At 35.0% G+C, this 288358-nt stretch overlaps 3 protein-coding genes and 1 long non-coding RNA gene across 5 annotated transcripts; 1 reads left to right on the top strand and 3 right to left on the bottom strand.

Annotated features, from left to right (window-relative positions):
• The first annotated feature begins 58137 nt into the window (after positions 1-58137).
• Positions 58138-237868, top strand: LOC111511978 (CD276 antigen homolog). Its single transcript, XM_074180194.1, has 7 exons — positions 58138-58408; positions 77249-77449; positions 104700-104870; positions 175552-175669; positions 193445-193608; positions 229331-229411; positions 237726-237868. Exons 1-7 carry the CDS (start codon positions 58348-58350, stop codon positions 237728-237730), a joined length of 801 nt encoding a protein of 266 aa, XP_074036295.1. The 5' UTR covers positions 58138-58347; the 3' UTR covers positions 237731-237868.
• LOC141484800 (uncharacterized) lies at positions 107564-109100 on the bottom strand. Its single transcript, XM_074180192.1, has 3 exons — positions 108563-109100; positions 108282-108503; positions 107564-108224 (listed from the first exon to the last, which is right to left on the bottom strand). The coding sequence occupies exons 1-3, from the start codon at positions 108731-108733 to the stop codon at positions 108174-108176; spliced, it is 444 nt and encodes a 147-aa protein (XP_074036293.1). The 5' UTR covers positions 108734-109100; the 3' UTR covers positions 107564-108173.
• LOC141484801 (uncharacterized) lies at positions 138318-139984 on the bottom strand. 2 transcript variants are annotated; one of them, XR_012466807.1, is made up of 2 exons: positions 139794-139984; positions 138318-138677 (listed from the first exon to the last, which is right to left on the bottom strand). It is a non-coding gene; the product is annotated as an uncharacterized lncRNA (long non-coding RNA). The 2 variants fall into 2 exon arrangements; XR_012466806.1 differs by having other exon boundaries at positions 139610-139984.
• Positions 154473-169405, bottom strand: oys (lysophospholipid acyltransferase 6). Its single transcript, XM_074180193.1, has one exon. It carries the CDS (start codon positions 169247-169249, stop codon positions 167756-167758), a length of 1494 nt encoding a protein of 497 aa, XP_074036294.1. The 5' UTR covers positions 169250-169405; the 3' UTR covers positions 154473-167755.
• Positions 237869-288358: the final 50490 nt, after the last annotated feature.

Consider the following 288358-nt stretch of genomic DNA (forward strand, 5'->3'; position numbering starts at 1 on the left):
TCTTGCGCAAAGTTCCCGGAAGAGTCAATTTATGATCAGTCAATAGTGATTGTGCTAAGGGGATAGAGGTAATCCAATTATCCATCGTCAGTCGGTAGCCAAGCGGTTCGGCGTGGGTGCTTTGTTCACTCACTCGAATTGACTGCCGTGTTGGTCGGTGGTTCAAGCCCTAGTCTGAACGATCGATCTTCACTTGCTACCGTCCAACCCATGTTAGGAATCACACGTTAAAAGGCAAGACCTCGTTAATCCTTAGCTCGCACAAGTTTCGACTTCTGAGGGTTGTCGTTCGTAGGGGTGCGACAGCTGGTTAACGGAAAAACAGATTTTCAAAACAGACAGATGTTTCTTTTGCTATCATGGATGGGCTCTGTCATTCTGACAACAACGTCAAGAGATTTATTGCTCACTTGGTATGGTCCAGCTGATTGGGTTCCTGTATACACTTCCATGTTGAACGTATAATACATCCTAGCATCTACAAGCGAATATATTTTTATTCCATATCTTGCAGGTTTATTAGGTATGTGCATTCGGAAGGCACATCGGTCACGGAAGGCTAATAGCATTTCATCAATCGTGACGTATTCTCCTGGCGAGTAATGATTTCTGAATTTTCCATTTACTTCCTCAAACAATTCCCTAATAGGTGCAAGATTGTCGGTTTTTTTCCTCTCTTCACGTGTATCGACATCATCAAAGTGTAACCGTCTCATCAAAAAGCGGAATCTTCTTTTAGCCATAACTGCTGGGAATATCTCCAGACCAGTACCATCTGTTGCCCGTAATTCGTAAATAGTGGTTCGACCTCCTTTATGGACACCAGCTAAATATAACAGGCCGATTAGTGCTTTGATTTCCGTTATATCTGTGTATCGTACGTCGTATTTATCTTTATATGAATGAGCTACTTTTTCAATGAACTGATTGGTATATTCAACTATTTTCTGTATGTTATCTGAAAAAAATAGCTTCCAAGTTTCCATTGCAGTTTTTGAGTTTTTTGCAACGCCATTACACCTGGCAGCTTTTTTTTATCAGATTATGTTGCCTAGTTCGAACATTCTTTGGAAAGCAGCACTTATTCCATTGAAAACCAGTTTTTCCATAATAAGACAGGTGACGATGTATACCACGACGTTGATCCATATCTACAATCATTTCTTCCTCTTCATCATCCATACTCAGCTCCTGTTCTGAATTTGCACCTTATTTGTGAACAGTCACATCCACATATTTTGATACAAACAAGTTATAGTTAAACACATCCAAAAAACGGAAAATAATTTTTACTTTTATGCCTCTTATCAACAAACTAAATATGTTTTTCAGCCCGCACCTTATTTTTGAACAGTCACATCCACATATTTTGATACGAACAAGTTATTCTATTCATCTAAAACAGACTGCATTTTGTTCAAAACTGTTCACAAAAATATAACTTTTACGGAGTATTTTCAGCTCGGTAGTGAAAGATTAGATATCTCAACAAGTACGAAACTGTTAGGAATTTATATAGATCTAAAGAAATGAACTTTAAATGTTCAAGCCCGTCTCGGATATACCTACACAGTAGGTTGAATGGATTGACGTCTATCAGAAAACAACTATTTCACTGGCTAATACCACGAATGGCATTGGATTATTTCCGACAGGCGTCAGTGCAGAAATCTTCACAGAAAATTTCCTGCATATGCAATTGGCAATACAACTGAAAGATTCGACTTTCAATTTTGGAACATGCACACTTGCAGACCGGTTTTTGGCTCCTTAACCACTCGTCATGCAGGTCAACATCTGTTCCTCATAAAGTGTAGATGTGCTATTTTACCTCGTCAATTTCTGACGAAGTGTAACTATGAAATCAAGTCAGTTGATTATAAAATACATTTAAATTGTAAAGTGTCAGTGTACCCATCATGGACAACGAACCACCACCCAATGGAGGGGGTCCAACCAGCGAAGATCATTCATCGATTCAGCAATCGCAGTTTCCAAAATCAACCGGTCAACAATTGGAACTAAACACTGAATCTGATAGTACACATGAAAACACACAACAAAAAAGTAAGGTATTCAATTTACAAAAATCCAACGTCTATTCAGACATGGCATATGTTTTCATTGAGAAGGTCAATGACCAAAATATTGGTAAATTACATCCCATGGCCGTAGGTCATATACTCCATCAAAAACTAAGATTACAAAACATCAAAAACATTGAGAGAGTAGGCAAAAATAGAATAAGAGTTCAAATGAACAGCATCAGCTAATAAATTAGTTATGAATACAGAACTTCCAAAAGAATATTCAAAGGCATATATTCCTAATAATTTATTATACAGGAAGGGAGTCATCAAACAGGTGGACACCAGTTTTGATGAAAAATATCTTTTCTCGAATTTTCTATCCCCTGTTACTATAACTGAAGTGAAAAGAATCAGTAGAAAAATTAATAGGAATGGAGAAGACATAGTAGTACCGAGACAAACTATCATAGTAACTTTTGAAGGTAATATTTTACCATCTCAAATATTTATTAATTCCGTCGCATGCAACGTTGAACTGTACGTACATAAAGTCACACAATGTTTCAATTGTTTGAAATACGGGCATGTATCTAAAGAATGTCGAAGCACCATCACATTATGTATAAACTGCGGGAAGGAAGAAGATAAAACACATCTTTGCCGGGATCCGCAAGATAACTGTTGCATATATTGTAAGACGAATGGTTATGAATCTATTTCCAGGATCTGTCTAATGTTTGAAAAACAAGAGGAAATCAAGAAAAAAATGGCCGAAGAAAATATTACTTTTTTCGAAGCAAAAACTATCAGTCGCAATACGTACGCTTCCATATTAAAAACAAACAATACTCGTCAGATTTTAGATTTAAATTCAGATCAAGATTTTCCACCTCTTCACAGTGGCCAACCGAGGAGAAATCATACACCACGTATATGTCTCAACCGACCATATCACAAAGACTAAATACTCAGTATACAACCACAACAAGAACATAACTTCCCAACAACACCATTCCACTGCGGAAACAAGAAACGTGCAAAAGAAACGAAAAGCGTCATCACCTCTTACAAATGTAGATAACCCTATGTTTCCATTCAGATTTGGACCAGAGAATCCCATTTCTTTACCTCCAACAGAAAATAACATAAACCATGAACGAGAAGAATTTATAGCAGGGTTTTTATTAGTCTTGCAAAAAATAATCAGCGTAGTTGATTCATTTGAAGAACGAGCCTCATTAGATATTGAGAACATGAAAAAAATCGCGTTTACTCAACCCGGTAATCACCACGAAAATGTCAATGATGAATTTCAAAGAGCTAAATATTTTTCAATGGAATGCACTTTGTGTGTAATGAAGGCATTATCCCAAGCTAAAATTGACACCGCTATAATATCTTAAACTTGGTTTAAACCAAACAAGCAGTACAATTTTCATGGGTACGCAGTCATAAGGAAAGGCAGATGTAATGGAAAAACTGGAGTTGCTATCCTAATAAAAAATAACATACAATTCAAGGAAATATCACTGGAAGATATTCCTAAAAAAATCCAAGTATGTGCTGTAAACATTTATGACGACATATCTAGTATAAATGTCATAACTGTTCATTGTCCACCGGATATAACAATCAAAACTCGAACCTATGAGAAGTTATTTGGAAACATTCATAATGCTACGATTATTGGAGGAGACTTCAACGCTCATAAGGAATTATGGGGCTCTTACAAAAACAATAATTCTGGAAACAATATGGTAAATGCGTTGAACAACACGAATGCAATACTGCTCAATGACGGATCTCCAACGAAAATATCTAGGACAGCAAATAAATCAGCTGTAGACGTAACGCTTGCATCACCAGAAATCGCTGACAAAGTCACATGGACAGTAATAAATTACACTTTGGGATCGGACCATTTCCAAATACTCATGAATTTAAAGATACGCAAGACCCAAACTGACGGTGCTATTTTTCCAAAAAAGAAGTGGAACACAAAGAGATTGGCAAAAATATCAAAGTTTATTAAAACGATATCTCACTAACCATATGCCAAATTCTCACTCAGTGAATGAAAAATACCAAATTTTCATCAAAGGTATTGAAGAAGCAGGAACATATTCGATACCGCAAAACAAACCGTTCAAAAGAAAAAGACATCTACCTCCACCGTGGTGGGACGCAGACTGCGACAGACTAATAGAAGACAGAAAAAAAGCTTTACATGAGTACAGAAGAAACAGCACAATTGAAAATTATATGATTGTCAAAAAAGAAATGGCAAAAACAAAAAACGCCTAAAAACAAAAGCGAAAATACATTGTATATCCTATTGTGAAAATTTAAATAAAAACACACCCTCCGCAAGTTTATGGCAACAAGCAAGACGAATGCATAGAATTGTTTCCACAAGCACAACGTACGATAATAGTGGCTGGATAGAACATTTTTTCGAAAGAATCACACCATGTTGGGTGAACAAGGAAACAGATTTCGAAGTGAACCCAAATATCAGCCAACGATCATCACAAAGAGATATAGTATCTGCACCAATCTCCTTAAACGAACTGGATTTTGCGTTAAAACACCCAAACAAATCGTCACCTGGGCTCGATCAAATAACATATGATATGATTTGGAATCTACCACCTACAGCTAAGAAATTTCTATTGGGAATATTCATAATGTTTGGACTGAAAATGAAGAGATTGAAGACTGGAAGAAAAGCATTGCGGTGCCAATTCTGAAGCCAGAGAAAAAACCCTAACTTACATGAATCCTACCGACCCATATCTTTATTATCATGTATATACCCATCAACACATCATCGAGTGGTCCTAAGCTGAGAACTTGCACACAGAGGAACATTGGTTTGAGAGAAAATTCAAGGAAGTTGCTTACATGTTGTCCAACAACGTATTCAGCCAAGCCAGCGTAAAAATACGCAACATATGGAAACCCATCATCAAGCGAAAAATGACCATCTCCCGCCAAACGGCGGGAGTCCTTTATTTTCAATAATTAAATCAACCAATATGAAGGTACAGTTTTAACAGGTGAAGTAAGCAGAATTTTTTCAGAATCGAACGACTCTTAATTAAAAGCGTGTACTGGAAATATTCCTACAAATGCCATACTCCAACCAGTTTTCGTGGTTTGATCTCGTACTTCAGTTTTATAAAATAAACATTGAACGGTCATCCCGCATTATTGTTTGTGAAATATAAAATTCAGCTGCAGGGTAGGCCTTTGATAAATATTAAAATATGGCTTTCATTGGAACCACATATTTATAATATTAACCCGAAGCTCTCTCGTCAATTGAATTCAAACTAATTAATTTATCTCTTTGTGGTTTTAATCCATTTCAGTGGGAGCTCAAATTGTTTTTGACAATTGATAATTCCATTACCACCCGAATGAATTAAATTCCATCTGAATTTTGAATGAAGATACACATTTGCTGGAGGATTACTAATTTGAATTGTCATGACGTTGAAAGTAAAGATAACAGAGGAGTTCAGATTAGAGTCGGAATGAATTCATAAATGTTGAATGCAATTCAAAGTCAATTACTGTTTTCTGAAGGAAATTAAATGAGTTTCACGTTTTATAGTACAAAAGCCGAAAAGAATAGTGTTATCAGTGAGTGGAGCAAACCATCCTCGCCATCCCAACCATTACCCTACAAAGAAGTTATGTCTACTTGGGACCTAAATTATAGAGCTTGATTCCTCAAGAAATAAAAAAATACATTTCACGTCATTCATTAAATTCAAAAATAAAGGAATGGATGAACTTCCAATCACGCCTTTCCATCCATCAATACAATGATATGAAAAACGTTTATTACAGTTTGTCATAATAAAAAAAAATGAAATCGAAAATGATAATTCACATAAAAGTAATTGCTCTATGAATTACTATAAGTATTCTTTCGATAATCTTTCCAGATATTTTATATCTTTTATATACAACCTCATTTTCAAATTCTATATTTGCAACACTTTTGTTGAATTAAATTTATAACACTATTGGTAGGGGACCATGCAGAGAAGGATATTATCCGAACTCCTTTACAGGCTACATCCAGTACCATTCTGTCGTGTAGACACTCCAAACTCAAAAGTCCACGGCCTTCCTGTTGTCGGGGGAAGTACAACTATGTAACGGATGATTTGGGTTGCAAACTCCTATAGAGATGCATCATTTCTTGAGTCTTTACGTCGAGTTGATACAGTTCCTCCCAAGTCTACTTCACTACTCCAAAAGAGTAGAGTAAGATTAGAACATCAAGCATATTTGTTGCAGCAACTTTGTTTTTTCCCCAGCAGTTCCGATGAACAGATCTGTCGATACTTGTACGCGGGGAGAGTTCTTCACTGCTGTTACCCCTTGTGAGTGGCGTTGTTCCACCCCGAGGTAAGTATACGTCTCTCCGACAAACAAATGGTATGGAATGCTTCCATCTACAAGTTGCACATCCTCTCCGTAGTCTCCGCGTCGTTCTCTCTTGAGATGGACCATTGCACTTTTGTCCTTTCCGAATTTTATACCGATAGCATGCATGTACTCTTCCACCACCCTCAAGGACTGATGGAGATCCTTCTCTCCAGAGGCATGAAGTTTAAGATACTCCATAGAAAACAAATGGGTGACCTTGTGCGTACAGTTTCCAGTTATATCCTCGAGTATTTCTGAGCGCAACGGATAATGAGAATAGTGACATGCAGAAGAGAAGGGGACTGAGGGAATTGACCTGAAATACACCGCTTCTGAAAGTGACCGACCCTGTGTGGACTCTGGCATGATAAGATGTTAGGGTGAAGCGAGTTCGCCAGAGTAGTATCAGAGGTTACGTCTATATTTCATCCTCATCTGTCGCATGAGCAGGTTTTCTTTACATCAAGAGACTCCTCTATTCGACCCTCTCTGCTCATAGATCCGTCAACTCGGCTAACTGCGGTGAGTATTTGTGTGTATTATAAGATGCTTGTAAACAAATTATAACACGAACTGAAGCATGTTATCGGTCTGTAATACCAGACGCTTTTGGATATGAGAACGGTCCGTTTCTCGACAAACTAATCCGAAATCGTCTATTCTCCGTCCAACTATGAGTTGAAAACTCGGGCTGAGTGGCAGTGGGTGCTTGTTTTTTCTACCAATAAGTGTTCAGCCCATCTGTGCCTGGAGCAGCAAGGGCTGTGCAAGGGCTGGAGTGTCCAAGTTGAGTGGGTGTTCATAGATATCCTCCCAGAAGGATTCCACCTGATAAGCGTTGGGAGAATCTTGTAATAGGCGAGAAGGTTTCTCGCGGAACCTGAGGTTTTCCGCGATACTTCCCGCTAGCCTCACTAGTGACTTCTTAGCAGCCACTAGCATTCGTATCATATCAAGGCAGCACGCCTTGACTCAAATTGTGATGAATACATCGTTATTTGGCGGCTATTCGCCACACTGCGGGCGTGATAGGCCCGTTGGCCGCCCACATTGGATGTGGATGTGTTGTCTGGCCGACGTGATCTTAGCCAACATCTTATGTACACGTCATTCAATCTATCGAATGGTAAGGTCGGGATTTCATTCTTTCGATTCTCCCGATAGCTTTCCAGCTATCGGACGATGCTATACACTGCGGTGTTGATTTGTCAGATGTCAGTCTCTTCTATCAGAACACTATGAACCTCCGCATCCAAACAAGCTAGTTTTTGTGGCTTCAGGAACATAATTCTGTGGAGCTCCCTGCGTGTTCTGATTGACTCCATTGGGGGCATGCCAACAGGTGGTAGAACTGTCACTTCTACCACTTCGTTAGCAGGCTAGTGAGGAGCTACATAGCCCTGCCGCCGAAGACAGGATACGTAATTCTTAAGCTTTTGGGCGGAAAAGGCAGCATGTTCCGGATATGTTTCACACCACAGAGCATGCATTCTCGCGGTGCACCTCTTCGTGCGGGCTCACTACCCTCGTAACAATACATAAGGATATCTCTTAGCTCATGCGTCCATTCAAAGCGTCCGTTCTCATTGCCAGGGTTGTCATCGGTAGGCAAATCATCCTTATGGGCCCCACCACCTTGCCTCTGACCCATCCGAGCGGGTCGATTGTGGGGGCTCCTTCCTCGATTACCAGGAACCAATATTTGGATCTGCCGGGCAGTTAGGCCTCCTATGGACCCACGGCCGGCACCGGAGGGAGAATAGTGTTCTCCTTTCAGGTGCGCTTGAGCTGCCTGTCCGGTTTAGCACCAGTTGCTCACCAAAGGCAAAGGGTGTTAGTGGCCATCCCTGCTAATCATCATAAAATTAACCAGAACAACCATTTTGACAAAGTGGTCTGGATAGAGTCTGCGGAGTTTGAAGAGAAAATATTGATATTCCATCCGTTTTTCCTCCTCTTTTTGGACGATATTCGTCTCGCCAGGAGCTGAAATCTCACCGACAAATATCGTCTTGCTCTGGTGGTATAGAAGGATTATATCAAGCTTATTAGCTTTTATGAGCGTAGGGAAACACCGGTGTCTCGTCAATACCGTAATAGTGCCGTAGATGGTAATATAGTACTCTTAGGGCCGCGTTATGTCGATGGATATAGGCCGAAACCGCATATGCTGGACACGCTGACAGAAAGTGCATTAGAATCTCAGACGCCTCGCGGCATTATAATTATTATTCTTATCATCATCAAATATGATGAGTAATCCCCACCTGAAATCAAAGACATCATTTAAGATACTCTGTATATTGATGGTCTGGATTATAATTACTTTCCCAAACCACCAAACCATTCGATATATCACGCATCTTCCTTCAAAAACCGTTTCATATGAAAAACCCTCAAGGAGTTCATGCTGAACGAAGTTATTCATGTCCCCGGACAACGTTCCTACGATATTTGAAAGTGAAATGATGTCGTGAGAAATCGACGTCTTAGGGCTATTTTGTTTTCACCACCAATTCACCAATTCTTTCCGACGTGTTTAGCATATACATCCCTTCTGTTTCAGACTTCCATATTTCATGGGTTGACTATTCAGAGTTCTGAAACAATGTGGGTGAATTCATCGCTTTGGCACAGTGTACCCAATTAACTCGAACATCTCTGCGATGCCACTTTCTTGAATATAGGTTTCATTTGTTCTTCACTGTTACTGTAAGATGTATATTTGTGATTTCATTCGATTTAACGAAATATTTATCTGTAGAATCACGTTTCCCACATCTCAGCGCAGTAGAAATACTTCATTGTGAGATTTTCACAAAAGAGTTTTACAAAAACGCAACACGTGTTTCGCTATACAAAGGCTTCTTCAGGCGTGTCTTCACTGAGAGTAAAGACAGGCCTGAAAAAGCTACCTTACATGTAATAGTCACAAATTCGTGGAAGTAGCTCAAGATGTGATATAGATTTGAATTTGAAATGAAGTTTATTTGGTAGTATTGCCAAATGTAAGCAATATTTTTCAGATTGCTCTTCTTTTAAATTGTGTAGAATTTTCTTTACATTTATTAGTAGTTAATTTAAAAGTTAACAACGACTATATGGAAATGAAACAGATCGTAAATGAAAAACAAATTGTTTTACCAGAATTATTTGAGTTAAAAAAAATGAAAGTAAAATCAGTTCTCTGCAAGATTTTCGCTCGGAAATTTTGACAATGATTTCTACTGAAATTGAAGTTCCATTGACCATTCTCACTAATAAATGTTTTGAAAATGGTTGCTTTCCTAAAATATTCAGAACGGAAATGATCAAACCATTGTACGAAAAAGGAGGATGAAATGAATATGAATAATTACAGACCAATTACACGGATTTCGAATATAGCAAAAATAATTGAAAAAAATCATGAAGAGGCGTCTTGTGAAATTTACAAATAAGTATAAACTGATCGCTGATCAACAATATGAATTTAGGGAGGGAAAATCGACAGAAGATTCAATATATAAACTTACATCACAAATTGAAGATTATAGTAGGGGGCCCATGACAGTTCCCTGTGGTACACCCCTGATAACAGACAGTGGATCGCTATAAGACTCATTTATTTTTACTCTCTGTATTTATGATTGTATTTGTAGTATTATCAGTTTTGATTGATAGGAGTAGAGTGTCATGATCAGTTATACCAGTTTTAAAAATGTAAGTTCGAGGATCAGTTTTATTGTATATATATTCATTTTTGAACTTTAAAAATATATGGTCTATCAAGCTTTGTGTTGTGTATCCTGAGGTCCTAGTTGGTTTATTAATAAATGAGAAGAATCCTGTTTCGGTTATCATCCATATATATTTATTAACTCTATGTTCTCCCAGGTTCGAGATATTTATATGTGTGTCATCCATAAATATTTTCATATCACTGTTAGCTCTTGAGTCGTTAGGTAGTTCTCAATATCAACTAAGTATATATCTAGATTTATCTCTGGTGGTTTGTAGGAGCAGGTCAATGTGGAAGTAATGTTATTCAGTGTCAAATCATTTAAAAGAACAATTCGTTCAGGCCAGTCTCAACTCCCTACACAGTAGGTTAATGGACTTACACCTATCAGAAAGCAACTACTCCCCTGGCTAATATCACGAAGGGCATTGAATTATATCTGACAGCTGTCAGTGCAGGATTCTTCACAGAAGTTATTTCTGCATATGCTGTTGGCGATATAACTGCTGCAATAGATTTTCAATTATTGGAACACACTTGCAGACCGGTTTCAGGCTGTTTGGCCACTCGTCATTGCAAAGTAGTGTATATAATCAACATAAAGTCGATGATTTCCGAAAATTAAAAATCAAATTTTTCCAGAGTTTCAATCTTCGAACTAAGCTGAAGCATACAACAAACAACAGGTTTGTCGTCGCCCATCAAGTATGCCCACTGACTATATGTGAAAAGTTTTCTTTCCTTATACGAGAAATTGGGCAAATTTCGGATATGCAGTTGGTTACCTCGTTCACAGGCAGATGGGGCGACGACAAACCTGTTGTTTGTTGTATGCTTCAGCTTAGTTCGAGGATTGATACTCTGAAGGAATTTGATTTTCAATTATCGGTAATAATCGACTTTATGTTGATTATATACACTACCTTGCACTGACGAGTGGCCAAACAGCCCGTAACCGGTCTGCAAGTGTGTTCCAATAATTGAAAATCTATTGCAGCAGTTGTATCGTCAACAGCATATGCAGGAATGACTTCTGTGAAGAATCCTGCACTACACCTGTCGGATATAATCCAACGCCCTTCGTGGTATTAGCCAGCGTAGTAGGTGTTTTCTGAGAGGTGTCAGTCCATTAACCTACCGTGTAGGGAGTTGAGACTGGCCTGAACGAATTGTTCTTTTAGATGATTTGATTTATAGCCAGTCTTCAAGTATGCACACTGCCTATATGTGAAAAATCATTTAGTATGAATAGAATTTCTAGTAAATTTATTTCAGATAGATGTTTGATAGAAGTTTTGTAGCTGATATTGTTTTTAATGTAAACGGTTATTCCGTCATTTTGATTATAGCATGATTCATTGTAAATAATATCAAAATTAGGAATAGAAAAATTTCCATAATTTTGTAATATCCAGGTTTCAGATAAGATCAACATATCTATATTTTTGAATCGAATATCTTCTATATAAATAAGTAGTTCATGGAAGTTTCCATTCAAGATCTTAATATTTAGGTGAAATACGTTTAGAAACCACTCACCACTCCATCGATGCATACTCTCCTTGAAATTTTGACATACTATACTTTCTCTATCTTCATTGTTTTCTATCAAATCCAGAAATTCTAACATATCAGTTTACTAAGTTATAAACCTGTAATAAGGGCAGTTGTGAATAATTTAGAATAGTATATGAAGGTTTTGATGATAATGAAAAATAAATTGAGTGATATACACAGAATCTACGTTGGAACAACTCAAGTTATGTGCAGAAGATTTTCTAGCAATCGAAAGTTGGTTTCGACAGAACAAACTCACAATCAACTTCGATAAAACGGATTGCTTACTATTCACGTCATACTCCAATAGATTGCCTAATATTGGACAACTCAATATCAACAATAATTACTATATAACTGAAAGTGACTCAGTTAGATATCTAGGGGTAACAATTGATAGACACCTTCGTTGGGACTCAAATATGAAAGAAACAGTTAGAAAGATGAGAGGTAAACTTTCTAAATTCCAATATCTCAGAAACTTCCCAGACTAAAACAATTCAAAACCATATATTCTGCACTTGTTCAGTCTCAATTGTCGAACGGGATAATTGGATGGGAAGGAGTTAAAGATTGTTAAGTATTTGGTGAATCTTGATACAATTCAAAAGTGGATTTTAAAAAGAATACTTCACAAAGGCCGAACATCCTCAAGTGACAGTGTTTTCAGAGATACACAGGCCCCTGACATGAGGCAATTATTCTGTATGAGTATTCTGAATAATGTTCAAAAAGGAAATATTCAGATAACCCTAGCTGAACACACCTAACGCACAAGAAACAGGAATAATTCTGTGATCGCCCCTCGTTGTGAGAAAACGATTCGACAGAGAAATGTATGTTACTTGGGACCACGAATTCATTAGATTATACTCGATGTAATTACAGACAATCATAATAATGAAAGTTTCAAGAAAAAAGTTAAAAAAGGGATATTGCTCACCGAAAGATAATTTTTCCATAAACTAGTTAACCAAAATAAATGAAAAAAAAATGTATAAACAAAATTGACCCCCCATATAAACTCCCCCCCCCCCCAGAAAAAAACATAAGGGAAAAACAAAAACAATACATGCAATTCGCCCATTATACAGTCACCATAATCGTTCTACCGAGAGGAGTATTCGCAATGTGATGGATGAATTTGAGTCCAGTGAATCAGTAAACGATCAACCAATATCCGTACGTTGACGAAATGCAAGATCTGCCGAAAACATCGCCGCTTTCTTTGAAAGTGTGTGGAAAAATCCGAGGCAGTCGATTTCGAGATGCTTACAGGAACTTGGCTTTCCGCAGATCACAATTTGAAGAATTTCGTCGTTACTTGGGTCTGCACCAGTACAAAACTCAACTCAACCCAAAATATTATTAAATCTCTTCCGAACATATCCAATGACGAGCTCCTTAGTTTCAAGAATTTTCCTGCACCGTGCAGTTCTTTCTATTTGCACCCTGTTACTCATTTAGATGTTTTTTCAATCATAAATTCTTTAAAAAATTCTAATTGTCTTGATATTCATGAACTAAATAGTCGAATCTTGAAGGAAACCAATTCAATTGCTGTAAAACCTTTCACTGAGCTCATAAATATTATGTTTTATACTGGTATATACCCTAACATTTTTAAACTATCCAAAGTATTACCTCTTTTTAAATGAGGTGACACCTCGGTTATCGACAATTATCGCCCCATCAGTATTATTTCGATATTTAGTAAAGTCATTGAAAAATTAATCAAAAAACAATTGTATGAATATTTTGAATCAAACGGATTCTTTAATAACTCTCAATTTGGCTTCAGAAACTCCCGCTCAACAGTACAGGCAGTTCTTAGTGTTGTCGGTAACTTTGTAGAATCACTTGAAGAAGGCAATCGTACGGCTATAATGCTGTGCGATCTTTCGAAAGCTTTTGACTGTGTGTCACATGACATTCTCTTGGAAAAACTAAAGTATTATGGTGTTAGAGGAATTCCCTTTAAACTTATTAGTTCTTATCTTTCCAATAGAAAACAATGCGTTTCAGTGAACAGTAAAACATCAGACTTTCAGATTGTTAGTCATGGGGTACCCCAAGGTTCGGTTTTGGGCCCCCTCCTTTTTATCATTTATATTAATGACCTCAGCTGCTTTATGTCACCTTATAGGTCAGTTCTCTTTGCAAACGACTCAACGTTTATTATTTCTGAGAAAGACAACGTAAACTTGGATACTTCACTGACTTGTGCTACTAATAAGGCAAAAGAATGGTTTGCAGCAAACAAATTGAAATTGAATAGTGATAAAACACAAATAATGCGAATATCAGCAAATAACCATTCAACTGTTAATCAAGAAACAAAAAGCGTAAAACTGCTTGGATTAGTGCTGGACCACAGACTAAACTGGCAGACACATATTGATCAATTAATTAAAAAACTATCTAGCTCTTTATTTATTTTACGACAATTGAAAACAATAACTAATTTTACAACTCTTAAAACCACGTATTTTTCACTGTTTCACTCGCACATTAGCTATGGCATTACTCTCTGGGGTAATTCCACCCATGTGATACCCATGATGAAGGCAATAAGGGTACTTGCCAGAATTGGTTTTAGAGATCACTGTCAAGACTTTTTAAAAAAATTGAAAATTATGCCTTCACCATTTTTGTTTTTATTTCACACTTTAATTGAAATTTTTAGAAGTCAGTCGGTGTTGCCGAGAAATTCGGATGTACACAGCTACAACACTCGCAATGCTCATCTTATCCGAAGCAGCCGTTTTCGACTAAATATTTCTCAGTCGAACTCACTGAACTATGAGCTTTTTAACACATTGCCCTCAAATGTAAAAAAATTGAGTATTAATGCCTTTGAAAAATACTTAAAAAAAGTATCTCCTGAAATATTGTTTTTACACTGTTGAGGATTACATTGCGCATTGCCGAGCCAAACACATTGCCGCATCTCTGCTGTAATAGTTTAATAACATATTGTAACTTAATTCTGAAATTCCTGTTTTTATTGTATTTGTTGTCAAATTTTATATAAGGAAATTTTATTGGACTTTTTTTTTGACGTGCTACAAACAAACATATTGTAAAGTAGTTAAATAAAATCTACCTATCTATCTATCTATGATCCCTAGAATATACAACGCTCTTTTTTCAAATGTGAAAAACTGCTTGACAAAACAATCATTCAGACATAATTTGAAATCCGTTTTGGCAGAACAGTGTTTGTATAAACTAGATGAATATTTGTCGTGAAAATTTGCGGTGGTGAAATCAATTTTTTAGTATTATTTATTGTATTTAAAATGAACTGACTCTTTCCATATGGGTTGTAACTATCTTAAGGAAATAAATGATAATTATTGTTAGATTTGCACTTCAGTTCTTTAGTCATTAACTTGGCTTTGGCTTCATTTTCAAATTCAGAATTGATTTTTTCTGGCGAACCCATATCAAAGTACTTGTGAGATTTTTTTATGGAGAAGAATTTCCATTGTAGATTTCCAAATATCATGATTATATCCATCAAATAGTGGCTTTCTATACTAGTGTTCGAAGATCATAGTCTTCTACTTTCATTATAATAAGGCGATTAATCATAAACTACGAGTTATTTGACAATTCTCATTCCAAATATGTTTATTCGGATTACCATGACAATATAAAATTTAATACAAACTCAAAAATACGATGAACAATATTATTACTCCAACAAGACAACGGGCATATTTCACCACACATCATTACCAATAATAACATTCGATGTGTAGGCGTGGTATACATGTTCCACAGCCATCATACCTCAATGATATCATCTGACAAAGAGGAAATAGAACTGACAAGTATTCCGTTGGGTTGATGAAATATTGTATCTGACAACTCAATATATCTGAATAAACTAGATAATTATTTGTTTCATCGGAAAAGGGAATTGGTTGTTACATTGCCTACATATATCTCTGTGGTACCTACAAATACACACATCGGAAAAGTCTAGGGATATTTTTATAACAAACTAAATATCATAAAAATAAATGCATGAGGTCGTTTAATTTCGATTAAATTGGTTCACTCGACCACCCTGTATATTTCTATAGGTTGAACAAAGCCTGCAAAAACGGTAACTAATCTTTTATCAAGTTTTTTACAAACTGTAAATTTTCGGCTAAAGTGTCGAGTTTGTACATTCTATGCAGTTCTTGCTCAGCAATAAAACTGAAAATATTGTGCTTTAACATGGAACGCCATCACTTACCATTGGCTAAGATGAATAGAGCTGTAGGGCTTCTTCAAGGTGGCATGCGACAAAATGATGTAGCTCTTCGTTTGGGGGTCTCCCAAAGTGTTATCAGTCGATTGTGGCGGCGTTTCCGTGAAACTGGCAGTCCAGCCGAACAACATCCAGGGCGAGGACGCGCTACAACTGCAGTTCAAGACCGATTTTTGGTTTTAACCGCAAGAAGACAACCGACAATCACAGCACCTGAGTTGGTTAACGTGTTGCAGCAGACGCACCAGGTAACCATTGGTCGTGATACTGTCAGAAATCGACTGCATGAAGCAGATCTCCACAACAGAAGGCCACTTAGATGTCCACCTTTGTCGAGAGGCAATCGCGGTAGAAGATTAGAGTGGTGTCAAGAACATCAAAACTGGGATGCGAATGATTGGGCCACAGTTTTGTTTACAGACGAATCCAGATTTGGATTTCATCCAGATTCTCGTCGGGTAAGACTGTGGAGACGACCTGGAAATAATGAACGTTTGAGACACGTCCAAGAAGTCCACACATACAGAGGTGGTACAGTAATTCTATGGGGCGGAATCATGATCGGCGGCAGAACCGATCTCGTTTTTCCAAATCGCTCCCTCACAGCTCGACAGTACCTCGACACCATTCTTCTACCTATCGTCCGTCCGTTTGCTGGTACTGTTGGTGAAAACTTCCACCAAATACACGATAATGCTCGTCCACATGTCGCGCGTCTAGTGACTGACTGGCTCACCAACGAAAGAGTTGATGTATTGCCATGGCCAGCACAATCACCGGACCTGAATCCCATCGAGCATGTGTGGGACATGCTTCAACGATGAATTACATTCACACAACGTTTCAATTGAGAGAGCTCAATGGGCAAATGTACCTCAACAAGACATTGACAATCTCATTTTGTCGATGCACGATAGATGTAGGGCCGTAATAAACCAGTGTGGAGGCCATACTTTGTACTGATTCCAATTTTTTTTGTATTATGATTTTTTTCGGGGTTCCAAAGAAAAGCCATATTTTTTTTTTTATTTTGCTTATATGCGCACTCAGTATTTTTGACCATTCAATAAATTTTGTTGTAAGTTACATTCGTTTAATAATCACCCGTCAACTTTTTTTCCCTAAAGCGAACTAAAAAAAATTATTGCCATTTTTAAAAATATCCCTAGACTTCTCCGATGTGTGTAGTTGTGAATTATAAACCTACTAGCGCACGGGTGCAATGCTGTTACTAAATTTATCCAATTTGTTTGTTACAGTTTCACGTGAAAACTACTCAACCGATCATCATGAAATTTTGTCCACATGTTCTTGTAGGTATTAGAAGTAACATAGGATACTTTTCATTTAAAAAAATATTTTTATGAGACATAAAAATTGTTTGTCAAAAAACTCTCAAAATGTAGCTACTTTAACGTCATCTGGCATTCCAGTAATGAAGTTCCAGTTCCAGTAATGAAGTTCCAGTTCACAATCATATTAGGAATTACACGTTGAAAGGCTCTCAGCCTACACCCTCTCGCTCCGCTACATGCCAGCAAAAAATAAAATCTCGACCACATACATGAAAGACGCCGACCGGGAGTGAATTCACTTGTTTACTTCTATACGGTGATTAGGCTAAGCCTTCGATTGCATCTAGTTGAACGTACATTCCCTAAAGGAGTAACAGATTCGCTGAAAATATGTGGAACTACGATAAATTAGTTGCAGTTGCAACCCTTCTTATTATGTTTTCGTTTCATTCATTATTCATATTCATTGAATAGTACATGACAGTATTATGTTGAATAGAAATGGAGCATTACATGTGTTTATTTTATTTCATGTGACGGTAACCCAAAAAGTAGCATTCCGAAAACGCAACTTATTTATTCGTCCCAAAAAAAACAGCACCATTAAGATATACCAGTTTGGATGATAAATCATAGATGAAAAAAAATCCTGGTTCTCTAAAAAATTACAAGTCAAATAACGATTGGGTAATTGGTCAACTTTACATTATATGTATTGCGGTACAGATTTGAACGGGATCAAAATTTGTTTCTGAATTGAAATTAAAATTACCTACCTTTTGAAGTCAGAATTTTCAACACAGTAAATATATGAGTATGTAATCGAAACATTCTCATTGAGTTAAAACTCCCTCATCCCAGCTATTCTCAGCGGATGCTGGAATGGCTCATCTGACCTATTTCAAATTCGCAGACACTCCCAACCGCCAAGCCCCGCAGAAACATCAAACCGTTAAACTACTCGACAACTCCGAGTCCCATAAATCTTTCCGAAGTTGCCGACAATGACTACAGGTAATTTGAAGGAGGCTTAGGTAATCTAATGGGGCAACAGCCAGCGCTGTACAAACTCTACGTTCCGCGGTGCGGTACGTGCGTTACGGAATAGTTCCGGTTTCTGGAAGTTGCTTCCGGACGGCCCTTTCGGAACACCGCAAAAGCCAACTCGTTTTGCTTGACAGTGGAGTTGACCTGTGGGTGTGTGGCTAGGCTCGTCTCTGAAATATGATACCGAATATGACACGAGATCTAATGAAAACAAATTACATGAGAAGTGTGGTAAATAGATCAAGAAATAAATAAATGATATTGATTTGGGAGGGCAACATTCACTCATGTCTTAGATGAGTGAATATTGATATTTACCAGACATCTGTCGACTTACGCTCTGAATAGCCTCCAAGAAGTGAAAAAGTTAAATCAATATGGGAATGATCAAAAAGTACTTATCTATTCTGTATATATATATATAAATATATATATATATATATATATATATATATATATATATATATATATATATATATATATATATATATATATATAAATTGGATAATGTTAGCGACTGGAGAAATGTATGGTAAAATGGATTAACAGGGTCTCTCAGTCAAAAAATCAACCTGTTAATCCATTTTACCATACATTTCTCCAGTCGCTAACATTATCCAATTCAAATAACAATGGGGTTCTTCGAAGAGATCGAACACAACTACGGTTTCCAGATCAGCAGAGCAATGAAGGAATGGAGTAATACAAACAAGAAACTAGCATCTTATCGGAACAGAAGAATTTTCCTCCTTCAATGCAGAAAAAACAATGTGGTACCTTCACATATAGAAAATAATACCAAAAATTTAAATATCCTTTTCAACTCTACAAATGGGAAAAATTCTTATGACATTCATAATTTCAATGACAACTTGAAGAAAAAAATATTGAATCTTGAAATTAAAATCACCCATAATGATTTAAAAAATTTAGAGAACATTTCGAACAAACAAACAAAATTTGTTACAGAATCAATTCCTATCAATATTTGGCTAGAATTTGAAAAGAGACAAACTATCAAATACAATAAAATTTTCAATGACATAAAAAAGAAAAATATCGATAAACTCAATATACTCAAAATGAATTCAAAATCAGATATCAAAACTAAAGAAAATTGGATAAAAAATTTATCAGATATCATTATACCAGAAGATATAAAACATTTTCTCGCCTTAGGATTCAATTTCAGCTTGCCACCAACTACCACAGAGGTGAATATACCAAATTTACTCTCAGATATTGAAAATTTGATAACTGGGTTTTGTGATAGCAAAAAGAATCTTTTCAGAGCGAAGATAACAAATATCGTAACTAACTTTTTCCAAAAACCTCATGATAATAAAAATTATCTCAATTTCCTATTTGAAAAAACAAAAACATTTTTGAAGAATCATCCAGAATTGATTCTTACAAGATCTGATAAAGGTAACGTGACAGTTATTATGAAGAAATCTGATTATATTGAGAAATCTCTTGAGATTATCAATGATAGTGAATCTTATGTTGAACTTAATAGAGATCCCGTTTCAACAATACAACAAAAAGCAAATAAAATCATTACGGATTTGAAAAAATCTGAAATGATATCAGAAGATGAAGCAAAAACTTACATGATTTATAATTCCATATCACCCAAATATTATGGACTCCCTAAAATACATAAACCTGATTTGAAACTGAGACCAATTATTTCCTCCATTGATGCTCCAAATAGCAAAATTGCTCAAATGATCACTAAAATTCTCACTGATGCTTATAATTATGAAAATGAATTCTATATTAAGGATTCTTTCGATTTTTCCAATTTCATAAATGAAAAATCACTACCCCCTGGTTATATTCTGATCAGCCTTGATGTGATTTCACTTTTTAGCAATATACCTATGAATCTAGTGGAGAAAAGTATTATCAAAAGATGGAATGATATAAGTAAAAAATGTTCAATAAACCAAAAAAAATTTATTGAAATAATTGGTTTCATCTTCAACTCAAGTTATTTCTCTTTCGAAGGTAAATACTATAAACAAATTCTTGGTACACCAATGGGAGCTACTATTTCTCCTATTATAGCTCAATACGTAATGGACGATCTTTTTGAAAACATACTTCCCAAATTGAGTTTTGAAATTCCCTTTTTAAAGAAATATGTTGACGATGTCATCTGTGCAATACCTTATGACAAATCTAATGAAATTCTTGATGTTGTCAATAGATATGATAAGAAGTTACAATTCACTATCGAAATAGAAAATAATCAGACCCTTCCTTTTCTTGATACAAGAGTTATTCGTAAAACTGATAATTCCTTGATTACAGATTGGTATGTCAAACCTACTAATTCAGGAAGATATATCAATTACTATTCCTTTCACAAAAAATCAGTTAAAATTAATTTAATACTCTGTTTGAAAAAAAGAATAGAAAAATTAGTACACCCTTCCCTCTAGCAAAAAAATCTCAGACTTCTTAGAGACATACTGATCGATAATTCTTTTCCCAGAAAACTTCTTAATAAAATAATTTTCAATACTGGCAGTAATACAAATTCTGATGTAATTAACAGAAATGTATGTAATGATAGTTCACCTATCAATATTTCTTATAAATCTATACCTAACCTTGGAAATTTATCTTCAAATATCATAAAACTTTTTCATAATGAACAAAATATCAAAATATGCCAAAAAAATATTAAAACTATAAAGAATTTGAATACTAAATTGAAAGATAAAACTGATACAACAAAAAAGTCAAATGTGATTTATAACATTCCTTGTAATAATTGTAACTTGAATTATATTGGAACAACATCTAGAATTCTTAATGATAGAATAACTTCACATAAAAGTGATATAAAGCTCAATAAAAAATCATGTGCATTAGCACAACACTCTATAGAAACAGGTCATAAACCAAATTTCTCTAATATCAAAGTTTTACATACAGAAAAAAATATTTCCAAACGCCTTTTTCTTGAAATGGTGGAAATTAATAAGTCTTCTGATTGTATGAATAAGAAAACTGACATTGATAATCTCAGCAGTATATATAGTAATTTACTAGAACTACATCAAAAACATAATAATAATGAAAGATGTATCAATCAATAACTCTTTCATTACAGTAAAAAATTATCAAATCATCATACCCATTGAAAAATGACATTTATGTGAAGGTATGACATTTGTCAAACCCACAAAAAAAAATCGTATACCTGTTAACTTTTATGTCAATTCTATCTTCAATTTATTGTTTTTCACTCATTTTTACTGTAAGTATGATTTGTAATATTATTCAAAGGCGAAAATATTCAAAAATCATTAAATTATAGGCCCTGAAGAAGCTTCCCATTAGAAGCGAAAGCTTGGCAAAGTAAAGCAGAGTTTGATTTTTGATTTTTTGACTGAGAGACCCTGTTAATCCATTTTACCATATATATATATATATATATATATATATATATATATATATATATATATATATATATATATATATATATATATATATATATATATATATATATATATATATATATATATATATATATATATATATATATATATATATATATACATATATATATATATATATATATATATATATATATATATATATATATATATATATATATATATATGAACTGGTTTTTCCGGGTATTTGATCCGTGTATGTGATATTATCTCTAATTTCAGCGACGTTCCGACAAAATCTCATTTGTCATTATCTAGGTGTGCTGTTACGTGTTCAGAAGTTTGTTGACCCTGCTCAACTCACTTCTTACTATACTGGTAAAATGGTATTCGTTACGTGTCCATAAACTCTCTACTACCTACTACTTAAATGTTGTTGAGTTTTACCTGAGTTCTTCTTCTTCTTAGTTGATCTCATCTCAGATTTCATATTCGATACCTGAAACTGCAGTTTGAGGAGTGCGAGAAGATGACAGTACTACCAACTGTCGAAGATAATTAATAGAAGATATAAAGCTTTAATTCCTTTTGTAGAATTAAATATTGAAATACTCAAAATAAAGGAAAATTAGTTGCATCAAAAAAAAATATATATATATATATATATATATATATATATATATATATATATATATATATATATATATATATATATGTGTTTGAAAAAAAAAATTGTTTAAGATCTGTTTTTCCGTTAATCAGCTATCGCCCCCATACGAACGACAACTCTCAGAAGTTGAGAAACTTTTGCGAGTATATATATAATTATGAATTATATTTGATTTATAGTTATATAATAACCAGTCAACTAAATTTGACCTATCAATATATATATATATATAAGTTATTGAGTGTCTTGATATAGAAATAGAAGTTATTAAATCGGACATAGCACTCAAGAGAGTGGTAAACCATAGCTTTTGACCCATCATCAGTATGGTGCAGCCAAGTGTAAGGATGGGCAACACTTGGTTACCAAAAGATGGAAATACAAATGCACGGAGCCACCAGCAGGAGCCAACCGCACATTTGTGGTTTCAGTTGATAGATCTTGTGTTTACAAGAAAACAATCAAAATCATCAGCAATAGCTACCTGCGTGACATCTGGGTCCAGGAAATTATACAAATATAAAAGTTATTGAGTGTCTTGATATAGAAATAGGAGTTATTAAATCGGACATAGCACTCAAGGAAGTGGCAAACCGTAGAGCTGTGTTTCGGGCTTTTGGCCCATCATCAGTATGGTGCAGCCAAGTGTAAGGATGGGCAACACTTGGTTACCAAAAGATAGAAATACAAATGCACGGAGCCACCAGCAGGAGCCAACCGCACATTTGTGGTTTCAGTTGATAGATCTTGTGTTTACAAGAAAACTATCAAAGTCACCACGGAGGGAGCAATAGCTACCTGCGTGACATCCGGGTCCAGGAAATTATACAAATATAAAAGTTATTGAGTGTCTTGATATAGGGTTAAGTGGAAGAACACAGGGTTGAGTGGAAGAACATTTTCTGTGATGCATCTGTGTTTCGGGCTTGGCTGCACCATACTGATGACGGACCAAAAGCCCGAAACACGTGTCTATGGTTTTTCACGTCTCCATTTCAACCCCCAACAAACTTATCGAATCAGAAAGCGGAATTGTCTGACCTGACATTATTTTATCCGTTTTGAAGAGATTTATCTTCTTGGAAAAAACTGGTTACTTTCGCCTCAATTCAAAATCACTTCTAGATCCTCATTAAGATATGCAACCTCCTGCTACCGATGAAGCTGGAAAGCCGGAAAGTCATACACAGAAATGATCTGTCAAGCCATAGGATCGGAGTTTGGCTAGCAAACCCTCATGTCTTGGAAATATCAAGCGCTACAGCTCTTGACTCTACATGTTTCTCGATTGCATTATTTCAAATATGGGTGACATATTGATGATTATTCAAGATGTTGAAGCTTTCCAAATATTTGAAGATATGGTAGTTTACGACTTTTTCCTTGATTTTTGATATCACTGATCTAGCAAAGAGACTATAGATCTATAGTTATTCGGAAGATTTTTTTTGCCCGTTTTGCAGACACGATTGATATGAGAAATCCACTTCAGGGATTCATTCATAATTATTTCCAAAAATTTTACATGTTGTAACACATCTGTTTCAATAATAGAGAACATTTTGACTTAAATTTTATTTTTCCTCTTATAAAATTTTATTGTCATTGATTTTGAGGTGTTCAAGACTAGGCGATTGCGTTCATACTAAAAAGATAATTCATCGATAATGCTACTAATTTCTGCTACCACGTCATCCATAGTATGTCCAGTGACTCTAACAGTGGCGTCATCTGCAAAATTATGTGGCAGTTCCTCACGTATTCATACAAATCATTAATGAATAATATAATTATCAATATATGTTTTTTCAAGGACAAAACATAAGCCCTACCGGAAAATTATTTAGGCTCTCTGAGAGCGGTGCCTGTGTGAACGTAGCGATTCACATTGTTTGGGAGATCAAGACTAGTCAACTTATAAGATAGCAATTCCCATGACAAAGAGTCGAATGCCTCAAACAACAACAAAGTTTCCTCTTCTAGATTAGGTACTATGAGTTTGCTTCTTAACAAAATTATAAACACCTGTGCAGTGATTCGTGTAATACCCTTTGAGAGCTATTATTCAAATAATGTTTCCAAACTACCAAAAACGCACCATGTATTATACATTTGAAAGATTGAGTTCATTTCGAAAATCAAACATTTCATCATTCTGTTTACTATTTTAAAATTCAGGAAACGTTTGAACGGGCCATTAGGATTTGCTAGGAGCGTCTGTGCCTTAGCCGACAAATCCGCAACGAATTCAATTACTACAAATTCAATGAAAAACAATTTATTCAATTAACCCACATAACAAACGTTAAAGTCCTAGGTCGCAATCTGAACAATGAATACAGTCGCCAAAATAGAATCAGATCCATTGTTACGAGGGTATAGTTGAACAACAACAAGTCATTAGCGATTTTATTCTACAGGATCAATCATTTCCAATCAATTTGTAACATACCATTCCGAATTATACATTTTTTTACAGTTTCGATAATAACTGTAAAAAGTGTATATGTATGCGGTGCAGACCACACGGCGTACACCCAAAAGTTGTTGATGAACCGCCCTATCCCGCACCTACACGGGTAATGGGTGCGGCATCTTCGACATATGATGTGTGGTAGAGGATGCTCGAGAGAGTCCTCGACGGTTACTCATCAAACGTTGGAAAGGGAACTTTCCTAACATGAGTTCTAGGGGGGAGGTGAGTGCCCGCTCGCGGCTGGAGGCTAGTGAGCCTCATCTCCAACTGGCGTTGGCCTCTTAGGGGCAGCGGCTCCGCTAGCGGGTAAAGGGATACAGGGTTGCGGTAATCCATTCATGGGTGCATTGCAGCCCCATTCTGAGGCACTGGACGGCTTATGCTGTTCCGTGATCCTCGCCTGCTTCTGTACGGATCCGAGCGTTCGAGGTGTCGGGGCTCGCGGTCCTTCCGGGCTCTAGTATCCGAGTCTAGTCTTGGAGGGCACCAAGGCAGACGCTTGAGTGTTGGACCCCGGTTGGACGGAGCTACTAGTATCCGAGCTTAGGACCCCGACCGGCCACTTCCGGGACCATATTCCCAATTGATTTGGCATGGTTGGCGGGGGCAGGTGCGCGACGCGAGCACTCTCTGGCGAATGAAGAGCTTAGTTAACTTGTACGAACGTTCGGTCGAACGCTGCCGATGGTTCTGTCTCTTGGTTAGCCACACTAAGTAGATGTAAGGAAGCAATTCCGGGTTCGGTGAGCGGGAGGAAGCCCTGCGAAATCCTGTTGGTGTGGGGTGAGGGGCGGTACCCGCAAGGATTTCCCGAAAATCCACCCCTCCACACCCGATCGCATCCAACGCCAGGGTGGATGCGCATGTAAAAGTGTATATATTTGTAACCAGATGTGAAAGTGTGCATAAACTGTTGCTCAGTAAGAGGTCGTGAATAATGTTAAATGACTACTATTTTGTTTTTAACAAGACTAAGAAGCTTCAACTCAAGTTAAATGATCCTCAATATTAAATCTTCATCAATGAGAATTCTTCTTTCAAAATTTAATAAATCCCAAACTAATTGGTTCCCAAATTAACAATTGAGTTTCAGATTAACAACATGGCAAGTTCTATAAATTTACAACTATACGATTAACGAATTCAAAGACTTTCCGAAACAAAGTTACAACTTTATCCTACGATTTCAGGTATTAACCGCCCCAATGAAGGAATTGCAAACTTGTCACTAACAGTTTGACGAGAGCATATTGTCAAATATGGAAAATAATCATGAAAGTTTTGAGATGATATTCTGTGATTTTAAATATTTTTACAATAATTGAGGATGTTATTAAAACAACGATAAAATGAAAACCACAATGAAAATTAATTGGCGCTCCGGGGCGACTTAGATGTTGATCTAATAATGTCCTCTCTCTTATAAAACAAAATGTAGGGTGTCTCCAGAGGCTCCAATAAATTCAATGCATCACCAGAACACTTCGTGACACGACTATCGTCAAACTTAAACCAGTCCGTTTCGTCTTTGACCAAGGCGTAATAATGACCAAATTCAACGCCAGAACCACAGTGAAAAATTATTGCATGAATATTATAATAGTGGTCTGCTAGGTTGAAATGTTCATCTATTTCGAACCTTCCAAAGAGTTTCTTGCTTCCGTTAGAGGTTGAGTCTTGTTTGAAAATCATCAGTGTTATTATTAGATTGACTGGAGCCTCAGCTATACTTGTTTCCTTATAACAGTCAGTTAGTTTGGCGCATGTTTGACAATACAGTCGATCATCACCTGTTGAAAATTCCATTTTCAGATTATTTAACAATAAGCTTTGCACGGACTGGTTATTAGTCGTATTACGAAAAGATAGATGAACTTCCAGAAATTCACATAAGTTTTCAGTCCTTCTTGAACATTTACCACAAAGTAAACCAGTGAGGATTTTTCCAGCAAAAGATTCACAAACACAAGACGAGATGGGTTGTACGGAACCATTCAGTCCAGAGCGGCCAGGAGTATTGATTTTGCTATTGTTTTGCTCACGAAGAGTATTCAACAAGAACCCTAAGAATTCAGAACAATCCTCTTGTTGTCCTAACGAGTATCTAATGGACTTCAAAGACTCCAGAAAATCGGTTGGAGGAAAAGATGATACCTTCTTATGAAACTGCAGCTGCAGTTGATTGCAATTGATACGATCACAAGATATAGAAATACAAAACAATGTCCAAGTACGCAAACTTTGCACAGATTGCATGCTGTGCATTTTACCTCAGTACAGTGACCGGATCAAAGTTGCAATGTCAGCATATAAATCTTCATAAATATTGAGGAAGGTCAAGATCATCAACAAACAGTATTGAAGAAATCATTCAGTATCTATTGATCTACAGAAGAGGTTCCAGCAATGCAGCACATCTCCTTTTCTTCGATCCTGCAGGGTGGCAGTATAATGTAAGTTTTTGGTGACTAATTGTATTTTTGATCAACAATTCAGTATAAGTTTATTACTGAATTATTTTCCCCGTTTCGTTACAATAAATATTTAATTGAATTTTGAAATAAGTTCTATCATTATTTGGATGAATGGGTGAAACAGCGAATATAATCCTCTCGTTAATAAGCCAAGCAGCTAATGAGTTGCCACAATATAATCAAAACATTTCCATATAAAAAATTCGTTTCAGTTTCGTCAAATAATCAATGAATCGACCATATTATCATCAGCCCAGATATCAAACCTCTTTTTAACAAATTTCACTAGAACTCGCAAAAAGAAGTGATAAAATACATTGGTGAAATATTTACACTATTTCCATGTATTGAATCTATTGGAGCCTCTAAAGACACCCTACATTTTGTTTTATGAGAGAGAGGACATTGGCAGATTCAAGATTCCAGTGGCGCAAATGCGCCACTGGAATCAATGAAGTCGCCCCGGAGCGTCAATTAATTTTTATTGTTGTTTTTAATTTTTATCTTAATTGTTACTATTTCCAAAACTTCTCCACCAGTAGTTAAGACAGGTAGGAAAACTATCATTTTGAAACTATCAAAATTATGGTTAGTGCAGATATTTTTTCTCTGACGTCTCTTCAAATGGTAGTAACATGTGCTATGATCACGGATTTCTTTCTTTTACATTTAGCAAAATAGGTGTCAGTTTTTTTTTGTTTTAAACACAGTGAAGTCTTTAAATATATTGACATATACATAATACTTGTTAAAAAACGTCTTCAATAAATTTTGGTATAACTTACATTAGTACATCTATTTCATATATACTCAAGCGTTCAATAAGTATATAATGTATCAAGAGATCCCCAAGGGGGTCAGTTGTGAAGAGAAGCTTTCTTATCGACTGCCGACGAAATTCTCTCTGCAAATGTCTTGATGCAAATGTCGATGAAGAGTACAATCGACAGAAACATTCAGACAATTATCCATTAGTCACTGTTCAACCAGGCAGTCCACAGACTACAGGACGTAGTCTGGCGTAGTCGACAGTGTTGAGAATTCAGTTAAGGGGATTGATTACATCTTGCTATATTTTAAATGATTATATAATCCAAATACATTATTCGTATAGAAAATACATTTTGTAGTTCAGAATCGGAAGCTTCTCGAAAACCCTACATCGTATATACAGAGGAGATAGACATCACCGTTCTCATGAAAGACTAAACGCAGGTTGGATGTTGTTATATTGAAAAATGAAGAATTCACTGATAAGCTTGATCATAGTTCCAGAATTAATTATAGTATATAACTTGATCTCTGAACTTGGAAGGGTATATTTTTAGGATACATTAAGAAAGTTTTTGGCCTCCTACCATCTTGATAACAAAAATGTGGGAGTTCCAAAGAAAGGAGGAAATCAATTTCAAAAAAATTAACTCTATACAAAGGTGTGTAGATCATGCAAAAAAGTAACTTTCAGGTACAAACTGGAAGAAAATAGTCTCCTGAAACAGCTTTCATATTATAAATATTGAAGTGTATAATTTTTGTATAATTCAGGTCTTATATGCGCAACAATGGCTTCAGCCGCCGGGCAAACAGACGCGTTCATAAAATGAAGTTACTTTTATAACTGTTTTTCCATGCCCTTCAATTTATTATCAAAATTGCACTCGTGCGGAGTGGGGTGTGTCGCTAATACTATACAACTAACAATATCTACATCCTTGGGAAAGAAAGTTTTTGGCTTTCTACTACTCCATCTTGCCAAAAACTTTCTTTCCCAAAAATTAATCACTCCTGAAAATATAACCCCTTCAATCTACATCCTGTTTTTATTTATTTCATTAATCTAAATCTCAATGACTATTACCACATGACGAATTTCTACCTTATGAAATTACTTCACAATGAATTATCGCTATTTTTGGAACGAAATTATCAAACTGTTCATCTAGTTTGATATTTTGGATTTGAAACCTGTGGCGTGAAATGAATCTATTGAGAACTCTTTTCCTCCACCAGAACAGAAATGTTGTTGATGATGTTAACCAAGTTAGCATCACCAGGAGATTACTTCTAGCAAAACGCTCGTCTAGAGGCAGCATTTCAGTTCTGCCGTGGTATATGTATCTGTAGCGTAGGGAGGGTGAACCCACAGCAGTTTGGCCACATGTGACCCATTATACATTCTACCGAGGAGTTTTCCTCCTAGGTTATTGTCCGTCCTGTCCTTTCCAGGAAGATGGACACGTCACTAGGAGACATTTCTTTTATATCGGCAGGTGTAGGCCAAGGCTCGCCGAATACACACTTCTTCTTAACGATAACTCCGGATACTCGCATGGGACATACATGACAATTCATACATCCTGCATAGAGGTTTGTCCATTAGTCCCATATTATGGAGGCATTTTCTCAGTTGACACTGGCTGGTTAGAAATCCTACTATTAAGCGTATGTTTCTTCTGGTCATCGCTAGATATTTCTTCGACTCTAGCTTCCCAGGGTCGCCCAGATATACAAAACATGCATCCTGGCGATTGCATCCTTTGATTTGCTCCCATCTCTTTAGAGATTGACATTTGGCTAGTTCCACAATTGTCGAAGTCATCAGGCCGTAGGTGTCACTGGGTCCTAAAATTCTTATTCCAGCCGCTTCCTTGGCTAAAGAGTCGGCAATGCAGGATAATGTTATTATCTACCGAGGCTTTGGCTATAACTTGGTGGCACTCTAGTACTAGCGCTGACATAACACGTTGTCTGTTCAAGGCTAATATGCAGCGGCGGCTCGTCAGAGGAGGCATGGGAGGCTCAGCCTCCCCATAAAATTTGAGGCTATTCATCGCAATGAATTAAAAGATATCATGATTATTTTTTTCTAAAAATGCTTGGGTATCATCACTTCACCATTAATTTTTAATAAAAAAATTTTTCTCATCTGTTTACTGTGAAGAAAAAGCATCATACAATGTAAACCTGAATGATTGATTCTAGTATGACAAATGACTCCTTTCAAATACATACAATAACTGAACTTGACTATAATGAAGGTGTCAAAAAACTTAAACCCAAAAAAGCTGCGGGAATTGATGGCATCCCTCCTTATATATTGAAGGGCTGTTATGAATGGTTAAGAGGTCCATTACTTCATATTTACAATAATTTAATAGCTGAGTCAAATATTTTTCCTGGATTTTGGAAAACATATATTACCATACCTATATTCAAATCGGGGAATGAAATAGAAATTGAAAATTATAGAGGTGTCTCAATTATGTGTGCTCCGTCTAGGTTATTGGAGCAAATTATATATTCGAAACTGTATAAATTCGCAAATAAATACATAGCACCTGAACAACATGACTTTATGACCCAGAAGTCAGTAAATACTAATTTATTTATTTTTAGCAACCATGCTTTTGAAACTTTACAAAATAAATCTCAATTGGACATAGTATTCACAGACTTCCGTAAAGCCTTTGATCAAGTAAATCATGATGTGCTAAAAATTAGTAAATTTGGGTTGTCGAGGAATTATCTTGAATTGATTAAAAATTACTTGAGGAATAGATATTTCATTGTTAAACATAATGGGAACACTTCGGGAAAATTTTATGCTAATTCCGGTGTTCCTCAGGGATCAAATCTAGGACCTCTTCTATTCTTATTATTCATTAATGATTTACCCTCGGTCTTACATCATTCACATTGTCTGATGTTTGCAGATGATCTCAAAATTTTTAAACGTATCCAGACTGTTAGAGACTGCGTATCATTGCAAAAAGACATCAACAACATTGTGAATTGGAGTTATACTAATAAGTTATTTTTCAATATAAAAAAATGTTATACGTTAACAATATCCCGTTTGAAAAATGTGATCAAATTTGAATATCATATGGATAGAGAGGTCCTGGGTGAAAAAACCGAGGCGAAAGACTTAGGCATTACTTATAATAGTACTTTTTCCTTCACAAAGCATATAATGGTATTAGTAAAATCTGCAAATCGTATATTGGGATATTTAATGAGACAAACGCGTGAATTTAATATTATAAATACAATTAAATTACTCTACTATACTATAGTTAGACCAAAACTGGAGTTTGCTTCAATAATTTGGACAGGAGAATACAAAACTACTTTAAAACAAATTGAAAAGGTTCAAAACAAATTTCTTCGATATCTCTATTTTAAAAAATATCATAAATGGCCCGATTACAATTTAATACGAACATCACGGCTAAGGAGCGAATTCAAAATATTATCATTAGAACAAAGACGCAATTTGTCAGCCCTGATATTCATATATAAAATAATTAATAATCGAATTGATTCCCCCGAAATCCTACACTTGATTCCGTTTCATGTCCCTTCACGCCGTACTCGACATACAATTATGTTCAATATTTCTGTGTCAATATCTAGCACTAGATCACCTCTCGCAACCATGTTGATATTAGCTAATGAATTCAATGAAATAACGGATATTGATTGGTCTTTACCATATTCCAAATTCCGTAACACAATACTGAATAATATACTGAATATATCTTCGTGAAAATTAAATCTACCTAAATCTGTACCCCAACAGTTCTTATAGTAGGTACGTAATAAAAATATATTTCTTTTTTAAGTTGAATTTACATTGTATATATTGTTAATAATAGGAAGCCATGTAATAAAACTTAACAAGTTTGTATGGATCAAATAAATAAATAAATAATATGCCCGAAAAAACACTATCAGTCACTACGTAGTACGTACCACACTGTATCCTGCATCAACAAACCTCAAACGCACGGCCCATGAACGAATAACGAATAAACCATCCCGATTTGTAACTTTTGTTGCAGAAATTATAGCATTAGAGGAGGCTACCCTCCAGTTGGTCTCCGTTAATGTACAACTGCGTTTGTTTTTTATTTAATTATTCGGACGGGATGCCGTGACAGACCGGGACTGAAAAATATTTCGGTAAATCGTTTTAGTGTTTCTAGATGATATTTGTTATAAGTGATTTTTGGTAATATTTTCAATGTGTTTTTAAAGTGTTTTCTTTCAATTTCATGGTGTTTTCAGGTTTTCACTTTTCGGTAAGTTTTTTTTTCCATTTATTATGGATGAGTTGGATGAAATTAAAAAATCTGACGATATAGTCGATTGGTTGCTGACAAATAATTTCAAGTCTTTATCTTAAGATAATACATTTTACATTATTGAATCTCTGGGAAGGCCTCAACAAATTTGATTTCAATTAAAGCGTCAGATAATCGACAAAATCGAGAATTTAACATTAGTTGGTACGATAAATACGATCGGTTAACCGGCTCCATTGAACGAGAAAAACTTTTTTGTTGGCACTGTGTTTTATTTTCTGTACAAACCGAATACCAAACGTGGTCTAAAATAGAATAATCCGATTTAAAAATTTACCTCGTTCTACAAAAAGACATTTTAAATCTAAGGAGCATATATTTTCGTCTTGTAAATTTTAATTGTTTAGCAAACAAAATATAGCAACAGCTATATCGTCTTGGTTGAGAACGAATGTTATGTTTACTTTTAGTTTCTTTTTCAATTCTTTTCCTTCCTATCCGAAATTACAAAATACACCTTTCAATTCCCATTTCAAAATGCGGGACCCTCGCAGACTATATTGAATTTGAATGACCGCCGATTAAAAGTAGTTTGCGGGTGCCTTGTGAATTCACTTAAACAACCAGATTTGACCTTCCTTCCTACCCCATCCTTCCTTTCCTTTCCTGGCAAGACACGACTCTCACCTCCCCGTTGGTTCTTGCTGGACAATAAAATTTCCTTTTAGACCTGTTTTTATAAGCATAATTAACTAGGTTCTTGTGCTTATAAAATATTTGTAGCAATTTTCAACAAAACAACAGGAATAACTTCAGTGAAGAATCCTGCACTGGCACCTGTCGGATATAATCCAACGTCCTTCGTGGTATTAGCCGAAGGAGTAGTTGTTTTCTGATACGTGTCTGTCCATTATCCTACCCTGTAGGGTGTTGAGACTGACCAGAACGAATTGTTCTTTTAGATGATTTGATTGCCTACTGACTATACGTAAAAAACTGTTATATTAGAAGAGAAAAGTATTATTTACTGACTAAGAAGAGTTTATTTATATTAAATAACTCAAAGACAACCCTTTTTCCTTGTGTTTGTTTTTTCAATGGTCAGTTTTATACGTATAATTTTCGGCAATACACAATTTTTGTTTGCATTTATGCAAATATTACGTATTTTGCTTTGAATAGGTCCGGTAACACAAAAAATTTTCGCGCCTCCGGCGGAATTTTCTGTATTTATATAGTCTTTATGACTTTAGCCTCCACTGTTCCCCAATGCACGAGCCGTCACTGCTAATATGGCTTGTCTACTATCAATGCAGATTGTTATGTTTTTGCCAGAAATTCCTTTCCTAGTTATTTCTTTTGTGGCGATTGAGATACCAGCCAGTTCCGTTTGAACCACGCTGGTATTTTTCCCATTCCCCACTTAAATACAAAAACACCTGAGACCTCATATTATTCCAATTCAGGTCTATCCCAATAACCAATTTCACCGTTACAAAACTAATTTTATGAAGTAAACCTAGTCGAATCCATCTGTGCTATGATTCCCAATTCAGCAATCTGTTGATGTCTGATGCTAAATCTGTTTAAAATCTGTTTTTCCGTTAACCAGCTGTCGCACCCCTACGAACGACAACCCTCAGAAGTCAAAACTTGTGCGAGCTAAGGATTAACGAGGTCTTACCTTTTAACGTTTGATTCCTAACACGGGTTGGATGATAGCAAGTGAAGATCGATGGTTCAGACTAGGGCTTGAACCACCGACTAACACGGCAGTCAATTCGAGTGAGTGAACAAAGCACCCACGCCGAACCGCTTGGCTACCGACCGACCAAGAGAAGACATGGAACTTCTAAATTTTCATTATGAAAATCTATTTACAAGGAAGACATCATTCTGCATTCAAAACATAAATATTTACCCGTACAACATCCAATGTCCCAAAAGATCTTGATAGTATGGTAATATTCACTATCGGAAACATTAAATTAAATCATCCTTCGAAGTTGATAGGCGACGTACACTCAAACATTGAACGCACACCCAACAAACATGTCATCGTTCCCTCGTATCACATGTATTAGTGAGGGGATATATTTATTGGAGAGAATTTTTGTGATCAATTTCGAGGGCAGAATCCCAGGATTTAATTTCCGTCTCAGATGAGAATGTAATTCATCATCCTTTTGGAATTCACTGGGAACATCAATATAAAAAGGATTTCCCAATTACATAAGAAGATGTTCCCTGAAACCCAATTTTTATGATAGGCGTTCAGATGATCAGCAATGATTTCGGAATGGAAACATGCGAGTGATGGTGATGAAATAATCCTCAATAAAGAGAAAATGAATCCTTTAAAATCCTTGTAGGATTTAATCATCGATAAAATTGGAAAATTGATGCTGCAATATAGATTTAAATTGAAGTATGTAGCCGTTACAACGTGGTAGGAGATCATAATGAAAAGATAAATGAAAAATTCTATGTTTTTTACCACTTTAAATTGTAACTAACGTTACTGAAGTTTCGTCCTATATGGACATTCTCAAATTTATACATTTTTAAATTGGCACATCCGCATTGTGAACTGTAAATTCAGGTACTTAATCAAGTACCTGAATGGTATATATTGGCGAATGTTAGTATATTGTATTAGTTTGAGAATGACCATATGTATAGGACGAAACTGCAGTAATGTTAGTTATAATTAAAAGTGGTAAAAAACAAAGAAATTTTCATTTCTCTTCGCAATATAGATTGTTTCAAAAGTATTTTACGTTTTTATGAGTCTACTTCAAACTGTAATATCTCAGTGAATAATTTTCCCAATTCAATCGAAATGATCGTTATTTTATTCAGTGCACCTTTTCCAACGTAACACCAGTCGAATAATTGCATTTCATTAGTTCAGACTTCCATCGTCTAATATGATATAAACTGATTTCAAAACCATGGAAGAATCTATACAAATCAAAGAGATTATCTAAAAAATAAAAATTATATCAAGCAAAAAAACTGCATCAATTGAAAAGTGAACTATTAACAAGAAATGAAAATTGAAAATTAATAACAAGAAATGAAAATTATGAATTGAAAGATTGCAAGCCAAGTTACTTCACGACGTTTGGATTGTTAGTTTCCACAATCGTTTCGGGTGATGACTAGACTTATTCCTCCAAGATCTGACTATTTATAGGTAATTCGAGTGCTTTCACGCATCCCCTCTTCCGTCTCTTCGATTCATCCGTTTTAGCGGGAGCTGATCATTTGGCGGGAGTTGGTCGTGTTCCGCTTGATTATAGGTTTCCATATGTTGCGTATCTCTACGCTACCTTGGCTCGAAATAAAAAAAACAGCTGAATACACCCTTTTCTAGGGTCCAATTATCTAATATATTATTAACTAACTAGGTCCTTTATTATTTAATAAATTACCAGACTATGTAAGAGAGAGAGAGTCAAACCTTACCATGTTTTAAAACATTTTTTATTGAAAGATGCTATGATAAAGTCAATCAGGCACTATAATATAGTAAGTATTAGTAAATCCATTATGATTTGTCTGTTATTTGTGTATTTGGGTGAATATATGTATATATGTGTATAAACCTGAAAGAAGAATATATCAGATACCGAAACATCCTTGGCATACTATTGAAAATGCCAAGCAAAAATATTATCAAAAGATCATAGAAGATAATAATCAAAATAGCCAAGGTATATGGAAAATTGTTAAAGAAAATAATTAAAATAAAAGGAATTGTGAGATAAAAGAAATAATTAATGAAAATAAAGACATTATTAAAGATAATAAAGCAATGGCTGATACTTTCAATAGATATTATGCTTGTGTAGGAAAGAAATATGCAGAAAATATCACACCGCCGCCCACTCCTCCACCCAGAAGAAAACAGATATCCGCATCAATTTTTTTCAACCCAGTCAACGACAAGGAAATAATAAGTATTATCATGACTCTCAAAAAAAAGAAAGCCCCTGGTATAGATAAAATATCTGCTGAAACATTGCACCATATCAAAGATCAAATAGGAAAACCTATAAGTACACTTGCAAATAAAATTCTAGAAAACGGAATATTTCCTAAAGCATTCAAAGTGGGAATCATCAGGCCAATGCATAAAAGTGGTAATAAAAAAGAAGTCTTTAGTTATCGCCCCATCACTCTAATTTCCAACTTGGCAAAAATATTCGAAAAGATGATCGAAGATAGAATCGAATGTTTTTTATCCAAAAATAAATTATTATCTAACAATCAGTTCGGCTTTAGAACGGGGCTGCCAACTCAGGATGCTATTCTGCTGGTCACTTCTAATATCTATAAAAATTTAGTGAATGGTAAACCTTCATTGGCTGTGTTTCTGGATCTCGCTAAAGCGTTTGATACCGTTGATCAGTCTCAATTGCTGCACACACTTTTTGATTCGGGGTTCAGAGGTACTGCACATAAGCTGATAAAGAGTTATTTGATGGACAGAGAACAATATGTGGAAGTAAACGAAAACATAAGACACAAAGAAACTATAGAGTATGGAGTACCACAAGGGACAGTTTTAGGACCCATACTCTTCATTATTTATATAAATGAACTACTCACCGTAAACAGTTCTGGAACAATATGCAGCTTTGCTGACGATACCGTTATCATATATATGAATCGGAAACCTGGAAAGGCTTAAAGGAAAAAGTGGAACAGGACTTAAATTTAATCGTAGACGCATTCAATCACAAAATACTCACCATCAACGTCTCAAAAACATGGTTTCTCCCCTTTACATGCTACGCAAATAAACTACCAACATTTGAATCTTTATCAATTCATAACCACGGAAAACATATAGAAATAAAACAAGCGGAAAAAGTAAAATATCTGGGAGTATATATTGACAGGCATATGAGATGAGATGTACACATCCAACGAACAGTACAATCTCTGAGAGTCATGTTATCAAAATTCAAAAACCTAAAAACACTTCTAGGTGAATTTCACTTAAAAATAATATATCATGCATTTGTTGAATCACGATTATCTTATGGAATAGTGGGATGGGGTTCTGCTTCCCCGTACCATATGAAGCAACTTGAAGTAATTCAGAAAAAGATTCTGAAGATCATATGTGGTAAGCCACAACGCTATTCGTCGGATTCACTGTTTTCGGAATGTAAAATTCTAGGTGTACGCCAACTCTATTTTCTAAGAACAGTTACTAGAACATTTCAACAAAAAAACTCTTTATTATTGATTGACCATAGATATGATACAAGACTGAAAACAAAAAAATGTGTGAGGGTTCCATTTCAAACGAAAACAGTGGGACAGAGAATCTTTAACTACGTCTCGACAATACTGTTTAATTACCTCCCAGACGAAATAAAATACCAAAAATCATTATACTCTTTTAAAGCTGCCACTAAAAAGTTTTTATTTGATACATCTCGAAATGATATCCATTGCCTGATAGATCCTTTGAAGACTAATTGATTTACCGTAATCTCAAATTTGATATGTATGTGTATGTTGGGTTCAGAACCCTTTTTTTTAAATGTAATTTTTAAATTGTATTGTATAATAATCAATTCCATTTTATATTAATAATTGTACTATTCATGTGTTTTTTACCTTTATGTGCATGTATATATTTTACTAAATTTTGTCTTTTTCCTTACTTCTTTTGTATCCACCAAATCAGGATTATCTTAATAACCATGCTCCTGCGCACTGGCTCTGCCTTAGCAGGAATCATTGTTTATTAGCACTAAAATTCTTTTTCTTAGCGAAATACCTTAGAATGTAAAAATATTTTATATTTTACCTGTTTGTACTGCAAATAAACATTATTCAAGTGTATATATGTCTGTATATGTATATATGTGTTGCACAATTAACTGAGTATGTACTATCATATTTTTTTAATGTTTACTTTCACTGTTTACCATCGCTATAGATGAACGACTATGATACCTGCAAATTCACTGTTCTGTTATATACAATTTAACTGAATGTTATCATGTTCTGTTGATTTTAGATAAACGACTACTTCTATACAATACTTGTATTCTCCTTCTGGAGAATGAAGAATTATCATTATTATTATTGAATGCGTTGTTGGACAACATATATGCGGCTTCTTTGAATTTTACCCTAAACCAGTGTTCCTCCTTGTGACAGATTTCATCTTGAGACCACTTGATGTTATCTTGATGAGTACAAACATGCTCTGCTATTCCTGATTTGCTGGTTTCTTTTCGCTGTGTGTGTTTCTTATGCTTGACAATGCGAACTTTCAATGGCAATTCACCGATGTATGATTCTCCGCACTCGCAGGGTATCCGTTAAATGCACTTCTTGGAATCGCAGTCCGCGTTTGGTGGCCAGGTTTTCATGAGGCTGCTACAGATAGTGTTCCCAGATATGAAGCAGGTTCTGATGTTACACTTCGACCCAATTCTTCTTATCCTTTCCGACAATTTTCTGATATAGGAAAGTACAAGTACTGGTTGTGGTGGTTTCTCTTCCTTGTGAGGCCCTTGCTGTCTTCTAGCCAAAGTCTTTGAATAGAACTGGCCGATACTTGATGAAAATCCATATTTAAAAAACTAATAAATAGAGTTTCGCTATACAATAGCTTCTTCAAGCATAACTAAAGTTACTTCTAAATTACACCTTATATACTATAACCTAGTAACTATGTCCCTCTGAGATTAGATGACTGGCATATGTGGAATTTATTTTTCCGTTCTGAAAACTATATTTGTGTTCCTTTATGCGCATTTTAAACGTTCTTCCAGTTTGACCTATAATTATACACTCCTGTTTTTTCTGAAACTGAACTTTTATCTTTGTTATTTTTAATATACATTCAATATACATACATACATAAATTTCAAAATCAACAACAACTTGGGCATGTATATTAAAAATAATGAAGATAAAAGTTCAGTTTCAGAAAAATCACGAGTGTATAAATTATCGTGTGGGTCATGTCCGATGTTTTATATAGGTCAAACTGGAAGAACGTTTAAAACCCGCATAAAGGAACACAAATATAGTTTTCAGAACGGAAAAATTAATTCCACATATGCCAGTCATCTAATCTCAAAGGGACATGAGTTCGACCATGAGTACAAACCCCTCCATTTCCAGAAGAAAGGTTTGAAACTTAACCTGTTGGAGAGTATGGAAATAAACAAATTCAAAAACTCCCACCATCTTATGAACGATCAAACTGAATTGAATAATTCGCCTTTATTGAATTTGTTCACACGCAGGTAATAATAGTAAGGTATATTTACAGGTAGACTTTCGAAAAATGTATTGATACCTGACTTTTTCAGGTATATTGTTTCAGGTAGATTTATTACTTAGGTAGACGAATAGTTACTACGTTATAGTATATAAGGTGTAATTTAGAAGTAACTTTAGTTATCCTTGAAGAAGCTATTGTATAGCGAAACACGTGTAGCGGTTTTTGTAAAACCCTTATAGTGAAAATCATAGAATAAACTCTATTTATTAGTTTTTTAGCCAAAGTATGTTTCACTTTGGAGTAACCATTCCGTTGAAGGTATTACAGAGCCTGAAAACACGGTCTACTAGAGTCGATTGATGTTGGTTGGATTCATGGTTCGGATACTGTCCCGTGGAGTGTGTTTTCGGTATACAGATGTATCGGTCCTCTTCAGCAATACGTCTAAGAATGGCAATTCGTTGTGGATTTCCTTTTCTACTGTGAAAGTGATCGAATGACTTACGTTGATGATGGGCTTCAGGAAGGTATCTAGTTTTGTATTCCCATGGTTCCATATTATGAAGGTGTCGTCAACGTTTCTCAACCACCTTTGGGACTTCTTGTGGGCTTCTTCAATGGCCAGAGTTTCAAACCACTCAAAATATATGTTGGTCGGTGAAAGTTGCAATCCCATTGGCAGTCCCTCATCTTGCGTAAAGAATTCGTCCTTCAGTTGAAAATAGTAGTTTCGTAAACAGCATCCTAGTAATTCCATGATATGATTACTTGTATCGATATGTTTGTTCTATCTTTCAGGTCCCCATCTTCAGATAGCTTCCTCTGTATGATTTCAAGTGCTTATTCGACAGGAACCTTGGTGTAGAGGCTTTCCATGTCGAAACGGTTTCAGTTTGGAAACATGGTAGTCGGTTGGCGAGAGGTCTGGGCAGTATGGTTGGTGAGTCAGGACTTCGACTCTCAATTCGTTTTTCGGACGGTGATTTGTGACACCGGCGGACGGCTGTTGTCGTGGAGCATGATTTGACCTATTATGTTAACCAGTGCCAGCTGATTCTGATGCAAGTTTTGGTACATTTCGTCGATTTCCTCACAATAGGACTCTGCTCGGTTGCAGAAAGTAATTATGATCTTTTTTGGTTTTCGTTTCCGGGAAGTGCCTTGGTGACTCATCGGCGACCAACCACTGTCCTGAACGTCTGCTGTTATCGTAGAAGAAACATTTTCCATGACACGTGACGATCCGACAAAAAAGGATCGTTACGTGTGACCTACTTTTCGAGCTTTTTTACCTCTTCAACACGTTTCAAATCATCAGAAAACGCATGATAGCTGAAGCCCAATTCTTCCGCAGATCCCACGTACTGTTTGTGACGGGTTATGGTCTCCACTGGATTATTATAGGCCAACCACATCGGAGCTCATCTTCGAAGCTACTATTTCCGAAAAGAAAATTTTCAAATCTACGTTGAACAGTGAGTTCATCAACAATATTATTATATATTAGGCTAATTCGGCAGCGCTCTGGTTCAATTTGAATTCGTAGAGAAAAATTGGCCTGAAATCGAGTATAAAATCCTTCATCGACACAATAGAATGAATATTCAGTGTTATGGAGCTACAAAAACCTATGATACTTAAACGGACAAACCTTTAGAAACAACCTACTAGTGAAAAGTACTATTTTAGTTGAATCATAAATTCCTCTACTCCTAGAAATAGAAGATCAAGAAGTGAAAAAATACTCCAATATCAAGAAAGAGTTGGAGAGGAAGGAACAAAAAACCAGCAACAGAAGAAAACACGATTCGATAAAACATTTGATGAAAAAAGACCTTAATCCAACTTTATTGGTTGTACTCTTCTCCAATATCAACATTTCCTTAAAATCAGTATGACTTTCAATGCTTTCCAAAATCATGTTTTTTGCAACTTTTACTGATAATTCTGTTTTTCTATCTCTTTGAGAATGATTAGGACTGGTTGGTAAATTCTCCAAACTTAATTTTTTTCAATTTTTCAAAAATGAATTGTGCGTTCTTGAAATTAGTTGTATTATCGCTTATAATGAATTTTGTTGTTTAATATCTACTGAATACTTTTTGTCAGTGTTGTCAAAGAGCGACCGATGGCATGGTTAATGTTTAAGAACCGCTGCGGTTTGTGGCTCATTCGCATGAACCTCACAGGAAAAATTCTATTGGGCCACAAATCGCTAGTGCAGAATATCCTGTGTGGCATGAACTGTGTGGCACTTAGCACCGTTTTGTTGAAATCATATGTCGTTGGAGTCCAGATCATCCAGGTCTGGCCAAAAAAAGTTGGTGATTAGCAACCTATAGTGCTCGATGACGTTACCAGATGAAAAACCCACACCAAACAGTGATTTTTTTGGGATGTATTGTTCCCTCTTGGATCTCATGTGGATCAGTATCGTCTCAAATTCTACAATTTTGTTTGTCCACATACCCATTCATTCAGAAATGGACGACGATGTCGACGATGAATGGCCTAACGAAATTAGGCCAACTGCTCCAGACCCTATTCAGCAGAAACACGTCATAGTTTAAAGTTACCTTCCGCTTCTGGGTCAGTTGAATTATATATGGGTGCAGGTCCAAGCCACGGTGTAAAATTCGCCAACTTGTGGTCTGCGAATGGCCGAGTTCTTGTGAGCGACACGAAATCGACTGCCTCAGATTCTTCTACACATTCTCAGAGACAGCGGCAAAATTTTCGGCAGATCATGCGTTTCGTCAACGAACGTGTGTTGGTCGATCGTTCACTGAACTAGTGATTTCATATTTATCCACCACATTAGCACGTTGCCCGAATAGAACACCAATTTTAATAAAACAATTTTATTATTTGCACGTATTGCTAAATACGAATCCGTCCATGATGATTTAGCAGAACAGACTGAATAAATGGTAACAGGTCCAATGTTTTTATTGGACTCCACGGGACATATTTCGGTGTATCCGTTTGAAAGATTTGGTCTATCGAATATGTTCCTCACAGTCGTAGGGGGCTGTGGAGAATCATTCTTCAGAGCCGTAGGGGGCTGTAGAGAATCAATCATTCCTCAGAGCCGTAGGGGACTGTGTGGCATGGTCAAGTTATTAGAAATTCAAGTTTCTTCATGCACAAAATGGAAATGGCAACTAATTTGACAGATGTAGGTTCAACAAGATGGCCTTTATCAGAAAGTTCTAGAGACCCTCTTGGCAGACCACATATTAATATTATTACTGATCATATTCCTTTGGTATTCTTCAAGTTATTGAATGAATTTCCAGAAAGTTTTGGGCTCAGACATTTGCGGAGGGTAGTCGTTTTTTTCAAAGGTTCTTCAATATCTTACGATATGAATAAATCACCAGACGCCCCTTGTCTTTTATCATAATTTTTTTTCAACTTGAGATGTCATTTTTCAGGCCCTATCCTCCGGAGCCCCAGACCATGGGGTAAGAGATCATCGGTTCCGAGAACTATGTGTCTTAGGTAAGCGTAGTGTGCCAAGAATGATAGCCTTCTGAATTTGTCCGACTGAGATTTCGGTCTAAGTGCGGCAAGCAGGCATGATTTTGAGATTCGAGAGTTCAATAATCAGAACAACCATTTCGACAGAGTGGTCTGGATAGAGATTTTTTACAGAGGTTTGCGCTGATCAGGTTCTATCCCCCAAAGCCTCGAAAATCCTGAAGGCTGAGAATATCCATAAACTTTAGCTATTGGTTTTAACAGATAATTCATACTAATCATTCTCCTCCAAAATGTTTTGGTTCCTATTATCATTTGTACGTCATGTGTTTTTGAACTGGGATTACTCTCACAGCACCATCATCACATGTGCAATTGGGTTGTTCCTTGGAGCTTGTTTCTGCCAGGTATATTCATTTTACTTCAGTTATTTCTTGCTTTTGGGTGTATCGTTGATTATTGTGAATGCTTCCCTTGAAAATCGGCTTTGCTAATGCTAGATTATTACTACCCTCTACACACAATGCTACACAAGTTATTTTGCAAAATGATTTTGACATTTTCTCAATATGCGAGTCCTGGTTAAAGAGTACCACTGATAATAATTTCATAAATATAAGGAACTATAACTCATTTGGAGCCGACCGAAATCGGAATGTGGAAAGTCAACTTCATTTCAAGCAGGTTGGAGCCCAGCTCCCTTACCCTTAGGACTGATGCTCGTCAGAAGGACGAGTGGGTCAAGACTGATTATTTGGTGGCGGTATGAGAGTCCTCAGACATCGTTACCGCCCTTCATCGTGAACCCCTACGTGGCTGGGGTGTATGGATGGAGATATTGTTCATTTTCTAACAGAGGACATGAGGGCCTTATTCGACAGACTGTCTGGGCCTTCTATATCGGGAGGGGTCATCTATAGTATAATCCATAGCTTCCCTAACAAAAAGATATTCATGGTTTTCGGCACAATCAAGGACTTGTCATGTTGAATGGACTGCTGAATGGAAGGCAGCTGTAAATCTCTGCGAATGGCTTCATTCCGTACGAACCAAGGAGCATTCACAACCATCCTTGTTAGCTTATTTTGCAATCTCTCCAAAATGGAGATATTTGACGGAGCCGCTTGTCCCCAGGCGCCTGAAGCATACATGATGATAGGCTGGAACATCGTTTTGTAGATCGTAATTTTGTTTTTAAGGCCTATTCGACCCTCGATCTATGCCTTAACGGTTGTGATGTGCGGGTTCCAGTTGAGCCTACGGTCTATTAGAGGACCGAGGTTCTTCAACCTCGCCTGCCAGTCGATCTCCCTTCCAGAGATTCTCACTTTTCTGGCCGAAGAAGATAGTTATCATGGTTATCACCTGGGTATTTTCCGGTTTCACTCAGATCTTCCATTCAAGGTACCAGCGCTTGAGGTCGTCCAATGCACGTTGCATGTAAACGACACCGAGCTCTCGACCCATGGAATATGAGAGGAGAGCCGTGTCATCGGCTATAGAGATATCTTCACACGCTCTGAACTTGGAAGGTCACTAGAGTAAAGTGAATACGGCCCCCCGAAATCGAATTATGTATATATAGTAAAATTAAATTCCACTCCGAGATTAACGCTAGTAGGCAGGATTATATTTGGGAACAGATGTGGATAAAAGTCACACCAAATAAAAAGTCGTATGCCAAAGGTGTTGTTTACAAACCTCACGACCAAAACACGAGTAGTTTTTTGGATGAGTGTGAAAATAGTCTTATCTCTATATGCCACACGTTAATAATATTAGGGCGGGCGCATATATACAACTGTTGCATCGACTAAACTGTTTCGTTTTGTACTTTCTACTCAACTAACAGTTCAATTGATGGAGGTGCACATACAATCGATTTTTTAATCTCCTCAAATAGACCAGTCTTTTTTCAGCAAAACTCGAGTCAAGGTATTACAAACAATGTCAATTAACAAGAAAGTTTTAGCTTGTGCTTTGCTTTATAGACATTTTGAGAGAAATAAAAAAAGAAGATACTGTGTACATCCTGTACTCAGTGATAGATTATCTAGTGGAATATTTCATACGTGACATTCTAAGCTGAAAGAACACCCAGACAAGATTTTCAAAAATTATAGAATGAGTGAAGAAACGTTTAATGAAATAATTTCATTCGTGGGTCCGTATATAAAACGTCATGATACAAGATGGAGATGCGCCATATCAGTAGAAGAAAGACTTAGTGTTACTTTAAGGTAAGTAATAAATTAAAACACATTTATAATATAGTAATCAACGTTTTATTTTAATAATAATTACAGCCAGTAATTGAGTTTGTGAAGATTAAATAAAATTTTAGTTCAAGTCGAGTAGAGGACTGTGTGGTGAAAGTGTGAAATTCGATATGTAGCTTTGCAAACTATCCTCAGAGTGTTGAGAGCTTGTAGATGGGCATTGTCGGATATATTCCGGTCTAGAAGCGTCAATATAAGTTGTGGTAGATTCTGTGTAATATCCAGGTTGCTGACTTATTTGTTGTATTAAATTGTTTGGTGAATGCTGTAAGGAAATGTTTTTTGAAGGCTGTAGTGAATTGTTTGTTGAAGGTTCATGAAATTGTGAAGGCTGTAAAAAAATGTTACGTGATGGAAGTGTTACGGAAGACAGAGTATGTTGTCTGTTGTCTTTTATTCTTCGACAATCTTGCAGTGTTTCAATTTTGGCTTGAAATTTTTCGTCGTTTGCCATAGACTGTAACCTAGGAAATAAAGAGAGAGCAAACTGTTTGTCTTCATCTAAATCATCTTTTAGTATGTTCAACAAAGATTATTCAAACTTTGGACCTGAGTTAACTTTTTTGTTCCTTGTATTTTGTCTTATAGGTACATTTGAGCTCATATTGTCAGAAGTTTTAGTCTCATCTTCGTCTTCAGCTGCAGTGGAATCTGAATTACCATCAGTGGGTCGTTCTGCCAATGAAAAAATAGCAATTCTTCAAAATATCGATATTTTCGACCTTTCTTTGCCGCTTGTCCGGATGTTGTTTATTGAGCCTTCAATTCTCTTGAAAAGCAGGTTCTCAAGTTAAGCCATTTCTGCTGGACCTCTGCACCTGTATACAATGAAAAATATGTTTATTTATTCATCTCTTTAACAGATAATAATAACAAAAGTTGCAGCTTATTTCTATAATAAAGGGTGTAACAGAAAGGGGGCGTATATGTACCCGAAGGGAGATAAAGAATTTACTCACGAAATTAGGCAACTTTCCCGAAAATCGCAATGAAAACATTTTTCATGAGTACATTAAACTTCCTTCGGGTGTATACCTCCTTTCCGTTACATCCTGTATATTTTTATGTAATACATATATTTTTTACAGATATCAGGCAACTGGCAACAGCTTCAATGCCCTCTCATTTACATATCGAATAGGAGCAACAACTGTAAGAGACATCGTAAGAGATACGTGTGATCGAATTTGGGCAAGAAGACAGAAGAAGATTGGGTTGAAATTGCAGATCATTTTTACACTCGAACTAATTTCCCTAATGTCACTGGCGCCCTCGATGGCAAACATATTCAGTTAATTCAACCAGATAACTCTGCATCTTGATTTTTTAATTATAAAAAATACCATTCTATGGTGTTAATGGCTTGGACTGATGCTGATTACAAATTTATTGCCCCATGACAATAATGGGAAAAACATGCCCGTTCATCTTGTGGCTGATGATGCGTTTGGGCTTTCCAATAATATTTTACGTCCTTATTCAAAAAGAAACTTATCTTATGAAGAAAAAGTCTACAACTATAGACACACAAGAGCTCGCCGGATGGTAGAATGGACTTTTGGTATTTTAGCCAATAAATGGCGAATATTTCATAGAGGGCTTGATGTAAACCTAGATTTTGCCGAATCTATAATCAAAACATGTTGTGTACTACATAACCTCGTACGAATTAAAGATGGAATACAATTCAAAGACAGGTTTTATGACGCCCCACTAGGAAATATAATTTCTCATGGTGACAACAGAGGCAGAAATCTAACCGGTGGTATAAATGTACGACAGTATTTGACGTCTTATTTTGTTTCTCCTCAAGGCTCTATACCATGACAATACGATATATTATAAAATGTTTGTTCATTAAATAAACAATACAATAAACGAAACTAACCTCGTTTTTTTAATTTTCTGGGTCTAGTTCTAATCTCCAATGGGAGATTTTAATCTAAATTTACTTGATTTTGAAAATAAGTTCAACTCAGTTTTAGAAACGCTGAATTTGTGTCAATTGATTGATGAACCTACCAGAATCACGGCAACATCTGCAACCTTTCTGGATTATGTAATAGTTCCAGAGGGTTTTGAATGCGAAAAGGGTATCATGCAGCCCGTGATTTCTTATCTTTTTAAGTTTTTTTTTGCAAATTCCAAACTGATTTTAATATACAGCCAGGGCCAAAATTCATAACTCACAGGAAATTTAAAAATTTTGACGGAGATAGTTTTTGTCATAACCTTCTCAGCCCATCATTTTTTAGAATATATGATCAAGAATCTATAGAAGATGAAGTTTCCTGCCTAGTGAACTCGTTAAATGATTTGTTTGATAGGCACGCTCCGATTGTAACTTCAAGAGTTATAAAACCTAGAGCACCCTGGCTAACGTTCCCCATAAAAATGATGATGGTTGAGATAGACAAGGCACTAAGTGAATATAAGAGAATAAAATCAGCTGTTCATTTTCAGTCATTCCCACTGGTTGAGTGGAAGAGTAGCATACGCTAAACTCCGCCAGTATAAATAAAGACCATTTATTATTATTATTATTATATAAGGAAATGCATAATTACACATTTCAATCAATTAAAAGAGAGAAAATAGCATATTCCATGCAACAATTTAGTAATACTGTCATCCCAAATGATATGTGGAACACTTTACGATATAATAAATTCCTACCTCAAAAAATGTTGACATACCAGATATGACAAGCGATCCAAATGATATTAATACATTTTTCATCGAATCTGTCTCCCAAACTAAACCATCTGATGAAATAATAAATTTTTATAAATCCAACATGCTTACTGACTCTGTGTTTACTTTTCATGAAATCAATGACTTATTTACCTACGAAGCAATTTGTAGTATGAAGACTAGGGATAAGGGTTTTGAAAGATTGGGTATTGATATGGTTAAAATATGCTGTCCACGTATTATTCCTTGCATAACGCATATAATAAATTTTTGTATAACCGAAAATGTATTTCCAAATGCATGGAGAAAGGCGATTGTAAAGGTTTTACCAAAAAAAAAGTCACCCACTGAATTCAAAGACCTGCGTGTAATTAGCATTTTAATGGTGCTTTCAAAAAATTTGGAAAAGGCCCTAGAAACCCAAATTAAGGATTACTTATGCAATCATTTCCTAATTCTCTCAATCCAATCAGGTTTTCGTAAATTTTACAGCTGCACCAATTCTTTATTTCACATTACTGACGATATCCTAAGAGCTACAGATAAAGGACAGGTAACAATGCTAGTGCTATTAGATTTCAATCGAGTTTTCGACACCATTAACTATGATTTACTGGTTGGCATTTTTAAATACATGGGCTTTTTGAACAATGCTTGTAAATTGTTAAAAAATTATCTCAAAAATCGAAAACAGCAGGTATGTAGGAATGGTGTCTGCTGGGATTATATGTCTCTGTGATCTGGGGTTCCACAAGGATCCACACTTGGTCCATGATTGTTCTCCATATACTCTTCCCATATTCTTACTAAAATCCAAAACTGCAATATGCATCTCTATGCTGATGATACTCAGCTATACTATAGTTTCAAATCTCAAGAACTAGAAAATGCATGTGCGGTTATGAATGAGGATTTGAAGAATTTTATCTGTTGTGTCACAGATCACTGCTTGCTTCTTAATGTAACAAAATCTAAAGTCATGCTGTTTGGAAGTAAATATCATAGACAAACCTTAACTGCGGATATTAATATTAATATAAATAATAAGCACATAGCGTTAGTTAATGAAACAAAAAATCTAGGCGTGGTAATGGATTCTGGTTTGAGGTTGGAAAAGCATATCAAAATGTTGATAAAGCGTGCGTACTCTAACATCAAGTAGATTTAGGGCAACCACCAGCTTTTTCCAATGAACATAAAAAAGATTAATTGAAGGGGTTATATTTTTAGGAGTGATTAATTTTTGGGAAAGCTTTTGGCTTTCTACTACTCCATCTTGATACAAAAAACAAGGATGAGGGAATCTTCCAAGGAAAGGAAGGAAGTAATCAATTTTAAAATGAGTAACTCTATACATGGATGTGTAGATCATACAAAGAAGTAACTTTCAGACTCAAACTGAAAGGAAGTCCTCCTGAAACAGCTACTTCCATATAAACATTGAATTACACGAAAGAAACAAATTCTTTCGAAACAAATACTTCTATATGAACACTGAATTATACAGAAGATACTTTTCTCTACTCAGTTTGTATTTCAAACATTCGTTGTGGAATGAAAATCAGATATCATTCACATGAGTTCTACTTCAAATGAATGGTAATAAATTGCACTCACATGGAACACTGTGAGTGAGGGTGACAGTGTTCCATGTAAGTGCAATTTATTATCATTCATTTAAAGTAGAACTCATGTGAATGATATCTGATTTTTATTCCCCAACGAATGTTTGAAATACAAACTGAGTAGAGAAAAGTAGCTTCTGTATAATTCAGTGTTCATATAGAAGTATTTGTTTCGAAAGAATTTTTTTCTTTTGTGTAATTCAATGTTTATATGGAAGTAGCTGTGGAGGACTTTCTTTCAGTTTGTGTCTGAAAGTTACTTCTTTGCATGATCTACACATCCATGTATAGAGTTACTTATTTTAAAACTGATTACTTCCTTCCTTTCCTTAGAAGATTCCCTCATCCTTGTTTTTTGTATCAAGATGGAGTAGTAGAAAGCCAAAAACTTTCTTTCCCATAAAAATAAAATAAAAAAGATACTCTGTGAAACACTAGTTTTGTCATTATTTGATTATGCAGATGCTCTGTATGGACCTAATTTAAATGTACAATTCAAAAACAAAATTCAGAAAGTTCAGAATTCATGTCTACGTCTTATTTTTGGAGTACGAAGACAGCAGAGAATTTCGCATAAACTAGAGGAAATTAGATGGCTGAGTATGGAGAACAGGAGGAAGCTACATTTTGCTAATATATGTCATAGCGGTATCGTCAATAAAAAGCCAGGGTATCTTCATCGTAAAATTATTTATCGCAATGATATACACAACATAAATATTAGAAGTAGAGGATTATTGAGTGTTCCTTCTTTTGTGACTGAAATTTTCTGACGCTCGTTTAGTTATCCAGTATATAGTCTCTACAACCCAATTCCTGCAGAACTTAAAAGCCATTATTGTATATGTAAATTCTTGTTAAGAAATACGTAATGCTTTATTACAAAAATGCATATGACAAAAGTGATAACAGAATGACAGACTTCACTGTCTACAAACATCGGTAAAATATGACCTATACAGTGTGAAATATAAATGAACATATACAACATATATCTTCCCCTTTATTTAGAGGTTTAATCTTTGCACAGGTTTTCTCACTCGCGTACTGTCTTCATTTTCAATGTATCTGAGTAAATCAATTTTTGTACGAATTTCTCTTTGTAAAAAAAGCATGGCAGGTGACATTCCCGTAGTTGAATTTGGTATTTTTCTATATTGCATTAGAAAGTTGGCCAATTTACAATCCAAATTGTCTCGGTTAGATGTCAATTTCCTCAGTGCATTTTTCATTGTTTGGACGTATCTTTCAACCTGGCCATTTGTTTCCGGATGATATGGTGCTGAGTACTTGTGCAAGATACCATTACTTTTCAAAAACAGTTCAAACTCTTGAGATCTGAATGTTGGACCATTGTCGCTAACTAAAGTGACTGGTAGACCATAACGGGCAAAAAGATTACGTAAAATGGAAATTGTTCTTGAAGCTACCATAGAAGTCATGGAAATGATCTCTGGCCATTTAGAAAATGCATCTATTACTAGTAGGAAATATTTACCCATGAAAGGACCAGCGAAGTCAATGTGTATTCGTTGCCAGGGAGAGCTTGGGTATTCCCAACAGTGAGGTGGTACCTTCATCGGTTTATTTTGAGCACTTTGACATGGTATGCAACTTTTGACTAATTGCTCAATATCGGAGTCAATTTTTGGCCACCAGACGTAAGATCTGGCTAGCGCTTTCATTTTCACTATACCTGTATGAGCTTCATGTAGTTCTTCCAGGATTTTTCTCCGTAGTGTGGTCGGAATAACCACCCTTGAACCTTTTAAAATAACTCCATGTGTAAGAGAAAATTCCAAATCATTACCAACGTATCCAATTTCTGTGATTCTCTTTCCTTCAAGTAAACTTTTGTAGACATTCATTAGAATAGAATCCGCTTGCGTTTCTTTGGCAATTTCAGTATGCGTTACTGGTAGAACTAACAACTGTTGTAATTGGTAATGTGCTACTGTATCAATGGAAGTATGTGTTGTGTTTGCGGTTTCTGGTAATCTAGATAAGGCGTCTGCATTCGCATGCTTTTCTGTTGATCTGTATGAAATTTCGTAATCAAAGCCTTGTAAGAATTGAGCATAATGAAGCATTCTAGTAGCCACCATACTAGGAAGATGCTTCTCTGGATGAAAAATGGACACTAATGGTTTGTGGTCTGTGATCAGTCGGAATTTTCTCCCATAACAGTAACGGAAAAATTTATTGCAAGCCCAAAATATCGAAGTAGCTTCCTTGTCTATTTGGCTATAGTTTTTCTCTGATTTACTGAGAGACCTGGAAGCGTAAGCAATCGGTCTTTCAGTGCCATCCGGCATTATATGGGATAGGACTGCTCCAAGCGCATAGGGACTTGCATCTGTAGCCAGTACTAATGGTAACTTAGAATCATATGGACAGAGAATTTCACTTGATGTAATTTCCCGTTTCATAAGATCAAAAGCATTTTGACATTGTTCTGTCCATTGAAAAGTAACGTTTTTCTGGAGTAAATTATACAATGGAGATAGTTTCGTCGCTAGATTCTTGAGAAATCTACTATAGTAATTTACTAGTCCCAGCCAACTCTTCAGCTCAGATGTGTTTGTTGGAATTCTTGCATTGACTACTGCCTTGATCTTCTCTGGAGTCTTTTCTAGACCTTTGTCAGATACAGTATGTCCCAGATAAGTAATTTTGGACTCGAAAAATTTACATTTATCTTCTCTAACTCTTAGGCCAACATCTTGCAAACGTTTCAGAACTTTTTTTAATGTCTGAAGATGGTCATGGAAACTTGATCCTTGTATTTTGATATCATCCAGAAATACGCATACCCCCGGTATATCGGATAAGGTTTTTGTAATGTAACGTTGCCAAATTGCTGGTGCCACCTTGGTTCCAAACATAAGACGGTTAACAGTATAATCTCCTTTCATTGTGGTTATAGCTTGGATTTTGGCGCTATTATCATCCATAGGCATATGAAGGTAAGCTTCTCTGATATCGAGAGTTGTGAAAAGCTTACCACCAATCATACTTGTAGCAAATATATCTTCCACATTAGGCATTAAATATCGATCATCTTTGAGAATTTTATTAATTGTAACCTTATAATCGGCACACAATCGAATAGTACCATCTTTCTTAACAATTGGAACTATTGGCGTACCCCATTCGCTATATTCAATTTTTGTCAAAATTCCTATTTGTTCCAGGCGGTCTATCTCGTCTTCTACCTTCTTCTGCAATGCATATGGAACTTTTCTTGCAGAACAGTAAATTGGTACAGAGTTGTCCTGAAGAAATAATTTGGCTTCATAATTATTTATTTTACCAATTCCAGTTTCAAAAACTGCACTAAATTCTTTTCGTAATTCATTCAAAATTTGGGATTTCGAATTTTCTGACCAATATATATCGTCCTGTACCTGATGAATTTCAGGTGGAATAATTTTAATATCTTTGAGCCATTCACGACCAAAAATAGGTTCTACCTCACCAGGTAATATATATAGGTTAGCCAATACTTTTTGTCCGCAATAACTGACTTCAAAAGTTGAGTATCCAATTGGTTTTATTATTTCTCCTGTGTAAGTCTTCAAAGGAAGTTCACTTGTGTGAATCTGTTTATTGGGAAAAAGTTCCTTAAACATATCATAAGATATAGAAGAAACTGCTGCTCCGGTATCGTATTCCATTTCTACATGTTTATCATCTAATTGAACATCAAGAAGAAATTTATCCGGTTTTCGCTTAGATTCTGGTAACACACAGTCTATGATATTGTTGATGTAATAGAATTCATCATCAGAATCATTTTCCACAATAACCTCACTAGAACTTGGTTGAGTTACTGGATGTATCTGATTCTGATTATTGGATTTCACTAATTTCTTGGTAGGTTTGACACTTGGATGAATTGTCATTGGTTTTCCATTTCTACAAACTGCATCTAAATGTCCAACTCGACCACACCTTCCACAATGTGAACGAACGTGTTTACAGACATTTGCTAAATGCGATTCATCACCACATCGAAAACAAAAACGCTTGAACGGATTCGGAGATGACCTTGTAAAGTTTTGACTGAATTTCAGTTGATTTTGAGATATTGACATCGAAGATGATTGCAATGCTTGAATTTCTTTCGAATCTTTGTGAGCCGATTCCATTGCTAGTGCTGTTTGAACACAATCCGAAAAAGTATTGTTAGGTTCTTTCAGCTGAATTAGTTTTTCCAACCAACTGGAGTTTTTCATTCCACTAATAAATTGCTGCCGTAGATGTTTATCAGCGGTGGACGCATTACAAGAAAGACATCGAAAGTCACAATTTCTTGATAGTTTCTTCAGATCTGCTACAAAATCGGAAATGCTTTCACCTTCTTGTTGTATTCTTCTTGTGAAACGATTTTCTTCCGCGATTACGCTGGGTTTGGGATGGAGATGTTCTTTAATTAAAATTTGGAGAGAATCATATGATTTGGTTTTCGGATCGTCAGGACTTGTCAAATTGTATAGAAGTTGTAATGTTTTTGTACCCATGGAATGTATCAACCATTCTTTCTTCTTATTGTCAATCTCTGCCAAGGTACCCGTGAAATTTTTCATATTGAAAAAATTCTCTAGTCTCTTGATGAAAATGTCCCACGTTTCCGTTTCTTCGCAAAAAGGTTCTAAAGGAATAACTTCTGGGGAACTGGATTTTTGTGAACATTGTAATGATTCCGTAAGAGTCTTAATCAGGATACTGAATTGTTCAGAATCCATTTTATTCTATCCCGTCCTCGTCGCCACTATTGTATATGTAAATTCTTGTTAAGAAATACGTAATGCTTTATTACAAAAATGCATATGACAAAAGTGATAACAGAATGACAGACTTCACTGTCTACAAACATCGGTAAAATATGACCTATACAGTGTGAAATATAAATGAACATATACAACAGCCATAGTGTTGAAAAATTCAAAGATCAATTTGAGACTTGTCTTCTGCATTGTTAGAAATAAATACTTCATTCATGAAACATCACATAAAATAACTCATTACGTATTCATATTTTGATGGAAGATACACTCTATTGATACGGTTGAATTTTCAAGTTTCATTTACTTTCCACAATGTCGTTGCTCGCGATTTGAGTTTACATAGGTACGTAAGTATATTTATAATATGAGTCATCATGAAACATATGCGGGGTGTATAGCAATAGTTAATGGGGAAGAACACCAAAGGACACAATTCCAAGTTGAAATAATATTTGATTTTTTTTTCTCCTTCCCTTTCTACGATTCAATTCTGGAATATATAATTTTCAGTAAGGAATGCATTCGCAATGAGTAACTAAAATGTTACATGAAATTAGAACACATCTGTTTTTTTGGGTTAAGTGGAAGAATATTTTTGATGGTGTTCAACACTTCACAAAAATAAACTTCGCCCTTTAATTTCATTGATATTTAGGAAAGTTGTCAGTATTTTTTATTTTTTTTGTAGTATTGCTATTCAACGTGGCAATGCTGCTTCAGTACTTGAAACTATTCCTCCTTCACATAATTTTGATGAGATCATGCATTGCCCTAATTTCAGTACGGAACTGAAACCTCTTCGAAACAAGCCGAGATATGTGGATATTTATCAAGTCTCCTATCAAGGTTAATTCACAAGTGATTGATCCACCTTCTTTTTTTTCAGTGCGGTCAGTGGACTCAGGTCATTCTTGGCCCCAAAAAATGAGTTGCATTCCTCGTAGAACTGGTACCATTTCAGTGGAAGCGCTTCTTGAAGCAAGAGCCGAATCGATCCCTCTACGAAACCCTTTTCCACTTGGAAGGATCGATCGCAGCTTGAGAAATGGTTCTTATGGAGATTCTGTGAAACGTGTTCTTCCTTACGAATCAGTAGAGAGTTGTCCTGAAAATCTAGAGAAGAAAATTGGATTGGATAATTTAGGAAACACTTGCCACATGAATAGCATTTTACAAGTGTTTTTCATGACGAAGAATTTCAAGAACGAAGTTTTAATGATGAACGAGAACGGGAATGTTTCCTGCTTATTCATCAAACTCAAACAACTGTTCATGCAGCTGCAGTTTCGTAAGAAGGTATCATCTTTCCCTCCAACCGATTTCCTGGAGTCTTTGAAGTCCACTAGATACTCGTTAGGACAACAAGAGGATCGTTCCGAATTCTTGGGGTTCTTGTTGAATACTCTTCGTGAGCAAAACAATACCAAAATCAATACTCCCAGCCGCTCTGGACTGAATGATTCCGTGTTTGTAAATCTTTTGCTGGAAAAATCCTCACTTGTTTACTTTGTGGTAAATGTTCAAGAAGTACTGAAAACTCATGTGAATTTCTGGAACTTCATCTAGCTTTTCCTAATACGACTAATTACCAGTCTGTGCAAAGCTTATTGTTAAATCATCTGAAAATGGAATTTTTAACAGGTGATGATCGACTGTATTGTCAAACATGCGCCAAACTAACTGACTGTTATAAGGAAACAAGTATAGCTGAGGCACCAGTCAATCTAATAATAACACTGATGATTTTCAAACAAGACTCAACCTCTAACGGAAGCAAGAAACTCTTTGGAAGGTTCGAAATAGCTGAACATTTCAACCTAGCAGACCACTGTTATAATATTCATGCAGTCATTGTTCACTGTGGTTCTGGCGTTGAATTTGGTCATTATTACGCCTTGGTCAAAGAAGAAACGGACTGGTTTAAGTTTGACGATAGTCGTGTTACGAAGTGTTCTGGCCATGCATTGAATTTATTGGAGCCTCTGGAGACACCCTACATTTTGTTTTATGAAAGAGAGGACATTGTTAGATCAAGATCTTCAGATGATGTGGTGCTGCAGGTTTTTCCGGGTTTTCCTGCAGCTGAAAAAGCAAATGCGCCACTGGAATCAATGAAGTCGCCCCGGAGCGCCAATTAATTTTTATTGTTGTATTTATTTTATTTTTAAAATAATAAAGACGATTATTATTATTATTATTATTATTATTATATACGGGAAGGTGCGCCAGCTTTATCAACCGACGACCACTCTCCACACCGTGGGGTGAGTGATTATTGGGTCCGAGAATCATGTGCCCTGAGTAAGCACAGTCAAGAATGGCAGCCTTCTGCATCTGTCTGGCTAAGATTCCTGCCTTAATGCGGCAAGCCGGTATGATTTTGAGATTCTAGAGTAGAGAGGATATCATTCCATTAAAGACTCCAATAATCAGAACAACCATCTTGACTGATATGGATTGGTTTAGTTAGAGTCTGCGGAGTTTGAAGAGAAAATTTCGATATTTTATGCGTTTTTCCTCCTCTTTTCGGAAGATATTCGTCCCGCCAGGAGCTGAAAATTCCACGACAAATATCGTCATGCTCTGGTGGTCGAGAGGAACTTCATCAGGCTCATTAGCTTGTATGAGCCTGAAGGTGGGGAACGAATAGTTGCAATAGATTCGGCACTTCTCGTTCCCACATTCAATATCCCTCGGTGTCTCTTAGGGCCGCATTATATCGAAGGATATGCCAGATATGTCGGCAGCAAGTGCATTAGGTCGTGGACGTCTCGCGGCAGGCCCTGCACCTTGTGTCAGAAACCTCTATACCCATCATGCGACTGCTGTAGACTAAGGTGTTGAAAACACCATCCTTGCAGGCCATTATGAACCCCTCAGTTTCTGACTTCAGCCCACTCGACCTGTGGAAAGCGAAAGTCAGGCGTTTTGATAAGCCAAATTCTTCAGTGTTATTGAAAAAGACCCCATATATTGGCTTATCCTTGTGTTGCCGCAGAAGTGAGGTGATCGCTGCGGCTTTTATATGAGACTTTTGGTGAACGGGTTCCAACTCGGTGACAGAATTGTGATCACCTCGTTTCATACAGTACCATTCTGTCATTTTTATTGTTACTATTATTTTTACTACTCCCATTATAATAATGTTCATATTTGAAATAGTTCCTGCTTTTGGTGATAAATGGAAGTCAATGTAATATTCATCAACCGAACGCGCAAACATTGAACTGTACAAGACCAAGCATAACAATGATTTCAATTTGTAGAGCATACACCAAAATAACGATCCTGAAAAGTCCTTTGAATTATTCCCATCTAATCATGAATCACAGCAGAAAACCACAACAAACACAAAAAACTAACCCGCAGATAATAATTTGATTTACAAAAAAAAATCTCGCTCGGTCGCATTCAGTCTAATTTTAAATTAATTGCGAAATTTGTGAAAGTTTGCAGACCTGCGCAACGTTTGCGAAATGTACGTAAGGCCCTATTGGACTTTCAGTTGCAACGCGACGTCTCATCCGACCAGCCGTTTACTGGCGTCGTTTCCAAAACTTCGAGCGTAAATAACACTCTGCTATTTTTGAAATAAAGTCGTTGGTTTTGCTATCCCAAAATGAAAGGAATGAACTACTGAAAAACCCTGATGATTTATTATAGAAACAAATTCTGAATTATTATGTGAAGTGTGTTATTCAAATCACAAACGACCAAGGTGTTAGAATGACAGGCCAAAATAAAAGTGAAATGTGTAGTTTATTACTCAGAATTTTCTGTGTTATTGGTAAGGGAACTTATGTGGCTTTTTTGGTACTCTATTCACAAAACCAGTAATTCTTGTAGTTAGAAAGTGCTTTGAGAGACTTATAAACGAATTATATTGGCCCCTATTTGATTTTCAGTGTCATAAAAAGTAGCCGGTGAAGGTTTTTTTTTGAAAACGGTATGAAAAACATAGTTATATTTCATTTGAGAATTCCACACCATTCAATCTAATTCAAACTAGATATTATTAAAAAGGTTACGACCATAAGTACTACTTTTTCCTAAACAAACATACCAACTTCTCATATTTCTTAAAATATACTCTGCGTAATCAAAATAGAGTGTGACAAGTGAAGTCCAGATTCCATGAGATTTTTTAGTAATTACGTGATTCATACAATTTAAACAATTTTATTGTTTTTTCACAAATATTATTCGAAAGATTATTATTTGAAATATCGAAAAATGGTTTAACAAGAAGTTTATGTGAATTCAATTTTAGGCCATATGAAAAATTGTGCTGAATAGGACAATTTTTATTTTTTGCTCTATCTAAATAGAGCTACTGAAATTTGCTCACATATGATGCAGAATCCAATTGTTATCGACATTTCATAAAGGAACTTGTTGAAATACGATTTTTTGAAGAATTATTCCCCGTCTAAACGTTATAACCAACAAGTAGGTACACATAAGTGGAGTTTGCATAAATTTACCTACCTTTGATTTCATACAAAGTTCATCCACTTATCCAATGATTCAATTCAAAACTTAAACCAGAGTTAAAAAGTCATTCATTATTCATGTACTTAAGTTGGCCGTAAAACAATTGTTGTAGTTTTAATGACAGTCAAATCAGTTCCTGAATGTCATAGTGACTTCTCATTACTCGTACGTATTGAAGAAAAAAGTTTCAACTTCACAGGAAAAAAACTATTTCTCATAATATGTGATGGAAATGTAAGTCATCGTTAAGCCAAAATATGCAATAATCTACTGTGGATAGAATTATAATAAAATTCAAACCTACTGAACCGAAGGAAAAACAAATAGTTGGCGAAAAATTGTACTCTGACAAACTTTTTCCAATGACTTCGATCGTAATTATTGTGAAATTTCTTAATTTTTTTTAGATTTCAAAAATTGAGAAATGATGTGATTCCAGTTACTAAAATTTATTTATTAGTTATTTTTACGAGCAGCAATCATTGAAGAAACTTTTCCCGTATATGGTGGAAAATCGTTGAAATCATTTTCAATAATTATTTGATAATGGAATTCAAGAATAATTTCTCCTACAATATTCTTTCTTGTTCTCAAGGCAACTATTCCATGTGACAATATCCAAAGGATACATTAGGTTACTTATTTGCCAGATTCAGACAGATAACTATCAATTTATAGATGAATATCGAATATATACTATATTTCTCCTGTTTTATACATATTACACTAGATTTTTGGGAAACAAAATTTTTAAAACTAATTCATACAGGTTATTGTATGATTTCCACTACAAAAACCGTAACACGTTTTTCGTTATACAATAGCTTTCTCAAGCGTAAAATAATAAGTTGCTTCCAATGAACAAGTAGGTATAGTATTTCCAATACCAATTGGAACAGCACAGAGAAGAAATTCCTGCCTCGACATAGGCGTCGGCATAATATTTTTCAGTAGTAGTTTTTCAGTTACTTATTCTTACAATCATAGCAATTGATCACCTCATGAAAAAGTTATCTCAACTGAATTTTTTCACTATGGGTAATTATGAAAAACTTCGAAATTTAAGGTAGTTGATTTCCGAGTCGAAAACTCTAAAATATAATGAAAACACAAATAATCACACCGAATTCTCGTCAAACATATATTTACAAAATAATAGAGGCCAACAAAATTGCAAGAAAAATCAAAATTCTTCTTCGCTATATTCGGATGAGGTGGAATCATCATCGGGTTGAATAACGATCGGATTTATGGAGCTTTGCACATAATATTTGTTCTCTTGTTTCATAACGTGTGCCACACAGTTCTTCCACACATCACTATTACCTACTTCATTCACCACTCGCCTTATATTGTCAAGCACCACAGCATTCAAAGTCGGTGACTGATAACATTTCCGCAAGCTTTCTTCCATTGTGGCCCAAACCATTTCAATTGAATTGAACACACAATAGTATAGAGGCAAACGTAAGAGAATATGACCACGTGTTTCACACATCGAATCAATACTATACTCTTTTTTGAAATTACGTTGTTTTATGGTCGCCAGTAATACCTTTTTCGTTGGAATCTTTTCGGGTATTTCCATTTCATGATTTCGCATGAAATCAACAATATCTGCTTTTTTGTGTTATTGTATGGTATTGTAGTCAATAACCTAGAATGATACGAAGCGTTATCCATAACAATAATCGAGTTTGGAGGAATATTTGAAAGAAGCTGCTCACTGAACCAGGTTTCGAATAAAGCCGCAGTCATATCTTCGTGGTAATTAGCAGACGAATCTTTTATATTCTTGGCCGACGGAAGCAAAGCGTTAGGTCTAAACCACTTTCATTCCCGGCATGCAAAATTATAACACGTTTTTCCCTTGAAGAAGGCGTGTTCAAAGCACAATACTTGGTTTCGTCTACCCAGCCTTATTTGACAACATCATGGGTATCAAACCAAGTTTCGTCGAGGTAGGTTATATATCTGCTAGATTCTCAGTAGCTTTTCATTCGCCTCAAATATTCTTGTCGGAGTTGAACAATGCATGTCGATTCCATTATGACCATCCGATTGTTCAAATTTTTATATTTAAAACCACAAGACAATAAGACACCTCGTAAAGTTTCTAAAGATTTGTAATTGTAATCGGGCTAGTCAAGTAATTTATACAAAATCATTTCCAAGGTTGGTACTTCATTTTTTTGGTATATACCATAAATTGTTCGCCGAATCTCATCTTTTGTAGCGCCATCAACGTTTTCGAATTTTTTATTCCTTTGTATTCGTTTCATCGCATGGTCAATGACATCCTCTATTTTAATGACTCGAAGAACTGTCGAACGAGATAGTTTCGTTAACTCGCATATTCTATTCACAATAGCATTATTTGAAGTGTGACAGTTTTCCTTCTTCAAGTATTCATGAATATTTAAAATTACTCGCTGAACTTGAACATGTAAGTCCTTATTTTCAAATTCCAGATCCCTGTCGATTGACACATATTCCTCATACGGAATGTTATCATTTGTTTCAAAAGGTCTCCAGAAAGCCATATTGATGAAAGTACCCAAAAACACTAAGATTTTCACAAAAATCGGTTCAAAGGATGGTGTAAAAGTTGAAAATTTTTTCTAGAGGTCAATTATCCTAACACCAAACTGATATTTTTGCACTCGACGTGCGTTTCGCTAACAGGGTTAGCATTTTCAGGAGAAGCAAATTGATATTGAATCCGCTTTTCAATCTATTGTTGACAAATTAATTTGCAGGTAGTGGTTCCACTAGTTAATTACCGAAAAATCAATTAAGATAATCATCATTCAACAAACAAAGTCCACATCGGGCCAAAAAACTTTAGGTATATAAACAGCTAACCCTTGTCTTTAGATTCAGTATCAATTTTCTTCTCCTGAAGATGCTAACCTTGTTAGCGAAACGCGCGTCGAGTGCAAAAATATCAGTTTGGTGTTAGGGTAAAAGATCTCTAGAAAAAGTTTTCAAAAATCGGTTTGCAAAACCACTCAATACCTCACCTTACCCCACGAACACACGGCATTGATGAAGAAATATTGTGAAACGGACAAAAAAATTAGTATTCAGCCAGTCCATCTAGCCGAGCCTTTATTCCTCAACTACATTTGATAGCACGTTTACTTAGTATCTGGGCGACTAGGGGCCACCGGCCCCAGCAGGAATTGGACAGTTTTCCACGACCAGTAATAGAATGGTATTTCACGTTGGAACGTAAAAAAACCCTTTAAGAAAAAAAGTACCAATCAATATTCAAGAAGACAAAAAATCTTGAAAATGAGTAGTACCCAACCATGCGTCGTAACGCAAATTAAAATCAATGAAACCAACAAGAAAATAATTATTTAGGTTTGCTTCAATTTTGTTGATCTGGTAACCCCGCGAGGCCAAAAATCAATTCGGACTAATGAAACCTACCATAAATTAATCAAATACGAAAATAAAAATAGAACCCGTAGATTTCAGGTTTCTTAGGAAATTTGGCAACATGGCAAAATAATAAATTATCTAAGAGGTGAATTACAATATTTAAAAAAGTTATTCAACTCGTATTTCAGTTTGTGTGAACACAAAATACGTAGTTATTCATCCCTAAGAATTCACAATAATAATGAATTAAAAAAAAAGTTAACGCAACAAAAACTCAGAAGCAGACAAAACTTTTTTTTCCATCCATCTTTTACACTAAAGTTGCATTGTTTAAAAAAAATACTTTTGCTACAAATTCTAACAGTATATCTCTGTTTAAAAATCTGTTTTCCCGTTAATCAGCTGTCGCCCCCATACGAACGACCACTCTCAGAAGTTGAGAAACTTGTGCGAGCTAAGGACTAACGAGGTCTTACCTTTTATCGTGTGATTCCTATCATGGTACCACAAGAAAACTAACATTTTGTTTAATGAAAGAAATTAATGAAATACAAGTTTTGGGTCACATCAAACTCAGTAAACGATAAGTTAATCCATTCATGTTTCCATTTAAATGAGAACAAAATATTAAAAACATACCTTGGAGCTGGCAAGTGTTTTTTTCATCAGTAGGGGTCAACGAAAATATTCTGGAAACAGATTTTCATAATTCCTGGTTTTCTGAACGATCTCAGAAATGATTCGTCGAATCTATCCTTTTGGTGCTATGCCCAACAAGCCTTGACAACGTAGGGTTGTGAACTTTGAATGATCTTCGGCGAGGAGAATGAAAACCACGTTCAAAGTAATACCCAATATTCGCAACGTGAACCAATTTTCACTCATTGAAACCTCGGAAAATAATCCTCATAAGAGAAGTCACCAATGACAAATTATCCAATAGGTTTCCAACAATTTCACTTACAGCCACCTCAAAAACAATAATGGCTTTTTAAGGTGATTCCAAATATTTCACATTTTTTCCAGGTAGAAAAAAAAATCAAACGCATGTCTCTACGTCACTAATGATTGAAAGCTAGACCAATCAGAATGGGTCACGGGAAAGGTACTTTCGGTCGATTGATAATACCAAATTATGCGATCGAAACTGAATCAACTGAGACACGGATACTACTCAGAAAAAATTAAATTCCATTTCCTTGGAGATATCTAGGTTATTTATCCAATTTAGAAATTCTTCCCAGTGGTTATTGCCATAACCAAAATTGAATATACTGTTATAGATTCACTAGTTCGGACTTCCATTGTCTACTATATAAAATTATTTGAAATCCCTGAAACAAGTAAAAAAGAATAATTAAAAAAGAATAGTTGAAAATAACAATTATATTAAGCAACAATGAACCTGAAATGAAATGATAGTGAAATAACCTACAAGTAAAAATATAATAATTGAATAAATAAAAATTAAAGGAATGAAAAAAGAAAATAATAAAAAAATAAAAAAGTGTAGCGATTCCAAGTCACGTTAGTTCACGACGTTTCGATTGTTGGTATCTACAATCGTCTTCGGGTGATGACTGGACTGATTCCTCCGAGAGATGACTATTTTATAGGTCGTTGAAATACTTTCACTCTCTCTACTTTCCATTTTCCGCTTCACTGATTCCGTGAGAGATGACCGTTTTGGCGGGAGTTGGTCATTTTTCGTTTGAATACTGAACTAGATGCCTTTCTGAAACACATCAACAGCGTGAGATCTTCCATCACTTTCACAATGGAGAAGGAAATCCACAATGAATTGCCATTCTTAGACGTTTTGGTGAAGAGGACCGACACTAAGTGGGAAACATCTGTATACCGAAAACCCACTCATACGGGACAGTATCTGAACCACGAATCCAACCACCATCAATTGACAAAAAGAGAAATCATCAAGACTCTATTAGACCGTGCTTTTGGGCTCTGTAATACAAAGGAAGGTCTCGAGAAGGAACTAGACATCATCAAAAATGATCTTCAGCGGAATGGATACTCCAAAGCGATGGTAGAAAGGACTTTGGCTAAAAGACAGCAGGAGCCTCGCAAGGAAGAGAAACCGTCACAACCAGTGCTTGCACTTCCCTACATCAGAGGATTATCGGAGAGGATAAGAAGAATTGGTTCCAAGTACAACATTAGAACCTGTTTCAGATCCAGTAACACTATCCGTAACAGCCTCACGAAAACCAGGCACCCAAACGCGGACTGCGATTCCAAGAATTGCATTTACCGGATACCCTGTGAGTGCAGAAAATCCTATATTGGTGAAACTAAGAGGCCATTGAATGTTCGCATTGCCGAGCACAAGAAGCACACACAGCGAGGAGTGTACGCCACTACTTCCCGGCAGTACCGGGAAGTAGTGGCGTACATGACTAAATACACTCTTGCATACTCACCGGTTTTTTACCGACCATTCCAGTCTCGAATGCTCGGTGAAATTGTAGTTACTACGCATTAACTTCGTTTTGGTAGTGCGTGCTAATTACGACAACAAAGCAACTGATTGTTTGACCGATAAAAATCCGGTGAGTGTGCAAGCACCCGCTACCAATAAAATATCGGCCGATTTTATACTGGTCGTCCAAAATCGGTGTGTGTACAACTAGCGTTACGCTAAATGCAAACAAATTGATTTTGGACGATCGATTTTATACCGGTCGTCCAAATTCCAATCGTTAACCACATATGGGTACGGGACCTGGCACACACGCCGACCGGTGATCGGCGTCGATCACCGGTATAAAATCGGCCGTCCACAATCGTTGAGTGTGCAAGTAGCCTACATGCCGACAGACCAAATGCTCGTTCATATTTAAGAAGCGATGCAACACTTTTAAATTTAAGTGTATTGTATATACGAAGTCAATTCGAATGGCATGAAAAGTAAATGGTAATTTTTTTATCGACCTTTTTTGGGTAATTGTTACCTTCCACAATCTGAAAAATTTAAAAATTATAATGGAGAACTTTATACAAGTGTAGAAGGGCGAACTTTTTAGTTTACCCCGATAAGTTACTGCGTAAAAATCAAAGTATTTTTCTTCTATTTATCAGTAACTTGTCGTATTTAACAATTTTGCCTATGAAAAAAATTATTAAGAAATAATACTTATCTTTTACGTTTCGGAGGCCAAAATCTGCTCTGTCTTCAAAAATGGATAAAAATTCGAATATATTCGCAGTTATTCCTTTTTTGATACCTTATTTCTTTACTTCTTCGACAGATATCAAAGAAGTTTTGAAATATGAAATTATGTCAATGTTGTTGATTGACAACTGAAACATTCGATGTAATACAAAGTACTCTCCGATATCAGTTTGTTCCCATTTCGCCACTATCCAAAATTTTCTTCAAGATGCAATTCTCTCCAGACATGAGAATATACGCTGATTCTTTTAGCTTACGTCTCTTAGAATGAGGCTCATTGGTAATCTTTCTTTTCCTATTCCATTCCACCCGATGTTCACCGTCTGATTTTAAAATGTGTTCTGATAATTTTGATCCTATCAATTGTCTATTTTTTATATAATCTCGATGGTCATTCTCACGCACTTCCAATGATCTTGAGGTTTCACCAATGTAACTTTTACCACAAGAACAAGGTATTTTATAAATACAATTTTTTGTTTTTTCTTTAGTGTTGTTAGGTTTTGTATGTGTGAGTATAGATCTCAGTGTATTTTTTGTTTTGAAAGTTGTTCTAACATCATACCTATTTCCAATTCGTCTTATTTTTTCAGATAGTCTTGGAATGTAAGGTATAACGTTAGTTGTAAAAGATGTCGTTGGATGTTGAGTCGGTAATTGTTGAGTTGGATGTTGTTGAATTTGTGAAACTGTTTGTATGTTCGTTTGTTTTTTAATTGTCTCTTTATTTTCTATTGCAATAGAAAATAATAAGACGAATTGGAAATAGGTAATAATAAGACGAATTGGAAATAGGTATGATGTTAGAACTACTTTCAAAACAAAAAATACACTGAGATCTATACTCACACATACAAAACCCAACAAGACTAAAGAAAAAACAAAATATTGTATATATGAAATACCTTGTTCTTGTGGTAAAAGTTACATTGGTGAAACCTCAAGACCATTGAAAGTGCGTGAGAATGAACATCGAGATTATATAAAAAATAGACAATTGACAGGATCAAATTCATCAGAACACATTTTAAAATCAGACGGTGAACATCGGGTGGAATGGAATAGGACAAGAAAGATTACCAATGAGCCTCATTCTAAGAGACGTAAGCTGAAAGAACCAACGTATATTATCATGTCTGGAGAGAATTGTATCTCAAATAGCTCCTTAGAAATAGACCGTACTTGGCTACCCATCTTGAAGAAAACTTTGGATAGTGGCGAAATGGCAACAGACTGATATCGGAGAGTACCTTGTATTACATCGAATGTTTCAGTTGTCAATCAACAACATTGACGTAATTTCATATTTCAAAACTTCTTTGACATTTGTCGAAGAAGTAAAGAAATAAGATATCAAAAAAGGAATAACTGCGAATATATTTGAATTTTTTATCCATTTCTGAAGACGGAGGCAGATTTTGGCCTCCGAAACGTAAAAGATAAGTATTATTTCTTAAAAATTTTTTTGATAGGCAAACTTGTTAAATACGACAAGTTACTGATAAATAGAAGATTTTTCTTTGTGAAAAATACTTTGATTCTTACGCAGTAACTTATCGGGGTAAACTAAAAAGTTTGACCTTCTACACTTATATCAAGTTCTCCATTATAATTTTTATATTTTTCAGACTGTGGAAAGTAACAATTACCCAAAAAAGGTCGATAAAAAAACTGATTTTTTTCCTCCACAAAAAATGACTTTCGTTGAATAAATAATAATATCGTCTGTATTATCTTCTAATACATTTAAAGCAAATTAATCAGGTACAGTTCATTTATTATATGAAAATTAAAGGCGAAGTTCAATTTACTTGACGACAAGTCATCATTCAATTGCCTAATAGTTACCGAATGACGGCAGTTTCTTCGTATGGCATTGCCGGCGTGGTGGGAGGTTTTATATGGAAAAAACTAGTATATTCATCAGACCCGCTACATTAGTCTTTTATTTATCTCTTGGTATTGAATTCGTATAGACTATACCTGTGAACTGAACGAATGGGTTTGTCATTTAATAACTTCAAATATACAAATACGAGTATGTTTTGAATTCTGGACGCAGTAAATATTCATAATGAAAGTAATGCTCTTGGGATGGATTCTTGCACCAGAATTCGCGAGAAATTCGTTTCTATCACCTAAGAACCTCTAGAGGAATACTTTTATCAATATTCAAATGAATCGACATTCACTGCATACTAAGAAACGTGTGATATCTCTGAATAATGACTAGAAAACCATCAAAACTAGCCTTATCAAAATTCTCACAAATATTTTCAATACTACCCTACTGAGTAGATTAATTTGAATTTTATTATGAATACATATTCTTGTACCAAGTTATTTTATATTCGTTACACTTGGTGAACTTTGGCATCAATAATGTTGATTTTGAGTTTTTTCACGATTAATTCTCAATTTATATTCATTCTTTCGGATGAACTCCCAAAAAAGCGATAAAAATGATGAAGTAATCAGAACTTCAAGAGAACTTTCGTATCGGTAGCAGTGAAGTAGTTAAAAGTTTCTATACGGTTATATTATATTGAATTGTAAAATTCATTCATTAGCCTCATTCCAAACACAGTAATAGTAATGCAATCAGCATTATATTCATATAAGACAAAAATAGTTCAAAAACTAGAAGATGAGATTTTTAAGATTCATTGTATTTAGTAATAATGGTTTTAGTGAGTTCTTGACAGCAGGATACCTTGTCCACTTTCAAATCTTAGGATCATTTTGGCTCGCCTTGTTGAAACGAAACTATTAACAAAAATAACATTTTTGCCTCAATGATTGATCGAACTCTCGTGGAAAAAGAATGTTTATACAAATGGAAACTATACAAGGATATTTTCCATTCATATCAATTTCCATTTTGTTTCATCCAAAGTAGCCGTTCTCAGATATAATACACGTGTAACAATGTTTTTTCCGATCCTTGAAGTAGTTCTCATATGCACTTTTTGGTATGTCGTCACCGATTCGGTTTTTATCTCCTCAATCGTCACCATTCATATTAATTTCCATTTTGTTTCATCCAAAGTAGCCGTTCTTAGATATAATACACGTGTAATAACGTTTTTTCCAATCCTTGAAGTAGTTCTCATATGCACTTTTTGGTATGTCGTCACCGATTCGGTTTTTATCTCCTCAATCGTCGCGAAACGCCGTTCTTTCAGGGGTCTCTTCAATCTTGGGTACAGAAAAAACTGGCAAGGTGCCAAATCTGGTGAATACGGTGGCTGAGGCATTATTACACTATTGTTTTCGGCCAAACAATCACGAACAAGCAATGACGAGTGAGCAGGTGAATTATCGTGATGCAAAAGCCATGGATGGTTTTTCCATAATAACGAACTTTTTCTTCGTATTGCTTCCAGCAAGCGGCGCATAACTTCAAGATAATACTCCTTATTGACCTTACGACCATGTGGTAAGAGCTCCTGATGTACTATGTCATGGTCATCGAAGAAAACAGTGAGCAAAACCTTCACACTAGTAATAGTAATGCAATCAGCATTATATTCATATGAGACGAAAATAGTTCAAAAACTAGAAGATGAGATTTTTAAGATTCATTGTCATTTCGAAAACTGTTTAGAAATACCTATTTCATGAACTAGCTTGGAATATGCTGAAAACTGAATATATTGAATGAAATGCTGGACATTCAATTATCGTAGTCTCTCTATAGAGTAGGCGTTGACAAATATGACTGAAATGGAATTACATCCAGGGGGGCAAATCTGGTGAATACGGTGGCTGATGCATGATTGCGGTGTTGTTTTTGCCAAAAAATAACAATAAAATGTTCACTTCTTGCAAGAAGTGCACCCGCACTTCTAAATGTTGACAGTAGTCCACTTTGAAAAATACAGAACTCTTGCATTAGACTTTCCTTCGGAATACAAGTCATAAATATCGGGAAATGCGAAAACTGAAATTGCTAGAGATGAGAAAATCACATCTATTAAATATGACTTATAAAGTACTGAAATACAGGACACCAACATACCTATATGACAAACTTATCAAAATAGGGAATCTGAGTGATTCTAACACTTGTAACTCGGGGTTAATGGCAATGTACAAACATAAAACCTCCAGTTTTCAGCGGTCTTTCACGTACAATGCCTGTAAATTCTATAATCAACTTTCGCAAGATTACAGAACATATACTCTGATGAACTTCAAAAAAAAAATTGAAATTCCTATTACCAGCTCAGGCCCTATCCCCCGAAGCCCCGATACATTCGGTAGGGGGCGCCAGCATTATCAACCAATGACCACCCCCCACACCGTGGAGTAAGTGATCATTGGGTCCGAGAATAATGTGCCCTGAGCAAGCGCAATGAGCCAAAAATGGCAGCCTTCTGCATCTGTGCGGCTAAGATTTCTGCCTCAGTGCGGCAAGCCGGTATGATTTTAAGATTCGAGAGTAGAGAGGACATCATTCCACTATACGACCTTGTGGTTAAAACTCATGATGCAACACGTCACGGTAATTGACGTAAACAGTGAGCAAAACCTGGACATTTTATCAAATTTGGCGTGCTTTCCTTGGTTTCGGCTCTTCTATTGGGACGACTGGACTTTGGTTTTGATGTCATAACCATATATCCGTGATTCAACACGAGTTATGATCATTTCAAGCGAATCTGGATAGACGTCATTCAACAGTTTCTGAGCGATGTTCATGCGACGGTTTTTTGATCAAAATTCAGCGCAATTTTGTAATGCACTTCGTTGCCACAAGCTTCATACCCAAAATTGAAAAAATGCATGGTATGAGCCAACCGATATGCCGACATCCTCAGCAACTTCTGTAATAGTGATTTGATGATTCTCCATAAAAATTTTTTTCACTTTCTCAGAATAATCATCGATTGTTGATGATGTGCTGCGTCGTCGTTTACATTTCGACTTTCTGTGAAAATCCTGTACCGCTTGTGAACATTTTTTTTGACTCTGAGTACATTTCAAGTGTTTTTGAGCACTGAATTTCATTTTTTATACAAAATTCAATGCACATTCTTTGATCCATTTTTTCCATAACAGAAAATCACCGAATAAGCAAAATACTTCTCATTTTTATGCCTCTCACCAACAAACTTAACATGCTAAACAGCTGAAACAGTGTATGTCCGTTGCCCGCGAAATTTGAACATTCATCTTATTTTTTGAACCGACCTCGTATTTCATCTTCGTTATTTATAATTATAGTTATAACCATCGCATATATAATAAACTCTTCTTATCTATGCGAAACGCACACAGAGTAATAAAAACTTGTATATTCTGCAAACGTTTCTCATACATAATAAATTTTTCCAGGAAAAATTTGTACATCACAGTACAAAGTCTGTTTTTACCATTTGGAGGACAGGATGTGATGAAGCTGTTTTTCACTGACACATTCATTATGTTTGTTAGTAAATTTATTCAACAAATTTTACGTTTCATTAAAAATACCTCAATATAATTCCTATGAAATATCACGAACAAACAGTGCAGTGGAATGAAAAATATATTGGAGTTGCTTATCTCACAGCAAAGGAAAACAAAATCTAGATGAGTATTGAAAGATTGATTCCTCACAAGTTCCTGGACGAAATATTTTAGAAACACTAGGTCTCTCTCGACGTCTTTTCTCATTCATTGTTTTAGATGTTAATAGAAAATGTGTATTTAATTGTACTGTTTCCTTTCCTATATTAAATAGATCGAAATGAAACTATTGTGAAAATCTAAAAAAATTAACTTCAAACGTTCAAGCCAGTCTCGATATACTTACACATTAGGTTGAATGGACTGGCGCCTATCAGAAAACAACTACTCCCCTAGCTAAAACCACGAAGGGCGTTGGATTATATCCGACAGGCGTCAGTGCAGGGATCTTCACAGAAAATGCCGTACATATGCATAGCCCATTGACTAATAAGAAAGTTTTTCTTCCTTATTCAGACGAATCAGGCAAATTACGAATATGCAGTTGGTAAGTACCTCGTCCACTAGATGGAGTGACATTTTGTGATATTCGCTTCAACTTCGGAAAAGGAATAAAATACTCTGAAAAAATTGCGTTTTTCAATTATGAAATATCATTGACTTTAGGTCGATGATGGTCACTATCTTGCATTGACGAGTGGCTAATGAGCCGGTCTGCAAGTGTGCCCGTTCCAAAATTGAAGGTCGACTCTTTCAGTTGTATTGCCAATTGCATATGCAGCACTTTCTATGAAGATTCCTGCAGTGACGCCTGTCGGATATAATCCAACGCCCTTCGTGGTATTAGCCAGGGGAGTAGTTGTTTTCTGATTGGCGTCAGTCCATCCAACCTACTGTGTAGGTATATCGAGACTGGCTTGAACGTTTAAAGTTTATTTCTTCGGATTTGTTTATTGCCAGTCTTCAAGCATAGGTCACTGACCAAAAAGAATGAAACTATTGTAACAGAGCTGAAATGAACGTTATTATTTTGATTCAAAATCCAGAATTGGATTTCTTAACTTTCTGGCACTGGATCGCAAGAAAGCAATACATAGTTGATCCAATTTATGTTCAAAAGAATTTGCCAAACATTCATCAGAATGTAGTATATTTGTAATCACGGAAACCTGGTTGAGAGAAAGAGTGTTGGATTCTGAGCTTTTCCCTATAAACTACAGCGTCTAACGAAATGATCGTTCACTTGGATCCCGAGGCGGGGGAGTATTACGTGCTTTTGATTCTCAGTATTGGAATACCGAACTTGTTGATATTTTTTCACCTATTTCATCTGTTGATCTTTTATGTGTCAAAATAGTTTCCAACAATCCTAAGTTTGAATAAATTTTCATGAATTATATTCCGCCTTCAACTGCTCTTGATAAATACGATGCTTTATTTGAATTTTTTGAAAACTTTCAAGGTATCAGTGAGTGTCTCATAGTTGGTGATTTCAATATTACAGAACTACAAGACTATTATCTAAACAATCAGTCATCAAACCTAGTCCTGAGATTCAACTCATTTCTTTACTATTGTAAAGTAACACAAAAAAATTTTATAAAAAATGTCAATGATAGAATTCGCGATTTGGTAATTTTCCCTGCTGGAATTGACTCATGTGTTACTAAAGAAACCGACTCTCGTGTTCCACTAGACATTCACCATCCTGCATTATCAGTTGAGTTCACTCGAGATATTATCAAAGAAAAATATTTTACAGCTAACTGTGGGCGATTAAATTTTTGGAAAATTGACAATGAGAAATTCAGTTCATTACTCAACAATATAAACTGAAGTGAATTCAATGATCTTATGAGTATTGATCAAATATGTACAAAATTCAAGTATCCTACAAACAACAATCAGACAGTGTATTCCAATGAAGGTGAATCACTCACATAAGTATTCTAATTAGTATTCTAGAACCCTCATCAACAATATTGAAAAAAATATATTTTCATCTCAAATTATACAAAAAGCACAGACCACTCTTTCACTTGGAGAGGTTCACGAATTTGAGACCCACCATCAAAAAAGGAATTGATGAGGATTATGAAAAATGTATTAGAAGTTCTGAAACAAACTCAAAAAGTAATCCGAAAGGATTCTGGTCATACGTACAGTCTAAGCAAAAAAAAACAAGAATTCCTGGTATAATGTTTAACAGTGGTGAAAAACTTTCTTGTAGCCAGTCAAAATTAACGATCAATTAAAATTTTCTGTGATTATTCATTCTTTTTTTTATGAATAAAGCCAGCAAATAAATAAATATGCAATAATAAGATCGTTCGAATCCACGGATTAACAGAACTGATATAGTACAAGTTATATCTGAATATGATTCTAAATAGAATTTAACGAGCTGTATTTTCAAATGGTTTTTGAATACTCATGAAATGAAATAATGAAAAACTAATGAAATAAATCAATTATACATTCATGCCACCCACCAAAAATAAGAAATTCAACGTTACTGGTTTATTAGCCATATTGTCATTCAGTCAGCCCTCTGTAGTGTATGCGACAACGTGCTCTTTGTAATGGTAATGGTTTCCACACATAACTTCGTATTTTTGTTAAAATGATTTCGAAATGAGTGTTGAGCCTAGTTTTGTTAAAGCAGACTCCGACAACTTACCAAGAGTCGATTTTGAAATGATCGATGAATTTTACTTGAAAAATTTGCAATACTTTGGTACCGAAATGAAGAATGAAAAGTTGAAACGGTAGCTGGTATATTTAGTAATTCCCTTTTATTTATATGACATTAATTTTAGACTTTGTCTTTTATCGAAGGATGGAAAGTTTGATTTAAATTTTATTTCAGCTCGGCCTACTATACTGAAACCAATAATGATTGAGAGTAGAAGTAAGCCCAGTTGACAGCAAATCGGGGGCGTGCTTATTAATTTTTGAAAGGGTTGAGAATGAAAGAAAAATCCTTAGTACAATTAGTTAAAATATTCATACAAATTTTTTATTTATTTCATTAAAACTTTGCAATATCGTAATTTACCTAATCGTTGTAGTCATTAGGTGGGCCTTATGAAAACGGAGTAATAATCGTGGTAATTATAGTAGGTACCAAATAAATTAACAATATTAATAAAAAACACAATATATATATATATATATATATATATATATATATATATAAACTTTTTTTCATTATTGGGTTGCAGCAATTGATAAGTGAACTAATTTAAATGTTCTGTTTTCTCGTGTCACATATCCTTTTACTTGCGCCCAGATTAATTCTATTGGGTTTAATTCGCAGTGGTATGGTGGTAACCTTTAAACTGTAATTCCACGACTTAACGCCATTTCATCCACTGCGAATTTTTTATATTTGTCTGTGTGTAATTTTGTTAGCTGAAGTAGTTCTGCCTTTAAACTGTCTTTGTTATATTGGATGTTCTTATTAATTAACCATTCTTGAATTGCTGCTTTTTTCCATGATTGTTTCGGTAATGGTTTTAAATGTCGACTATGGTATGGGGCATTGTCCATGACGATGACAGACCCAGGTTCCACAAGTTGAATGATGCCTTCAAACCATTTTTCAAACACCTCCGCATTCATCTCTTCATGATAGTCGCCTGTTTTCTTAGATTTAAATATTAATTCACCATTTGGTAAAAATCCACTGTCGCTTCCTATATGCGTAACTATCAGACGACTACCTTTTCCAGATGGCTGTTTTAACCCAACTGACAAACCTTCAATGAAGACTTGTCGTGCACTTTTTTGACCGTATGACCTTGGTTAACCCATGTCTCGTCCATGAAATGAAGTTCAATTTTTTTTGAGCTTCCGAAATTCGTCAATTTTTCTTAGATAGTTTCTTCTCCATGCTATTATTTTTTGACGTTCAATGAGAATGCTTTTCCTGTCAACTTTTCCGTACGTAAATTTCATTTCGTGTACAAGTTTCCTAAAAGTTTCTTTACCCATTTTTGGGACCAATTCATGATCGCTAAGTGCCTCCAGAACTGTTTGTAGTGTGTGCAGCTCATTTCTGAAAAAGAAACTGTGAATAGTTCTGCGTATACTGGTTTTGGCTTCTTCATCAACTGTGATTTTTTTTCGTCCGCTACTAGTTTTTGGCGTTTGTACGTTCCCATGAATTTCTGCTTCTCTTAGTATTTTGTAAATCGATTATTTTGGTACACCGGTATAATCAGAGCACATATCAACTAATTTATCTTTTGTAATTGTGAAACTTAATGATGTAGAAATGCCCGGTTGGTTATTCGGAGGTACACACGTAGAATTACAGCACATATGCACAAAGTCATCTTTTGGTGGCTGATGATCTCTTTCAAGACAGTGAAATACTCGCAGTACAATTTGTTTTTCTCTTACTAACCGAGACTCCGACCGTTTTACCTTTTTCGACGTGGAAGGCCCGACCATGTCTCCCATTTTTTGAGTAGTTTGAGAACGGTGTAGAAATATAATTATGTAAAGCTTAAACACTTATTAGCACTATTATTTTCACCAATTGTTATCACAACACTTCGATTGCTGACTAACTTAACTGTAAAACGTACAATTCACGCTGTATAATTCACAAACCAATGATACGCTCATGGCTGCAAGTACATTAGTGAGGACTGCAATGATGAGATGGAAGTTACGGTAAAGTGACAAAGACAGAAATATCGTTGCGTACAGCGTTGCCACTAGTTGTAATAAATATCTAACATCCAATATTCTAACAGAAAATAATGAATTTTAACTGATCAGTAATCAGGAAATGTATAAGTATTACTCATTACAAGCTCATTACTGATTTTTGTCATAAATAATACCTTTTAATCGTACTAGTATTGTGTATTATCTATAATTTGCCACAACCTACAACTCTACTGTTTACTATATTTTGATTCTGCTATAAACTGGTAACGTAAAATTTAGATATGACAACGCGCTTTACTCTCAATCATTATTGGTTTTACTATGTAGAAAACCATAGATCTCTTAGAGTTTTGTTTTTGGGAACACTGAAAAACTTTTTGTCTGGTATGGATGATCTGTTTTCACAACTAGGTAAAAATATATTTCAACCATTTTGGTGATAGTAATAGTAAAATTCAACCCAAAAGTAACCTGGAAAAAATATTTTTCGGAATATTTACTAATAACACGGAATATGCAGCAAAATAGGCACCCGCCAAGACCTACCTTTTACACAAAAAACGTTCTTTAATTAGATAAATTTAACAGTTGTATTCACACCGAGTTGACAACAATGACAACAAATTGGATCATCAGAAATCTGATTGGATATTAAAAACCAATACACTTGGCAACTCCGCTCTGGACACGATCAATTTTATTGGTCAACAGACACGCGGCCAATTTAAATTCTTGCTTTTCGATTTGTTCTTTTTTCTGCAAATATAAAGAGATCTTGGGACCGATTAGGCTTGATAAGTATAATATACCCCTAACTCGATCAGTCTATAAGCAAACCAGTATCGTTTTTCATAGCATGAAACGAGCCCATTATGTTGATACTCATTTGAAATAGATATTTGGTTTCGTCATCAAATTTATAATAAGATTCAATAAGATTGTATCAATAATATCATTTATCACCGTTTTCGGAGAAACATTTCCAAATCCATGGAAAGAATAATTTCAACCAAACTTATTTATTTTGAAAAAAAGACTTCCTGACCTTTTCAGGATTGCTTCCAATCATCTGATTTTTGAAGGCAATTCAGTTTGTCAACAATTTACTTCGACTTCCTGGCATAGCTATGCACCATTTACATTTTGATATCCAGTATCATTTTTATTTACTCTGGAGGTCAAAACATTCGAATGAAAAATATTCGTAGCAAAAATGTTTGAACTTTTATGGAGTTCAATTTCTATAATTGTATAAAAACGTTGCCACAATTGGTGAGAATTGAATCAGAACCTATACGTAGGCAGCATATTCCAGTTGAAAATGACATGAAACTTCTTGTGTATTCGATAATTAAATAGTATAAAGATACGACACGGTATATCTATTTACTGCACATATTCCTATTGTTCTAGGGTTATTAGAAATGGTCGTTACGGTGAAGATCAACAGACTGCAAGTGCCGGAAATAGCTCAATTAGGAGATCCTGTTGTCTTAGATTGCGACTACACATTGGAAGAGTCTTTGGAAGAAGGACTCGTAGTCAAGTGGTTTTTTAATGGGAAACCCACTCCTATATACCAGTGGATTCCAAATAAAAAACCGCAAGAACTCGGTGAGTATGTGTCCTTTGTTGTTTGAAAATTATTTTCTAGCGGAAGTTTTTGTTTCCCTTGTAATAATTGTAACAATATAGTAATAATGATTTTCTGGCGAAAGTTTTTGTTTCGCTTGTAATAATTCTAACAATATAGTAATAATGGTTTTAGTGAGTTCTTGCCAGCAGAATACCTTGTCCACTTTCAAATCTCAGGATCATTTTGGCTCGCCTTGTTGAAACGAAACCATTAACAAAAATAACATTTTTGCCTTAGTGATTGATCGAACTCTCGTGGAAAAAAAATGTTTATACAAATGGAAACTATACAAGGATATTTTCCATTCATATAAATTTCCATTTTGTTTCATCCAAAGTAGCCGTTCTCAGATATAATACACGTGTAACAATGTTTTTTCCAATCCTTGAAGTAGTTCTCATATGCACTTTTTGGTATGTCGTCACCGATTCTGTTTTTATCTCCTCAATCGTCGCGAAACTCCGTTCTTTCAGGGGTCTCTTCAATCTTGGGAACAGAAAAAACTGGCAAGGTGCCAAATCCGGTGAATACGGTGGCTGAGGCATTATTACAGTATTGTTTTCGGCCAAACAATCACGAACAACCAATGACGAGTGAGCAGGTGAATTATCTTGATGCAAAAGCCATGAATGGTTTTTCCATAATAACGAACTTTTTCGTCGTATTGCTTCCAGCAAGCGGCGCATAACTTCAAGATAATACTCCTTATTGACCTTACGACCATGTGGCAAGAACTCGTGATGCCCTATGTCATAGTCATCGAAGAAAACAGTGAGCAAAACCTTCACAGTTGCTCGAACTTGGTGTGCTTTCTTTGGCCTTGGCTCTTTTGAACTCTTTCATTGGAACGATTGGATTTTGGTTTCATGTCATTACCATATACCCATGGTTCGTCACCATTCATGACCCATTTAAGCAAATTTGGATCGTCGTAGACGTCATCCTGAACGATGCTCGTACAACGTTTTTTCTATCAATATTTAGCAATTTTGGAACGAACTGGTCATCCTCACAGGAGATAAAAGAGGGGCATTTATACATATGAAAATCACTTTTTCATCACTGTTTTTCCATATTATTATATTTTCAGAAGCTGAAATTTTATATATGGGTTCGTTTTATGTTGTAGATATGCAATAAGAAAGAATTTTCTATTATTCGAACTGGGGCACCCCCACTGCCAATGCCAATGCCAATGTGTAAAAAAAAAATAAACTGAATATGTTTATGTCTCATATGTGGAAAATAAAATCGCTATTTCTTATATCTCGAATAATATTTACATACACACCTGTTCGATGTGTGAAATGTAAATAAATGAATGAATCAATAACAGACCATTTAGAAGGTTTCATAGAATAAAATAAATTATGTGATTTAGCATGAGACTTAGAGTTCATCTAACCTGAAAGATTACTCGCCATATAAACTAATCGGCTTCGTTAAGAAGCTGGGTTTATTTGGTCGAGTGTGAATAGGTGTAAGCCACAATAAACCCTTGCTGGTTGTGGTGGAGAGTCGAATGGACCCACTCACTTTGGACCTAACCTAACCTAACCTAGATTTCTAATGAGTTCAAAAAGTTCATCTCCAAATTATAAATGTTCTTATATTATTTAATGATATCTGCAACAGGGTGAATAATTGAACCCACTTCTCATCTAAAATTTCATTGATAAAAGTCAGTTGTCACCTTGAATGATATTTCATTCATACTTTTTGAGCGAAATTTATGGAATTGGGAGTTCTCACTACATTTATATTTCATTTCTTCTTGTTTCATGTCTACTCACGCAGCCCACATTGAAAATAATAATTCAATAAAATGCCTCACGGATTATTATTGTCATGTCCAAAGTTTCCAAAGTGGAATTTTCGACAAAACGTTATTCGTGATAAAAGTTTGTGCATCCCCTAAAACTATACATGCAACAACAAAATATAGTACAACACACGTAATATACGAGGAGCCTTCAAATATTTTATTTTGTGATATCTCAGGAAATTTTATTTAGAAAAGTTGTTCAGCATTGAAAAATACATCTAATTCTGAAGTCATAGTAATTCGAATGAGGTTTTATTTTTTTACGCATTTTTTTTTAATGGGGACTACGAAAAAAATTTTCTAAAACGATAAATAGACAGCATCCTGTATAAGACGGTTCATTTTGAAAGCCTGTAATATTACAAATCACACGACTACGGTGTTAACCACGGTCAGTTGTTTTGAAGAGTGAATTAATTTTCAAAGTTATTGATGTAAAGTTATATTTATTTTTTGTTTACACCGAAAATTACTCAAAATTATACAGGATTGTAACAAGAACTCAATATTCAATAATATCGAATCACAAAACACCAAAATAAAATAGGCATTTCGGCACAAACTCATTGATTTTCTGGAGATTCAACTTAAGACACTTATTTTGGACAAGAAAATCTCCAGGAAATCAATGAGTTTGTTCAGAAGTTGAATTCAATGAAGACTGCTATGCAGGATACTATTTAGGAAAAGACAATACAAAATGGGGACAACACGTACCCACGAAAGTCAAAAAAAGAATGCCGCATAACATCCTTACAAAAATACCTTGAGTAATTGGGTCCGCCAAAGGTATAAAAACTGTTCTCGATTCCTGGAAGTGCTTTTTTTCTGACGAAATGATAGATCTCATAGTGAATTCTACTAATCTGAGTATACAGACCATACAACCAAATTATAATCGTGAAAGAGATAAAAAATTGACTGATTCAATTGAAATGAAACCTTTCTTTGGTCTCTTGTACCTAGCAGGTATTTTGAGAAGTGGCAGACAGTCTTTAGAAGATTTATGGTCAACAGACGGCATGGGTGTTGAGTTGTTCAGAACAACTATGTCTCTTAGAAGGTTCAAACTTTTGTACAGATGTTGTAGATTCGACGATAAACGTACAAGAGTTGAAAGAAAAAAAATTGACAAGCTGGCTCCCATTCGAGATTTGTTCGACCTTTTTGTGAACAACTGCAAAGCATGTTATTCCGTCGGCCAAAATGTTACGATAGATGAAAAACTTGAGGGTTTTAGAGGAAGATGTTGTTTCAGACAGTACATTCCCTCAAAACCCAATAAGTATGGAATAAAAATATTTGCCCTAGTAGATTCCAAATCATTTTATACCGTCAACCTAGAAGTGTATGTCGGCAAGCAACCTGAGGGACCCTTTGAAGTTAGTAATACACCTACTGACTTGGTACTGCGCCTTGCTGAATCTATCTATGACACCGGAAGAAATATCACCGGAGACAACTGGTTTACCAACCTAGAACTCGTAGAAAAACTAAAGAATAAAAAGCTTTCATATATTGGCACAATAAGAAAAAACAAAAGGCAGATTCCACCAATATTTTTAAACGTCAAAGAAAGGGTACTACATTCATCTATGTTTGGATTCAGTAAAACAGCCACTTTGGTATCGTATGTGCCAAAAAAAGGCAAAAATGTATTACTCTTATCATCGTTGCATTTTGACGATAATATTGATGAAGGCACAGGGGATCAACATAAACCTGAAATAATCACATATTATAATGCCACAAAATCAGGAGTTGATACTGTAGATCAGCTATGTGCCACATATAACTGTGCACGAAATACAAGAAGATGGCCAATGGTAATCTTCTTTTCTATGATGAATATTGCAGCCATAAACGGAATGATAGTTTTTGCTGATAATAAAAATGCCTTTGCAAATAGGAGGGAATATCTAAAGATGCTAGTTCACAGTTTAGTTGCAGAACATCTTGGACGTAGGGGACAAATAAAAAGTCTTTCAACACATCTACAACAGGCACTCAACAAGTATAATCCTGTTTCAGAAAAAAAGCATTCTCCACAAAAAGTAGATAACATCAGAAAAACCTGCAGACCGTGCTATTCAAAAAGTAAAACAAGAAGACTGACAAAGTACAGATGCTGCAAATGTGAAGATTATTTTTGTTTATAACATGCCACAATGCTCGGTCAAAAATGTTTCGATGAGGACAATAATCAAAGTTCAAATTCTAACTGAAACGATTATTTCTAATTTTTGTTATGTTTTTCTATTCAAGCATTATTCATCACATGTTATGTTAAACGTATATGGTGTTCTACCTTAAATCATGTTTTTATTTTATTATAAGGTTAAGGTTTGCTTTTATGTTTATATAAGAATTTATTAATTTATGTTGACTTCTTCTAATTCAATAAAAGTACCTCATATTTGTTTTTGTTTTCATTAATACGACAGTAGTTCGATATAATATCATTTTTAAGTTCATAACTCTGTGAGATACCGCGCGACCCCCTATGATTCACAACAACACGCGACCTACGCAGGGCTAAAATTATCAACTACAAACACCTGAAGAGAGTAAACAAAACAAAAGAAACATTCTGGAGAGTTAAGCAAAAAATTAGGTGAAAACTTGAGTGCAGCAAGCTAGAAGAGTAATTGAAAAAAACATAACTCGGTCGTAGAGCTAACAAGTAAAAACAAAGTTCAGGTGTATTACAAAAAAACATAATTAGCTGTAATACAGTAGTAATAATGAGTAAGTAATCACATGGTAGAGTAACTTTCAAGTTAGGCTCATATATTTTGACTAGAGTGTAAAAGTTTCTTAACATGGTTCTTAGCTTGACCAATAGGTTCATAATAGATGTCGAAATTTCCACAGAGTTGATTGTAGAGTTTGATCATTGCAACAACTGGTGACTTGAGTAATATGTTTGTTCTAGAACTTGGTAGGTAAAAAGTCAGTTCATTTCTAGAATCAATTCGTGTAATATGAAAGTTAAAGTGGAAGAGTAGTTCGGGACAGTCAATCAGATTATTCACTAGTTTATAAATGAAAATTATATAGTAGTAGGTTCTTCGGTTCTGAAGGGATAATAGACTGAATTTATTTAGTAGTATATGGTTGTCGATGCCTTATTCAGGGTAAGTTTTTTCTAGCTTGTAAGTAATATATTTCATGAAGCCTCTTTGTATGGACTCGATTTTGTTTATGTGGACATTGCATATGGGTGACCATACAAGGGAGGCATATTCCAGCCGAGATGTGACGTATGCATTAAAAAGAGTTAAAAACTGTATCTACTACGAAAGTTCTTACAATTACGATAGATGAGTCCTAGCATCCGTTTGGCTGAGCATGTTATTGTGACATAGTGTATGGAGAAATTCAGTTTAGGGTCGGAAGTGACACCAAGATCCTTTTGATTAGTGCTTATTTGAAGAGGTGTGTTATTTATGCAGTATTCATGGAAAATAACATTATGTTTAAGGGTGTATTTTGAGTATTTACATTTGTTTGTGTTGAGGGGAAGATTATTTTCGGTACTCCAAAGGTACAAAAAGTCAAAGTCTTTTTGTAAGATTAAGCAGTCCTCCTCTGATATAATGGGCCGGAAGATTTTCAATACATCTGCAAATTAATAAGAAATTACTAGATAGATTATTTCCTATGTCGTTAATGAAGAGTGAGAATAAAAGAGGTGCTAAATTGCTTCCTTGAGGGGCACCACTGTTAGCAATAAATTGGAACGACTTGTGACCTCAGGATTGCTATCTTAGGATTCTGAGATGGCAATGATATGTAAATCAGCTCCAGAGATAGATTTGAGAAAGTCATTTGTTTTTGGATTTTATAATTTTGTTATTATATATTATATAATTCGCCTTCTTAGCCAAAGAAAAAGCGATTTTTACAGACCTAGGTTTAGTGTAGTTTTCATTTATTCTCCCAATTCGACACATGTTCACATCATCTTGGCCAATGTTAGGATTTATACATTTAATGATTTCGGTGCAGGCTAATTTATCTTCTCTGTTATTTCCGTTTTCGGGAAGGTTAAAAATAATCACGTTTTTTCTTTCTTATTCTGCCTCCGGCAACCTAAAACGGAAATCATCCTGACATGTCATCATTGTTGAAAAGATTACATTTATACCACTCCAGGAGTAGGCTATCTTTGGGAAACAGTGCTACTGTTTGGCTGAACCGTTAACGAAGAAGCTATATCGTATTGCTGGTAGCTCGACTCCGATTTCCGTACACTCCATGACAAGTAAGATCTTTTCTCATATACTCGTACCAGACATTGATCCCAGAAACCAAACTAAGTCTGTGAGAGTCGATGAAAGGTACAACTCGGATGCTGAATGGTAAACCGTGAATAATTCATGATTTTGCAACCAACTAAGTTACCTACCTCATCACTGTAAACCAAAAGTATTATGCCGGGCCACAAGCTTGTAGTGATCATTTTCACATCCGTCTACATTATCGAAGGAAATATATTATACAATTCTCAGTTGAACATTCTTTTACAAAGCATCCCTCTCCAGTGACCTCCGGTATTCAAATCCCAGCTTCAGGAATAACACCTTTTTCATTAGGATCGAGGCTTGTTACACTAGTTTCATTTCTCTCCGAATGAAATGACGTCTGAAAGTCCTTAAAATTATTCTCAATTTTCAGGAAGATCTCTTTCACTGTATCAAATCATGTTCTACAGAGGCATTTATCTAATTTTGAGAAAAAATTATAGTCTAATTAGGCTCAATGAGGAGAATACAGTGGAAGGGGAATTGAGAACGCAGTTCATTGGGTTTGGTTATTGCGGTGTGGTGCGGTGGTTAGAAAGTACTTTCTTATCAAACAAATGTGGTTGCTTTATCTTTAGATTGGCTTTCTCCGGCTTTGATTCTCCAGGAGTTGTCCACGGTTTCGATAACTCGTTAGTTTTTACTCTTAGTAAAATGAATTCAGGGTTACAAAACGACATAATACCCTTCTAATTGATGTCAAATAAGTTCCCTGCAACGGTCTGACGATTATGTTTCTTGTCGACAGATACCAATCCACCTGGGAGAGAATTTCCACATTCCAAAATATTATTGCACATTGTTAAGTACCCATTCGGTTGAAATGCCTATGCTCCAGCTAGCTCACATTTAGTCATCCATCGATCGTCTGATATTATGCCATGAATTTTATCGGTGTGGTATACGGGATGGACGCTCATCGCATAAAATGTTGGTTTCATGGTTGAACAGTGTTTGAATTCAGCTATCCAGTATTTCATTACCGATATTAAAAGAGCACAGTCCTCAAGAATATCCGTCAATTCGGCGTTGATGAAATCGTTCGGTTTTTTTTTTCAAATGACTGGATATCCCCAGTTTTTTTTCTTTTTATGTCATCAATATTCATGTAATACTACAGTGATATATCATCTACTTCTTTCCAAGATTTCTTCATATCACGTTATTTGATTGTTGTACTTACTATTCTGTTATACTTACCTGCCCAGGGACCTATGCGACTGTATTTCAAGCGGAAATCTATGCTGTTAAATTGTGTGCGGATACACATAATAGCAGGAGAGCCCACGATGCAAAATGGGGATTTACTCGAGCGTCATTGAGACATATTAGGTCATGGCAACAGAATTCAGAGTGGGGACGAAGTGAGAGACTAATAGATACATAAAAAGTGAATAGAGTAAATGGAGTAAACAGAGAATAGAGGAATAAAAACTCGGAGAGGGAAATATAGGTATCACACAGCTGCACGCATTAAACTTTATCGACGAATTTTTGTTATTTCGGCTTGCGGAAATCGTCAGATTATATATTTTTCGTTATCCTTGAATTATTTATTTCCTTCATAATGAAAAAAAAATTTTTCCGCTTTAGAATGTCGAAATGACATTATTTTTTTATAACTTTGCTGCCCTCCCCTTCTTTTACGTCACTCTCAAATTGTCAGATTACTGAAATATACACTTTTTAGCAGGTAATTAACTCACCCTACCTTATTCTGATGCACTCAAGAATTTCTAATGATCAATTTTTTCACTAATCTTATCCTTTATCCCTCACAGGCTCTCTTATACAGTGCTTTTTAGATAAAAGTATCCACCTTTAATAACTTTTGTAATACTGGTATTTAGGAAAAATCCAAAAACACCTCAATTTATGTTGGAAGGGGCAAGCATTATGGCTTATTTAAACTTACTGAAAAAGCCACCCCCTCACCCCTAGCATCATCCCTTTTTTTTAAATTACTTCTCATATTTTTTATGTAAAATTTGGATACTCCTCTTTGAGCTGATTTCAAAAATGTATAATACTTGTAGGTTAAAGTGGTTAGTTTATAAGATAAACTTATTTTTTACTTTCACCTTATTTGCCTGTAATAAAATGGGTTGTACAACAGTTCAAACTCTGTAATCTTTTTAACTGTGCTATTTATTATGAAGTTACAATAAGTGTTCAAAATGAGTACCATTCACTTCCATACAATGGTATAATCTATTTTGAAATGCCTCTCTGACATTGCTTAATACGGCTGGATTTAATTGTCGACATTCATTTTCTATCCTCTCTCGTAAATCATCCAGAGATTCTGGTTGGGTAGCATGAACTTTTGTTTTAAAATACCCCCAGAAAAAGAAGTCTAGGGGTGTTAAATCCGGTGACCTAGGTGGCCACTCCATCATCTGCCCTCTTCTATCTATCCAACGAGCGGGGAATGTTTCGTTTAAAAATTGTCGGACAGGCATAGCATAGTGTGGGGGAGCTCCGTCTTGTTGAAATACCAGTAAGTCTTCGGAAAGGTCATCATCATTTTCTATTATTGTTGTAATACGTGGGTCAACCCCTTCCCTGAGTAACTCAAGATATGATTCACCATTTAAATTTCCGTTGATGAAGAAAGATCCGACAATGTGGTCACCTAGGATACCACACCAAACGTTTAACTTCTGGGGATGTTGTGTATGGGATTCACGCAAAATATGTGGATCACTTTCAGCCCAATATCTACAATTATGCCTATTTACTAAGCCATTTAATGAAAATGAGCATTCATCAGAAAAGCAAATATTGTTTAACAATTGTGGATTGTTATTGATAAATTGCGTCATTGATTCGCAAAACTCTAGACGACGATCAAAATCATCTTCATTCAACTCGTGGTAACTTTGTATGGGTGGTACTTGAATTTATGTAGAACTCGAAAAACTGTAGAAGATGAAACACCGATCGCTCTACTTATTGTTGACAACGATTGGGGTTGTTGAGCCTCTAAGCTGACTTGCCCTAAAATTGCCACTTGGATTGCTATAAAAAAAATTAAAATATTCTCGGACAGTCAAGCGGCGTTGGAATCTCTTGGCTTCTACCGGAAAACGTCTAAATTGGTAGCAGATTGCCAAAAACTTCTCTCCTCAATAGGAAGACTCAACAAATTTTCTCTGGTGTAGATTCCTGGCCACAATGGCCTGGAACGCAATGAATATGCTGACTTCCTTGCAAAGGAACGTGCTGCAAGCAGCTTTATCTGACCACAACCTGTCACTGGCATCGCTTTAGGCTTTGCCAAACAAACATTGAATGCCTAGATGGCAGAAAGATTCATGGACTTCGGGCAACATCTTCCTGGATCGGCTCACGCCAAGGCGTTCATTCACCTCCGAAGCTTGAAACCAAATAGTTATTGGAATTACAGTACGGATGGACTACGATGTTTAACAGACCTTCCCACAAATCACTGTCGTCTGAATGATTATATGCAACACACTGTCTTCCGGCAGTGTCTTGCCGATTCAGGTTTTCAGAGTTTGGCAGAGGGGCAGTCTTACCATCTGACCTGCAAGATCACTCACCATATCAACTAATCGGCTTCGTTGAGAAGCTGTGTTTATATGGTGGAATGTGAATCGGTGTGAGGCACAATAAACCCTTGGGTGTTGCGGTGGATGGTCGAATAGATCCATTTACTTTTGACCTAACCTAACCTAACGCACTACTCTGAAGATATATTCCAGATACATGATTTATGTTGGATTGCGTTATTGAAAGTTTGGTACCAAAATTAAATTATTTTTTTATCACAGCCAACGTATTGAAGGACAACACATCAACAAAAAGTAACTGATTATGCTCATCATTATGAAAACATTTGTTTTATCGGTGGTTCTGGCTTTAACCGATGATATGAAATTATTTAATTTTCTTAACGTCCATGATCTTGAAAACATCTGCGCGTCGCTTCTACGGTAAAACGCACAAAAGTATCCTAGTGTGAACCGAAAACCTTCACTCAAATATGCATTTGATAGAACTGCCATAGTCCAGACGAAGTTTACACTGTTCGAGTTGAAGATTGAGATAGTCGAAATTATTATTATATAAGTACCTAGATAACAGATTTTAATATTCAATATCAAATGTTAACTAACTAGAGCTTTAGTATAATCGTTAAATTTATTTTGTGTTGTGTTGACTTACTCGTAAGAAGGTTTTACGATAAGAATGTCGATATAATCAGAACAAACCCAGATTATACCAAAAAATAATAGAAATTAAAAAAATAATCGAATCAGAAATCACTGAAGTTTTGACACGGGTAATAATAAAATTGCAAAGTTCAGAACCTCACAATTACTAAATGATGGCTTTCAATAATGTGAATGAATTTATTTGAATAGGAAGAAAATCCTACTATATCCAAACATTACATTAACATTACATCAATACATTGGTTTAATAATACATTTACAGGGACAACTTAAATCTAACTCTAAGTCAGTCCTATATACTAACAAATATATATATATATATATATATATATATATATATACAGGGTGTTCCTTAAACACCTGCTAATATTTGAGGAGGTAATTCTTAGACCCATTTTAAGGAAAAAACGTCCTATAGACGTATGTCCTAAACGCCTTAACTTTTGAGATACAGGGTGGCAAAGTTTTCAAAAATAATCAATTTTTTAATAATAACTGAGATAATTTTGTAGACATCTTTGGCATATTTGGTACATATGTTTCATGCCTCAAGGTGCATTGGTGCATTTTCTGATGTACACAAATTTGTATTTTTTCAAACAGTGGCATCCCTACGGGTTTCGCATTGAATATTTTTGGGGAAAAAGTACTACGCCAATGCTTTCTTTCAAAATAAAATCATTTTTAAAATCCTCATTCATTTTTGAGAAAATTTGATCTCCTGGTATTTCTTTGTCCGACGCATGATTTTCACTCAAAAAAATAAAAATCGACAGAAAGCAAATTAAGAAATTAGATCAATTCTAAAATGAATGAGAATCTGAAAATTGCTTCATAACGCATTACCAATTCCTTGATAATATTTGAAAACATAATCTGCAAAAAAATAAATTTTTCACAAAAACGAGTTTTATTTTATTTTGTGACAGTAAGTCTAAACGAATAGCACAAATTTGTTAATGAGTAATAATACCAAAACTGATAATAAAAATTGTTGGAAGTGGCCACCTGCACTTAGTATGCATGCTTCCGCCCTTCTACGCATGGAATTACGCACTCGTTCAAATATTCCCGGCGTATTTCGTATAGTTTCACACCAGGCAACTATTCGCTCTCTTAAATCTTCTAAAGTATTACCGGGAGTTTTATACACAAGAGTTTTAAGGTGACCCCATAAAACATTAATATTAGCTACTGACGTTTGTATATACAGATAATTCGTTTTTTATTGCTATGGTGGGTACGCTGTTTTCTCTGCTTTCAATCTTCAAAATAAATCACATATCGACAAACTCCATATTTCCAAGAGGTGCAGTAAATAAATTCTGCTACACGTCATTTATTCCAGGATAACTAAATTTATGTTTTCAAAAATCATTAAGCGGTGCTGCGTTATGACGTAATTTTAATTGAGAACAGTGCATCTGACAACAAACAAATACCTTTTAGATCCTCAATTATTTTGCAACAAATCTGATCTCTTAGTTTGCTTTCAGTCGATGCACGATACCGCATCAGATTTTTAAGGAATTTATCCTTAAGTAAAGCGATTTTTAATTTTTTGAGCGAAAACCATGCGTCGGACAAAGAAAATCCAGCAAATCAAATGTGCTCAAAAATGTATGGAGATTTTAAAAATAATTTTTAATTCAAGATAAAGCAGTGGCGTAGTATTTTTTTCGCCAAAAATATACATTTCAAAACTCGTACGTACGCCACTGGCAGAGAAAATTAAGAAAATTGTACATTAGAAAATGCGCCTTGAGGCATGGAACATTTGTACCAAATATACCAAAGATGTTTACAAAATTATCTCAGTTATTATTAAAAAACTGATCATTTTTGAAAACTTTGCCACCCTGTATCTCAAAAGTTAAGGCGTTTAGGACATACGTCCATAAGACGGTTTTTACTTAAAATGATTACCTCTTTAAATATTAGCATGTGTTTAAGGAACATATACATATATATATATATATATATATATATATATATATATATATATATATATATATATATATATATATATTATTTACACCTATCTCCTTTGTTTAAACAAAGAAAACAAATTTGATAATACTTAATAATTTCAGAACAGAAACCCCGTACCTTCACTCTCTGTGATTTATCATTTTACAGTTCTGTGAAATCTCATTGGCAGCAATGCATTGGTCAGAACAAGAAATTCTGCCAAACTTAATGTTTCGTGTCAATCATGTCTGACTACCTGTTGAGTTCAATTTTCAAATTCATTATTTCATATTATTCGTGTAATCATCTCACATTATTGCAAAATTCTGAATGAATATCACATGTTTTTAACCAATTTTAATCTTGACATACATATATGAGGATCCTCTTTGTTACTTATGTGTTAACTTCATTTTAACCTCACTTTCGTAAGTATGAACACGTTGTCCATAACCGTTTGTTTATTCAATAATTATTGTAGAGTTCCCGATGAAGAGACAATAAACGCCTCGAAAGCTTGAACAGAAAAAAGAGTTTTACAATCTTTCTGCCTCTGACTGCTATACCCGATTCATTCCCTTCGTTATTCCTTAACTTAGCCAGTCGAGCTAACCTTTCCTTCTATATATATATATATATATATATATATATATATATATATATATATATATATATATATATATATATATATATATATATATATATATATATATATATTATTTAATATGTCCTAAAACATATGCAAACTTTTGCTGCTTCTTATGTCTTGAGGTAATTTATTAAATTGATTTTAAGCCTTTATTAAATAATATTTTCATTGAACTTGTTGTAATCTACTCAAACTTCAATTGCTAGTGTTTTTTTGTTTTCAAATTTAACAAATAAGTATAGACTTTTCAGAAAATACCTCTTTTATTTCATGAGTAGTATTCATCATGAATCAAAATAGTTGAGCTACAAAAAACAAAATATTCGATTGAAAAAATGCATGTATTTTATTGTTGATGAGAAGATTATAGGCGATTAGAAACAATTTTCATGCAACCAATTTTTTGCAATCACTGATAATATTAAAAATAATCATTCAAATCAAGTATTGTCTTGTAGACAGAAAATGAGTCCAACTGACTATTTCACCGAAAGATTCATTGAAGACTTTTCAACGGAAAAACTGGATTAAACTAACTTGAATGGAGTACACATCTTTTTATTGATGAAGTCAAATAAGTTTACTTAAATCGAAAATTCAATTTGACTGTACTATAACTTCATCCCGCATAGAAGTGCGACTGTTGATCTTGAACCGAACTCTACTACAAATCAAATGGGAAGTTTGTAAAATGCCTAATAGAGGATTGTTGAAGCGTAAATTCGTAATCTGCGTCTGTATGAGTCATACGGTAAAAAAATCAACAAACTCTACCAGTTCAAGCAACCAGTTCAAACGACCCTGAAGCCCATTCATTTTTGTAACAATTCAAAAGTTGTATGCTTTCAATGTCACTTGTAAACAAATTGAATAACTCAGCTGTCTCAGTTAATATTCAAGAATGACAAATGTTGGTGTTACATATCTTGCCCTCTGTATAAATCCCAGAAATCGACTAAATCGTATAAAACAGAAGATCTCAATATTGACCACTTTCACTCAGAATTTTACTTCATACGAGGGAAGATCAAAAAGTGAGAGAAAGCCCAGAAAAATTCATTTTCAAAATTTTTGTTGCAAACTAGCAGGACATGAATCAATTCACTTGCAGTTCTTTCTCCTGAATGGAATATATGTAGGGAAAATTAACGTTTTCATTAGCACAGCAGAACGTTTTTGAAAATTTGTATCGCTTTTTGTAGATGAAAAACTTAATTGAAATAATTCCTATATAAATCCCACAAATGTATCTCTTATTCTCATTCTGCCCGCACCTGTTCCAAAGAAGTGTTACAACTCAATTTGAAAGTCAGAGTTTATGGCAGTGCTACTGCAAACTGAAATCTAAAAAGTACACGGGTTTCACTCCAGTTTTCTGTTCACGCGGAAAAGAGATTCTGAAAATGAGGTTGTAAAGTTTAGAAACGTAGTCATTTACGGCCTCCTGCTTTGGTGCGCATTCGGTTCCTTTACCAAAGAAATTGAAGTTCGAAAGTATGAGAAAATACAGTAAGTATACTGTTATTGTGAATTCTTCTATTATTTCTGCTGAAAATGATTTGATATTTCAGTCGTTTTATTCGAATTTCCTCTTAGCTCTGAATTCGCATACCAGTAAATATATTCGATAAGTTTCTTTTTCTTTTAGATACCAAGTGACTTTTCATTTTTATATTCAGATTACGACTTTGTGCTTATAAAACTTGTTTTCCGAATATGTAATCACATACTGAGCTTAGACATTTCTAATATTTTCATACAAAAGTTATATTCTTATCGGAGAGATCCACTTTGAAAAATTTAAATTTAGAATATTTTATGGACATCTAACGGGCGCTGTTATTATTCATTTTAAATTGCTCCAACTTTTTTGACAGTAAACTTTTGGTATCTACTTTTCATGAAAAAACTTGAATTCCACACCTTTCCAAGTAAAAAAGGTACACTTACTCAACAACGCTAGAGGTAATCGATTTCTAGATATTTACAACTTTTTATATCGATGCATTTTACTTAGCTCCAAGGACGTTGCTGAGAACATTACAAAAACCAAATATGTGGTGGAATCTCGTCAAAATAAACAACGTTATCCTTAAAAGTTTTTCTCGAAAAATAATTCGTTTTCTAGTTACAAATAACTGAATTTGCAAATAACTAATCACAAAAATCAACCATGTTTTGGAATATTTCAACAATTTGTATCTCAAAAACGAATGATTTTTCGATAAACATTTTATAGGAAAAGGTTGTTTATTTTGACGAGATCTACCACATACTTAGTTTTTGTAATGTTCTCAAAAACTTCCCTTAGCGCCATAGGAGCTAAGTATCGATATAGAAAATTGTAAATATCCCGAAAACGATCACCTTCGGCGTAGTTGAGGAAATGTACCTGTTTTCACTTGGAGAAGGTGGGGAACTTGGGTTTCTTCATGAAAAGTACCAAAAGTTTACTATCAAAAAAGTTTATTGCAATTTAAAAAAAATCTGTTTGAAATCTGTTCTTCCGTTAACTAGCTGTCGCATTCCTATGAACGACAACCCTCAGAAGTCGAAACTTGTGCCAGCCAAGGATTAACGACGTCTTACCTTTTCAATGTGTGATTTCTAACACGTTAAAACAATTCCGAGTACCAAATTTTGTGCAAATAACTTATTTTTGAGTAGCTTTAATCGTTAGATATCGAAACAATCAAGATTTAGACAAGACTTTTGTCTTAAAATTGTCTCAGGAATACGTCACTTGAATATTTTAAAATACTCATGATACACCCTGTGTAGTCATTGGGGTCATTTGTGATGCACGGTTTCAAACCTTTGGTGTAGTAATAAATATTACTGAAGGTTTTTTCCAACACAAAATCGTTATTTTTAACACCTCGACACGAGTTTCAATGACCCAGTGATCATCTTCGAAAGACAGATTGCCATTACCAAGAGATAACCATATATATAAGACATTTAATAACTATTGAAAACTATATAAAAAACTTGTGGTTCATCATTCAGAATACATTATTTCACATTATTTTTCAATGGAATTTGGAAAAATCACGAAATATAAACCAATTCAGAGAACTAAGATTATAAACAAAACGGAAAGAAGAAACAAAAATCACCTCAAATGTGCTGCTTCGTTCCCTTCTGTTAATAAAAGAGGACATATGCCTCATCGCTCACGAGTGATTTTGGCGAAATTGGGAACACGTGTGGATCGTTGTATTCAAACCACGTGCCACAATATGGGTGTCTGCAATATGCTTTGTAATGCCCGTTGTAAGTAGTCTCACTGTGATTTGTAAGGGCATATAGATTATAACGACAAGGAGCCACATAGTCTGCTGCATAATTGCTCATATGTTATTCATCTGAAGAAAAATCAATGGAAACATTCAATTTTCCTCTGAATCTTTCCATTGAAGAGACTCTTTTCAAATGAATTACTAAATTACGGGGAAACTTATAGATTGATAAGGACTTTGTTCATTTTCTTCTTTGCTTGCACCTCGAACACATTGGTTTTTCATCTCCATCCAGAGTTTCGTCTCTTGTGAAGGAATCCAAGCAATGTGACAAACTCAATTGGCCAGTTCTTTGTGGTATGGGAAGAGACAAATCCCAGAAAGGATCGAAGGTTACTGATGAGTGTTCACAGTGTATGCACTTCATAGTGAAACGAAATAGTCTACATAGAGTTATTCGAATTCAAATATCTCAGCCAGGACTATTGGGATTTTCTGCTGTCGCTCAATTTTTCGTCAAAATCCGTTATGATTGGTTCAGGTTTCTTAGTAATTCCGTTGAGGTCTTCATGTAAACGTTCTAAAAGATCTGAAATACAATACATTTCATAATTCAAAGTGAATATTTTACTTCGATTATACTTCACGGTTTTATTAATCATTTCGATTTCTTTAACATTTACTTGTCGCTTTTCCTTGCTTCGTAAGGTTTCGCGGAACTAGTCCAATCTGCTTGCAGCTCTAAGCTCTCCCTCATAAAGGTTGTTTTAAAAGTTTCGTCTATTTTTATGAGTCTACTTTAAACTGAATACTCATTCAATTCAATCGAAATAAACTTACGTAACACAACAACGTAATACAACTTAAATAATTCCGTCAGCATAAGAGTTGTGTGCTAGGGGTTCAATGAAGTCGACAATTGGTGAAGGTTCTACTGGTGAAAAAGTTATTGAAGTGCTTGGAACGATGGTAGTCGGTTGGCAGTTTCTAAGAATATAAATGGTGTGCGAATATTGCAATATTTTCGAAATAATCCTCATTCAAGCTTGCAAACGGCTAGTTTGAACTTGAATATCCCTTGAAAAAATATCAGGAGATACCTTGTGAAAAATAAAATTGAACCTTTTAAGCCAGGAGATGATGAAAAAAGGTAAGAATGTATATTTGAATGATTGTATAAACTTCTTCAAAACAGTTTTGTCCAGTGATGAAGTTACTTTCACTATAAATGAAGTAGTCTTGTCTCGAAATTCAAGATACTGGTCTGCAGATAGTGTAATTGAGTTATAAACGCAAAAAGGCAATGCTCCCATAAAATAAATATGTGGGTGGAATATGCCATGATGAGATTGTTATTCCGTTTTTCTTCGAAACCAACCTGAATTTAATTATATTTTTGGACTATTTGATAAATGTGCTTTGGGACGAAATAAATAATTTACCAGTACAGGATAGCCTGAATTTGAAGATTCAGTTAGCTGGATCTTCTGTACATAATGCAATTATTGCAAGAGAATGGCTGAATGATATGGAAATCGATGGATGGGTCAAAATAGTGCTTACATTGAGTGGTGTCCGCCAATATCACCGGTTCTGACACCACTATATTTTTTTTCTGGGTTCTGTGAAGCAAAAAACAAGTTCAGACCGCAGTCAGTAGGAGAACTATGTATCAGAATATCTGCAGCTTGTACAGACATTACAACACAACAACTGAGAAAAGTTATATTGAGTTTTAAAAGATGGCATGACAAGTGCCTTGCAATAAATGGCGGATTGGTTGAAACATCAATACTTTGATAAACGTTCATTTCTCTTTCAGTCTATAGTTATTTGTTGAATATTATTTTACAATTGTTGAATTTGTCCAATGAATATGTTCATCCGTTTATTCGATTTGCCACATAGTCATCAACGATTACTCTATGGTTATTTAACTTTTCAGTCCATCAAATACTGAAATTGATTCATGATAAAAATTTCTTTGATTCGACCACAGGATTATAAATACTGAATATTTTTTGATGAAATTTTTTGTACCAATATTTGAGAGGATGCCCAGTCCAATGGTGATTTTAAATTTTTCTAAAAAAAAAAAAAAAAACGCTAAAAACGCTAATACGATTTCTTGTATTTCAACCTATGAAAATATTCGCAGCAGGCCGTGGTTTCTGTAGAAATGAAATGATATTTCATCTCAAAGTACAGGTTTTCGAACTCTACAATTCAAAATAAAGTTCTTCGAATTCGTAGAAAAGATGCAAGTTTTAGGGAGGTGTCCCACTTTCAAATGGGTCACATTCTCATTCGACGATTGTGGAATTCGATTGTAACAATATTTAACGCTGTAATAAAATGCAAGAATTAAAAAATATAAGCTCTGATAAAGCTCTGCGGAGTTTGACCGTTAAAATGTAGAGTATGAGTGTGAGTATGGAAAAGTTCTTCGTATATTTCCAATTCATAGTGAAAAGAAAAATAAGCAGTATTTTCTACAGCTTGTTAAAAAACGTAAAAACAAACAAAATTCAAGAAACAGTTCGGGCATATCTAACAAAACTGAGCCTAATAACTAGATGTTTCACTAGATGCAATAATGCTATATTCGATATTCACCATATTCAACCACCTCTTCTACCATTAAAATATTCTGTCGTGATTTATACCTTTGGCTTGCGTGAAAGTTACGGAGTCAAAATATATACTATCTCCGTGAAGCCTAAGTTGGTCGTGTTCTTACATTTCTCCAAACTGTTGACGCGATTCCTAATGATGGCCCTATTATGTTTTATATCATGTATTCTACTATAGTATTATTATTATGTACCTTCATTTTCCACAGTTGTATTATCATTTTTTCCGACTTTCATTCTATATATTGTCTCACTTCCAATAACACATTCCGTGTTCCCATTTTCTTCTGGACAAAAAACCCGTTTTTCAATCAATTCCTTTCAGTTTGATAATAGGATTCTTCTTATCAACACATTTCACATGATATACGGATTTTATTATATTTTCTTATTTTTCAATAATAATATAATGGAAACGTAAAATTCCGTAAACAATGTTATTTAATGTATTTAGATAAATAAAAAAAAATGTTTTTGTTGGCTAACATACAATTGCCTCAGAGAAAACAAGTTCATGACCCTTTGTGTATTGCGGAATAGATAATACGACAAAAAATATTTATCGACATGACAACGCAATCGTCTTCCAGATAAATAATAAAAACAATTCATTTGCAATATAAAATATCATGAATATCCTCCAGATGATATTGTTGATACATATTGGAAACTACTTTATTGTAAACGTTCCGCTCACATTATTATACATATAATGCAAAATGTGACTCATCCGTATGTTGATTTTTGTTTTCAATTTTCGGTTATTTTCAATGAAGCTACTCACACAATCGCTTTTTCATGATTATTCCTTTCAAATGAATTTCTCTGAGCTTCTTTTCATTTTCTCGTTTATTGTCATCATATTCACGTAGTATTTCGTTCATATCGACATCCGTTTTGCGTGCTTGAATCATTGCCAAATTTTTCATATTTGCAGTGTCAAATAACAAAAGTATACAGGGTTGAGAGCAACGACTGTCGTTTAGCCGTATTTTGGAAAGTAATCTGTTTTGAAATCTGTTTTTCCGTTAATCAGCTGTCGCCCCCATGCGAACGATAACTCTCAGAAGTTGAGAAACTTGTGCGAGCTAAGGACTAACGAGGTCTTACCTTTTAACGTGTGATTCCTAATAGTATTAATATCCTGAAAATTGGCAAGTGTAAGGTTTTTTACTATGTTTCTTCCAATGGAAATAATGGCACATTTTGGCATAATTCTATTGTTAGTTTATCCAATACCTCCTATATCAGAAATGAAGATAATCTCAGAAACATCATAACTCTGAATTTCTATGAGATTGAACAGTGTTGCGATTCAAACTCCTCATGTTTCAACACAGAAAAAACAAACGTAGTTTGCTTTAAGCTCAATTTTGACGACTGACTCATAGAAAATCACGCTGTAGTTAACAAACGTACCACAAATTTTTTAGGTGTATTTATAGATGATAAATCAAAATTTGTTGAGTGTATAACAAATTTATACTGTACCTTGTTTGTTTCTTCTAGAAACCGTATGCGTAATTCACAAAAAACTATAACTCAGTAGCAAATGAGGAAAGACGTTACCACACGAGAGGAAGTCGGAATTCACCCTTGCCAATCCCAAAATCAGCAATTGAAAAATTTTCTTCGATATATCAGAGAAAGGAAATATACAACCACCTTCCAATGTGCAACAACAAATTTTAAAAAATTCAGAAAATTAGTTAAAGCAATACTTTCCCAAAAAGCCTACCATGACTTAAAGGAATATTACAATAATGTATTTTAACTCTTAGTATTTCAGATGCTTACTTATCTGTAATGATTTATTTATTAACTACCTACTACATGTTGTTGGGGAACATTACTGGAATTACACCCTTTTAAATTCTAAACGATTGAGAAAAAGTTTCGAGAAACGGGCCATGTTAAAGATCTCCCTAAAAGTGGTAGAAAATCAATTTCAGAAGTCCAAAAACTTGATGTGGTACTTGCGTTCCAAGAAAAACCCCATACCAGCACGAGGCAAGTCGCACTGGATAATAATTTACACCAATCGACTGTTGTTAGAGTGTTGAAAAAAGAAAAGTGGCATTCGTATAAAGTTCAGCTGGTCCAAGAACTGTTAGAAGATGACTTTGACAGAAGTGTCGAATTTTGCGATGGAGCGCTCGCACAGAGATCGGAGTTTCATACAAAATATAATATTTTCAGATGAAGCTACTTTTATGCTCAACGGTCACGTAAACCGTCAGACTTATCGATACTGGGCAAGAGAAAATCCACATTGGATGGAGGAGCATAGCACACAATATCCACAAAAAGTGAATGTTTGGGCCGGAATTTTGAACAACCAGATAATAGGACCATACTTTTTTGAGGAAAGCATAACTGGTGCTCGGTATCTACACTTTCTTCAAGATTATCTGATGCCACAACTGAATAAGCTATTTTCAAATAGAAATGATTTGTGGTTCCAGCAGGATGGGGCGCCCCCACACTACGCCGTTGATGTACGAATCTACCTGGATACTGTTTTCCGAGGAAAGTGGATAGGAAGAAGAGGGCCGATCGAATGGCCACCAAGGTCTCCGGATTTGACCCCGTTAGACTTTTTTTATGGGGATACTTGAAGAGTAAAGTTTACCAAAATTGACCAAATGATTTAGAAGAGTTGAAGGAACGCATCAGAGCGGAGATTGCACAAATAACCCCCGAAGTTCTCGGAAACGTTAGAAATGAATTCAGTGCCCGGCTTTCACATTGCATCATAGCTGAAAGTCATCAATTTGAACATTTATTATAATTTTATTGTACTTCAATAAATAACATGTTTTGGTTCATCTTGTATAAATGAATATTGGCATGGTTATACCGTTGAATAGATGATTAGTAGACCTTTTGACTGAGGTGCCTCATGACCCCTGTTTGCATTTAAAAAAATTGTCGATTACGTCATCACGCCAACACAGGTGACGAAACGTCTTTCATATGAATATCATGAGATGGGCCGTCAAAAATTAAAGATGACCTGTTTTTGGATTTCTTCCGAAAGACGCTCATTTTGTAAATATCGAATTTATTCCATACATTTGCATCGTACTGTATAATAATTTTATCACTAACAGAGTACACACGATAATATTCACAGATCATTTCGAAACAAGTGTTCATGAAAAAAATCACATACTAATAGATACTCATTTTCACATTTAAATCATCAAATAAGTCGAAAACAAGTGAAGTTCCCAAACACCAGAACTGCAACACTCTTCTCGACGCCCTTTCATCCATCCATCTGGCGTCTTCAGAAGATGAATTAGACAGAGGTATCGCTTATAAATTTTCTACTTTACCAACACAAAATTTTTATAACAAAATTGCCCTCATTAGAAAAAATCTAGGTAATGATGATTATCCCAAATATTTTGTGAATAAAATATCTAATTCCTAAGTTTCAAATGAAACCACAACACCAACAACTACAAAAATAACAAAGACATATATAATAACTAGTCAATTGTTTCATTTCTTAAGTCTTTATGAAAAAATCTAAAGAAATGAACTTTGAACGTTCAAGCCCGTCTCGGATATGCCTATACAGTAGGTTGAATGGACTGACGCCTATCAGAAAACAACTACTCCACTTGGCTAATACCACGAAGGGTGTTGGATTATATCCGACAGACGTCAGTGCAGGAATCTTCACAAAAAAATTCCTGCATATGAAATTGGCAATACAACTGAAAGAGTCGACTTTAAATTTTGGAACGGGCAGTACAGACCGGTTTTGGGCTCCTTAGCCACTCGTCAGTGCAAGATAGTGGCCATCATCGACTTAAAGTCAATAATACTCCACTAGAGAGAGAAATAGTCTGAAAGAATTTCCATTATCAATTATGGAGTATCATTGACTTTAGGTCAATGATGGCCACTATCTTGTACTGACGAGTGGCTAAGGAGCCCGAAACCGGTCTGCAAGTGTACCCGTTCCTAAAATTGAAGGTCGACTCTTTCAGTTGTATTACCAATTGCATATGCAGGAAATTTTCTGTGAATATTCCTGCACTGACGCCTGTCGAATATGATCCGAAGCCGTTCGTGGTATTAGCCAGCGGAATAGTTGTTTTATGATAGGCGTCAGTCCATTCAACCCACTGTGTAGGTATATCCGAGACGGGCTTAAACAGTTGAAGTTCATTTCTTTAGATTTGTTTACTGCCTGTCTTCAAGCATAGCCCACTGACTAATAAGAAAATATTTGTGAAAAGATAAATGCAATCTCTTCAAATCGTTTCCTGTGTAGTTTGTGAAATCACTTTGGATCTTCGAGTAACGGCCAAGTCAATCAGAAAAAATATCAGAGCATACTCGTATTTTAATGAGAGGTGTTGTGACGAATAATGAATTGGAACAACGCCCAAATGTTAATGATATAGCCTAACGAAACGTTAAAAAAACTGAAAGAAACAGCTTATTTTAGTCTGAATAGAAATAAGAACATGCCATCATGCTCAATCGATGTAGATCTAACATGAAAGGAGGCGGAACTAGGAATATTTCATACCAGGTAAAATTATCTAAATCCAACGTAATACGTTTGTGAAACATTCGAACTATTTTTGAATTTTTTCTAGAATGATTAAAAAAACAGAGTTGAGTTCGAAACGGCATCTAGTGAAAGCATATGTGCCATTGAAATTTATATGTATTTTTTTTTCTTGAAGTATTCAGGCAAGATTCATAAGAAGTTGGATGAATCTAATCAGAACTTAAATTCAAAAACAATAAAATTTCTTGTAAAACAGAGAAGTGAAAACCTATAAATATCAATATAAACTTATGAATCTTTATAAATGATAATCAAACAGCATTAGGAATCATTAATTTTTTCGGTTAACTCAAATGATTTTTCTAATGATGACGATTCCTATCTCTTTTGAGACATCTCTTAGGAGATATTCGTATTCAATATCTCTTCAACTGTATAAATAGCCGGTTACACATTCTTATGAAAATGGTAGGTCACTGGTGACATAAATTATTGAAAAAGATCAATAAATTGGAAGTAGGCGTTACTACGTGGTAGGAAGTCATGAAAAGTGAGAAATACGGGCCTTTGCCCCTGCGGCTGGCGCCCCCATTGGAATATTCGAAAACCTTTCTTGTTGCACATCTACAACATAAAACTAACCTACATACAGAATTTAAGCCTCCGCAAATATAGCGATACGGAGAAACAATGATGAAGAGGTAACTTTATTTCATGAACGGGCCTTATTTGCCCACACGGCTGGTGCCCCAGTTGGATTATTCGAAAATCATTTCATATTGCACATCTTCAATACAAAACGAACACACCCACATAATTTCAGCTTCCGAAAATATAGCGGTACGGAGAACCAGTAATAAATGTGTAATTTTCATATGCGAAAGCACCTCTTTTACCCCCAGGGGGCGCTTCAGTTGGAATATTCAAAAATCCTTTCTTATTGCACATCTACAATATAAAACGAACTTACATACAAAATTTCAGCCTCCGAAGAAACAGTGATGAAAAGGTTATTTCATTTTATGGACGTTCCTTTTTCTTCCGCGGTTGGCACCCCAGTTGGAATATTCAAAAATCCTTTTCTATTGCACATCTACAACATAAAACGAATCTGCAAGCAAAATTTCTGCAGTGATGAAAATATGTAACTTTCATATGTAAACGCTCCCCTTTTAGCCCCATGGGGGGGGCTCCAGTTGAAATATTTGAAAATCCTTTTTAAATGCACATCTAAGACCTGAGAAGCACCAATTTCAGCTTCCTAGGACTTACCAGTACGGAGAAACAGAGATTGTCGCAGTTCCCGATTACGCCATCACCTTGTATTGTTCAATCAAACCTATAACAATAAATATCTACAAAATCACCTCAACTCATTGCGATTTGCATACTTGAACAATATAACAATCTATCTGGTATCTAAAAATAAAAATCCCCTCATTTGATGAATAATCATACTTGTTGCAATGTCGCGTAGATGAAAATTCCGTGACACATATCAGTATCAGGTTATATTTCAACTCATAACATAAAAGCATCTGATAACAGTAAAAGCCTGATGGACAAAATCTATAAACTCGATGTCTGATAGGGACCGGCGTGAATAACGAAACTGAAAAAAAGGGTTTCTTCTTAGCAGTCCGGTCAATTTAGACCTGAAAACAGTAATGAAATAATTAAAATTGCGACAGAGGTAAATTTTGGTGAAGACCTTTATTTTATCATAAAAAATAAAAATTTGAAAGTCCCAATCTGTCCCATGAGCGCTTCAAAAGTTATTCGGGGTTAAAGGTCAAAATTTCTGTAAGTATCACCGTTCCTGAGATATCGCGATTGCAAAAGTCACGTTCTATGTAATATACACATATTTCCACACCACCTGTGAGGTAGTGTACTCGGCACGTTTATTTTAACATGGTTTCCCCAGTAGGCTTATTCCACGAATCGTTATTACGTAATTTTCAGTCACAATACTTATTTGACTGCATGAAGATTATTCGGGTTGATAATGTTTATGGAGTGTGATTGTAAGTTTGATTTCTTTTGATACTTTAATGTGATTCATACTCGTCATAGTTAACTTCAACAATCATGTCTTCTGCGATGTCTTCTTCGTCTCCTTCCTCTTCTTGCCGGATGTTCATAAATTGTTCAAATAATGATGTATCAGTTGTCTTTTCATCAGCATCACATGAATCATCCTCTGTTGTACTCAACTCAACATTTGAACAAGTGACCTCGGCAATCGGTACACGCAGGTGAACACTGTAACCTTACTTTTCTACAGCCGCATTTGTCATTTTCACGTTGTCTTTTGGCTGCAGCAATTGAAGTTTTCCGGGTGTATGATTTTCGGCAATCCACGTGGATTATAATGGACTTTAGGCCTCTTGAATATTCAGTAAACTCATCACTTCTCGCATCACTTGCATCGATTAAAGTTTGCATTCCAAGATTAACCACAACAGGTTCACCTTCAGTCAGAAGCTTGGAGCAAATAAAGCAATATTGCGACATTTTTTTTTTCAAATATTATTCACTTAAAACTCTTATAGTAGACGCTTGTGATAAATACGTATATTCATTCGAACAGAACATTTAACATTAAAAGAAGCAGGCACATGAGCGACGCCATATGGACAATAGAATATCGAAGGGACTGACGGTCCTTTGAATGTAAAATATATAATATATACATGAAAGAGACACAAACAGGCATTTTTACTTGCTTAAGTACCTGAATGTTTCTATACGTGGCTAATGTGTGCATATTACATTGAACGTGACTTTTCCAATTGCGATATCTCAGGAACGGTGATACTTACAGAAAAAATCATGAAAAAAATTTTTGTAGAGAATTTTAAGGTGTATAATTTTGGTTTGAAATATTTTTTTGATAAAACTTACAGTTTTCGAGAAAAACTCAAAAAACCTGAAATTTTGACATTTGACTCCCAATAACTTTTGAAGCGCTCATGGGACAGATTGGGACTTTCAAGTTCTTATTTTTTAAGATAAAATGAAGGTCTCCACCAAAATTTAGCTCTGTGGCAATTTTCGTTAATTCAATATTGTATAATGACCGGACTATTAGGTGATATAATCAATACATCATCAGTTAACAATAACTTCAAAAATAACTTTGGAAGTGATAATAATAATTTCCAACAATAAGGTGATTTAGAATTTTCATAAAAAAATATTTATTTATACATCAATTTCCATTTAGTGCCCTCCAAAGTAGTCCTCCACAAATATAATTCACTCGTACCAGCTTTTTTTAGAATCCTCGAAGCAGTTCTGATATTCACTTTTTGGTATGTCCCTGAGCTCTCTGTTTTTCGGTTCTCATCACACCAAAACCCGTCCTTTCATAGGTCTCTTCTATCTTGAGAACAGAAAAACGTATCAGGGGCCTAATCTGGTGAATACGGTGGCTGAGGCGGGATTACGGTGTTGTTTTCGACGAAAAATTACGAACATGCAATGACGAGTGAGCAGATGCATCATCGTGGAACGCTTCAAAAACACTTCACTAACTTTCTTCGAAAGCTTCTGATAATTTCTCTTCCATATTATCTGTTTCACTGTCACTGTCGTCATTTAAATCAATAAAGAATTTATTTCCACCATTAATATGGAAGTGTCCAATCTCCACATAGTTTTTTTCATTCAATTGTTTAAAATTTCATACAAAAATAACAGCAGTCAAAACACGCCTTTGCTATAGAGATAATATCTAAAATTATATTCTTAGTGTTGATGTTCGCTATAATCCCTATAATCCGGTCATTCATGATATTTTTTTAAATAATAAGGAATCACTTCAGATATATAATTCCCTTTTTTCTATAACTTTCAGGTATCATGAAAGGCAGGCTGAATCTTGATTATTCAGCAAGTTCAGATACAAATAGCGTCCATAGAGCATTACATATCATGGAAACAGGACCCGACTTATCAGGAAACTATACCTGTAACGTTTCCACATTCAGTGGAGAAGACACGAAAACCAAAAGGATGTTAGTGTTAGGTAAGCTGATTATTTTACAATTTCAGACACCAAACCGTTGTTTTAACACTTCGACACGAGTTGCGATCACCAAGTGATCATCTTCAAGAGTAATACTCAACTTTCTTATTAGTCAGTGGGCTATGCTTGAAGACTGGCAGTAAACAATACTAAATTTGGTGATCGAAACACGTGTCGAGGTGTTAAAAATTACGGTTTTGTGTTGGGATAGAATCACAATTTTAGACAGTCTATTTTTCTTTGGATATCACTTACAGTAAGTATTTCTATTTTCAATGCATATCACAATACGGAGCACGAATGAAGTATTCATGATAGAAAGCATGACCCCGTGATATGCTAAGGGGAATTTTTTTTGATTCTTTTTCAATACTGCTTCAGATGTGAAGCTTTTGCTATTTTGTCTATAAAGGAAACTCAATACCTTTCAAGCAAAAAATCAGTGAGAGGCACATACATTAGTGAAACATATACATTGAAAACATTCAAAAAAATCAGTTGAGACGCTCTACGCTCTCTTGATCTCTTGTATGAATACCTGACGCTCTGAAAGATGGAGATCGCAATAATATCCATTTGCTGTGTGTGACTATTTTATTGTTATGAATCACAGTCGTTAGCTCGCACAAGTTTCGACTTCTGAGGGTTGTCGTTCGTGAGGGTGCGATAGATGGTTAACGGGAAAAACATATTTTAAACATACGTTATTTTAAACATATTTTTAAATGTTTTTTCATAATAACTATTCAATTTCTCCAGTGCAACACATGAAATATATTTTCTGTATGAATAACAGTGCTATAGATTCATGTCAAATCTCACTTTATATAATTTGATGAAGGTCTATTTATTGGAATGCTTCACACGTACAATAAATAGTGTGATAGTAAGTGGTTTATTTCCATATAAATGGAAATATGCTCTAGTGATTTTCCTATCCAAATGTAGTTTCCCATTAGACTGAAGAGACCTTTGACGTTTTATCATTTTGCCCACCTCAATTAAAGTTGATGAAAAATCCATGAAGGAACATATCTTATGTTAATCAAAATATAATCACTCCTATTTATTCTGGGTTTGAACAGCAACACAGTATCACAACTGCTCTCCTAGCAATTACTGTTGATATTTACAGAGCAACAGATGAAGGTAAATTGATCTGCCTGGTTTTGCTGAACTACAGCAAAGCGTTCGATAACTTATAAAACGGAATCATGTGCAATAAATTTGGATATTTTGGGTTCTCTTACAAAGTAACATCTTCAGCTATGGATTCTTTCACATCGTAGTAAAAGCATTCCACAGCATTCTAGATGGTTCTGAGATGTGTCACAATTACCTGGCATGTTGCTGAACATTCCACATACTTGCCGAATATTCTAGAATGTTCCAGTATGTTATGTAATGCTCTCGAATACTCTAGAATATTTTACATTGTTCCAGACGGCCAAACTTTTTCCTCCTTCCTGCCGTCCTTCAGCTGAATGAAAACCTTCTTCTTGGTTGAGGAGGTATCACACCATATCGTTACACAATGACCTGGGATGTTTCTGGATGTTTCCGAACGATCTAATCAATATCCAAATATTCCCGAATATTTTGGGATGTTCTGAAATGATGTGGAATGCTCTTGAATCGTCTTGGTTGTTATGTAGTGTTTCAGACATTTCTAGATAGCGACTATTTTAGCCCGTTAAGGTAATATTGATAATACCACTCTTCATCGTTCTACAATGATTTTAAATGTTCTGTGATACGGAAGAATATTCCGTAACAATCCACCACATTCCAGAATATTCTGGGATGATTTGGGATGCTGTCAACGTTTTCGAATGTTTTGAAATTTACTTCTGAACATTTTACTGTTGGTTTATTACACAGTTATGCACACGTTTTTGCACTCATGCGTAATTGAATCATTCATCGTTGATGGCTTTGAGCCGTTTACTCAAAATTTTGAGAAGACGTTACAAATTGTCTTGCCTAGTACTATACAAGGTTTCCCATCTGAAATTTGCCATCTTGAATATTTTTAAAACGGATAAAAATATCAAGAATTCCAGATAATCGAAACAGAAAGCTTTCTTAAAGACATATTTTCACACCCAAATATCATCTGTATTTTGTCACTTGCAATCTATCGGCTTGTCCTCAACTTATTTGAATATCAACATACCACGTCTTACAGAACATTTGAAAGGTTTCTTCATCTAAGGAAGGAGTAAATATTTCACATTTTGATGATTCATCAGGTAGATCAACAGATATTGAAGTTTCAATTAGGTACCACAAATATTGTTGTCTATTAGTCTAAGAGCTAACGTTTTCGAGAGAAAATTTCAGATAGGCCAGTTTTTACCTCTCTCACTCTCCCGGACGTCATACGGGCTGAATATTACTGGAGTTTTTTCCCAACACCAAATTGTTATTTTTAACACTTCGACACGTGTTTCGATCACCAAGTGATCATTTTTAAGAGGAAGTTTGATCTTCCTCCTGAAGAGTAGTAAGAAATTGTACTAGGGAAATAGAATTTGAAAAAGAACTCAAAATATTTTTATTTCTGACCGGGATATTATAAGCTTATATCGTCATAGTTACGCTATCAATAAAGAGGGTCATAACTCCCTTGGGACATTATAGATTTTATAATTCCCTCTACCTTTCACAAGTAAAAATAAATAGAAATGAAAACTGAACCATATTTTATTTATTCACGTCATTACAAATAATAAATGTACAATTTTGAAATGTTCCCTGAAAATTACTTCCGCCACTGGAAACAATTTCTTCTTTTGTATGGCTGGAGCTTCTGTTCACTACAGTCGAGGTACCTGCCTCTTCTGATGACAAAGTAGACAACATACGCGCCGTTTTATTCCTCAATTCGATGCTATCCTCCAAATACCCCTCCGCCACCGTGGAACTTTTCCAACCTCCGTGTCTTTTTAAGTTAGTCATAGTTGCTCCTGCATTGGCTAGAGCGGTAGCAGAAGTGCGACGAAGGCAATGTCCCGTATAGGAAGATGAGTTTGGCAATCCTAAATACATTGCGATTTTGCTGGGGATTTTCCCAAACATGTTTTTTCCAATTGGCTGAGATGTACATTTATTTTGTCGGAAGCTCAAAAAAAAATCGTTCAATACCTTTAAGACGCAAAGACATATAAAGTCTCAATAAAGGCAAAGCGGAGAACTCTTTTTCATCCACAACTGTAAATTTCTTCGATACACCAGTTTTACTTTCCGGTACGTTCACTACCATAACGGAATCCCGGTCCTCTATATCCGATATCTTCATATTCAAAAGTTCCTGACTCTGCATCCTCCAAAATAACCCATAATCAAAACAACCTATAACAAAAAAAAGGAAATAAATACACACAAAAAGGAAAATAAGAAAAAAATTACCTTATGCAATAAATGAATATCATTAGGAGCGTCCTTTAGGAATCTGATAACATCTTTAGGAGATAAAACAGCAGACTTTTTCGGCTTATAACTCTTACTCTTCCGTTTCAAAAAAGCCTGTAGTTCATTGAACTTGGTGATATCTCGTTTCTCATGTATAGTCACCATCGATTTTAGCATTGACCATTTAGTCCATAAAGAATTCGGACTATACGTTTCTGACTGAAACGAATAAACACAATTACTACCAAATCTACCGAAAAACATAGAAAAGTCCTTACCAGTTCTTGAAAATATGCCAGAAATACAGTTTCAGTGACATTTTTTGGCATAACATTTTTCCGTGTCAGCCAGTCCAGATATATCTTGTATTCTTTTTGGTATACGGCTTCACTTTTCGATGGAATTAATGATTCTCTTGCTTGTTCAGCTCTTTTCAAAATATCCTCCATTATATTTGGGGTAGAAAACACGTTTTCACCGCAAACACAGCTTGATAACAAAGTTCTGTTTATAAACAAGTAACATAGCAACAACCTAGCAACAAGAAAACTCTACTATAATCAACGGTACCTGATTCAAATATACCGGGAAGGTAATGAATTGGTACATTTTTCCGTTTCAAAAATGAACAAAATTTTATTGAAATCGGTCAGAAATAAAATTATCTATGTACCACGGGAATTAATGAGCCTTAATAACCTCAGGCAATTGCTGTCCCTCGGGCCAGAGGCCCTCGGGACGCAAACTTTGCCATCGGTAATTAAGGCCCTCCTAATTCCCTTGATACATAAATAACTATTATTGAACAAAGTTTTTTATACTGTGACCGAATTTTTGTGTACGTAATTTACTTATTTGTAATATACACTCATTAGTTTGTGAATTTTATAGTTGTGATTATCCCTATATAATGTATGTTGTCAATTACGGGAAATAAATGATTGATTGATTGATTATTCCGGGAGAGTGAGAGAGATTACATATCTGAAAACTTGCCTACTTGAAATTCTTTCCCGATGTTGCTAGCTCTCGAACCATATGATCAGAAGAAGAATGTGTTTGCACGATTTTCTGCCACTCGCCTCGATTTTGAATTTCGCAAGAACATTATCCTTCATCAGATCTTTCGAATTGTATGTTGCCTTTCGAAAGAGTTAAAGAGTTGATAATCCTATCTGTTTGGAAAATATTCAGAATGGAAGTTTTCATTGGAAATGCTTGTATAATTCTAAATATTCTCAAATGAAGTTGACGATAGAAAAATATTTCATCTGGGAATCTCTTAATGTAATATCGATACAGAGGCCGCACTGTATCTGTATATGTAGAGTAGGGAAGGTGATTGTAAGCCCACAGCACTTAGGCGACAAGTGACCCATTGTACATCTTCTCAAGGAGTTGTCCTTCTAAGTGATCGTCCATCCTTTCTCTGTGGACCTGTGGACAGGTCACTGGGAGACATCTCATTAATATCGGCAGGTGTAGGCCAAGATTCGCCGAACACACACTCTCTCATTGACGATAACTCCGGGCACTCGCATAGGACATGCCTGACAATCTCATCTTTCTGTTCACACATTCTGCTTAGAGCTGTGTCTACTAGCCTCATATTATAGAGGTGTTTCCTTAGTTGACAATGGCCAGTTAGAAATCCTACTATTAAGCGTTGATTTTTCCTGGTCATCGCCAGATATTTCTTCGGCGCCAGCTCCCCAGTGTCAAGCCGTAGGTAAGACCTACAAGGTCGACTGAATTATCAAAAGTATCCTTGTTTGAAGGACTAGAATAATCTCTTTGGCGATCAGGAATATCAGTGATTGTTTTTGAAATATTCGCCTAGAACTAGAATTGCCAAATTTCATTTTTTTGACTCTACCGCCTATATTCCGAATGATATAAAAAAACGAGAAACTTTCAATAATGTTCCATATTTATTAAAATCTCATATGAAGCAATTTTCAATGTGACGTTGAATTTATAAGCCTTCATCATCGACTTTATTTTTCTAAATAGGACCACTAGTTTTCTTCATCGATTTTTGTAGCTACTGAAAGAACAAATTTGGCTATGTATCACAAAACAGTTTCGTATTTAGAAAAATGAAGGTTATGATGAAATTCAATGATCAAAACGTCGCTTTATAAATTGGATTATATCAAATTATAACAAATATGAAACAGTTTCGAAAGTTCTCCTGCTTTTCATTCATATCATTCGAAATGACGACAGTAGAGCCAAAAAAAATAGAATTTGAAAATTCTAGTTTTCAACGAATATTTCGGAAACAACCACCAATATTTTCGACCTGCAAAAATCATTTAGGTTTCCCAAAAAAGGTTAATTTTGTCCATTTCAACCAACCTTGCAGGTGTTACCGTTTCCTAGATAGCAATAGTGGGGTCAGCTAGAAAAAACGACCTGTATATGATGGACATCACAGAGAAATTATTGTGTCAATTAACGCCTCGTATTATTCTATATATACTCAATTCATGCCACTGAACATGAACAATGATCAATTTCAATCAATGCGAAATCCAAATGGGTTTTAGTTTCACTGGTAGTATTATTTAACTTCCAATCCATGGAAATTGAATGAAACTTTTGTTTGCATTACACAGATTGATTGAAATTTGTTCAGGTGAAACGGATCTATATCAGTTCGTCATTCAGTTTGTAGAGCTAACTTGATAATACTTTGATAGTGGGTAGATCGGAAAATCAATAAGAGCAACCCAGAGCAACACCAGAAATTGATCTGAGGACAAAATATTCATTGAATATTTGAAAACTGGCAAAAGATATGAAGTAGCTCGCATTCGAAATTCTTGGTCCTTCAGTTATTTTTTGGAAACTTTCATGTTCTGAATAAACAGTAGGTACACCTTTGTTTGAAAGTGGTTGACAATGTTTCATGAATTTTATCAGTTCGTACTTCCATTGTCTGATATGGTTCTACTATGATTAGAGATCTATGAAAACACCAATGAAATCTGAATGAATAGCTGAAATATCAATTATATCAAACATTGAAGCGTGAAATGAAAATACAAACCAAGTTACTTCACAACGTTTCAATTGTTAGTATCCAAAATGGTCTTCGGGTGATGATTGGACTCATTCCTCTGGAAGATGACTATTTATAGGTCATTCGAGTGCTTTCACCTATCTCGTCTTCCCTTTTATCACTTCATGGTGGATGGTGGATGGTGGAACAGACTATGGGTAGAAGAGAGCAAAAGCTTCACAAGGAAGAGAAGCCCGTCACAACCAGTGCTTGTACTTCCTACGTCAGAGGATTGTCGGAAAGGATGAGAAGAAATGGGTCCAAGTACAACATTCTGATTCAGATCCGAAAACACCATCCGTAGCATCCTCACGAAAACCAGACCATCAAACGCGGGCTGTGATTCCAAGAATTGCATTTACCGGATACCCATTGAGTGCATCAAATCATATATCAGTGAGACTATTGAAAACAAAGAGTACACAACTACCATGTTGTGTCGGAACCTTTGAGGTTCGTTGTACAAGATATTCAGAGGAAATACGTCACAGCATTGAGAGAGATACTAATTGATACACTGAGAGAAATAGCACAAGTAGTGATTCAAATTTGTACACTACGCACTACACTAAGAAAAATTACACTGTTGATTGATATCAGTTTTCCTTAAGATACTAAATATATTTTTGATGGACTGAATTGTTGACGAACTTTTACTATTGAATTTTCAAGGTATAATTTTTATTCAAATTCGCTAATATTCCACCAGAAAACTTTCACTTTGATACAAAATCTTGATGTTTCTATTCATAGGATTCAAGTATCTGAATTATAACACGAAGAAAATGGAGACACAACTATTCTTTTAAAGTTATTAATTTATTGTTTTGATCAGTTTTCCTGTAGCCACATCAAAAATGCTATGAATTTAATAGAAATGTCTACAATCAATTGGTAAACAAAATATCAAAACAAAAAATGAAATTGATTTCAACTAAAAATGTTTTTCGATTTGAGTTTTTCAAGCAAATACATATATCAGAGGAACCTAAGTAATATATGAAGTTTGATGAAATTTAAGATCTTTTATTTTGATTATCAATACTGTAGCCATTCGTGTAATGTACTCATTGCCAAGTAGTCATGCCAGCCTCATTGTTGAGGCTGAAAACACATAAATGATGCTTCACCATTTTATTACTTACGCTCGATGAAATAGCCTATTATTCATAATATACTTATGAGGTGATCGACGACAAACACTAAACCAGTAAATTCGTTAAATGATTGAAAAAAAAAACGTTTTTTGTTCGATTTGTTTATTCATTAATTTGTAACAAGGCCATCCAACAGATAGAATTCCAATGGCAAGACGGCAATTTCTGAGATGACGTTGACTATATTATTTTGGAATGTTGCATAAATAATTTTTATTTCAAGACTTTTGGATCAGATAATATCTGGTAGCATAATCAATTCACGGTAAATGCCAGAAATTAATCAAAAATTGGCAACCCTGCGATACATTCTTAAGACAGATTCACAGAAATACTAATTGTTTCTCGCATGCGCGTTGAAAATTTATTTTCCGAAAAATGCTTTTTCTCCTCTTGGTTGTTGTGTACTCTTTGATTGAAAATCCGCATTGCTGAGCACAAGCAAAGCATACAGAGAGAAGAAACCAGCATATAACATCAAGTTTAAGAGGAAGTTCAAAGGAGCTGCATAAATGTTGTCCAACGAGGCATTCAGTCAAGCTAGCGTAATGATGCGCAATACATGGAAATCTCTAATCAAGCGGAGCACGACCAACTCCCGCCAAACGGTCATCTCCCGCTAAACCGATGACGCGAAAAGAGGAAAGAAGGGATGGAAGAAAGCGCTATAAATAGTCCAGTCATCACCCAAAGACGATTGTGGATACCAACAATCGAAACGTCGTGAAGTAACTTGGTTTGAATTTTTTTAATTTCTTACTTATTTTTATTGTTTTTTTATTCAGTTTTTTTACGTTGTGGTCATTTTCATATTGTGTCTTGATTATTTTATTCGTTCTATTGTATTTTCATTTCACGTTTTATTGTTCGATATAATTGATGATTCAGCTATTCATTGTGATTTTATTTGTTCTTCCATAGATTTCGAATCATAGTAACTCCATATTAGACAATGAAAGTCCGAACTAATGAAATTCAGTATGTATACCCAATACACATATCATCTTCTCTAGAGAAAAAACATTTTTTTATTTATTTTAAGTATTTTAGGACCGCCAGATGCCTCAAATTTCAATGGCCAGAGTTTCAAAGCCCACAAGAAACCTCGAGTCTGGTTGAGATATGTTGACGACACCTTCATAATATGGAACCATGGAAATACTGAACTAGACGCCTTTTTGAAACACATCAACAGACCTTCCATCACTTTCACAATGGAGAAGGAAATCCACAATGAATTGCCATTCTTAGACGTTTTGGTGAAGAGGACCGACACTAAGTGGGAAACATCTGTATACCGAAAACCCACTCATACGGGACAGTATCTGAACGTCGAATCCAACCACCATCAATCAACAAAAAGAGGAATCATCAAGACTCTATTAGACCGTGCTTTTGGGCTCTGTAATACAAAGGAAGGTCTCGAGAAGGAACTAGACATCATCAAAAATGATCTTCAGCGGAATGGATACTCCAAAGCGATGGTAGAAAAGACTTTGGCTAAAAAACAGCAGGAGTCTCGCAAGGAAGAGAAGCCGTCACAACCAGTGCTTGCACTTCCCTACATCAGAGGATTATCGGAGAGGATAAGAAGAATTGGTTCCAAGTACAACATTCGAACCTGTTTCAGATCTGGTAACACTATCCGTAGCAGCCTCACGAAAACCAGGCCCCCAAACGCGGACTGCGATTCCAAGAATTGCATTTACCGGATACCCTGTGAGTGCGGAAAATCCTATATTGGTGAAACTAAGAGGCCATCGAATGTTCGCATTGCCGACCACAAGAAGCACAGACAGCGAGGAGAAACCAGCAAATCAGGAATAGCAGACCATGTTTGGACCCATCAACACAATATCGAGTGGTCCCAAGCTGAGATCTTGCACAGAGAGGAACATTGGTTCAGGAAAAAATTTAAGGAAGCCGCATACATGTTGTCCAACAACGTATTCAGCTAGGCCAGTGTAGATACACGAAACATATGGAAACCCATCATCAAACGGAAAATGACCAACTCTCGCCAAATCGGTCATCTCTCACGGAATCAATGAAGCGGAAAATGGAAAGTAGAGAAAGTGAAAGTATTTCAACGACCTATAAAATAGTCATCTCTGGGAGGAATCAGTCCAGTCATCACCCGAAGACGATTGTAGATACCAACAATCGAAACATCGTGAACTAACGTGACTTGGAATCTCTATACTTTTTTATTTTTTATTATTTTCTTTTTTGCATTCCTTTAATTTTTATTTATTCAATTATTATATTTTTACTTGTAGGTTATTTCACTATCATTTCATTTCAGGTTTAATATAATTGTTATTTTCAACTATTCTTTTTTAATTATTCTTTTTTACTTGTTTCAGGGATTTCAAATCATTTTATATAGTAGACAATGGAAGTCCGAACTAGTGAAATTCATCACGAAACATTGTCAATCACCTTCAAACAAACGTTGAAACCAACTTGTTGTTGCAATAATTCTCAAAACAGTGTAACACTTCTTCAAAATGGAAAGAAATGAATGTACATAATTGGTAATAGAGGGCGCTATTCTTCAATGGTGCATTCTCTCCATCCGAAAAAAAATATTTGAAAAAAAACCGTCCAAAGTAATTATCCAGCTTGAACTATTGGAAATATTCGACTGTTAGATCTGCGATGGGGTTTTCATGTTGATTTTGTAACACTGCACTGTGAGGAGTCAACTCAAGTTTTCAGGGGGACATATTTTTACGTGAAAATGAGAATAGTCGAGCGACACCTTATTTGAAGGATCTTTCAATTCTGTATCCAACCCTTTCCATCACTTAATTTCGGAAAAACGTGTTTGAGATATTTAAACGCTAATACTTTTACAAAATTTGTCATTAACCCCAGTTTGATGTGTAATGGAGGCAACAAAATGTTTTCGGTATTGACAAGAGGTATATTCTTCACGTTAGCTTGACCTGTAATATATTTATCTCTCGACGGCCATTCTTTTACTTGATAATGGCTCTGTGTTTCCCTACTGTTCCAGAGGCAAAGAAAACAGCAAAACTTCGTGAATCCACTCTGAAGACCTAGTAATAGTCCTATGACTCTTAGGTCACCACATATTTGCCACTCATACGTATTATAACTTGCATTTGGAATAAGAGACATACTTTCGTATGTTTCCTTTATGGCAACTGCATGTGCAACAGGAATAGAGGATCTTTTGTTACCATTATGGAGCAGAACGGCTTTTAAACTTGTTTTAGACGAATCTATAAATAAACGCCATTCGGGTTATGTACAAATCTACAAACACACATTTTATCCTGCATAGTAAAAAACGAGGATAGCTTATGGTTACGGTTTGTAAATATTGTATCTTTGGTTTTAGTGGCTAGTAAATTCCATTGTTGTAATCTAGACCCTAATAGTTTAGCATTATCTTTGGATAAGTGGAGGTCTCGAACTAGGTCGATTAAATGGGGTGTTCTTCCTTCACTCTCGGGAAAACAAGGACCGTCTTTTTTTGGCACATCATGAAAACTTGCCTGGTCATGATATATTTCCAAATCTTCCTCCCAATTTGCCAGGGGTGTTGGAACTGGTAAACTTTCTCCATTAAGAACCAAAATTTCGTGTTTGCTTTTTCTTGAAAAACCAGACACGTTTGTCATGCAAAAGTAAAAGTCGTTGTAATGATTTGTGTTTCTCGCCAAATCACTGAAACTGCAAAAGGAATAGAAGAGCGTTTGCCATTTAACCAGTTACTTAGATTTGCTGCACAGGTTTGGCAACATACGTGAGGAGCCCAATTCTGATCTTGATCACCAACAACACATCCAAAATACTTATGGTAAGCTACTTTGGTCAGTTGATCAATTGGCCGTTCCTGCGATTTAGGAGTAAACTGACCACATATATAGCAAAAACTATCTGCGGGATTGACGCAGCCACGTTTTTGTACTTTGGACATTTTTGTACTGTTGCGTACGTCGAGTTCAAATATGTGATACTGCGTTTACAGGAGTCAGCTTATTTTATTCACAAAGATAACACTAATTTAATACTATTAATATTTGCGGTTTGCTCACCTCACTTCTCTAATACTAACTCACCACTACTCGCGTTAAACCAATATTGTTGATCCGATTGTCAACCTGCTACTTTTATAGCGGTTCCGTATTTCTGGTATTTTCTGGAAACTTCGAGTATAGGTAGTTCGAGAAGCGGCGTTACAAGTCTCATATATAGCGGAAACAGATCGTGTTCATTAAATTTTTGTGAGAGAAATCTTATGTGTTGGGAAATTTTTATCATCATTTTCGCATTTGGGGACCAAAAATTAACAAAGAAATGAGTGTGGCATTACAATGGTAAATTGGCTGTAAATTAGTGTTATCTGAAGTAGTTAGCTGCATATTGTAGACTTTTAATTCCAACCATCTTTCTCCCTCTCCTAGCAGTCCATCGCCCAGTGAGTTATTATCAAGTATCTGTCGAACTGCTAATACTTAATGAGGAGGAGCCCCCCCATCCTGTCGAAAAACAAAATAGGATCTAACTGTATGACGTTGTTAATGATTGATAAAATCTGATTATTCTGCAGTCTGAAATATCATCCAACATTTAGGCTTTCAAAACTAACAGTCCTACAAAATGGTTGCCAAGAATTATTGCCCAAATATTTAATTTTTGAGGATATTTGGTATGAATTTGGCGTGCCATATTAGGACATGAATCACCCCAGTATCTGAAATTTTGGCGATTACTTGTCCTTTCACATTAATTCTAGAATCGTGTGGTGCACAGCAAAGCTGAATGGGCTCATTTAACAAATTTTTTCATTTCATAATTTGAAAGTTTATGTTTCAAATAGTACATCTGCAAAAAATCTGAATTTTCACTCTTTATTTTATCTTCTTCCTCAAATTGATTGTTGAATGTGGCGTTCACCGAAACAGAGCGTGGTCAAGCTTGACGTCACATCAGTCGACTCGGCGACAAGGAAGTGCTGGCGGATAAGAGAAATACGTGTGCTAAAGCCGCAGAAAGTGAGTTTTGTATTATTTACTGTGTCAACTGCGTGAATATGATAAATGAATGATGATAAAAAATAACGTTACAAGTATTACATCGTTCCTAAATGCAATTCTTCGATAACTTAAATGTCACAATTAAAATTTAAAATTTAAAATCATGTACATTGAAACATATAAATAAAAACAGCACAATAAATAAAATAGAAAGAAGAAAAAAAAACTGTATTAGCATGTTCCTATACTAAACACTTTGTAGGTCTAAAAGGTGCGGTTTGCTCACCTCACTTCTCTAATACTAACTCACCACTACTCGCGTTAAACCAATATTGTTGATCCGATTGTCAACCTGCTACTTTTATAGCGGTTCCGTATTTCTGGTATTTTCTGGAAACTTCGAGTATAGGTAGTTCGAGAAGCGGCGTTACAAGTCTCATATATAGCGGAAACAGATCGTGTTCATTAAATTTTTGTGAGAGAAATCTTATGTGTTGGGAAATTTTTATCATCATTTTCGCATTTGGGGACCAAAAATTAACAAAGAAATGAGTGTGGCATTACAATGGTAAATTGGCTGTAAATTAGTGTTATCTGAAGTAGTTAGCTGCATATTGTAGACTTTTAATTCCAACCATCTTTCTCCCTCTCCTAGCAGTCCATCGCCCAGTGAGTTATTATCAAGTATCTGTCGAACTGCTAATACTTAATGAGGAGGAGCCCCCCCATCCTGTCGAAAAACAAAATAGGATCTAACTGTATGACGTTGTTAATGATTGATAAAATCTGATTATTCTGCAGTCTGAAATATCATCCAACATTTAGGCTTTCAAAACTAACAGTCCTACAAAATGGTTGCCAAGAATTATTGCCCAAATATTTAATTTTTGAGGATATTTGGTATGAATTTGGCGTGCCATATTAGGACATGAATCACCCCAGTATCTGAAATTTTGGCGATTACTTGTCCTTTCACATTAATTCTAGAATCGTGTGGTGCACAGCAAAGCTGAATGGGCTCATTTAACAAATTTTTTCATTTCATAATTTGAAAGTTTATGTTTCAAATAGTACATCTGCAAAAAATCTGAATTTTCACTCTTTATTTTATCTTCTTCCTCAAATTGATTGTTGAATGTGGCGTTCACCGAAACAGAGCGTGGTCAAGCTTGACGTCACATCAGTCGACTCGGCGACAAGGAAGTGCTGGCGGATAAGAGAAATACGTGTGCTAAAGCCGCAGAAAGTGAGTTTTGTATTATTTACTGTGTCAACTGCGTGAATATGATAAATGAATGATGATAAAAAATAACGTTACAAGTATTACATCGTTCCTAAATGCAATTCTTCGATAACTGCACCAGACAAAATTTTTATTTCACTGTCACGAAAGTTATCGCAGTGCGCTATGCGGAGGGCCGACTTTGTATCTGCCAAGGGGACGCATTTTTGTTGCGAAGGTCATTTTAATGTAAGTATGAATGATAATGATTAATAAAAAAAATTATAGTTTACTCTGAGTACTACTTTGAATTTTAGATTAAAACAGGCTTAGAAAATTACATGTACCTATATCAAAACTATGAAAGTGGGAAAAATTATATTGAAACCAGGCCTATTGTAAATAGAACAAACAAAATCTACTTAAAAAGTTTTAAATTAATTAACAGAGATACTTTAAAGGAAATTATTTTTGAAATGGCAAATAAAGGAAGTCCTGATGATATAAATGCAGAATTTTTAAAAAATTGTTTTGATAATGTTGCAATATGCTTAATTAATGTCATAAATACTTCTATAGAAACCAGTACCATTCCATCAATCTTAAAAATTTCAACTATAACACCAATTGCTAAAGTTGCTAATTCGAATAAGGCATCTGATCTTAGACCAATCAATATGCTCTGTACTATTGAGAAAGTATTGGAAAAAGTAGTTTATAAGCAACTTGTTGAATATTTAGAAGAAAATAGTTTGTTAAATAGTGTACAGTCAGGATTTAGGGGCAAACACAATTGCGAAACAGCACTGCAGTATGTTTTAGATGAGTGGAAACTAAACCAAAATAATAAATTAATCACAGGTGCTGTTTTTTTAGATCTTCAGAGGGCATTTGAAACTGTTAACCGCTCTTTACTTATTAGAACACTAGAAAGCTTTGGTATTATTGATGATGCTTTAAAATGGATGATGGAATATTTAGATAATAGAAAACAGAAATTAAAATTAAATAACATTTTATCTTCAGAAATTATAAACGAGTATGGTGTACCGCAAGGTAGCGTGTTAGGTCCTCTTCTATTTTTATTGTATATCGATGATATTTCATTTATAATTGATAGATGCTTTGTTCATCTGTTTGCAGATGATACTTTAATATATTATGCATCAAATGATCTGTTTGATATAATTAATGTAATAAATGAGACACTAAAATCTGTATATAACTGGTGCTGCTTCAACTCGTTAAAAATTAATAAAAATAAAACAAAATTCATGATTATAGGAAATGACAAGCAGTACCATGACTTCAAAAAATGTAATTACAATATTAAAATATCAAATGATAAAATTGAGTTAGTAAGAAAAATTAAATATTTGGGTGTAATTGTAGATAATATAATGTTTTTTAAGGAACATGCTTCATATATTATTAAAACAATAGCATTCAAAATTAATTACTTAAGTAGGCAATCTAAGCACTTAAACCAATGGTCGCTTTTACTTTTGTATAATAGCTTGATTTTACCTCAATTTACTTATTGTGGAACCATCTTGTACTTACTAAACCAAAATGAAATTGGAAGACTTCAAAAACTTCAAAATAGAGGAATGAGAGTAATATTATCTTGTGATAGAAGAACACATATAACATTAATGTTGAATTCATTAAAATGGTTATCAGTAAAAAATTACTTTCGTTATTTAGCATTAATATTTATTTTTAAAATTAAAACTGGTGATGTTCCTGTATATCTACGTGACAAATTAAAGTATAACTTTGAATATCATGAATACAATACAAGAAGTCGCATAACTTTCATATACTTCAGACTAGTAATGTCAATTCAAATAATACAGTTTTCATTAAAGGAGTTCAAGCATTCAACGAACTACCGGAGGATATTAAGAATGCTACCTCTCTAAATATATTTAAAAGAAAATTAAAAGTGCACCTTTTAGACCTACAAAGTGTTTAGTATAGGAACATGCTAATACAGTTTTTTTTTCTTCTTTCTATTTTATTTATTGTGCTGTTTTTATTTATATGTTTCAATGTACATGATTTTAAATTTTAAATTTTAATTGTGACATTTAAATTTTCAACCTAGATTAAGACTAATATTGTAACTGCATTAGCTTGTGCTAAATAAACGATACATATATAATTCCGCATATATTTAATTGTGAGATTGATAGACCAACGGCCCATGCATCTAAAGCTCCACCGTTTGTTCCAACAACGGAAAAACAAATTTTGTTGAATACTTGTAACGAAGATATCGCTGAAACTCAAATCATGTCTGATGAAGCAGGAAAATACCTTTGATGTGTGAATTCAAGTTAATGAACAGGTTTTTCGAATATCAAAAGCTAAACAGACCGTAAATATTATATACCACCGAAAAAGAAATCGTTCTGAAGAAATAGAAAATACAGAGAGTATTGAAAAACAATTCTACTGAGTTCCCCCGAAGACAGTGAGAGTTTGAGTACATTGTGACCCTATCTTTCATGTAATACAAAACTTATTTTTATTTACTCGAAAGATTTACTTATTTACTCGAAAGATAGGCACAATGCATACGGCAGCTCTTCGTCGGTATGCACTATGGATTTCGTTCAAAGAAAATGTTCTGTATCAAGAAATTTCAGCAATTGAATATTTTGTTTTATAAAGATTTAAGTTGAGCGCCACACAGTCAATAAAATGAATGGATACATGATCTGGTCGACTGTGAAACCAAATCTAATCAAATTTAGTTCTTTAAACCACGGCAATGAAATGAAACTATAAAAATCAGATATTCTGAAGGTACTTGACATTCACAAAATATTGGCTGGTAAATTGAATACGGGTAGAAATCAAAATCTGAATGAACTCCAAATTTGCCATTTAATCATGTGTAAAACAAATTGTAATAATCCAATAATGATCGTAGTACGCTTTCATTTACCTAAGGATAGTCCAGGTAAAAATATCAGGAAAATTATTACTTATAAGATTCCTGTCATAAAATAACTATTAGGAATGGTATTAAAATTACCTCACCAGAGTATACTCAGTTCAGGTTTACATTATGAATGAATTAACTCAAAATTCAATAATTGTATCGTGTTAATAAAACAGTATTTCTGAAGCAAAAAGTTGTGATTTTCGAAAAAAATGAGTCAAATGTAAGTAATATTTGCCTGTCAGTTTCTCGTCGAGCTGTAGCTGCAGTTTTCTTCGATCAGGAACGGGACAGACTTGGAGCACGTACTCTTCTAATAATTAATATGGACTTAGACTATCTTGTGGACGTAGACGATAACATTTATCGGACTGGACGAATGAAAAACCCACCATTCAGTATATTAACTGAAAATCTATTCCGTAAGGCAACCAGAGAAAGAAGTCCTTGTTTTTCCATCTTCAATGATTCCAAGCAAATTCTGTAGAGGCTCTTCAGCAGAAAAACTATTGTAAAAAGTCTCCAATACTAAAACCCTAAAAAAACAATTTCCATAATGGAAATTCATTCAAAAGTTCGATTCACTAAAAGGTGAATCTCATACGCAATTGAAAGGTTCGAAATGAATTTTCATACCTTCTTAAATGAAGGGTTCCGTTAACCAATAAAATCACGAATAACGTCTTCAAGGAAATGGCGTCGCTCGTTCTGGAAAAGTGGTTGTGACCCAGTAGAATCCTCAGGAAGTGCAACCTTTTATGGAACTCTCAAAATTTATACATGAAACTATATCCAAAACGATATCGTTCTAGTTCTTGAAAATGGACCACACGGCTCAGCACTCAACAAATCCCCTCTCGAGATTCTCGTTCATCACTCCTTTCCAAAAAATAACACCACTCCTTGCCGTTCTCATAATCAAGAATCACCTACAGCGCAAGTCTATTCTGAGGAATTCACCCAAATAATTTTGGCAACATCTCATTCCTGACTTTCGGTTTAACGGAAATAGAAAATCTACCTCGAAGGGATCCGAATGAATCGGTCCTATTGGAAAAAAACTTAACAATCTGTACCAGAAACTAAATACCATATGTGTAATGAGAAGCTAAAATCCTAGCGAGGCAAAAGGTGTAAATTGGATTGCCTACTCCTCAGAAACTTTCTTTAAAATCAATTAGGATTACCTCCGGTGAAATGAAAATTAAATGAAAAGTACAGTAGGTTTTTATAAACGCTACAACATCAGACATAACTTCTGTTGATACATCATCAGATTCTACTTTGTCTGGAATATTAGTTGAAATCTGGAACTCGAAAAACAATATTGAGCGAAGATCTATTCACGTCATAGAGAAAAATCCGGAATTATGTCTTGGAATCCCAAGGTACTCTATATTTATTACAGAACTATTGTCTCAAAAATGCCAGTTACCCAGAATTGATATATACATTTCTTTGAAGAAAATTGAATTGAATTGACGATAGCAGCGATTCATAATCTCCAACTAGCTATAGACCCGGTTGCCACCACTCGAAGCTTATATGCCTGGTGTGACGACAAGATGTACCGCGGACGATTTCACAATTTCAATTGCTCTTGCTCAGTTGTTAATTGACGTATAAACCGGAAAATTTTGTGGGATACTTTGGAGATGATTTACTTTTATAATATATAATTTTCAATGCCTGAATGAGCCCATCACAGATGACTCTTCCCAATGGGCGCAAGTTGTATTGATGGAGAATTCTGAAAATGTTTGTGTACGACTTACTAAGTCAAATAAAGTTTATTGTTCATCAATGCAACGTGACCTCAAATTGTAACATTCCTGATCGTTTGTTATTAATGTCACCAATTTTCATGAATTTCTGTTACAATTCCAATACGAAATGAATGTTCAAATTTCCCAAGTAACGTACATTTGATTGGCGACTTCTTTATTTCTTTATGTTGGTACACTCCTCTTGAACATATCTTCACAGTTTCAGCTGTTTAGCATTTTCAGCTTTGGTGTGAGGCGATTTTCCATTATCGAAAGAAATTGATCAAAGAATTTGCATCGAATTTTGTGAAAGAATTGAATCAAGTACTTAAAAATACTTGACGTATTGACAGTGGCATACGGTGATTGTACTCTGAGTCAGAACAATGTCTACAAGTGTTACAAGCTTTTCATAGAAGGACGAGAAGATGTAAATGACGATGCTAACCTTTGACACCCCAGCACATCAACAACCGATGAAAATGTTGGAAAAGTGAATAAAATTTTCATGGAGAATCGTCGAATGACTACTAGAGAATCGGTTGGCTCATGCCATGCAATTTTTTCAAAAATTTTGGGAATGAAGCGTTCGGTAGAGAACTTCTTTCCATAATTGCTCAATTTCTACCAAAAAAAACCGTCACATGAGCATCACTCAGGAATCGTTGACTAACGTCCTGGCAATCCGTATTTGCTTGAAAGGATCATAACTTGTGATACGAATCATGGGTATATGGTTATGATATCGTAACCAACGTCCGATCGTCCCAATGGAAGGGCCCAGAAGAGCAAAGACAATAAAAACACGCAAAGTTTGATCAGTTGTCAAGGTTTTGCTTACTGTTTTCTTCGATTACCGTGGCGTGGTGCATCAGGAGTTCTTACCGTATCGTCGTAATCGTGCCTAAGCCAGCGGATTCACCAGATTTGCACCCCTGCGACATTCTCCTGTTCCCAAGATCGAAGAGACTCATGATAGGAAGGTGTTTTGTGACGATTGAGGAGATAAAAATCAAATTTCTGAGAGAGCTCAAAGACATACCAAAAAGTGCATAAACTAGACGTTGTTCAAAGTACAGCACATAGAATAGCATTAGGAACTTATCGAACAAGTCCAATCGAAAGCTTAGTACCGTAGACAATATATGAGTTTCTCTTATGCTACTTCTATTGAAACCAAACCAACACATTGTACATATAATAATGTTTTTTCAAGTCGTTTCAAACAAAATTCCACGGGACATCCAAAGACAGACCCTCCTTTTTACGAAAGGATAAACAAATATTTAGAACAATTAGAGTATGCACTTCCTCCATTATTTTCCAACTCCATAACTACCCCTTCTCCCTATATGTGACTCCTCTTTATCCTATTTCTCAAAATATGCTACTCTCCTCCAAATTCTACTGAACTTATTCAAACGAAAACTAACCCTTTATGAGAACCATACACTGTACACCGATGCTTCAATAACAGATCAGGGAGTTGGGTCTGCTGTTGTATCGCCGGACAAAACATTAAAATACAAGCTTCCCCAAGTAACATGTATATACACAGCTAAACTATTCGCAATACTACAAGCATTATTATTTTTGAAAAATCATCCTGCTGATAGATTTCTAATTGTAACAGACTCTTTGAGTGCTATTAAGGGTACGCAACAGTTATATACAGACAATCCCATAATATTACTATATAGAATCGAAGAGTTAGGGAAGAAAAGTAATATTATTATGCGTCCCATCGCATATTGCAATCGATGGTAGAGAAAAGGCAGATATTACAGCCAAAGAAGCGATAGACGATCAACTGTCAAGGATAATCACCAAAATAACTCCGTCTGATACGAAAAGATACATCAAGAATATGATAATAAACGAGTGGCAGAGGGAATGGCTCCAGATGAATTCGAAACTAAACGAAAAAAAGCCATCCGTTAAACCCTGGATACACCCACCAAAAACCAGAAAACACCAGGTAATCCTCTGTCGACTTCGTATTGGACATACCAAATTTTCGCACGATTTTCTTTTATCACGCGAGGAACAAACTATCTGTGATATATGTGATACAGCAGTAACTGTGAAACACGTTCTTCAAATTTGTCCCAAGTATCAGGAAGAAAGAATAGAATTCGGAATACCGAAAGAACTACAAGAAACTCTAAGTGTCACTTGCAATATTGAAAACATAATGTCATTCTTCACAAATATCAATATGTATCATTTAATTTGAACACAATAATCATGTAATGTGAAATGTAACGTAGCGCTAATAACCCTAGTGGTTGATGAGCTTATCTTGAAATAAAAAAAAAGAACTGGATGATTGGAAAAACATTGACACAAGTGTATTATATCTGAGGGAGATTACTTTGAAGGGGACAAACTAGAAATTGATGAATACATAAATATTTTTTAGGAAAAATTAAACTTAATTTTTGAACATAACTCTTACTTATTTTATTTATGTCCTATATTTCTTCCCAAAAGTTTCTCGTTGAACAGTGGTCCTTGCAGATTTTGAGTATATGAACCATTTTTCATTGAACCAAAAATATTAATTCGAGTTTAAACAGGGACAGTCAGTATTTCAGAATGATTTTGACATGAACATCAACCACCTCAGCAGTAACCGGGTAATTAAATTCAGAACCATATTGTGTACCGAAAGAAAAAATCTTTCACCGTGAGTTTTTTAAATTTTCATTAGTGCTTGGTTTGAACATTTCGAATAGTGAAATTGTGTTTTCAGGTTGACCTGGTTTGAAATTCCATAAAAACTCAGACAGAATTTTATGTGACATTGCTCTTGTTACAATAGTGTTTCCATGCCAGATTTTTGGCATGGGGGTTGTTTTGGAGTGGCAGTAGCTCACAAGTGTTTGATTTTTACGTAGAAATGTATCTCTGTGAAGTTGACGTGTTTCACGTTTTTTTAAGTATCTCTATTGAGTGACTCATTTAGAGTGGATTGGTTTTTATTTTAGGCTATAACAGACCTTTGTTCGAAGGTGGTTGACAATGTTTCGTGGTCACTTCTATGAGTTTCCAACAGAAAATCCCTACTGAAAACAAATTTGAAAAGAAATGTGATTCAACAGAGACCTGTTGAAAATAATAGCCCTATCAGTGTCAACATGCTTCCTTATTTCACTCGAACAGAGGAAGATTAAATTAAATTTTGAGATTTTCAATGCGAAGTCATCATAAATCGAATCAATATGTTGAGTATGCCAACCGATTGACTGATTTGATGTCAAAAGCCTAGAAAATAAGTAAAATGGATTTCAATTCGAAATGATAATTTTCTTGGGTGTGTATGTTTTTTCGATAGCCTCAGATTGATTTGGTTGAAATTTTGAATTACCAGATGCTTCTTGTTTTCTAAATGAAAATGCTACTTCATTTTAGTTAAAACGAAACTAATATCAGAAAGAGGTTTCGTATGTGTGGTGTTCCGAACTTTTTACCTGATATCGAAGTTGGGACGAATACATGTATCTTGGTTATTCGTTATGAAAAATGCATTATCGATGAGCATTTAGAAAATACATACAAAAACAGGTAAAGACCACCTACCCTACCTTATGACTTTTTGGTGAGCATTTTGCCTAATACAGTCCAGTCATTTTAGCGGGTTTGCTTAGGAAAAATATTTAAATATGAAGTATTTGGTAATAAAAAATGAAAATTATTTATAGTTATTCATTAAGTAATAATTTATGAACCTTAAATGAGCTGATTTCGATCGAGACAACCAGTGGATTTCAAATAATATTCAATCTGCGCTCACGCTGCCCTCTATCTCAAAAACGATTCAAGGTATGAAAAAATGTTCGAAACAAAAGTTGTGGATAATTCAATTCTCTATAATATTGATGTTAACTACAATTAGCATAATACCCATTGGAAACGAGATATTGGCAAAAAACTTGCAAGAAGTCGTTTTTTTTTACTTTTGACCCCCAATTTTTGAAGTTGCGACCGTCGAATCATATGTGAATTCTGAGAATACTTTTATGATGCAAAAATACAAAATTTATAGAAATTCACAGCTGGGTATGTCAACTTTCCGAAATACAGGCTTGAATCGACCTAAAATGACTGGACAATAAGCCCATTCAAAGCGTTCAATGACCTAATGGTCACTATCGGTGGACAAATTATCGGTATGTGACCCACAACTTTTCTCCTACCTTTCCCAATGAGTCGGTCTTGAAGTCTCTAAACTATATTCATCCAACAAAGATAGATGCGTGGTCAAAGTATGATCACCACGCACATTTGCAACTGTTAGGTAAAATAAACAAGCCTGCTTACGCTACCTAATCAGATCAACCGCAATCGGCTGGCGGAAGTCATTGTTATAGTTTCAAAGTGGTCAGTTAAGTTTTAACGGTATTTTTAGATTTGAAATTTTTAAAATGTCAAGTACTGATACAGATGAAACTGCTAATTTGTGTTCGTACACTCCACATAAAAAATTTCCTATACCCAGCCGCATATTATTGAAAAAAATCGGTCGTTCCTTAGCCAAACAGCAAAATTCATAATTTCATGATGCTACAACAGTTTTATTTTATGGGTATTTTATAATCACTTCCAAAATGCTAATTAATTATATTAGACGAGCCATGAACACAGTACAGTTGCAGGCAAGGAAAATGTTTTATAATTTTGTCATAGAAACGTTCATAAAATGAAATAAAAAACCGTTATAGAATAGTCACCAAATAATCAAAGAAACATTTTTACTTAACTTATAATAGCTATTTATGATATGAGTGTTATAAGTAAGGTTTTATTTTGTGGGTGAAAAAGTTTGCGATACGAGCGTAGCGAGTTGATTAATTTCATGAACAAAATAACTTATTTTTAACAGAAATATCATTCAAAGTTATCCATACCGTATGGTCAACAAGTCACACTATTTATGTTAAAAACGAAAGAGTTGAATGTGAGTTACAGGGTCCAATATTTGATAATTTTTTTTTGTTTAAGTTTCTCCAAACTGAAACTCCTAGTAATTTATATATATATATATATATATATATATATATATATATATATATATATATATATATATATATATATATATATATATATATATATAAATTACTTTTATATTGTTTTTGTTTCTGGTATTATGCCCATGTACTTCAGCCACATAAGTCAATTTATTCTGTAGATATACAGATGAATATACAATTTTGATTTTAAAAATAAAAATTTGTGTTTGGTACTCGAAGAGTTACTCCACTGGTAGCCATTGAAGGGTTTGCATCATATTTGCTATGGGTGTTATCCTCGAACATTGTAAGGTTATTCGCATAGCACGATTCTGCATCTCTTGTAGTCTGTTTATTTCATTTTGATTGAGAAAGAACAGAATGGTAGAACAATAATTCAAATGTGGAAGGATTATGGAGTTGTAGACTAATAATTGAGACCACTGGCTCATATATGAGGAACATCTTTTTGAATAGTTGATTTTGTAAGCGATTGTTTTGATAGCTTGATTAGAATGTACCTTGAATTTCAGGTTGCTGTCAATAGTTACACCCAAGTACACGATTTTGTTTATCTTCTCTATATTACTGTCCTTCAATCGTAGAAGTAGGTTTTAATTAGTATCATCTCTGTGTTTCCCTAATAACATCCATTTTGTGTTTTTTATATTCACCTTCAACAGATTTGCAGAGCAATATCGTATGGCATTGTAATGAAATCGTTAAACTGACCAATAGAATATTGAGTGATTTGGTACCTATATGACTGTACTAGTTTTTTCTTTTTGCTTTTATCTATCATTCTTTTGATAGTAAATAAGTATTTTTATTTTAACATTATTTTCTTGCACACCCTATACAATTTATGGGAAGGGTGGCAGATAGCCTCTGGCTAAATTTTTTCTTTTCATGTACAAAATGTACTTTTTATAAATAATAAACGATATTATTATCATTAACAAACTGAAGCTTTATGCGACTTGAAATAAAGTACAGAAAAAACAATAATTTTGCTTGAATACTCTTGATTTCAATTTAAATGCATGTAATAAAGACAGTAATTGAAATATCATTAGGGTTTTTTGATAAATTTCCAGATAAAATTGTTCCGTTATATTCAAAAACGTATATTTGGACATGTACATTTAATCTGAAATGTCTAACCTGAAAAATGTTTCAATGAAATTGACGTTATATTACAGATATTGTATTTTTATCACATTCAAAAAATAACTGCTTAAACGGACTGGTTTAAGTTTGACGATAGTCGTGTCACTAAGTGTTCTGGCGATGTCTTGAATTCATTGGAGCCACTGGAGAAACCCTACATTTTGTTTCATGAGAGAGAGAACATTGGCAGATCAAGATCTTCAGATGATGTAGTGCTGCAGGTTTTTCTGCAGCTGAAAGAGCAAATGCGCCACTGGACTCAGTGAAGTCGCCCCGGAGTGCCAATTAATTTTTGTTTTTTCATAATTTCATAATTTGTATTACTTTGCACACATTTTCCAATTGTCGTCAATTCATATTTACCCATTCATGTGGTTATACCCTAAACCCTAAACAAATATTTTCATATATTTAAAATTCATATGAATTTTGTTCATTTCGTCTTTCATATTTCATATAATAATTCATATTGAGATATGATTTGACACTGACACTGTTCTTCATCACCAACCATTTCCCAAAAGCACTCTTTTGAGAGACAATTTGCGGCAATTATCTCGGGTTGCAAGTTTTATCAGCAGTATCGCCAATATCGACTGTTGGAGAGCCAACAGCATACATGGTGTAACAGTACGTTGAAATATTCAAGTGACGCATTCCTGAGACAATTTCAAGAAAAACAGTCTATATGAACTTGTGTCCGAAAATGCTGCGTTTCGGAGATACGGGGTGTTGAAATTGATTTTTTTTGTTGGCTTTTTGAAAATAACTCTTGCAAAAAATAAGTTATTCGAACGAAATTCAGTACCCGGGGTTCTTTTGACGTGGGAAATCATAATTTCATATTAATTTTCATGTAACATCTACAGAGCGCTGCGTACGCTGTCATTATTTATTTCAAATCACCCTAACTTTTTTGACAGTGAACTTTTGGTACTTTTCATGAAAAAAAAACGAATACCCACGAAAACTAATACCCACGCCTTTTCCAAGTAAAAAAGGTACACGAGGTGTTGAAATTGATTTTTTTGTTCGCTTTTTGAAAATGACTCTTGCAAAAAATAAGTTATTTGAACGGAATTCAGTACCCGGGGTTCTTTTGACGTGGGGAATCATAATTTCATATTAATTTTCATGTAACATCTACAGGGCGCTGCGTACGCTGTCATTATTTATTTCAAATTACCCTAACTTTTTTGACAGTAAACTTTTGGTACTTTTCATGAAAAAAACTAATACCCACGAAAACTAATACCCACGCCTTTTCCAAGTAAAAAATGTACACCTCCTCAACAACGCTGGTGGTGATCGTTTTCGAGATATTTACAATTTTCTATATCGATGCATATTACTTAGCTCCTAGGGCGCTAAGTGAAGTTGCTGAGAACATTACAAAAACTAAGTATGTGGTGGATCTCGTCAAAATGAACAAGTTTTTCCTATAAAATGTTTAACGAAGAATGATTCATTTTCGAAATACAGATTGTTGAAATTTTTCAAAACATGGTAGATTTTTGTCATAAGTTTTATGCAATTTTAGTTATTTTCATCAAACTTTATACGCAGTATACCCGTACAGACTTCTTCTAAACTGAGCATTATCGAACTGCTTATTCAATCCAAATTTAAAAAAATTGCCAGGTTCAATTATTCAATTAGAAAGTGCTACATTTCGGAGTTTGTAAAAAAACAATTCGGAGAAGTACTATGTTATTTATTAGGAAAATAAACATATAAAAATTGAACGAAACAACTATTACAACAACTGCAAAATGACGACCCCCAACAGTAATACAAGCGTCTGCTCTCGTCATCAAATAATTCCGCACCCGTTGAAAAATGCCCGGAGTGTTTCTTATCGTTTCGCAGCAAGCTATGATGCGATCCCTTAACAATAACTCGTTTTCAATGGGGATAGCATACACTAGTGACTTTTGGTGTCCCCAAAAAAAGCAACGGGATTGAGGTCCGGTGACCTCGGGGGCCAATGCTCAGTACCTCCTCTTCCTATCCATCGTTGGGGATATGCTTCTTCTAGAAAATTTCTTGCCATCACACTAAAATGAGCAGGAGCTCCATCGTGCATAAACCAAGAGTGATTTCGAAGACCAATGGGAACATCTTCCATAAGTTGGGGGAGCTCGTGTTCCAAAAAATATAGGTAACCATCTCCATTCAAACGTAAGGAAAGAAAATAGGGCCCAATTGAATAATCCCCAATTATGCCTACCCATACATCAAAAAGAGAATCCGTCTTGGAAATGAGTTTGCGTTATCGCATGTGGGTTATCTTCCGCCCAGATGTGGTTGTTATGGAAGTTCATGATACCATCCCTTGAAAAATTAGCCTCATCTGTGAAGAGGGTTTTCGATAAAATTTGCGGATGTTATTCAATTTTTCTTTGAAGCCATAGAGCAAATCGATACGTGGTTGGAACTCACGTAGCGAAAGTGCCTGGACACGCTGAATATGAGAAGGATATAATTGATGTTCCTTTAAAATTCTGTAAACTGTCATGTCACTCACTTTTGAAGTTTGACTAATTTTTTTTTGTACTGTACCGTCCTACTGCAGAATTTGTTTGAAAGCTTCCAGATTCGGAAAGTCACCGGTAAAGATTTGCAAATGTCGCTGCACAAGGAGTAACGCGTTGGGGATACCTTTCCTAGTAGATGCGTTTGGCCTCGCTTGAACTTCCGTCAGCCAAGCCGAATGCAAAAACCATATCAGCCATTTCAGCATTCGTAAAGTCGGGCATGGTACCAAAAAATCACTTTATAAACTCCGAACTGTGAATTTGTCAATTAATAGTTAAAAATGTGACAGCGTACTTCTACTTTTATAAACAAACTTTCATAGCCTACTCGATTTAATTAACCTAATTTGCAAGCGGAGAGTGACAAAAATTATTGAAATCAAATTTAGCCTATAAAGTAATATGCATCGATATAGAAAATTGTAAATATCTCGAAAACGATCACCTCCAGAGATGTTGAGGAGGTGTACCTTTTTTACTTGGGAAAGGTGTGGGAATTAGGTTTTTTCATGAAAAGTACCAAAATTTTACTGTCAAAAAAGTTAGGGCAATTTGAAATAAATAATGACAGCGTACGCAGCGCCTTCTGGATGTTACATGAAAATTAATACGAAATTATGTTTCCCACGTCAAAAAAACCCCGGGTACGGAATTTCGTGCAAATAATTAATTTTTTGCGAGAGTTATTTTCAAAAAGCGAACATAAAAATTCAGTTTCAACACTCCGTATCCCCGAAACGAAGCATTTTCTGACACAAGTTCATATAGACTTTTTTCTTTGAATTGTCTCAGGAATACGTCACTTGAATATTTTAACGTACTTATGTTACACCCTGTATACAGGAATAAGTTCAGTGAAGAATCTTACACTGACACCTGTAGGATATAATCCAACGCCCTTTGTGGTATTAGCCAGGAGAGTAATTATTCTCTGATAGGTGTCAGTCCATTACAGTGTAAGTGTACATTACAGCATACATTACAGTGTACATTAGAGACTGGCCTGAACGAATTGTTCATTTAGAAACTTCAACAATGTGAAAACAAGGTTGAAGCACCTGCATAGAGACAAGAATACCCATTCTCAATAAAAAATTTACTTGAATCATCCAGTATTGCATAAATAATGAGATTTCATTTCTGCACCGCTTTCAAAAATTAACTCACTATTTTGATCAAATTCACGAAAGATTGTCTATGCACGTATTCATTTTCTCAATGACTTTCATCAGAATTTTTTTTGATAATTTGTAGTACTAAGATAATCCCTCATCAACAGTATGTATCTAACTAATAATATTCAACTAATAATACTGATTATGATACAATGACGATAATGTTTGGCTATATTGTAATAAAATTTTGCAACGCTTGTTTGATTCTTCACAGTTCATTACAAATTTAATTGATAACTATTGCTAGAAAAGGAAATGAGGTTATGTGAGATCAAGTTATTGTGAAATACTTATCATTGTTTCATTTTGAATTATCAATACATGAAAAAAAATTTCATCTGCAATATTCATTTCACATTTTTTCTGACCAAAAACTAGCAACGGATATTTAAGAAAGCGGGCTCTTTTTCTTATACTTATAAATCTCTTACTAAAATACTTATTTCGAGTAAATGATTCAAATCAAACTATTCTCGTTCAGATTTATCAATATTGCGCTCACTTTTGATTATTTTAATTGACAGAATATATGAAATATAAGGTTTACCGGAATCATATGAACGCTCCAGTAACATACGAGGAATATTAAAAAATAAAAGGCAAATGTTGATATTTCGCGGGCTACGTACATTTGATAAAGGTTTTTTTTATGTTGGTACACTCGTCTCAAATATATGTTCACAGTTTCAACTGTTTAGGATGTTTAGTTTGTTAGGCATAAAAAGTTAGAAGTTAGAGAGACATAAAGTTAGAGAGGCATTAAAGTTACAAGTGTCCTGCGTGTACGGCGATTTTCTGTTATCAAAAAAAAGATCAAATAATTTGCATCAAATTTTGTGTCAAAATGGAATTGAATGCTCAAAAGACTTGAAATGTGATCGTGAATGGGACTACTTTGAAGGGTCAAAATATAAATTGATGAATAAATGAATATTTTTTGAGAAAAATGAAATTAACCTCTTTTTTCAAAGACAAGCAACACAAGAAACACCTTAAGGCACTCTTAGAGCGATGCTTGTGGGAAAGTAGCGATTCACATTGGATTTGAATCATTGGAGATTGAATCCATTTGGAAAAATGTTCTCAGAAAGGTTTGTTACGGTTTTATTTTGTCATTTGTTCTGTTTTGAGGTGAACGAATATTTAAACCTGAAATTAATACTTCCATGAAGGTTTTGGTATATTTTAATACCTCGTCATTCGTTTAGTTCTCATTTACTGATTAACAACTATACAAGGATATATTCGAACGCATTAGTTATATTCGAACATATATTCGAATCCTCTAAGGGTTCTGTGCTCTGTACGGTGAATTGTGTAGTGAGGGTGTTCTGTGACTTTGGTTCCATGAATGTCTTGCCGCCGGGATTCAAAATTTTTTGTGGTACTTTTGGTAGCCATTTTTCTAATTTTGGAATTTTTGTTCAAACTTCTAGATTTTTTGGATTAACAAAGTAAGATCATCTTCTATAAGAATAGGAAATCGTTTTATTCTTGGCATTTGGATGCTGGTAAAACATTCAACTCACTTGTTGGATTCAATTTCTTACGGAGAACCGAATCTTATTGATTTGAATCTTGGCTTCTTGGGGCAAAAGTAAACCTATAGGCCACACGACATCAAAGGTGAGTTGGTAATTATCAACGAAACAACTCATACATTCAGAGAATGAGCTTGATCATTCTGTCCAGACGTATCGTCCTGGACATCACTTCCAGTGAACCGTTACCATCTAATATGAATTGTTTCATTTTAGGCCTTCTTTTATCTGGATACCATTTCCTCATGTTGGTATTTCTGTAAGACTAGACATCCTTGCATGAATGCTTAGTACAGTAGTAGCAGTAGTTAGTAGTTACCCGCTGTTGAGCCGATCACAATTGTGGTACCGACAGAACACTGCAGACCTAAGTTCTGAATTCTAAGACCATTCTTGTTCTTCAAGCCACCTCGGGGGAGACGCACACAGATAAGCTTAGTTATTAAGATAGGGACAAATAACTTATCAGTGACTAGGTTTTTGATGCTTGATTTATTATCTCAACAAAGATTTATGTTCCTCAAACCTGCCCAAAAGGGGAAAACATATTAGTGTAGGGTATATGCTTTTATGCATATGTAGATGAATGCATTCCCTCAACCTACTGTAAGCTGGCGATATAGCTATATCTGAGGTAAAGTATAACTTCAAAACAGCAACGTCCCAAGTATTGAAGAGACATCCCCCTTTTTTCTTTGGGGAGCCTGGGTTCATTACAGCCCCCTTAGAATTGAAGCATTTGTGCTATAGGTGTAATATAATTTATATCTTATAAACATTTTGGTATTGTTTACAATTAGGAAAGTAATATCTTCTCATATCTGACACTTTGTGGCCTCAGGAGCTCAAGGCTTTCTGCCAGTATTGTAGGGAGAGTCCTATAGTAACGGTTGATGAAAGGTTGATGAAATTTATGAACTGACAGGTAAACCAGGGGTTTTGTTGACAAGTTTGCAACCAACTGGAAAAGGTATAGATGTTAGGGAAAGAAATTATAAATATTTTAACTGGGTTCGAGTTTGATTCAATTTGTTACCGTTTAGAATTAATTTTCCGTTTTTGTTTTGTATGCTATATAAGATCCAGGGTTGATAAAGCGAGTGGCGCTCTACCCTCCATCTCACCCACGCTCTTCTTCACTGTTTAAAAGCTGGCGGCCTACTCTGGGAGCTATGCTCTTTCTCTAATCCCTAGTAGCCACCCTCACGCCAAGTTGTGGAACAAAGAGAAATTGTTTACGAATTGACTTAAGTGGTCAACGATAAATAAAAGGCGTGACAAGTTATTACACATAAACGCAGTTCTCCAGATGAAAGAGTTCTTGAACAGGGAAGTTCGAGGTGTACTGAGTTGAACCTTGAAACGATGAGCAGCTACAGTCCGTCGCGTATTTCTGATATGTACCGCTCAGGGGTGGTTTTTCATACATGAGAACAAAACTCCAAAGATGATCTAATCTGAGCTCTATTACGCATCAAATGCTGCTGAGATGTGTCTGTTTTTTTGGTTGCATAGGCTGCTTTTGAAAAGCAGCCAGCCACATTCATACATCGTTGTTAGTATGATAGTTCAAGTGAGTGCGTTCTCTGGCTATAACAAAGATTTGCAATGGTAAAAAGTAAATATAACTGAAGTGACTTATACTGACGGGAACGTTAAAAGGCAACGCATGCAGTTAGAAACATAGTTTCATCTAATCATCCAAACCAGCGGAGTTATCCAAGGAAAATCGGGTATCTACACTAGCTACAGAATATAAAAAGTAACCAACAAAACAGTTCGAAAAACCTACTTCCTTATCTAAATACGTATGTTCGGAGATCTTCAACCAGGACGGAACACTGCACCTAAACGATAAAATAAGTTGTTTGAAATATCGACAAAATGACCAAACACTCGGACCTGGAAGAAACCACGAAAAATGATGTGAGTGAAAATACTTATAAATTGCTCCAGATAATGAACAAGAATTTCACGGAAAAGTTTGAGGCAATCGATAAAGAATTGAAAACACTATCCATGAAAATAGAATCGAAGTATACCAGCGTAGAGAAAAAAATTAAATTCTTGGAAATTGAAAATAAAGAGTTAAGAGAAAATCTCGAACAAACCGAGAAAAAACTGAGAGGTAACAACATCATAATTTACGGTGTACAACAAGAAGAAGGGGAAACAACATCCAATTTGGTTACAACTGCTATTGATATATTCAGAATCAAACTTCATATTGAATTTCAAAGTAAAGACCTCACAAATATTTATAGATTGGGAAGAAGTGATTCAACAAAAAGACCAATCTTAGTAACGCTACTGTCGAAGCTGAAGAAGATCGAAATTCGAAAAAACTGCTCAAAACTGAAAGGGTCTAACATAGCAATCTCCGAGGATCTAACCAAAAAGGAACAAGCAGATAGAAAAATCCTGTTGGCGTACTTGAAAGAGGCCAAGGAGAGTAATAAACGAGCAACTCTCAAAGGCAATAAGCTTATAATTGAAGGAATTCCTTACACCATAAAAGACATTCAGTCGGACAATACCTTTGAAGATCTCGACGAATATAACCCTCAACCCCAGAGAAGAAATAAAAGCGACCCTTCAACTCCACTACCAAGAGGTGAAGAATTCATAGAACTCAGAGTGGAAGAAACGGAGAAAAAAAGTGAAGAAGAAAATATTAAAGACATCGAATCACTGATACGAGAAAGAAGAAATCAAGAAAGCGACAAGTCAAAACAAAAAGTCAGAAAACAGTCACAAAACTCAGAAACGCCGAAGAAAACGACGGCTACACGTTCAAGAAGAAATTTTATGTAAGTGATCCAGCAGAACTTTCAACTTGTTTTAATTCCTCATCAACCTTCTAGAACATATTCATCAGAAACTTCACTATAAACATTATATATGGACCCCTACATTAAAAATTTTTGTATTGAAAAACTAACAACCTAACCTTTGAATAACTCGCACGAATTGAAAGAAATTATCCATATAAATCGAAATTTGGAAAATTTTAAAATAATACATAACAATATATGCAGTATAGGTAAACACTACGACGATTTCATTGATGATTTATCCACTCAAATGGACTGTATTGTTTTCACAGAAACTTGGCATATTCCAGACCCCTCATTATTCGATATTACGGGTTATACCACTGTCTACAGTAATGGTTGTTACAATCAGAATGACGGTGTCATTGTTTTTATAAAGAATGAAATGTACTTGTCTCATACCCTCATTGAACTTTGCGGTAGCAGTCTGATAAAAGTAAAAATAAAATATGAAAATAGTACTATATGTTTATATGTTTTTTATAGATCCCCTACAAACGACATTGACAGTTTTTTAAATCAGATGAATGATATACTGAGTGGAGATAATGATCCTTCCGATTGTAATCTATTTTTGGGGGACATCAACATAGACTTATTAACTGAAAATGAAGCCTCAAAAAATTATTTGGATATGTTAAGTGAGTATGGTTACCAGTCAACAATCAACACTCCAACAAGAAGTAAAAATAACTCAGAATCGTGTCTGGATCATATTTTCATTTATTGTAAAAATAACAACTATGAAACAATACTGCCTATTACAATAGATTCAGCCATAACAGATCATCACACAACTTTTTTACAAATTATAATTTCAAGTAAAATTAATAATACAAATCACAACAACAAAAAATACTTTGAAAAACTTGACGAGGATAAGTTGATCGAGTCAATCCAGAATGTCGATTGGGAGAAAATATTTTCACAGCATCCTGATCTTGACTCTGTAACAAATGAATTCATCAATATTTTGTGGGAATGTATTGAAAAGTTAAAAATATATATTAGATTGAAAAATAAAGACCGAAAAAGAAAAAAATGGATGACAAAATCACTCATCAAAATTGTTAATAAAAAGAATAATATGTACCGCAAATGGAAACTTGATCCAAACAACGAAATTTTGAAAAATGAATACATGGAGATTAAGAAAAAAGTTGAACAATCAATTAATCAAGCGAAAATAAAATATTTTAAAAAACGCGTAGAAGAAGAGGATAATGCCTCTACTAGACTTTGGAATACAGTTAACGAAATTCTAAAAATACCAAATTGCAGAAAAATAGGTGAAATTGAAAATGAAGACGGCGATTTGATTACGGAAACTGAATTCAAAGCTGAATTATTCAACGATTTTTTTGTAGGCGTAGGAGAGAATTTATCAAAAAAAATTATTAAAAAGCAAAACTATAGAAGTAAAAAAACATAACAGTAAATTCCATATTTTTTGAGCCAACAAGTGAAAGAGAAGTCGAAAATATCATTCATCAATTGAAAAATAAAAAAGCACCTGGATATGATGGGATAAAACGGGAAACATTAAAGTTACTCTCAAAATACATAAGCAAACCACTAACAAGCATCATAAATAAATCATTCGAATTAGGCTATTTTCCTGAAGCTTTCAAAATATCAATTGTTACTCCAATACACAAAAGTGGAGACAAACAAAAAATCACGAACTACAGACCAATATCTCTCATTACATCTTTGACCAAAATAATAGAAAAAATAATGAAAATGCGACTCAATAGTTTTTTAAACAAATATAATCTTCTATCATCATCCCAATTTGGCTTCAGAGAGAAAAAATCCACACAAGATGCTATCCTGAAGCTGACAAACATCATTTATGAATGTGTAGATAATGACTTACCAGTAATAGGAGTTTTTCTCGATCTGAGGAAAGCTTTCGATACAGTTGACCATCATATACTACTTGAAACATTACATGAAATCGGTGTAAGGGGAATGGCATATAATTTACTCGAAAGCTACTTAACTAATAGAAAACAAAAAGTTAGAATTGAAAGCGATATAAGCTCAGAAAGAATAATTACCTGTGGAGTTCCTCAAGGAACAGTAATGGGACCCTTATTATTCTCGATATATTTAAATAATCTATTTTTGCAAGAAAAAGAAGGGAAAATACTCAGCTTTGCAGATGACACAGTCATTATATATACTGCTGACAACTGGCATGACCTGAAAACAAAAACTGAAAATGACTTGAATAATTTAAAAGATTGGCTCGATAGTGGACTTTTGTCCATAAATTTTGAAAAAAAGTTTTACCTACCATTCCGTAGTCGAGAAGCATCTCTGCCCAATTATATCTTGAAAATACAGCAAGATCTTTCGATTCGACCTGAACACAAACTAAAATATCTGGGAATAATCCTTGACCCACACCTAAGAAGGGACGAACATATCTCATATCTTGCTAAAAAGTTGCGTTGTATTCTATTTCGATTCAAACAAATCAAATCGTACCTTGATTACAAACAAAAAATAATTGTCTACCAAAGTTTGGTGAAAACGCACTTGAATTATGGAATAATCGGGTGGGGGGGTGTATCGCGAACTTACCTTAATATACTTGAAGTGTCTCAAAGAAAATTTTTCCGAATGATTTGTGATAAAGGACCAAGATACTCAAGTGACTCTCTCTACTCAGAAACAAAAATGCTAGATATTAGACAGCTTTATCTCAAACAAGTATGTATTAGACATCACATTAATGGAATCGAAACGAATGTGACGACTCACTCCCATTCTACAAGACAAAAAAATAAGTACATCGTTCCACGAATGAATAAAGCAATAGGACAAAAAGGTTATCATTACTTAGCTCCCAAAATTTACAATTTCATTCCGGGAATCTTGAAAACAATAACGGTGTTAAAACAATTCAAAATAGAACTTATAAATTTCCTAAGAACAATTGATAGAAAACAAATCCATAAACTCATTGAGACTCAATAATACTGACCATGGTAAGTTTTATATTGGTATCTGCTTCACTTCTTATCTGAAAAAAAAAACTCTGCAAAGAGGAGCCGTGGAAGACCGTCTGTGTTTACAGATACTGCAAAATATAACTATGTTCGTAATTGAAAATCAAATTACCATTGTAGAACACATCTGATTCTTTCTACCAATCAATATGTTATTTTCCTGCTGTATATACCTAATTTTAGAAATGTTTTATGCAATGTTTTATACAATGACATTATTTATACATTATTTTTTATCTAACTGATTAGCTGAAAATTTTATTACCATAACATTATTTAATATTATGTGTTCGTGAAACTAATCTTATTGTGTATGTAAATTTAAATTTTTTGTTTAATTGTATTTTGTATTTTTTACCTATGTATTTTTTATTTCAACCACATACAGGAGTATACTCCTCAGTGGCATTGTGATTTATTCATCACTCCTGTAAATATTGTATCTTTTGCTGTACTTTACAAAGATGAATAAAGTCGAAAGTTTTGTACATGATTGTGTCGAGACATATCATTGTCCATTTCAAACTCCAACAAACTTATCGAGGCAGAAAGCGAAAATGTCTTTCCTGACATCATTATATCTGGTTCGGACACATTTATCTTTTTGCAGAAAACGACGATTATGTTTTTGTGAGGTTGAATTGAACCTGGTTGGTTACACTCCAATTCGAAATTACTTCTAGATCCTCATTGAAATATACAACCTCCTGCTGCCGATGAAGATGTGCATCCGCAGCCGATATCCTGGAGTCCAAATGGAATAACGAAACAAGTGTGGTGTCGTCAATATATTGGACTCTTGTTTTTTTCCAATAAGTCGTTGATATACAATAAAATAAGGATTGGAGATAATATGGATCCCTGGGAAAAACCAGCTTGTTCCTAGTGGGTAGAATTGTTGCTAATTTTATTGTGAAATATCTAGCCAAGAAGAAAATCAATTGAGTATTCTTAAAAAGAAAAGTATTTTGGGAAAATGCAAATCATTTATGATCTTTCATAAAAAGCAACAAAAATGAAAAACAAGTTTATTAGTTTCAGATTAAAACCAGAACGATGTCAATTGTTCGTAAAAAATTCATTGAAGTTATTGATAAAATAAATGAACTTTCTTTTGAATCTAAAACCAATTTTGTTACTTAGTATGTAGAAGTGGAAGCATATGATGGAATATTTTGTGTCACCAATAATGTTTTCATTTCATTAGAACAAAAGAGAGAGTTGAAAGAAAATAATTTTCCTGCAAATGGGGGTTCTAGTTTTCAAGTTTCAAATGCGAAACTTCAACCTATTGAATGACCTAGATTCAGTGGCGAACCGGAAGAGTGACCAACTTTCTATGAAATTTTCAAAAAGTACATTCATGAAAATGTAGGGTATACTAATGTTAAAACAGTTACTCGTTCAGTTACGCATTTGGAGGGTTCAGCTAGATCGATTTGTGTTTCTATTCCACCAACTGCCGATAATCACTCGGTGATTTTAAAAGCGCTAACGGCTAGATTTGATGATAAGAAAACACTTGCTTCTTCTCATATAGAAAAAATTCTGAATTTCAAATCACTACAAACTGAATCTGAACAAGGATTACAAAAATTTCTTTCCGGTTTTGTAGAACCAGTAAACGCACTCAAACAAATGAATTTAGATGACTTCGATAATATTATATTTTCACAGTAACTTCGAGATTATTCGAAAACAATAATCGTTTCAGGTCTAAAGTACAGAAATTTGAATCACTTGTAAAATTTGTTACAAACAAAAATTATTGATCGCAGTACTAGTTCCAAATTGTCAAACATTTTGTTTTACTGAAAGTTTTCTTGATTTTAATATGCTCTTAACAATTTTACTCGTCACCGTTACGTTTTAGCTGAAGATTCAGATGGTAAAACCCACGAACTTCGAGGTATCTTTGATTCGGGTTCGCAGTCAGACTTTATTACACACAAGACTTGTCACAAATTAGGGCTCGTAACGGAATCTATACCATGTGTTGTGAAAGGTATTGGTTCTTCTCCACTAAATGTCGCTACCAGCATAATCCTCAAATTTCATTCACGCCTTGACAGTACACATAGGTATGTAGCACATGCACTCGTAGGTCCAGCAAATAATCCTGTAGCTTTAGAAACTACTCTAATTTATGTGGAAATGGGTCGTGCAGCAATTGATACAGCGACAAGGTCTGATTCGGTCTATTTTTTGTCACATATTCAAATTATTCAAATGCAAGTTCTACTTGGAGAATTTGTATGTAGATTCTGTGTACTAAAAAATATAACCACAAACAGGCTATTGGGCACAGATGATGCAAAATGTGAAATTTTTCATTGATACTCACACTCGCAACGCTGATGAAACATTCATTGTTCTTCTTCTCTTTCGCAGAACTCCTGAACTTTTGGGTTCATCTAAGGATGCTTGTGTGGCTAAAATTATTTCGCTCGAACGCATACTTTATGAGAATCCATCATTACGCTCATTACATTCAAAGATGATGAAGGAGTATTTTTAGGATGGAGCTACATCACCAGTTGTACACATACATGAGGTTCCAGACGATTGTGCACACTATTTATCCCATCATGGAGTCCATCATCCTCATCATCCAACCACACTTCTACTCATTGCATTCAACGCCTCTGCATCAAAGAGCACATCATTCGAAATGACCAAAATGACTTTTTGTTTATTGGCCCTAAATTACAAGCAGATATTTTCCATGTGTTAATATATTTTGAACTTTATCAATTCGTATTGACAGCTGGTCTGAAAAGAATGTTTTTGCAAATGAGAATTGACCAACGAGATCGTCGTTTTCAGCGTTTCAGCTGGAGTCCAGATCCCAGCCAACTACTGATGGTTTATCAACTAAACAAGGTTGTTTTTGGTTACACAAGTTCTCTTTATATAGCGAATAGAGTTGTACGACTTCTGGCTCCACTTGCTGCTGCAGTTGCTGAGCGTGATATTTACGTCGATGATATTCTGACGTCTGTTAATTCAGAAACAGAGTTTGATGGTGAAAATATTCGAGAGATATCCATCGACGGCCACTTGCAGGGAACGTTCTTTCAAGAAGTTGGCCAGCAAAACCAAATGCCACACACGGTCAGCTGCCTTAGAAATATCAAGCGCAACAGTTATTGAATCTCCATGTTTCTTGGTTGCGTGTCATACGATATGGGTGACATACGATAGAAGGCCTGTTGATCTTTGTTTCCGAAAGCCATATTGATGATCGCTCAAGAACAGATCGTTTCAAAAAAATTATTGATTATTCCTGTTCGTGTATAGTGAAACTGATTTTCTAACGTTTATAATGATACAAAAATGTCGTATAGCAAAAATATCATTCTTAACTTCGAAACAACGTCTGAGCTTTCGCCTGCTGAAGGGTCGATTTCGAAGAGTTGAGGTCGATCATCTCGCAAGAGTTTCTGTATCCCTCGCTGAACAGATGCGTAACAGATAGGTCTAAACAATTTCTTCAGAATCTAAAGAAATGAACTTTAAATGTTCAAGCCAGTCTCGAATATACCTACACAGTGTATTGAATGGACTGACGTCTATTAGAAAACAACTACCCCGTGGCTAATACCACGAAGGGCGTTGGATTATATATGACAGGCGTCAGTGCAGAAATCTTCACAGAAAATTTACTGCATATGCAATTGGCAATACAACTGAAAGAGTCGACCTTCAATTTTGGAACGGCCACACTCGCACATCAGTTTCAGGCTCATTAGCCACTCATCAGTGCAAGATAGTGGCCATCATCGACCTAAAGTCAATGATATTCCATAATTGAAAATCGGAATTCTTTCAGAGTATTTCATTCCTCTTCCTAAGTTGGAGCGAACAACAAAATGTCACGCCATCTTGTGGACGAGGTACTAACCAACTGCTTATCTGAAATTTGCCCGATTCCTCTGAATAAGGAAGAAAAACTTTATTATTACTCAGTGAGCAATGTTTGAAGACTGGCAGTAAACAAATCTAAAGAAATGAACTTTAAACGTTCAAGCCAGTCTCGAATATACCTACACAGTAGGTTGAATGGACTGACGCCTATCAGAAAACAACTTCTTCTCAAATCCATGTCCTAGATGACTGTAGATCAATCAATTCGGGGCTTACGTTCAATATTAGAATCGCATGAATGAATTTTTGCACACAAAAAAAATATTTCCATATAGTTCACTGTTCATATGAAAGTAGTTGTTACGGAAGGGCTTTTTTCTTTCAGTTGGCACCTAAAAGTGAGTTCCTTGAATGATCTACACATCTCTGTGAAGATGAAATATTTTCTCTTGAAAATTTGAATTCTAAAATTGACATACCAATTCAATAGATTCTGAGAATCTATTGCTCACATTCTACATGGTGAGGAGAGAATATTATACTCCTATCACGCTGTAACGGATTCATTGTAGTATTGGCAATGCATTCGAGTGCATAGCGTTTAAATATAGATTATTATCATATACACAAAAGATGTACATTCGAATATTCGGGAGGAAACAATTGGCCAGTCTAAAAATACTGGTGCTGTCGCAATCACTCTATTTTATATCTGTTTCCACTCCAAGTATTTCTGTTAGCAGACTCACCACAACGAGAACACGGAGTGAATATCATCAGCATCGCTATTCTTGAATTAGGTATAAGGGGTAGATTTCGATTACAAATCATAACTATTATAATCCTCATGCAGTCATTATTCACTGCGGTTCTGGCGTTGAATCTGGTCATTATTACGCCTTGGTCAAAGACGAGACGGACTTATTTAAGTTTGATGATATTCGTGTCACGAAGTATTGTGGCGATGTATTGAATCTATTCGAGCCTCTAGAGACCCCCTTCATTTTGTTTTATGGAAGAGAGGACATTGGCAGATCAAGATCTTCAGATGATGTGGTGCTGGAGGTTTTCCCAGTTTTCCTGCATCTGAAAAATCAAAAGAAATCAATGAAGTTGCCCCGAAGCGCCAATTGATTTTTGTTATTGTTTTATAATTTCACGATTTGTTTTCTGGAAGTGTTATTCAAATTATTCGTCACTTCAAAACAAATTGTTTCCTAGTGCATGAAGTTTTTTGGTGCTTTGTTAATAACATTCGCTATTTTGATCAACGAACTTGTAGGGGCAATCTTATCAAAGGATGGGTGAAGCTGGATAGGATGTACTTCCAAGATCTGATTTCTTGATAACTTATACGGATATATCGGATGCCGGAAAGATCGGATTATTGAAGAAAATTTGTAGATCAACCACAATCGAATAGAGTGTGCAATTTTTCTATGTAGACTGTGTTATTCGGTAGTACAACTAATCGAAAAATCTTGGAAAAACTACATATTTTCGCAGACGTTCCGAATTTTATCGAGTTCATCTTCGGAGCTCATATTCCCGTGTTCGAAACATGGACAAACAACACCACGCACAAGGATGATACAAGCACCCAGTATTCAGTATTGTTTTAATCCATACGCTGTCAGTTCAAAAAATAAGGTGAATTTTCATTTTTCCAAGGAATGTTTATTAATCCATTAATTTGTTTTCTGTTCCCTTCAAAGTATTCCTCATCAGATATAATACACTCGTTCCATCGTTTTTTTCAACCCTCGAAGCAATTCTGATATGCACTTTTCGATGTTTTCTTGAGCTCCCTCGGCGATACCGTTTTCATCTTCTCCATCGTAGCAAAACGTCGTCCTTTTATGGGTATTTTCAATCTTGGGAACAAGAGAAAGTCGCAGGGGGCCAATGCTGGTGGAAACGATTGCTAAGGCATGGTTACGAACAAGCAATGACGGGTGAACAGGTGCATTATTGTGATGCAAAAGCCATGAATAGTTTTTCCACAATACCGGACGTTTTCTTCGTATTGCTTCTCACAAGTGTCGCATAACTTATGAGACTCTCTTCTGATAAAGATCTGTAAACTCATGCAGATGACCTTGTCATATTGGCAAGATCCACGTCGGAAAGGGTAGCTTGTAATATCCACTGAAGCACGTTGGACGTTGTTCACAGTTGGTGCCTAACGGAGCAGATGTGTGTCAACCCCAACAAAACTGTGATAATCCCCTTCACCAGGAGGAGAAAATTGGACGATCTAACGCCACTTTCCCTCAATGGTGAGGTCATTCCATTTGGAACGGAGGTGAAATATCTTGGCATTGCCCTTGATGAAAAACTCACCTGAAACGCTCATTTGGGAGAAGTTTTACATATAGCCAGACTGTCCCTATGGACATGTCGAAGGATTTGTGGTGAAACTTAGGGTTTAGGTCCCAAACAAATCCATTCGAATTATGTGATGATTGGTCGACCAATGATCACTTATGGTGCAATTGCCTTGTGGCCGAAGGCTTTATAGAGAACGGCTCAGGCGAAGATCTATGGCTTACAGAGACAGACTTGTTTGGCCATCAGAACCACACCGTCAGTGGTCATGGAGATCCTTCTAGATCTACCTCCTCTCCACATTTTTCTGGAGAGAGAGACTAGATGGACTGCATATACAGTTGAGCACATTGCTAAATGCATAAATCAATTCAATGCAGAGTGCAACAGACTGTTGGTTGACACTGGAAGTCACAGCATTCTAGAAATGACCTCTGGCTTTATGCCTCAACTGTCAACTACGAACTGCCTTATAAAGTACTGTTCCCGAGTAGAGACAACTGGATCCTCCGGGAGAAGGAAATATTAAGAGCAGATAGTTTTTGGTTCTCAGATGGATCAAAAACACCTTCCGGTTCTGGTGAAGATGTTTTCAGTCGCAGACCCAGGACAGAGTTATCAACCTGCCTAGGAACCTACGCGACTGTATTTCAAGCGGAAATGCACGCTATTGAATTGTGTGCAGAGAGATTGGAAGAATCCAGCATCATACACAAGTCAATAAAAATATTCTCGGATAGTCAAGCGGCGTTGGAAGCTCTTGGCTCCTACCGAGCAATGTCTAAATTGGTAGCCAATTGTTAAAAACGACTCTCCTCGATAGGAAGACTTAACATATTGTCTATAGTTTGGATTCCTGGCCATACAATAAAAACTGATACACCTTTCCACATCTTTTCTGAAAAGAAAATAAAATACTAAGGAATAATTCTAGACACCAATTTGAAATGGAACCTCCATATAAAATATACCGTCGATAAATTGAGGAAAATTCTATTCAAATTTAGGAAACTCAAAGAACTCCTACCTCTGAAATATTAAATATATTATAAATATTAAAATATCTTAAATTAATATTCTCTGAAAATGGTAGGTATCCCTCTGATAGATTATACATCGTTAGACTGTTAGACATACGACAATTGTATTTTTTATGATCTAGCATCAAATATCATACAATTATTTTTCGGCATCGCTTCCTTCACATCAGTACCACACCCGCCAAAAAGATCAGTATACTACAACGCTAATGGCCAGGGTCGTTACTTGAAGATCATTTACTTACTTTGCGCCTAAACAAATTCCTGAAAATATAAAATCTATCTCAAATATCAATCGCTTCAAGAAATAGTTGAAAGAGCATATTCTTCAAAGTCAGAGACTTGAACTTCTACGTCTATTTGAGTAGATGGGAAAAAACCATACGTACCTTTGCTACATTGTCCACTTACAATTCTGTAATACATATGTGTTCATATATGTATGTATATAAGTGTATATAAGGGCACTATCGTTTTGTTAATACATATCACATCCATTTTCAACAACATCCATATCGATTTCAACATGATTTTATATATTATTACTAATACGCATATTTTACAATTGTGACTTTATACTTAATTGTCTATTTAGTTTTATGTTTGTATGATTTTATATTTAAATAATATTATATGTCAAAACTGACAACTTTTCATATTTATGCTTATATTTGCGATTTTATATTATCTTATTGTTTTTAATTCCATATATTAAGTAGTTTATTCTCATATGCAAATCCCTTTTATATAATTCATTCTCATGCTTCAACATTTATCATATATTCATTTTTTTCCTTTGGATATCCTTTTCACCACATACAAGCAACATCTGATGCTTCTGTGGTTTCTATAATGTTTATTCACTTGTATGTATTACTTCAGTTATTCATTTTTGTGATCTGAATAAACTTACTATTATTATTATTATACTGGCCTGGAAGGCAATGAGGCTGCTGACTCCCTTGCAAAAGAGGGTGCTGCAAGCAGCTTCATCAGACCAGAACCTGCCATTGGCATCGCTTTAGACTTTTCCAAACAAACATTGAACACCTGGATGGCAAGAAGATTCATGGACTTCTGAAAGAATCTTCCAGGATAGGCTCACTCCAAGGCGTTCATTCACCCTTGATACCAACTAGTTGTTGCACTACAGTAGGAATGTTTGGAAAATGATGAAACAGCAGAGTACATACTTTGTGCCTGCCCCGCTGTGGACCAAATCAGGTTTTTGAAGTTCGGCAGAGCCTTACTCTTACCGTCCGACCTGAAAGACCACTCACCATACAAACTGATCAGCTTCGTTGAGAATCTGGGTTTATTTGGAAGAGTGTGAATAGGTGTGAGCCACAATAAACTCTTGCGGGTTGCGGTGGAGGCTGCATCATCAACATTATAGGTTTTTAACGTTTTTTAGACAAACAACGGAAAAAGTGGCTTAATTTTTGAGGAAATGAGATATTAAAATTGCATATAGAACAAGTAATACATTGGAAAAGTTTGTTAAAAGACGAAAAATCCAAATTCGAGAAATCAGGAGTATATGAATTAAAGTGTGGAACATGTCCTTAGGTATTTATTGGTCAAACTTGCAGAACATTTAGGAATCGAATTCTGGAATCCTGAAAACTATAAGTGGTACAAGAAAATTCAAAACTGCCTTGAAAAGTTATATACAAAGGAACCCAAACCGTTTCCAAAATGGAAACTGTTCACTTTGCTAACATTCGCCTGTCAATATATTTTAAATTTGAAATGCAGCTTTTCCTAGCTCTACTGCCAACAACTCATTAAAATTGTATAGCCATCCGATTTCACTCGTTGTATTCATTAAGTATAAATATGCATTTTATGTATTCGAGATGGGGGACATGATTTATAACCCTGCTCAATAGATGAGAAAGCACAATACAGGTATATTTCATACCTAGGTGTAACCCATACATTCAGCAAAATAACTCTGATGTCATATATTATTTGAAATATTCGATGTACAAGTATGTTATTGAATGAATAAATATTACTGAATTGCTGACTACAACCATTAAAATTATTGTAAATTTTCAAAGAACATAAATAAAAAATATAAGCTCACAAATGTGTTTGGGTTTTTCACAATATTTTTTGTAACAGATTCAATATTTTTTGTAAATATCACAAACATAAAAATTACTCGAAATCCAGTTGAAATGACAAAGTGAAAGTTTTGTGCAGGTGGAAAGGGGCTTTCAACGATACACACCAACAATCTGGTGGAGACCTTAGAATGGAATACTGATAGGAACAAATTTGCTTTTTTTACTCTGAGTACAATTTGGGTATCAGTGGATCGTGAAAAAATGTCAAAGTATGATATTTCTGGTCTCTGAGAAGAAAAGAACGAGGTCAGTTGATATGCATGAAGTCTTTGGCATTTTTAATAATATGGCGAGTTGAAGAATTCAGTTGTTTTGTGGAAGGACTTTGCATTTTTGTATTGAATACGATATATATGCAAAATTTATAGAAACCTGAGTGAAACATTTTTGCTACTGCCATCTGTCACCCCTTTCGAAAATTAAGTACTACCTCACCCCCTCACATTCACAAATCAAGTACCCATGACAAAAATCAATTGATTAGATCTTAATAGTTCAACCTAATTCCACTTTCGCCCACCCCTACCTTACAATATAACATATTGTATCTGGTCTGGATTCTTGGCCATAATGGTCTGGAAGGCAATGAAGCTGCTGACTCTCTTACAAAGGAGGGTGTTGCAAGCGGCTTCATTGGACCAAAACCTGTCACTGGCATCGCTTTGGGCTTTGCCAAACAAACACTAGACACCTGGATGGCAAAAAGATTTATGGACTTCTGGCAGAATCTTCCAGGATTGGCTCAGTCCAAGGCGTTTATTCACCCTTAGGAGCTTGATAATCCAGTCATTTAAGCTTAAATCAGGTAAGAATCTCGGAATTCGAGATACCCAGCTGTAAGTCTGTAAATACTTGTATATTGACACCCTAAAAGTTGTCTCAAAACCTACATATGGTAGGGTGTAAGCAACTATTAAATTTCAAGGTCAAAGGTCACAAAAATCGGTTTTTTCGTCTTTTTTGGAAATATCTCATTTCCTATATTTGCTATTTGTATTCATTATCAATATTGTAGAATACAAAATTCTCTACAAATTTTGTTTAAAAAAATTTTTTATACGGTGAACCGTTTTCGAGATAGAGGGCGGAGAGCGCGCGGTCACAGCATCACTTCAGGTCAACCGGTGCTTCCGGTCGAAAACGCGCCATATATAGTTGATGAACTATCGATAAATTAATGATTATAAATATTTGTCAATTTTATTTTATCATTTTCTTCATGCATTAAATCTACATCTATTCAATAATACTGATAACCGTTTACTGAAATTAAAAAATAATTAAGAGAAAAACTTAAATCATATGTATATTATCAAGTTCAAACTTGGTTAGGACATGATTTGGAACCCCAGGTATGGGGTTGGGCAATGCGAAACGATTTTCTGGAGCCTATCATGACAATTTTACCACCTGCTCCAGAAGATTTGCTAAATACAATTTTCTGCAACTGCAAGAGTGGTTGTGGATCGCGATGCGGATGCAGGAAAGCGGGCTTGCAATGCTCTTTAGCTTGTGGCCAATGTAATGGGCAAGCATGTCTCAATGCTCTACCATATCAGAGCGACATTAACGAAGATGGAACCTTTGACCCCGAAATCATGGAAGAACTTGAGACAAATGTCGTTGAAGACGATAATGAAGACCAGTTTGAAATTTACCAGCAGCCAGAAGACGACGATGAAGAGGAAGGAAATGATTAAAATTATAAATTGTAGTTTTTGTACCCTTTATTCAATTTCTTTACTTTCAATAAAAATAAATGTATTCAATGATATTTTTTAATAAAAAGATTAATTCATAATTTATTTGTTTTTTTTATCATGTAAGAAATTATAAATATTAATTAGATTAAAATTCAAATATAATTCCTATATTTTCATTAACAATTCTGCAATTACATGGGCAGGTAAGTGTTGTTAAATAAATTAATACTGAATAAAAAGTGGATAAGTTAGGAAAAAAATTATAAAATATAATATAATAGTTGATGAAAATTGACAAATATTTATAATCATTGATTTATCGATAGTTCATCAACTATATATGGCGCGTTTTCGACCGGAGGCACCGGTTGACCTGAAGTGATGCTGTGACCGCGTGCTCTCCGCCCTCTATCTCGAAAACGGTTCACCGTATAAAAAAATTTTTTAAACAAAATCTGTAGAAAATTTTGTATACTACAATATTGATAATAAATACAAATAGCAAAAAACCCATAGGAAATGAGATATTTCAAAAAAAAAACGCAAAAAACCGATTTTTGTGATCTTTGACCTTGAAATTTAATAGTTGCTTACACCTTACCATATGTAGGTTTTGAGACAACTTTTAGGGTGTCAATATACAAGTATTTACAGACTTACAGCTGGGTATCTCGAATTCCGAGGTGAACTTACTCTAATGACTGGACTATGATACCAAACAGATGCTGAGTACAGTAGGAATGAACTACGATGTCTAAGAAGCCTTCTTACAGGTCACTGTCATTTGAATCATCAAATGCAGAGACTCGGACTGTCGAAAGACAGTGTGTGTCGCCTCTATTTGGAAAATGATGAAACAGCAGAGCACATAGTTTGTGCCTGCCCCGCTGGGGACCCAATCAGGTTTTTAGAGTTCGGCAGAGCCGTACTCTTACCATCTGACCTGAAAGACCACTCACCATATAAACTAATCGGCTTCGTTAAACTGGGTTTATTTGGTCGAATATGAATAGGTATGAGCCACAATAAACCCTTGCGGGTTGCGGTAGAGGGTCGGAAAGACCCACTCACTTTGGACCTAACCTTACAATAAATTCAACTCCAGCCACGGCCATGCTGAAGGGGACTACTATTTAACAAAATTGTCATCTTACATAAAAAATATATGAATTGAAGGGGTTATATATTTAGGAGTGATTAATTTTTTTGGGAAAGAAAGTTTTTGGCTTTCTACTACTCCATCTGATACAAAAAAAAGGGGATGAGAGAATCTTCCAAAGAAAGGAAGGAAGTAATCAATTTGAAACTCTATACATGAATGTGTAGATCATGCAAAGAAGTAACTTTCAGACATAAACTGAAAGAGAGTCCTCCTGAAACAGCTACTTTCATATAAACATTGAATTACACGAAAGAAAATAATTCTTTCGAAACAAATACTTCTATATGAACACTGAATTATACAGAAGATACTTTTCTCTACTCAGTTTGTATTTCAAACATTTGTTGTGGAATAAGAATCAGATATCATTCACATGAGTTCTACTTTGAATGAATGGTAATAAATTGTACTCACATAGAACACTGTCACCCTCACTGATTACTTACAAATTGATTACTTCCTTCCTTTCTTTGGAAGATTCTCTCATCCCTTTTTTTTGTATCAGATGGAGTAGTAGAAAGCCAAAAACTTTCTTTCCCAAAAAAATAAAAAATATACTTCAACCAAAAATATTTTAATTTCCAATACTTTAAGAGACTCTTCAGAAATTTCTTCAAGCTCAATCCCAATCGAATTAAAAAACTGAGTCAGTGTATTTTCTTGAATGTTTCTACTCAATAACTCCGATTTAATTCTTCATTGAGTGAGAAATGCATAAAATATTTAATAAATATTCATGCAAATTAACCATCTTCAACACTTTCAATAGAAATTTTCTGTTAACTTTCCTTTGTAGAGAACAACTCAATACCTTCACCACCTTTACACCTCATGTGTTTCAGCTCAATCACTAATAAATTAAACAAAACTCATAACTGAATCATATATTTCTCTTTGAGTTTGAACAATAATAATTTTTACACACATTTCATTAGCAAAATATACAGTCATATATATATATATATATATATATATATATATATATATATATATATATATATATATATTCCATAAATAGATATACAAAACACTTTTACAAAATTCACATAACTAACATATGTACTCATATTCACAGAGAAAATTTCTCAATATTTTGTTTGAAGAAAAATACTTTCCGTCTCATATCTTGGAAACGTGGGGGTTCAGACGAATTTTTCACAGCAATAGTAGTAGTAGAATAATAAAAATATGGTTGAAAAGTATATATTTTCACCATATCCAATGCCAAGGTCAGAAACAGTGATCACAGCTGTTTCGAATTACATAAAATATGTAATGAATTTACATGAGGAGAGTGAAAAACAACCTGACTGTTTTATGTTGTGGGTATTCCTTTCTATACAAAAGTTGCCCAGTGAGTTTCTCGTAACGGTAATAACGGTATAAATAAATATGTTACATAATCAATCAACCCAATTTCTACCTGAAAACGATTTCAAAGAGTAAACATTAAAGAGACTGTAATGACGTCGCGTCGTCTCGTAAAAACATGAATCTGAAAAATGTATTCGAACTTGCCTTCAAATGAATGAAAAAAATGTTCTGAAACTAAAACAAATACTGTAACGTTACTTATGAAGTGAAGAGAAGGTTTTTCTATCCTACTGGTAGTCTGGGTCACAAGATCCTTTTTTCGGAACTTCTGTCCAAGAGTACCAAAAATTATGATCCAGGGCTCATTCAATTCGGAATGACCTCTAACGACTTTTTAGAAAATTTCAAGAGAGGCTCAAAAAGGTTTCAAAAGTTATAAACAATTGAGTAACAGGAGGAAATTTACTGAAAAAAAAGTTCCATCTCCCGGTACTCTATCACCAATATTTATAATTTTAATTTAGAGGTGAAAGTAACGCTAAAAACGGGAGATGGGGATCTCACACCGATACGGATCTTTGGACAGTAAAAATTACTTCCACCCATTGAATATCATTATTCAGAAACAAAAATTCACATACCTTCTATACATTTTAATAAACGAGAATTCATGGGAAAAACTTTTCCCGTGATTTTTCATTAGATATACTTTAGTTAACTAACTAATTTTTACAAGTTTTGAATTTACAGAAAAACCCCGATAATTTTTTAACTGAAAACCTCAAATTCTGTTGACTTCTTGGAGCTTTTCTTGAAAATTTTCAAGAAAGATTCTCATTGGAAAAATTAGAACATTTTAGTTTTCCACTTTGTAATTAATAAGCATACTTAGACGTTGAAAAGTGGAAAATTCAATTAAAGCAATAAAAAAATTTTTTTTTTTGATATTCAAATCCATTCCTATTCTTAGTATTTAAAGTTACATAAAAATGATTTTTCATAATTTTCAGCTCTAGTTGTTTGAAAAATTGTTATGAACAAATGTTTATGTTTATGAGATAGTTTTTGCTTTCTACTACTCCATCTTGATACAAAAAAGGGATGAATTGATTACTTCCTTCCTTTCTTTAGAAGATTCCCTCATCCCTTTTTTTTGTATCAAGATGGAGTAGTAGAAAGTCAAAAACTTTCTTTCCCAAAAATTAATCACTCCTAAAACTATAACCCCTTCAATTGAATTTTCCACTTTTTAACTCCTTTGATCATTAATAACAAAGTGGAAAATAATATTCTTTTGAATTTTCTAACGGAAATATTTCTTAAAAACTTTGAAGAAAAGCTCCACTAAGTAAATAAAATTTGAGGTTTCAGTTTGAGAATTATCCGGGTTTTCATGTGAATTTAAAACTTGTATGAACTCGTTTATTTCATAAAATAATCACGAGAATTTTTTTTCCATGAATTTTCATTTATTCAAGTGTCTTGATGATATGTGAATTTTTTTTCTTAACAATGATATTTGATGAGTTAAAATTATTTTTATTGTTCAAAGGTCCACATCGGTCAGCGCATACGAGACGCGCATCGCCCTCTTTTAGCGCTATTTTCGCCTCCAAATTAAAATATTGGTGATAAAATTCCGGGAGGTGGAACTTTTTCTTAGTAAATTTTCTCTGGTTTATAGATCTTTTTTCAAATTTCGGATATCTTCAATATTTTTCGAGATATTTAGAAAAATCAAACTTTCCTTTTTTTACTGATTTTTTTTATAACTTTTGCAATTTTTTGGAGCCTTTTTTGAAATTTTTCAAAAATTTCATATAAAAGTTTCATATAAAAGATCTTGTGACCCAGACTATCAGCCGTATCAGTTTTGTGGACTCATTCAACACTTCCCATGATATTTTTGAAAAATACTACCTATCCCAAAATAAATAAAATAATGAATACTAAAATGAATTCAAGTGTTATTGTAGGTTGGTTCTAAAACGATGATAATTCTGCAAGATACTTCAACAGAAAATTTTTGGTAGGAGTTTGAAGCACTTGAAAATGATACATATTCATTAAAAACAATAATTAACTGAAGGTAGAACAAATTCATGAAGGTTCAATAATTACAATCAGATACTTTTCATTTTCAATTGATAGTTATTAATAAAAATATATGGCGGAATTGGCCCATACTTGATGAAAATCCATAACTAACGCAACAATAAATTGCCAGAAGATTATGGATTGACAAATGGACATTATCTTTGTGATCACATCCGAAACACTTTCGTTAATCACGAAATAATCGTTGATTCTTGTATAGGAAATATTAAAAAAACATGTAGTATGTATAAGTCTTTCAGAATACCAGTCCACAGAAACAAATTTAGATAGAGGGCACAAAAAATAAATAAACACAATCATTTCATGGAAAACATAAAGTCCTTGTGATTTGAAGTTCACATTTTTCAAACGAATATAAACTACGAGAACATTATATTCAATATAATATAGGTACATAAAGAAAGATTTGGTAATTGAACAATTTGAAAAACCCAAACCAATATACTTCAAAACTTTTGGAATCTCTATTGTTCATCTACCGTAGGCATAATGACAATAAAATATAATACATATATCGGAAATATACAGGAAAATTTTTTTTAGCAAAATCGAACTAAAGTTTCTCAGCTCTCAGTTCAAATTGGTTCACGTCTACTTTCAATCAAAATTTTGAATGATTGCAGAATTGGTGGAAAACTTGAAGGAAAAAACTTTCACAAAGTTGTACAGTGATTTAATGCATTAGACTTCTTCAACCGATCAAAGGGAATACAAATCATAATCGAATGGAAGCAGTCTTTTTCTAAGAAGTCCTCAGAAGCAGCTCAGATTTTGTTTTTTTTATATTTGTTTTTGTTCTATATCATTCGAAATCAGAAATCGTTAGGAGCGGAGACATAAGACATTAATTTTGCCCAAAAATTATGTATGAACGACCTGTTCTCGTACCTAGTGAATATACAAAGAAAATTTCATGAAAATTTTTCTAGCCGTTACGGTAGAGTGCGACCACAAATACCGTGATTGGGGTCAAATAGATTCTGAGATATATGCAAAACACCAAACCCACTTTGTTTTTCGAGTCAATTGTTTTTAACTTTTGCAGTTTTTATAAGCAGCATATGAACGAGTGACCCCTCGTTCATATTTTTCGGAGGCTAAAAAAAGGTTGAACTGAAAGACTCGTTTCTTGTATTGTTTGTCTTATTGTGAAATTTTCATAAAATTCATAAATAGCCGCACCTTCTCACTTTGTGACATGTCTAATGTGCATATAAATCATGTCATCTCTGTTACTTCTATTTGAAATTGAAGGCCACTCATAATGGAACATGAATCAGTTTCGAACCAAATTGAATTTTCATTGGTATAATTCAATAAAAATTCAATTTTTTCCACTTTCTGCTTTAAAATGAAATACTTGAGATTTCACGAAATTTTATGAAAATATTGAACCATAAACAAACTCAAATTGAAAGGGGAATATTTTTTGGAAATGATAATTTTTGGAAAAGAAAGGTTTTGGATTTCTACTTCTCCCTTATTATAATGGAAAAAAATGTGGAAATCTTCCAAAAAAAGGAAATGAGCAATTAATTCCAAAATAAACTCAAAGATATGGAGTTCATGCAAAGAAGAAACTTTCAGCCTATTCAAAACGATCACTTTCATATACACATTGAATTTCACTAAAAAAATACTTTCGAAAAAACTACTTACTTCTATATGAATATTGAATTAAACAAAAAAATCTATTTTTGTACAACTGTCATTGAAAGTGACATTTTTAATGGTTTTCAAGAGTATTAAAAGATGATGTTCACAAAGTAGTGTTTTTAACACGATTTTTTTTCGACCAAATAGCAATGAACAAAACATAACTATTCAATTTTCAAAGAAGTTCAATCATGAATATTAGCTGTTGATGATATGAGTTTCAAAAGTAAGGTTTTATTTTGTGAGTGAAAAAGTTTGCGAAACGAGCGTAGCGAGTTGAGCAATTTCACGAACGAAATAAAACTTACTTTGAACACAAAGTTTTTTGTACACCTGTCTTGTTTTCATAATGAAATAGATAAACTTAATATTTCTATAAAAACACATTTCGACATTTCTTGTCAGTTAACTATTTTCATGTTATCGCATTTGCTGTGAGGTGGCCAGTGGCCAGTGGTCAGATGACGCCGAATCACCTGGTTACCAAAAAACAATATTGTTTAAATCTCAAGCGTTTTATTGAAAGTAATATTTGAAGTTCTTGTTGGTGTTCAACGTCTTGCATAATGAAGAACCATAGTGAGGAATTCTGTGTTCCTGACGATATTGAAGAGTCGGCAAAAAGAGCCTCAATTGAATTGTTACCAAAAAAATCGGCTCAGCAGTACGGCATCGCATATTCTAATTTTCTTAGCTGGTGTAGACTAAAAAACGTTGAAAGAAATTTCAGCAAAACCGTCTTCGTAGCCTATCTAGAAGAGAAATCAAGAATATGGAAATTGTCAACCTTGTGGAGCAAGTTTTCAATGATAAAGTTTAGTGCGCTCGTTAAAAATGATGTTACTACAAGCAAATATTTCAATAGCATTCTCAAAAGCGAAAAAATGAAAGTTATAGGCCCAAAGAATCAAAAACTCTTAGGTTTGAACAATTCCATAGGTTTATAAATGAGACGCCAGATGAAAAATATTTGATGATCAAAGTTTTTGCCACTATTTTCGGGATATATGGAGCCTGTCGGCTTGAAGAACTGTGCCATTTATTGATAGAAGACATGTAATCAATGGATAAATCATTGATTGCTCAAATTCTAAATACAAAAACGAAAATAGGTCGTTCTTTTTCCGTTGTTGGAAAAAACAGTAACTATTTTAATAAATACGTTGCATTACGCCCTTCGGTAATCAATCATTAATCGTTTTTTTCTGAAATACTCAAATTATATGTGCAGTGAAAAACCAGTTGGTGTAAACACGTTTGAAAAATGCCCTCTACAATTGCTGAGTTTCTGAACCGAAACCAAAGGAATATACAGGTCACTGTTTCAGAAGGTCTTCTGCTTCTTTGCTAGCAGAATCAGGAGCGAATAAAACGGATATTAAGAAGCACGGAGGATGGAAGTCTACAACAGTAGTTGAGGATTACATCGATCAATTTATTATTTGGAAAAAAGCTATTTCTGAAAGAACAATCCCAACAGCGTTCCAGCATCGTCCTCTTCACTTCAAAAATGAAATGTTATTGTCCATGAAATTGTCAACTCAGCTAGTTCAAATATATTACAAGACTCTTCTACATCGCGAAGTATTAATACCAGCAGTTGTTCTAATTGTACTTTTCATAATAATGTTCATGAATAATAATAATAATAGACACCGGTGTTGCCCTACGATCCGGGGGATATTGAATCCGTTGTGGGAAACGAGAAGTGCCGAATTTATTGAAACTATTCGTTCCCCACCCTCAGGCTCATACAAGCTAATAAGCCTGATGTAGTCCTTGATCACCAGAGCAAAATGATATTTGTCGTGGAGTTTTCAGCTCCTGGCGGGACGAATATCGTCAGAAAAGAGGAGGAAAAACGGATAAAATATCGAGATTTTCTCTTAGAACTTCGCAGACTCTATCCAGATCACTCCGTCAAGATGGTTTAAATCTGTTTGAAATCTGTTTTTCTGTTTTTCCGTTAACCAGCTGTAGGCTTCGGGGGGTAGGGCCTGACCAGCGCTCACTACGGTGAAAAAAATAATAATAATAATGTGACAGAATTCAATTGAATCTATATCTATTGTTCATAATAAAACTTCCTTGAAAATCGAATAATTATCTTTTGCTTATTGCTACTTGGTCGAAAAAAATCGTGTTGAAGATACTTTCAACATCAGTGTTAAAAATATTTTCAACACGCTACTTTGTGAACATCATCTTTCAATACTCTTGACAACTATTGAAAATGTCACTTTTAATGACAGTTGTACAAAAATAGCTATTTCCTATTCAGTTTGTAATGCAAACATTCGTCGTAGAATTGATTCAGATATCATTCACAGGATTGCTACACAATATAGTATTAAAAAGGTGAAATTTCACTCAAACTGCCATACCGATGTTTCGGAATTGCCTTTTCAGTACCAATCTGGTACTGAAATATGCAATATGAAGCATTGGCTTCATTCATAAAAGTTATGACTTTATGTCACAGTTGAGTTAAATCTTACATCATCGATGACAGAACGTAATACCATTCATTCGATTATTTGATTCAATCCCAGCCATAGGAATCTTCTTTTAATTGGAAGGGGTATATTTTTCAAAAAAAATAATTTGTTGGGAAAGGAAGGTTTTGACTTCTCTCTTTTTTTATAAAGACAGAGAAGTAGAGACCCAACACTTTTTTCCTCTAAATAAATACTATTCCTCTTTTCACGGAAGCTGTGTGAAAGATATGTTTTCAGTATAACTAATAATGTTGATACATTTCTGCACTGACAATTATTGTCAAGCAATCCAACATCCCTTTACTTTTGACTTAATCAGTTTCAATATTGTAGAGAATTGAATTTCCTTCAACTTCCGTTTCGAACATTTTTTATACGTTGAATCGTTTGCAAAATAGAGGGCGGAGAGCGCGCGGTTAGGGCATCATTTAAGGTCAACCGGTAGTCCCGGTCAAGAACACGCCATATAAAGTTTATTAATTATTGGTAGATACATAATTGATAATAATTTCAGTTCCTTATTAACTATAACATTAAATTCAATAATTTTTTTCATTAATTAAATATGTATCTCTTCAATAACACTTATAACGGATTACTAAAAATTAAAAATAATTCACGGACAAACTTTAATTACATTTCAATTATATTCTCATTTCCACCAATTACATTTTGAATGGAAAATAATAATTGCCTCTTCCTTACTTAGAAATAAGGACTCCTATTAAGTACTACGAACCTTTCTATTTATAGCCAGTAGGGACAGACATTCAATTTATGTATTGTCTGGTTCAAAAATTATTTGAGAATGGAATTCAAATCTTGTTGGCAGTCTATAATGCTCCAAAATCTGTAGAGAGTATCGATCATATCATGCACAATATGTCAAGTTTAATATTCCACCAAGAGCAGCAGCTCACCAACATCCCAATCGTGTTTATTATAGAGTTCAAACTTGGTAAGGATATGATTTGGAACCCTAGGATTGACGTTGGACAATGCGTAACGAATTTATGGAAAGACAATTTTAGCACCCGCTCCAGAGGAATTGCTCAACACAATATTTTGCAACTGCAAGAATTTGGGTCGCGGTACTCTTTAGCTTGTGGCCAGTTCAATGGGCAAACTTGTCTTGATTCTTTACCATATCAGAAAGATGGCAATGAAAACAGAACATTTGACCCCGAAATCATGGAAGACCTGGAGACAAATGTCGTTGAAAACGATAAAGAAGAGGACTTTGAAATGATATAGCGGTCGAAAGATGACGAGAGGAAGAAGAAGATAATTGAAATCATAAGTTGTAGTTCTTGTAATTTTTATATATTTTTTAAAATTCCATAATCATAAATGTATGGCATATTTTTCAATGAAAACAATAATTAGGAATGTTTTTCCTTCTTTTTCTCTATTCAAAAAGTTATTATTATAAATGATATTAGAATTGAATTATAATCAACGTAGTTTCCTTAACAATTATATAACTACACTGCCATGAGAGTGTTATCAAATAAATTGATACTAAATCAAAATTAGATGTAAGTAAAACAATCACTGAATATAATGTAATAGTTGATAAAAAATGAAAAACTAGTAATTATGTGTTAATCAATATTTAATAAACTTTATATGGCGTGTTATTGACCGCGACTACGGGTTGACCTCGAATGATGCTCTAACCGTGCGCTCTCCGCCTTCCATTTCGAAAACGATTAAACGTATAAAAAAAATAAAAAAAAAGTTGTAGGGAATTATTTCCTCTACAGTATTTATAATGAATACAAATAGCGAAAAACCCATAGAAAACGGTATATTTAAAAAATTTTCACAAAAAATCGATTACTATCACCTTTGAGCTTAGATTTTGATACTCGCGTACACTCTACCATATACAGTGTGTTTCAAATTCGATCGTCACTATTGGGATCTCGGAAACTATGAGAGATACGAAGATGGTTAAATTGGGAAAAAGTTGCGCATTTACCTGACTAACAATTTGCCGATGAGAAAGTTCTGAAATTCCGAGTATAACCGGAGATATCCGGAAAAAACAGAAATTTCAGAAAATGGTTTCTATTTTTTTCTGATTCGAAAACAGATTGCACTTCCATGTTTCCACTTTTTCCCTGCTACATAATAGTGTTTTCAGATTTGCCATCCGACGTTTTGTCTTCCGGTCACCATCATCAAATTTATTTTTTCTTATTACATTGAATTCTTTCTGTTTAGAATAGAACCAGATTTTACCTTTTCAATGATGCATCATAAGTTATAATTCTTTTTAGAAAAATTGGAGATATTGAAAAAAATTAACTCCTATCATAATAGGCTTTGACTTTGATGTTTCTAAATTTGACTTTCAATTTGTTACACTCAATGACAATTTGTTATTGTATAAGTCATTGAATTTTTGACGAAAAATGGCTTTCACGAATGAAAAAAAAAGAAGAGATATGATACAAATGTATTACAAATACGATAGAAACAAAATCTCACCGATTTTGCTTCATTTGCAAAGCCGAGGAAAAAATACGGTTACAAAATGAACCAGAAAACTAAAGAAAATTTGATAAATGAGGTATGTATGAGGTAAGTCCTTTTCAATAAAAATTAATAATTTGCAGATAAACATGAACCGAAGGAAATCTACATGTCAAATTTCCTCCGAAATGACTATTTGTCATACAAATGCTTGAAGACATCTCAAAAAAGCGGTTTAAAACGTTACAAAAAACACATATCTCAAAAATTGCATCTAGGTGATCCCAAAAGGCGATTAGAATTTTGTAATTGGCTGATAAGAAGACCTCATTTTCCTGTTTTCCTGGAAAATGTAATTTGGACAGATGAAAGCACTTTCACGAATTGTGGGACATTCAACCGAAATAACGAACACATTTGGAGCATAAACAACCCCAGGCAGTTCCGAGAAATTCCGAGAAATAGACACAATATTTATATTACCCCATACACACCTCATTTTTCAAATTTTGATTGTGGATTCTATCTCCGTATTTTTTCTTTGGGTTTTGAAACGAACCAAACTCGGTAAGATTTTAATCCAATAACTTGAACATAGTTCGATGTGGTTGTCGTCTTTCAGGAAACAAGTTTGAATACATTTCCGATGTCCTAACACTGTTTTTATCGTTTTTGTAATGGATTTGTTTCGTATATCTTTTTTCGACACTCGTGAATGCAATTTTTCGCCAAAAATTCAATGACTTGTACAATAACAAAATGTCACTGAATGTAACAAATTGAAAGTCAAATTTAGGAAAATCAAAATCAAAGCCTATTATGATAGAAATTAATTTTTTTCAATACGTCCAATTTTTCGAAAAAGAATTATAACTTATGATACATCATCGAAAAGGTAAAATCTGGTTCTATTCGCAACATAAAGAATCCAATGTAGCGCCCATAAGAAAAAATAAAGTTGACGATGGTGGCCGGAAGACGAAACGTCGGATTGCAAATCTGAAAACACCATTATGTTGCAGTGAAAAAGTGGCAACGTGGAAGTGCCATTCATTTTTCGAATCCTTCGGAAAATAAAGCCAGAAAAAAATAAAAACCAGTTTCCGAAATTTCTGTTTCTTCCGGATATAGGTACTGGGAATTTCAGAACTTCCTCAAAGGCATATTGTTAGTCAGGTTATTGCGCAACTTTGCTCCAATTTAACGATCTTCGTATTTCTCATAGTTTCCGAGATCCCAATGGTGAGGATCGAATTTGAAACACCCTGTATAAGTTTCGCGACAATTTTGAGGATGTCAGAATACAAGTTTAGACGAGTTTATAGCTGGGTATCTCAAATTCCGAGGTAAACTTACTAAGATGACTGGACTAGAATGGCAATATAAGTGAGTGAGTATTTGAGTGAAGCAACGTGTGGCACGGCTGTAACTTTAATTAGTTCTTGAGCAAACTTTAAATGCAATATACTCGGCTACGATAGAATTCGGCAAAATGTGAAGAAAAAACATTTCGAATGTTTTTAAATTGGATGCTGATGACAGAAATCAAGTCGCAGCGTGGGCTACAGTGAATAATGGAAATAATAGCTCTCACTTTTCGGAAAAGGCTTCATTGTCTCACATTAGTGTCGATTAATATTATATAGGGTGTCAAACAAAACATAGCCTCTCGATTAACAATTGATGATTAACAATTTTACTTTGCTTACTTTCTACTTAGGTTATCAAATGTTCAAACTGGTGACTACTTGCGTCCATACAATAAAACATAGTTTGTGCATATAATATGTAGGTATATTCGTAGGAAGTTTCTTTTGGCAAATCATAAAATGTCACTAGTTGTGTACTATAGATTTTATTTCTGGAGTGACATTCAACGAAGGCCACCAATAGTGAAATTTTGAGAACTCAGAGTCTTTGAAATATTTGAAACACAAAAGTTGTGAATGAACATTTGAACAAATACAAATTTTCAATTGTAAGTATTCACCAAAGAGTTAAGCAGATTTTGCGCGTTCTCCTAAAATTTTACCACAGTTCCTGATACTAGAATATTCAAAGATAATGATCCACCGTGTATAAAATCTTTTTCAATGATCCGTGTAGAATTTTACTCATCATATTGTTAAAAGAAAAGCATCAATTATAATGATGATTCAAACATATGTCTATTAGTGATTTATTTTCGACTGAATATGCATTTGGCATAAAGCCATCAAGATCAACTCAATTGCAATGACGGTCAAGGTTTTGTTTTCAATTTGTCGACTCATTACCAGCCTACACACATTTTTTGAAACTCACTTCTGTATCCAAGCGATTAATACCTTTAGATTACTTACCTATTCAGAGATAGATACTTCTACCAATCACTAAATTTCCGAAAAAACTGACATTCATATGAAAGATATAGAAAAAAAATGAGAACAATAACAATGTTATTTTTTCGAATAAAGTATAATGTGTTACTACTTGGTAGGAAATCATAATGAAGAAAAGAGAATTGAAACTTTCTATGTTTTTACCACTTTTTCTTGTAACTATAAGTATATTTTCAAACTTATACATTAATGTATAAGTATGATGTATAAGTTTGAAAATGTCCTTATACATTAATGTATAAGTTTGAAAATTTCCTTATACGACGAAACTACAGTAAAGTTAATTACAAATAAAAATGGTAAAAAACATAGAAAGTTTCAATTATCTTTTCTTCAGTATAATGTGTACTTTTTATCAGTCCTGGTATCTAATGTTATCTGACTGAACAACTTGACGTTGATTGAGATTTCTTGTACAGCTTGGCAAATTTAGCTGTGCCTCTGAACATTCGATGGGCAGTAGATCAGCCGGTGGAGTGGGACGATAGATCCTTAACATCGAGGAACTCGTGTAGCGAACAACGTGTTACTACAGTAAGTAGAGAAATTATTCTGTGGTGAACTGTGAGTTATTTAGTGTCTTTGAAAATTCCTCCGAGCAGTGAACTGAAAGAAAAGGTTCTCAGTGGAAATTCATAAACCTATCATTCGAAATATTGACTATCAGGGTAGCAGCGAATAAAAAACTTGGCAGAATGTATAAAATGAAAGGAAACTATTGAAGGATTGTTAGCCTATTTCGACTACTCAGGATATAATTTTTTAAGGAAATGCGGACCTATAGAGAAGAATGTCGACCTATTATTTATATGGATGAAACATATATTCACGCTATATAGACGCATCCAAAAGGTTGGAGTGATCATACCATGGAAGGTCTGAAAAGTGTTAGTGAAGGTCAACCCATAATACATGCGGGGGGCGAAAATAGGTTTGTGCCTAATGCTTACATAAGATGGAAATCAAATTGTGATAGAGGTAATTATTACAAAGAGATGAATTTTGATTAATTTAGAAAATGGGCGTTGAAACAGTTGACTCCGACTTTGCCTTCAAAAAGCATTGTGGTGATCGAACCATGTCAACAATATCGAACAAAAAAGCCGACATGCAATCATGCGGCTGTCATCAGACAGGAATATTCCATTTGGGAAAAAATATGCAGAAACCTGAACCTCATAAACAATTACGGTATGAAATAGATCAGCTCTTTCTAACAGCAAATCACAATGATGTACGTTCACCGCCATATTACCCGGATTTGAATCCAATTGAATTGGTTTAGGAGGGATTGAGATATCAAGTGGCAAATGAAAATGTTACTTTCAAATTCAACGATACTACGATTTTTTTTAACAGTTTTTTCCGAGCAATGGAGAGCTCGTTGTGAACGAGCAAATAAATTTGAGGACGATTTCATGTGAAATAAAGATAGACAACATCGTGGATGATCTGATTATAAATTTACATGATGAGGATAGCGACACAGCATCGGAACTGGAATATGGGAATGATGTTTCAGAGGATGAAGATAGTAGATAATTTATCCGGAATTGAATCAATTTCTGACAAAAACCATTTTTAAACAGTAGACGAAAAATCATATACTCATCACTCAATATCTTTCCGTTGTTTTCCACCTGCACAAATTGGGACTTCCTTTCCTGGTATATGTGTAGTTGTCAACACTTATTTATTTATAATATTCGTTGTTTTTTCCACCTTGTTTGCGAATTTCATCATCGGAAGTTATTGTTTTGTCAATCTGATAAAGCAAAATTTGAACAAATTTCATCAGTTTTATGATAAAGTAAACAGAAACATGAAATTAAAATACGAACGTTTCAAATATCTTCATTTTAAGATATTTTCAGTAATTGGGCAAATACCTTTTCTTTTAGTTGTTGACTAAGTTTTTGTTATTAATCAAGAAACTATTGATATTTGCGAAGAATTTGAACTGAACGCTGTTTACCAAAACCTCCAAGAAGTGGAGTTTCTGATCCAGAGTAATCTTTCGTGAAATGAATCCACATAAACTCAGTCTAATTAAAACAATTTCTTCTATAACAATATAATCATATTTATTTGCTACTTCTACTATCATGAGTACGATCAAATAAAATTTTGTCAAGAAAAACTTCAATTGAAAAATTATTCTGGAAGCAGTTGTTTTGAGGTATGAGTCCTCTACATTCATATCATTATAACTAATACAAACTTTCATTAAGACATTAATATATATCTTTTTAGTATTTTTATTAACACTTGATACGTAAAAACAGATATCAAAAGCTCGAATTGGAAGTCAGAGAGTAATATTCAGTCGTTGTGTGCTACAGAAGTAGAATATGGACCGGCTTGCTTCAATGCAAACGCTATTCCTCTACTGGAAGAATTATTTTTTGGAGGTGATGGAGGTATCACCTTCGGGACAAAAATGTATCCAAAAATACAGGCTATATGCAAGCACCAGAACATCTGGTTGTATAAAGCAATACTTGGCCAAAACTCCAGAAGAACAAATGGGAAAGTGATGTACGCTAACACGAAATGAGTCACAGCAAAAGTTATAAGGTCATATAAAAATTTTGTTTCTCGACTTTCTGTGAAATGGTTTCTCACATGTCTCCTTACAACTCTGGAAGTGAATGTAAACATTGCCCCACTGAAAAAAGTCAAATAATATCCAGGGTAAAATCCGTGCCAGATTGCAGAAAGAGCATAAGTTAATATAGTAGCATATTTTTTAGTTCTATCATAAACCAACATCCTCAACCAAGTATTCGTTCCCTTATTCCAGGCTTCAATACTTTCTTTCAAACTTGTAGCGAATTCGAACCTGAATATATCGACATTGGAGATTTTATCCCATCTTGCTGATCCATTCTCAGCATATCCAGAAAACCCTATGCCACAGTTATTACAAATAGCATCAGCTATAGTCCATGCAAAATAATACTTGAATCTCACTAATGTTGTACTAACAGTCAGGTACCAAAATTTGTAACTCACACTGGTATTGATTAGGAAATTTTCCTCTTTTACTTTTCTTATTGGGAATATCGGAAGGAACTTGACAAAAACAATAGCACACACTAACGCCAACGAAACTTTTTGGCAAATTATTTTCACTGGACTAGGCTCATGAACGATCACTGGAGCAGATTTTGAGCTGCCCTGTACTTTGGAGTAGTTTTTACCTTCAATAAAGTCGATGTAGTCGTTGAAGAATATTACAGGACCTGCCATTAATGATGGAAACATTAACGTATAGCTGAAATATTCAATAGCACTGGGAGTCTTATACACAGCATGATATTTCTGATTATTTGTCATCTCTTCTTCTTTCTTCGTCAAGCCGTCGTGCAAACTGAAAGCTAATGAGGTCACTTTTTGAGTTATTACCATAAGTGGCCCGCTTATGTCCAACCCGTACGATCCATAATCATAAACTTGTCTGTGCAAATGAAGACAGGAGAGGTATATTAAGGCCACTATGAGCACCATTCCATGCATGACATGAGCATTCTGAGTGATAATTACCACATAACATACTGCGGGAAGACCAGCCAGGTGAATTGCTTGAAATCCGAAACAGAAATATCCAATCAACATTCCAAAAACCAATCCAAATGCGTGCCGCACCGCTGTACTTGTTCTCGAGGGGTGTAACACTGTCCGGTAAAGCGTTGCCAACCCCAAAGCAACAAGTTGACTCATTATAAAGTTGAACTGATCTGTCGCCAGCCCGGTATATTGGGCTAGGCCAGCAAAAAGCTGGCTCCCGTCGTACTGTTCACTATTCACAATCATTTTCACGCTGACATTTAGAACAAATCGTCTCAGCTGCACTGACAACTGCGGTTCGTAAACACTGAAATATTCGAAGCGGTGTGGTATGATTTCATGCAATTTTCATACGTCCATAACGCCGTCTCTCTCTGACCCAACTGAGGCTAAGATGTGGAAGATGTACGTGACGCTGACCTGGTGTCTCCCTCTCTTACTGCAACCACGAACCTAGTTAGACACGCCTAGTGAAAAGAATTCGGGGTCTGGAAACTATAAGAATATGACACGTAATGCGCTTGTGTTGCAGTTGACTATTAGGAAATCAATTTTTATAACAGTGCAATTACGGTTTATATTTGCGTGATATATTTTTGAGAAGCAGTCATTTACAGATGATTTGGAAGGAGTTGTTAAAATAAATTAGTATAACGGTGGTTTAAATCATTTGTGATTTTATCAAGAACTTGGTCAAATTTCTCAAGAACTAGAGAAACTTAAAAATAATTTTCGCGGAATGTAATTCCACTTTCTGAGTGAATAACAAAATTGAGAATTATTTATTTATTTAGCGTGCGTATTCTTCATAAAACGATAAAAAGAAACTATACTGTGAAATGAAAATTAAAAATGTAAACAATACTGTGTAAATATTGTTTACATTTTAACACATAAATATAATGTATAATATATAGCAAAACCACTTGGGGGTGGTACTTGATAAAAATAGCGGTACTTTCTTGGTTTTTCTTCATTTTGTTTTCAATCGAGGACCGCCTGCCCGGTACTGACGATGCCCAATAGGCTGAAACAGCTGTATACCGGTGAAATCAATATGGGAATGATCAAGGAATACTTATCTATTTATTTTTTGATTTTCATGGAATTATTTTCCAGCATCTTGACTGCATGAACCTTTCTAGTTGAATATATATATATATATATATATATATATATATATATATATATATATATATATATAGCTGTTGTTCAGCGACTTGTGGAGCCAATTCGATACTCCAGGAGAAATTTGACCTGCGATAATTGTTTCTTTAGTGTACCTACCACTCGTGCGTACTCTATTATCCGATTACACTATCACATTTTTGGGAACCATTAGGAAAAATAAGAGAGAACTTCCTTCTAATCCAACAGGAAGAACAATAGGCTCAAGTATGTTTGGCTTCGATAAAAAATATGACCATTGTTTCTTATATACCGAAGAGAAATAGAAACGTCTTACTTACATCAAGTCCTCACCATGATGATAAAATGTGTGCTGCATACAACTGCGCGAGGAATACTCGTCGATGACCGATCGTCATGTTTTATTCTTTATTGAATATAGCTGGGGTTAACACCATGGTGTTATACCATTTACAGAATCAAGATAAAAAAGTGCCGCGGCGCAAGTTTTTACATATGCTTTCATCAGAACTTGCAGAAAACTATCTACGTATACGGGCAATGCAAACAAATATTCCCAAAACTATATATCTGAGAATAAAAGAAATATTAGATATTGGGACTCCAGAACCTGGTCAACTGCAATTAAATATTCGAGGAAGGCGCCACTATTGTGATAGGAAGAAAAACCGTTCAACAAGATTTTCATGTCGATCATGTAATAAGTTTATGTGTTTAGAACATATAATTTGTGTTTGTTCAGATTTCTATGAACATTAACTTTTTGTATCACTTTGAATTTTTTCTAAATTCATCATCAAATCCCTGTTAGAATGAGGTATTTGTTTCAAATTAACCAAATAAAGATTTCTTTGAAAGATTTTTGTGTTATTTTAATAATATACAGAAAAAATCTAACCTAGATGGGATATTTCAGCATGCGGAGTCCGCAGCTAGTAACGGTTTGTAAGATATGAGCGCCAGTAATGAAAGGTTGTATCCAGTTCGGAGACATTTATCATTTTTGAGTAAAGCGATGCCCGGGTTTTTGTGACATTGAATCGAACTTGGTTACTCTCACCTCAATTCAAAATTACTTCTAGATCCTCATTAAGATATTCAACCTCATGCTGCCGGTGAAGATGTGCATCCACAGCCGATGACCTGGAATCCAAATGTAATGACAAGACAAGTGTGCTGTCGTTGGCAAAGCAATCTATTGGATTCTTGGTTTTTTCCAATAAGTCGTTGATGTACAGTAAAAAATAGGGTTGAAGTCAATATGGATCCCTGGGGAACACAGAGTTGATGGTGCAGGAAACGTTTATGATCCGATGAGCCATAGCATCGAAGTTTGGCCAGCAAAACCTCATGCCACTCACAGTCAAAGGCCTTAGAAATATCAAGCGCAACAGCTATTGACTCGCCATGTTTCTCGATTGCGTTATTTCAAATATGGGTGACATACGATAGAAAAACACCAACTGCTTCGAGTGCATGTTGAAAAAATATACCCGCAATGTAAATGTGCAACAGCAGTAACTATACATGAGTTACAATTAATTTACATCAGGATCAATTAGAATGCCAATTCAAATTAGTTACTGAAACTTTTATTCTCGTTTTATAAACTCATTACTCGGAAAATGTTGATTTTGTTTTTAAGTTTTTCCAAATCTTCCATGTTGTAAGTGTTCGTTTTTTCAAAGAAGTAGACATTTGTAATCCAATATCGATAGTGTGTGAAAGCTGGGAATGAATCACAAAATTTAAAGGAAACATCAACCATCATTGCAATTATTTTGATATCAATATAACTGCAATAAAATATTTAAATATATAAAAGACATATCCATATCATAATTTTCACTAATGCTTTTTTTTTGACAACATAATAGTCAGTAAAGTTGAATGGAGCATTGGAACACAATCAAAATATTATTTTAATGGATGAAAGATATATTCACGCAACACACACGAACACACTGATCATAATACATGAGGGTGGTGAAAATGGGTTGGTGCCTAAAGCTTACATTAGATGTGAATCAAATTGTAATACAGCTGATTATCACATCAACGAGATGAATTTTGATGATTATGAGTAATGGGTGTCGGGACAGTTAACTCCAAATTTGCCATTGCGTTGTAGTTGAACAAATCGACAAAATGCCAACGACATAAACCGAATAAACTGATATGCCAGCATAGTTATCAGAGAGTAATATTCCATATGTAGAAACCATGCTGAATTATATGCCCTCAAATGCCAAAATTCAAGAGTTATGAAATAGATCACCTCTTTCTAGCAGCAAATCACAACGTGTACGTTCACCGTCATATCAGCCGGATTTGAATCCAATTGAGTTGGTTTGGGCTGCACTGGAAGAAAACATGGCAAATGAAATGTTACTTTCCATTCCAACGAAGTCATGCAATTTTGCGACGACTTTCTTAACAGCTTTCTTCCGAGCAATGGAAATCTCGTTGTGAATGACAAAAGCAATTTGAGGATGATTTCCTATCGATTGAATCCGTGATATACATCATCGTGGATGATCTGCTTATTGATTTAGATGACGGGGATAGCGACACTGCATCGGAACAAAAATATGGGGATGACTTGAAAAGGATACATTTTTAGGAGAGATTATTATTTGGGAAGGAAAGGTTTTGGTTTTCTACCACTCCATCTCCATACAAAAATAGGTGGGAGTCTTAAAAAAAGGAATACCGAATGTTTGGGGTACAAACTGAATTGTTTTTTTTTATAATTCAATATATATATATATATATATATATATATATATATATATATATATATATATATATATATATATATATATATATATAATCTAGAAAGGTTGATTTCAATTTAAGAGCCACCGGTATACAGCTGTTTCAGCCTATTGGGCATCGTTAGTACCGAGGGAAAGACGAACTCATATCGAACTATGTTTAAGTTATTGGATCAAAATCTCACCGAGTTTGGTTCATTTGAAAAGCCGAGGAAAAAATACGGAAACAGAATGGACCAGGAAACTAAAGGAAATTTGATAAATGAGGTATGTTTAAGGTGAGTTAGACATTGTGTCCTGTTCAACAAAAATTAATAATTTTCAGATAAACGTGAACCCGGGGAAATCTACACGTCAAATTTCCTCGGAAATGAATATTTGTCATACAAGTGCTTGGAGACATCTCAAAAAACGCGGTTTAAAATGTTACAAAATACACATTACTCAAAAATTTAATCCAGGTGATCCCGAAAGGTGATTAGAGTTTTGTAATTGGCTAATAAGAAGACCTGATTTTCCTGTTTTCCTGGAAAATGTTATTTGGTGATGATGAAATCACTTTTACGAATTGTGGGATATTCAACCGAAAATACGAACACATTTGGAGCATAAACAACGCCAGGCATTATCGAGAAATTCGACCTCAAGTGCGATTTAATATTAACGTGTGGGCAAGAATTCACAAAGATAGAAATTTGGGTCCTCATCTCAAAGAATTCTGGATGGAGAAACCTATCACCAGTTTTTAATGTCGATTTTCGAAAACTATTTGAATGATCTACCTTTGGCTAATTATAACAACATCTGGTTTCAACATGATGGTACTCAACTGCACACTACCAGACGAGTATCTGATTACCTGACTGAAAGGTTTGGTGATAAATGGATAGGGAATAATGGATCGGTGAGGTGGCCAGCAAGGTCTCCAGACTTAAGTGTTATAGATAAATCCTTATGAGGTACATTGAAAAATAGAGTTTATGATCAGAGGAAATATCAAAATATTGAGGACCTTCAACACAGCATTGTTATAGTGTTCGGAAGTTTGGGGAGGAGGAAAATTAATCGTGCATTGAATAATATACGAAGAAGGGCACAGTTGTGTTATCATGAATAAGGCCAGCATTTTGAGCATTTGCTGCGATTAACTTTCGTCTTTACGTTTTAGTTAATTATTGCTATTTGTTCAAAGTTATTTTTTCATTGAAAAGGACACAATGTATAATTTACCTCATACACAGCTCATTTATCAAATTTTGATTCAGAATAGTCAAAGTCAAAGCCTATTATGATAACAATACATTTTTTTTCAATATCTCCAATTTTTCGAAAAAGAATGATAACTTATAATACATCATTGAAAAGTAAAATCCAGTTCTATTCAAAACAGAAAGAATCCAATGTAGTGCCCTTAGAAAAAATAAATGATGAACTTTCTCAACGGCATATTGTTAGTCAGGTAAATATGCAACTTTGCCCTAATTCAATCATCTTCGTATCTCTCATACTTTCCGAGATCCTAATGGTGAGGATCGATTTGATACACCCTGTATGTGTAGTTGTCAACACTTGCCGAATTTATTAAAGCCAAAATTCTTTTTCCGAGTATACTTCCTGATAAAAGTTACCTAGTAGATAGTGGATAGTTACCATTTCTCTTTATCGTTCTCAGAGGCCCAGCTAGATTTGCCAAGTTTCACGGTTGATTGCATTGTTTTGCTTGGGACTTCTTTCGGCTCAATTCTCGGGGTGTCCTTCATTCAAGAAATAAAAGAGAAGACATTTAGGTGAGTTCAAACTGAGTGGATATGAGTTTCTCGAAGATCTGAGACGAAGAAGAAAAAAAGCTGTGTCTATAGATCTTAACTACGGAAACACACAACATATTGCCAAATGGCCTGATATTTCAAGCTTCAATCGGATGTATGTTATGATGAATCACACTCCAAAAGGTACGACCTCGTTAGTCCTTAGCTGGCACAAGTTTTGACTTCTGAGGGTTGTCGTTCGTAGGGGTACGATAGCTGATTAACGGAAAAAACATATTTCAAAAATGATAAAAAAGTTACAAACAATTTTACGGTCGAAATTCTGATAATTTTTGAAATTCGAATGGAAATTTGTTCCAATTTTTTCGATATGTGATTTTTTATACTCAATGTTGAGTTGTTTTAACATTGGTTGAATCATCCAATGAAAAGTGTGTTTTTGAAATTGTGTTGGTGACGTAATAAATAAGAGAGCTGGAGAAATTGGAATTGACATACTTCAGAAGTTCAGTTTCAGCTCGTGCATGAAGATTCAAAAATTGATTCGCTTCACTCCGGAATCTAGAACGCAAGCAGTATTTTGAGTTTATGAATTCAATCCTCCGCATATTTCGAATGTCATATTCCATCTCATTTTTCATAATTCCGCAAGAGAAATGATTTTGTACGTGAAAATCCGAAACATCCTGTATTTAAAAAGACAACAAATACAATATTTTATTCTAAAAGATTTTCAAATCCAGTAGTGACGACTTTTAGAAACGTTTGAAATGAAATTACAAACGAAATAATGAACATAATCTAATATCGAATATGGTAATACCCAACTTATCATCAATAATTTTGGTTTCAGTTCCTGAAAAAAACCTGGAGCTACGGCAAGAATACATTGGGAGCAAAATGTTTCAAGTTATGTGCCGCGCAGAAGGAGTATTCCCAGAACCTAGCATGAGTTTGCATATTGGCCAAAGGTAAGTTGACATGTTGTGATATTTATACTGTGTGTGAAAACGAAAACTTAACAGAGCCGTTTTTAAATATAAAAAGTAAGATTTTTAAAAAAAGCTCGGACACGTCGATTTCTAATTAAAGAGGGACACATTTCAGACTAATCAGATTTTTTGTAGTACGCACCCCTTCGGAGGGGTGCGTCCGACGACCCTTATTCAGATAGGGAGAGTAGGTCGAGTGGCACCTTGTTTTAAAGGTCTTTCGAATACCTTTACATCTCTCTTAAAAGAAAAATTTTGTAACGATTAGTTTTCGAGATAATTTCAAGATTTAAAGGTATTTTTATTGAGTTCAACTCTTTTTAAAATAAATCAAATTGTTTTCAAGGTACAATTTACGTTCAGTACTTTCATAAAAAAAATAAATTTTTGCTTTTTATGAAAACCTGCTAATACGTGTCCATTTGATTTCGTAATAAAGTAAAATTATTTGTTTGTTACGAGATGTTTTCGGGGGAAGGGGTTGGTTACCACCCTTACATTTTAGGTGAATTGAGTGGCACCTCCTTATGAAGATTGCCTTTTGACGTGGATATTTTATGCTTCTGATAAAAAAGTGAATCATACTAAAAACTAACCTACACAACGAATACAACCTGCTGATTTCCTTGAATGCTGATGACACAGAAAAGTTTAAAAAACTGTTTTAGGGTTAATAAATCCCAATAATTGTTTTTAAAGCACGCACAAAAAAAGTAACACCTAATAAGGGTAACTCACATAGGAAATTTACAGTAAATGTTCAAAATGTGCGCCATTTTGCTCCATGCAACAATAAAGATTTCGTTCGAATTTTGCTCTTACATTATTCGACATCTCAGGCTCGGCATTCATCAATAATTCTACGACGAAATTCATCCAAATTGGCTGGCTGTGTAGCATAAACTTCAGACTTTAAATATCCCCACCGAAAGTAGTCCAGTGGTGTTGAATCTGGTGATCGTGCTGGCCATTCAATTGGACCTCTTCTGCCAATCCATTGTCCTTCAAAATGATTATTTAAAAAATTTCGAACCTGCTGGCCATAATTAGGTGGTGCACCGTCTTGTTGAAAATGGATAAATTAATCTTGACATCTTGGATCCTGTTCAATTATTTCAACTATACGAGGTTGTATTGCCTTTTCAAGAAGTTGTAAATAAGAATCACCGGTTAAATTTCCATCAATGAAAAATGGACCTATAATATGATTGCCTAATATTCCGGCCCAGATATTCAACTTTTGGGGATATTGGGTATGTATTTCTGCGTATTGTCTTGGGTTTTCATTCGACCAATAACGGCAATTGTGACGGTTCACGCAACCATTTAAATAAAATGAGCTTTCGTCCGAAAAACAGATGTTATAAAGCAGCTCGGGATTTTGCATTAATCTCTCACTCATGCCCTCACAAAACTCCTGTCTTCGGTCAAAATCATCCTAATTGAGTTCATGAACAAGTTTAATTTTGTAAGGATGGAATTTGTGGTTTTAAAGGATTCTCCATGCACTCATATGGCTTATTCCGGCCATTGCTGATAAACCTCTGGTACATAACCTGGGATTGGCGATGACTCGATCAATCACTCCAGTCGCATTATCGTCATTCACTACCTTTCTCTGAACATTTCTTTTCTAATTTAAAACCGAACCTGTCTCCTTGAATTTTGTAATTTTGTAACAGAGTTGTAAAGGTATTCGAAAGACCTTTAAAACAAGGTGCCACTCGACCTACTTTCCCTGTCTAAATAAGAGTCGTCGGACGCACCCCTCCGAGGGGGTACGTACTACAAAAAATCTGATTAGTCTGAAAGGTGTCCCCTTTCAATTAGAAATCGACGTGTTCGATCTTTTTTCAAAAATCTCACTTTTCATATTCAAAAACGGCTCTGTTAAGTTTTCATTGTTACACACTTTATTTTATTCATAACGAATCCATGAGTTCATGAGTTTCGTCAATGGCTCATTGTATCGAATTTCATAAGTTCGTACTGCAGAGCCCTAAGAGAGTCTTGATGATTCCTCTTTTTGTCGATTGTTGGTGATTGGATTCGTGGTTCAGATACTGTCCTGTGTGAGTGGATTTTTGTTATACATATGTTTCCCACTTGGTGTCGGTCCTCTTTACCAATACGTCTAAGAATGGCAATTTGTTGTGGACTTCCTTCTCCATTGTGAAAGTTATGGAAGGTCTTACGCTGTTGATGTGTTTCAGGAAAGCGTCTAGTTCAGTATTCCCATGATTCTATATTATGAAGGCATCATCAACGTATCTCAACTAGACACGAGGTTTCTTGTGGGCTTCTTCAATGGACAGAGTTTCAAATCACCCTATATATTTGTTGGCTTTGACTGGTGAAAGTGGCGATCCCATTGGCAGTCCCTCATCTTCTGTAAATAATTCGTCTTTCAGTTGGAAATAAAAGTTTTCGTACACAGCATCTTAGTAATTCCATAATTACTTCAATAGGTAAATTTTTTCCATCTTCTAGGTCTCCGTTTGTATGATTGAGAGTGTTTCTTCGACCAGAACGTTGGTGTAAAGGCTTTCCACGTCGAAAATGATGAGTTGATGCCACTAGTAGTTCGACAAATTGCCTTGAATTCTTCACACAAGATGATGTTTTTTCTTTGTAATGGTTGTATAATGGGGAGTAAAAATCTAGACAAGTTTTGAGTAGCCAAATCTCTGGAGCTAATGATCGGTCTGAGCGAAACGTCCTTCTTGTGGATTTTGGGTAGTCTATACAAGTGAGGGGCTTACTGTGGTACGGTGTAAGCGATGATATCTCCTTTTCCGAAAAATAGACTGGTACAACTTCGTTTTAGATGATGCAGTAAGGTCCCGTACGATCTTCGTGTATTTTCCCTTCTGAAGAACCTCTTCGATGCTCTGTTCGTAGAGAACAGTATCCAACACCACAGTTGCGTTTTCTCAATCTGCAGGTAAACATTGTCAATCATCTGTAAACAAACGTTTATTGTATCGTTGAGATGCTGATCAAATAAACAAATTAGGCCCCTTTCAAATAAAAAAAAACGAAAAATTTACTTCATGTCTCAATACATAATGAGTTTTGTAGAAGTCCCTGTTTTGCTCAATTCTGTATGAGAACAAACATGAGATGAGTGGTTCCAGATAATTAACAACATCAATCGGTTAGCCTCGTTCCAGAAACGCTTTAATTATGTAATAAAAGAAGACTTTTGAAGTTGTTTGAGTTTATTGCTGCTTTATTTATCACTCACCTAATGAGACACTTACTGAGTGTACTAAAACGACTCTCTGTATTTCTCCTGAAGCTTTATTTGACATCAATTATTTCCAAAGGAAAATAATAAAGCCAAACGACTTCAGATTCATTACTACCAATATGTTTATTTGTTCCATGAATGATCGTTAAACGATTTCGCTCAGCTCGCAAACGTTATTTCAATTAGAACCTCATGAATCCCCAAAGCTATCATTCATGAAAATTAATTGGAAGAAGAATAAATAAAACTTGATGATAGCTCATGCATCTCAGACAATTTATATTCGATATTATTCAGATATGCTAAATCCTATGGAGTCTCTTTGCTCCTTTCGATTTCCAAAAATTCAGAAATGGCATTTTTAATCGAATTTCAAAAAATGACCGGCTCGAATAATTATTGTTCCACAACATTTTTGACCATTTATAAAATTCAGCAAACTGATCTGCAGAAGCTCCCCATTAGAAGCGAAAGCTTGGCAGAATAAAGCGGAGTTTTGATTTTTTGACTTAGAGACCCCGTTAATTAATTTTACTATATATATATATATATATATATATATATATATATATATATATATATATATATATATATATATATATATATATATATATATTGGCTGTGGACACTTTCGATCAGCACATCAAGAACTACAACATATCAAAATTCCGGCAAAATTCAAGGCAACCCATTTCTCATAAAAAATGTGCGGGGTCCTTTATCAAAATATTGAGGAAACATTTCACCATCTGAAACAAAATTATCTTCATACTCATTGCAACACCGAAACAACTGTTAATTTTTAAAGAAAAAATCGCACTCTGTGAACAGGTAGAATTTAGATTAGTTTACTTACTTGCTAAATTATTGTCTGAAATCATTTGAAGGGATTGAATTACATCAGTTTCATTGAATCATGCAGCGCCCTTAAATCACCATGGAAAACATTTGCTCATTGATATTTACTGTCAACCTGAAATATTGTTGAAAGATCTTGTTGTATTAACCCCCAGACCAGTTTTCATTGCATTTGTTGTTTCTAGTATTGTTGTTCTTTGAATCACCGTTGTTTCTGTTGTTTCCGCCGTGTTTTTGTTCCCATTGTGTTTATTGTTCCTGTATTTGTGTTGGATATTGTTCCTATGTTCCAGTTGTTTTCTGTTCGTGAGTTCCTGTTCATATTTTAATATTTCTGAAGTTTCCATTTTAAATGATATCAGCTCATTTTGATTGACAACGTTCAACATGCCACGTCTGTCACTTCAAGCAAGAATTGAAATTGTTTTAATTGTGGTGAAGAGGTGAGGTCTTATCATGAAGCGGCCGCTGAATTTGATAGGAGACACCCGCTAGAGGTAGCTGTACACCCTGGAACTGTACATAAAATATATAATCTATTCGTGAGCACCGGCCAAGTGATAAAGGACAGAAAAATTGTAACACATCATATTGATGATGATACGATATTGGCGGCTCATCAAGCTGATCCTAGAATTAGTTTGAAATGAGCCGCAGTAGAATATGGAGGTGTTTAAAGAGGCATAAAATGTATGCGTTCAAACCCAAATTTTTACATACTTTGCACGAAGGAGACGAAATCCGCCGTATGGAGTATTTTTAATGGATGCAGGGAAATTATCTCAATGACAGGAATTTTTTAAAGTATATCTTATACAGTGATGAGGTTACCTTTACCACGAATGGTGTTGTATCTTCCCAGAACATGAGGTTTAGGGCTGAACAAATTGGGTCGTGAATTGTAGAGACCAAATATCTCAGAAAGTTGATGTGTGGTGTGGTATTCAAATGTCTAGACTCAAAGCTTTTATGTCCAAAGAATCTGGTGCCTGGCTGAATGCTCTTCCCGTGGCTTCTTTGGGTACCCTCTTAGATGATGCATCTTTTAGGATTTCGATAGGTCTTCGGTTAGGTTCTTCAATTTGTGTTAGTCAAAAATGCAGATGTGGATCCACTGTAGAAGAAAATGGTTACCATGGCCTAAGTTGTAAATTTAGTTCTGGCAGATTGTCAAGACATCATTCCATTAATGATCTTATAAAAAGAGCTCTAGCCACTGCAGAGGTTCTTTCAGTTCTTGAACCCCTTGGTGTTAGTCGAGACGGGATGAGTCCAATTCCTTGGGAATTTGGGAAACCTCTGGTTTGGGATTTCACCTGCGTGGATACAGTTGCAGCTTCACACTTGGCCTCTACGTCTAATTCCACTGGTGCAGCTGCTATGATTGCAGAAAAATCAAAATTTCGGACATACTCCACTCCACTGTTTCTTTCCTGTTGCTATTGAAACCTTTGGTGTTTTTGGATCTCATGCTTATGAATTAATGAAAGAAATTGGTAGAAGAATGATGACAACCGAAGACAAGAAATTCAACTTCCTTATTCCGTTGGTCCCATAATGGGAAGAATCATTACATCCGTGATTACTGGAATGAAAACAGCGGTGGCGAACGTATCACCAACAGCTACAACACAATTGAATCAGTGATAAATTCCTCAGTCAAAACCCTTGGGCTTAATGGTTTGAAAAATATTGGCAACACCTGTTTCATGAACAGTGCAATCCAATGTTTATCAAATACGAGATGGTCACTGGAATATTTGGAAAAGGATGAGTACATCTGTTTAAAATCTGTTTAAAATCTGTTTGAAATCTGTTTTTCCGTTAATCAGCTGTTGTCCCCATACGAACAACAACTTTCAGAAGTTGAGAAACTTGTGCGAGCTAAGGACTAACGAGGTCTCACCTTTTAACGTGTGATTCCTAACACGGAACATGAAAGATATCAATACCAATATTTCCAATATGGAGGGTGCTTTAATCAAAACTTTCGCAGAAGTTATCAAGGAATTGTGGTCAGAAGATTCATCTGATTGAGCAGTGAACACAGTCTCCTTGAAAAGTCAGATTCAGAGTTTTGTCCCTCAATTCATGGGTCATGCACATCAAGACGCTCATGAGTTACTTCGTTATCTTTTAGAAGGTTTACATTAAATAATTAATTGAGAAACCTAAACCGACCTTAACGGAGATTAACGAAAATTTGAGCGACAGCGAAAAAGCACAAGAGTCATGGATGATTTATTTGAGTACATATAACTCTAAGATTGTAGATAATTTCATTGGTCAATTAAAATCCACGATGAAGTGCACACATTGAGACTCATCTGTAACCTTCGATACTTTCTGGGATTTGTCACTCCCCATACCACAAAGAACTGGCCAATTGAATTTATCACAGTGCTTGGATTTCTTCACAAGAGAGGAAACTTTGGATGGACATGAAAAACCGACGTGTTCAAGTTGCAAGGAAAGAAGAAAATGCACAAAGTCTCTATCGAACCATAAGTTTCCCCGTATTTTAGTCATTCATTTTAAAAGACTTTCTCAAACAGTAAGATTTAGAGACAAGTTAAATGTTTCCATCGAATTTCCTCTAGATGGATTAGACAGAAAATGTGACTCCTTGTCGTTATAATCTAAATGCACTTTCGAATCACAGTGTCTACCTACAGCGGACATTATACAGCATTCTGCAGACATCCTTATACTGGCACGTGGCACGAATACATGAATGAAAAAAAAATATCAAAATCTCTTCCACTTAACTCTTGCATCAATGGCATGTGGTAAGGATGAAATTTGCTTGCTTCTCAACAAGGTGAAGAGCAATTTGAAATACATTCTCTCCTATTGTTACAGGGCAGACACGTTCGAACTTCTCGTGATTAACATTACCAATTCTTCCAAATTTTGTTTTTAGAGCCTGGAATGCCCTTTCATCTTTCGGGGAACTCCTCTTTGTAAATTCTAGATGCAGTTTCTGTCACTTCCCCCAAAGCATAGACCATTTACACCATACAGGGCTTTTCATGATGAGCGTTAATTAGCCGTTTCTGGCAAACTATTCAACGGATCAACCTGAAAATTTCACAGTATGCATAAGTCAATATGACCTATACGCCTAAAATATTTTAGACGAAGCGGCGTTGTCGCTATAAAGTAGCGCCTTCTTTGATTTTTCAAATGGAACACCCCGTATATAATTTCATATTATGATTCATTATCACTTTGACAACAAATTCATATACTATTTCTCTATACCTATCTATTACCGTTCAGAAGATATATATTAATTTTGATATTTTTTTTACCAAACATGAACTTTTATAAATGCTGATAATCTATCTAAACAGTTTATCTCGAAAAGGTTCAAAATAGAAATAGTATTATCTGAACAAATTTGATCTAAAATTGGATGTAGAACTCAAAAATGTTGAAATATACAGGGTGTTCCATTTGAAAAAATTGAGTTCCACTCATTTTTTCATGAGTTCAAAGTATCTGCATTTTTGAAGACCCTGTTTTAGTGCAAGAGAGTTCAAGATTATCAGCATTTATAAAAGATCATGTTTGGTAAAAAAAATATCGAAATTAAGTTATATCTTCTAAACGGTAATAGATAGGTATAGGGAAATAGTATATGAATTTGTTAACAAAGTGATAATGAATCATAATATGATATTATATATGGTGTGTTCCATTCGGAAAATCAAAGAAGCCGCTACTTTATAGTAGAAGCGACAACGCCGCTTCGTCTGAAATATTTTAGGCGTGTAGGTCATATTGATTTATGCATACTGTGAAATTTTCAGGTTGATCCGTTAAATACTTTGTCAGAAACGGCTAATTAACGCTCATCATGAAAATCCCTGTATCTTCCAATACATAATTCATAATACAAATGATTCAATCTACACGCCAAAGAAACTCCACCACATAGCGTTATTGACAAAATCCGAGATTCATTTTTTGATGTCAGTCATGGATAAATGGGTTTTTAAAGAAAAGTTAGTATAAATATTCTATAGGTTTATTCAGCATTTCTTACCGTTGAAACTGCTGATAACTATCAAAAGATGGTATATATGAAAAATGCCAATGTACTAGCGATTAGTTTCAATATTCGAAAAACAAATTTGAGTAAGTGAACGTCAGAAAATTAATTTTTCTGTGGTTACAACAATTACTAAAACTTAGTATAATTTGTAAAGTATCTGTTTTTCGTATAATATACTTCTGATGAAAGATGTAGTGAAATGTCGAAACATTTTATGCAAATGAAAAGAAATTCGAAAACAAAAAGTCCTTAGAGAGCTAAAAAATATAGCGTATTCATATACTGGGTGTTCTATTTAAGAAAATGTATTTTTTGTTGGCCACGATCGGCTGAATCACCCAGTATGCGAGAAAATAATTTGAAAAATAGTATTTATCGATATGACTGCCAGACATATCAAAGACGATCTGTTTCCCGTGTATGAAACCCCTGAATATTTAACGTATTTCAAGTTCATCGACTTCGTCAGTTTAGTCGATTTTTAAATTTTCTCAGTGTTCTCGTTTTTTCCAATTCATTCAATTTATTCTATCATTTGTTTTACAGCTGGCAGAACTATACATCAAAAGTTATGAAACTCAAAATTCAATTTTATATAATCCGATTCAAATTAATATTTATATAAACCTTGAAAGTTGGAATTCATCCTAATAGATGATTCTCAAAAATGTCTGTTCTCTAGGTGTAGCCAGACACAGCCAGTCAATGAATCCTTAACATAAAGAATCGGTATTCGTTCAGGCAATGCTAGCACCTGTTGCATCCGTCCCTTTAGGTCTATGACTGAAGAGACGGATGCAGGCAGCTATGGGAAGCAAGTCTATGACTGAACAAAAAAAGGAAAGTTGACGTTGATTTGTATATCCAACTATGAATTGAATAAAAATATTCAAAATAAACAATATGGACTCTGAATAAGTGTCAGAAAATATAGAAATTTAAATAATTGGTATATTACAATGTGAAAGTTAAAATTGACAAAAATTGTTTATTTGTGTTCAGATTGTCTTGCATGCAGCAAAATATTTCGAAAAAACTATGTGGTTCATTCTTTTGTGCCAGTGTCGAAAGTATAAAATTGTTCAGGACTAACGTGAAAAACTATTTGCTTGGTTCAAATAGAATGGATATTTGTAATTTTATTGATTCGGATGAGTTGAGTTAAAAGAATATGTTACCTATTTTGTTTAAAAAAATATGTGGTTCAAGGGGATATCAAAATAACTCAATATTCTTAATAATTTCTTTTCTCTAATAATTTTTTCATTGTATTCATCTTATCATGCTTCATAATATATGGATATAGGATTGAAATTCTGAGCTCTTGGTAGTAAATTATAAATGGGAGAAAAACTGATTTTTTATTCCTTTTTTTTTTATTCATAGAGATACATTCATTGTAATTTTTGAATAGAAACACTATGTACCTTTACATGTGTGTATGTATATGTATACATATATTCATATGTATGAATAAAACAAGTTTTAGTTATATTTAATGTATTACATACGTTTTCGGTATATCAATACATAAAGAGATCATAACATGGAATACTAGATAAATAAAACCCCACGCGCAATCGATGATTATTATGGGTAACTAGTTTATTCTACACCAACATTGTATGTACTTTTTGTATGTGTGTATTTTTTTTTCAGTGTAAAGGAATGTTAAATAACCGTTTAACGAAAATGAAGACACTTGTACCGAGTGGGCCAAATTGGAAACTTTTGAAGGGAAACTCCTGTTTTCAAATCTGATAGATGAAAACTGATATTCATGCATGACAGTCAAATTTTATGAGAAACTAAAAGGTGGAAACCGCATATCGATATCTATCATCGTTTCTGAGATTCAGCATGTTTTACGAAAATGTGCATTTTCAAAAAGTTGCTGTGACTTTTTTCCTGTCAAAAATTTCTTATTTCTAATAAAAAAATTCCAAAGCACTTTTTTACGTAGACTTCAATGATGTAAAAATTATTTTTTCAATGAGACACCCTTTATATTCTACATATTTCGATAGAGCTCAAAATCACCTTTAAAAATGTAGCCCACTTGATGTTTTGCTAGAGTCATCTTTTGAAAGCTTTAATTTTTTCTTCATTTAGAATCTGAAACGCACACTTTGATCAAGTAGGCTTTAGACGATACGGCGATAATACAAAATGCAAATCTTAACTGGTAGCTAGCTGTAAAATTTTGATTTAGGCAGGAAAGACACTCTTCAACTAGTAGTTTTTGTTCAATTTTCAAATACATTCGCAATGAAGTATGAGAATTATGAAAAATGGGATATGTTTTATCCAAACCAGGGAAAATGCAGAAGCAGCAAGCAATTTGTATCACGAGAGGTATCCAAAGAGGAAATAAGCTTTCAGAAATATTTTCGCAAGATTCTGATACAACCTAATTGATGATGGTCAATTTGAAAAGAAAAGGTCAACATTATGTGCATCAAATAGGGATAAGGAGTTGGAAGAAATAGTTGTTTGGGAGCTGTTGAAGATAATCCCAAAACTTCAACGAGAAATTTGAAACTATCAAGTGGCCTACCTAGAACTAACGTTAGGAAGATTCTGAAAATATACAAATTCAAGCCATACAGGACCAGAAGAGTTCATCAACTAAGACCATGGCTTTTTGACAGTGGTTCCTGAAAATTTGTAACCAAGTGCGTGATTTTTCGTTAAATTGCCTATGTAAGCAGTGTCTGCATTTTCAACCACTTCAATTCTCATACTCGGGCACAACAAAATCCTCATGCTATTGTGTAGCAGAGAGGTCTAGGAAGATTTGGATTCATTGTGTGGGCAGGTGATTTTAGGGGCAGAATTATCGGCCCGTTCATTTATAATGGCACTCTTACATCTCAGAGGCATCTAAACATTTCAAGGCAAAATATTGAACCCTTCGTTGATAAATTGCTACTAATGGAGCTCAGAAAAATATATTTTCAACATGACGGAGCTTCGCTGTTCAACATTGCAATTGTCACCAATTTTGTTTTGGCTGCGAATTTTGGTAATAATTAGATAGCTAACCAAGGACTCAACCGTTGGCTGGTCACCGGATCTAACGCCTATAGACTTTTACATGTGGGGAAGGTTGAAAGATCTCATTTTTAAATTGCCGATCAATTTTAGATACAAATTGAAAGCGGCAGTGATGCAAAGTTTTGCTTCTCTCACTTCTATTGAACTAATCCGGAAAATAACGTTCAGTTTCATTGAAACTTTATGTTTTAATTACTTCTGTAAAAAGGTTTCTCAACATTTGATAACTACTAATTTCTCTCTGTTTTATCAGTGCGTCGTCCGAAGCCTACTTGATCAAAGTTTGCGTTTTAAAGTCTTTACGAAAAAACCTGAAAGCTTTGTATTTTAAAGATGACTTTAGCAAAACATCAAGTGTGTTACATTTTTGGAGAGGTAGTTTTGAGCTCTATTGGAATATGCAGGAATATACAGGGTGTCTCGTTGAAAAAAAATAGTTTCCCATCAATAATCACTGATATCTCATTTGGAAAAATGAGTTTTTTACACCATTGAATTCTACATAAGAAAGTATTTTCAAAGAAACAAGAAATTTTTGACGGGAAAAAAGTTACAGCAACTTAGCAAACCCCGTTTCTTTTTCTCACAACAACAAATTAATTGACGATATTTTGATAGATGACGTCAGTGTTGCCAAATTGAATTTGAAGAAAATGGCTCCTACGGGGCCATTCTGAAAGGAAATGGTCACTTCTGTTATATTGTTGAAGAGAGAATGATATATTCTATGGAATGGTCTGAAAATATATGGGGTTCTATTTGAAATTGTCAGCTTCATTTCTGGTTGAACCGAAGTAGGTTTTCATTCATCAATCAGAAATATCAGCTCCAACTGTATCTGAACTGTGTACAAGAATCTCGTAGATACTCGGTATATGATGCGGTGTGAATTATAAATAATTTTTTTAATATTTTGTTATTTTTTATTGTTTATTGAAAAATATTTCGTTTTCTTTTTCTATATATGTCGATTTGATGACATTATAATGTTCTGAATTCTCATCGCGTTTTTTTCAAGAATGAATATTATTCAGGTTACTCAACGTTCATACAACACCACAAAAAAGACGATATTCTGAAGATGTTCATCAATGTCGAGATGAAATGCGAATAATTTTTTCACTCATACAGTTAAACGTATTTATCCTTATCGTGAGAACCAAGATCGTACGATATGAAAAAATTGAATTTGCGAGCGCAACTCCAAATAGACAGACATACAGTGAATCCGTTTTATAACCACATTAACGACCTTTTTAAGACATCATTAGATTCCTTTTACACGCGTAGACGAACAACTAAGAGGGTAACATTGATGCGGAGTAAATGTTGAAGTCTCTTCTCATTTCGACTGCTATTAAAGGCATCGGTTTTATTTTGAATTTTATTAGCGCGCGCGACGTTTATTTCAATTATGGTTGTTTTAATGTATACCACGCCAGGGAAATCAGTTAATTTACAATGTTTTATAAAGTAGGAATTTGGGACAGTTAGCTCCATTTTCCAGTTAATTTTTTTTTGAAAAAAATAGAAATCTGCAATCTTCAACTCACTGAGGACATTTACGAAATGCAACATTGCTTTATCGTTCGCAATATTATTTTATTTTGCAATAGCAATTCAGCAAATCATTGATAGTTTATTCATCTTCAAAAATAAATTTAGAAATTTGAATACAGTTTAGGAAGAAACCCCTACGTCAGTCAAATCATCTGAAAGAGCAATTCGTTCAGGCCAGTCTCAACTCCCTAGGTTAATGGACTGACACCTAGCGGAAAACAACTACTCCCGTGACTAATACCACGAAGGGCGTTAGATTATATCCGACAGGTGTCAGTGCAGGATTAGTCACTGAAGTTATTCCTGCATATGCTGTTGGCGATACAACTGCTGCAATAGATTTTCGATTATTGGAACACACTTACAGACCGGTTTCGGGCTGTTTCATCAACATAAAGTCGATGATTTCCGATAATTGAAAATCAAATTCCTTCAGAGTATCATTCATCGAACTAGGCTGAAGCGGACAACAAACAACAGGTTTGCCATTGCCTATCTGCCTGAGAACAAGGTAACCAACCGCATATCCGAAATTTTCCCAATTCCTCGTATAAGGAAAGAAAACTTTTCACATATAGTCATTGGACATACTTGAAGACTGGCTATAAATCAAATCATCTAAAATAGTCTTTCTCAAAGTGAGCGATAACGCCCTCTTGTGAGCGCTAGGCGCCTATAGGGGGGGCGGTAAAGGGCACAGAGAAAATTGGGGGGCGTTGAAGTGGTTTAGGGTGACGATGACTAATTTAAAATGTTTTTCTGCTTTCAACACAAACTTTACCGCTCCTTTACGCTTAACATTTGGAGAACATCCATTGTGACTTCGCAGAACGATTCCAGGACATTTTAAAATTGGAGATACCGGACTGGGTGTTGGATCCTTTTTCAAATGTCAACACAGAAGGATCACCCCAGCTGGAAGAAGAACTCATAGAACTGATAACGAACGAGGAAATAAAAATTAAATTCAAAAATGGATACCAAGAATTTTGGCTACTAAGGTCAATTCCGCAATTGTACCCTCGATTGTGGTCCTTCGTTCAATATGTGTGTCCATCATCATATTTGTATGAACGTGGATTTAGTGCTGTGGCAACGTTGCTTACTAAAAAGAGAAATCGGTTGCAGATTACCGAACGCGGTGACTTACGGCTGTTTTTGAATGAATTCGAGCCTGATATCAACAAACTTGTTAAAAATCATCAAAATCATCCTTCACATTGGATTAGTTTTGAAATTCAAATTGAAATGTTTGTTTTAATGACATGAATAAAAGTTTTCCTAATATTACAAAATGGTGTTTTACGTTACCCTAACCAGAAAGTTTTATTTTCACATGACACACATAATTTAATTATTAAGATAATGACTGCGATTGTGATTCTTAAGATGTAGTAAAGTAAAAAAATAGGGGGCGCTAGAAAATAATTAATTCTCGAAGTGGGCGGTATACAAAATAAGTTTGAGCACCTCTGATGTAAAAGAACAATTCCTGACGGTATCCCACGGTATGCCCATTGACTATATGTGAAAAGTCCTACGTCAGTTTTTCTTTTACATCTGAAAACTTTCCAGAACGCAATCTGAACTGTTTTCTTATCAAATTCTACATTGAACCATTTCGTCGTCTTGATTGGTTCGTTCAACATTTCATCAGGTCTTTTTTGGTACACCCTGCAATGATGAAGTCAGCTAAATATACATAGAAAGATCATAAATATATGCAACTCTGGACTGAGTGAAGTCCAAAATGTAACATTTCCAATCTATTCATTAAAAGGAGTGATTAAATAAGTTTTCTTTATGCTTTCAATTCTGGCTAAAAATTGAGATACAAAATATATGATCATTGAGTAGGATCATTTTCTTATCCCCTTTTTCTGAAATATTTTTGACCCATTCTGTCTGAGTAACAAACAGTAATCATATTCTATTTCAGGAGTATTCCTAGAAAATTTTTCCTGTTTCTTCAAATATGATTGTATCATTGCATATTACTGCAGTTTTATTCCAACACCAAACCTTCATTTTCTACACCTCGACACGTGTTTCAATCACCCAGTGATCATCTTCAAGAGGATGTATATATACAGGGTGTAACTGAATAAGTGTAAAACATTCAAGAAAGTGATTCATCATCGAAAAAAAGATAGGATCTTTCATATAAAGAAACTTCATTGGAGCATCCCTTGTTACGATACAGCCACTTAAAGGGGGTACATATAATTTGTATAAACATTTTTTTCACAAGCAATGAAAAAGTTACAATATTGAAATTAACCTGACGTTTTGTACTACCAAAAAGACACTTAGCCAGTAATTTATTTGGTTTACTCCATGGTTGAAAGGGGTGGAAAACGCAACCCCTAAAATGTATTTCTAATTGTAACTTTTTCTCTTATTTGTTTACCATTTAAAAATTCATTTCCGATAGCCTATTTCATGATAAACAAAAAATGTCTCTTGGGTTTTTTGCCCAAAATAAACCAGTTCGCAGCAAAAAATTATTTTATGAACAACTACAGAGATACATCGTCATAAATGCGAACTGGATTTATTGTTATTTTGTAGTTAGTACCTGCATTAAACGGATAAAAGGTAATAAACAAAACTAATTTATTAATAACAAAACACACAATATGTAGAAATCATAGTAAATGTTCAATTTGTCTACCTTCAGACAATACGCATGCATTTAGACGTCGGCGCATTGAGCCACGTATTCGCTCAAATATTCCTGGAGTATCTCTGATTACCCTGCACGCATCGATGATGCGGTTTCTTAAGTCCTCTACATCGCGAACAGGAGTACGATAAACCAAATCGAGAGGATTGAGATCCGGGAATCGAGCGGGCCAGTTCTGTGGTCCTCCTCGACCTATCCACTGATTTGCATATGTTTCAGTTACTTGCTGACGTGCTACTTGACTAAAATAGGTGGTAGCCCCATCATGAATAAAAAACATATCCCTTCTGACTCCAAAAAGGAGTTTCCTCCAGCAGTACTAGATGCACTTCTCTTAAACATTGAACGTATGCCCCACCATTTAATCGAGGAGGTAGAAAATGATCCCCAATTGAATCATCCCCAATAACTCCTAGCCACACGTTAAGAGAGAACTGTTCTTGATGGTTAGTTTCGACAATAGCGTGAGGGTTTTCATCAGCCCATATGTGGTAATTATGAAAATGAAAATTATGAAAAAAACTACATTCGTAAAATTCGAAATACAGTCATATGATCAAAATTTAGCTGGGAAGCAATCTTTCTAGTACTGGTAGTAGGTTGTTCTTCAATCAAATTAAGTACTGCTTCCTCAAGCTGTGGTGTTCGTACTTCACGATGGCGACCACAATCCTGCGTTCTTTTATCGAATGAACCATATTCTCGTAATCGTTGATGAAGTCGAGCAAATATTCTATGTGAAGGATGCTGCCGTTGACGATACATTTCAGCATATCTTCTAGAAGCTACTAACCCATTCCCCTGCGACAGACCGTAAACGGAATGCATATCAGCCATTTCCTCATCTGTGTAAGCCATTTTAATAACAAGTGGATTATTAAAGTAACAAATTAAGAACAGAACAAATCAAGAACACAATTAGTATTAATTCAATTTCAAAAATTTACTAACTGACAGCGTCATACCAATTTAATTGTCACTATCGCTAATAGCGACCTACTAGATAGATTAGTTTCATATTTTCGCATTCATGACGTTGTATCTCTAGTTGTTCCTAAAATAATTTTTTTGCTGTGAACTGGTTTATTTTGGGCAAAAAACCCAAGAGACATTTTTTGTTTAGAATGAAACAGGCTATCGAAAATGGGTTTTTAAATGGTAAACAAATAATGAGACAAAAAGTTACATTGGAAATGAATTTTAGGGGTTGCGTTTTCCACCCCTGACAACCATGGGGTAAGCCATCTGCAGCATCTGCTTTTTGTCCCACGTAAAGTCGTAATAATACCGTTCTCTTTTCTTCCATTCACCAACAGAATAATCATGATCATCTGTTGACAATTATCACTGTATATTTAACTCCTATTTCTCACAGTATCTTCGAATTCCAAGGCTGACTAGGATCCGAAGTATGATGCTATTCTGAAAAAAATATAAACAGTATTCAAACATGTGAAATGTAGGTACAACATTTTGTTCAAATTGAAAGGATATACTTTTTTAGGAGAGACTAATTTTTGGGAAAGAAAGTTTTTGGCCTTCTACTTCTCCATATTGATACAACAAATGTAGTACTCTTCCAAAGAAAGAAAGGAAGCAATCAATTTAAAAAATCAACTCTATGGCTGGCATTTGATCAAATAAGCGAATGAATGTTATTGACATACTGTCACCGATGACATGGGTAGATTCAACCCATTCCGTGACAAAAAGTAATTATGAACGAATTGAGTGTTTTTTTCTTATAATGTTATCCGTATTTGCTACAGTAGGACCGATGAGGCAAGTCTTTTACGGCGAAACATCTAATGTATATTAGTGGGGATCACAGTGTTTCATGTAGGAATCCTGTGAATGTTATCTGATTCGATTACATTGCGAATGTTTGGAATACAAACGAAATGGAGAAAAGTGTTTCCAATTCAGCGTGCATATGAAAGTATTTGTTTCGAAAGTATTTTTTTTCGTGTACTTAATTCAATGTTTATATGAAAATAGCGAAAGGGCTTTTTCTTCCAGTTTGTGTTTTAAGTTAGTGAGAGTTAATTTTTGTAATTGATTTCCGTTCTTCCATTCTTTGGAAGGTTCCCACATTTTTTGTAACAAGATGAAGAAATAGAAGGCCAAAAACTATCTTTCCCAAAGTATGAGATTGAACACTTTTGTAATGTGTGGAGATGAAAAGGTTATGTTACATAATATAGATTTTTTATGAAAAAATATTGTATATATCAAAGTACATAATTGGAAGACAAATTATTGATAACATGTTTGTTACAGCGAAGTAAACGATTCCAAAATCCACGTCTTTGAGAAGAATGGCCTTTTTGATATAAAGGCTACAGCTGAAATCCCTTTCCTAGAAGCGCCTGAAGAATTTTCGTGCGAATTACATATCCCCCAAGCTAACTATACCGTCAGAAAAGAAGCTGTGTACTATCCAGGTAAAGTTTTCATATTATATTCAATGCACAATACAAGGTCGGCTATTACTGTAGAAATTCTTCTACAGTGGAATGCTCCCCTTAAATATACTCCCCTTCCCACGCCACACACCTTTCCATACGTTTTTTCTATTGATCGAAGCAGTGCTGGAAGTCTTCTTTGGTGAGGGCCTTTAAGATCTGCCGTTTTTTACTTTACCGCTTCTATCGACTCAAATCGAGTCCTTTTCGAAGCAGATTTTATCTTCAGAAACAAAAAAAGGCACACGGTGCCAAACTTGGCGAGTACGGCGCGCGTACGAGCACTGGACTCCGTTTATCGGCCAAATACCGCTTCACATCGCGTTATGGGCAGGTATTTTGTCCTGGTGCTGAATCCATGAGTTTTTCTTCCACAACTCGAGCCGTTTCTTACGAACTCATTCTCGCAGTGTTGCCAAATCTGACAAACAAAACGTCTGGTTGGTAGTCTGACCCTCTGGAACCCATTCAGTCATCACCATACAGTTATTTTTTCCTTAGTACAAAACACAAGCACTACAGGAAAATCCTTAAGGCGCTCTCAGAGCGGTGCCTGTGCGAAAGTAGCGATCAACATTGGATTTGAATCGCTGGAGATTAAATTCATTTGGGAAAACGTTCTCAGGAAGTTTATTCCACATAAACGCAGTTCTCCAGATGAAAAAGTGGAGTTCAAACAGTGGAGTTCGAGATGTACTGAGTTGAACCCCAAAACGATGATCAGCCACAGTCTGTCGCGTATTTCTGATATGTACCGCTCTTGGTGTAAACAAATGTGCCAAGTCACTTGAACAACTCCCGTGAAAGTATACATGAAAGAGAGACAAATCTCCATCCCTTCTCCGATGTTCTAAGCTATCAAAATTGCACGTGATGTTCGTCTCTCCAATCAGGCGGATGGCTCTTTCCTGGATGGAATCCAGCAACTTCAGGGTATGTTTTGGGGCAGAGCTCCATACATGAGAACAATACTCCAGAGAAGGTCTGATCTGAGCTTTATAAAGCATCAAAAGTTTCTGAGGTGTGTATAGTTTTCTGGTTAGGAATAATATTCCAAGCTTTTGAGAAACAGCCATTGCAATTCCAGCGATATGATTGTGCCAAGCCAGATTGGTTAATAATAATAATAATAATAATAATAATAATAATACATTTATTATTTACCAATACATATAGTAATACACAAAATAACTTTACAAAAAAAGTATAAAATGCAGGTAAATAAAAGGAGAGCAGTTAGACTCTGCATCCAATTCTTCCACAGTCCCCTTGAGAAGCCAATAAATACATATACACGATAAGAAATGTAAACTATACATTTTCGAACTTTAATCAAATATTTTGTTATCCAACTATGGTTGTTGAGTAGGATTTCATAAAACATAATCAAAAGGTACAGGCAACAAACTATTGTCGACTAAATAGAAACATTTATACCTAAATCTAAATGCATCATAAGACAACGAAAAGTTAGGTACGTCCAGAAAAATGTCCAGAAAAACGATCAACATTGCCTTGAATTTTGATTTGGACATCCTTGCTCTCTCGGCCCTCACTGAAGCGCTTACAGCACTCAAAAACACGCGTACGAGATAGAGAATTGTCTCCATTGGCCTATTGCAACAATTTATAGTAATCAGTCGGATTTTTTTCAATTTAACGAGAAATCTATGATACGTTGCTCCTGTTTTTCGTCACACATGGTTTTCGGCACGAGAAAAAAAAACACGTTCTTTTCAAACCGCTACTGCGCAAATACTATGATGACAGTGACGGAAACGAGTTTTGGTACGTAAATACAGAAGATTTCCAGATACCCAACGCACTACTTGTTTTTCCCCACCCCTCTAGAGCGCCCTCTACGCGCGCAGTTTCATTATTTAATAATAATCCAGTCATTTTAGGTTTTTTAAACCTCAATCTGCGGAAAAATTCCTACTGAGCTGAATTTTGGTAAACATCTTCATTATGGCGTTTTAATGGAGATGTGAAAAATTGACATCGATATCGTGCCAGCTAAAAAACTTATAAGGGTTAAAAGTTCACGAAAATCAGTTTTTCACGAATATCTCGTGACCTATAGCTCGGAGGTCAATAGAGATCATTATAAAAATTATTCCCCAAACGATTATCTACAAAAAATGTTAATTACATTTTTCTGTAAAGTCAACCGTTTTCGGACTAGAGCGTTGAGAAAGCGAGTAGAATGCACTCAAATAGGGTATTGTATACCGTACATATATAAGGCGTCAACTGTAGGTATTGCTTTTTATCAATGTATTTGAATTTCCTTAAAACATCTAAGTTCTACTCGGGCACTTTGAGACCAATATACTCATGTTGTAGAGGTTTCGTAGCCAATTAATTATCAATTATTTTGTGATAATGCAACACACATAATTGATGGTGGATTTCTTATGCATCGTGTTGTATGGCAAAAAAATGATACATTCAATATTATCATTAAAAAATATATTAATTATTCATCAAACAATTTTGGTCAAAATACTGTTGTCATTTTTGATGGTTAGTCCGATATCAGTAAAAATATCAAAGCGATGGAACAACTAAGACGTACCGCAGCCGTTTCTACATCTTGTGAAGTGCACTTCAGTGAATCGATGGAAGTTTCTATCAGTCATTTTTATCTAATCGATTTAACAAAAAAATTAATTGAAATGCTCATTGAGAATTTCGAAACAGTTGGTATTTCTACAGGACAATCACGTGATGATGCTGACATCTTAATAGTTGAAACAGCAATTGAAAAATCAATAAATAATACTACAATTATCGTTGGCAAAGACATAGATCTATTGGTACTTCTCATAGCACGCGCACAAATACTTGATGAACCTACATTCATTTTTTCAAACAGGAAAAAACAATGTTGAAACAGAAATATACTCGACTGAGAGCCTCAATAAGTATCCACACTGCGAGAAAAATATTCTGTTTCTACATGCTATGGCCGGATGTGACACAACTACAACACTTTTTGGGAAAGGAAAAATTAAAGTCATGAAGATGTTTGAAAAAAGACCCGATTTACACAATTCTGCAGAAATATTTCAAAAAGAAAATTGCGCTCGAGATGTCCTTGTCAATGCTGAAATACATTTTCTACTAGCAATGTACGATGCTCCAAAATCAGAAAATTCAATTGACAATTACAGATACTGCAGCTTTGCTAAACTAACAAGACAAAGCACAGCTGTGAAATTTCAATTATTACCACCCATTTCTTCAGCAGCTTAACAGCATATCTATCGAGTCTATTATCAAATACAAACCTGGCTAGGAAAAGAAATTCATTCAGAACAGTGGGGTTGGGAGTTGAAAAATAATATATTACAACCAATAACAACTTTATTGCCACCAGCACCCGATGATCTACTAAACACAATCTTTTGTAATTGTACAAATGGTTGTGGCGGCAAATGTGGATGTAAAAAAATTAGATTGAGATGTTCTAAAGCTTGTGGACATTGTCGTGGTCAGTCATGCTTAAACGCAGAGTCCACTAGTGAAGAAAATGATGAAGATGTTGATTTTACAATGTACAAATGAAAAATTATTGAGCAAGAAATAAAAAAAACCTTTTATTACAGTTACTAGATTATGCCTACGGGGGAAACCATGTGAAAAAATGCGCCTTGCATTCTACTTTAAAGGTGGTGCGGAAACGAGTGCATCATCATAATGACGTTATTTTTTACAACTCTGCTGTCCTCCCCTTCCTTTACATCACTCCCAAACTGTCAGATTACTGGAATATACACTTTTTATCTTACCTTAATCTGACGCGCTCGAGAATTTCGTATGATCTTTTTTTTTACTTATCTGATCCTTCATCCTTCACGGGCGGCCTTATATATGGGGCTCATATTCGGTGGAGGTACTTAACCGAGTCCAAGGTATCCCCCTGTAAATTAATCTGCCGCGCTTTAGTAAATCCCGAAATCCCCGGTATATTCAGTGTTGCCCTGCAAACATTCAAATCAAATTATGGTAAGATTTTGGTAGGTGGTAGAAAATCACATCGGTTCTTTCAAAGCCTGGCTCTTTCATACACACTCTCCCCTAGCCCATGAAATTTGAATTTTCAGAACAGTCCACGTATATGTGATGAAAAGCAACACTTGTGAAAATACTTAATTACATTAAACGACATCTGTTTAAATATTCTGAATTGATTTCCATCATCGCATTCCTAACTATTAATTCCATTTTGGGAACTGTTTTGATATGAGATATTTGCGAATATAATGAATAATGAAAATAAAAATAATATTTACTGAACATTCACATAACGTTAATTGAAAAGTGTTTTAACTGGTTGAATTCATCAACTATTATAGAATAATTCGAAATCATATTTTATCAAAAAATATTCTACAAGGAATAACTAACAAATGTACTTCCGTTTTTAAGTCCCCAACTATGTTTTGTGTTCTGGATTTCAGGTAATTGTGCAATTGTACATAATTGTACAATTGCACAATTACCTGAAACCTGAAACCTTTGTTTATATGTTCGTTTCGTGAAAACTCAAAAATATTTTTGTTGGTTGTTTCATAACATTCTCATCATACAAAGTAAAATTCATCAGTCTGAGTCTTACTGTCAGATGCTGCTTCTTGATGTTGATATGGATAGCTAGAAGAATTATGAATGATTATGTCCGTGTGGACTGGTTAACGAAAAACTGAATATTCGTATTTATTCTCTCTACATTTACCAAGGACAGCCAAGAAAATGGTTCGAAAAATTTTGTTGACTGGCCATATGGAATAGTCATTTTATTGAATCAACATTCGAATGAAATTTGAAAAGCGTGAGATATTTCAAGCAGCAGTGGAAATGGATAATTCTAGACATTCCAACCAGAACTGAATATTCTGAGATATATTTCATCAGTTTGGACTCCCATTGACTAATATGATATAAATTGATTTGAAATCCCTGAAAAAAATCTGTAAAAATATTAAAAAGATTAACCGAAAAAATAACAATGTTATTAAACAAAAAACTTAAATCACAATGAAATAACATACAAGCAACAATAAAAAATAAATAATGAAATATTAATCCAAGCTAAAAAATTTAAAGTATTATTAACAAAAAATCAATAATAAAAATTAAAAGATTCCAAACCATGTTACGTGTGACGTTTCGATTGTTAGTATTCACAATAGTCTTCGGGTGATAACTGGACTTATTCCTTCAAAGTTATCACCCGAAGACTATTGTGAATGTTAACAATCGAAACGTCGTGACGTAACTTGGTTTGGACTCTTTCGATTCTGAGATGTTCATCAACTAATCGAATGAAAGAAGGGGAAAATGAATATTATCAACAACGAAATTGCTAAGTTATTGAGTATATTCAACTCTCCACTACGACCCACGAGAGTTCATTTTGACTAAGACCCATTCAATCTCAACCGAAAGAATCCAGTTTCTTAACGAAGTTGATCACTTATTCGTTGAATGATATCACGGTCAGCTGACAGGAGTGAGACTCTGCCAAATGCTGAAAACCTGATCCACAGGTTATGTGTCTGTTCCCATGGCCTAAAATTTCAGTATGAAGAATAGTCCATTCCAAGGTTGACAAACTCTAGTACCTTTTTCTTATTCTAGTAAGAACTCTCCACCACAACCCACGAGAGTTCATTTTGACTAAGACCCATTCAATCTCAACCGAAAGAATTCAGTTTCTTAACGAAGTTGATCACTTATTTGTTGAATGATTTCACAGGTCAGCTGGCAGAAGTGAGACTCTGCCAAATGCTGAAAACCTGATCCACAGGTTATGTGTCTGTTTCCATGGCCTAAAATTTCAGTATGAAGAATAGTCCATTCTCTGTTATTCCACCAAAATATGTTAATGTTACAAATTTCTCGATTTCTGATTGTTTGATGTAGGGGTATATTATTCTGTACGTAAACTTGAGGTTTTCAAACTAACTTCTGAATTTTGTCTGCGTTGGAACCATCCTACCTCTACAATTATCTTAATTTTGTTAGCAGACAAAGGTAACGAGAATGCTCCGTGAAATATTGAATTGTAGGATGCTAATTTATGAACGTCGGGATGGAAAGAATTCCTTGGGATTGTAATGTCTGTTCAGATTGGTTTCCTGAACACATTGAACTAAAATTCATTACGAATGTGTGTAATGATTAGTTCTAATAAATCAATCTGTTTTTCATCTCTGTTACGAGTGCATCTATTAAGATCTTTCATAAATGTTATAAATTGATTCAGCTCTCGTGTAGTACCTCTGAAACAGGCGAGAATATTGTCTACATATCTAAACCAAAAATGAATATGTTTTAACCCAGATCGGAATTTATTATAGTGGTATCCAAGGGGTTCATAAATATGTCTTCTAAAAAGGGACTTGAGGGGTGAATCCATTGGTGAACCTCAATCCTGTTTCAATAAAAATGTTTATAAACATTGCTATTTTTTTCTATTGATGAAACTGCTCATAGCACGTGATGTCAATAACAACACCTTCCTTTCCATTTCAGAACTTCACAAGCCGACAACTTTATGAGACTACAATTTGGCGCCAAATTGTGAGATCTGGTGTTGCCAATTTTCAGGAAATATAATCATGCAGGAATGATATTCGATGTATATAATAATTAAAGTTCAATTGAAATCCGAGATCAAAAGATTACATTTGTTATTTTATCAAAATTTTTAAATTCCAAATGAAGTTCGGACCCTTTTTATCCTATCAATCCTATTGACCCCTTTTCACAGTAGTTAACTATATATTTTTAATGAAGAAAAGAGAATTGAAACTTGCTATGTTTTTTACCACTTTATTTGTAACTAACGTTACTGCAGTTTCGTCCTCTATAAGTCACTTTCAATGGTTTATCACATAAGCCCTCATATAGCACCCCTGTAGGTAATAATAGAGATATTTGGCTTGATTGAGTACCTGAATGCACAATTTACAATGCGGATGTGCTAATTTGAAAACCAGTGAGTAAACTAAATCAATTTGATCATTTAACAGGTTGCACCCACAATGTTTATGCTCGTGAATTTCAACGGATTCTAATTAATTGAGTTTGCAACGGAATCAGAGAAACGGAGAATTACCAACATGAACCCCTCTTGCCCTTAACTATATGGCCTGATAAAAACACATAAAGAGGATAACCCATAAGACCGGTAGTTTCGTATATAAGTAGTCCGGTAAGAGAATTAGAAATACGTCTTAACAAGTTGTTTAAAAATATTACCAATTTCATCTCACAGCATTAAAAATTCACTGACTTCAGTAGAAAACATAGGAAACCAAACAACGCCACATAATTCAATTCTAGTTTCATTCGATGTGAAGAGTATGTTCTCCAACATACCGTACACCGAGTGTAAGACATATTAGATCAAGCCAAAGTAGACCATATCACTTCCTTTGAAGTTTCAACAGCTTATGATGTGTGCCTAAATACCTACAGAGCTACCTACAGTTCAACAACAACTTTTATAAACAGAATTCAGGTTTACCAATGGGCTCACCCCTTAGTCAACTTTTAGCAGACATAGTTATGAACAACTTGGAGACCACTATAGTCAATTACGACCTGGGTAAAAAACATATTCATTTTTGGTACAGATATGCGGTACTACACGACAGCTGAACCCATTTATGACATTCATGAATAATCTCAATAGCAACATTCAGTTCATACTCGAAACAGAGAGAGAGAAACAGATAAATTCCTTAGACCTGACCATTACACACAATCAGAATAAATTTGAGTTCAATGTTTTCAAAAAACCTAGCTATACAAACAATACCATCCCAAGCGATTCTTTCCATCCAGATAGTCAATAATTAGCAGCCTACAATTCAATATTGCACACAGCATTCTCACTGCCTTTGTCTGCTAACAATCTAGCTAGGAAAATTAATATAATTACACAGACAGGTTATAATAATGGTTTCAACGCAGATACTATACAGAAGTTGGTCAGAAATTAAAACCGTAAATTCACTTACTGATTAATATACCCTCAGGTCAAACAACCAGAAATCAAGAAATGGGTAACTCTAACATATTGGAATAAGAACAGAGATAATTGCAGGTTTCTTCATATAAAACAATGTGGAAGTGGCATTCAGACCACATGCCAGGTTATCTGATTTCCTTTTCAATACGAAAGATATGGTGGACAAGTTGGAGAAATCTGGAGTTTATAAGTTCAAGTGTCCGGAGTGTAATGGTGTTTATGTGGGACAATGCGGTCGAAATTTTCAAAAACGATATGCTGAACATGAAAGGTCCTTCAGACTAGAAAAAATGATTCGACGTTTTCAAACCATTCCTTGGCATGCAACCCGAATCTAAACGATACGGAAATTTTGCACTATGCAAGAAAGGGTAACAAACTCAATTATTCAGAATCTTTGGAAATTCACGAACATAAACATTGCGGGGGCAACCGGCTTACTCACCGGTTCTCAAATTGGCACATCCGCATTGTAAATTGTAAATTCAGGTACCCAATCAAACCAAGTACCTCTATAATGTAGGTAGGTAATAATAATTATTACCTACGGGGGAGGTATATAAGGGCTATGTAATAAACCATTGTTAGTTCAATGTATAAGTTTTAAAATGTCCTTAAAGGACGAAACTGCACTAACGTTAGTTACAAATAAAAGTGGTAAAAAACATAGAAAGTTTCAATTCAATTCATTATAGTTTCCTACCACGTAGTAACGGCTACATCCATCAATTTATTGTATATTTTTACCTGATCAGTTGTACTATTCAGCACTAATTTCTAATCATATCATTTTCTAATTCCGATAATACGCCCAACAGCTCTTCAGTCAAACCGTATAGCATTAACACAAAACCCACACTCTGGGGAAATATGGATACTCAAAGTGCCTGAAAACAATTTAAATTATACAAAGCTCAACGGTAATATTATGCAGTGGTGCATCATCTGGTTCGAATGTTCTAAACACATTAGGTAACTATTTATTGTTCCTATTATGCATTTAATCTAACAGTCCATGGAAGATTTAATAGGCCAATAATTTCCTTGTTGGATGTTCACTGACCCGTGTGATGATTCTATCGAAACACGCGAGTGGAAAGCATGTTCTACACTCTGTAAGGGTAAATCATCTCATCTCATACTGGTTATGATTAGTGGCGATTACAATTGAATTCGGTACGGAAGTGAACCTTGTTTTTAATTTATAATTATTATTAATTAATGAAAATATATCAATTTGTTCCATCTTAGGAGGAAAAAATTATATACTGTTGATAATAAACAGGAAGTCTACCAAATAAATGGGGCAGTTATGTGGAACGATTAAAATTATTTCTTGCAGCGAACTCGATCACAAATGAAGAATAGTAACATGCAGATTTCCCCGCTTTCTATTTCATTTGCTTTCGATATTAATAATTAATTCATTTCATTATGTCAGTGAAATTTTTTCATATTATTTGATGACGCCGATAGAGATCGTTCTGCTTTTTTCGCGATGACAATTCGTATAAACATTCATACGGGTAGTTAATTTGATCCCGTTTCATTAGAGAAATAGACACTATTTTATAGTGTCGTATTGCAAAGGTTGCCTTGCCATATTTTTTGTTTTTAAAAGCAATGAAGTTTTTGTTTCGAGTTTTAATCAGTTCTCACTCAGATGTGAGAATCAGAAATTTCACTGGAATCTGTACAACATCTACATATTAGCTGTGTTCACTATGTTTGTCATATTGACAAAAACGAAACTATATATATATATATATATATATATATATATATATATATATATATATATATATATATATCATCTGTATCAAAAGAAAGTGGTGTTGGTTACACTATTCATAACATAAGAACGGATGAACCGATTTGGCTAAAAATTGGTGGAGAGGTAGCTTAGAACAAGGAGAGGGACATAGGATACTTTTTATCCTGTTCGACCGCGTTTCCGTGAATTCACCAAGAAGTCACTATAAAACTTAGACAAGAGAAGCTATAAAAAGTGGTATGGCAAAAACGCATCTGACACGGAATAACAAAAAAGGTAAATGACAGCTAAACGTAATTTTGTCAATAGTTGAGTATGGTGAAAAATTTGACAATTATAAACACTATAACTCAAGAACGAATGAACCGATTTGGCTGAAAATTGATGAAGAGGTAGCTTAGAACAAGGAGAGGGACATAGGATACTTTTTATCCCGTTTGACCGCGTTTCCGTGAAGTCACCAAGAAGTCTCTATAAAACGTGGTATAGCAAAAACGCATCTAAGATGGAATAACAAAAAAAGGTGAATGACAGCTAAACATGATTTTGTCAATGGTTAAAAAGATTTCTCTGAGCAATTGCCGACTATCGGCAATGGTCGAGTACCGGATGATATCATTGGAACAATGTATTCATTCAAATCAATTGACTGTGTAACAAATGAAGATGAAGCCACCAACTATCCAATTGAATTTTTAAACACCTTGGATGTGCCTGGGTTACCACCGTACAATTTACGCCTGAAGGTTGACTCCGTAGTAATCATGCTTCGAAACATAAAACCACCAAAAATTTGCAACGGTACACGTTTGGTGGCGAGTAAATTTATGAACAATGTGATTTACGCGACGATACTCAAAGGAAAATTCGAAGGTGAGGAAGTTCTCATTCTGAGGATCCCGGTGCACCCAACCGATATGCCGTTTGATTTTGAAAGACTTCGATTTCCAATTCTTCTTGGATTCGCCATGACCATTAACGAATCACAAGGCCACTCCTTGAAAGTTTGTGGTCTGAATCTGGAAAATCAATGTTTTTCACATGGTCAACTATTTGTGGCATGTTCACGGGTCGTAAGACCATCTGCGTTGTTTATACTTGCGCCTGATAATAAAACAAAAAATGTCGTGTATCACAAGGTGCTTAACTGAAGAATGCAACCTAATAAAGACTAATTGATATACTTGATTAATGAAAAAATTAAATTGATAAAATCAAAAATGTGCTTTTTTATTGCCTCTAAGGCGGAACGAAGTTCGTAGGGTCAGCTAGTAGTATAATAATAACCAAGAACAATTATTGTGAAAATGACTGTCATAAGTCAAAGTCATAGCCAACTAGAAAAGCACATACCGTGCGTCCTCGCACGCATCAACTTGTAACATTCTACAAGTATATTTGATTCTACCAGGAGCGGTTTATATCAGAAAAACGCGACGGACTGTGGTTCGAACTTCTTTCCCCAAGAAATGTTTTATTTGAAGGACTGCGTTTATGTGGGAGAAAGTATTTCCAAATGGATTCAATGTCAAGCGATTCAAATCCAAAGTGAACCGCTACTTTCGCACAGGCATCGCTCTTAAAGTGTCTCAAGGAGTTTGCTCTAGCGCTTGTGTTTTGTGTTAACAAAAAATACATGGAAAATTTTTTTTTCAAATAAATATGATCTTTTTTTTTCTTATAAAATAGCGACTTTTGTTGAAATTAGATCCATGGAGTCTTTCGATTTCTACAAGTTTTGCTGGTTTTGGTAGATTTGTGTCAAGTAGATATATAAATATGAACAACTTTCTCAAAGACATCAAAATGCCAGTGAAGGCCAACCTTAATGCAGATGACCTAGTCTTGTACGCTAGTGGAAAAAATACCAAAACAATATGCAACCTTCTACAGCAAGCAATAAGCAGCTCACAAACATGGTCCCGACACTTAGGATTCTGCTTTTCTTCTAGCAAATCTAAAGGTATGATCTTTTCAAAACGAACTGATGACAGCATTCCAGTCCTCACTCTGAACGGGAAGCAGTTGAGTTTCACTGATAGTATTGAATTTTTTGGTCTGATTTTTGATAACAAAATTAAGTGGGATCATCAAATGGAAGGTCTTGCACGAATGGTCTCAATTTAATGAGGGTTCTAGCCAATACTTACAGAAAATACAATTTTGTTGAACCTCTATCGAACCTTAGTATGACCAAAACTAGAGTATGGATCCATAGTCTTTTCAACAGCAAAGAAATCTGTTCTGAAAGCGATTGACGTCATTCATCATACAACCATTAGAATTGCTATGGGGGTATTTTGTACCAGTCCGGTAGAGAGCCTATTTGTAGAAGCAGGAGAACAACCCCTCGAGCTCCGTTGCCAATACCTAACATTGAAGTATGCTGCCAGAATATCAGCCAATACATACAATCCTATATATCAAAATACCTCCTCAAACCGATAGGCACGCATTTTCCCACAAAACAAAGCCATACCCACACCACTATATGCCCAAATTAATAAAATCTTTACTGCCTCATTCAACTTCCGTAACACCTATCCTATTAACATCCAAATTCCACCTCCCTGGACGATTGATCTTTTCAAGTGCAATATTCAATTGATCGCTCTTTCGAAGCATAGTACACCGTTAGCTGTTATACAGAAATCATTCTCAGAGTTAGTCGCCTCAAAATACCAATCTTTCAACCAAATGTATACAGAGGCTTCCAAAACAAATGATGGGGTTGGTGCAGCAGTTATAACGAACACGACAAATTATACTGACCGCCTACCACCTACTTCCAGTATCTCCACAGCTGAACTTCACGCCATTAAAACTGCTCTAGCACACTGCAATAGAACCGAAGGCAACTCCGTGATATTCACGGACTCGCTTAGTTCAATACAAAGACTTCAACAACTATACCCCAAAAATACCATTCTTCTTCGAATCAAAAGATAACTTGTAGAAGTAACCAACAACAAAAAAAGAGTGAGAATAGTCTGGGTACCATCTCACGCAGGCATTAAAGGCAACGAAATCGCTGACGCAGAAGCTAAAGCTTCCATTACATATCCAGGAACATATCAAAACTCTCAGGTTCCACACGAAGATCTATAAGCGACATGAAAAAAATTATATTCAAACGATGGAAAGAACGGTGGAGCTTCTTAACCCCCAATGAACTCAGAGATATCAATCCAAACCTAGTTATTAACAACTACCGCCCTCTCAGTCGTAGACATCAAGTAATTCTCACCCGACTACGTGGCTACACCTGGTATACTCACCTACATCTAATCAAGAAAGAAACACCCAGATCAACTGCAACGTTGATCTATGTGTTAAGCACATTATCATGGAATGTCCCAGCTACCAGCTACCTAGATATCAAGAATATAGACTCACTGTTGTGTTTTTTGAAATGTATCAACATTTCTGATATGATAAAGAATATAAAACACCTTATTGTCCCACCGCTAATAACCTAGCTGGTTGATGCGGTATAAATGAAATGAAAAAAAATATATGAATGGAGATTTTGTTCATGATACCCGAAGTATCTGTTCATAGCCTTCGATACTTCGCGAATGTTTACATATTTGAGAACAGTTTCCTGATTTATAACTGATGTCGAATTTATATTGTTTGCCTGACGTGCCAAAACTTGACTTTCTGCGTGAAATTTATTACTAAAAGATTACATACGGTTTGAAAACCGTTTGTACTGATAATATTAGTTATATGTTTTGTTCAAGACCGTTTTTATGTATTATGAAGAGATTATAAAAATTAGTATAGGTGAATCGTTGTAAAATCATAATTTTTTGACTATTTTCAGTTTTGTAGCATTTCACTGAAATAGTCAGGTAATAGAATAGAAGGGTAGAGTTTTATTTTTCAATGTATTACAATAAAAATAAAAAAACAAGTAAACAGTAAACAGTTTCAATTGAAAGAGAAGTCTGAAGTTTTTCTCGAGTGATAAAATTTATATCTTTCGGTGAAATTTGATAAACTTGGTTTGAAATTGTCCGTCTATGATTGTATTGAATTTTCGTAACTCTTACTTTCTGATTCACTAGGAAGGCACAGATCTTGTATCTATATCTATATTAATATATATCTGAAAGTTTGCGAGGATGGATGTATGTATGTCTGTATTTTTTTCTTTTCCAATTGATTCGACCGTTACTTGACGGAGATCCATAGTAATTTAAGAAACTACATTTCACGATTTGATCTTCACAAACTTTATTTGAAAAATATATATCTCATCTTTCGCTAACACAGTAACTTCATCAAGTGATTGAATACTTCAAGTTGCTTCTTACAGTAATATTTATATACTACAGGTAACCATGATTGAGACTACCTCAAAAAAAAAAAAACTAAACCTCTACCTAAAGTACCCCTTTAATTATGATCACCTGAAGCATATTACCGCACATCTACATCAATAATAATTCTTTCTCGGTTTCTAAGAAAACAAGTTCAATAATGGTGATATATTTCAAATCCAGTCGGTCATTCATTAGATTGTTTGAAGTTTTAAGTTTATTAATTTCCATCGCTTCCAAATGAATCAGTTTCAAACCTTTATTTTCTATGTGCAAAATTTCGAACTCTTCGTTGAAGAAATGATTTTCTTCTAGAAGATCATTTGACTATGTTGAATCTGTTTTTTCATTTACATAGCTCATTTGATGCTCCTGGATTCGATTCCTGAATGTTCTGCCAGTTTGACGAATATGTACTTCAGGACATGTTCTACACTTTAATTTATATACTCCTGATTTCTCAAATTTGAATGTTTTGCCTATATTATTTTTAAATAACTTTCCCAACGGAATTGGAATTAGCCGCGGTGGTAGTGCGCCCGATTCACGATCGGATTCCTGCCTCGACCAGATATTCTTCTCGAGAGAATTTATCTGGTTGAAGCTGGGATGATTCTGCAACCGTGTTAGGAATCACACGTTAAAAGGTAAGACCTCGTTAGTCCTTAGCTCGCACAAGTTTCTCAACTTCTGAGAGTTGTCGTTCGTATGGGGGGTGACAGCTGATTAACGGAAAAACAGACTTTAAACCAATTTTTTTTAACGTATCACTTGTTCGATATGCAATTTCAATATCTCGTTTCCTCAAAAATGAAGGCACTTTTTCCTTTGTTTGTTCAAAATATGTTGAAGTTCTTCAATTTTGATAATCTATTTTCCTATTGATAAGATAGATAATCAAAATTATAGAGCTTACACGTATTTGGACAAACAACGGAAAAAGTGCCTTCACAAGTTATACGCTGAGAAAGTTAGTTAAAAATAATAAAGTCAAAACTTCCAAATTCGAGAAATCAGGAGTAAATGAATTAAAGTGTGAAACGTGTGCCAAGGTATATATTGGTCAAACTGGCAGAACATTTAGGAATGGAATCCAGGAACATCATATGTGCTATGTAAATAAGAAATCAAATTCAACATATTCAAACCATCTTCTAGAAGAAAATCATATCTTCAACGAAGAGTTCGAAATCATGTATAATAAAGTTTGAAACTGAATCATTTGAAAGCAATGGAAATTAATAAACTGAAAAATTCAAACATTCTAATGATTGACCAATTGGATTTGAATAGATCACCATTATTGAACTCGTTTTCTTAAAAACCGAGGAAGAATTATTATTGATCTAGATGTGAGGTAATATGCTTCAGGTGAATATAATTGAAGAGGTACCTTAGGTAGAGGTTTAGGTAATTTAAGTAGTCTCAATTATGGTTACCTGTAGTATATAAATATTAGTGTAAGAAGTAACTTGAAGTATTCAATCACTTGATGAAGCTACTGTGACGCGAAACTTGTTATGATATATATTTTTCACATAAAGTTTGTGGAGATCAAATCGTGAGGTGTAGTTTGTATGTTTGTGGCTCTTTCACGCCTAAACGACTCGACGGATTTAGATGAAACTTTCAATAAAGACAGCTTATACATCAGAATAACATATAGGCTACAATTCACAGAGATTTTGTGTTATTTTGGTTATAATATAACGATAAGTATTGAGTAAGTCGAAAAAATTCTTTCTCCCTGAAAGCTATCTTGGCGTGCACTGCCTATACTGTTGAATGAAAGTTGGCGATAGCATATATGTACCTCCTATGTGGTAGCCCCTATATGCAAAATACTGAGCCGTAAATACAAATGAATTAGATACTTTTTACAATGCACATTTCAGAATATCTGTCAAATTCTTACGAAAATTGGGACAACTGTAATTTTGAGTATTCAATATAGATAATTTTTTTCTTTTACGAATGGACGAATTATTTAAAAAGTGATCACCATAAGATTGTCTTGGCGCAACGCAGTGAGCCATTACACATCGCGTATACTGTAAGACGACAGGAGGACGATGCGCGGGGGTAGAGAGGCGGTCTAAGCAATGAAGCGCTATCGCCGAGAATGCGACCCGAACACGCAGAAATATAAATAACTAGCTGTTGTCCGCTTCTATATCAACGTAGAGCTGAAGCTACTGAACCTAGAATCTTAAAATATGCAGGCAGGATCTTTGTATGGCGTAAACAAGCATCAAGAAAGGGAATCAGGTATTTTCACCCCCAAGGAGCAAAATAGGGGTTCAAAGATTGCGTTGAATTTCGTCAGTTTCGAAGGTGGAAACCTGAAGTTTTGGATTGAAAAAAAAAATTTTAACTATTTGTTTGGGATGATCTGTCACGAAATTTAATGTTACAAACCAGATTCTACACGGACGAAACCGCGGCAACAACATCTTCATTCAGGAGGTTGAGCAATGTGGCCCATATCCCATTCTAGTCGCCACTGTGGTATACTTCTGTAATCTACCAGAAATGAAGCTTCTATATAGATTGCTACTCCTTCAAAGAATGTCTACGGCACACTGACTAATTGACAATTCGCTGACAGTAAGATTAATCACAGAAGAAACTTTTTTCCTCATCATCATCTGTTCTCAATTTCAAGTTGAAAACACAAAATGAAATTGTGGACGGATTTGTTACTGGAAAAGTCGAGTATTCAGAAAAATTAAGCATACTGTTAGTAGATGTGAGTGAAGAGCATGGTAAGCGATTCCACCAAGATATTAAGGAGACGGAAAAAAGGTACCAGGAAAGATGGGGTGTCTTGATGATGGCATACCTTCCAGATGCTTCATACAGACAAAAATATACCAAATGGAGTCTCACTGAGAAAAAGGAATGTGTTCAGTGCCTACCACTGAATTTATTCCAGATGAAAGAATTATACGCAATTATGAATCTGAAAAAAATAGTCTTTTATCTTTCATTTTGAGACGTTGTTCAACATATGTACCTAAATTTTCAGAAAACGTAATGTACTATGACAACACCAAAGTCATTTTCGAATTCAGCACATCCTAGAACATAAGAATTATGCAAAGAAAACAAAACAGCTTTGAATATTTTTTCGCAGACTTCTGTTATTTCTTTGGCATACTCAATCACATGCTCTCTTATAAAATTCAACAAGCTACAATTGATATAAAGTTACAATAAAATACTTGCATCACCACTGTATAAATTGTGTTACTCTTTCAGTATCTTTTTCAAAAATCAGTTTCAACTTCACTGTCATTCATACATTTATTCCAACTTTGAGTGAATGTTGGGGAGCTTATCTGATCCAGTATTAACAAGTGAATATCCACTCCAGTGATCTGAATAGCGCAGTAGCATTTTCGAAAGAGTGAAGGATACATCTTGGAATGTTTGCAAAAGCTTGGGACTGGGCAACTCCCATTCCAGAAAATTAGATTATGTGTATGGGGCCATAGGCGCACAGCCCTGTTATCTTCATACAAAAAATGTAGGAAACTTCGAAATGGAGACAACTTGATAATAAACTCTTCAAAAATATGTGGAAATCATGCACACAAGTTTCTTTCGAATTCAAACTGGAAGAAAACGCTCATTTGAGACATCTGTTTTCAAATATGTATATGAAAATTCCAGTTTGAAAAATCATGAGGATACATCGTATAGCAGTCTTATGAATTCCATTGAATTCCATAACGAAGCTTTGGAGTAAAAACTGAATAGGTAAAAATGATTTTTGTGTAATTTCATGTTCATATTTTGTTTGAAAAAAAGTGCTTTCCCATATTTTTGAAAGTTTTTCACATCATTGGTATGAAGATGGAGAAGAATAAATGCAAGAAACGTTTTCCCAAAAATGTGAAATGATACTTCATTGTGAAATTCTCACTAAACACTTCATAAAACCAGGTAACCTGATTTTCGTGAGGCTGCTACGGATAGTGTTTCCGGATCTGAAGCAGGTTCTGATGTTGTACTTGGGCTCAATTCTTCTTATCCTTTCCGATAATCCTCTGAAGTAGGGAAGTGCAAGCACTGCTAGTGACGGTTTCTCTTCCTTGCGAGGTTTCTGCTGTCTTTTAGCCAAAGTCTCTTCCACCATCGCTTTGGAGTAGCCATTCCGTAACCAGCCCGAAAGCACGGTCTTGATGATTCCTTTTTCAGTCGATTGATGGTGGTTTGATTCGTGGTTCAGATGCTGTCCAGTGTGTGGGTTTTCGGTATACAGTAACGTTTTTTGTGAATATCTCACAATGAATTGTTATGATTCATGGATTTTCATCAATGCAGAGCGCAATCATAACAGTTCTACTTACTGGGCTCATTTAACAAATTTTTTTATTTCATAATTTGAAAGTTTATGTTTCAAATAGTACATCTGCAAAAAATCTGAATTTTCACTCTTTATCTTCCCCCTCAAATTAATTGTTGAATGTGGTGTTCACCAAAACGGGGCGTGGTCAAGCTTGATGTCACATCAGTCGACTCGGCGACAAGGGAGTGCTGACGGATACGCAGCCGTATGCTAAAGCCGTAGAAAGCAAGTTGTGTGTTGTATACTGCAGTGTGTCAACTGCGTGAATATGAGTAGTGATAAAAAATTACGTTACAAGTATTGCATCGTTCCTAAATACAATAATTCTTCGGTAACTGTACCAGACAAAATTTTTATTTTACTATTACGAAAGTTATGGCAGCGCGCTATGCGGAGGACCGACTTTGTATCTGTCAAGGGGATGTATTTTGCTGCGAAGATCATTTTAATGTAACTATGAATGATAATGATTAATAAAAAAAATACTTTACTTTGAGCACTACTTTGAATTTTAGGTTGAAAGACTCAGAAAATTACACGTATATCAATACCATGAAAGTGGAAAACATTATATTGAAATCAGACATAATTCCGCATATATTTGATTGCCAGATTGATAGACCGACGGCCAATACATCTAAAGCACCGTTTGTTCAAAAAAAGGAAAAACAAATTTTGTTGAATACTTGTAATGAAGATATGACTGAAAATAAAATCATGTGTGATGAAGCAGGTACACAGGAAAAGACCTTTGATGTTGGAATTCAAGTTAATAAACAGGTTTTTCGAAGATCAAAAGCTAAACAGACCGTAAATATTATATACCACCGAAAAAGAAATAGTTCTAAAAATATAGAAAATACAGAAAGTATTGGAAAAAATTACTACTAAGTTCCCCCGAGGACAGTGAGAGTTTGAGTACATCACATATCACATCAGCAGATTCTTTTATTTTATATTTACCCTCCATTGCAAATACTAACTGACGCCACTGATCTGTTCTTGAGACTATATTGCAAACGTTGTGAAACGTCCTCCAAGAGAATGAGCTGCTACGTAAATCCATTTCCCTTGACGGTAGTAACCGCTAACTGAAAAACTATGGGATGACGCAGAATCATATCGATAGTGGTTCATACTGATACTGAATAATTCGTGTTATCTGTTTAGTCAGATATTTTTTTGGGCTACGGAGTACGTATTATTCAAGCGAAGAACAATTTGTTGTAGTTAAATTATTGAACATCAGTTTAGAATTAATTTAATTTGGGATTGAATCAATCATAACTGCATCACGAACTCTAGCGTAGATATTAACGTCGTTTGGAATATTTTAAATATGCCATGATGAAACCTCTGGTAATCTGAGTCACGCGAAATAATCTTTTCTTAAAATTTTTGATGAGAAAGACAATAAATAGTATTGCATCACTTGTCTCTGAGAGGGCTCTAAAAACTTTTTTTCAAATATAAAGATGCAGCTTGTAATAACTCGTTTAATAGATATTTCGATTGTCTCTCTAATACTTTATCACTCTTGGAAATCGAATTAGGTGTTTCCGATTAATCAGAAGTTTCTGAGAATCCACAAACAAACTATAAATATCATAATTTCAAGAAAAAATATCAGTTCATTTCAATAATTGTTGAAAATTTTTATCATTCACCCCCTGACAATAATGAAGTCTATTTACACATTTCTTTCTTACATTATGAAATATTTCAGGAGTGAAATGTGCCTGAAATGAATTATGATTGTGTACTCAGATATCCCGTTTTTCTTCAAACACATCTAGAGGCTTCATATCAGGTGATCTAGTGGGCTCATCAGATGGATAACGTTCGATTTGGAAAATTTTCAAATTTAAATGGAATACAACCAACACTAGGTTTCGGCTAGACGAGGTATCTCTTCATTACGACGAGCTCTTTTGAAAGAGGCTAGATGACAGTCATCCAATTCACTGGGTAGCTGAACGCCTGCGATTTTCAAGATAATTGGTGAAATCTAAAGTTCACATTTCATAATCGCAGTCTGCTCCAGAGCTCATGGTCATAATAAATAATAATAATAATGATAATAAGACCTTGGCTTATCAAAGCGCCTGACTTTCGCTTCCCTCATCATGGCTTGCCAGGATGGTGTCTTCAATACCTCAGTCTACCGCAGTCACGTGATGGGTATATCATACGTATCTTACCAGAGGAACAAACAAATTTGTTCAACCGATAATGAGCAAGTCAGTAGGCCAGAAAAGTCATCAATTTTTGGGTCCAAGGGCTTTCAACACTCTTCCTGATGAAATAAAAATTCAACAATCAATATCAAAATTCAAAAGAGAGTTGAAAACATATCATGTATATCAGAGGAACCGGAAAGCGATCTACCAAATAATTGAAAAAAATTGAAAAATAACATCTTACAGCAAAAGTAGTACACAAATATATAGAATATTTTCTATGTACCCCGGTTTCATTCGTTCTGTTCGACTGTTGATTCTTTTGTAAAAGTTTCAGTTTGGATCTAATTACACCTTCTCCATCAAATTTGATTATTAACAACATATTAATAGATATTTCAATACATTTTATTTCATGATTGAGATATTTCAATGTCATTGTGAAAATGTAATATTTCAATTATTATTATTATTTATGTGTTATTTTTAATGTTATTATCTGTCATATTTATGTGATCACGCACAAGTCACTTCTGTGACTTTTGTGATATTGTCTGTTTGTTCAACTAAATTCTCTATCAAATGTATATAATGATATATCTGTGAATAAACATTATTATTATTATTATTATTTTTTTTTTTTTCCACCGTAGTGTGCGCTGGTCAGGCCCTATCCCCCGAAGCCCCGATACATTCGGGAGGGCGCGCCAGCATAATCAACCAATGACCACTACCCACGCCGTGGGGTAAGTGATCATTGGGTCCGAGAATCGTGTGCCCTGAGCAAACGCAGTGAGCCAAGAATGACAGCCTTCTGCATCTGTGCGGCTAAGATTTCTGCCTTAGTGCGGCAAGCCGGTATGATTTTGAGATTTGAGAGTAGAGAAGACATCATTCCACCAAGGACTCCAATAATCAGAACGACCATCTTGACAGAGTGATCTGGATAGAGTCTGCGGAGTTCGAAGAGAAAATCTCGATATTTTATCCGTTTTTCCTCCTCTTTTCTGACGATATTCGTCTCGCCAGGAGCTGAAAACTCCACGACAAATATCGTTTTGGCCTGGTGGTCGAGAAGGACTACATCAGGCTTATTAGCTTGTATGAGCCTGAGGATGGGGAACGAATAGTTCCAATAAATTCGGCACTTCTCGTTCCCCACAACGGATTCAATATCCCCCGGAGCGTAAGGCAACACCGGTGTCTCGTCAATACCGTAAGAGTGCCGTAGATGGTAATATAGCACTCTTAGGGCCGCGTTATGTCGATGGATATAGGCCGAGACCGCATATGCTGGACATGCTGATAGTAAGTGCATTAGAGTCTCGGGCGCCTCGCGGCAGGCCCTGCACCTTGTGTCAGGAACCTCTATACCCATCACGCGACTGCGGTAGACTAAGGTGTTGAAGACACCATCCTGGCAAGCCATGATGAACCCCTCAGTTTCCGACTTCAGCCCACTCGACCTGAGAAAAGCGAACGTCAGGCGCTTTGATAAGCCAAGGTCTTCAATATTATTGAAGAAGACCCCATGCATTGGCTCATCCCTGTGTCTCCACAGAAGTAAGGTAATCTCTGCGGCTTTTATCTGAGCTTTTTGCTGAACGGGTTCCAACTCGGTGACAGAGTTATAGTAACCTCGTTCAGAGTCGAAAACTATACCGAGTTCATTATTATTATTATTATTATTATTATTTTTTTTTTTTTTTTTCTTTCACCGTAGTGTGCGCTGGTCAGGCCCTATCCCCCGAAGCCCCGACACATTCGGGAGGGCGCGCCAGTATAATCAACCAATGACCACTCCCCACACCGTGGGGTAAGTGATCATTGGGTCCGAGAATCATGTGCCCTGAGCAAACGCAGTGAGCCAAGAATGACAGCCTTCTGCATCTGTGCGGCTAAGATTTCTGCCTTAGTGCGGCAAGCCGGTATGATTTTTAGATTCGAGAGTAGAGAAGACATCATTCCACCAAGGACTCCAACAATCAGAACGACCATCTTGACAGAGTGATCTGGATAGAGTCTGCGGAGTTCGAAGAGAAAATCTCGATATTTTATCCGTTTTTCCTCCTCTTTTCTGACGATATTCGTCTCGCCAGGAGCTGAAAACTCCACGACAAATATCCTTTTGGTCTGGTGGTCGAGAAGGACTACATCAGGCTTATTAGCTTGTATGAGCCTGAGGGTGGGGAACGAATAGTTCCAATAAATTCGGCACTTCTCGTTCCCCACAACGGATTCAATATCCCCCGGAGCGTAGGGCAACACCGGTGTCTCGTCAATACCGTAAGAGTGCCGTAGATGGTAATATAGCACTCTTAGGGCCGCGTTATGTCGATGGATATAGGCCGAGACCGCATATGCTGGACATGCTGATAGCAAGTGCATTAGGGTCTCAGGCGCCTCGCGGCAGGCCCTGCACCTTGTGTCAGGAACCTCTATACCCATCACGCGACTGCGGTAGACTAAGGTGTTGAAGACACCATCCTGGCAAGCCATAATGAACCCCTCAGTTTCCGACTTCAGCCCACTCGACCTGAGAAAAGCGAACGTCAGGCGCTTTGATAAGCCAAGGTCTTCAATGTTATTGAAGAAGACCCCATGCATTGGCTTATCCCTGTGTCTCCGCAGAAGTAAGGTGGTCTCTGCGGCTTTTATCTGAGCTTTTTGCTGAACGGGTTCCAACTCGGTGACAGAGTTGTAGTCACCTCGTTCAGAGTCGAAAACTATACCGAGTTCATCAGCTGCTCGAGCAGCTGCCCTAAGGAGAAATGCTCCAATTTCCAAATTATTATTATTATTATTATTATTATTATTATTATTATATCGGTTCCTGACACAAGGTGCAGAGCCTGTTGCGAGGCATCCGAAACCCTAATGCACTTGCTATCAGCATGTCCAGCATATACGGTGTCGGCCTATATTCATCGACATAACGTGGCCCTGAGAGTGCTATATTACCATTTACGGCACTCTTACGGTATTGACGAGATATCGGTGTTGCCCTACACTTCGGGAGATATTGAATCCATTGTGTGGAATGAGAATTGCCAAATTTACTGAAACTATCCTTTTCCCACCCTCAGGCTCATACAAGCTAATAAGCCTGATTTAGTCCTTCTCGATAATAGTAGATAACCAGAGCAAGACGATAGGTTAGGTTAGGTTAGGTCCAAAGTGAGTGGGTCTACTCGACCTTCCACCGTAACCAGCAAGGTTTTATTGTGGCTCACTTCTCTTCACACTCGACCAAATAAACCTAGCTTCTCAACGAAGCCGATTAGTTTGTATGGTGAGTGGTCTTTCAGGTCAGATGGTAAAGTACAGATCTGTCGAATTATAAGAACCTGATTTGGTCCCCAACGGGACAGGTACAAAGTATATGCTCTACTGTTTCATCATTTTCCAAACAGAGGCGACACACACTGTCTTCCGACAGTCCAAGTCTATGCACATGGTGATTCAAACGACAGTGACCAGTAAGAAGGCCTGTTAGACATCGTAGTTCATCCCTACTGTAGGGAATCCAATCTCCCAATCATGGAAGATTTTGCCAGAAGTCCATAAATCTTCTTGCCATCAAGGTGTTCAAGCCCAAATCGATGCCAATGACAGGTTCTGGTCTGATGAAGCCGCTTGCGCAGCACCCTTCTTTGCAAGAGAGTCGGCAACTTCATAACCTTCCAGGCCAGTTGGCCAGGAATCCAGACCAGAGACAATCTGTTAAGTCTTCATATCGATAAGAGTCGTTTTGGGCAATTTGCTACCAATTTAGACGTTGCTTGGTAGGAGCCAAGAGCTTCCAACGCCGTTTGACTGTTGGAGAATATTTTTATTGACTCCTGTATGAGGATGGATTTATCCAATCTCTCCGCACACAATTCATTAGCGTAAATTTCAGCTTGAAATACAGTCGCATAAGTTCCTAGGCAGGTAGATATCTCTGTCCTGGGTCTGCGACTAAAAACACCTGCACCAGAACCGGAAGGTTTTTTTGGAACATCTGTGAACCAACAACCATCTGCTCTTAATACTTCCTTCTCCCGGAGGATCCAGTCCTCTCTACTCAGGAATAGTACTCTATAAGACAGTTGACAGTTGGAGGCATGAAGTTAGAGGTCATTTCCAGAATGCTGTGATTTCCAACGTCGACCAGCAGTCTGTTGCACTCTGCATTTAATTTATTTGTGCAATTGGCAATGTGCACAAGTCTAGCCTCTTTCTCCAGAAAAATGTGGAGAGGAGGTAGATCTAGAAGGATCTTCATGGCCGCTGACAGTGTGGTACTGATGGCATCAGTAATAGCCAGACAAGCCTGTCTCTCCACGAAGCTCTCTGACTTACAGATGGCTTGTATAATAAATTCATCAAGCGTTTTCATACTAACGTATAAAGTGTACTGAAAATCTCGTAATAAAGTATTACCTGAATATACTCTGTAATGAACTTGTTAATCAAACTTCATTATTGTCATAACGTGAATGATCACCAATTTGAACATTAACTGGACTGAATTGAAGTTAGATATTTTTTCTTGAAATTTTGATATTCATTGTTTGCTTGTAACTCGTCAAATCCAAATAATAACTACTAATTACTCAGGAACGGCTGATCCAATGTCCAAAAATGACAAAAATGTTGGATGGGGAACTGAACTGACTCTCAAACGAGTCATATAACAAGACCCTCCATTCTAATTTAGCCAGTGTAACAATAATGGTGATCCAAAAGAGATTTTTCAAACAGTATTCAAAAATGAAAATGATGCAAATGTTTGGCAATGAATTTATTGTGGTTTATTGTGTAACAACCTGGAGCAGCACAAAGATTTATCAGGGTTTGTTAACACACTTACAAGAAGTAGGTGGTTCATGATAGAGTCTAATTGCACAGATAGATTTTCAAAAAAAAAATCTTTTATATATAGAACATATTTATACTATGTAGTTATTATATAGATAAATAAAGAGGTTAATTAAAGAAAAACTTGCAAAATATCAAGAATTGTTTCTAGATTGTTTTGTGTTTGAATAAGCTGGCTTGTGGCTCTTGCCCAAAACTGTATATATGCCAAACAGGGAGAATATTTTCCCAAAGAATTGAAGAGCATAGAAAAAAAATTCGAAATAAAAGTCTGTAGCACCATCTCGGATATTATCGAAGACGATGTGGTAGCAATCGAAGTGCTCGCGTTGTTCTCAACACAGTTTATGTGTATACCGCAGTAGTAGACGAAACGTCAGGCATACAAACCTGCAAACCACGGCCAAAAAATCCAAAAATAGCTTCATCACAAATATTGTTTCTCTTATCGAAAAGTACTGAAGATTATACTCTTCACTTAAATTTTGTTCGGCCTCGATGTTTCGTTTCGTTCAGAAGTTAAGGAGCGGGGGAACTATTCACGTCCGCATTGTCAATCATATCAGTCTCAGTTAGTCCCAACATAATTTAAATTAAAATTAAGGTGATTGTGAATGAAATGAATGGAAAGTATTCTTGACATTTTGGTTACTTTGATAATGATTTCAATGAAATCAATATTCACCATCTACATCATCTACAAGTGTCGTGTACTCTGATTGGGAAAAATAAAACGGTGACCGCTTTCTTTTAACATTTATTTATGTATGGCCAGCAACATGACCTCGACAAACCAAAGATAAATCTGTCTCTCAGTATAATGTCTATAACTGCTTCTTCACATTTGTAATTCACAGTCAAATTCCTCACTCTGTGGGATTTTAAACGAAGCAAAAAACTTACATCTTGTCACAAAAAGACTCAGATACCTTAGAATATTCGTCGGATATTTCCGAAAGTTTCTTATACGTTTTGTTTTCAGTTGAACTTGGCAATCACAAATTGTACATCAACTTGTACGCATCTTCATCCAGAGCATTGAGTAAAAGTGCTTTCTGCTTGCGTTCACCAAGTAGTAATTATCTAGCCGTCGTTTACATATTCTTCCCCAGTCACTATCTTGAGCATTGAATTCTCGTATTTGTTCATAATATGATGGATTCTGCATTTTGGAATCTTCAGCAAATGTTTTTTCAATTCCTTCAGATTTGTGGGCTCTGACACTTATTTTAAAGTGTAACATTACTCGTCGCCAGTTGTCGTGTACTCTTATTGCGGAAAATATAACGGTGACCGCTTTCTTTAAACATTTATTTATGTATGGCCAGCAATATGACCTCGAATCGCATTCGGGTTTTTTATACTCTGTCAATTTTTGTAAATTTCTGCCATGACTTTCATTTTTGATTCAGAATAACGAAAGACAAGACTAGATCCTCATAACTTCGATATCATGTGAAAAAGATGATAATACTAGAAAGTCGATCAGTACAAATTTCATTGGTTTTTATGAAAGTGAAACTTATTCACTTCAAAGACTTCATAGCTGTTATGAGTCAATCTTTCTATCGAATACATTTCCAGATATCATCACGGATTGCTGACCCAACAATTTGTTAGTCTTATTGATCATTACTTCAATTTCATCTATCAACCCCAAACCTGCAAGAGAAATACAAATCTGTTTTTTTTACCAGAAGTTATATCGTAGAATGCTTTAATATGTCAAGGAACAAGTAAAATGGTGAGAAAGAAAAGTTTTGGGCTTTCTAACTTTTGTTTTGTTTTGTCACAAAAAAAAACTGATTTCAACAACTACACCCGATTCAAAACTATATACAACTGTTCATTGAAGGAAGCAAAAAAGACAGCTTATGATCGATATATTACTTTAGCTGAAAACAAATAGAAAGCTGGGAGATAATAAACTTTGAAAGAAACAAATATCTAATCTTACGACTGACGATTTTAATGATTTTTATTGTCAATATTGCTGTTGACATAATAAAGTCCTTACCATTTGTTACGCCCAGTGAACTTCTAAATTTCAAAAATTTTTCAGCCGCTTGCGATTCATTTTAGTTGTCATCGGTAACACCTCAAGAAGTAACGCATGCCATAAAATCTCTGAAGCAAACTAAAAGCCTTGATATTCATGAACTCAGCTCCCAAATAATAACAGATACTAGTGACATTATTCCAGTTCCACTCACTGATCTGATGAACTCAATCATCATATCAGGAATATTTCCAGATTGTTTGTTTGAAGGTGGTTGACAATGTTTCGTGGTGTATTTCATCAGTTCGGACTTCCATTGTCTAATATAATATAAATTGATTTGAAATTCCTGAAAAAAAATTGAAAAAATTAACCGAAAATAACAATTTTATTAAACAAAAAAAACTAAAATCACAAAGAAATAACATACAAGCAACAACCAAAAAAATGAAAAATTTAAATATTAATAAAAGCTGAAAATTAAAAAATATCATTTACAAAAACTGAAAATTGAAAATTAAAAGATTCCAAACCAAGTTACGTCACGACGTTTCGATTGTTAGTATCAACAATCGTCTTCGGGTGATAACTGAACTTATTCCCCTCCCCCTCCATGCCCCCTACCGGGTTGAGTGCCCTGAAGTAGAAGTTCCCCCCCCCAGCTATTTAGCGAGGAGAACCTACTACCCCACTCCATCCACCCCCGCTCTCCGAGCGGTCGTCAACTTACTGATGGGCACTTCAGCAAGATTGAGATCTGACCTCTTTTGATCGAAAGTCAGTCTTTGGGTGCTATTCTTTCGCGATCGGTACTGGACTTATTCCTCCGAGATCCGACTATTTAAAGGCCATTCGAGTACTTTCACCTATCCCCTCTTTCCTCTCTCCGCTTCATTGGTTTTAGCGGGAGATGACCGTTTGGCGGGAATTGGTCGTTTTTCGCTTGATTAGAATTTTCCATATGTTACGTATCTCTACGCTAGCTTGTTGGAAAACATTTACGCGGCTTCTTTTAATTTTTTTTTCAGGAATTTACAATCAATTTATATTATATTAGACAATGGAAGTCGGAACTGATGAAATTTCCAGATTGCTTTAAACTTTCCAAAATAACACCTTTCTTCAAAAAAGGTGACAGAAATAATATCAACAACTACCGTGTTATTTCAGGGATGAGTGGCGGGGGATCACTTTCTCTCTCTTATGGGTGTTTGACAGTCCCCCGGTGCAGACCACACGGCACTCACCCAGTAAAGTTATCGGTCAACCACCCAATCCCGCACCTGCGGGTAACAGGCGTTGGCCGGTTTCAAGCTAGATGTGTGGGAGAGGTGTCTCGCAAGTGCCCTCGGCGGTTACTCATCCAACGCTGGAAAGGTAGCTTTCCTAACATGAGTGCCCCTTGGGGTAACGTAAGGGTATGCGGTGCAGACCACACGGCGTACACCCAAAAGTTGTTGATGAACCGCCCTATCCCGTACCTACACGGGTAATGAGTGCGACATCTTCGACATATGATGTGTGGTAGAGGATGCTCGTGAGAGTCCTCGACGGTTACTCATCAAACGTTGGAAAGGGAACTTTTCTAACATGAGTTCTAGGGGGGAGGTGAGTGCCCGCTCGCGGCTGGAGGCTAGTGAGCCTCATCTCCAACTGGCGTTGGCCTCTTAGGGGCAGCGGCTCCGCTAGCGGGTAAAGGGATACAGGGTTGCGGTAATCCATTCATGGGTGCATTGCAGCCCCATTCTGAGGCACTGGACGGCTTATGCTGTTCCGTGATCCTCGCCTGCTTCTGTACGGATCCGAGCGTTCGAGGTGTCGGGGCTCGCGGTCCTTCCGGGCTCTAGTATCCGAGTCTAGTCTTATAGGGCACCAAGGCAGACGCTTGAGGTGTCGGACCCCGGTTGGACGGAGCTACTAGTATCCGAGTTTAGGACCCCGACCGGCCACTTCCGGGACCATATTCCCAATTGATTTGGCATGGTTGGCGGGGGCAGGTGTGCGACGCGAGCACTCCCTGGCGAAAGAAGAGCTTAGTTAACTTGTACGAACGTTCGGTCGAACGCTGCCGATGGTCCTGTCTCTTGGTTAGCCACACTAAGTAGATGCAAGGAAGCAATTCCGGGTTCGGTGAGCGGGAGGAAGCCCTGCGAAATCCTGTTGGTGTGGGGTGAGGGGCGGTACCCGCAAGGATTTCCCGAAAATTCACCCCTCCACACCCGATCGCATCCAACGCCAGGGTGCGTCTGGGGGGCCTAACCGGCCCCCTAGGCCCCCCGGTGCGGTCGTAACTATGACATCTCAGTTTTTGCGGAATTAATAGAAAAAATTTTGAATGAACGATTGAAGTATTATTTTGAGTCAAATAATTTGTTTACTAACACTCTATATGGTTTTCGACCAAATCGCTCTACAGCTCTCGCTGTCATGGGATGGAAGCGGCTATCTCCTTGTGTGACCTTTCCAAGGCTTTTGATTGCGTGTCACATAATATATTGCTTGAAAAATTAAACTACTACGGGGTTAGGGGGGTACTACCCAATCTGATACAATCCTCTTAGAAAAACCACTTTCAAGCGGTAACTATTGGAAATTACTTATCTGATTTGAAACACAATGAGCATGGTGGTCCTCAAGGGTCAGTATTAGGACCGTTATTGTTTATAGTATACACTAATGACTTGAGTAACTATTTGGTTCCGGTGAAAACTTATTCGTTTGCAGATAATATAACGTTCATATATTCTGGCAAACTGAGATCAGATCTGCACAGAACTCAAGAAGACTGAGAGACTTAGATAGTAAATCCGAAAACTGATTTGCAGCCAGTAAACTCAAACTTAATAGCGGTAAATCATAGTATCTTTATCTTTCGTCAATGAATGCCATAGAAACTCATTCTGTAAATTTACTAGGAGTAACTTTCTTTATTTCATTCACACATAAGTTACGCTACTATTCTTTGGGGTGGTTCATAGGATTCTCTCTTAATTTTTCGTTCACAGAAAAAAGCTGTCAGGATCTTGTCATGTGTCAGCTATCTGGAACACTGCCAACTTTTTTTTTTAAAAACAGAATAATGCCTTTACCGTGTTTGTACATTTTCCATGTTCTAACAGAGATTCACAAAAACTCCTCGATGCTCACCAAGCAATTGGACATACTTAGCTATGCTGCCAGATAAGCAGATAACCTGAGATCAAACAGTATTCGCCAAACCAAATCACTACATTATTATCTCTAGAATATAACTATCTAAATTGAAATCATTAAGACTACTTTCATTCAAAATAAGGATAAAAAACTTACTTTTGACGCATTGTTTTTATTTCACTGAGAAATATATTGAACATTTCAGACTTTGTAGGGAATACAATTCGTCTCGCCCAATTTTCCAATCTTATGTAACTTTCTATGGTTTTTTAACTATCGTTTCTTGTTCTAATATTATTTTCAAAAATTACATTATATTACACTATAGGTTATATTCTAACAATGATTATTCTACGGTATTGTTTTTTTAATATGACATGCTACAAACAAATTTGTATTGTAATGTAGTCAAATAAATATATTCCATTTTATTCTACTACTCAATGTTTATACAGAAAATGTGAGAATCTTCTATAGAAAAGAAAACAGTAATTGATTTCGAAATGAACTCTTCACAAAGAGGTGCAGATTATGCAAACGAGTAATTCCCAGACACAAACTGAAAGGAAAATTTCTCTCGAAACATTCCTTATGGATTTGATTCAGACATCATTCTCAGGATTGCTACACAATGTCATTTATGAAAGAGGTAAAAACTCACTTACATGGAACATTGTCATTCTCAAAGGTGAACATCAATGTTTTGGAATGAGACCATTGTCTCATTACCTCTTCAGTATCAATCTGGATAACATTACAAGATCAAGCTCTCAATCCATTCATAAAATTACGACCTTATATCACGAATGAGTTGAATCTACTCATGACATTCATTCGCAAATTTGATTCAACCGTAGCCGTGGGAAAGGAGTATATTTTTAGAAGAGATGACATGAGTAAATTCAAGTAATTCATGACATAAGGTCGTTATTCAATCAGTGGATTGAGTATTCTATTTTGTTATGTTATGTAAGTTGGTGCTGGAGAGGCAATAAGTGTCTCATTCTAAAACATTGATGTCCACCATTGAGGATGACAGTGTTCCACTGAAATTTCTTTCAAATACGATCTTGTGTAACAATCCTGTTAAAGATATTTGAATCAAGTCCATAATGAATGTGTGCAGTACAAACTGAACAGAAAAACGTTCTTTTTGTATAACTCAATGTTCGCATAAAAGTAGTTGTTTTGAAAGTATTTTTATTTCGTGTGATTCAATGTTTGATTGAAACATGAACATTAACAGTTAGTTTCCTATCTGATAGGTAGATAGATAGATAGATCTTTATTGTCTAAAATGGAATACAATTTGTCAACAAAGGGTCATGTTTGTAGATACATAGAATGTTAAAAATATATGAACTGTTGTTTTTTTAAAGACTCCATAGTATTCACAAAAATACAGTGAATATTAAAAATGACAGACAAAAAACACAATAAAAACATCAAAGATAAGATAAAAAGAAATGTTATCAATAAAAAAAAAACACGATTTTAATATTACTTGAGATAAATCGTAATATACATCGTGGTATACCGAAAGACTAGAATTTGTATGCGAAATACTGTTCCAAACTGTAGAAGAACTTTCCCAACCCAAGGTTCTTTACTGATTTTCTGAATCCTTCAAGTTCATTAATTGATATAATATGTTTTGGTAGATGATTACATATTTGTCTACTTCTATAGATTTGAGACTGGCTGATCGAAGACCATGTGGGCAGCGGTAGGGCTTTCAAACTTTTCTTTGTGTTTGTGAAGTAAGCAAAGGGTTTCTAGAATGAATATTTCATTCACTACACTACTGCGTGACTACACTAGTCACGCATCTTCAATTTGAATATTATTCTCAAAACTGTTTTCTGGATAACTAATATACTCTGCATCAAAATCTGGCTGCCTGGGCCCCAGAAAGGAATTCCATACCGGAGATGAATCTCCATAAGTGAATAGTATACATTTATTGCTGCTGAAAATCCGAGTTCACGAAATATGACATTTTTGGCAAAGCAACCAGAAGATAATTTTTTTTAGCACTAATTTACTGTCAATGAATATACCAAGAAATTCAGTTACAGGCTCACTTTCAGTCATATGTTCACCTAATATTACTTGTTCTTAGTCCCACTTGAACGTTATCAGATTTGTTTTAGAATCATTCAGCGATAGCATATTGGATTCACACAATTTTTTTTATTTTTTCTGAATCTAACTGGACAAACCGAGTCAAAGTATCAGGATCTTTATTACACCAAAATACCGTAGTGTCATCCGCAAACAAGGTGAATACTACAGATATATCAAGTTTTGCCATATCGTTAATATACAGGGAGTAACTAAATAAGTGTAAAACATTTAAGGAGGTGATTCCTTATCGAAAAAAAGATAGGATTTTTCAATATAAAGAAATGTCATTGGAGCATCCCTTGTTAAGATACAGCCCCTCAAAGGGGGGTACATAAAATTTGTATAATATTTTTTTTCACAAGCACTAAAAAAATTACAATATTGAAATTAACGTGACGTTTTTTTTCTACAAAAAAGACACTTACTCATAAATTTATTTGGTTTACTCCATGGTTGTAAGGGGTGGAAAACGCAACCCCTAAAGTTTATTTCCAATGTAACTTTATGTCTTATTATTTGTTTACCATATAAAAATTCATTTCCGATAGCCTGTTTCATTATTAACAAAAAATGTCTCCTGGGTTTTTTGCCCTAAATAAACCAGTTCGCAGCAAAAAATTATTTTAGAAACAACTACAGAGATACATCGTTATAAATGCGAAAATACGAAACTAATCTAACTAGTAGGTCGCTATTAGCGATAGTGACAATTGAATTGGTATGACGCTATCAGTTTGTGAATTTTCGAAATTGAATTAATACTAATTGTGTGTTGTTGTTCTGTTCTTAATTTGTTACTTCACTAATTCACTTGTTATTAAAATGGCATACACAAATGAGGAAATGGCTGATATGCATTACGTTTACGGTCTGTCGCAGGGGAATGGGTTAGAAGCTTCTAGAAGATATGCTGAAATGTATCCTCAACAGCAGCATCCTTCACATAGAATTTTTGCTCGACTTCATCAACGATTAAAAGAATATGGTTCATTCGATAAAAGAACGCAGGATTGTGGTCGCCATCGAGAAGTACGAACACCACAGCTAGGGAAGTAGTACTTAATTTGATTGAAGAACAACCTACCACCAGTACTAGAAAGATTGCTTTCCAGCTAAATGTTGATAATGGTATTTCGAATTTTAAAGGAACAACTCTTACACCCTCACCATCTGCAACGAGTACAGGCACTGTTACCGCGAGACTTTCCGAACCGTCTTGAATTTTGCAATTGGATGCTGGAAATGATTAGAAGAAATTGTAACTTTCTGAAAACGATAGAATTCACAGACGAATGTAGTTCTTCCCAGAACAAGATTATTAATTTTCATAATTACCACATATTCCACATATATTCATACCATACCATTCATACCATCAAGAAGAGTTTTCTCCTAACGTGGGCTCGGAGTTATTGGGAATGATTCAGCTGGGCCTCATTTTCTACCTCTTCGATTAAATGGTGGGGCATACGTTCAATTTTTAAGAGAAGTGCATCCAGTACTGCTGGAGGAAGTTCCTTTGGGCATCAGAAGGGATATGTTTTTTATGCATGATGGGGCTCCCGCCCATTTTAGTCAAGTAGCACGTCAGCATTCAACCGAAACATAATATGCAAATATGTGGATAGGTCAAGGAGGACCACAGAACTAGCGTGCTCGATCCCCGGATCTCAATCCTCTCGATTTCTCTATTTGGGACCATTCACAGCATTTGGTTTATCGTACTCCTGTTCGCGATGTGTGCAGGGTAATCAGAGAGACTCCAGGAATATTTGAGCGAATACGTGGCTCAATGCGCCGACGTCTAGACGCATGCGTACTGTCTGAAGGTAGACATATTGAATATTTACTATGATTTCTACATGTTGTGTGTTTTGTTAATAATAAATAAGTTTTGTTTATTACCCTTTGATCGTTTAATGCAGGTACTAACTACAAAATAACAATAAATCCATTTCGCATTCATGACGATGTATCTCTGTAGTTGTTCGTAAAATAAGTTTCTGCTGCGAACTGGTTCATTTTGGGCAAAAAACTCAAGAGACATTTTTTGTTTAGAATGAAACAGGCTATCGAATATAATGGTAAACAAATAATAAGACGAAAAGTTACATTGGAAATAGATTTTAGGGGTTGCGTTTTCCACCCCTTCACAACCATGGGGTAAACCAAATAAATTACTGGCTAAGTGTCTTTTTGGTAGTACAAAACGTCAGGTTAAGTTCAATATTGTAACTTGTAACTTTTTCAGTGCTTGTGAAAAAATTTGTTATACAAATTTTATGTGAGTTTCTTTATATGAAAGATCCTATCTTTTTTTCGATGAGGAATCACCTTCTTGAATGTTTTACACTTATTCAGTTACACCCTGTATAGCAAGGATAAAATTGGGACTAGGACTGACCCCTGAGAAACTGCGCGTACAATTCTTCACTATCAGAAGTGTTGTTAATATAAGTTGTTGTTGATATGAGTATTTTCTAACTACACATCGACTGAATGACTTTTCTAATGAATTTTGTTCATGGCTTCCTAGCATTCTTGCAGATGGTTATTTACAAGTTCAATCAACATAAGTAACAGTTAATCAGGTACAATTTGTATAGAAAATTATTTTGTTGGAACGGTTTCATGATAAGATGGGGAGAAAATCACGATTAGCTCATGAATCGGAGACTTCCAAATGATTAATGGGTTGGTAAACTTACTTGTTTACAAAAATTAGGATTTAGAGAAAAAAAATGATAATCAGATAATATAAAAGTGCATCAATAATTGATTCTTTGTTTGTTTGAAGGTGATTGACAATGTTTCATGATGAATTTCACTAGTTCGGACTTCCATTGTCTACTATATAAAATGTTTGTTTGTTACAGTGAGTGGCGCACATCTATCATATCCTCCTTTGAAATTGGGAACTCCGATGGTATTACTTTTTTGTCTACTTCCTCGACTCGGTGAGTAACTAATTATTCTAGTGGAAAGGTATTTTTTTTTCCAAAATTAGACTACCTATTAGGTGTACCTAGCATCTTACAGTTCTCACTTTTATATTCGTCACGTGATTTCTAGTTTTTGAATTTCAAGTTTAGTGATGTTATAAATAATCAGAGTATCGAAAAACCATAATATTCTTTTAGTTGGCATTCCGACTGAAGAGGAGTTATCCGAATATGAGTATCTGATAAATCAATTGTTCAAATGGATAAACAAAAAATATTTCCAAAGTTTAAACTTGTGAATGAAAAAATCCAATAAATCCTAACTTATTCGCCATGACAATTCCAATATGTCCTGAAGCGTAAGACAAGGTCAATACTGCAGTTATACCGGAAATGGTTTGAATTACTCCACTGGTCTCATTATGTTAATATACAGTGTGACCCATTTTTAATGGAAACACCCCCTTGAAATTTGAAGTTGTAAATCGATTTTAATAATTTTTTTTAAATGTCAAGTACCAAAAGGTCTACCTTGGGACAAAATTTGAAATGTGTATCAAAGTTTCAGGGCATACTACGATATTTTTTCTTGGTCGAAAATCGGGATTTTTTATTAGCGATTTTTTTATTGAAAAAATCACTACGCCACTGGATTCAAAATGTCTTTAAATAAGTGTGACCAAAATTTCAAGAGAAAAATATTCGTTATTAACAAAGTTATGTCAACTCAAAAATTCGAAAACTCACAAAGCTAACAGTGACAATATATCATTTTTTATGATTTCAACAATAAAGTGCCGCCAGATGAAAAAAAAACAAATAGCGTAAATATTTTTAACGAAAATAACGGAATTACATTAACACAATTCAACTAACAATGAAGCAAAACATTTTAATAAACGTAACTAATAACTAATTATTGAAATGTTTCGATTCAGTGCAACAATTAATTCTAACTCATATTCTAGTAGCCTCTACTAATCCACCACGTATTTCGATACATGTGTCGTAGCGCTTACGAATGTTTCTGATTACGTTCCTTAGTTCTTGAGGGCTAATATCTGCACATACCTGTCGAATTCTTGCACAAAATTTATTTCTATCTCTTGAGCATATGAAATATAACATAACGTTACTCTGGATCCAAAATGGGGGACTCTCAGGGATGGTGGAATATAATATCTTCTTTTATGACTTCAATCATCTCCTGATGCTGATAACATGATTAATGAGATGTGGGACGGGAAATACTATTTTCGTTCTAGTTAGAAAATAGTGTTTTCAGGAGATTCATTTCACGCCAAAGGGCACAAAATGTACTTATCAAGAAATCTCTTCGCTCATTTGTCATTTCACAGCATCGGTTTCGATAACAGTTGATGTCGGTTGCAAAATTTTCTTGTTTGTAATGTTCTTTGTTTTGATAAGAAGTTGGTTCTTATGAAATCAAGAGGCTGATACTTTTCTGTAAAGTTATTAATTGTCACAGGTTAATAGGATCCCTTTCAAAATAAAAAAAGAATACAATATATAATTATTTCAAGATACATTCAATATTGTGTGGGCTTAACGATTCTACCACTCCTCGTTTGGTAATGACTGGAACTTGAGTTCGAGGCAGACATTGATTCATCAGAACACATATTACTATCTTGACTTGTTCCTTTCATATAATTTGTTTTTCACCCCTTCCAATGAGAAGTGAGGTATCAATATTTCTTTAACTACTGAAAGCAAAGATCTCAGTTTTCTTCCTATGAGAAGTTCACTAGGAGAAGATATGTCCTGTTTTGTGGTTGTAATATAATTCAATACCACAATGAATAGGTCCTTCTTATCTTCAATAGATTCACGCAAAAAACATTTCTAACGGTAAACCGTGAGTTACGAAAATGTTTTTCAAAGTTGAAATGACAGCTGTCGCTGTTTTACTCATCACTATGTTGACTACTGCAAACTTACTAAAATAATCAACCGAAACCAACAAGTTTGAGTTATTCAAAGACATGAAATCAATGCCCAGTTTCCACCATGGATATCCTTTGATTTCAAGATGCGTTAGAGTCTGTCTTTGATTACTTCTTGCATATTTTTGACACCATTTTCTCGATGTCATCTGTTAATGTCGGATAATATATTGAATCTTGGCTCGTTTTTTGCATGAAACGATTCCTTGATGTGATTGATGAATCACTCCTAGCAGTTCATCTTTCAAACAAAATGTCATGTTGAAAAAAAATATAGTTTCTTATTGGCCAAAATTTTTTGACATCATTTGGTACCCTACTTTTGTGATCAAGCCAACCCTGTCGCACAAAAAAAATCAATTTTTGTAATAATTCGTCTTCTGAAATAACTTTTTGCAACATTTTCTCATTCTCTCCTTCAATAGCTAGAATAGAGAATACTTTGAGGTTATTTTCCAAATACTCCACCATGAGGAAGTCAGAAGTGGAGTCTCTGCTACATACATTTCTTTCCCTGGCACATATTTTGAAGTAAATTAATATCTGAGAAGTTGAACGTTGAACGCTGAATTCGAGGAGATAATTCATCTAAAGGCTTTTTTAATAACCCAAGTAATGGTCGATGGTCCGATTCTATGATAAAGGCTTGTCCAAATAGATAGTAATGGAACCTTCCACATCCGTAGACCAAGGCTAATAATTCCTTTTCAATATAATTGTAGTTTTTTTGAGTATCAGTCAGTGACACTGATGCGAAGTCGATTAGTTTATTATCTTGAAATATACAAGCACCAAGCCCATAGGGACTTGCATCCACAGATAACACGGTTTCCTTTGATGGATCAAAATAAGACAAAGTGGTTGCAGACCACACGAGACGTTTGAGTTTATCAAAGCACTTTTGTTCATTTTCAGTCCAAATCCCCACGATTCTAGCACTTAGTGATTTTCTAAGTTGATTGGTCTCTTGAAAAAGATTAGGTAAGAGTTTTGACAGGTAAGTGATCATTCCAAGAAATCTTTGAAGTTCTTCCTTGTTTCTGGGTGAGTGCATTTCTTGGATAGATTTAGTCTTAGTAGGATCAACTGTTATTCCTTCTTCACTAATGATGTTTCCAAAATATTGAATTTTATTAACACGAAATTTTGATTTTTCCCTATTCAAAGTTGAGCCACTATCTTTGATTTCAGTGATAACTATTTTCAAATTCAAGTTGTGTTCTTCCAAAGTTCTACCGAAAACTAAAATATCGTCTATGTACACGATTGTGCCACTGATACCATCTAATATTCCGTGAATATATTTTTGGAAAATCTCTGGAGCTAATGAAATTCCGTATGGTAACCTTAAGTACCGAAATCTACCGTAGCATGTTGTAATGGTGCACAACAAAGAGCTTTCATAAGTTAAAAGCACTTGAAGAAATGCTTGGGAAGCATGCAAGAGCGTGAAATATTTGGCTTGAGCCAAATGGGAAAACAAAATTTCCTGGTCGGTATCTAGAATTTCTCACGTTTGATATACAGATATACAGGGTCCATACAGATACGTACATCACCATTTGGTTTTGGCACCACTACTATTGGATGTACCCAATCAGTTGGTTCATTACCAAGTACAATTATATTATAATGATAATAATAATAATAATATCGTTCATTATGCATAAAAATACATTTATACATGAAGGGAAAAGGGTTAGCCAAAGGCTATCTTCCACATCTCCCAAAAATTATTCAGTGAGTTTAAGAAAATAATTATAAACATACTTATTTACTATCATAACAATAAAGAAGAAGAGAAAAAAATAATGCATCAAATAGTTGCTAATAACTCTTAAAATTCTTAACATGATCTTGACAATTTAACAATTTCATTGCACTACCATACATTGAATTTTAAATTCAATTTTTTTTAAATTAGCACTGGCCAGTAAGCATCTGTGATTTTATTTCTTTCCTAAATTGATGAATAGTATGATTTAAAAGGGGTAAAATTCCAATCAGATAAGAAGGGGCTATATAAGAAAAACATCCTTGAAATTTGTAAGTACGGTGCCTAGGTATGTTGAATGAGTTAATTCTCAAATTGACCATATGTATGTCAGAATGCCTGCTTAATAAACCATATAAATAACTAGGTGTTTTAGTTTGAATCAACTTAAACAAAAACATTTTTATCAAATATTGGACTCTGTACCTCACATTCAGCTCCTTCATTTTTAACAAAAATGGGGTGACATGTTCACCATATGGTATACAGCATACGAATCGCATGCAAGCATTTTATATACGTTGTAACTTCTGTTTGTTATATTGCGGCAAAAAATGGTAATACACCGAATAACAATACTCGATATAGGGGTAAATAAGAGTTTCAACTAATCTGAGTTTCATTTCTTCTAATAACTGATACTTGGATTCATATAGCGATTTGCGTTTGAAAAATGATACTTTGAAAATGTTTGTCACATGTTCATGGAAAGACAAAGAGCTATATGGTTACGCCAAGATTTTCAGCACTGTCTACCCAGTCAATATCTGCGTTATCGAGAATGAGCCTAAAGCTACACTGAGTTTCTACTATTTGTCTTTGAGACCCTATGCATAAGGCCAAAGTGTTATTTGGATTGATTTTCAGTCCATGATTCTCCGAGTATAGACATTTTTTGTGCAAATCTGTGTTTATATTGGCCACGCAACTTTCTATATCGGTGTTATGAGAAGACAAATATAACTGTATATCATCTGCGTATAGATGTTCTTGACAATGTGATGAGAAAGTTGGTTAATCAAAACTGAAACATCAAGGGTCCTAAAATACTTCCCTGCGGTATACCTGAAATTGTTTCTTTTAGGGATGACCATGAGTAATTATCCAGTTTGACCCTAGTTCATTTTAGTTTATCATTAGTTCATCTAGTTTATTTTTGACCTTCGATTTCAAGGCCATGGCAATTTTATGCGGTGCACTCACGCATGGAATCGCGTTGTCACCCAAAGTTATTCTATATTGACGATTAATTTTGCCAATGCCAATAAAAACCGACTGATGTGATTCAAGTATATACTGTAATTCATTATTCTCGATTACACTAACATCACGAACATTTTCATGTCCAGGCAATATTTTCAATAACGTTATCGCGTCTAGTCCCAAAATCGAGCATGGTTTATTGGAGCTCAACACATAGAACAAAATGTTTCTATTTACTGATTTGTAGTTGCAATTCGAATATAAAGGTCAACAACACCAATTGAATGATCTGAATAAGATGGTAAATCAGAATTAGTGTGACTAAGTGCCTTATCACCGATTCGCAATTTTTTAAAGTCACTGTAGTTCAAAATATCAACTTGGCTACCAGTATCTATTTTTAAATTCAATGAATGTCCACCGAAATTCATTTTTTCAAACCATTCCACTGCATTACTGTCAGTTTTATTGGTAATAAACCACACTATTAAATTAGGATCACGCAAGAGTCACGATTCAAATTTTCAATATATCAGTTTCTTGCACTATTTTATGTACCCCCGATTTATTGTAAGGGCAACATTTTCTATAATGTCCTTTTTCTATAGAGACTGCATATTCTATTAAAGGCAAGACACTTACCGAATTGGTGAAAACCATCACATCGATTACATCTTTTATTCACATTACCAACTGTTCCTGAAGCAGATTTCTCGAAATGGCGAGTGTTTTTTCTTGGAGCACTCCCTTGTCCGAAAAATCTCTCAAAAGAAGTTGAAGTAGATGCTTTGTTGTTGTTACTTGTACTATTATTTCTGCAATAATGTTTATTCACTGCATTCACGTTCACAGAGTCTTTCACGATTTCTTTCTGAGTCAACATGCTATTTTCCATCGCACGATACGTAGTAATAGCATCGTTCAGAGATCAGGTTTTTGAAAAAGTTTTTCTTGAATCCGCGAGTCACGCAAACCTAGTACAAATCTGTCTCGCAGAAGAACGCCTTTTTTCCACAAATTCACAGGTCGATGCTAGTTGTCGAAGAGCAGTAATGAACTGATTGAACGATTCACCAGGAAGTTGATCCCTCTTGAAAAATTTATAATGTTCAAAAACAAAATTTTTGATGGGGTTACAATATTGGTCGAATTGTCCGACAACGACATCCAGTTTATTTTTATCTTCTTTTGGTGCATATTCAAATGTATTATAGATTTGTATTGCTTCTACACCCAACAAACTCAATAAAATGGCAATTTTGACTTCATCTGGCTTGCTATTTTTCCGCTTGCCATCAAATATAATTCAAATTGTTGTTTCCACAACTTCCAATTCGATGAGATTTCACCTCTGATTGACAATTCTTCAGGTGTTCTTAACGGTTCACCCATTTTTTCAACTGTACCCATTTTTATGCCCAGACTTCAAAAATTCACCAAACAGAAGTCTTTTCACAAACCCGCAAATTCAATAAAGGTTTATTTGCGTTAACAGTCACTCATAGACTATAAACTTTTCCAAAAAAAATTTTCAAATATTCATACAACTTTCGTAAACACCAGTTTTCGACGAAAAAAAAACTTAACAAAAACCACCAGTGCTATTCTCGATGTTTTTAACCGTTTTTTCTCAGCGTTCGAACTTTTTCATGACTGGTTTCGCACGAATTTCAATAACCTTGTAGTACTTTTCCAAGTAATGTTCTTACATAACCTTAAAGCACTGCCACTATGTAATGTTCTTTGTTTTAATAAAAAATTGATTCTTATGAAATCAAGAGGCTGATACTTTTCTCTAGTATATATTTCTACATACATTACATTGTTGTCTAGGGCTAACTGATAGTTCATAAGTATCAGTATCAGTAATTGCTTTTTATTATTGTCAATTTGTACTGGTCGCCGGAGTTCATGGTGTTTTTGCATGTAAAAAACTGAAACTGCAAAAAAATAAAGAGTATATTGAGCAAATTCCCGTGTACACGCAATTGTACCGTCGAAAGAACACCATCTTCTGAAAGTGGTTAGACAAGATCAGGAATTAGGCAATGACAGTATTATTTACTATGATATTTCTGTTCATCATCCATACATATACCTATACAGATCTTATTGAGACGCCTGCTTTTATCTGCAAATATTACTTTGTTTCGGAAGTTTTGTCCGTGTCATGTGTTTTTGCAGCTCTGTATCTACAGAAATAATAATTCTATACACTCATCGATAGGGAATTTTGTACTTTGTACATTGATGCTATTCATTCTTTACCAAATTTCAATTTATTGCCTCTTCTCAAGCCTATTACTATATGAGGTCGTTGAGTGATTACAGGGTAATTGATAGTGTTAATGAACTCACTGTTCGACGTTGGTTTGCGATTTCGATTTCAATCGACCCACAGTAATCCAAGACTAGGATTTTGAGGACCTTGTTGAAGACTGACCCATAAAAAACGGTGTGTGAGATAATGAAAGAACTGAACGTTAGCTCCCACGCGGTTTTTGATGGTTTAAAATGTATTGGATAGGTCAGAAGGTTCGAAAAGTGGGTCCTCTACGATTTGAACGATTGACAGAAAATGTCACGTTTCAAGATATGTCCTTCTTCGCTTTTGCTCAACCAAACCGATACTTTTTTTAATCGGATTGTCACGTGTGGTGAAAAGTGGATCCTCTACAACATTCAGGAGATTGGTTGGGCACAGATGCCCAAAGGCAAAAAAACATGGTTGCTCTTTGGGGGGTCAGCGGCAGGTGTGATTTAATATAACTTTCTGCAACCGGGCCAAATCATCACAGCAGAGTCCTATTGTGAAAAAATCGAGTACCAAAAACTGCGTCAGCAGCAATCGGCAGCTGGCCAACAAAAGAGGTCCGATTCTGCTACACGATAACGTCTGCCCACATGTTTCACAAATCACCGTCCAAAAATTAAACGAATTGAGCCATTCTCCCCAGAACAACTACCATCTTTTCGAGCACTTCAATAACTTTCCCACTGGTAGAACTCTTGCCAATCAGGACCAGGCAAAAACGGCCTTCGTCGACTTCATCGAAGCCTGATCATCCAATTTTCATGCTGTCGGAATCAATCGACTTGTGTTACGTTGGCAAAGTAAATTAATTTGAATGTCGTCTATTTCCAATAAATTGAATACGTATTCACTGAGATATTACATTTCAAAATAGACTCTTAAAAACGGACAAAACTCTTCAATCAACCTAATAGATAGGATTTATTCAAAATCAGAGTTATCCAACAATTTTATCAATAATAATATTCCAAACAGTGATTTTAATATTTTTGATTGTTCTGGAAAATATTCAAGGATTTTTCAATTTGATATATCATAATAATTGAATAATGAAATATTTTTTTGTTCCAGGTTGAAGCTGGACTTGAATCGAAAGAAGTCTTTCAAGAAGGCCAAAGTATAATAATAATATCTTCAAATATTTTCTATAAATGTGTAAATTATAATATTAGATGTTACCATAAATCTCTAAATAAATTGTGTACATTTTTTCACATTGATTTTTACTCTTCGAGAAGACAGAAAGAAATGTTGAGTTCCGTTCAAAATGGATAAGATCATCACGATCAATTTTATGACAACTTTTTCACACATTTTGATTTCTCAAATATCAAAATACAATTATCTTTCAATGAGCTTTCTTTTGACTTGCAATGTTTGTATGTATGTATGTTTCTCCGGGTCAAGTCTTGCAACTGAATTGTGAAGCAGATATATCCAACAGATTGAGCGGAAATTTTAAATATATGTTCAGTTTGAGTAACAATGCAATGTTATTTTTATGTACGCCGTTTCAATGCATTGGTATTAGAAGAAAAGGTTTGCTGAAGAAAATACAAAGAATAAAATGAAGAGATCCAAAGTGCAAAGATGATGGAATGTTTTTTGCAGAGAGAAAAAAAGAAAAGAAAAAAATCACAAACAGTAGCATAATAGGAACATATTTGGAAACACCCAGCGGCGGCTCGTCAGAGGAGGCAAGGGAGGCTTAGCATCCCCGTAAAATTTGAGGCTATTCATCGCAATAAATTAAAAGATATTGACAAATAATTATGATTATTTTTTTCTAAAAATGCTTGGGTATCATTACTTTACCATTAATTTTTAATATAAATACATAATATGCCCGAAAAAACACTATTACTCACTATGTAGTACGTACCACACTGTATCCTGCTTCGACAAAACTCAAACGCATCGCCCATGAACGAATAACGAAAAACCTATCAACCCGAAATAATAAATGCCATACGTTGCAAGGGAGCTAAGCCTCCGACCTCTTTAAAAACACAGGCTCCACGAGACCTATCCAACCAGCGACATATGTTCCGATTTATAATTTCAGTTGCAGAAATTATAGCGTCAGAGGAGGCTTGCCTCCAGTTGGTCTCCGTTATTATATGAATGCGTATGTTTTTTATTTAATTATTCGGACGGGATACGGTGACGGACCGGGACTAAAAAATATTCCGGTAAATCGTGTAAATCAAGTGTTTCTTGATAATATTTGTTATTTGTTTATAAAACAGGTAGTATTATATTATAGCAGTGCTTTTCGGTGATATTTTTAATGTGTTTTTCAATTTCAAGGTGTTTTCAGGTTTTCACTTTTCGGTAAGTTTTTTTTTTCATTTATTATTGATGAGTTGGACGTAATTGAAAAATCTGATGATGTAGTCGATTGGTTGCTGACAAATAATTTCAAGTCTTCATCTTATGATAATGAATTTTACATTATTAAAGCTCTGAGAAGGCTCTAGCAAATTTGATTTCAATTAAATCGTCAGATAATCGACAAAATCGTGGATTTAATATTAGTTGGTTAACCGGCTCCATCAAACGAGAAAAACTTTTTTGTTGGCCCTGTGTTTTATTTTCCGTACAAACCGAATACCAAACGTGATCTAAAATAGGATACTCCGATTAAAAAAATTACCTCGTGTTATGGGGCAAATATGATTCACAATTTGGCACTTTTTCAAACGGTAGCGTTTTTTCGGGCACCTCAAAAATCATCTAAAATGAGCTTATTATAGACAGTGTGGCATACATTATTAAGGAAAATATAAGCAAGGAGATTGAAAGCGTTTCTTTTTTTGCATAGGAAATTGACGAAACTACCGATATTACCTGTACATCACAACTTTCAATCGTTTTTAGATATGTCAAAGATGTTAAAGTGGTAGAACGCTTCATGAGTTTTCATGATGTTTCATCTGGGCGCACAGCTGACGATTTGTTTAATTTTTTAATTCGTACGTGTGACACCTATACTTTTAGGCAAAAGTTAATTGCACAAACCTATGATGGGGCTGCGGTCATGGCCGGCCATTTGAATGGTTCACAAACTAAAATAAAGTCCATAGCTCCTTATGCACTTTTTACGCATTGTCATGCCCATGCCCTAACTTTGGTATTAAGCAAAGCGTGCAACAACATAAAAATTTTCGCGCCTCCGGCGGGCTTTTCTGTGTGTATATAGTCTATATGACTCAAGCCTCCCCTGTTCTCCAATTCACGAGCCGTCACTGGAAACACCATTGCCATGAAGACGATTAAATGGGACTGAAGGTAACTATCGTGGAAAATGATGAAGAAAATTTTGAGATATACCAGGAAAAATATAAATCATTTCAGAAAACATCAACAAAATGGAGAAAGAAACTTTCATTTCATTCGAAATATACTATAACGATGTAACAATAAATCTTTGATCAAACGTTTCCAACATGACCACCATCAACTTCACTTTCAAATAACGACTTTTCTCTTTCATTACATGTATTGAAAAAGTGATGAAATCAAAATTCAGTGATATATTACACTTGATATTTTTATTGCGTTTCATTTGAAATAACTAGCATCAATAGGGATAACAATTTTTATCCACGGTCCTGTCGTTAGTTTATTCGTAAATTGTTTCGATTTCTTCAAAATGTATTCAACTATTGGCATATCTAAGATATTACCCAATAATATCAATTAAAAGATACACAACACAATGAACATTCGTATTTTTCTTTTTATAAATTTTTGTATCACAGTATTCTTTGTTTCAAAGCTGATTTCTTCTGAATCAATTTTCATACGGAAATTTACATAATCCTCAATCCTGGTGGTGACAAAAATATTAGTTTTTAGTCAAAATACGATGGTTTCGTAATAGAAATCCTATTTCGGCAAGAAATATGCATGTTGTGCTCCACTGGAATCGTATTCCAAAAATGCAAATGTTCAGACAGACATAAAACGATAAAGATTAACGAAGTCGAAACATACTATTTTTTCAATTTGGGATTCATCAGTTACAAAAATATTCTTAACCAAGATTGTTATTTACGAGAAACTGAGCACGATCTAGGGATTTCTGTAAAATCTACCACAAATATTTTACAAAAAAAAACAAATACAAATTCTATAGGACACGCAAAGTTCCAATAAAAGGGATTACGAAACGATAGTACGAATGGCAAAGTAGTTGAGACATATAAATAGCGAAGTTGGAAATAACAGAACAGAAATAACAGAAAATGATCACAAAATTCACAAACATTGACTGATTCAACAGAAACATTAATTAGAGGTGGAATAAAACCAATGAACATTCATATAGAGAAACCAATTTCCAGGAAAAGTTCGGAATAAATGTATGGAAATTTTGGGAACAAACATACGAGGTCCTTTATTCACGATAAACATTTTAATGGTGAAATTTTGTATCCGAAGAGTTTGAAGACTACTCAGATAAATCACAGCAATAGTAAAAGAACATTTAGATACAATGAGAATAGAATAATTGCCTGGCCAGCTCGATTACCAGACCTCAATTCTTTAGATATGTTCGTCTGAAGATGAATAATGCATAAAGTTTTTCGACACCCAATAAAGATATCGATCATCTCAAACGAAAAATAAGAGATGCATGTAATATCATTATACCTATAGAAAGAAAATTTATCTGTTCCAACAAAGAAATACCCCTGTTTTCATGGCTTCATCAATATTTGTGACGAGTGGCCGCCCGGTTCCGCACGGGTGCAATGCTGATATTAAATGTAAATTCACCCACCTTTCTTATTGTTCGTCTACAACAGAAAACGAATCTACTTACAAAATTTCAGCCTCCGAAAATATAGCGGTACGGAAAAACAATGGAAAGGTAATTTTCATATGGAAACTAGCCCCTTTCATAGCCAGTGGGGAACCCCGGTTGGAATATTTCAAAATCCTTTCTAAGTGCGCATCTGAGATCTAAGATGCACCTATACAAGGTGTAACATAAGTACGGTAAAATATTCAAGTGACTCGAAAACGATCACCTCCAGCGTTGTTGAGGACGTGTACCTTTTTTACTCGAAAACGGTGTGGAAATTAGGTTTTCTCACGAAAAGTACCAAAAGTTTACTGTCAAAAAAGTTGGGGCAATTTGTAATGAATAATGACAGCTTACGCAGCGCTCTCTAGATGTTACATGAAAATTAATACGAAATTATGATTTCCCACGTCAAAAAAAACCCCTGGTACTGAATTTCGTGCAAATAACTTATTTTTTGCAAGACTTATTTTCAAAAAGCGAACGAAAAAATTCAATTTCAACACCCCGTATCTCCGAAACGAAGCATTTTCGAATACAAGTTCATATAGACTTTTTTTCTTAAAATTGTCTCAGGAATACGTCACTTGAATATTTTAACGTACTGATGTTACACCCTGTATACCAAATTTCAGCTTCCTAGTACTTACCAGTACGAAAAAATAGAGATGAATGAGTATTTAGCGAGTGAGTGAGTTAAGTGATGGCGGCCGTGTTGACAGGAAACGTTTGATCGGAGACTTATTTTTAAATCTTCTCAGTACTTTTTGACTACAATAATACTCTTCCCAATTTTTTTATATTTTCTGAAATAAAAATTCTATTCGTTAAAAAAACAAAAGCAGCATTTTTTCCTGTATAACTCGGAGAGGTCGAAACTCCCTGTATATTAATCGTCTTCATATCTGTTACGTTTCAGAATATAGCAAGCAAACGGCTTGTATATACAGTGTGTCTCACTTCTTATGGAAAAACCCCTGTTTTTTCTGTAATTTGTCGGGTAGAACTCTGTGAATTTCAGGATCGACGAATTTAAATCTTGTCAAAGGTTGATCTGAGTGACAAACGCTGCTCGCCAAGGGTGATGTAATCATCCAGTTTTGCAAAAAATAGTATTAAAGAAAATTTTCACTACCAATACATATTCTCGCTGAAAAATTTTCAGTTCAGGAAAAACAATTTGTCTCACTTTTCATGAAAATATCCTTGAAACTTTCATAATCATTGAAGTAGATTTCATTTTCTTCCTCATTTCTACATGAATAATTTATTTTTCATTTCGGTGTTTATTTTAAATGTGGAATGGAAACATGATATCAGTGAGGTTTTATTATGGTTAGTGTTAATTCATATTCTCATCTTCCAATGAGGCTTTTTCCTCAGAATAGTACAGGGAACGTGTCACGAGAGACACCCCTAGTAGTAGGGACAAACATAAACTATTCATATGAAAATAGTGTTATTTGAGTAATATTAATTCATTATTTAAGAATGTAAATCTGATGAAAAAAATTATTTTGTACGAGTATAATGTCGGATAATCGATATCCGGAAGAAAACGTGTTTTTTATACCATTCATAAAACCTCATATTGATGAGGTTAGATGTGAGAAATGGATACATGCTTCGAGGAGAGTGGATTTAGCACTGAAAAAAATAAATGAATATTCATGTGCTCTAAACATGAAATGAATAGTAAATTTTTCATAGTTAATTACCATTGATTAGAATGAGATATAACCTCAATCGTTTATTAAATTAAATTCATCTATTATATTCAATTAAATTTATTTCATTACCATCTATATTTGATTAATATTTCACTCAGAAATAAATCTGAAATTCATAATTATTTCAAATTCGTTTTATTACAGTTTGAATCTACCGCTACTCTTTTACTAGAGTCTGTATATTAACCTGTCTATTAATTCACTTTTTTTCCAGTTACTTTTAAATTACGGCATGCAAGCCAACGTTTTAAAGTTATAACATTGTTATCCTTTACAGTTGCAAATTTTAGTTTTGTTCCAGGAACATTTTCTTCTGTTTAAAACATTATTTTTTAATTGTACTTTACCATATGTTTATAAGAGGATTAGGCAGTGTTTGTCCCTACCGAAACTAGCGCTGCTAGTGAGTGATTTTTCGTACTTCAGGAAAAAGGTTCGTTATTTCTAGACAGCCAAGTGCTTTTTGTGGCATACAATTCTAGGAGTTCAAAACTATTTCCAAGTAAGTAGTACTATCAAAGTCACGTGTGTTCAATGCAAAAAAAATAAATTGATTTAAGTGGAAATGATTTCAATATTTCGTGCCTTCTATCAAATTTTTCTCCAAGCTGAAGCATTTTTCTATCGGCTTTCTATTATTTTCTCCAACACTTCTCAGTTCTGTAAGTGTGATTTAACCGCGCGTGCATAATTATTGTTCGGAGACTTTTTTTTTGATTCGCCTATCTTTTTCATGAACCCCATTTCTTGACATTTCTTATAAATCAAAATTTTAGTGAAGTCAGATCTGGGAATCGTGGGGGTCATACTACGAAAGGACTATTGGATCCCATCCATTTCATACCCAGGTTCCTATTCAACCAAACCCTTGATATGCAACTATTGTGAACTGGTAACTGGAAAATCAGGTTTTTTCTCACATCTAGAGCTAGTTTTTTCAGCACATCCGAAAATGTATTTTCGAGGAAATCAACGTAAAGTGATCCATTTAGTTTTTCGTTTGGAATACGACATCACTCAATGAATTTCTGAGATATTTGGTCTTTATAATTCACCACCCAATTAAAATTTTGTTCAGCAAAAAATCTCATCCATATGGCGGATTTCGTCTCCTACGTGCAAAGTATGTAAAAATTTGTGTTTTTCACTAACTCTTAACAGAATATAAAAATGCTTATTACCCAGAATCGGCTTATCTGATTTCGAAAATTAAAAATAAGTTGAATAGAGAATTGACAGACCTATAAAATGAAGTATCACGGGATTTCTGTTCTGATATCGGCTTCCCGGCAGCAAGTGATGTCATACTGTTGTCTTTTTCACAAAAAAGTATTGAAAATTGTGCCTTTTTCATGTGACTTTTGTTCTTGATGTCTACACCTGATCAAACATTGGGAGTTTTTCAGAGGGTGATTCGTTTGGTCATTTTAAGAATAAAAGTTTCTGTGAACATATCTCCAGAGTTGCTTCGTGGAAAAAGAACGGTATTTATTAAATATCATAAATATCCTCAAACTGATTTGGTTGGAATTTGCTACAGTTATTTGGAGTAATAAGGCGCTTATTCAGCCGTAACTAAATTGAAATTATTAGGTCCAGTAGCGTCTCAGTGGAAACCACAGCCAAAAATATTGAGTGAAAATGAACGCCAGTGACTTATTTTGAAGTTTTTTATTTTGTCAGATTGAGCAACTGGAAATTCAAATTTCTGTTGCTATTGTTTTTTACATACCAAGCTTTGTTTTCGAGAAAAAAAAGCACTTCTAAAAACTAATCATGGGCCATAAAATCCATTAATCCATAAAATAAAAATCAAAAATGAATAATAAACAAACTCGACCTTGAAGTGAATGAGCAAAATGTCCACCTTCTGGTGAAATACATGACTGCAATCGATTTTTCATTGATTGTCTGACACGTTCAAAAATACCTGGATTATTTCTTATGACATTGCAATTGTCAATTATTCGATTCCTTAAGTCATTCACATCTAGTACAGATGACCCCATAAATATAAATCTGAAGGATTCATATCAGGACTGCGAGGTGGACAATTTTGATATCCTGCAAGTCCAATCCAGTGATTAGGGTAGGGGATGTTGAGATGCTGACGAGCAAGAAAACTTAAATAAACTGGAGCCCCGTCATGCATAACACACACATTGCCTCTCACAAGTAACGGCACTCCTTTTAAAAAAACAGGTAAAGTATCTCGCAAAAAGTCCGTGTAGGATTCACCTGTTAATCTTGCTGGTAGAAAAAAATTTGCCAATTGAGTAGTCACCAATCATTCCCACCCAAACGTTCTGCGAAAATTGTTGCTGATAATGACTTTCTCTAATAACGTGGGGATTTTCGTCGGCCCAAAAATGGTCATTATGAAAGTTCAGAATAGCATCCTATGAAAAATTTGCTTCGTCCGTAAATGAAATATTTGGTAAAAAATTATCATTTTGTGCCATCGTATGAATCAACCACCTGCATAACAATAATCTTGGGTGGAAATCCCGAGGCAGTAGAGCTTGGACCCGGTGAATGTGACATAGCTAGAGGAGGTTTCTTTTTAGAACTGTCCATACAGTTTTTGGGCTGACTTCCAGCTACGGTGCAATTTTCCTGCTACTATTTGAAGGATCTTTTTTATCACATCGAGTATAACTTCTTCTAGTTCGGGCGTTGGTAGAGTTTCTGGTCTTCCCCCACCTGCATTTTATTGAAATTGCCAGGTTCACACAATCTTGCTTATAGCGTGCTAAATATTTAGGCACATGGAAATACTCTGTTAAGATAATCTTATCTGGTAAATTTTCTGTGATTCTTTCGCATTTTCATTTGCTAATCCATACATAAAGTGCATGTCAGCCATTTCAGCGTTAGACAAATTTTTCATGATGGAATCACTGCTGATTGACAACACTATATCTGTCAACTGGTCTCCGAAACAGGTGTTCATGAAATGCAAAGTGGCTTCAGTTTCTTCTCGAAAACAAAGCTAGATATGAACAAAATACCGGCGACAAAAAATTTGCATAATAAATAAAATAATAAAAACTGCAACAACAAGTCAGTGGTTTGTTTGAAGGTGGTTGACAATGTTTCGTGGTGTATTTCATCAATTCCGACTTCCATTGTCTAATATATTATAAATTGATTTGAAATTGCTGAGAAAATATTGAAAAGATTGACTGAAAATAACAATTTTATTTAACAAAAAAACTGAAATTACAAAGAAATAACATAAAACCAAACAACAACCAAAACAAAATAAAGAGTTGAAATGTAGGGACTTTTCCTACAACTGCTAAAACATGTAATTTCTCTATTGTCAAGGAGTCATGCAAATCGAATACTGTAATCGAACACTCGAAAATCGAGTGGTCGAATTCTCTAAATGTGTGTTGGCTGGACTGAATTTTTGTTTTGCCGCCTGGGTAGAAATCTAGAGATAAGAGTTCCTTTCTGGTGCGATCTGTCGAGCGAGTAACATCGATTCTGTTCACTGAGAGTTAGTCCTTCCAAGCCACGTGGCCCTTCAGATTTTTTCTTGTTATTTTGTCGTAGTGTTTTGTAGTTGTGTTTTGTGTTAATAAATGTTATCGTTGAACACGTGGAACAATAATTTATCTATCATCGCCCCGATAGAAATATTAATAGAAGCTGAAAATTAAAAATTATCATTAACAAAAAATGAAAAATGTAAAAATTGAAAGATTCCAAACCAAGTTATGTCACGACTGTTAGTATCCACAATCGTCTTCGGGTGATAACTGGACTTATTTCCCCCATGCCCCCTCTCGGCTTCAGTGTCCTGAGATAAAAGCTTCCCCCCAGCTAGTTTGCGAGGAGAACCTAATACCCCACTCCATCCACCTCCGCTTTCCGAGCGGTTCTCAACTTACTGATGGGCACTTCAGCAAGATTGACATCTGACCTCTTTTGGTCAAAAGTCAGCCTTTAGGTGCTATTCTTTCGCGATCGGTTATAACTTATTCCTCCGAGATCCGACTATTTATAGGCAATTCGAGTGCTTTCACATATCGCCTCTTTCCTCTCACTGCTTTATTGGTTTTGGCGGGAGATGACCGTTTGGCGGGAGTTGGTCGTTTTTCGCTTGATTAGAGGTTTCCATATATTACGTATACCTACGCTAGCTTGCAATTCTTGGAATCGCAGTCCGCGTTTGGTGGCCTGGTTTCCGTGAGGCTGCTATGAATAGTGTTCCAAAATCTACAAATAATTAAACCATTGCAAGGTAAAACATAATCTTTTGTGAAAAATTCAAGGCATTTCGTTGAATTACTAGGGGAAATCGAAGTTAAAGAGCAGGATCAACTGATCAGTTTCGACGTGGAAAGCCTCTAAATCAACGTTCCTGTCGAAGAAGCACTTCAATTCATACAGAAGAAGCTATCCGAAGATGGGGGCCTGAAAGATAAAACAAACTTACTGATACAAGTAATCATGGAATTACTGGGATGTTGTGTACGAAACTGCTACTTCCAACTGAACGACGAATTCTTTACGCAAGATGAGGGACTGCCAATGGGATGAGAAACTCTGGCCATTGAAGGAGGCCACAAGAAGCACCGTTGAGATACGTAGTTGAGATTCGTAGACGACACCTTCATAATAAGGAGCCATGGGAATGCAGAACTCGACACTTTCCTGAAACACATCAACAACGTAAGTCCTTCCATCACTTTCACAATGGAAAAGGAAGTCCACAACGAATTGCCTTTCTTAGACGTATTGGTGAAGAGGACCGACACTAAATGGGAAACATTTGTATATCGAAAACTCACTCACACAGGACAGTATTCGAACCAGAAATCCAACCACCATCAATCGACTAAGAGAGGAATTATTAAGACTCTACTCTACAAAGGGCGGTCTCGAAAGGGAACTAGGCATCATCAAAAATGACCTTCGACGGAATTGTTACTCCAGAGTGATGGTAGAACAGGCTTCAGCAAGGAGACAGCAAGAGCTCCTCAAGGAAGAGAAGCCACCACAACCGCAACAACCTGTACTTCCCTATATTAGAGGCTTATCGGAAAGGATACGAAGGATTGGGTACAAGTATAACATTAGAATCTGCTTCAGATCTGGGAAAACTATCCGTAGCAGCCTAACGAAAACCAGGCCACCAAACGCAGACTGCGATTTCAAGAATTGCATTTACCGGATACCCTGCGAGTGTGGAGAATCAACATCGGTGAAACTAAGAGGCCATTGAAAGTTCGCATTGCTGAGCATAAGAAACACACACAGCGAGGAGCAAACCAGCAAATTCGGAATAGCAGAGCATGTTTGGACTCATCAACATAATATCAGGTGGGCTCAAGCTGAAATCATCCACAAAGAGGAACACTGATTTAGGAGAAAATTCGAAAAAGCCGCGTATATGTTGTCCAACAACGCATTTAGTCAAGCTAACGTAAAGATACGTAACATATGGAAACCTCTAATCAAGCCATAAACGACCAACTTCCGCTAAACGGTCATCTCCCGCTAAAACCAATGAAGCGGAGAGAGGGAAGAGGAGATAGGTGAAAGCACTCGAATGGCCTATAAATAATCGGATCTCGGAGGAATAAGTCCAGTTATTACCCGAAGACGATTGTGAATACTAACAATCGAAACGTCGTGACATAACTTGGTTTGGATTCTTTTAATTTTTTAATTTTTTGTTAATGATAATTTTCAATTCTCAGCTTTTATTAATGTTCAAATTTTTTATTTTTTCTGGTTGTTGTTTGGTTTTATGTTATTTCTTTGTAATTTCAGTTTTTTGTTAAATAAAATTGTTATTTTGGGTTAATCTTTTTAATATTTTTTCTGGAATTTCAAATCAATTCATATTATAGTAGACAATGGAAGTCCGAACTGATGAAATAGAAGTCAGTGATTTACTTTTGTTCCCCAATATTGTTGCCTATTGAAACTCCACTGGTCCTGATAATTTCAATCTAATTAGAGCTCAATAGCGTCTCATTACTTCAAATAACTGTAGCAAATTTCAACCAAACCGGTTTAAGGATATTCATGACGTTTTATAAATACCGTTTCTTTTGAAACTTCAACGCCCTCTATCTTAGAAATGAAGCGATTAAACTTCTTGAGAACTTTTATTCGGAACATCGAACGATGTAACGAATCAACATCTGAGATTTCGTAGTTAGGAAACACTCTGTATTTGTATCGATTTCGAAGGACTCTAACAAAACTCCAATCAAAAAAAGAAGTTCTGAATCCTTGAATTTATGAAAGAACATTTTTAGTTTAGCAGAACCTACTGACTTTTGACTGTTTACTCCATTTTTTTCATTCACATGCCGTCTATTTCAGCGTTGATGATGTTTTTAGAACAGATGTGCATTGTATCGTGAAAAAATACTAGCTGAATAATGGAATAAACAGTAGAGGATCCAATATTTTGAAATACCATTAATTGACGTATAGTTGGAAAGTGGAAGCACGTACAGAGAATCAAACTGATCGGAAAACTACAGTGGTATGACGCTCTGTTATTACACTCCAAATTAACTTCGTTCATCACATATCAGTCAGTTAGTGAGCTTCGGCTATTGACTCTCGTTTTATTGAAAATCGGGAAAGCGTTGCGTATATCATGCGTACCTAAACAGCATTGTGAATAAATATAATTCAATGAACGGTGTTGACACTAAACTGTAGGCATTGTAACACGTGAGCTATGGCTAAGTTCACAGAGAATAATGAAGAGTAATGATCTTGATTTGCTGAAATACTATGTAGCAAAATGATATAAATAATTGTTTACCTATTATCAGATTTCATTTTCAATATATATGAACATTGAGTACACGTTTTACACTCTGCCTATGACAATTGATTAAAACATACTACATCATCGAATTCAAATATTGTCGAACAAAATTCCAAATTTTGCTGAGAATTTCATTTTGAATGGACTGTCAACTATTCTTATGAATGAATTCTAATAAGCCGTTACCGTGAAAATCAACATACAACGTCACCTAAATATTCAAAACGAAGAGTCATGAATGATATTATTTAAAAATATATGAAAAGAATGTGAACTGAATTGAAGAAATATAGTGTATTTCTTTTCATAACGACAAAAGGCCAATAATTTCTTGTTTTATAACTGGGTTCACTCTATTTTTATCTAATAATTCTATTACTAAAGTAATACTGTCATCAGGAGGTATGCTGGGAAAAAGATCCTGCACATTGAAGGCTAGTAATTTTGCATTATCTGGTAGAGTTATGTTCTCTATTTTATTCTATTTCCCAGCATACCTCCTGATGATAGTATTACTTCAGCAATAGAATTATTAGATAAGAATAGAGTGAACCCAGTTATAAAACAAGAAATCATTGACCTTCTGTCGTTATGTCTCAAACAAAATTATTTTCAATTGTACAATATTTATTTCTCTTCAAATGGTTTGAATATGGGAAATTCGTTAAGCCCCTCACTTGTGAAAATTTTCATGGATCACCTAGAGAAGTCAATTTTTAAACATCCTTTGGTTAAGAATTTCTTGTATTGGCATATATACTGCTTAATAGAAACGCGGTATCTGCAAGAAAATCGGAAACCGAGTTATTTGTATAGAAGGGTTCATGAGGTGTTTTACTATCACTGTACTAAGTATAAAAGCGGTATCTAAAGCTATATCCAGTGAACGTGTATATTTAAAATGCCATATGTGGCATTTTAAATATACACGGATTTTAAAACCAGAATGCAAAAACTAGCTGCAAATCATACGGTTCTTCCAGGATGTAAACAGATTTGTAAGAAAAAATGATCCTCTTTGATATCTGAACAAGTGAGAAGAAACATTAACCGTGAATTCTGAAAAATATCCAGAAAAGAGCAAAAAAACACACTTATTAAACAGCTGTCGTCGTTTCAAACCCAAACGTCGTTTGAACGGAAATTCAAGGAAACAGAACACCTTCAAATATTTCCTCAACAATGAAGATGGTGATTCTTTTGAAGTGTGCAAAACATTTTTCCTCACAACTTTTGGATACAAAAAAGTAATGACAGAGTTTTGCATAATACTCTGTCAAAAACCCCAACGAAGGAAGAATCAAGGTGGAAACCAAGGAAAAGCATTCAATAGATAAATAGACGATACAGATATCAATGCTCATATTGAGTCCTTCAACCCCTATATATCTTATTACCGCAGAGAACACGCTCCAAATGTTCGATATCTCAGCAGTGAAATCACAGTCTCACTCATGTTCAAAGATTTTCAAGAAAAATACTCTCGTACTAAAGAATCTTATGAAACTTATCGGGAAAGAATTAAATAAAAACACATCTCGTTTACGAAAGTCGGCCACGAAGAATGCGATATATGTGAAACATTCAAATTGCACGAACATAAAGAAGAGAATAGCGACGATCCTTGCACAATCTGTATATTCAAAAAAAAAATATTATTCGAGCTGAAAAATCTCGACATTTATACAGGAAACAAACAGAAACTGCTTTGGATGATGGTACGATTTGCGTTACTGCTGATTTACAAAAAATTATAATGTTCCCCATAATCGACATGTTCAAATGTGTAATTTTTTTGAAACGCTTGATCGCCTACAATGAAACTTTTGTCCCCTTGGGAAAATTAACCAAAAGAAACAAGCCATTTGCTGTTGTTTGGCACGAGGCTGTGAGTAAACGGAGCAAAGAAGATCTAATAAGTAGTTTTGTGACTTTTTCAAGCACCAGAGAGATTCCACTAACGTTATTATATGGCTAGATAACTGCGCCACCCAAAATAAAAACTGGACATATTATACATTTTTGATAAGGATGGTCAACTCTGACGAAATATCAGCCAGAAGCATTACCTACAATTATTTTGAACTTAGACATACATTCATGTCGGCAGACAGCTTCCATCACCAGGTCGAGCTGTCTATGAAAAAAAAGCAAAAAATATATTACTTCGACGATTTTTCCGATGCAGTGAAATCTGCTTGCAAAGACAATGTGGATTTGAAAAAGATGGAACCATATGATTTTTTTCAGTTGGGAAAATTGTACGTCAAAGCAAAAGTTGAAAATAAATTCAGCGTGGTAAGTTTTCTCTACAATACAAAACTTCTTTCAGCGACGAATCCTCGCAAAATCTAAATTTTTTGAAGAAAGGAGTAATGAAAAAATGTGCGCTAGTTAAAAGTGTTGCGTGCCTAGATGGACCTCATGGGTTTTCGAAAGAGAAAAGAGGTGCCATTCTTAAACAACTCAACGGTTTAATACCAGAAAATCGTAAAGTATCCTGGTAGAACCTTCCTGTAACTACTGCAAATTGAGAAGAAGATTGATCTAATTTATTAGTTCTGTCAATTTTAATGAGAATAAGATTTGAAATATACAACATTTCATTTTTGCCTAACTAATACATATATTATCTTTTTAATAGTCTTATTTTCTTAACTTTTCTTTATTAATGTAGAACATTTTCGTCACGTTTCTACATTTCTTTATACACCAATAAATGGTTGTTTGAAAAAATCAAAGTTTCATTTTATATTAATATGCAGATACCGCTTTTTGCTTGAGGTGATAATTAGGAGCTCTACTTCATTTTCTAAAGGCGGTAAGTGAGATTCTGACTTATGGCCACAATATAGGGCATTGTCTATCACGTACAGGTAATCGAGGTAACATATTACTTATGTAAACACATTTTTTTCAGGTAAAAATATCGCAATTGTTAAGGTACAGGTACAAAACTTCAACGATTAATTGTCGAGTTTCGCGCTGTCCGCATATACCGCGTTTCTATTAAGCACGACAGTATATGTGGATGACGTTTTGGTATGTTTTACAGGTACTAGAAGACAATTAGATAATTTTCACATGTTGTTGGTGCCGGGATCATACAATTGAGGCCAAAATAAGTTGCTCTCGGTTGGGAGTGATGCCTGACCAACATCGTTCTCAAACAAAAATAGTCCGATGACCGCCAGTCCAAAATCCACATCAAACAGTCACTATTTCGGGATGCATTGACACTCTTGGATCTCATGTGGATTATTATCGTCCCAAATTCGACAATTTTGATTGTTCACGTTCCCATTCATCCAGAAATGGGCCTCATCGCTGAATTTTGTACGGGTGTAAGCCCGTACAAAAGCCTTATGCACCCCAAATTACTTCGAAAATTGAGAAATAAGACTTCCTATGTTTTTATACTCCCGCTTGTAGGGTGGTACAGAGAGGTATAGTTCAATTTCTTAATACCCATGATGATCTCCCACCGCGTAGTAACAGCTGCATCCATCAATTTACCTATCGTATTATCTTATAGATACGTTTTTATATTCAAACTGTTAATGTGATTATTAATCGTAATAAAGTGGTTTGAATTTCAATTTTTCTAATGTTTTGAGTCAACACGTATTAGTTTCTTTTCAACCTTATCATAGACTGAAATTGACTGAAATGTACTCTGCCGTACAAAAACGACTGCTTTGAAGCTCCAAATCGGGGTTCCTCCTGACTATTCATAAGAAATTTCAGTTAATTTTGAGTTCATGAAATGAACTACTTCCCTCCGTTACCGAGATGAAAAACTTAGTATTATGGTTTGGTCTAGAACTTCACTTCACTAAACATGAGAGCTATCTGAACCAAACTTCTTATAACGTCCTCAGGCAGTTGTTTCTAAATGAGACTATGCGAGTCACTGATCATGTCAAAAATGTCCTGTTGCGACAGTGTTTATAGACCTTTTTTAAGACAATCGGATGCTCTTCGTCCACAGTTTATTCAGAATAGCTGTCTACGTTTTTCGTTGGTATCTGGAAATATGATGGTTGGATGGTTGAAAGTTGAGAAACTGAGAAAACTTCAAGAGGAAGATTAAAGTTGAATCTTACTCTTGAAGATTATCACTTGGTGATCGAAACACGTGTCGAAGTGTTAAAATAACGGTTTGGTATTGAGATAAAACTCCATTAATTATCATTACTACACCAAAGGTTCCAAACAGTGCACAAATACTTCTACATGAATATTAAATTATAAAATAACACTTTTTTCTATCCAGTTTGTACTTCACAAACTTGCTACACAATATAGTATATGAAAGATGTAAACTTTCTCTTACATTAATCACTTGTCATTCCCGATGGTGGACATCGATGTTTCGGAATAAGACACTTGTCTTATTGTTTCTTTAGCACCGATCTGGATAATATAACAAGATTAGGTACTACGACTTCATGTCACGAAAGAGTTAAATACAGGGTGTTTCAAATTCGATCCTCACCATTGGGATCTCGGAAACTATGAGGGATATGGAGATGGTTGATTTGGGGCAAAGTTGCGCATTTACCTGACTAACAATATGCCGTTGAGAAAGTTCTGAAATTCCTAGTATATCCGAAAAAAACAGAAGTTTCGGAAAATGGTTTTTATTTTTTTCTGGCTTTATTTCTTTCTTGTTTTGAATAGAACCAGATTTCACCTTTTCAATAATGTATCAAAAGTTATCATTCTTTTTCGAAAAATGGGACATATTGAAAATATGATATGATGTCTCTAAATTTGACTTTCAATTTGTTACATACACTCAATGACATTTTGTTATTGTACAGGTTATTGAATTTTTGGCGAAAAATGGCTTTCACGAATGAAGAAAAAGAAGATATGATACAAATTTATTACAAATACAGTCTTAAGACATTGTGACCTTCGAACTATACGAGAGAACACGTGATCACCTGTCAATGTATCATATGACAGACGGGTATTTGCCGGTTAGCTAACAGTGAAGATGGGAGGGGTTTCCAATTATTGTGAGTTGATTCGATTTTAAATGGACGCCAGGTAAATTGTAGAATGCCAAGTACCCTAAAGGAATTATCAACTTCATCAATTTATCAAATCAGGTTGAATTAAAAGACCATGTACCTCAATATAATATATTAAAAACGATTCAGATTATTGTCTATCGAAAAGCCAACACAAAAGCAAGGTTCTAGCAAGGGACTGTCCGAAACCTAAAAACATCTAAGGTCAGTCAAATTAATCAATTCAATATTCTCATTTCCTATTCTTGAAATATCTGTAGACTCCGCAGACTCTATTCAGATCACTCTGTCAAGATGGTTGTTCTGATTATTGGAGTCCTTGGTGGAATGATGTCATCTCTACTGTCGAATCTTAAAATCATACCGGCTTGCCGCACTAAGGCAGAAATCTTAGCCGCACAGATGCAGAAGGATGTCATTCTTGGCTCACTGTGCTTGCTCAGGGCACATGATTATCGGACCCAATTATCACTAACCCCACGGTGTGGGGAGTGATCATTGGTTGATAATGCTGGCGCGCCCTCCCGAATGTAACGGGGATTCGGGGGATAGGGCCTGATCAGCGCACACTACGATGAAAAAATAATAATAATCATAATAAATCGTCTTTATTCATCTTTGGACACATATGTAAAGAGATAACAATAATAGGTATTCGACAAAGATCAAGTGGCGAGGTGTAACCCGCGGGTGTTTTTCAACTTAACCATGGAAATACAATATTAATTTACAATTTTCTTAATTATCTTAGCTATAATATCTACGATGAGTATGATTCTATTACATTGTAGAATAATTTTACTGTCTGAGATCTATCAAATTAATGAGTACCTTAAATTCATAAAGTGATTGACTGGTCATTATCCGTCCTGTAGATGCAGAGTTCGACATTTGTTAATCATATTGAGCTGATAATAGGGATTTCAACTTTGATTTAACCCCAATTTAACCATCTTCGTATTTTTCATAGTTTCCCAGATCCCAACGGTGAGGATCGAATTTGAAACACCCTGTACACTCATGTTATCGATGACAATACGAAATGACATTCATTCGCTTATTTGATTCAATCCCAGCCATAAAAATGTTGTTTAAATTGAAAAAGGTATACTTTTTTAGGAGAAAATAATGATTGGGAAAGGAAGATTTTGGCTTTCTACTTTTCCATCTTGATACAGAAAAATGTGGGAATCTTTCAAAAAAATTTGGTGCTTTTTCCTTTTATTCCAAAAATTTCCACATTATTTTGTATGAATTTGAGGTTGAAAGTCAAAACTTTTTTCCCCAAATTTAGTATCCCCTATAACAATACTCCTTTCAATTCAAAGTCATTTGATTCGAATTGTTTTTACATAAAGCACAAATCGTACATGTCCATTCAATGAGTTGTTGATTTTTTTAATGAGGAAATGTTCAATTAATTTTAACCAAGCTCAGGGGAAGTAATTAGTCATAATCTAAGTAAAAGGTTTTGAATTCAATAGAATCTGGTCAGTGTGAAATTTTTAATATATTTCTGGATTTATTTTGTATTTTAATTTTCGGTTTCTTCAAATGTTTGCATACTCATTTACAACTGATAACAATTGAAACTTCAACTCTGTTCATATAAATTCGTCAGAAATTCAATTCTACGTAAAGTTAACCTACGGACATAAAAAGTGCGTATTGTGAGAAATAGCAACACTATATTCGACATTATTTACTGACATCGAACAAATAGTTACGCTTTACGAGGATTACTTGATATGTGTTAACATCAATCAGTAACGTCGGAATGCGCTCGATAGATATTCTCCATCAGGCAGGATATAGACAGACAGCAATTGTTGTTCACAGAAGTGGAACTGAAAAATGAGGAGGATAGAATCCATTATTCATTAAAGTTCAAGTTATTTGTTTTCACTACTTTTATCAATGTTCAAATCATCACCCTGAACTAGTAATCACTCACGCAATACTTCTCGGATGACCAGGCAGGACATTGGAAGGAATTCACTTCCACGTGTATATGTAAAATTATGCATGGTGGCCATTGGCCAAGGCAGACATCCAACGAATGAAATTGTCGCAAAAATTTAAAAACATACCAAGTTTGGCAAAGGAAGTTTTTAGCTTTCTACTACTCCATCTTGATACAATAAAAAGGATGAGGGAATCTTCCACAGAAAGGAAGGAAGTAATCAATTTGAAAATAAGTAACTCTATACATGGATGTGTAGATCATGCAAAGAAGTAACTTTCAGACACAAACTGATCTATATGATCTACACATCCATGTATAAAGTTACTTATTTTCAAATTGATTACTTCCTTCCTTCCTTTCTTTGGAAGATTCCCTCATTCTTTTTTTGTATCAAGATAGAGTAGTAGAAAGCCAGACACTTTCTTTCCCAGTAATCAATCACTCCTTAACCCATTAAAGCCCAGCTAATTTTTTTTCTCAAATATTCAAAAAAATCGTTAGTTATTACTGTTTTAAGTATAAAAATCTGGTTGCAACATATATCTTTCATTGTCTCATCGAGGAAGTGCTTTTTTTTTAAGTATGATATATCATACGTTGGGAAGTGATGAGTACTACTTATGAAGAAAAAACAGGAATTATTCTTTATTCAAAATCATATGAAGAATATTTCTTATACAAAGAAAAACAAGGCTGAATGTAGAAAATTCACTTGGCATGATAATTTCTGAAGCATTGGGCAGGATGTAGAGCAATATTACATTTGATACAGATGAATTTTGCACATTTGCCGCAAAAACCACAACGACGTTGCGTTTCAATCTCATCAACGATATGCTCTATTCTGTCATATCTCACTTCATTCAAAACAGCTTTTGGAGTTTTTGGTTTTGGCCCATGACGATATTCAGGACCCGTAAGAATGGCAAGTACAACGCGTCGTATAAACTGCAGAAGAGATATTTTTCTGTCCACATATCTGTAGATCATCCACATATTTACAATGGAGCCATTCAAACAAAATCTAATGTGAGGCCAGTACCATTTTCTGGATCTTATTCTTATTCGATATAGTCCTCGTTGACCATCAAAAATATCCACCCCACCCATGCCATGGTTGTATGAATTTATCAATGATGGCTGTTCCACTTGCACTGGAGCTCTTTCCTTTTTAGACCAACGGTTGCAGGCCCCTTTTGATAGACACGTTTCTGAATCCACAATGTTCGTTGCGATTGTTACCTGGTTATTGTCATTCCAACGTATAAGTGTTATGTTGTTCGCTGTATCGGTAATAGCATGTGTTGATCCTCGCTTTTCTTTTTTGAGGTCTCTGAGTGGTGCCTTTTCTATCCTGTCTGATCTGATTGTTCCAATACAATTCAAGTTATATCCTCTGAAAGTATGTAATAATGGCAAAGAAGTGAAATAATTATCAATGTATATAGTACTTTGCTCTGGAAGGTAGTTCAAACATAGATTCTCCCAAGGTTTTGCCCTGAAGCTTTTCTCCAGCCCCACAATAAGGATTGAATTTCAAGAGATATCCTTCAGAAGTTGTTAGGCACCAGAATTTGAAGCCATATCTTATCGGCTTGCCCTTGATGAATTGCTTCATGCTGTGATGGCCATAGTATGGCTCCATTGCCTCATCAACCGAAAAGTTTGAACCTAAGGGCTGGAACATATTCTGGGAAACTCTATTTACATGATCAACTAATGGCTGAATTTTATATATTTTGTTCTTCTGATCAATTTTATTATTATCGTTAAAGTGAAGATATCAATGGATGGGCTCAAATCTATTTCTAGACATACTATTACTGACCAAATGATTGAATGTATCTGGTTGTGTTTTCCAGTAAAGCCTTCTATTTGGCACTTTACAATACCCGGATAAGAACAGAATTGCAAAGTACTTGTATAACTCATCAGAAGATAATCTAAATTCATGATCACCTTTGAAGGCTGCATACTTTTCACTTTCATCGCAAATGAATTTCATGAATTCTTCATCATAAAAAATTTTGAAAATATCGATTGGTTGCAAATTTTCATCTCTAATTGTTTGAACAAAGCTTGGTTCTGGTGTAACGGGTAATTTTGATTTTTCATTTCTTGTTTTCAAGTTGACTGTATTCCACTGACGTTTTTTGATGTTTCTTTTGATTTCTTTCTCTTTCAACTCCTTGGCGAATAAAATGGCTAGCGGTTTATTATCTTCCGAAGATTCACTGTCGGATATTTCAAGGTCGGTATCACTAACATGTTTTTGTGGCAGTAAATTTAGTTGTGTCTTCACATTCTCATCATCAACGCTAAAAACCTCCATAGGTTCTCTGAGAACTCCCTTTCCAATGCTTCGGATGGTACCTACATCTTCTTCGTCGCTCGGAGCATCGTCTTTGTCACTATCGGCAGCATTGTTGGGAGGAAGAAGAATTAGCTCCAATTTCTGAGCATGTTGCACTTCCTCATAGTCTTCGTCATCAGAACTTAATTGTTCAAGATAATTTAGCAACTCTTCTGCATCTCGAGGATCTTCTGGGTTATAAAATTGTTTTCTGTAAAAAAGGAAAAACTAGTCACCAACGCCCAACGTATGATATATCATACAGTGACTAAGAATTGAAAAAAAAGGAATAATTTTACCGAGTTGTCCCACTGCTCTTAAGGATATTACATTATGTGTATAGCTTATAAAAAATACTCTAGGACATAATTTGCAAGAATTCCACCGAAAAGAACTTACCTCAATGGCATTTTAGAACACAGTCAGTGAAAACTATCACAAAAACAACTGTAAAACCCAAATTTCACAAATCTCGCTCGACAGGCTTTGAATATAAATGAAATAAACCTTCAAAAACAGGCTCTGACAAGAACTGGTGCAGAATGCACTATATGACAATGTGTACTTAACCTCAAATGCACATGTGTTTTGTGTATGATAAATCATACGGTGAGCGTTAATGGGTTAAAATATGACCCCTTCAATTTATATATCAAGTTTGGTTCTGAAAACAAGTTTTTAACTGAAAGCCATTTCAAAACATTCCTCGAAGTAGGGTTATCATTTCCAAAAGGTTTCTATGAATGAGTATAAGATGATAAAAATAATAGTAATAATAGCAATACAATATTTTTTATTTGCATTCAATCACATGGTCCAATATAAACCAGAAAAAATTGAAAGGTTCAAAAACAGATAGAAAAACATGAAATAATGACAGTTGATAAAAATTTTTGGCTGACAATGTCAAGTGGGAAAATTCTGAATGATACTCGACCTACTAGATCTTTTATTTTCTTTATCATATTTTAGTAGGTACGTGTTAGTTTTGCTGAGACTACCAATATCAGTTCGTTTATTCATTGAATGTTCTTCGTTATCAATATGTATCATTTCCAAAAATATTATTTAAGAATATGGTTCCTTTATCTAAAATATTTGGGTTTTCAAAATTCATTTTTTCTACACCCGTACTCTAACAATACACTTTTATGACCATAATCCGTTTCATAATGATATCCATTATGATACAGATTTTTCATAACGATACAGATTATCAACCAATAGAAACCCATAATTTTTCAATCAAGAATCCTATTCCTTTGTTTGTCCTAGATTCTTACCTAAGTAACTAATTGCTTTATTTGTCAAAATCAGTTTTCATATTACCTACCTATATTATCAAAATGTCTGAAAACAGTGATATAGAATGAATACCATCGACTCCAATATTTTTAAAAGATCAGATTAATTACAGTTGTTATATTCAATATAAATATAATTAGAATCTTTATAGTTTTCATATATCCATGATAATACCATTAAATTTGTTTGAAAGTGATTGACAATGTTTCGTGATGAATTTCACTAGTTCGGACTTCCATTGTCTACTATATAAAATGATTTGAAATCCCTGAAACAAGTAAAAAAGAAAAAAACCATTAAATTTGTGTTTTTTAAAAAAATATGAGTTAATTACTGTAAATGTGTTCAATACAAATATAATATTTATAGATTTTCATTATTTATCGGGTTTAGAAAAAATAGCGTATGCAACTCTCATGTAATGGTTATTATTACACTCGCATAAACCATACAAAACTCGCCTTCGGCTCGTTTCGTATCCCGGTTAATGCTCGTGTCTTAATAACCATCATTACATGATCGTTGCATAATATACTATTATGATCCTCCGAAATAACATGTTCTGTTAATGCACAAGAATTAATATTTCGTCTACAGTCCCTCTTATGGGAAGTGATGCGACTTCTTAGAGGTCTAGATGTTTGTCCTATATATGTTTTAGAACAATCCATACAAGAAATTTTTTATACTAAATTGGATTTTTGTTTATTTGAAATTGGAGCTTTCAGTTTACTGTATAATTTAGATATAGTAGTGACATTTGTTTTAGATATTTTGAAGTAATTATTTCGGAATACGTTAATCAATATTGGTGTCAATTCTTGAATATATGGAAGCGATTTATATATGTATGAAGGTATAACGTTGTTATGTTCAACTTCCTCATTATTATTTTGAAAGTTTGTTCTTTCACAAAATAAAATTCTGGTTACTAAAGATTTACGATAAGAATTTTGGATCAGAATTTTACTGAAATTAGACAAACTTTGGTTTCGTAAATCGGGATGGGTAATTTTGATGATTCTGTTTTTTAATGATTTTATCAAGTTAATTTTCATTTCATTTGGATGATAGGAATGGTAATTAATAAATCTATCACTTGATGTTGGTTTTCTGTACCATTCAGTGATGAATTGGTTTGGCCGATATAGCATTTGTTTGTTCATCAAATCAACATCACATACAAGCCAAACACGAAAGTGACACAAAAAATAAACAACTATGAAAAAGAAAGAAGACAAAAACCAAAACGGGATATACAGTATACAATGCTCGGACTGCAACAAATTCTATATCGGCCAAACCAAGAAAAAACTGATCCAAAGGTACAATGAGCACATAAAGGCATACATAAATCCAATAGTATATTTAAAAAAATCTGTTTTTCCGTTAACCAGCTGTCGCACCCCTACGAACGACAACACTCAGAAGTCGAAACTTGTGCGAGCTAAGGATTAATGAGGTCTTACCTTTTAACGTGTGATTCCTAACACGGGAATCAAATAAATCAAACCTCGCAACTCACGCTATACAAAACAAACATAATTTTCCCCCACCAAAAAACATAAATCTCATAAGACAAGTCAATAAGGGAAACCGCATGGACATTTGGGAAAACTTAAACATGCATAAATGTAACAGTCATAAATCACTTATCGAGAAACAAGTACAAATCAAAACACAACAACACTTAACATTCAATATATTAAACAAATCAATACACATTCCTAGAAACAGTAAACCTAGAGAAAATCCAACACAAAGAATAGTACCTGATGTAATCCAAATACAGGCAAATTTACCTAAACCTGCATTGAGGCGTTCGAACCGTATAAAGAACATACAACAGGATGACACGTTCAGTTTGAGTAGAGCCTAGATGATGACAGTACGACCAGCTGTCGTAAGCGCTCGCAGATAATTGAATAGAAGTTATGAGGCTTCAAATCCTTTGTGTGACTCACATTTAATATTAAAATACTGAAAATAAAAGAAAATAAATTAATAAGTACCATTCTGATCATTCCCATATTGATTTCAATTTAAGAGCTGTTTCAGCCTATTGGGCATCGTCAGTACCGGGCAGGCGGTCCTCGATTGAAGACAAAATGTGAAAAACCAAGAAAAGTACTCAATAGAAATAACTGCGTAAACGCAAGCGAGACATGTATGAATAAGAAAACTGACATTGATAATCTCAGCAGTATATACAGTAAATTACTGGAACTTCATCAAAAACATAATAATAATGAAAATTGTATCAATCAATAACTCTTTCTTCAGAGTCAAAAATTATGAAATCAACATACCCATTGATAAATGACATTTATATGAAGGTATGACATTTGACAAACCCAAAAAAATCCTATACTTATCCTATCCTATATACAAAAAAATACTAAGTTGAAAGATAAAACGGATACTACACAAAAGTCAAATGGGATTTATAACATTCCTTGTAACAATGGTAACTTGAATTTTATTGGAACAACATCTAGAATTCTTAATGATAGAGTAACTCCACATAATATTGATATAAAGCTTGATAAGAAATCATGTGCATTAGCACAACACTCTATAGAAACAGGACATAAACCAAATTACTCTACATACATGAAAAATCTACATACAGAAAAAATATTTCCAAACGCCTTTTTTTGAAATGGTTGAAATTAATAAGTCTTCTGATTGTATGAATAAGAAAACTGACATTGATAATCTCAGAAGTATATACAGTTACATACTGGAACTATATCAAAAACATAATAATAATGAAAATTATATCAATGAATAACTCTTTCTTCAGAGTCAGAAATTATGAAATCATCATACCCGTTGAAAAATTACATTTATGTGAAGGTATGACAATTGTCAAATTGTCAAACCCACAAAATATCCTATACATGTTTAACTTTTTCGTCAATTTATATGTTTGATTTATTGTTTCTCACTCATTATATTCCCAAGGAATATTCTTAGAATGTATCAAAGGAGCACTTCCAGGGAATATTCTCCAGAAGATATATATATATATATATATATATATATATATATATATATATATATATATATATATATATATATATATATATATATATATATATATATATATATATATATATATATAGATAAAGGAGTTTTTTAATCGGACATAGCACTCAAAGAAGTGGCAAACCATAGACACGTGTTTCGGGCTTTTGGCCCATCATCAGTATGGTGCAGCCAAGTGTAAGGATGGGCAACACTTGGTTACCAGAAGAAATAAATACAAATGCACGGAGCCACCAGCAGGAGCCAGCCGCACATTTGTGGTTTCACTTAATAGATCTTGTGTTTACAAGAAAACTATCAAAATCACCACGGAGGCAGCTATAGCTACCTGCGTGACATCCGGGTCCAGGAAATAATATAGATACGAAGGTTATCGAGTGTCTTGATATAGATAAAGGAGTTTTTTAATCGGACATAGCACTCAAAGAAGTGGCAAACCATAGACACGTGTTTCGGGCTTTTGGCCCATCATCAGTATGGTGCAGCCAAGTGTAAGGATGGGCAACACTTGGCTGCACCATACTGATGATGGGCCAAAAGCCCGAAACACGTGTCTATGGTTTGCCACTTCTTTGAGTGCTATGTCCGATTAAAAAACTCCTTTATCTATATCAAGACACTCGATAACCTTCGTATCTATATTATTTCCTGGACCCGGATGTCACGCAGGTAGCTATAGCTGCCTCCGTGGTGATTTTGATAGTTTTCTTGTAAACACAAGATCTATTAAGTGAAACCACAAATGTGCGGCTGGCTCCTGCTGGTGGCTCCGTGCATTTGTATTTATTTCTTCTGGTAACCAAGTGTTGCCCATCCTTACACTTGGCTGCACCATACTGATGATGGGCCAAAAGCCCGAAACACGTGTCTATGGTTTGCCACTTCTTTGAGTGCTATGTCCGATTAAAAAACTCCTTTATCTATATCAAGACACTCGATAACCTTCGTATCTATATATATATATATATATATATATATATATATATTGTTCTTCCAACAATATATATATATATATATATATATATATATATATATATATATATATATATATATATATATATATATATATATCCATATATATATATATATATATCCATGGCATATTCATAGCACAATACAATATCCTTGAATGTATATTCATGAAATATTCATGGAATATCTATTGCTATGTGGGTAGGTGGCGTGTTCTGAGCTTCTCTGTTGCAACCAACATAATATGATCGTATTTTCGAATGCCAAACGAAAAACGAAGACAGCTGTTTTGGTTTCATTGAAGACGTTCTTCCAACAACTTGAAAAAACACACTTAGTCCAGTAGATGACTATCTAAGAGACATATCCCAAGGAGTGAGATATTGCCTGAGCCCATGCACTGCATCACTTTTGAAACGATTCAGGCAATTGTGTATAATTGCAGCAAAGACTGTACTGAAATAAAAAAGGTTTCAATAATTATTGAAAAGAAACTTTGTTGATCTAATAACGAAATTTGATTTGATAGCTCAGTTTGGGTAATTGTACTAGAATCAATATTTATAATATTCGCGTCATCCAAATTATTCTGAATTTTTGTATTGTTGCTTTTTTTCAGTACTCCTAGTGATCTCAATGTGTTTCAAGTTGCTTGAAAATTTTTCTTCGCTAGAAAAAAATTACTTTTTTTCACGACGAACAACTATGCTTGTGTAATTCTTGAGATTTATATAACTATTGCAAGCAGCATCAGAATGTGTTTCAATAATGAGTTTGGATGTTTTCTTTCAAGCTGAAGCCTCTGATAGCAATCATTTCCTCAATGGTGTAAGTCAGCCATTGGGATAGTGGCTTGTTGACTTTTTTAGTATGGACGGGGGTGTCTGTCAATTAGTTGCATGATATTCTTGCTATTTCATTATAATCATCAAGCTGTCTTTGTCCTAAACAAGAATGAAATATATCAGTATCTGAGAATCAGAAATTATGCGAGTACGCTTCTCAATCATTTGATAAAGTTGTGGAATTGGCCGCGGTGGTAGTGCGCCCGACTCACGATCGGAAGGCCGTGGGTTCGATTCCCGCCTCGGCTAGATATTTTTCTCGAGAGAATTTATCTTGTGAAAGTTGGGATGATTCTGCAACCGTGTTAGAAATCACACGTTAAAGGGTAAGACCTCGTTAGTCCTTAATTCGCACAAGTTTCTCAAATTATGAGAGTTGTCGTTCGTATGGGGGCGAGAGCTGATTAACGGAGAAACAGATTTCAAACAGATTTCAAACAAACAGTCTGAAAGAATTGAATAAATCTAGCGGAGGGACATCGTCGGTTAATTGTGAGTAGGTCTTTGAGATTACTCGTTGTAAGAAAAATTCGAAGGAAAGTAACAAATTGGCCATACTATCTCCAAATTCGTTTGGGTACTGATTTACATCACCGAGAGGAGGGCGACATACTGCTTACAATGAAAACACGTAGACTATAACTGCTCGAGATGCGAGTTAACATGAGAGTAGATTGTTCTTGAACTAATTTTATTATCACATCCCAACGCCTGTTTCTTTTATAAGGACAAAACACAAACACTACAGGAAAATCCTTAAGGCGTCTCAAAGCCGTACCTGTGTGAAAGTAGCGATTCACATTGTATTTGGAAAAACGTACTCAGGAAGTTCATCCCACATAAACGCCGTTCTTCAAATGAAAGAGTTCTCAAACAGTGAAGATCGAGGTGTACTGAGTTGAACCTCAGAACGATGAGCAGCCATAGTCCGTCGCGTATTTCTGATATGTACCACTCTTGGTGGAATCAAATGTGCCAAGTCAATTGAACACTCCTTTCCAAAGTATCTACAGAAGAGAGATGAGTCTCCAACCTTTCTTCGATCTTCCAGACTCTCAAATTTGCAAGTGATGTTCTCGTCTCCAATCAGGCGGGTGGCTTTTTTCTGGATGGAATCCAGCAGTTTTAGGTTATGTTTGGGGGCGGAGCTCCATACATGAGAACAATACTCCAAAAAAGGTCTGAACTGAGCTTTATGAAGCATAAAAAATTGCTGAGGTGTGTACAGTTTTCTGATTCGTAACAGTGTTCCAAGCTTTCGAGAAGCAGCCAATACAATTCCAGCGACATGACTGTATTAACACATAATGGTGTCCATTTTAACCCCCAACAAACTTATCGAAGCAGAAAGCGGAATTGTCTGACCACACATTATTATATACGGTTCTGAGACATTTATCTTCTTGGAGAAAACCGATGCCCGGGTTTTTATGGCATTAAATTGAACCTGTTTACTCTCACCCCAGTTCGAAGTTACTTCTTGATCCTCAATAAGATATTCAACCTTCCGTTGCCGGTGGAGATATGCTTCCGCAGCCGATGGCCTGGAATCCAAATGTAAATGACGAGATAAGTGTGCTGTCGTCAGCAAATCAATATAAATATGGGATTATTGTTTTTTTCCAGTATGTCGGTAATAAACAACAAAAAGAGGGGTTGGACACAATATGGATCCCTGGGGAACACCAGTGTTGATGGTGAAAGTATTCGAGAGTATTCCATTAACGGCCACTTGCAGGGAACGTTCTTTCAGGAAGCTGAAGAGCCCCACACAAAAATAATCCGACAAGCCATAGCATAGAAATTTGGCCATCCCTCATACCCTCATACCACATAAGGTCTTAGAAATATCAAGTGCGACAGCTCTTGACTCTCCATGTTTCTCGATTGCGTTATTCCAAATATGTGTGACATATGATAGAAGGTTGCCTGTTGATCTTTGTTTCCGAAAACCATATTGATGATCGCTCAAGATGTTGAAGCCTTCCAAATATTGCTGGTTGACAGCTTTCTCCATGATTTTTGAGAGATATTGATTAAAATGAATATTTCATAGGACTCTTGAAAGAATAATTTTCCACGCCTAAGAAACAATAAGATCCTTTTCGCACAGTGAATTATCAAGTTCGTGAATGGGATGAAAGGATATTGAGAACAGAAGGTTTCATCAATCTTTATTAGTTCTGTTTAATGTACTTTGGGATTACCATAAAAGTTCTGAGCGGCAATATAATGAGAGTGATTTTTCTCTGTATTATTTTTCGCCTGATATTTTCAGTGCGGAATTCCATTAGAACGAATTCGTAATAGGGATGGCGATATTTGTCCCAACAGACCTTTGATATGGCGATATTCGAGCAATAGGGAATTTCCACATATGCGGGTTATTGCATCCAATATCATCAGTTATAAGACGGAATTGCCAAAAGAGATCGAAAATATATCTTTCGAATGGGTTGTAACTTGAATTGAAAGATGTATGATATGTAGCTTTCCTTTGAATGTTTAGAGTACACACTACACAAGAAGACGTGATTTTTCTATGATGTTTATATGGAAATAGTTGTTTCGAAAGTTTTTGTTTTCGCGTAATTCGGAGTTTATAAAAAAGTAGGTTTGTGACGAAATAGATCGATACTTAAAAATTCATAACGAATTCAACAAACACTTCATTGTGAGATTTACACTAAACAGTTTTACAAAAACCCAATACGTGTTTCGCTATACGAGGGCTATTGAAAAATATGTACATTCGATTAGCGCGAATTTTTTAAATTTCTTCACGTTGATACACTCGTCTCGAGCATATGTTCACAGTTTCAGCAGTTTAGAAAATTCAATTTGTTGGTGAGAGGCATGAAAGTTAGATGTGTCTTGCGTGTTCGGTGATTTTCTGCTATCAAAAACAATGGATTGAAGAATTTGCATCAGATTTTGTGTAAATAATGGAATCGGAATCAATAAATATAGTTTAAAAAACTAAAATACACATTTTTAAAGGACATCGAACTAAAACATTAAATTTATTTTTTTTAATAAGCTTAAAACAAAAACGAACGAAAAATACCAGTATTATTGTGAAAAAGCGTGGGCGCTTTGTGCCATATTTTTTGTACATAAAGCGCCCATCACTTTTTTCACAATAATACTAGTATTTTTCGATCGTTATTGTTTTGAGCTTATGAAAAAAAAATTCAAACTTTTTAGTTCAGTTAGTTTAGTTAATATTTTTCGATTCCAGAGAGGGAGCCTGAAAATCAGCTACCAAGCCCAAGGCAGCAGGCGCGCTAAGGAGGGTTACAAATAAGGCAGCAGGCGCGTGTGTTAATAAAAAAAATACTTTTTTCAAATGAAGAAATACATGTAAAGTGAGATCCAATTGTATTAAGGAGGTTACGTACAGCGTCATCTGCCCGCGAATAGATCAAGAAATAATGTCGATATATCAAAGAGGTTACGTCCAGCGCCATCTGCCCGCGAATAGATCAAGCAATAATGTCGATATATCATGGAGGTAACGTACAGCGCCATCTGTACGCGAATAGATCAAGCAATAATGTCGATAATTCTGTCAAATCCAGATCCCGATAAGAAATGAAAAGGAGAGTTACAAACAAACATACATACAGGTGAAGCTAATATAAAGCGTGTATAAACACTTGAAACGTTGACAGTGGCATACGGTAAGTGTACTCTGAGTCAATGGAACAAGTGGTACAAGCATTCCATAGAAAGTTGAGAAAATGTGAATGTCGACGCTCGTCCTGGATTTCTCAGCACAAATGTTGAGAAAGTGAAAAACTTGTTATGGAAAATCGTCGAACCCTATTAGAGAAGTTGCTGAGAATGTCGGCATATCTGTTGGGTCCTGCCATACAGTTTTGTCGGAAATTTCGGACATGAAGCATGTGGCAGCAAAGTTCATTCCAAAATTTTTGAATTCTGACCAAAAAAACGCATGGGCATTGTTCAGGAATTGTTGAATGACGTCAACGACGATCCAGATTTGCTCAACCCGTCATTGCCCTAGTAGATTTTTTTTGCATAACAACCTTGGTGGGGGGTATCAGACCCCAAATTGAAAAATCATTATGAAAAAATCTAAATTTAAAATTCAATTTTTCCAAAAAATAGCATTATCTGAAGTAGGAGAGAGGCGGGGAATCACACGCAGCGGGAAATGGTACGCATGGCCCTGTATGACCAAGCGATCGTTGAATGTCGGTGCTAATTGGATAGACTCGTGTCACACACGTATTTCAACAACTCTGTTGCGGTATATTTCAGTTTTACGCTTTTGTTCGTTAGATATAGATCATTTTTAGTTTTCGGCATTTTTGTTACAGCATTTGTGCGTGATTCAAGTGAAGGTAAGTATTACATTTTTATTTCAAAGTTGCTCTATTTTTTTCATGAATGGACTGGCCCCTACTGAACCAAATGCCGTATATATTTCGTGGCAATATCGACCAATAATTTATTCATATAGCTCATAAGACAAATGGCGTAAATCGGGTAAAATCGGCAAAAATTCGAGAGGTTTCCAGATCATTCAACAGTCACGAGGCAACACCTGAGAGCGCTCAGAAAGAACAACAACAGATCTGGCCAAAGCCAGGAAGACCTTCTATCTTCTCAGCTGAGGTTGAAACTCAAATGGCAAGTCACGTTCTCAAACTAGCTAAATTGCTTCATGGATTGACTCCAGTAGAGTTATGAAAACTCGCGTTCCAATATGCAGAGACCAATGACATACGACACGATTTTAATAAAACTCGCTAAGAAGCAGGCAAGGATTGACTGCATTTATTTCTTGAGAGAAACCCCCAAATTAGCCTTAGAAAACCTGAAGGAACAAGTGTTATTAGAATTACTGCTTTCAATGAAGAATCCGTTGAAAGTTTTTTCCAATTTGGCATCTTTGTTAGAAACATTTAAATTTGATCCAAGCAGAATCTTCAATGTTGACGAGACTGGGATTTCAACTGTTCAGAAGCCAACTAAGCAACTGGGACCGAAAAGCGTAAAACAATTTAGATCAAAACTATCTTGGGAACGTGGAAAGAACGTAACTGCCATATGCGCAATGAGTGCTTCTGGAACCTTCACTCCTCCCCTCTTAATATTTCCTCGGAAACGAATGTCTCCTATATTGACGAAAAATGGACCACTAGAGGGAATTTATTCAGTTACCGATAATGGCTGGAGCGACGAAAAATCTTTTCTTCAGTAATTACAGCATTTTAAATTGCATGTAAGTTTAAGTAAAGCAAACTGTGTTCTCCTGGTGTTCGAGAACCATTATAGCCATATATCCATTCCGATTTATAACTATTGCAAAGATAATGGAATTGACATGTTGTCAATACAGCCACATACCTCCTACTGCTTACAACCTCTCGATACTTCGTTTTTCGGCCCATTCAAATGCGCTTTCAATAAGGAGTGCGATATTTTTTTGAAAACTGGCAAGCAAGAGAAAATAACTTTCACAGATTTGGCAGAAATATTTAAAAATGCCTACGTTAAAATTGCGACAATGGAAAAAGCTATATCAGGTTTCAACTCATCTGGAATCCACCCATTCAATCCAGATAAATTTACCAAAGAGGATTTTGAAGCTGCTAGTCAATATTTGCCTACTGTATCTGATGATTTGGACTCCACAAATCAGCCTGATTCCGGCCCGTCAACTTCCAATTATACCCCAATCCTGTCCTAAACGAAATTCAAAAGTGGTAAGTGCTTTAGCAAAAAACGAAGTCGGCATTGCAGAACTTTCACCATTGCCGTCATATTCTGGAAAAGGAAAAACTAGAAAATGTACCAAGGGAAAGTCAGAAATATTAACAGCTACTCCAATGAAATTAATTCTCGAGGAGAAGCAACAAAGAAGTAATAAAATAAATTTTGCTCGAGAAGGAAAGGGTGAAAATATCAAAGCAAAAGTGCTATAATGCAAAAAAACAATGAATGAAAGAAATATGGAACTAGATTCTGATACTTCCGAGGACAACGAAATTGACGAGAAAAATCTTGTTGATGATGATGAACTGGATGACATGTATGTGGATTCAAACGAGAAGGATCAATGCTTGTTATGTGAAGATTTCGGAAAAGATGGGAAAATTTGTTATAGATGTGTTACCTGCGGGAAGTGGGTACATGCTGAATGCAGTGGACAGGACTCTGCCACTAATTATGAATGCGACTTTTGCAGTAAAAAATCCTTTGCAAAAAGGAACATTGTTCCTTTAAATTTTAATTTAGTTTCTTAAATAAGTTTAATTTTTTTGTTGAATATCTAAAATATGTTTCAAGTTTTCGTTTTTATTAGGTTTCAATTACGAATAAGTTTACTTTTTTTAAATTTATGATATTTTCTAACAATTTTCAATAAACACGATTTTTTCAAACAGTTTTTATGTGCGTATCATTGCCCGACAAAATGCGTATCATTAACCGCCGTGAAGGGTAATGGTACGCAAACCACAAAAATTGGGGTTTATCTGTTTCATACCAACCCCTTTTATTTAGTAGAAGATTTGAGATGGCTATGTTGAAGGGAACATATGAATAAACAACTATGGCAAATCTGCAGTTTTTACCGATAAAAACATTTGATTTATGACAAATATTGCTTAGATGCGTACAATTACCCGCCTCTCCCCTATATTTGACTACAAAGGCAATTAAAACCGGTTTTTATACAGATTCATTATGGAATATGAAATAAAAACAAAAATTATTGAGTTTCCCTTAAGTAAAAATCATATTTTTAAAAAATCTGGAAATAAAATAAACAAAAATATTAATTATATTTTTTTGGTAAAAATCAACTGCAAAAGTATTAAGTCAACAAAAAAAAAATTAAATTTACTCTGTTTGTTTCGTTAGAAAAATTTTTCTCCGCGTTCAAATCAACACAATTTTGGCAAAAGCTTCTTACATGGTCCAAACATATGAATAGTACACGCGTCTCTTAACGATACTTTGTCTTCCTGTCTCTGCTTTTTGGGCATATTTGGCAACGTCCTTCTCCTCCAATATGTCTTTGTGGTGTCGGTTCAACAGGTTCCCCAAAAATATTACTGAAGTTCAGTCCCAACACCAAACCAATATTTCTAACACCTCGTCACGTGTTTCAATCACCAAGTGACCATCAATCACCAAGTGGTGATTGAAATACGTGTCGAGATGTTGAAAATAACGGTTTGGTGTTGAAACTGAACTCCTATAATATTCATTACTACACTATAGGTTCCAATCAGTGCATCACAAATCCCCAAGAATATCAAGTATTTTCACTCGTGAAGGCTTAGGTAAGTGTGGGTTATTTTTTCTAACTTCGACTCAATTTTCCTCTTGAAGATGATCAATTGGTGATTGAAACACGTGTCGAAGTGTTAAAAATAACGGTTTGGTGTTAGGATAGAATCCCAGTAATATTCATAACTACATCAAAGGTTCCAAACAGTGCATCACAAATTGAAACTTTATTTCTACCTTGTGCGTGAAGTGTTCTTTGTTATCCTCTTCCATAAGATTTGCAAAGTCAATATCTTCTTCAGGATCACTTATTTGGGGACTAACATGATCCAAGTTATCACCTTCACTTGCTACAACTTCATCTTCGTCACTTTCAATCTCATTTCACATATTCAACAGAAGCTGCTGGCTTCTTTCACAGTCTCCGAAAATTCAAAAACAAATATAATTTGCTTGCTTGTATCCCTCGCCAACAAAATGATGATGAGGGAAAGGGGATGAGGGTTGGCATTAGATTGTATTCTATTTGCCACAGAAATTTGAAATGGCCATACACTACCCTATATTTTCAATTTACATTTCTTCGTAAATTCAATTATAGAGTTGTATTTTTTCCAGTGATCGTTGACTTACGATATCAATGGGAAATTGTATGTTCAGTGAAACAACTGATTTGACCTTCGTTTGCGAAAACATGGTTAACATTATTGAGATAAGTTGCATCTTTAGCTGCTTTATCAGCAATTTCATTAGTACCCCTAATACCCGCATGTTTTTTATCCAGATGAAGGTAATATTGATATAGTAATTTGATAATCTTCTAAAAGTTTTCTTAATGTTGCATATCAATTCGTGTTTAAGATTTATCAGAAAGTCATTTAATAATGAGCAAAGAACCAATCTCGAGTCCGTTATCAATACAGCACTTTTGATATTTTCTTTAGCGATACACAGCAAAGCTCCTTATATAGCTACAGCTTCTGCTGTATAGACAGAGCAATTATTTTGAATCCGAATTTTGTGCGTTTTTTTCTGTTCGAGATGTAGAATACACAGCCTGTACCACCAGCACTTATTTTAGAACCACCTGTATAGATAATTATATCATTTGTGTGATTGCTCAGTATTGAACTCAAAAATATTTTATTGTTCATGTGATTATCGCTGTAACTAGGAAATAGTCAATCTGAATATAAGTATCGAAATCACAATCTAAAATTTGCCATTTTTGAAACTAGTGAATGTTGTTGAACTTGTTGAAATGAATGCATTTGCTAAAGGAGGGTCCTGTTTTTTGTGCCAATATTTATCAGTTAAGTTTTCAGCTATATGAGCTGGTGAATTATTTATGTCCAAAGAAAATTCAAATCTCCCGCCTGGCTAGCCACGATGCAGAAGCGTACACTCTGGTTAGCTGGCGAGTCATGTGACAGTTTGAGGACATCACGTGATAATTTTGTACACTCTGGTTGGCTGGGTGGTCTGTCTGCCTTGTCTGGCAAGCTGAAAGGCAACTTGACTGATATGATGACGTCACAGTCTCCCTGAATTGGGCAACTTCTGTCAGGTTATCTTTCCTATATGATGTGTGTTTTTGTAATGTTGTGGCGGGTTACTTTTCAATTAAAGTATTTATCGTTCATCGTTTGTATAACTGTACCAGTTAGTACATTACAGATAATTTGGATCTGATTTTATTCATCATTCTGTTTGCTGAGTAGTGTCTTCGGAGATCTGGCGATGGTTTAGCAGTCTATGACAGTATAGCAAGACATGGAGAAGAGTTCATAAAGCCCAGACTTATCCGAATCGCGTTGTACTGAACGCAATCTAGTTTGAGTAAATCAGTTTTACTTACTGAACCATAGAACATACATCCATAATCCAAGATCGATAGAATAAAGGTACGGTAAAACATAAGTGATATTTTGGGGCCTGCCACCATCTCTTCCAATATAATTTGTTTCAAGCAAAAAATATTGCAATATTTTGAACCGATGGACATACCAACGGTTCGATATAACTGAAGAAGCTATATGTAACCAGACATACGTGCATGCAGTTTAAGATATAGTTCAGACAGTTTCAATTCGTCTGGGATTTGTTAGACCCCGCTAGTGTAATGCCGGTAACGAATCATGGATATATGGTTATGATACTGAAACCAAAGTCCAACCGTCCCAATGGAAGAGCCCAGGAGAGCCAAGCCCAAAAAAGCACGCCAAGTTCGATCAAATGTTTTCTCCGATTACCGTGGCGTAGTGCATCAGAGTTCTCACCATATGCTCGTAGGGTAAGAAGTGTTATCTTGAAGTTATGCGCCGCTGGCGAGAAGCAATACAAAGAAAACGTCCGGTAATATTAAAAAACAATTCATGGCTTTTGCGTTACGACAAAGCACCTGCTCATTCGCCATTGCTTGTTCATTAGTTTTTGGCCAAAAATAATAGCGTAATTATGTCTCAGAAACCGTGTTGACTAGATGGCCCCCAGCAAATTTTTCCTGTTCCCAAGGTCAAAGAGACTAATGAAAGGAGGGCGTTTTGCGAAGAATTAGGATTTTAACACCGAATCTCTGAGAGAGCTCAAGAACATACCAAAAAGTGTATCAGAACTGTTTTGACGATTGGAAAAATTTCTGACACAAGTGTATATCTGAGGAGGAGACAAAATTGAAATTGATCTGTTTAAAAAAAAATGTTTTTTCGTTAATCAGCTGTCGCCCCGATACGAACGACAACTCTCAGAAGTTGGGAAACTTGTGCGAGCTAAGGACTAACGAAGTCTTACCTTTTAACGTGTGATTCCTAACACGGTGATGAAGGTTTACTTCATTTTTTGAACAAACCTCATACAATAGCTTCTGCGGGTATGTCTATAGTGTGTCTTCAGGCGTATACGAGAGTGGTTCCAGAAGTATCCGGTCCAACAAAGGAAACACAAAAATTAAAAAAAAAAATTGTTTTTTTCAATGACACCTCCTTGCAGCTCTATACCCTTTTCCCAGTAACGTTCAATGAGTTCAATACCGTTAAAGTTTAGGAACAAAAAGTGATCCAAGGGGGCTAAATCAGGACAACAATGAGCTACCCACGCACTTCCAAAAGGTGAAAACTCACCGGAAAAATCATGGTTACTGTATGGTGATCAGCAGCTGGTGTAATTGACTTTAACTTTCTCTCAACAGAATCTTATTGTGGGAAAATTAACAAAATATACAGAAAATTGCGTCAGCAGGAGCCGGCACTGGTCAGCAGAAAAGGTCCGATCCTGCTCCATGACATCACCCTGGGATCACCCTGGGCGAACCTGGTGAGCTGGCGCCGAAGAAATATCTGGCAATTACCAGAAAAAACTAACGTTTAACAGTAGGACTTCTCACTGGCCACTGTCAACTAAGGAAATACCTCGATATTATAGAGCTAGTGAACACACCTCTGTTCGGACAAAAAATCTACAATGTATGAACATCTACAAGAATCAAAACAAAACATAAGTAAAGATGATCTCGAAATCCTACAAGGAACAAAATAAATTTGTTGGAAGCCATGGAAATCATACCCCAAAGAAAACCCGAAATATATACTCCTACACGCGCCACTCGATTAACGCAGGTCCCCAATCTTGAATTTAAAAGTTTGACTCCGTAATTTTCATAGGTGGCACCCTTATTCATTCAACTACCTCCTTTTCCAGCTTACCTAAAAACCCCCTATATAACCTCGGTGTCAGATTTCAAATAATAATAATAATGTTTATTCAGATTCAAATCACAAAAATAAATAACTAAAGTAATACATACAGTTGAATAGACATCATAGAAACCACAAAAGCATCAGATGTTGCTTGTATGTGGTGAAAATGATATCCAAAGGAAAAAATGAATATATGATAAATATTAAAGTATGAGAATGAATTATATAAACGGGATTTGCATATAAGAATAAACTATTTAATATATGAAATTAAAAACACATAAGATAAGATAATATAAAATCACAATTATAAGTATAAATATAAAAACTTCTTAGTTTTGACATATAATATTATTTAAATATAAAATCATACACACATAAAACTGAATTGACAATCGAGTATAAAATCACAATTGTAAAATACGCGTACTATAGTAAAACCAATAATGATTGAGAGTAAAGCGCGTTGTCATATCTAAATTTTACGTTACCAGTTTATAGCAGAATCAAAATATAGTAAGCAGTAGAGTTGTAGGTTGTGGCAAATTATAGATAATACACAATACTAGTACGATTAAAAGGTATTATTTATGACAAAAATCAGTTATGAGCTTGTGATGAGTAATACTTATACATTTCCTGATTACTGATCAGTTAAAATTCATTATTTTCTGTATAGCGTTAGATATTTATTACAACTAGTGGCAACGCTGTACGCAACGATATTTCTGTCTTTGTCACTTTACCATAACTTCCATCTCATCGTTGCAGTCCTCACTAATGTACTTGCAGCCATGAGCGTATCATTGGTTTGTGAATTATACAGCGTGAATTGTACGTTTCACAGTTAAGTTAGTCAGCAATCGACGTGTTGTGATAACAATTGGTGAAAATGAGAGTGCTAATAAGTGTTTGAGGTCGTGCCTTCCACGTCGAAAAAGGTAAAACGGTTGGAGTCTCGGTCAGTAAGAGAAAAACAAATTGTACTGCGAGTATGTCACTGTTTTGAAAGAGATCATCAGCCACCAAAAGATGACTTTGTGCATATGTGCTGTAATTCTACGTGTGTACCTCCGAATAACCAACCGGGCATTTCTACATCATTAAGTTCCACAATTACAAAAGATAAATAAGTTGATATGTGCTCTGATTATACCGGTGTACCAAAATCATCGATTTACAAAATACTAAGAGAAGCAGAAATTCATGGGGACGTACAAACGCCAAAAACTAGTAGCGGACAAAAAAAAATCACAGTTGATGAAGAAGCCAAAATCAGTATACGCAGAACTATTCACAGTTTCTTTTTCAGAAATTAGCTGCCCACACTACAAACAGTTCTGGAGGCACTTAGCGATAATGAATTGATCCCAAAAATGGGTAAAGAAACTTTTAGGAAACTTGTACACGAAATGAAATTTACGTACGGAAAAGTTGACAGGAAAAGCATTCTCATTGAACGTCAAGAAATAATAGCATGGAGAAGAAACTATCTAAGAAAAATTGACGAATTTCGGAAGCTCAAAACAAAAAATTGTACTTCATGGACGAGACATGGGTTAACCAAGGACATACGGTCAAAAAATTATGGCAGGATGGTAATATAACAAGTGCACGACAAGCCTTTGTTGAAGGTTTGTCAGTTGGGTTGAAACAGCCATCTGGAAAAGGTAGTCGTCTGATAGTTACGCATATAGGAAGCGACAGTGGATTTTTACCAAATGGTGAATTAATATTTAAATCTAAAAAAACAGGCGACTATCATGAAGAGATGAATGCGGAGGTGTTTGAAAAATGGTTTGAAGGCATCATTCAACTTGTGGAACCTGGGTCTGTCATCGTCATGGACAATGCCCCATACCATAGTCGACATTTAGAACCATTACCGAAACAATCATGGAAAAAAGCAGCAATTCAAGAATGGTTAAGTAATAAGAACATCCAATATAACAAAGATAGTTCAAAGGCAGAACTACTTCAGCTAACAAAATTACCCACAGACAAATATAAAAAATTCGCAGTGGATGAAATGGCGTTGAGTCGTGGAATTACAGTTTCAAGGTTACCACCATACCACTGCGAATTAAACCCAATAGAATTAATCTGGGCGCAAGTAAAAGGATATGTGGCACGAGAAAACAGAACATTTAAATTAGTGGACGTGCAACATCACCTACAAGAAGCTATTCAAACTGTTTCTGCAGAAGACTGTAAGAAATGTATGCAGCATGTTTTAAAAGAGGAGCAAAAAATGTGGGACGTAGACAACCGTATTGAACACAATATTGAACCAATCATAATTCACTTTGATGATAGCGGTAGCAACAGTGACGAATCTGAGGTTGAAGATTAGACGAAATTTGTACATTTACATTTATATTATATTCTATTATCAAAAATTTGTAATTTGTATTTTCTAGTACCCCTGACGATGAGTTTAAGTTACTCGAAAGCTTGAGAATAGTTATAAAGAATAAAGAATTCACTTATCAATTGCTGCAACCCAATAGTGACAAAAAGTTATATATATATATATATATATATATATATATATATATATATATATATATATATATATATATATATATATATATATATACATATATATATATATATATATATATATATATATATATATATATATATTGTGTTTTTTATTAATATTGTTAATTTATTTGGTACCTACTATAATTATCACGATTATTACTCCCTTTTCATAAGGCCCACCTAATGACTACAACGATTAGGTAAATTATGATATTGCAAAGTTTTAATGAAATAAATAAAAAATGTGTATGAATATTTTAACTAATTGTACCAAGAATTTTTCTTTCATTCTTAACCCTCTCAAAAATTAATAAGCACGCCCCCGATTTACTGTCAACTGGGCTTACTTCTACTCTCAATCATTATTGGTTTTAGTATAGTAATAATATATCAAGTGGTCCAACGAGAAGTATGCACTTTGCTTTTCTCCTTTTTTTGTAACTTAACGCAAAAATGCTCGGACAGGTCAATTTTGCTTTTGAGTTAGACACATTTAAGATGTATTTTTCTACCTGTGCCTTCAACCCCCTAGCGAGGGTGAGTAACAACCCTAAAATTTTAAATGAAAAGTGGGGTCGAGTGATATATCATTTGAAAGGGCACAAAATTATCTTTCCAATTCCAATTTCCTGTTCGAGCATTTTTGCGTTAAATTACAAAAAAAGGAGAAAAGCTAGGTGCATACTTTTCGTTGGACCACTCTGTATAAAAACATGTTGAAATCGATATGGATGTTGTTGAAAATGGATGTGATATATATTAACAAAACGAAAGTGCTCATATATACACATATATACATACATATATGAACACATATGTATTACAGAATTGTAAGTGGACAATGTAGCAAAGGTACTTATGGTTTTTTCCCATCTACTCAAATAGTGGAATTGGCCGCGGTGGTAGTGCGCCCGACTCACGATCGGAAGGCCGTGGGTTCGATCCCCGCCTCGACTAGATATTTTTCTCGAGAGAATTTATCTGGTTAAAGCTGGGATGATTCCGCAACCGTGTTAGGAATCACACGTTGAAAGGTAAGACCTCGTTAGTCCTCAGCTCGCAAAGTTTCTCAACTTCTGAGAGTTGTCGTTCGTATGGGGGCGACAGCTGATTAACGGAAACACAGATTTTAAACAGAACAGATTCAAACAGACGTAGAAGTTCAAATCTCTGACATTGAAGAATATGCTCTTTCAACTCTTCTTTGAAGCGATTGATATTTGAGATAGAGAGAGAGTAACGACCCTGACCATTAGGGGTGTAGTATACTGATCTTTTTGGTGGGTGTGGTACTGATGTGATGGAAACGATGCCGTATGTCTATTTGTATGATATTTAATGCTAAAGCATAAAAAATACAACTGTCGTATGTCTAACAGATGAGTTTCGATGTATAATCTATCAGACGGATACGTACCATTTTTAGAGAATATTAATTAAAGAAAATGCCTTTGCATAATTTCAATTTGAGAAATATGACTATTTAATGCTCCTTCCCAAACTACTATTCCATAGCGTATATGACTTGCCACAAGCGAGTAGTATAAAGTTTTGAGATATTTTAGAGGTAGGAGGAGTTCTTTAAGTTTCCTAAGTTTGAATAGAATGGTCCTCAATTTATTAACGGTATATTTAATATGGTGTCATTTCAAATTAGTGTCTAGAATTATTCCTAAGTATTTCATTTTCTTTTCATTAAAGATGTGGAAAGGTGTATCAGTTTTTATTGTTAATTGATGGAACGAGGGTGCTCCAGCTGCATTACAACAGAATGGTAGGTAATGCGTTTTGTTAATATTCACCGTCAGTAGTTTCTTATCCAGCCAATATTTCATGAGGAAGAATTCTGATTCAACTTTTAATTTCAACGAATTCCAGTTATCTGTTTGTAAAATATAGCAGTGTCATCTGCGAATCCGACTATGTTTGCGTTGCCTGATGCGAAAATTCCGTTAATATATATATATATATATATATATATATATATATATATATATATATATATATATATATATATATATATATATATATATATATATATATATATATATATATGATGTACTATTCGATAGTCGACGTTTCGCCATCATCTCAGATGGCATTATCAAGACGAGTTACTGCTTCGCTTCGAGAGGTGTAACTGATGTTAGGTTCTTCTTGTTGTGTTTTTATACGGTTTCGCTTGCGTAAGTTGTATGGATTTGTTACCTGTTTTTCCACCTGAGGGTTGTTGATGGATTTTGGTAGTTCTCCTACCTGTTTTTCTACCTGGGGGTTGTTAATGGCTTCTGGCGGTTCTCCTACCTGCGATGGTTCATTATCAATTTGTGGTTGTCTTTGGGGGTTGTTTTTAATTATTGTTTTCCAAATCCTTGGGATGTTTAGTGAGTCATCCCTTTTATTGATGAGGCCTTGCTTTTCGATTTCGATAGCTTCCCTGATTTGTCGAATTCTTGGGTTTTGCACCTGTGCTATCTGTTTTGTGGACTCAAAATTAATCTTGTGACCTGTTTGTAGATGGTGTTGAAAGAGGGCAGAGGAGGTTTGTTTTGTTCTTATCGAGTTTTTGTGCTCCTGGGTTCTGGCAGATATACGTCTGTTGGTCTGACCGATATATTGTTGTCCACAGTCCTCGCATGTGATGCTATATACTCCTTGGTTTTCTAGGGAAATTCTCTCTTTCGGTCTGGGCAGCCAACTGGATATCGTTTTGTGCGGTTTGTAGGTTGTCCGAATGTTTTTACGTCTTAGTATTCTCCCGATTTTGTCGGTCACACCTTTGATATAAGGTAGTGTCACAGATTGTCTGTCGTGTGGAGAGTCTTCTGTCGATCTAGTGCATTATTTTTTGGTTCTTCTTTGTCTGTCGATGGCCTTTTGAATGATCTTTGGTCCGTAGCCACTTTGTCGCAGAGCCTTTGTTGTCTCCCCCAATTCTGTTGCCCTGTTTGTTGGTTCTGTTAGGCGGAAACTGCGGGATACTAACGTGTTGGCTACGGATTGTAGCTGGGTAGGGTGGTGGTGTGATGCTGCTTGTAGGTAGCGGTTGGTGTGTGTGGGTTTTCGGTAAACTGTATAACCCAAGTTGCCAGTTGGTTTTCGTGTTATGAGTAGGTCTAGGAAAGGTAGCTGCCTGTTCTCCTCTCTTTCGGTTTATATATATATATATATATAGCAGCACGGAACCTTGAGGTACTCCACAGTCGATCACCTTATCATTGTTCAATATATCATCGATTCTTACAGCTCGGCTCCTTCCTGTTGAATAACTTTCAAATAATTTCAATGAGTTACCCCGTATTCCGATATCTTCTAAAGACTGAAGGAGTAGATGGTGACTGACGGTGTCAAATGCTTTCGAAAGGTCAATGAAGACACACAGAGTAGTTTTGCTTTCATTCAAGGTCTCAGTTAGTTTTGAAGTCAGAGTGAGTATAGCTTTTTGGGTTGACATTTTTTTCTCTAAATACGAATTGATTGTTGGAAATGTATTAGTTAGTTTCATACTTGATAACGAGATAAAACCTGAAAAAAAAAACTAGTGGGAATTAGACAAAAGTGTTTTCATTCATTTCATTAAAGTTATACATTGCATGATTTTTAAAACATTAGCTCTTGTGCAATATTATGAAGTTTTCAATATACACAATAATAAATGATATTCAAATGATACTCAATTAGGAATATAAAAACATTTACCATCTTTATTTGCTTGTGTTATCAGTATAGTGAATGACTATAAACTGATTTGAAGCTCCCATCTAATGATGTTCTGTTTAAAATTTGATTAAATACTTCTCCGAACTCCTACCCAGAACATTAGAAAGTTAACCCACGTACCATTGCTCCCCTTCAATTTTCCAACAAACCGAATTAATTACTAACCTAACCTAACATTTCCATAATTGATTAATTAAAAATGGGAACATGATAAGTATGAATGCAAAAAGCAACTTCGACTGAAACGAATTCAGGTCAGGCTGGCAGCAGATGTGCCTGTTCCGAATAGTAACAAGCCAATCGGAATAATGGAGAACGAAAGCCCTGTCCATAAGTTGAAAACGAAGGAGATATCTTTCAAACTCACGCAAACAAATGTTTCAGAAATGTTTTATAGCTACATCTGATAGCAGTTTGCTGTAAGGAATGATTTCGCATTTGTTCCAAGCGGTATGATTATCGTGGGGTGATTTCCGTGAATCGGATTTTTCGAGTGCCTTGGTTATAGTCGATGAAAACATTACCTATTCGAGATTTAAGAACTGTCTTGTGAAAAACAAGTTCACAAAATTATTTGGTAGTGCCGGAAATATTGTTGTTGAATTGATCTGCAAAAAATGGAATGGATGTTGTTCCTTAATCAAAAATACATGAAATGTTAATTCAAAGAAGAAAAACTATACAGGACGTTTGAAATTATACAGGCCGTTTATTTTATCATGTGATAACATTGCTATATTCTAAACCGTAACAGATACGAAGACGATTAAATATGAAAAAAGGTAACTGTCATCGGGATCAATGTAATGGTCGAAAAAAATTCACGGGGACTCTCGCACTTTCCGAGTTATACGGGGAAAACCAAAAAATTCCCGAATGGAATTGTTATTTCGAAGAATATCAAAAAATAGAAAAAAAAATGTTATTGTATTCGAAGTTTACTATGACGATGTGATAATAAATATTCGATGAAACGTTTCGTGCCAACACGGTCACCATCAACTTTTTTTCAAATACAGACCTGTATTTTTTATTGCAGATATGGATAAAGCGATAAGATAAAAATCCAAGGGTACATCACATTTGATATTTTTATAGCGTTTCATTTGAAATAACGACCATTATCAGAGACAACAATTTTAAATTACGATCCTGTCGTTACTTCTGTTGTAAATTGTTTCGATTTTTTTCAAAATATAACCCAGACAACCCAATTAATTTGACAACTTTTTCGTTTTGAAAATTTTTGTATTGCCGTAATCCTTCTTTCAAGGCTTATTTCTCCCTAATCAATTATAATTCGTAACATTTTTATAATTCTCAGTCCTGGAAGTAACGAAAATATCAGTTTTTGGCCAAAATTCGATTGTTGTATAATTTGGTAAGCTCAAATAGCATAGCCATAGAAAACGAGCATTGCTTGGTTTCTATGGCAGGAAAAATTAATACGTTGTTGATATCCGATGAGAACTGTCAGACGTTCATGAACATATCAAAGATATATTCAAATGACGAAAGGACTGATATGCTATTCAGTTATGCAAAATCAAATAGAAATCTTCTTTTGGCAAGGAATATGTATGTTAAGCTATACCTGAATCGTCGTATTCCGAACATCCAAATGTTTATACGATTAGAAAGAAATTTAACTATGGGACTATGGTGTATTTGACAGAAAGAAAACAAGAAAATGTGTGATTTCGGGAAGTTTGAGAAATTAAATAAATATTATGCTAATGTTGAAAATTACGCTAATCAAGATTGTTCTCTACGAGAAATTGCCCACGAAATGGTGATTTCTGTAAAATCCACCAGAACTATTTCGAAAAAGAACAAATATAAATGCTTCAGGATACGCAAAGTTCATCACCTCAATGAGAAGGATTACGGAAGGAAAGTACGATTTGCGAAGTTTAAGACGTAGAAATAGGGAAGTTGGAAATATTTGTAAAAAAATAATATGGACGGACGAATCAAAATTCACCAACAATGGTTGGTTTAACAGAAATATCCATTATAGGTGGAATAATATAAATTAAGATTTACATAGGGAAACCAATTTCCAAAAAAGGTTCGGAATAAATGTTTGGTTGGGAATTGTGAGACAACAAACATCCTTGGCCCTTTCTTTCACGATGATCATCTGAATAGTGAAATGTATCTTCATTTTCTATACAATGAATTCGATGGCTATTTAGATGAATTGCCACTGAATATTTGCCATGAATACAATATTTTCAACAGGGCGACGTTCCTCCTCAAAATGCAGCAATAGTCAGAGAACATTTAGATGCAATATTCCCATGAAAATGAATTGGAAACAATGGACCAATTAACTGGCCAGCTCGATCCCCAGATCTCACTCGTTTAGATTTTTTTTGTCTGGGCATATGTAATGGATGAAGTTTTTTCAACATCAACTACAGATTTCGACCATCTCAAACAAAAAATAAAAGATGCATGTATTAAGTAATACACGTACTATGCTAGAAAATCGCCACATAAATTGTCTGGACCGACAACTCATGTGTATTCAACAAAAAGGTCGTCAATTCGAGCATTTAATGTGGATTGCCATGTAGCTTTGATTTTCCGTATTGGTTTCATTTTTCCCAAAAGTTCATGATAAAATAAATTAATTTTATATCTGATTGTTGTCACTAATGATGGTGATTATTTCAAATGAAACGCTATAAAGACATTAAATGTGATATAACCATCGAGTGTGAATTTATCGCTTCATCAATACCCTGGTTTTCCTTATATAATTCGAGAAGGGCGAGAGTCCCCGTAAATTTTATTCAACCATTGTATCGTTCCAGATGACAGTTACTTTTTTTCCCATTTAATCGTCTTCGTATCTGTTACGGTTTAGAATATTACCACATGATAGAAGAAACGGTCTGTATATGAAGAAATGGAATATGAATCAAAAATGAAACTGAAACATTAAATACGCTCAGTACAATTGATCACATTTTCAGCAATTTTACTGATGAAGGTTCATGTTATGTTGTAGACAACGCTGTATCTGATCATAAATCAATACTTTTCGATTTTGGTTTGGAAATTAAATCTGAAAGGTATGTTGGACAATTTGAACAATCTTATAATGATAATGCAATTGATAAATTTGTCACTGAAATTAGACTTGAAGAATGGAATGAACTCTACAATTTTACAGAAGTCAACCAAGCCTTCCAATATTTTTTGGGATATATTCATATTATTTTGAAATCAATTCCCCTAAAAGGTACCAAAAAAGTAAAACAATTGAAAATCGTTGGGTTTCCAATGAAGTAAAGCTCTCCAGTCAAAACTTGAGAGACCTGCATAAAATCAAAACTGAATATCCTGATTCAACAGGGTTCTATATGAAAGAAAAACAAAAGCAATTCCGTCTAATTAAGGATGCAAAAAAAATATTTTCAGGATAAAATTGATGTATCTGACAACCCAGCAAGAACAATTTGGCAAGTTATCTCTGAGCTCTCAAATAAAACTAAAAATATGCAAAATGATGTTTCCATCAAAGTGAATGACTCTATTATCACGGAACCAAAGGCAGTTGCAAATTTATTTAATAATTATTTTATTAATGAACCAAAATATATTGTTGATATAATAGATAATAATGGCCCAAACTTTGATTTTTTCTTTTAAAAGGTAAGAACAACCCCTGGTTTATTTTTTCTAACACCTTGTGTTGAAGTAGAACTCTATGAGTTACTGCGACGAAAACTCAAAAATAAATGTTTTTCGGGTAATGATGAAATACCAATGTTTCTCCTGAAAAAAACTTTGCATGTTTTATGTAAACCATTGCTGTTCTTGGTAAACTTATATTTTTCTATTGGTCGATTTCCGAAAATGTTGAAAATTGGTAAAATTACGCCAATATTTAAGAAAAAAGATAAACTTTCACTAAGCAACTACAGGCCAGTTACAGTCCCATCTAGTTTCTCATAAATATTTGAATATGCTTTTCTTGAAAGACTTCTTCAATTTTGTTACTATCATAATATTTTCTCTAGAAATCAGCATGATTCATATGCAGAACTACTAGGGAAGTTCTGCATATGAATCAACTCATTTCTTTATATTACGCCCAAATCGATAGTCGATTGCGGTATGGTATCTGGGGTCTATCCCCATGCTCCAAAGATTTTTTTTGGCACAGAAACGAGTCTTACGTTCTCTTGTCAACACATCAAGTCGAACTAGAAGTAAATTTTTTTTTCAAAAATATAAGATTTTAACAATAGTGTCTATTTTGATTTTCGAACTATCAATATGGTCTTTTCAGCAGAGAGATACCTTACTCCAATCTAAAACCAAACATCACTTGGAAACTCGCCAAAAAATTATTTACCCGTACCATTTAATAGACTCAATGTATCTTTGAAATCACCCCAGTTTATGGCACCCAGAATTTTCAATAAGTTACCAGTTGAAATAAGAAATATAAATTTTTTTAATACTTTCAAAAAACGTCTGCGGGACTATTTAACTGGGAAATGTCTGTTTAGTATTGAAGAATATTTGTATCTGTAAATATTTGTATGGTGTTTTAACTTTTACTTATATCTTTAATGTTTGTATGTTGCTATAAGTTTTATCTGATTAGACATGTTTGTATGTTGCTATAAGTGATTAGATATAAGTATATTCTGACTATTCCTATACAATGTAAATTGTCGATTGGAAAATAAAGAATTGAACTGAATTGAATTGAATTTCTTTGGAGGCGAAACATCAGGCTTTCTAACATGAATTGAAAACAAAATACGAGTGAATGAAGAGAAAAGAGATTTAAAGATATTAAGAAAATCCTAAACAAGTTGTGAACGTTGCGGAACAGTTGAATAAACCCACCGATTCAAAAACACACTTCAATGTGACATTTCCACTCGAATGTTTACGGGCCTCACAATACTATATTGTAACCCCCGAAGATGCTTTCGTAAAGCGACACGTGTTTCGCCGCGTACAAAAAATAAGGTAAACAATCGTTTTTTCCAAAAAATATTCATTTGTTCATCAATTTTTATTTTGTCCTCTGGAAAGTAGTTCCCCCAGTTTTTTCCAATATTCGTATTTTATAATCTTAATCGTCGCAAAACGCCGTCTATTCATGATACTTTTCGATCTTGAGATCAGGAAATAATTACAGGGGGCCAAATCTGATGAATACGGTGGCTGAGGAATGACTACGGTGTTGTTTTTTGGCCAAAAAATTACGAACTAGCAATGACGAGTGAGCAGGTGCATTACCTTAATGCAAAAGAAATGAAATGTTTTTCCACAATTCGGACGTTTATCGGACGTTATACAAACTCCAAGATAATACTCCAATACTCCTTATTGACCGTACGGCCATGTGGCGAGAACTCCTGATGCACTGCGCCACGGTAATCGAAGAAAACAGTAAAAAAACCTTGACAAAAGAGCAATAATACTTTCTATGTTTGTTTTTTCAGGTGGTAAGAAAACATAGAGAGACTGTTGACATTCATCCCTCCCAAATACTTTAACAGTGGTTTCTGGTAAATGCTTGCCGGAAAACTACTACTTTCCCGGCTAATACC

This window comes from Leptinotarsa decemlineata, unplaced genomic scaffold (genome assembly GCF_025532065.1).
Source record: "Leptinotarsa decemlineata unplaced genomic scaffold, Ldec_3_MD MMD2_tig00026294_RagTag_RagTag, whole genome shotgun sequence".
Lineage (NCBI taxonomy): Eukaryota > Metazoa > Arthropoda > Insecta > Coleoptera > Chrysomelidae > Leptinotarsa > Leptinotarsa decemlineata.

Coding starts and splice junctions, on each gene's coding strand:
- LOC111511978 (XM_074180194.1), top strand. CDS start 58,348: ATGACAGGCCAAAATAAAAGTGAAATGTGTAGTTTATTACTCAGAATT. Junction 104,871..175,551: donor CAAAAGGATGTTAGTGTTAG/GTAAGCTGATTA, acceptor TTTTGGTTTCAG/TTCCTGAAAAAAACCTGGAG. Junction 175,670..193,444: donor AGTTTGCATATTGGCCAAAG/GTAAGTTGACAT, acceptor TGTTTGTTACAG/CGAAGTAAACGATTCCAAAA.
- LOC141484800 (XM_074180192.1), bottom strand. CDS start 108,733: ATGGAGGATATTTTGAAAAGAGCTGAACAAGCAAGAGAATCATTAATT. Junction 108,504..108,562: donor TGGCATATTTTCAAGAACTG/GTAAGGACTTTT, acceptor TATTCGTTTCAG/TCAGAAACGTATAGTCCGAA. Junction 108,225..108,281: donor ATATTCATTTATTGCATAAG/GTAATTTTTTTC, acceptor TTTTTGTTATAG/GTTGTTTTGATTATGGGTTA.
- oys (XM_074180193.1), bottom strand. CDS start 169,249: ATGATTGTGAATAGTGAACAGTACGACGGGAGCCAGCTTTTTGCTGGC.